Source organism: Oreochromis niloticus, linkage group LG4, assembly GCF_001858045.2.
Source record: "Oreochromis niloticus isolate F11D_XX linkage group LG4, O_niloticus_UMD_NMBU, whole genome shotgun sequence".
NCBI classification, from domain to species: domain Eukaryota; kingdom Metazoa; phylum Chordata; class Actinopteri; order Cichliformes; family Cichlidae; genus Oreochromis; species Oreochromis niloticus.
Genome location: NC_031969.2, coordinates 5,677,901 through 5,966,258, shown reverse-complemented (window position 1 = coordinate 5,966,258; position 288,358 = coordinate 5,677,901). Strand labels below are relative to the sequence as shown.

Sequence of the window (288,358 nt, the reverse complement as noted above, 5' to 3'; positions counted from 1 at the left end):
ATGGCAGCCTCCTCTGACCTATAGAACAGGTCTGGTCAGCTCAGACCTGGTGGTCTTTGTGAATGGCTCAGCATCACACAACCCAGACACTGATTTTAGCTGGCAAATCAGATCCCAGCATATGAAATCACATGGGGCTGTATGTGATCCAAGCACACAAGCTGAAAACGACAGCTTGTAAATGATTCAGGGAATCACTGCACATCAAACTTTTAATATGTTATAAACTACAGCCATTTTTAAAGATAGAGTTGGACAGAATATGAAAGCAGACCATATCTTTAAGATCGAAAAAGCACAACAGAAAGCTGCCTCAGACTAGGAATGTGGGGAAAACAGCAGGGACTTGCAGAACAGGTGAGGCCTGGTATGGCCCTCGTAGAAAAAAAACAAAACAAAAACATGTCTACGTGAACTTTTCTCCTCATTATACTAAACTGAGGGACCAATATCAGTACTACATTAAATGTAGAGGAAGGTGTGTTTTGACTCATCTAACATCTGTGTACTGTGATTAAGTAAAATCCTGTGCAAAGAGCGTGTGTACAAAAATGGGATACAATGGCAACAATAAAGGTCAGGATGCACTTTGTTCTGCATTATCAACAAACACTGTATCCACATAGTGGATATAAAGGAGCTGTTATTTTTCCCTGTTTATCCATGCCATATTAACCTTTGTAACAGGGTTTTTCTTTCAATAAATCTCAGAAAACCACTGTGGTTTTAATGCTGTGTCTGTGCCCAAACCTTGTAAATAGGTAATCGTTAAGCTGGTAATAATTCTTTTTCATTTGCATTTCAAATTTTATTTTTAGATTAAAAGGAATGTCAGCAAAAAGGTACCAGTCCAAATGAAGACTGTGTGCCAACAGACTATCTCAGAAAATGATATGCTGGTATTACCTGATACTTATTGTTGCTCGAGTACAGCTGGGATGTTTTCATGTAATGATGTAATGGTGTAAAGTAACTGGATCTTTGATCTGTATGCTACAGAAAGGAAGTTTGTCACCATGATTATTTTCTCTCCCACTGAGAAAATTGTAAAAATCAGGAAGTCAAATGAGTGAAGCTTTGAGGTTGGAGTTAAACCAGAATTACTCATCATATGATAAAATATCCAAACTACCACATAATTCTTAGAAGAAAAAAAACTCACTACACTTTCCATAACCAAAACGAAAGCAAAATTATAGGAAAAGGCTCAGATATTATATACAAGTTGTGGCTTCCACAGAAAAAGACACTTCAGAGTTGTCTAAACTGGTGGTATTGTGACATGAATGGAAGGGAGATGAAGAAAATCCCCGCCTGTTCCCTTACCACTTTCATAACTGGGTCACGCTCACTTGGCATCGGTGGGACTTTTCCAATACAGGAAAACACCTCACAGTCCCCAGAATGAGATCATGGGTATTTGCTTAGCTAGCTGCATGCCTGACCAATATTTCCACTAACCAATACAGACACTGAAAACCAATTAGGCATGTACTGTACATACAAATATGAAACCCTCTCCACCACATTTTCATCACTGTTTGTCAGGCTGTCCTGTGGCTATTAACCACTGTTTTTATTTTGTTTTTTTTAAATCTTTTCCTCCCTTCAGCTAGTTGACTGTGCACTTTCTGGATGAATGAGTAAGATTCAATCAAAACAAAACAAAACAACAACAACCAAAAAAAATATTAATAATAAAATAAATGAATAACATCTGTCTACACCCTTAAACAACAACAACACCTTTTAGCCAATCTAGTCAACTTTCCGTCTCCCTTGCCTCTGAGCTTTGTGCATGTGAGCACATGTGTGTCAGTAAATTATTAACACATCTACCATAGAACACTGGACCTTCATGCTGCAGAGTCTATTCTAGTGCACAATCAACAGGTTTTATGCAGCAAACAAGAAGAGGCCACTGCAGCACTAATGACACTAACGTATCTGATATGGGAAGAGAAAAGAACCTCGTACCGATGATCCAAAAAACAGCTGCGAGGTGCGTGAAATCGGTTGGAGGTACATGACACCTAATATCCCCTGGAGGGGGGGGATTTTAGGGAAGGGGTGCCTCCAAGCTGCAGCTGCTTTCTGTGCAGCTAATCATATCCAGATATCTAGGACTACTGTCACGTTGTAAGCAGGACTGAAAGGCGTAATGTTACGTTTTACTATTGGGGAAAAGAAAAATTCAGCGCCGGTCACTTTGGTTTCCATAACAGTTTATCCTTACACTCCTTACACTTCACTCATAAACCTTCATGGATTTTTAAACAATGTCTTTTTATTAAATGTTTTTCCTTTTATATATAAACAGAAAGAAAAGAGAAGGATTACAGATGATCTGTACATTCGGTTTAAGTAGCCCGTACATTTAGGATTTGAAATAAAGAGAAGAAAAAAAAAAGAAAAAAGAAAAGAAAACATATGTATGATATTTCCCAAGGTAACATAATCCCTGCAAAATAATCCCATTCATTCCCACCCAGGTCACTGCCCTAGACCTGTACACTGTATTTCCACACCTGACATAAGAGAGTTTGCTAAAAAATCTTTTATAGATTTTGAAATGGATCAAGGAAAGGACCCTGCATGCTTTGAAATTTTCCAGTAGAGTTCTGGAGCGAGTGTCTTATTTTTTCTAGTTTTAGACACACCATGAGGTCATATAACCACTGGTTGTGAGGGGGGGGCAGCGTCCCGCCACCTCAGTAGGACTGCCCTCCTGGCCAACAGGGAACAGAATGATAATGCCTGTTTTTAGAGGCCAGTAGAAGCCCCTCATTCCCACTGATGCCAAACATAGCAAGAAGGGGGCCAGGGGCCAGCGTCACACTCAGAGTCCAGGACAGGGTATGAAAAACGTCTGTCCAGAACTGAACGTGACTGGGACAAGACCATTACATGTGGATCAGTGAGGCTTCAGCAGTTTTGCATTTGTCACAAGATGGAGTGATTTCAGGATAGATACGAGATAATCTGGATTTTGAGAAATGGGCTCTATGCACCACTTTGAACTGGATTAAACAGTGGCGGGCACATAATGATGTTGTGTTGACATGTTTTAGTATAGAGGCCCATGTTTCGTCAGAAAATGTCATGTTTAGGTCTCCTTCCCACAGTGTCTTGAGCTTGGATGAAGAGGTATGTGTCAAATTTAACATTTTATTGTAAAGCAGGGAAATCAGCCCTCTGTTGGTTGGATTGAGTTGTAGGATAGTTTCTAATAGTCTAGGCTCTGGTGGAGGGCTTGAGCCTGAAGTCTGGGAACAAATAAAGTGCCTGACTTGCAAGTATCTGAAAAAGTGTGATGGTGGTAGACTATATTTATTAGCAAGTTGTTCAAATGATGCCAGTTTGTTGGCTATGAATAGGTCCTTGAAGCAAGTTATTCCACTTCTGTGCCACTCCACAGACCCAGCATCCTGGATAGAAGGTTTAAAGAGATAGTTAGATGCAATGGGGCTGAGAAGGGAGAAGTCCCAGAGTTTAAAGTATTACCTAAACTGGCCCCATATTTTTAATGAGTGTACCACTACAGGGTTGTGGATGGAGTTGAATGAAGAGGATAAGAGTGGAGAGCAAAGTGCAGCTGGTAAGGATATACTATTGTCACTATGCAATTCCATAGTCACCCAGTCAGGACAACCACTCCGATTGTGGTAAAAATACCAGAACACCAAACATTGTATGTTACCAGCCCAATAATAACAGTGTTGGGTACTTTACTTTAAAAAAGTAATTAATTACTAATTACTTAGTCAATATTGTATTTAAAATACTTATCTAATTACTGTGTCAGAAAAGTAACTTAATTACTAAATAAGTAATTTAACTAAAGCAGGCAAAACTTAACTCAAGTTTTGCCTGCTTAGCAGGAGTTGCCGCGGTGTTATCCATGGATGATGAACAAGGATCACTCCTTGATCCTGTTGTTCGTCTATGCTCTCGTGTCAGGCGCGTCAGTAGATTACTCGTGCTATTAACAGCAGCCGATAGCTTTTTTCTCCCCAGGACATAGCTTACATATTACTGTAATATTCTTGTCTGCTTGTTTCAGAAAAGTGAAGAGACGGGAATATGTCCACTTCATAAAACAGCCACACGCTTCAGCCGAGTCCAACATCTTCCACTATATGACTATAAAGCAAACTGGCGCGAAATAACGTGCACCTGCACTACAGCGATGTTAAAGCGGCAGAGTTCACTTCTACGTTTAGAAGATAAATTATTGAAATTAAATAATGATATTCAGCGAGTTTAATTATTTTACAATGTAACGCAAGTACATTGTAAGTAACTGTAATTAAAATACCTAAAAATGAACAGTAATTAGTTACTCTACTTTTTCAGTGGAAAAGTAATTTATTTACAGTAATGCGTTACTTAGTAACGCATTACACCCAACACTGAATAATAAAAACAAAAGCTGGGAAGTGCAAACCCACCCTCAGTTTTAGATTTTTGAAGATGCACCTTATTAAGCCTTGGGCATTTACCCTGCCATAAGCAGTGTTGGTCAAGTTACTTGAAAAAAGTAATCAGTTACTAATTACTGATTACTTCCCCCAAAAAGTAATCCCGTTACTTTACTGATTACTTATTTTCAAAAGTAATTAATTACTTAGTTACTTAGTTACTTTTAAAAAACACGATTTACAACCTGAATAGGTGATAAAGCGATAGATCTTTCAGCCCAATTCTACTTTTTCTGCATAATCCATCATACAAAATGTAATCAAATGGAAACGTCTCTTTTTAAAACTTTAAACTTTAAATCTTTTAACTTTATGCATCAAGCAAAAACTTAATTATATGCAACATTCTCTGACTGGAAGAAATTTGTTTAACATTTAAACCTATTTTCTGCACATTCCAGCACATAAAATAAAGTATTTTTTTGTGTTTACACTCAGTCTTTCAAATAGATGCAAGTAAAACACAGCAGAAAATAAATAAAATCAAAGACTAGCGGTCCTGTTGCTCTATTTTCACCTGTAAAGCAGGACTTGGGTAGGCGGAGGTTTACCCTGGTGCAGGTGTGCTGCAGCGGTCAGTGGAAGACTCCGGGAGTTTCTCTGTGAATTTCACATTACAGTTGTAGCGCACTCGGTGCTTGCTTGGAAGTTTAGGGGTTTCTTCGCTGTAAAAAGAAGTTTTCTTCCCACGCACAACACACACTAATGTTTTTGTAACTTTTTATGGAGTCAAACTCAAAATAAGGTCAGTACTTCCACGCTTTAAACGCTGCATGCTACACTCTGGCTGTATCCCAATTCAGGGTATGCACGCTTGAAGTACGCATTTCAAGTGCGATTACGTCACGGCCACGCGACGACGGCTGTCCCAATTCAAAGTGTACTTCAAATGCATACTCCAAATGTGCCGTCGATTTCCCCAAATATCAAGCGTGGTCCGGTGCACGCTTCGTGGCCCCATATATCCCACAATCCATAGCGCGGCGGTGGGTGTGGATAATTTTGTCGCAAAATACGGCAGAAGGGAGCGGCCGAAGAGTGAACTGTCAAAAGTAAGTACTGAATATGATGTCACTTATTTATGTGCGAATGTTTAATAATGAAGAATATTAAAACATTACTGTTGGCCACATGTCAGCAAAGTTATGTGACATTAGTGATGTTCGTACTTTCAGCGGTAACTTGGTTTTAAAGCCTTTACTTTAAAATATATATATAGTTGACCTTATCTTACAGAGAATGTGATGATTTTATGCGCAATTAAAGTCAGTCATATATCCACAAACACAACAAGCTGAAAGTCAGTGATGCTGCTCGGTTTGCAGTCCTGAATATCACGGCACAAGCAGGATTCACTGCACTGTTAATGTTAGCTATGTTCAGTGTTGGGACTAACGCGTTATTAAGTAACGCGTTACAGTAACTACGTTATTATTGTGGTAACGAGCACGGTAACTAGTTATTATGCCAAAACCAGGAACGCGTTACTCGTTACTGGGATTTAGATAGGCTCGTTACTCGTTACTTCGTGTGGTGGATATCGCGGAGCTTCCACAGATTCAATAACATTAGCAAGTGGTGGAAGCCAGCAGGTGGATGAAGGAAAAGGGAGGCAAGAGGAGAGACCCGAAGCGGCCGCCGGTCCGCGTGTCAGGTGAACTGAACTTCAGGTAAGAAGTTATGACCTGCAGTCTATCGGAGTCAGATATAAACCAAGTTTAGGTGGAGTTTATTTTCGGTATGCTGACATTTTCGTACTGCGTGCTAGCTAGCATGACAGAGTTTCTATACAGCTGGGTGGGTGCTATGTTACTGATGCTGAACTTTATTTTGTTCATACAGTTAGTTATTAGAGTTTCCAACCGTCCCGTAAAAAACAGAATCGTCTCGTATTCAGAAAAATATTACGCGTTTCGTACTGAGGTGAAAAGGAACACAGTTTGTCCCGGACTTCAGCTACAATGAAAAAGACACAGAGCTGAAGCTGCACAGCTGCCTCTTCTTCTCTCATTCTCTCCTCTCCTGTTTCTACTTCAATCATGAAACTGATCAATGATCAGCTGATCGGCTTTTCTCTCTTGTTTATTTATCGCCCACTTTGCGCCAGAAAGAGGAAACCAGCGGATGTCGTGTTAAACAACAGCAGCACGTTTAAGCTTGATCAGCTGTTGTTAGAATTTATTTAATATTAATTTCTAGTATCAGCTGATGTTTGCTGGAGCCACAGCTGTAAAGCTGCTGGTCATGATATCGGTTTGGTTATCTGGTGAGAGGGAAACATGAAGATGAAACCAGGAGATGTCCTTACTGAATCATCAGAGCTGAACAGGTGATGGAGAAACAGGTTTACCTTTTAGGTGACATGAATGAGTTGAAGGGAAGTTATGAACTGTTTCTGAGAGACAAATAACACCAGCATCCTTTTCTAAGTAGCTGACAGCTGGTAACTGTGCAGGGGCGGGTCTAGCAAAGTGTTGCCAGGGGGCCAGGTAGGGCATTAACAGGGAAAGGGGGGCACAAGGAAATACTTTTCTTTATTATTCTCATTTAAAATGTCTCGCTTTTAAAAAAATAATTATCTGAGTCTTACAACAAACAATTGATAGATTGATACATATATACCATCAGAACAGTGTACATCACTGTCACAACAGTGTTTGTTTTCATTCAAAGGCTTTATGATTTTTCCTATAATGGTGGGCCGGTCTCTAGTCAAAATGCCCGGGACGATTTTTTTGTCCCAGTCCAGCTCTGTATGCAGCTCATCTGCAGTCTGGTGTTACCTACATCTTCCTATTCAGAAGGCAGAATTTCCAAGTTCTGAGTACAATCAAAAGCACCACGACTGCAGTTTTTGTGTTGGATGTAAAAAGCAGGCTAGAATCATGGCGGCGGTCAACGACGGTCCAGGCGTGGGATTTCTCTCGTGGAAATGTGCACATTATTTTTTCCTTTCTATTGGTAGGTGGCACAGTGCACTTGTGGCAAGTAAGCAAGCTAGAAGACTGGCAATCTGGCTGGGTATCCAGTTACGGAAGCAACACATTAACAAGAGAATTCTGAGTAAAACCAAAGTTACTTTCCCTAGTAACTAGTTACTTTGAAAGTAACGAGTAACTTGAAGTAACTGAGTTACTTTTTTAGAGAAGTAACTAGTAATGTAACTAAGTTACTAATTTAAAGTAACTTACCCAACACTGGCTATGTTATATTGCTGCCTCTGTTCGGTGGTGTCGAGCCAAACGGACTTTAACGTGTGTTTGAACGAGCTGACGGTTCACTCGTTAAGCTGAAAGAAAGATGCTTTAATCACAGGAGTCACACATGTGTCCACTGTACCATCTGGGAACTCTTCTTGTTCAGCACTCGTAATAACACAAACACTAAATCCTCCTTCTCTTGTGCTGTTTTGTAGCAGTGTATACACCTGAGACTGTCACCTGTCTGTCTGTCCTGCACTCTCTCTCTGTTTCTTTCTCTCTGATTGTGTAATAAAAGTATGAACATGTATTTATAAGTTACACTTGTGTTTGAATCCTGCAGCTTATCACACATTTGATTTCCATGTGTGACAACTGCAAGTGTCCAGAGTGAGGACAGACTGAGGGACCCACTGCTGCACATCATCTGTGAGGCTTTGCACCCCTGATGATCCACCAGGACAAACTCAGCAGTGTGTGAGGAAGAGGAGGAGGAAGAGCCAGCAGCAGCTGACAGATGGAGAGAATAGACAGACTGTTCCCTGTTTGTGAAGGACTGCTAGGAAAGTTTAACATAACTAATTGTCTGTCCTGAATCAGTCTTATTAGGTAATGTTCAAATAATGTTATCATCCCAGTGTTTTCAGTGTGGGAGAAAGTACTCAGGGCCTTCAAGTTACACACTATGAAAGGCAGCAACAAGTTTAATATTCAGAAACCTAAAGTATGTATCAGCAGCAGAATGGAGCTAAAAATAAATGTTTGTTTCAGTTCTATGAAGCTTTGAGTATTTTGGATTAGTAGCACTGCTGTGTTTGTTGCATCATATTGCTGTAATTGTTTATATGCTTTATATATTCTGAGCTAAGTTGATCTATAGTGTTACATCATATTCTATAAGGATGTTATGTGTTTGTAGACTATCTGCCCAGTTTGACCCATTTAGCAGAAGTCAGCCTGTTTAAGGCTCTGATATCTATTCTGTATGACTTAAAGCAGTTATGACATGGTCTGATTTTCTCACCCAATAAAGGGATATTTAATATATCAGTCTACTCTTCATTGTATCAGAAACAGTTATCACAGCTCGGACATTTTCCTTTTTACACATGTATATAAGCATTGAGCCAAATTTAGTAATGCAAACATATTAAAAGAACAATATTTGTCTCTTATATATAATACATCTGTATATACACTGTCAGAGATACTTGTCTTTGAGTGAAGATTTAAGGTGATAGGAAATATAAATAACTGCTAACCGACATGTGGCCAACAGTAATGTTTTAATGTTCCTCATTATTAAACATTTGCACATAAATAAGTGACATCATATTCAGTACTTACGTTTAACAGTTTACTCTTCGGCCGCTACGCTTCTGCCGTCTGCGGCAAAATTATCCACAGTGACTGCCACGCTATGAATTGTGGGATATGTTGGGCCACGAAGTCTACATCGCCACAGCCTTAAAATTCAGGGAAATGAAGGCCGCATTTCAGGGCCGCATTTCGAGCAGCCTTTGAATTGGGACAGCCTTCGGCGCGCCGCTGTGACGTAATCGGCCTTAAAATGCAGCCTTTAAGGCTGCAGACCCTGAATTGGGATACAGCCTCTGTCCCGCACTCGATATATTATGATCTGCACACAGCTGTTGTCACGAACATCGCACTCGCTTACGTCACTGTCATGAGACGTTCTCGCAAAAAATCATGGTTTTAGTAACGCAGTAACGCAGCGTTCCTACGTGAAAGTAACGGTAATCTAATTACCGTTTTTGCAATAGTAATCCCTTACATTACTCGTTACTTTAAAAAAGTAATCAGATTACAGTAACGCGTTACAAGTAACGCGTTACTGCCCATCTCTGGCCATAAGTAAGATGAGATGACAGAGTCCAGCTCATTGAAAAAAGTGTCAGGGATGAAAATGGGTAAGGCCTGAAAAAGGTATAAACATTTGGGCAGAATGGTCATTGATTGAATTGATACGTCCTACCAGAGACAGAGAGAGTGGTGTCCAGTGGGTGAGGGACCGCTTCACTTGGTTCAGCAATGCACTCATGTTTCTTTGAAAAGGTTTATGTTTTTTTTGTCACTGTGATTCCCAAATATGTACAGTTTTTCCTTTCAATTTTAAAGGGAAAACTGGTGAAGTCTAACATACTTGCTTTGCTACTTAACGGGAAGAGCTCACTTTGTGTGTGAATGGGTGAATGACTGAATGTAGTGTTAAGCGCTTTGGGGTCCCTTAGGGACTAAGTAAAGCGCTATACAAATACAGGCCATTTACCATTTACCATTTGTGTTCAATAGAGAAATGGGTCTAAGGGAGGCACATTCCAACAGATCTTTTCCTTTCTTTGGATTAAGTGTAATACAGGCTTCATAGAATGACTGAGGAAGAGATCTGGTGGAATTTCAGGAATGTCAAGTTTAGCTAAGAAATCAGTAATTGAACTGCAGTCAGTTTGGACTCTGAGGTGTAAAGCTGTGAGTAAAAAAATCCCAGAATACATCATTTATTTTTCATGATCTGTGACTATGTTGCAATCTTGTTGTCAAATTTTAAGAATACTTTGCCTTACCCTAGAACCTTTTAGAAGGCTCGCCAGTAATTAATCAGGTTTGTCACCATGCATATAAAATTTTGATTTTATGTATGAATAGACGTTCAGTTGAGTAGGTTGTGAGTAGGTCAAGTCTTGTTCTAAGTTCAAGGCGCTTTTTAAATATTTCATGACTCTGTTTGAGAGCATACTATTCATCGGTCTCCTTAATTTGTTGCATTAACTTATTTCCTTCATGGGTGGACTGTTTTTTTAATTCTTGCTGAATAAGCAATAATCTGGCCTCTGATATGAGCCTTAAAGGCATCCTATACGACAAGGCTGGAAGTCTCTGGGGAAGAGTTGGTGGCATAGTAAAAGCGTATCTCATCCTGGATAAACTTTACAAAATTTTCATCTGACAGAAGGGTCGAGTTGAAGTGCCATTGTGCAGCTTTAACATGAGGATGTGGAGAAGAGTAAGAGGGGAAATAACTATGCTATGGTAGGCACAGGAGTGGACCTTGTTGGGATTCAGAGATTCTTTTATTGCTACGATATAATCTGCCTTATGATGAATGCATTAATAACATGGTTTACAGTATTATTTTATCAGTAATATTCCTTACAGGGTTCATATTGCATTGAATATGTTTGTCATCACATTGACCTTTCTATTCACAGGTTGAGTTCATTCTATACACAATGCACATCTGTGCTTGTTTAGAGTTGATGTTCCATCCAAGAGGGTTTTAAGCCTCACTGGTGAGAGTGTCCAGGTGATACATGTTGAGGGAGGATGAGAACATAGCAGGTTAATTGCATGCATGCTTACAATTAGGGCTGGGCGATATATCAAAAATTTATCGTTACCGAAATTTATGACTCTCATCGACGTCATTTTGCCCATGTCGGTAAATTCGGTATTTAAAAAAAAAAAGAAAAGGCATGTGCAGGTTGGCGATGTTCATGTCCCTTTAAGACGCTGTGCTACGTTACAGACTTGACGGGGTGGAGTCACATGACTCTACTACCTGTCAGTGTTGCCAACTTAGCGACTTTGTCGCTATATTTAGCGAGTTTTCAGACCCCCTTAGCGACTTTTTTTCTAAAAAGCGACTAGCGACAAATCTGGCGACTTTTTCTGGTGTTGTTGGACATTTATTTATGACTTTTTGACGTGAAAGTGGGTATCGCTTTTACTCTCAACAAGCAGCGGGTGCTGCCGTGGGCACCTCGCCCGTACCAAAGCGCTCACAGGCGGAGGATAGTCCTCCCCCAGCTGCTATCAGGGCAGACGATGTTCACACCTATGCGTCCGAACTGCAAATGAATCGCGCATGAGCGAAGCCGCTGCTCCCGCACTGACTGTAACGCAGTCAGTTCTTCTTTTACTGTTATGCTGTTTTGTGGATCACGAGGTTTAAAACTACTTATAAACACACACACACACACACACAAAGTAACTCCACCAGAGTGCCTATTTCGGGTCTTTTTTGCCGGTCCAAGCCCGGATAAAGGAGCAGGGTTGGAATTCTGACTTTAAAAAAAACAATAATTGCTAAAATAAATTTAATTTGTAGTTCTAAATAAATTCTAAATGCATTTAGGACGTTTTTTACTCACTTTATGTCTCTTCCACAATGTTATTTCTCTCTCCAACAACGTAGGTTACAATTATATTAGCATGACCAATTATGCAAATTAGGCGATGATGTCATTTAGCGACTTCTGGCGACTTTTAGGACAGCCAATAGCGATTTTCCTTACTGAGGAGTTGGCAACACTGCTACCTGTAACAAGACGAGACACAGGTGAACAAATGGAGGACGATTTAAATGTTGAAGCAGCAGCGACGGAGGTAGAGCTGGTGGAGGAGGAAGAGGAGACGCTTGTTAACAAAAAAAATGCATCATCAATCGTTTGGCAACATTTTGGATTCAACAAGGATGATATTGATCAAAAAATTGTTAAATGTAAACTCTGCAAAAAGACTGTTGCGTCAAGTCAAGGTAACACAACCAACCTCTTCCACCACCTGCAGCACAACCATGTGATTCGTTTGTTTCAACGTTTGTTTTTTTGGCACTTGGGGTGGTTATCGTCCATTTATCGTTATCGAGGTTAACTGCTCAATTTATCGTGATATTGATTTTAGGCCATATCGCCCAGCCCTACTTACAATACACATATTAATCTAGTAGCAGGCCTGAGCGAAGGCCCAAGTGTCTTCTGCTTCTTTTTGAGACTTGCTGCAATTCAGTCTACTTAGTGATTGATGACGAGGGCCCATTATTAGCTCTCAGAGACCCTGAAGCTTGAAGTTTATTACCTTAAAAGGCAAGTGTTATAGAAAAGAGAAGTTACATGTCTGTTTATAGTTATTAAGATGTACGAGATGTGCTCATGTCTGTAAACAATGTATTTTTGACCTGTATTTGACGTGTACGTGGGGGCGTGATCCTCTATGCTATAAAACCAGAACCCAGTGTATTTTTATCAGAGCAAAACAGGGCATATGCTGATGGTTGTTCTCCTGTGTTAATAAACTCATCGTTTGATTGCACTTGTCTGGTGCCTCTGTCGTTTGTTGTCTGGTCTGCAGTTGATCGATCTTGCTTCATTTGGTGGAGGATGCTGGGCAACTGAAGATCAGTAGAAAGAAGTACAGGTGTTTGTTGTCGGCGGAGGTCAAGGCCAGATCAGGTGATCGGACGGCAGACGTCACGGTGATTGCTTGACTACTGGGCCCACATAATAAAAAAGGTAAGGCACAAACCTCTTAAACAGAAATTGTGCTATAGTGGATTATAATTCTAAAACAGGTAGTCAAGTGGTCATCCGTTGATCTCTGTTTTGAGTTTTGTTTGAAATGAAAATCTTTGTTTGCAACGAAAGTGAAACTTAAGACTAGCGTTGCATTCACAGCCGGCTCGGGAGAAGCAGTACTGAGCTAAAAGTAACATGACATGTCATTTTAAGGAATAGAGAGAAAAGAGACTGATTTGTGATTAAGGAATAAAGGGATTAAAATTGTCTAAAGTCACGGAATTGAAGAATTCCCTCCCTAGGAAAGACGTTTCCTAGGATTTACTAGGGGAAGGGCCCTGCTGAGATTTGTGGCCTCAGGAATAGCCCTGGTGATCACAGAGGATCATTTTGAGAGACACTTAATTGTGAGAAAAAGAGTAAATACCGGACGCAAGGGTCCGAGGAGTTGATCACACTACTGATTTCAGTTCATTTAATATGTGAGTGCACAGATTCATTCTCAACTGGACATAAATGATGATCAAAGGTTGTATATATGATGAATTCATCAAATCCCAGGCTCTAACACAGTGCGCTGAATCTTAGCGTTGGATGTCCAGTATATTCTAATCAGTGCAATTTAAGCATTCACTGAACCTACAGTATCTACACCTGTGTGGCACATGTGTGGTAAAGATACAGATAATGAAATGTCATTATTAATACAATATACATCATGAAAAACAAAAGCTGAAATTGATTCAGTTTAGTACTTTTCTCTGTATGCTCTGTGATTATAAAGGCCTTAAATTTTGTGATATATACTGTAAATGATTTTCACAGAGGTCTTAAAGTACTTAAATCACTGCTGATAGTCTGGTTGTTTATATTTTCACGTTTTTGTGTCTGTAGGGCTGTTTGATGACGATTTGGACTCCTCTGGGAGATGAGGACACACCCACATCTGTTCCATACTGCAGCCATTGATGGTGTTACGGCTCTGAGTCAGCTTTGGGCCATCAGACGCACACACTGGAAAACCAGCATTTCGATGCGCGTGGCTCTTGTGGTCCTCCATAAAAACCCTCCTTCTCTTGACTGGATGATTTAGACCAGGGGTCTGCAACCTTTTACACCCAAAGAGCCATTTGGACCCGGTTTCCATGCAAAAGAAAACACTGGGAGCCGCAAATACTTTTTGACATCTAAAATGAAGATAACACTGTATATATTGTTTTTTTACCTTTATGCTTTGTGTGAACAACTAAGGTGTGCTGCTTATGAAATCCATGAAGTGCTACAGAGAAAATTACATATTATTTATGTAATTAACACATTTTGAACTCTTAAAGAAATATAACAAAAGCAAAGACACCCAGCTGAACTAAAATGATCCATGTAGCAAACAAAAACTGTTGTCAGCCGCCACCCTTATATCGCCTTTGGGCTGTTGGAGCCTTGACCTGACTCTTAAAAAATAATTGGAAAAAAAGCACTATGCTGCTAAAAAATGAAAAATGGATATTTGCAAAATTCTGCCTGAATATGTATTTTACCTGGTTAATGCGTGCGGCGGGGCGTGGTCTGCAGTGCCGCTGCAGGGGAGGCGGACGCACCTGAGCGACACCCGCAATCGTGCCTCGCCGCCTTAAAGTCTGTGCTCTCTCTGCTGTTGTTGGTATATGTCGGGCTGTGAGCTGCGAAGCTACAGCCGGCTGTATGCGTACAGCAACCGTGTGTGAAAAGTGCTCAATAAAGAGATGCTGAAAAGCGTGTTCATGCAAACATCGTCGGGTCTGCCGTGACTTGTTTACAATGAGACTTCTGCTCCTGAACCTCTGCGCACAGCGTCTGCTAATCGGGGCTTTCATCTTTACGCAGGACTGTAAGCTGTCATCTGTGAGGCGGGAGCGGTGTTTGTTTTTAACATAGTTCACGGTGGAGAACAGCTGCTGACATAATGTGGATCCGAAGATCCATAATTGACTTACCTGGGGTTGAAAGTCTCGATAAATGCACGGCATTACCGGCTTCCGCAAGTGTGACTCTTATTTTGAGCGATGAAAAAATAATAGAATACAATTTTATTTTTATATTTCAATATCACAATAATCTTCCAATTTAGAACTACAAGTTAAAAAACTAACATAAATAAAATACACTTCAGCTAAATAATTCTAATTTATTTTCCCAAACCACGCGGAGCCGCAGTATAAGGACTAAAGAGCCGCATGCGGCTCCGGAGCCGCAGGTTGCCGACCCCTGATTTAGACGTTTAACACTCCAGCTTAGAAAATTTAACTGCAGACTCATCTGATTTATAGCGCAAAGACAATATGCACACTGGCCTTAGATGATAAGGACAGAATAACTTTACAGTGGGTGGAAATTAGCTCAGAACACGTGAAAAAAAAAAAAGAACCAAGTCCGTGTATGAGGTTCATAGCAGTGAGCCTTACCCTCCCCAAACTCGTCCATTAGTCTGATTTTTTTAATCCTGTTTAATCAGCTGTTAAATTGGTTGCTGGGAAAGGATAAGACCTGTCACACCATCCTTTGTAGTTACTGATAGGTTTGTAGCTTGAACCTATTCGCTGGAACGTTGAAGGCAATGTGATTACACAGCAAACAAGACACGAGTAGGCAACATTCTTAATGTTTCACGTGCACGGGAGAGAACTGGACAGGCGCCGTTCCTTCGCTTGACCCCAGTTGCTCTCGTCCGTTCCCCCGTAACACTGCTCTTTTATTGTGGTTACATGAATATGCATAGGTTCATTAACATATGACATCTTATAGGTATACATGTGAACAAGGAATACCTTGTGTGTGTGTGAGCTGCTGACCAAAAGGGTCATAAAGCAGGAACAACATCCTAGGTCATAAAGAGGGTAACCTCCCCACACCCAATCTATGGTTCACCCTAGATAACACAGTGAAGCCATACAAAGGGCAGGAAGTTTTACCACATCAGACCTTCACAAGGATGTTTGCCTGTGATAAAACACTACAGCCCTCCACTCAGAACCTCGAGAATCTGGGGAGGGGAGAACAAAAGAATTCCTTTCAACACACAGTTAAAGTACAAATGGTAAGAATAAAAATGACAAACATTTAACAATTCACTCTAACAGTTACTGTGATGTTCCTTTTAACCTGCAGTAGTTTAGAGGACAAATTACTTTGTGCACTCTAATTTCCATCCTGAATGTGAGAGCAGTGGCAGCACTTTACAAATAATAAATAATAACAATAATAATAATAATGATAAATATTGGCGGCACGGTGGTTAGCACTGTTGCAGTGCACAGCAAGAAGGTCCTGAGTTCAATTCCACCATCAGGCCGGGGTCTTTCTGTGTGGAGTTTGCATGTTCTCCCCGTGTTTGCGTGGGTTCCCTCCGGGTACTCCGGCTTCTTCCCACCGTCCAAAGACATGCAGCTTGTGGGGATAGGTTAATTGGATAATCGAAATTGTCACTAGGTGTGAATGTGAGCGTGAATGGTTGTCTGTCCCTGTGTGTTGGCCCTGCGACAGACTGGCGACCTGTCCAGGGTGTACCCCGCCTCTCGCCCTATGACAGCTGGGATAGGCTCCAGCGCCCCCCGCGACCCTGAAAAGGATAAGCGGAAGCGGATGGATGGATAATAATAAATAATAGGATGCGGTTTCATGCACCTCCATGCAGGGCTTCCTCTCTGTCAGGATGTCAGTGGGTGAGGGAGATATCATGGAATAAAAAAATAAAATGTACGTCACATTTTTGATCTCAAAAAAAATAAAAGGTGGGGGTGACACGTGCTGCTCATGAACGTAGTCACTGCTGCAGTCCCAGAGTGGAGCCACAGGTCTTAGAGAAGAAGGCTTAATGGCATCTGAAATCCTTCAATTGTTTCCACTGACATAGATCGACATTTTTATAGTTGTAAATGCTGCAACGGCCTTCAATATTTTTTGCTTCATTAAAACACTTTCAAAGGCAGAGGGAGCAGTACAGAAACACTGTTTTACTGCTAGCATAGAGAAACTGGAACAAAGTTCATTAAAAAGAAAAAAGAAAACAACTCGAGTAAAGCAGAGTTGTTTGATACATGTAACGTCTTATCACGGTCCTTGATCCCTCACTGCTGAATTGCATCTTCCTTCCTCCCAACCTGCTGACAGCATTTTGCACCAAGTGTCATTGTGACCTAAAAGTATTTTAGGTCAAAATGACCTAAAATGCTGGACTACTGATGGTTTGGGAGTGAGACTGGAACTCTTTCTCAAACATATCAGTATAATAGAGTAGAGAAGATTAAGGAAGTAGATTAGAGAAGATTTGTGGTTGAAACCTCCGTGTGGCTGTTCCTGTGTGAGGTTAGCCTGTTCTTCCTGATGACCTGACTGGAAAGCAGTAGGAAATCTCCCTGTTCAATTATAATTCGCTTCAGTGATCACTCAAATCCTGACAAGCAGGATGGGATCATGCTTTTGCTCTGCACCATCAGTTAATGTTGTGGGATAAACTTCTTGTTGTGTCTCTCCAAGATGGCGCTAGTGTTCGGCAGGCCGTCTCCACGGCTCTGTGCTGCTTCTTACCCTTCTGCTTATATGCTATTCAGGTGGCTCTGCAATGATTACCTATGACCGACATACTCGACTTAAGTCTTCGGCCACTCCATATTTACGGGTCGTACTTCCATGAATCGGAGCTGTGGTGGAATATAGGAGATACCACTCTGCCGCGGACGGATCACCTCTCAGGAACATACTGCCTACCCCTGCTTACTGCGCACAGGAGACGCTACAGGAAACGGGGTAAGCGGAGCTGAGGAATATTATTCTGAAAGCAAAAAATTTCAAAATAATATTCCTCAACATAAAAACGCTGTATCATGCAGAGAAGAAGGGAACATGATCAAGAAATGCCAAAGCCAACCCAGGACTGTTCCAAGAATGGAACAACATTCCTTCCCGAAAGTCCAGCAGCCGGTCAACCAATTTCAAGCGGGCAACTTCCAACAACCGATCATTTTTCCCTCATGGGTGGTTGCCAGATAGTGACAGACTGGTCTCAAGGACCGTGTGAGTGGGGACCTAGCTTAGCTAGACTCTAGTAACCGAACCAAACTATTTCCACCACACAGTAGAACCATTTCCATTTCAAAGAAGTTCTACAAAGCTTGCTGAACATTGCAACTGAGAAACCAACTAACTATCAGCTCTAAATGAATTTTGTGGTTTATATTGATCTTAAACATAAATTTGATTCCATTATACAACACAAGAGACAACACTGAGACTTAAATAATATTTGATTCACATCATACTGGAGTCTGCAAGGACAAGATGGTCTTGCGTGATGTCAAGACATGCGCCTACATGTAAGCATCATATATACTATATTAACCTGAACTGCACACAACATTCCAGTGAGTTAACTTGGCCACATCCTTAGACAAGTGAGGGCAGTTTCACACTAATCAGACACACACATCTTGCCCAGCATTCCTACCTCTGCCGGGATGTTCCAGACAAGTCTCTGAGGTTGGGGTAGAGAAGGCTCCACCTCACCTTTACAGTGGCCGTCCTCAGTGTAGCCTAGCTGAAAGGCATCTGTGGCCAGTGTGTACTGGAGGGAAAAAAAATAACAGGGAAGGAAAAGATTATTTTTAATATAAGAGTTGGCACAACCATACTTGTAAAAATGTATGTTATTATAAAAGTGGGAAAAGAAGTTGGCTTTGGGTTTTTTTCTTGTTTTTAAACAGACGATACAAAAATAAAGGAGAAATGATGACTGCATGAAAACTCAAAATAAGTATTTATATAAAAAAATGCTGCTAATCGAATACACTTAATTAACTGAATATCTACAATTGTAAGCACCTGCAAGGTGATCGTCTGGAGCATTCAGGTGTGTGAATACCATGCCACAATTCAGTGCTCAGAGAACTTACAGATAACCCAAGAGTTGCATCGCTAACTCTGCAGACCTCAGTTAATACTAAATGTTACATTTCATGACAGCACAATTAGAAAAAGACGCAACTAATGTAGCTTGTTTGGAAAAGCTGCCAAGAAAAGCTGTCTCTTCTCTCTAACAGGGCATCAGGGTTAGGTTTGCGACGCCACATCAAACAAACCACGAAACCTGGGTTGGCACAACATTTTGACACGTTTTATAGACAGGAAACTACAGAAAGTAGATTTTTTGGATTTTCAGACTAAACGAGATAACAATGCTAAGACACTTGTGCATAATTAAGACTACTTGACAACATAAAAGCTTAACAAAATGAACTCAAGGATCGAGCTCTGTGGCACCACGAATACCGTGAATATTTGTTTATCATTGGCCACGAGCATCTTTCTGAAAGGGAAAGTGAATTTTTAGAGCTCCTGGATTTCACAGGCCATCATACAACAAGATATTACAGAGTATGATGCACTGCTTTATATGAAACTACTTAAAGTAGAATATTTAAAATTATCTCAGAGAAACATGATGCATTCATGTGTATGTGACACACACACACATGAATGCACTATATTCTTTTCAGCTGCTCAGATCATTTCCTGCAGCTAACCCTCTCTATTCCAGCAGCTAACCCTCTCTATTCCAGCACACCAACCGTCTGCACGTCCTCCTTCACTACATCCATGAAGCTCCTCTGAGGTCCTCCTCTTCTCCTCCTGCCTGGCAGCTCCATATTCAACATCCTATATCTGATAAATCCACCATCCCTCCCCTGCACATGTCCAAACCATCTCAGCCTTTCCTTCAAAATGCTCGACCTAAGCGGTTCCTCTGATGTACTCATTTCTAAATCTGTCCATTCTTCTTACTGCCAATGAAAATCTGAGCATCTCCAGCTCGGCCAGCTGTCTTTATGTCAGCAACACCGTCTCCAAAGCACACATCGCAGCAGGTCTCAGCACCATCTTGCAAACTTTATCTTTTACTCTATTTGTGACTGAAGGATGGCAGTAAAGCCTAGATCCACAAACCCAGTGCATCTCCTTCTGACATTCTCTATAATTCAACCATCAAACATGCAGTTTATGGTGCTCTTTCTCAGCGTGAAACCATGCTGCTGCCCAATGATAATCTCTACTCTCCTCTCTTCTTAACCCAGGGTTAGAAATATTCATTCCTAAACATCATCATGTAACTGAAACACAAATTTCTGCAGTCTTAGTAGTTTTGCTTCTTATATCAAGTAAAATTAATAAATGCTGCTAATATTATCAGATAGCATGTTTTAGTCTTGCATTTATCTCACTGTGGTAAAAATGGTGGGTGTTGAAGGCCATTAGTTCAAGTCTGATTGTCTCCCTGTAAGTGTCACTTCCTCTTTGCTGTGCTTTCTAAGATAATACTGTAACACAATCAGATTCTTTTAACACAGCCAATTCCTGGAACTGGCTCCATCTGGAACTTTCAACTTGCAGCTGTGCCGTCCCTGTGTGATAAATGCATGTCAGCACAAATTCAGAAATAAGGATTACCTCCCAACGGTGTGCTACAGTTGGTGCATCAGCCCAGGAGTGCTCTGCATTCAGCCCGCTCTTCCCATTCTTGTAGATCACAACGGAGAAGGATTTATCAAACCACCTGGGAGAGGAGAGAAGATAAAGCATAAAAGGAGACGCATGTTGCCACAGCTTCTGTAAAGGTTGTAAATACTGCACATTGTGTTGCAGACAAACACAGACAGCTGAGAGTGGAGTATGTTAAGATTCCTCTTATGCTTTGAAGTCTACCACCATGTGTTGTTGGTGCACTGTAGTGTAAATTCTCAGTGAACAAAAACACAGGTAAACATGATTGTATAATTTACATCACTTGAGTCACAGATGCAGAAATAAGAATCCTGGCTTTAGACCAGACAAAACAGATTCCATCAATGACCAAAATTATTATCCAGCTGTACACACTGGAATATTCTCCCAGAGCCAGGTCTATAACCAGTGTCACACCATCAATGATACTAATGCCACGCAGATATCTTTGCCGTGAAATTATTTTATGGTAGCCTTGTATCTTACCATCCTGACAAAGAATTCTTAAAACATATTTACTTTAGACGACTACCCCGCGAGGAAAAACTGCTCCACCAATGAAGAACTGCCACGCACATCCCCCACACAGAGGCTTGTTTCTGGGCCGGTCAAGGAAATACAGGAAACTGTGTTGAGTCCAGATCAGCCCGAGGTGTCTGTTTGGGGACTCAAGCTACTGCAAACTCTTTAAGGACTCACAAACTTTGCAACTGCAATTGTCAAGAAATGTAGCTGAATTTTAATGATGAAAATCAGAATTACAGTGGCTTGCAAAAGTATTTGGCCCCCTTGAACTTTTCCACATTTTGTCACATTACAGCCACAAACATGAATCAATTTTATTGGAATTCCACGTAAAGGACCAATACAAAGTGTTGTACACGTGAGAAGTGGAACAAAAATCATACATGATTCCAAACATTTTTTACAAATAAATAACTGAAAAGTGGGGTGTGCGTAATTATTCAGCCCCCTGAGTCAATACTTTGTAGAACCACCTTTTGCTGCAATTACAGCTGCCAGTCTTTTAGGGTATGTTTCTACCAGCTTTGCACATCTAGAGACTGAAATCCTTGCCCATTCTTCTTTGCAAAACAGCTCCAGCTCAGTCAGATTAGATGGACAGCATTTGTCAACAGCAGTTTTCATCTGAGCCCAAGGGATTCTGGGAGGGGATGACATGTATTTATTATAAATCATTATTTTGCTCATGGGTCTGTACTTACTGCCAGCACATAATTTTGCACAATTGTCCTAGCAAAAAAAAGTACTAAAGAAACCTCCGAAGTGTACAAAGTTGACGGAAAGGTCAACTCAGCGGAAACTGCAGACGCTCCATAATAATTATGAGGAAACGTACTTCACTAAACACTGCATCCTTCTCAAGTATTGTCTCCACTCCAAGATAAACTAAGACAATCTGAAAGCTCACAAAACATCAAACAACTGTGCACATCAATCAGACTGAAGCTTCCAACAAAGTCTCCACAAAGTCAAAGACTTCGGCATGTGACGCAAACGTCAAAATGAGAGGACAGTCCGTGGACAAAAGTCCGGTGATTTTTGCTCAGTATCCAATTTCATGGTCGGCTCACTACTTCAGTAGTGCACTCTGCTTGATGGATGAGCTATTAATGCAAAGACTCATGGGACTTGGATTGCTTTAAGCCGTGCTCCATGCAAACTAAAACAAATAATGTGTTGGCAGCACAATATCCACATTGCAGTTCTGATGTCACTACCATCTTTTCATTGATTATGCACAATACTAATCATGCTGGAGAACAAAACAGCACAACACTAGCAACAGGAAGTGAGCGCCTGCTAAAGCCACACAGTCTAAAACAGGGAATCCTGAAGGGAGGGAGATGTGTATATATGCCAAGTCTCAATGGCCTTTGGAGAAAAGTGCAATTAAAAGCTCATTCGTGTGAGCTTATCCAAGAAGAACAATCAGCATGTGTAGATTTCTATCAGTGAGTGAGGGCGTTAAGAAACAACACACTGACGTGCGGGTGTTTCGTGTGTTTTTTCACATGTCAAAGGCAAAGAGTTCACCAGCACACTTCTTTGTCATGATTGCCAGCACAAGCACACATAGGCTATGACTGAACAAAGGCACACATGTTCTCACTTCCTTCACAATGTCTCATAGGATCCTGCTAGCAATCCATTTGCTGATATCCCAGGGGTCCCAAACTTATTTTAGTTCAGGGGCCAAATGGAGAAAAGTCTATTCACATGTAGGCCGGACTGGGAAAGGACAGTATGTTTAAAAAGTACAAGCACAACATAGCTATTAATTACAAAACACCTCAAGTTATTTAAGAAATTCTGAAGACAAAGAACACACAAACACACAGTGTCTCAGTGATTCACAGGACTATATCAGGGTGTCTCATGCAGCACTTTCACAGTTAGGTCACATAGTTTATTTGACTCCTGATACCTGGCATCTTTTAGCTTCACCAGCTCATCAATATCAGGCATCACATCCTGAGGGGCAGCTAACTTCAGGATGTGATTCAAGTGCTTGTGGGTGACCCTTGAGCGCAGTTTTGCTTTATTTATGCTCATTGCGTCACACTGCAAGTCTATTATTTTAAGTTGGACGCTGACGGGCAGAGACAGGGATTCACGGAGGGACGCAATTGGAACAGGAGTTTCTTTTTTTAAATACTGCAGCTCATTTTTTACTTTACAAAATCATCTCGTGGGCCGGATTAAACCTGTTTGCTTCAATAAACTCCTTGGTTGCTTTGTCTCATGTTTTGGGGCATTATGCATCTGTATTATGAAACAGTGCCTAATCGGTTTTACTACATTCAGCTGATGTGAGCAGACAGTATGTGTCTGAACACCCCAGAATTCAGTCGGCTGCTTCTGTCCTGTGTTACATCATCAATAAACAGAATCACCTGCACTGATAGCGAAGCTATTTATTTTCCAGGATATAGTTACATCGTTACTTTGTTAGAGTTATTTGATATTATATTTTGCACTATCCTACTGTATATTACTGTATACTAGTATTCTTATGGTATATATTTGTATACCTTATTCCCCTGTTCCCCCGTCTCTCTTGCTGCATTGAGCATGTGTATGACAAAAGAATTTCCCACGGGATAAAGTTCTTCTTATCTTATCTTATCTTATCTTAGTGTCCCAATGCTACTGGCAGCTGTGCACAGTCAAACCAGCACATGTTTTACAGATGTGGTGTGCTTTGGATCATGAGCGGTTCCATGAGCTCTGATTAGTTTATTATGGTGCCATCCAGTGGTTGCACTGTGGCTCGTCTCTGTGAGCTGCCTCTGACCAACCCGCCAAATATAAAGACACCAGGTTCAGACAGCTTTATACAACTGACCGTGTTTCAGTAAAGAAATTAAATAAAAATTGAATTACTTTATTTTAATGAAAGAAAAATGTAGATGTTAATTTTAAAAAGTTTATTCAGTTTTAAAACCTCTCATCTCTCCTTAACTACAGACTAGAACCTGTGATGAACTTTTCACATTTCTTCCAAATATTTCACAGTTAGTCAAGTTAGAAAAAGGCAAAAAAAGTCATGTGACATCCCCCACTTTTCCCCCACATTTAGAAAATTCAAACAGCACCACACTGTGCCATGTCAAATTTTTGGAGCCAGAAGTAAGAATACCAGGATGCATCAGGGGCTGCCACTTTGTACGTACCTGTCTCCAGCAGTGAGAGCTCCCAGTTTCTCCTCTCCCGGAAGTGGGGGTGAAGGGTCATCCAGGATCCTCTGGATCTGGTACTCAATCTCCCTGGGGGACAGCAGGCGGCCTGCCCGGTACACCCACAGGCAAAAATAGCGCCCCCTATGGTACACTGCCACAAACTCGCTGTCTAGCCAGTGCTGGAGCACATCTGTTGAAAAGAGTAGGGATGTGCTATATTATACCGTCTGCAATAATACCAGTATAGATTTTTTTTTACAAGACGTAACCATGACACATTTAATTAAAGATGCGCATTATGCAGAGAAACAGCGAGAGAAGTACATCTATCAAAGTGCATCTTTATGTACTGAGTATGTGTGTGTTACCAGTCTCGACTCCTGGTGTGCGTGTTGTGTTGAACATCCTCTCACACTGAGCAGCACACAGGGGGATGACGGTACCCGGATCGCGGCTCTACAGCACAAAGACAAACACATTGTTTATCTTCCTTTCATTTTAAATGGACACTAAACCATGTGACCCTTACTAGATAACACAAAGTATTCCACATAATCACTAAATACAGCCGCGACAGGTGGCTGCACCCCTCTGTCCCACTCTCAGTGAAAGAAAGGAGGTGGGTAGAGTGCATCAAAGGTTCTGCAGTACCTCATGAAACAAGAGTCACTCCCAGAATAAACTGACTATCGAGGGCGTGTGTACCCACATCCCACAATGGGCTGTGGGCTACAGCATGGATGCAGCAAAGAGTTAATTCTTTAACTGCCTTTCATGTTGATTTTAACTGTCATTTCTGTCCCCACAGACTCAAAGAGAGCGTGCAAGATTTGAGATATGGATGGATATAAACAGAGAGAATACTTATAGTCTTTGCAATTTATTACAAATATTATAGTCTTTTATTCCCATCAGTCCAATTAACTGATGGGAATAAAATTCCATTGAGTCCGAGTGTATAAAAGCAATGCCACAATATTAATGCAACATTTCCATTTAACACCTCTGTATTAAAACTGAATGTGAACTTTGAATACGTGAATGAAGATATTCTGGTCGAGATAATAAAACAGGAGCTCATCATTACAGGCTGAGAGACACTGAAGTTTGCAGACTACTGATGCAAAGAATCTGCAAGCGATGCGCATCATCGTCTTTTTTTCCTTTTTTAAAAAAACATGGACAAAAGTGTTTGTCACCCCAAAACAAACGCATGTAAACCCACTGCATCTCATTATTTTTCCAAATCTGCAGACATGTGTGTGACTCACCGGCTTCAGTTCCTGTCGATTCACCTTGCGGCGGTAGAGATTGTGTTCCCCGCCCTGGCCGCCTGCACTGAGGTTGGTGTCGCATACAGAAAATCCTGGAAGGACCACACAAAGGATAGAAGATGTTTTTTAAAAGACAACCATCAGAATATTTTTGATTAAGAAGCAATTGAAGGAGAATGACATGTTATATAATTCCCTTATCTCTCTAAAAACATCAACAACAGTCAACAAGATAAGGATAAAGGTTGAGCTGGACTGACAGGAAGCTCAAGTTTAAAAATGACAACAGGATATGAGGTGTAGATTTAATCAAGATCACGGGTAAAGAAAATAAAGAATTCTGACTTTAATATAAGTCCTAACCTTAGCTCAGAATGTAAACATGTAATTATATAAAGAAGCAGTGGTTACCATTCCATAGTAGTTACTGTTGACCATTATGGGACCTCGGCTCCTTAAATAGATGTATTCCTCCCACCAGTCACTCACCTAGAGCCAAAACAAAACTCTTTCATTCCAAACCACAAAGCAGTGGTCACTCACAGATTACAGAGCTGACAAAAGAACATTTACTCAAGTAAAAGTTTACTGTACCCAAGTATTATCCTGAGATACTTTCATTAAAAAAATGCAAACACTGAACTTATGCATTTCATGCTTTAAATAATCATATATTTATAAGATGCTATACTTTTCTGCACTGACAGGCGAGGACAGGAAACATTTCTGGCACCTTCACATTAATATTATGGCTGTGAAGCGACTCACTGTGAGTAAAACAAAGCGTTTGCCAAAACTGCAGCAGAGCCACTACAAACACATTTAACTCATTCAAAGCTCAGAGCCAGAAGCTTCAGGTGAAAAGCAGTGCTGTCAAAATTAACACATCAACGTAATATATAACGTATCTGGAGTGCAGAATGACTCAAAATCCCTAAAATGTTTCTGTCAACACATTTCGGGCAGTTTGTCCAAGCAGAGTTACTTTCGCACATACGCAAATCGGCAGTTTGATCTGGTAGTGACGGGCAGCTGAACCAGTCAACTATGGAAGATGATGAACGCACATTTGCCCTCTCGATAGGAAATTTGAGTATAAAAAAGTATTATGCACATTGTGCAAGAAGGAATTTTCTTTTCAGCAAAGCACTTCCAGCATAAAATATCACATTGACGCGAAGCATACGTTAGTCGGGGATGCTGCTAGCACTTTGGCTAACGTGTCACCCAACTTGCGACAAACTACTCACGAAGCATCGGGGACTCAGTAAGTCTACCTCGGACATATTGACTGGCACAATGCCAAGTGGATTGCAACAAACTGCAGAGCTGTTAATATCGTTGAGAACACGCGCTTTACACAGCTTTGGTTCCTCATCTCAAGGACTTGAAGTGCCTCCCTGAGAGTGACAGAGAGAGAGGATAAATGTTTACAGAGTTTTCTGTTAACATGAATGTTCAAGATGTTCAATAAACACGTTAAGTGTGTATGTTTCCCCTTTTTTCTCGAGTCTGTTTGCTCATGCAAAATGAAATGCTATTAATATAAATTAAAAAAACTAAGGATAGTTAATCGTGATTAATCAAACGTAATCCACAGTAACCCTGTGATGAATCAGATTAAACATTTTAATTGTTTGAGAGCACTAATATATTGTAGCGACCGTGGGTTAGTAGAGCTGAACTGGCTAAACTGCTCACTAGCTAAAACGGCTAGCAGGGCGCTAGCAGCTATCGCTGAACTTCGCGGCGAATGGAGAGCGCTCGTGCCTCATACACCGCACGACCCCGAGCGTCTCAGCAGCAGGCTTGTAATCCCCAAACGATCCAGCAGGAGGCAGTAGTGGTTCACACCAGTCATTTATTCAACAATTTTACAACCACTGTAACGCTGCTGACACCGAACCCCTATCACGCTCCCACCACATAGGGTCGCGGTGTCAGCCAACCATACCAATTCAACCCGCTCCACAGAACACACATCAACTTCACTGTGGCTTACATTAACATAACACTAACACAACATGCGAATCAAACACATAGGAACTAGCAGAACGATAGAAAACACAGACAACACAATACCCAGAATGCACCTGGCTAACAACCCCAGCCAGGTCATTACACAGCCCCCCCCAAGAGGTTTAGTGTCCCCACAACCTTAACTGTCCACTCTGTAGTCCAGCAAATGTCCGGGCCGGCGTCGAGTACGCTTCGGCCTTGACTGGGAATCCATGGCGCCCCCATTTGGGCTGGGCGTAGGGGGCAAGGAGTCCCCAGGCTGCACACCAGTCTGTGGGTTGGGGGCAAGCGGATGGTATGGCGCCAGCCGGTCCTTGTGTAGCACCACCCGCCTTCCCCGCCCCGGCATCCGGACTCGGAAGACCACCTCCGATAGCTGTTCCAGGATCTCGCCCGGGCCTTGCCAGTGGCTCATGAGCTTGGGGGTCAGCCCCCGCTTCCTCTGGGGGCAGAACACCCAGACCCGATCTCCGGCCCCCAGCATAGGACCGTGCGCACGGGTATCGTACGCCCGTTTCTGGCGGGCCCCGGCTCCCTCCAATGTCCGTCTTGCCAGCTGATGCACCGTGTGCAACCGCTCCCTGAGCCGCCGGAAGTAGTCCATCTCTGGTCCACCAGCAATCTCCGGCTCAGGAGGCGCCCCGAACACCAAGTCCACCGGGGTTCGGAGCTCCCTTCCGAACATTAACGCTGCAGGAGTGCACTGACTTGACTCCTGCACTGCTGTTCGATACGCCCACAAAACAAGGGGCAGGTGTTGGTCCCAGTCCCCCTGATGTTGGCTGGTCAGGATGGCCAGCTGGGTGGCCAGCGTGCGGTTGAACCGCTCAACCAGACCATCGCTCTGGGGATGGAGGGGGTGGTCCTGGTTTTTCTCACCCCCAGCCTCCGACACACTTCTCCCAGCACCTGGCTCTCAAAATTCCTCCCTTGGTCGCTATGGAGCTCCTCCGGTACACCAAACCGCGTGAACATCTCATCCACCAGGGTCCCGCACCGCACTCTGATCCGGCACCGCGTACGCCTCTGGCCACTTTGAGAAATAATCCATCGCGACCAGGACATACCGGTTGCCGGCATCAGTAACAGGGAACGGACCCAGGATGTCCACTCCGATCCGCTCCATTGGCGCCCCAACTAGGTATTGCTGCAATGGGGCATGGGAGCGCTGGCTGGGACCTTTCTGCGCCGTGCAGTCGTCACAGCAATGGACATGGATCTCCACGTCCTGACGACACCCCGGCCAGTAGAACCGCCGTCTCAACCGCCGCACCGTCTTGCCATTCCCAAAATGGCCAGTACCTGCAGCCCCATGAACCCAGCGGAGGACCTCAGGCCGCAAGGCCCGGGGAACCAGGAGCTGGAGTATGTCGCCTCCCCCGTCTGGCGCTCGCCACCGCCGGTAGATTACACCACCATGGAGCTCCAGGTTGTTCCACTGGGAGTACAGCGACTTCGTCTCGGGCCCCTGGGAAGACACGGCGGACCAGTCTGGCCGTGTCCCTGCCTCCATCCAGTCCCTCACCATCCCCAGCGCTGGGGGGCTCACCTGGTGCTGCTGCAGCTCCGCCGCGGTGAAAGGTTCCTGCCCTTCATCCTCACCCTCGGGTTCTGCTGCTGCCGATGTCGGACCCCGGTCCAGCTCCTCCAGGCGCCTGCAGTACCGGCACTCATCCGCAGAACAGGGGCGCCTGGACAGGGCGTCAGCGTTGGCGTGCTGCCGCCCTGGTCGGTGCTGGGCCTCAAAGTCGTACTCTTGTAGTATTTCCAGCCACCGGGCCACCTGACCCTCCGGCTGGCGAAAGTTCAGCATCCAGGTTAGGCTGGCGTGGTCGGTCCTGAGCAGGAACTTAGTGCCCAGGAGGTAAGGTCGGAAATGACGAACCGCCAGGACCACAGCCAACAGTTCACGCCGGGTAACACAGTAATTCCTCTCGGCCCGGCTGAGGCTGCAGCTGTAGTATGCCACCACTCGCTCCTCAGCCTCTCCTCTCTGGGAGAGCACAGCTCCGACCCCCACATTGCTGGCGTCAGTGTCCAAAAGGAAAGGCTGGCTGGGGTCAGGATACGCCAAGACCGGGGCACTCACAAGGGCAGTTTTCAGCTGTTCGAAAGCCGCTGCACAGTCCTCAGTCCAACCAAACCGCTGACCCTTGTTTGTCAACTGATGCAAGGGGCTAGCGACGGTGGCAAAGTCTTTTACAAACCTCCTATAATAGGAGGCCAGCCCCAGGAAGCTTCGTAGCTCGGCGACGTTCGATGGGGGAGGCCAGTCCCCCACAGCAACCACCTTCTCGGGGTCAGTAGCCACCCCCTTTTCGCTCACCACATGTCCCAGGAACTTCACCTGGCGAGCAAGAAGGTTGCACTTGGCTGGGTTCAGCTTTAGTCCGGCCCCGCGGATGGCAGTCAGGACCTCTCGCAGGTTAGCAACAGCCTGTTCAAAGTCCTTGGCATGAGTCAGCAAGTCATCCAAATAGACCACGCAGCGGGCACGGGGAATGTCTTTGAGGACCCTTTCCATTAACCTTTCAAACGTGGCTGGTGCATTGCATAGTCCAAAAGGCATCACCCTAAACTGCCACAGTCCTTGCCTATGGTGAATGCAGTCTTGGGCCGTGCCTCAGCAGCAAGCTCCACCTGCCAGTACCCACTGCGGAGGTCTAGCGAGCTGAACCAACTGGACCCAGCGATGTAATCCAGTGCGTCATCGATGCGAGGTAGTGGGTAAGAGTCCTTGCGGGTGACCGCGTTCAGACGCCTGTAGTCCACACAAGGGCGCCAACCCCCTGTTTTCTTCCGCACCATAACCACAGGTGCGGCCCATGGACTATCCGAGGGTTCAATGACACCATTAGCTGCCATCTCTTTTATCAGTTCCTCGGCAGCTTGGCGTTTGGCGAGGGGCAGGCGGTGGGGCCGCAGCCGGATTGGAGCAGCAGCTCCAGTGTCGATAGTGTGCTGCACCAGGCCCGTCCTGGTGCAGTCCTCTTCCCTGGCGGCAAAAATGTCCATGAACTCTGCCAAGAGGCTCTGCAGCTGCCGCTGCTGTGTCGCACTGAGGTGCACCCCACTCCGCCGCCCAAGCTCCTCTACTGCTGCGACAGTCCCAGGTGACGGGGAGACTGCCGAGCTAGGTGGCGACTCTGGCTGCGGGATGTTGGCCCTGCTTACGTTCACCCCCTGGGTCCTCTTCCGCACCCTTGCCGCCCTCGACCCCTGGCTGTGGCTTGGAGCTGTGGGGCGCGAGGGCTTTGGGGGTGCTGGTGGGGTGGGGGTCTGTCCCTGGCTACCGCGGCCCACTTGGAGCTGCACGGTCTCAGCACCAAGGTGGATGGCAACTCCGGGCACATCGACCCGTGCCCCCCAGTGGGCCAGCAAGTCCAGTCCAACAATGCACTCGTCTGTTATGTCGGCAAGCCAGAACTCATGGTTCACACTGTTCGTTCCCACCACCACCTGCAGAGTCTTTTTCCCCGGCATCACAGTCTTTTCTCCTGTGACAGTGTACAACGCTGTGTGAGTAGGTGTCCAATCTTTCGGCAATGAACCGCCCGTCTCCGGAAGCACCCCCCTCCGCAGCAAGCAGATGGTGGACCCCGTGTCCACCAGGGCCCGGCAAGACCGTCCATCAATTATACAGTCCAGGTATAGTCCACGGGTGGACCCACAGCGGCCCACTACAGGATGAGTGTCACAGAGAGGGTTTAATGATTGGGGTGGGGGTTCCCTCACTGTCCCGCCCCGTGGCCGTTTCCCGTTGGTGATGTCACTCGGGCCCGAGGACTAGGTGCAGGACAGTTCCGGGCGAGGTGACCGGGCTCCCCGCACCGATAACAGCAGTCCGTCCGGCGCCTCCGACGGGGGACTGCCTCTGGTTGGGCTCGTCTGGCCTCCTCCTCCTCATCCGACTGGGTCGCGCTCATCTCTCGCTCGACCCCCTGGCCGATCGTCGGGTCACTGGCTCGCCCCGCAGCACCTCCTCAGCCCGCTCAGCCTCCCTCAATGCCTCCTCCAGGTCTCGGGGGGATGACAGCCGGACATGCTGTCGCAGCCTCTCCGGTGTGAGGCCCCTCAGGAAGGCGTGGAGACCCAGCTCCTCTCGTGCCGCTCCTGGGAACGTTGGATAGCCCTGTCGGGCATAGAGGCGGACGTCCGCAGCAAAGGACCCCAGGCTCTCTCCCTCGCGTCGGCGTCGGCGAGCCAGCTCCTCCCTGCTCTGTTTGGCTGGTGGTCTCTGTCCAAACCGTCTGCCGAGCGCCGTGGTCAGAGCCCGGAGGTCGCGCTGCTCCTCTAGGGGCAAGTCCAGCAGAACCTGGAGCGCTGGGCCCTCCAGTGCGAGCGCCAGGTGGGTGGCAGTCTCTTCTTGACCCCACCCATTGTGAGTGGCAGCCAGCGTGACTTGGGCCAGGTACGGCTCTAGCTGCGTCGCCCCAGTGTAGTGCTGTAGCTTAGCAGCCGTCCTGCCAGGAAGCTGTGGTGCAGCCCCAGGAATCCCCTCCGGCCGCGGGGAGAGCAGGGGTGGCTGTTCCGGGGCGCGCTGTGGCCCTCTGGCCGCCCCAGCTCGGGTCTTCTCCGCTGGGTCTCGGCAGCCATGCTTTCCAGAAGCGAGCAGTTGTCTCGGATTAGACGCTCTAATTCGCCTATGGTCGGCTCCATAGTGTCTGCTAGACACTCATGAATCCCACTTCTGACACCAATTGTAGCGACCGTGGGTTAGTAGAGCTGAACTGGCTAAACTGCTCACTAGCTAAAACGGCTAGCAGGGCGCTAGCAGCTATCGCTGAACTTCGCGGCGAATGGAGAGCGCTCGTGCCTCATACACCGCACGACCCCGAGCGTCTCAGCAGCAGGCTTGTAATCCCCAAACGATCTAGCAGGAGGCAGTAGTGGTTCACACCAGTCATTTATTCAACAATTTTACAACCACTGTAACGCTGCTGACACCGAACCCCTATCACGCTCCCACCACATAGGGTCGCGGTGTCAGCCAACCATACCAATTCAACCCGCTCCACAGAACACACATCAACTTCACTGTGGCTTACATTAACATAACACTAACACAACATGCGAATCAAACACATAGGAACTAGCAGAACGATAGAAAACACAGACAACACAATACCCAGAATGCACCTGGCTAACAACCCCAGCCAGGTCATTACAATATATTATATACTAATATATATATTATATATTAGTGTATACTTAACTATTAGTATGTAGGTTTAGCACAGGTTCTTTTTAAAAAAAAGATTGAAGAAAACTATTCAAATTCCCTTTGAATTTAAGCGCACATTCTTTGTGTTTATTCTCCATTTACTTCATTATATTGCATAAATGTCTGTTAAGCTTAAATATAAAGTTGGAAAAAAAGTAATTGCAACCAGGCTATTGATCAAGTAATTGTGATAAATTACAGAAAATTGTGAGATTAATTAGTTAATTTTTTAATCTATTGACAGCACTAGTTAAAAGTAGTTAAATGATGGAAAGAGGCCATGTCCTGGTGAACAAGCCGGAAAAATTATGAAAATAACCTATATTTGTGTTGTTATATAAACCTGCTGCACCTGCTTTAGCAAGGTAAAAAGCAGCCATACAAAAATTCATTTTCATGAAATTATTGGGGAAATTGTAAAGTTTAATAACTTGTTTAATTATGAAAATGATAAAAATGATATTACGCACCGAAGATTGTTTTTTGTTTGTACACAGTGTCAATTATACGGATCATTTAGTTTGGACAAAGGTCAGGATGTTTTGCCCTTGAGCATGAGTAACTCTGGGTTAGTCAATGACCCATTCACCCTCCTGTACCCCTCGCTGTCAGCTGTACTGTGCGTACTTCCTGCTGAATACCTACATAGTTGGTGGCCCACAGAGCTTTAAGTTTCAGGTAGCGTTGGAGGTGGTTTCCCAGATTCGACTCAAACTCATTGGCCAGGTCTGTCAGGCGTTTAAACTCCAGGTCCGTCAGCAGAGGGCGCACTGACTCCAAGTACTGATAACAGCAAACATTCAGACAGCGTTAATCTCATTCTTGAACACAAGATGATAAGGATAAGGATGGGGAGAGAAAAATCCCTTAAATGCTCCACCAAGTGTTCAGGTGTATGTTCACACTCACCCTGCTCACTGTGTCTTGGATGGCTGGAACAGGAAGGTGAGGTAGAGACGACTGATAGCTGTACAGCAAAGGCTTCCTGCTTGACAGCAACCTCACCAGAGGCTGAGAGAAACGGGAGGTCAAAGACGGGAGACAGTTTTAGACGGTCATTACAGACAGCGTGTTTTCAACTCTATAAGAAAATGTGATCTTAAACCTGAAATACATTTTCGATCTTAAAAAAAACAAAAAAAACAAAACAGGTCTTTGATTATTATGGAGGGCTGGCTGGCATCTTTACCCCAGGATGGGGTTTAATTACAGTGAAAACAAAGTCTCTCTAAAGTCAGACTCTCTTTCAAAGTTCTCTGCAGCTAGGAGGCAAACACTGCTCCTGTCCAAGAGTGAATAATGGAGCTGCAGTTCCTTTAATTTTATCATCAGTCTTTTCAAAACCAGACTCGACTGACCAATCACCCCGGTGGCTTGGCAGTGTGTGCTGCCGTCTACTGTACATAACAGACTTTGGCTCAGAAGCTCGAACAAGCCCCACTTAAAACAAATCAAACTCCAAGAACTGAAGCAAAGCAAATAATCCAGTGAAACTGTTACTCCTACAAATCACAGCAACATGTTTCAAACCGTTTACACAGTTTCATGTTTGCAGCATTTTTGGACGTTTTATGTGCTTGAAAAGAAAACAACACAAAAAACAAAAAGCAAACAACAACAACAACAACCAAAAGAAAAAAAACACCATTCAGCCTAAAAATAATCAAGTTGTGGCTTTTGGTTCATGTTATCCAACATAAATATTTCGCTTGTTTCAGTCAAGTTAATGCAATAACTCCTGATGTGACCTTTGTAAGTGACCGAATGCTGTTATTTTAACAGACCGAGCAACGGGCCCAGTCCCATATTTGGGGAAAAAAGTAAAAGAAAAAAAAAAGACAATTTTTGCAATTTTGCCTCTGCACCTCACCACAGTTATTTATAGCCATATTTATAGGTAGCGCTCAGAGTCCAGCTCAGATATAAAACTGACAACTGCCTGGTAATCAGTTTCAAATGTGAGGTAATAATAATAATAATAATAATACATTTTATTTGAAAGCGCCTTTCAAAACACTCAAGGTCGCTGTACACAGTAGAGTAAAAAGCAACATAAAAGCAAAGAGTTTACACAATCATAAAACATAAACAAATTTAAAATAGCAGAGTGGAGAGGTTATGTGGGATAAGCTATTTTGAACAAGTGGGTTTTGAGTTGGGACTTAAAGAGAGAGAAGGTAGAGATATTTCTTAAATCAGGAGGTAGGGAATTCCAGAGTCGAGGAGCAGAGCAGCTGAAAGCCCTGCTCCCCATGGTGACAAGACGGGGGGAGGGGACGGAGAGTGAAAGGGAAGAAGAAGATCTGAGACAACGAGATGGGGCGGTGATGTTAACCAGATCAGAGAGATATGGAGGAGAGAGATGATGAATAGCTTTAAATGCGTACAAGAGTATTTTGAAATTGATACGATACTTGACCGGGCGCCAATGAAGCTGCTGCAGAACAGGAGTGATGTGGTGGACAGAAGGGGTCCTGGTGATGATACGGGCAGCAGAATTCTGGATGCGTTGAAGCTTATGGATGGATTTTTGAGTAAGACCAAAAAGAAGTGAATTACAATAATCAATCCGGGAAGTAACAAGGCTATGGACAAGAATGGCAGTGGCATGTGAGGTGAGAAAAGGACGGAGACGATTAATGTTGCGCAATTGAAAATATGCAGACCGAGTGACATTATTAATGTGTGAATTGAAAGATAGAGTACTGTCGAGGATGACACCCAAACTTTTCACAGAGGAGGAAATGGAGACCGGCGAGTTATTGATAGTAATAGAGAAACTGTTGGTTCTGGATAATGTTGATTTAGTGCCTACTAAGAGGAGTTTGGATTTATTACTATTGAGTTTAAGAAGATTAGAAGAGAACCATGAATTTAGTTCAGCTAAGCAGAGGGTGAGGGAGGATGGGGGAAGAGCAGAATCAGGTTTAGTGGACAGATAAAGCTGGGTGTCATCAGCATAACAGTGAAAATGGATATTGTATTTAGGGAAAATATGTCCAAGCGGTAAAAGGTAGATAATAAAAAGAAGGGGCCCCAGGACAGATCCCTGGGGCACGCCAGTGGTCAGAGGAAAGGGCTGAGAAGTAAAGGATTTGAGTTGAATGAACTGAGTGCGATCAGACAGGTATGATTTAAACCAGGCTAGTGGAGTATGGGAGAGACCGATGGAGGCTAGCCTACTGAGAAGAATGGAGTGAGAAATAGTGTCGAAGGCAGCGCTCAGATCGAGGAGGATAAGAATGGAAAGTAAACCGGAGTCAGCTGCCATAAGAAGATCATTGGTTATTTTTATAAGTGCTGTTTCAGTGCTATGGGAGGGGCGAAAACCAGACTGTATTATAATTATAATTATTATCTGTATTATCAGCAGTATTATCTGATTACAGCTACACTAAACACCGATCTGAAGTATTTTTTATCTACAGTTAAGAACTGATGCAAAAATAGACTTGTGTTAGTGACCAAGACATCCTGTAACAACAGCTTTTCACAGTGGCTTCAAAAACTCCTGCTCTTTGACAGGTTAACACCACATTACCCATAAATTGAGAAAGTGTGCATTTCACTCACATAGCTCATGTTAAATCTCACTGTGAGGCTTCCGATAGTATAAAAATACAACAGCCGCACCTAGTGGGCCACTGAGGAAGTGAACTGTGGATAGTATTAACAGCACGACAAAACAATAAGATGTCAGCATATTAGGCTACGTTCACACTGCAGCCGAAAGCGCATCAAATCCGACTTTTTTGACCCTATGCGACCCATATCCGATCATGGTATGACAGTGTGAATAGCACAAATCCGATATTTTCAAATCCGATCTGGGTCACTTTCGTATGTGGTACTGAATCCGATACATATCTGATGTTTTAGAAAGCGACTGCTGTGTGAACGGTCATGTCGCATTAAATCTGTCTTTTAAGTCACTGACACAAGACAGACGCCAATTATCAGTGCCGGAGAAGCGCCTGAGAAGACATCGTGAACGCTTCCTGGCCATCCAGTGTAGATGTTGGGAAGACAACGTTGGAGAAACGTGAACATTTCATTTGTACTGTATAATCTGCAGATTCTGACAGAAATCTGCAACTATCCTTTGAAGCACCGCTCCTCTTTAAAACAGCAATAAGGATCATTATTAGGCCATATGTAAATAACTTTATAACTTAAAGCAAAATTGGGAAACGTAAAGTCCAAAACAAGTCTTTATATTAAGGGCCATCAGTCAAACAATACTAGTTTGCTCTGGGTCTAAACAGAGCGTTGTGTGTGACGTCTTCTTTTGCGCATGCGGGCCGCTTTGAGGGTTCACACTAACGCGTTTGCTGTCACATTTTATGTGTAGTGTGAACAAGCAGACAAAAAAATCGGAATTGATCAAAAAATCGGAATTGAGCATTAAGACCTGCAGTGTGAACGTAGCCTTAGATTGCATTTAAAAGATTCCATTTAAAAAGTAATAAACTTACAGTTCAGGTTTTTCTGTAGTCTAGTACTGCACTAGCACAGCTTGGTAATCAGTAAAGTGAGTTTTGACTCTTCTGGGAAACCTCGGTTCCTAGCGTTTAGGTAGATGTAACTGAGACACGCCAACTACCTATCAGCTGTTGGCGAAGGCACTTGCTGATGGCAGCGGTCGTCCCCAGGAGGACAGTGCACCACACCAAAACACTAGTCAGGAACATGACAAATGGTCCGAGATGTTGGCCTGGTCTCCAAACTCCCCAGATCCCAATCCGAGCCAGGATATTTGAAAAACTAGACCGATCACGGAGGCCCAACCCTACAACCCCGGGAACCCAAGGATCTGCTGCCAATGTCTCCATTCCCCCTGGAGTCCCACGTCCATGCCCCGACGGGCCAGAGCAGTGTTGGCACCATGAGAGGGGACCTACATAATATTAGACAGGTGGGTTTAACATGGTGGAAGATAAATGTGTACTGCTGATTAAGAAACGTGATCACCCTTACACTCACGTTGGTTTCAGTTACATCATATTCACATCCGACTGCAGTCATTAGTATGAATGTCTGTCACGATCCTGGGTCTTTGACCCAGCGTTTTAAGTTTTAGTTTATGTTTGATGTTTATGGTTTACTTTTAGGTTCATTAGATTACCTAAGCTCATTTGTCTATTTCGATTCCTCTTGTATTTTCTTCCCCTGTATTTAAGTTTCCCTCACCCTTTGTCTGTGAGGCTGTTTTGACTGCATGTCTTATGTTATCAAGTTTGGATTGTCATGTCTTCTTCACGTTTCCTGTTTTATTTTGGAAGAGTCTGGTGTTCTTTGTTCATTGTAGTTAGTGTTACTCTCCCCTGTATTGTCATTATGTTTCATTCTAGTCAGCTGTGTTCTCATGTGTCTCCACTTCCCCTGATCACCTCGTGTGTATTTAAGTCCTCAGTCTTCCTTTGTTTGTCGTCAGGTCGTCTGTTTTTCTCGCCATAGTCAGAGTCACGGCCATTGGCACAGTTAGCTTTCATAGTTTGTTCCCAGTTTAGGTTTCTGTTTAGTTATTGCTCTTGTGCTGCCCTCGTTCTCGTTTGTTTCATTCGTGATCATCAGCCACAATAAAGAGGCTCGCTTTTGTTTAAGTTCAGTCCCGTATCCTCACTTGTGTTCGCACCTGGGTCCACCACACACATCTCCGCATGGTCTGTCTCCACAAACCGTGACAAATGTCACTGTTTACCTTCACCATGCCCTCTATCCTGCCAGTTATATTCATCTGTTTATTAACCTTTCTGTCTGAAATGACTCAGAACATCATGAACATGAGGGAGGAAAGCAACAGGTGCAGTCAGTGAATCAGTAATGGTTTATGCAATAATATAAAGCTACAGTTAATAGTCAGGCTGGTAGGGAAGTAGAGGAAAGTTCAGGTTTAAGCACCACACCCACAATCCTCTGTACTGACTCATCATGTTAACATGCTGAAAAACTTCCTATACATGTATACACAACTCCAACCCTCCTCAATGTTAGGCCTTACAATGGAGCTGTCACCTTTGAGCTGCAGGAACTCACAGGTGATACACACTTTGAAACACTTCAACTGGACTCAGTTCCACTGGGGCTCACTCCTAGTTATCACAGCAGTTTTAAAAATAGGGTTTTTGACTCACGCCAGCATCAATACTGTCACCATTACAGCACACCTGCACTGGTTTCACAGCTGTGTCGTTTCAGATCATTTTTATAAACTTTGCTCTAAAGCCAAACATGACACTGATGTGTTTCTTAATGTTCTAATCTTGAGTGGGAAAACATTTGTGGGTTTCAGCTGTGTTTGGCCTCATTTGCTTTCACCAAGAAACACTGAAGGTTACAAAGAGATTGTGACTGAACACAATGACTTCCCACAAGTGGTGATGCAAATATTAACAGCTTACACCCAGAAGGACAAACATGGATATCGGTAGATGTTAGCAAAGACTCCTCATACCCAGGTTACCCAGATGGGTCATGCCCTGTACCAACATAGAGCAGAGCAGCTATCTGAACGCTACTCCAACAGAGGTCGATTATCTTGTTAATAATTTTACCTCCTCACTACGTACGACTCTGGATACTGTAGCTCCTGTGAAAACTAAGGTCTCAAATCCGAAGTACCTGACTCCGTGGTATAATTCTCAAACATGTAGCCTAAAGCAGATAACTCGTAAGCTGGAGAGGAAATGGCGTGTCACAAATTTAGAGGATCATCATTTAGCCTGCAGAAATAGTTTGCTGCTTTATAAGAAAGCCCTCCGCAAAACCAGAACATCTTACTATTCGTCACTGATTGAAGAAAATAAGAACAACCCCAGGTTTCTCTTCAGCACTGTAGCCAGGCTGACAAACAGTCAGAGCTCTACTGAGCCAACAATCCCTTTAACGTTAACTAGTAATGACTTCATGAACTTCTTCACAAATAAAATTTTTATCATTAGAGAAAACGTTACCAATAATCATCCCACAGATGTAATATTATCTACAGCTACTTTTAGTACCATTGATGTTAAGTTAGACTCTTTTTCTCCAATTGATCTTTCTGAGTTAACTTCAATAATTAATTCCTCCAAACCATCAACGTGTCTTTTAGACCCCATTCCTACAAAACTGCTCAAAGAAGTCCTGCCATTAATTAATGCTTCGATCTTAAATATGATCAACCTATCTCTAATAATCGGCTATGTACCACAGGCCTTCAAGCTGGCTGTAGTTAAACCTTTACTTAAAAAGCCATCTCTAGACCCAGCTGTCTTAGCTAATTATAGGCCAATCTCCAACCTTCCTTTCATATCAAAAATCCTTGAAAGAGTAGTTGTCAAACAGCTAACACATCATCTGCAGAGGAATGGCTTATTTGAAGAGTTTCAGTCAGGTTTCAGAGCTCATCACAGCACAGAAACAGCTTTAGTGAAGGTTACAAATGATCTTCTTATGGCCTCTGACAGTGGACTCATCTCTGTGCTTGTCCTGCTAGACCTCAGTGCTGCGTTCGATACTGTTGATCATAATATCCTATTAGAGCGATTAGAACATGCTGTAGGTATTACAGGTACTGCGCTGCAGTGGTTTGTATCATATCTATCTAATAGACTCCAATTTGTACATGTAAATGGAGAGTCCTCTTCACACACTAAGGTCAATTATGGAGTTCCACAGGGTTCAGTGCTAGGACCAATTCTGTTTACATTATACATGCTTCCCTTAGGCAGCATCATTAGAAGACAGCATAAATTTTCACTGCTATGCAGATGACACGCAGCTCTATCTATCCATGAAGCCAGGTAACACACACCAATTAGTTAAACTGCAGGAATGTCTTAAAGACATAAAGACCTGGATGGCCGCTAACTTTCTGCTTCTTAATTCAGATAAAACTGAGGTTATTGTACTCGGCCCTGAAAATCTTAGAAATATGGTATCTAACCAGATTCTTACTCTGGATGGCATTACCTTGGCCTCCAGTAACACTGTGAGGAACCTTGGAGTCATTTTTGACCAGGACATGTCCTTCAACGCACATATTAAACAAATATGTAAGACTGCTTTCTTCCATTTGCGCAACATCTCTAAAATTAGAAATATCCTGTCTCAGAGTGACGCTGAAAAACTAGTTCATGCATTTATTACTTCCAGGCTGGACTACTGTAATTCTTTATTATCAGGATGTCCTAAAAACTCGCTGAAAAGCCTTCAGCTAATCCAAAATGCTGCAGCAAGAGTACTGACAGGGACTAGAAAGAGAGAGCAGATTTCTCCTGTTTTGGCTTCCCTTCATTGGCTTCCTGTTAAATCCAGAATTGAATTCAAAATCCTGCTCCTCACATACAAGGTCTTAAATAATCAGGCCCCATCTTATCTTAATGACCTTGTAGTACCATATCACCCTATTAGAGCACTTCGCTCTCGCACTGCAGGCCTACTTGCTGTTCCTAGAGTATTTAAAAGTAGAATGGGAGGCAGAGCCTTCAGTTTTCAGGCCCCTCTTCTGTGGAACCAGCTTCCAGTTTGGATTCGGGAGACAGACACTATCTCTACTTTTAAGATTAGGCTTAAAACTTTCCTTTTTGCTAAAGCATATAGTTAGGGCTGGACCAGGTGACCCTGAATCCTCCCTTAGTTATGCTGATATAGATGTAGGCTGCTGGGGATTCCCATGATGCATTGAGTTTTTCCTTTCCAGTCACCTTTCTCACTCACTATGTGTTAATAGACCTCTCTGCATTGAATCATATCTGTTATTAATCTCTGTCTCTTTTCCACAGCATGTCTTTCATCCTGTCGCAGCAGATGGCCCCGCCCCTCCCTGAGCCTGGTTCTGCCGGAGGTTTCTTCCTGTTAAAAGGGAGTTTTTCCTTCCCACTGTCGCCAAAGTGCTTGCTCATAGGGGGTCATATGATTGTTGGGTTTTTCTCTGTACCTATGAAGCGCCTTGAGGCAACTTTTGTTGTGATTTGGCGCTATATAAATAAAATTGAATTGAATTGAATTGAATTAAGACTATGTTATAATGCCCTGTGCAGTCAGCCCCATTCTGGACACGAATGACCTGCCTACTTCTCACAAAGGTAACAACAATTGGAAAGTGCTGATTTAGTATAGACACTGAAATTTAATCAATGTTCAACTGCAAACAGATTTCTGATGTGTGGCAGTATAAAACAACAAGTGAAGCATGTAAGTGAACGTGAAATAGAAAATGGTAATCCTCTTCAACCTGAAATGTTAACAACTTCTACATTTAAAAACATTTTAAAACAGACATCACGACAAGACGATTAACAACATTTAACCTGTTTCTTTGCATTGCTGATGAAGCGCAACACAGACATGTCTGTGAAGGTTCTGAGTCATCCAGGTCATCGTAGTCTAAAGAGCTTGGAAAGAAAAGCGTCTGGACTTCTTTAAGTTGCTTGAAGACGTTTCACCTCTCATCCGAGAAGCTTCTTCAGTTCTAAGGTCAAATTGTGGAGATTCCCAGATTTAAGCCCTGTTGGAGTATCCCCAGGAGGGTCATGTACCCCCAGGAATCCTCCCTAGCTGGGATCAGACACCAACTAGGGAGGATCAGAAACAAAAAAGCAAAAACATCATCATCCCTTATATTGCCGGTTTATCAGAAAAACTCAGGAGAGTCTCCTCCAAGCATGACATCCCAGTGAACTTCAGACCCAGCCATACACTCAGACAAAAACTGGTTCATCCCAAAGACAGAACTAAACACAAATTTAGCAATATAGTGTATGCTGTACAGTGCAGCGAGGAATACTCAGACCTCCACATTGGAGAGCCCAAACAGCCACTTCACAAATGGCACAACATAGAAGAGCCACCTCCATGTGACAAGACTCGGCTGTCCATCTGCATCTAGAGAACAAAGGTCACTCTTTTGAGGGTGCCAATGTTCACATTTTGGACAAAGAAGACAGATGGTTTGAAAGAAGACTGAAAGAAGCCACCAAGTCAACTGTGAGCGACCATCTTTGAACAGAGGCGGTGGTTTATGACATCAACTGTCTGACATCTATAATCCAGTTTTGAGATCCCTTCCCAGACGTCTTAACCTAACTCACATACTGGGCCATTTGAGCTCAGGAAATCACAAGATAGGGTGGGGCTAGGCTTCACAGTGGGTTTACCCGAAACCTTGGCTGATTGTGACCTACACCCATTTCAACAGGGGGTACATGACCCTCCTGGAGGAACATTCCCCTGGGACTCTCCACCATTTGACCCTAGAACTGAAGAAGCTTCTTGGATGAGAGGTGAAACGTCTTCAAGCAACTTCAAGAAGTCCAGACACTTTTCTTTCCAACACAGACCTTAACACAGACAGGTCTTCTCTGGATTTGGTTGCTCAACAAAAGCTAAAAACCGAATCAGTCAATATCATTACAGTGGTGGTTATCTAGTTTCTGTCAGGAGCAGCTGCTTCAGGTTCTGTGCGCACTCATATAAAAAAGCAGAGGAGCAGCTGAGAAGAATTCAGATGTGTTACCAGCAGGGAAGCTGCAAACTCTGCAACACCAACCCAACATGGTTTAAGGGCGTTTCTCCCATTTCTGATTTACTTATTCAATTTTCATTTATTGGCTGCTATTAATGCCAATGCCAATATATAGTTAGACTAATTTAATGCGTCATTGGAATGTTGTTGTCTCATGGCAGCCCCATGAATACAGAGCACATGCTGCTCGTTGTTTGACTAAACCAGGGGTCGGCAACCTGCGGCTCCGGAGCCGCATGCGGCTCATTAGTCCTTATAGTGCGGCTCCGCGCGGTTTGGGAAAATAAATTAGAAGTATTTAACTGAAGTGCATTTTATTTGTGTTTAGTTCTTTTTTTAAAAAACTTGTAGTTCTAAATTGGAAGATTGTTGTGATTTTGAAATATAAAAATAAAATTATATCTTATTATTTTTTCATCGCTCAAAATAAGCGTCACACTCGCGGAAGCCAGTGTACCCGCCGAAACGCCGTGCATTTATCAAGACTTTCAACCCCAAGTAGGCCAATTATGGATCTTCGGATCCACATTATGTCGGCAGCTGTTCTCCACCGTGAACTATGTTAAAAACAAACACCGCTCACGCCTCACAGATGACAGCTTACAGTCCTGTGTAAAGATGAAAGCCCCGATTTGCAGACGCTGTGCACCGAGGTTTGGGACCAGAAGTCTCATTGTAAACATATCATGGCGGACTCGACGATGTTTGCATGAACACGCTTTTCAGCATCTCTTTATTGACCACTTTTCACACACGGTTGCTGTACGCATACAGCCGGCTGTAGCTTTTCAGCTCACAGCCCGACAACACAACAGCAGAGAGCACAGACTTTAAGGCGGCGAGGCGCGATTGCGGGTGCCGCTCAGGTGCGTCCGACTCCCATGCAGCGGCACTGCAGACCACGCCCCGCCACACACATTAACCAGGTAAAATAGATATTTAGGCAGAATTTTGCAAATATCTATTTTTTCAGCAGCATAGTGCTTTTTTTCCAATTACTTTTTAAAAGTCAGGTCAAGGCTCCAAAAGCCCAAAGGCGATATAAGGGTGGCGGCTCACAACAGTTTTTGTTTGCTACATGGATCATTTTAGTTCAGCTGGGTGTCTTTCCTTTTGTTATATTTCTTTAAGAGTTCAAAATGTGTTAATTACATAAATAAAATGTAATTTTCTCTGTAGCATTTCATTTCAAAACTTTTCTGTTCAAACAAGCCTTTTGTTTATCTACGTATTTTATATTCTTTACATTATTTACATTTGATCTTTTACATTGTGTATAATGTCTATTGATTGTATTGTTTATTTTAATATTCGTGTACAGCGCTTTGTGACTGCCTGTCTGTGAAAAGCGCTTAATAAATAAACTTTACTTACTTACTTTAGTAAAAAAAACAATATATACAGTGTTATCTTCATTTTAGATTTCAAAAAGTATTTGCGGCTCCCAGTGTTTTCTTTTGCGTGGAAACTGGGTCCAAGTGGCTCTTTGGGTGTTAAAGGTTGCAGACCCCTGGACTAAACCTACAGTTGCACAGTCTGTTTCAGCATGTCTTCACTGTAAATTTCGCCACAAAAAACTACAAATTCTGTCAATGTAGGAAAGCCCGCCCACTTGTGATTATAATACACTCTTTTTTCTCATTAATTATAGCTTCTGACTTACATGAGCTGGACCCTGGTAAACAACATCTAGAAAACAACAGCAAAAGAGTGCGAGACAGTCTTAGTTTGGCTTTATTTTATTTTATTTTATTTTATTTTATTTTATTTTATTTTATTTTATTTTATTTTTTGTTTTTTCAAAGTATTTGGTTGCTTCCATTTACATCCAATTTTTTGTTCCCAAAAACAGAAAATAGATTAAAAAAAATTTATTATTATTCTCTGTGTGTGTGCGCGTGTGTGTGTGTGTGTGTGTGTGTGTGTGTGTGTGTGTGTGTGTTATTGATTAAATAACATTTTAAGTAACACAGTCCAAAGACATGCTCTTTAGGTTAATTGGTGACAGAAAAATTCTGTCCTGGCTAATCTGTGGGGCAGGGTGAAGTAGCAGAAGAGATAGTGACAGGGCCAAGAACCAGGCTGCATTTATTCCAGTCAATATGGTTAAACATCTAAACAGCTGCAGAGAGACAAACAGAGAGGGAAAGAAAATGCAGTGAGGGTTGGAGAAATACCTCTAAGGCAGAGAGGGCTGGTGGAAAGGATACTAGTTGGCAGAGCGATTGATGCCTACTTCTCAAAGATACGGGTTGACAAGGCCCATGGCAGTGGTTAACCTATCTTATCCAGGAAGAAGTCTGAGTTGGTGAAAGAAGAGTGGGTGTGCAGGAAAGTGGGGCTCAGACACCGGAGCACAAGGTGGGAGAGTTTACTGCTGTGAAGAATTAGCTTGTCTAACATCATTCAGGAAGGCTCCAGTTGGGTTGGGTTCCTTGTGCAAGCTGTCTATGATCTCCTTTCAAGCCCAGCAAACCTACACGTCCTCCTGTCCTCTGTGCTCTGGCAGAGGACCCTTAGAATATCTCCTCAAGCGCTACCCAAAGGGCCTTGGGAAAGGTTGGTACCATTGGTGCCGTGACCACATGCTCAAGGCAGGTGCTGAGAGTTTGGCAACTGCCACTAAGTCTAGTAAGTGCCATCACCTCATTATAATCCCCCAGAAAATGTATTGCATATCTAAAAGAACAGTTAATTAGTCTCCATAGACGCACATGTTAAAATGCCCAACTTCATCCATAAACAGTCTGGTGTAAAAAGTGTTTTGGATAAGTTTTTATATCTAATTTCCTGCTTAATAACAACTATGGGGGATTGTGATTGATAGCTGTGCTAAAACAGGCCACTGAATTAATCACTGCTGAACTTGAGCCATGCTAATCCCAGTAACTGGTCTGTAAGAAATTCTAAAAACTAAATGTCCAAAACAATTTAAGAAAAACATATAAACTTAAAGGAACTTGAAGGAACTGTAAAACAACAAGTTATATTTTCCTCTTACAATCCTTGGTTGTACATCATGAATGAACATATAAACTCAAGGCGAGCCAGCTATTTACCTACAATCATATGTCTGCCTTATCTATTTTGACAAAAAGAAACACATGGATCAACATTCAGTCCATTCTGGTCACATAAACAGCTGTTTCATTTTACTTGATGAAGCAGCTGAGTTCAGTATTGAGGCACAAGTGAACCTTGCAGACCATACAGACCAAGTTTGACCTCAACATGTTCTCCTACCTATTGCAGTAGCTGCAGGCCTGGCTGATGATATAAACAGGTGGTTGGGTTGTGGTACAATTGCAAGGGGCAGAGGAGTTGCAGTTACTTGAAAATGCTGAGCTCCTTCAGGAGCAAGACAAGTAGATTCTGGTTGTTAGAATCCAAGAACACCTGATTCCTGAAGATTTTTAGTGACATGGCACCCACAACAACAGCTTTACAGTGTCAAATGTAGATGAGCGTATCATCTGTGAGGCTGACATCAACTGTGCATGCAAACATCTTTATAATCCACCTGTTGGACTTCTCGGGGTTACAGTAGAGAATCAGTATGCTGCTTTTGTCTTTACTGTTCTTTATTGCAAAATGTGGGGCTCTAGTGCCCTTGTTTAGAACCACATCATGAATGAGGCAGTCCTCAAAGGCTCTGGCAAACAATTTGAATCCTCATTTGTCTTTGTTGCATTTCTATACCACCTTGACCTCATCCACTGACTGCTTGGAGATCTGTGGCTCACTCCTGAAGGCAGTAATCATTAAGCTGAAAAGTCTTGAAGAATCGATCAGTGTCCAGTGTTCTGAGTATTGTCGTTGTCTTCCTTTATCAGCCTGAAACGTCTTAGACAAAGACTTGACATGACGTTCCTGAGCTGAGAGCTCCTGCTCCCCATTGCCCAGTAGTGATGAATAGAGGACAGCTCAGCAATCCCCATGTATATCAGGATCATCACAAAGTTCATCATCTCATCTTCAACAGTGGCAAAGGTAGTTTTGATGTCCTTTAAAGCAGCAGTGCCCAACCCCCGGGCGACGGATCGGTACCACTCCGTGAGTCGTTTGGTACCGGGCTGCGATAGTTGAGACTCGGGTGTGAAATTGACGGTTTCCTGGGTCTTTTCCCATGTGTTATGAATAATCTTCTTTTTTTGGTACTGGTACTGGTTTTATTTTGTCATATTTATCTGTGACACCTTAAAGACCGGTCCATGAAAATATTGTCCTTGACGCAAAAAATGTTGGGGACTGCTGCTTTAAAGGTTTCAGTAAGCTGGCCTGGTACCTGCTATCGTGTTTAAATGGTGAGCGCTGGTACTCAGCCAGGGCTGGGTTTTCCTGATCAAGTTTAGTTGGCTGTCCGTTGGCTTCTTCTTCTTCTTGGTGGGCCTCTTGGCTTGTGGTGCTGGCTAGTCATCATCCTTGTCATAGCATTGTTATCCACAAGCACCTCAAGTGCATACTCCACAGACTTCCTCTTGGCAGAGTGGTCCATGTCACTTAGGCCTGGAGTGTTGACATCGTGGGTTGGTGGGATAAAGTTCGGCTCTTCACATTGTCATCTTCTTCCTCCGTGCCCTCATGATCTCTGATGGCAGAATGGGACAACGACATTCTCCATCATTCTGTAAAAGAGTTGATCAGGCAGCTATGTAACTAAAGAGATAATGTTTTTGAGTCAACATCAAGGCCACTTTTAATTATTTGTGAGGTAAACAGAAACAGAATAAGGTTCTAAAACAGACCAAACCCACACACATTTCATTATTAGTTTTCATAATTTCTATAAATGTGTTATCTTCTGACGGGATTCCCTTGGGTTGAAGAACAACCCTTCAACCATATGATATTTGAGTTTTAATAACTTGCCACTGTTATAATACACATATGAAGTCTTAACTTTCAGTGTTATGACTGTAGGTTCGGGAGTAGGTCAGGGCACACAGCTGTAGTTTGAAATGGTCCAGGCCACTGGTGATTAGTCAGCTATCATGACTTCATTGTGAGAAGCTTGATGTTTGCAGATTGGCTGGGAGAACTCTACGTGGTTCAACGACCTCATGGAAAGGCATGGGGAGGCCAATTTTGGATGTCCCGTTTTACCAAGTTACCAAACACAGTAACCTCTACTGGGAGAAAAAGACCCTACATCATGTTTGATATTTTGTCACCAAAATGATAGACTGAGGAACACCATCAAGTGCAGAGTGTATTGAAGGGCGTCTTAGTTGCACAAACTGAGGAAAGGAAGGAAATGACAAGAACTAATAGCTACGATACTGATTTCAATACGATTTCAAGTAAAGATAATTACTCAGCATTTTAATGAGCTGAATGCTTTGAAACACATCGCAGACACACACATACATATATCCATTGTTGTTTATTGGTCAGTATTTTTCACAGGCAATAATAATCATTGTCATAATAGTGCACTTTTCCTCTTTTGTAATTATACTACAGACATTTCTCTTTGTCATTAATCGGGTGAGCTGTTTTCTCGACCCCACCCTCTCCTACGCTCCACCTCCGCCCGCCATTTATTTCTCACATCATGAATTTCTCCAGAGTGAAACATTCTTTTTCTTCTGTGTGGAGTGGAGGGTCACAAGATGGGAGTTGGGAGTGGGGCTTGAGTGGCGGAGCAAGGGCGGACATGGAAGAGGGACATGATAGGAGATTATAGTCGTACAACTTTAACTGCAGAAGAAGAATGAGCAATAATGATGAGAGGAAGAATTGTATGGTGACTACAGTGTCAATAAAACATAGTGAACTCTACATAGATATGGATGGCATACAATGGAGACAGGCACACAGCGTATACAAATGTATACAGCATCTTTGTCGAAGTATACTGGGTATAAAATGTATACAAGAGGGGTGGTTATATTAGGTGAGATATGTGCATGTGGTGAGGGATAGGATGGGTGGAGCAGGATTCCAGGAATACAAAGGGGAAGAATGGGAGGAGGAAAATGTAGAAAATGTTAAGTGAATAGGTGGAGGATAAAGGAGGAAAACGAGTGAGGGGGGAGATTTCTTTCAATTAGGGAGTTTGTGCAATCAAGCCAAGCGCCCTGTTGTGTCTTTGAATGGATTAAAATGCAGTGTTTACTCAGTGGAGCAAAGTTTAGGAGGTTCCTTTCCTCTTCTTATTTCAATCCTTTAGCTCTTTTTCCCTTCTAAGTGGATGAAAGATGAACTTTTGTTTTAAAAAAAAGATTTAACACTACCTTTTGTGTATTTGAGTGTGCAACTTTAACACTCTCCAAACTCTGACCTGTCAGGTGTGTGGATCTCACTGCTGGGTTTTCCCACAGGTGTACATTATGAGAATTGGAAGAGAAAAAGTAAATTTCTGAAGACAGCACAACTAAAAATAAATACATTTAAAAAAAAAGGACAGTAAATCTAACAATGAAGTGACTGAAACACTTTCTTGATTGTATCCACTAAAAAGGAAAGATATCAGAACGTCACGAGGGGCTCTGCTGTACTCATCAGAGAGGAAATTGTGAAAACTTTCATTTTGCAGCTCCTTCTTTTAAACTAGTTATAGGCAGCTGAAGCAGAATTTGCAAAAGCAACCAGGAATATAGCAAGAAAAAAAAAACAAAAGATGTAATGACACAACAGTTTAACGCAGTTACTTGACAAATAACATGGCTTGGCTTTTGTTCAGAGTGAAATTATATTTTATTCGACTGTTAGTAATAATTAAGAAGTAACTGTGTGCAGTGTACCCACAACAGTTACACACAGTCTGTAAATGCACCATGCTAACCAAACATGCCAATTCTTACCTGATAGCTAACTGTTAGCTCAGCTATAGTCATTGGTAGCTCTGAAACAGTAAGATTGTAATTGCTATGTGTATATATTGTTAATATGCAAATGTTCAGCAGGTATAATGCTCACCAAGTTCTTTTTTTTTTTTAGATAGGCCTAATAGCATGCTAACATTTACCAGTTAGTTCTAAACACAAAGTGCAGAAAACCATCTAGAATACATGAATTTGGTGCCAAATTACTGTACTAAGCCAATTTAGTGGACAAACTGGAATTTTTCCACTCAAATCAATTCAATAATTAAGATAATAATGCTCGTTTTATCCACAAAGACACATACTGGGCTGAAAAGGACCTTTAATTTGAAAGGCCTTAGTGTGTGTGTTGTACATAGAGACACACAGAAACACGGACTTCTTTGTTACAACAAGTAATTACATAACATTCCAGCAGATTATCATCCTGCTGTCTTTTCGTTTGAGGTCTCAATTAAGAAGAAAAAAATGAACTGAACAAACACCTAAAAGAGGCAATGACTCAGCTGTGAAGGTATTTTGTGTGAAATCTTGGTCTCGCATTATAAAATGGATATCTCTAATGGCAAAAATGATGACAAAATAAATGTAAAGTGCAGAATCACAACATAAAGCTTAAAGGGCTGTTTTGCATTAAAATGTTTGAATTTTAAACAAAGAAACTTTGGACTAATTGTTTAGTTTTTGTCTGCAGTACCAGACATCTTATAACTAACATTTCTCTGTCTTTATAACCACCTATATCCATTCATGAAAATAATCCAGCAATGCAAATAAAGAAATAAACACATACATAAATACATTAATACATAAATAAATAAATAAATAAATTTTTCAATAAATAGACAAAACAAAATATTTCTGCCCTCTTAAATAGTTTCAAAAAAGTTTCTTGACATTCACATTGTTGGTGCTATCTTGGTGTTAGACTCTAAAACTTAAAAAAACAAAACAAAAAGCATACCCATACGCAAAAGCTGGATCAGAGTATAAAAATGAAATAAAGTAGAAAACAAAAAAAGCATATTTCATTTCTTAGATGTGGCTTCATTTTCCTTCCCAGGCAGTTTGTGTACAGTCTTTATGACTACAGACACAAAGCAGTTATTTGTAACCTGCCAGTTTTGCATTGTTATAAAAGGAAATGCCACCGAGGATGGGTTTCTGTTGCCCAGCTGTTGGCAAAAACCCCAAAAAACACCCGGGTGTCCTGTTTAAAAAGACTTCCACATTTACCTTTAAGAGGACCTATTATGATTTGTATGTCTAGTGTTATGATGCTGAATGTTCATATTAAATATATTAATTCAATGAACATATGTAAAAGTAATGCCAGTGAGCCAAAGGACTGCTGTCAGCTCGCAGTACAAGCTGAGATCGACCAGAATGAGTTTCTTTTCTTCATCTGCTACAGTCATAATTCAGTCAGTACAGTTTACAAGCTCTGGGTCCTGCCCCTCTGCAGGCTTCCAGAAACAAGACAATTGGAAGAAAGTGGGCTTTTAGGGAGGGTCTAAAATGACTGAAGGGTTACAGGTAGGATTTTTAAAAGATTAAAGAAATTATTTTTTAAAACTGTAAATCATGCAATGATGCTCTAGTGTTCCAAAGTAGAAATATGATGGTCTGGAAATGAGCACACAAGTTCCCTGCAAGTCATTTCATAATTGTCTTTTCTATTGAGGGAGAGGTTTGAATTTTTCTTTTTTTGGTCAGTGGTTGTTGATCAATGGTCATGAGAATTTACATAATTAAGATTAACGAACTGACCTCCCAGCCCATTGTTCCTTCAGTGGGCTGGTTTCAGTCATTATGCAAATGTACTGTTTATAAGATTGGGGAAACCTGCAGTCAGCTGAGACTGAAGAAGTCACTTGGATGGGTGACAAAACGTTTCTCCCACAAAACGCTACGTCCAGATGAACAGAATCAGCTTTTGGAGATACACAGGAACTGGACTGAAAGTCAGTAGCAGCAGGTCTTTGTCAACATGTACTGAGAAGGTTAGCAGAAAGGTACAACAGTGACAGTACTATCTGGAAAGTGTCTGATTAGCAATGGCTTCATTTTTCAGCATGACAATGATACTAAACACACTTCCAATCCAGTAAAAACATAACCTGGATAGAAAAACACAATGGAACACAATCGGTCATGGATTGGCCTCCCCAGAGCCGTGTGGGATCATCTTGACAGAGGACAGAACAAAAGGCAGCCAACATGCAAAGATGAGCTTTGAATGTCCTTCAAGAACCTTCTACTTAAAGAAATAAGGAGAAAACTTGCCTGAGAGAGTTCAAGGTATGTTGAAGAATAAAGGTGGTCCTACCAAATACCGTCTGTCAAGCTGAACTGCACACCACTGCACACATTTTCTGATTTCCACAGCAAAATCTAAAGACTTTAGTTAGCACTGTATTTCCCTCTGTTAGCTGATGAATCAGGTGCTGTTATTGGCTCAAAGATGATGATGTCAGACCCAGTTTAAGTGTTTGTGATCATTTCAGTAATTTTCTCTGTCTTCTATTTGTCACCTTTAGGAATGCAGTCAACCATCCTCACAGTGGATTCAAACGAATATAACAAAAGAAATATAACAAAAGGAAAGACACCCAGCTGAACTAAAATGATCCGTGTAGCAAACAAAAACTGTTGTGAGCCGCCACCCTTATATCGCCTTTGGGCTTTTGGAGCCTTGACCTGACTTTTAAAAAGTAATTGGAAAAAAGCACTATGCCGCTAAAAAAAAAAAAAAAAAAAGATATTTGCAAAATTCTGCCTAAATACCTATTTTACCTAGTTAATGTGTGTGGCGGGGCGTGGTCTGCAGTGCCGCTGCATGGGAGTCGGACGCACCTGAGCGGCACCCGCAATCGCGCCTCACCGCCTTAAAGTCTGTGCTCTCTCTGCTGTTGTGTTGTTGTTGGTATATGTCGGGCTGTGAGCTGAAAAGCTACAGCCGGCTGTATGCGTACAGCAACCGTGTGTGAAAAGTGGTCAATAAAGAGATGCTGAAAAGCGTGTTCATGCAAACATCGTCGGGTCTGCCGTGATATGTTTACAATCAGACTTCTGGTCCCAAACCTCGGCGCACAGCGTCTGCAAATCGGGGCTTTCATCTTTACGCAGGACTGTAAGCTGTCGTCTGTGAGGCGTGAGCGGTGTTTGTTTTTAACATAGTTCACGGTGGAGCTGCTGACATAATGTGGATCCGAAGATCCATAATTGGTCTACCTGGGGTTGAAAGTCTCGATAAATGCACGGCGTTTCGGCGGGTACACCGGCTTCCGCAAGTGTGACCCTTATTTTGAGCGATGAAAAAAATAATAAGATATCATTTTATTTTTATATTTCAAAATCACAATAATCTTCCAGTTTAGAACTACAAGTTTAAAAAAAAGAACTAAACACAAATAAAATGCACTTCAGCGAAATACTTCTTCTATTTTCCCAAACCACCCGGAGCCGCAAAATAAGGACTAAAGAGCCGCATGCGGCTCCGGAGCCGCGGATTGCCGACCCCTGATTTACACCTTTGATCTTTTCCCAAAGAAAGAGTTCACAATCCCTTATCACCTCTTACAGTGGGTAATTCCCTTGTCTCTTCCCCCCATCCTCAAGGAGAAACAAAAGACTTTCACCACCTGTAGCATCTTTCCCCACACTGGTGCTTCCTGTGTGGATTACCCATTTCCCAAGATACAATCACCATCTGTTTAACTGTGTGAATAAGTGTAAACCAGACATGCAAAACCAGTGACATAAAAGCACTACTAATAAAACAATGTGACCAATACAATTGTGTTATTTAGTACTTATACATATGTGTTTAAGTTTTCAAATCTTATTTGTGACAAATATGCATTACTATTTTTTTTACATTTAGTGTCCATATCCAGAACGGAAAAAGATTTGTGCAAGAAAAACAATCTCGGGCGATCGTGGCTCAAGAGTTGGGAGTTCGCCTTGTAATCGGAAGGTTACCGGTTCGAGCCCTGGCTCGGACAGTCTCGGTCGTTGTGTCCTTGGGCAAGACACTTCACCCGCTGCCTACTGGTGGTGGTCAGAGGGCCCGGTGGCGCCAGTGTCCGGCAGCCTCGCCTCTGTCAGTGTGCCCCAGGGTGGCTGTGGCTACAACGTAGCTTGCCATCACCAGTGTGTGAATGGGTGGATGACTGGATATGTAAAGCGCTTTGGGGTCCTTAGGGACTAGTAAAGCGCTATATAAATACAGGCCATTTACCAAAATATATTTGGTAATTGGATACTGTTTCAGTGTTTAATAAATTTACTTCCCCCTTTATTGCTAATTATTAAAACAGCATTAAACTCATGTTATGGCTCAGGGCTGTTATGTGTAGCCATGTGAGGCAGTCACTACTGAAAGTAATGTGCTCCTTTTCATGCCTACGTGCAGGGGATGCTGTGGAGTTCAATCAGTTTTGGCACAAAAGTTCAAGGATCACTATAAACATGCAAAATAAGTTGTTGGCAGTAGGTCAAGAATTAGAATGTCTAACAGGATGAAATTTTGACTCAGTGACATTTTTCGATCCAAAAGGTAAAGAGTTGAGTTCACAGTCTCATTTGAATATTCCGGTGAGAGACAAAGCTGTAACGTCACTCAGGAAGCGACTTGGAAAATCTGTTCAGGAAGGGCAGCCTGGTGAGTTCCTTCCTGAAAAAGAAGAGCAGTTATGTGAACTAAGTCTAGGGTTTTTCTTGTCCTTGTATGAAAAGCAAGGAATTGATGGAGGCCAGTTTATCCAAGATGGCACCGGTGTGCATGGCTCGCCATCCACAGCTGTCAGATCCACTTTTGCTCTGCATGTTTATTGTTGTTTTTGTCACTTTATTGAACCATGCTGACTCTCTACTGATCTACGATTGTGAAACTCTATTAAATATTCGACTTGCCACAGAGAAACTGATATGGACTAGCATTGGTGAACAGGACTTTTTTCCACGTCCGCTACTATCTGGAGCACTGGCTTACCTGGGCTATACCCCTACCCCATCTCACAAGAAGAAGTGCTTTAAATGTCGAGGAAAACGCAGCAGGCTGTTACTGAAAATGAAATCATATTTGGCTCTGTCATCTGGGAGTAACAGAACAGTTTCCCAATGCGCTCTGGTTGAATTCAGACCTTTGCACCTGCATTTTGTCTCCCATCGCTCCCTGGAACCTACTGGCACCTGGTTGGTACCTGTTGTCGGCTCGGCTGAGGAGATCCAGCTTCCCCGCCTTCTCTTACCTCTTCTTGGCAGTGGTGGAGTGAATCTGGGGAATCTCCGGCCAGGAAAACAGGTTCCTTGGATGGCTGTCACCAGCCCAGCGGACCCTACTAGGATTGCCCTGGTTAACGCTAGGTCGTTAGCAAATAAAACAATGATATTGAAGGATTTCTTCACTTCTCATAATCTGGATTTCCTCTGTGTGACAGAAACCTGGCTAAGTGACGGTGAGTTAAACTCACCGAGGACTACGGGTCGAGGTGGAGGAGTGGCCACAGTTTATAAAAATGTTGATTGAGAGCTCTCAGCTTGTGCTGACACTGAGGAGCTGACTGCAAAATTTTTCTCCACGTCTCAAAACATTCTGGATGTTGTTGCTCCCCTGAAATCGAAGTCTGAGCCATGACAGTTTTTAGCCACTTTGAACCCGTGTCTCTGTCTTATCTGGGTAAAGTTGTTACCCAAATCAAGTCTGGCTCTCACAGTGATGTCCTTCCCCTTGCTTTTTTAAAGAAGTTTATTGGACCTTATATTCAAAGGCTCATAAACAGCTGCCTGACTTTAGGTGATGTACCTGTAACTTTTAAACAGGCAGTGGTCCAGCCTCTGCTGAAACACCCTGTCCTGGATGCCTCTTTGTTGTGTAATTTCAGACCTGTTTCAAAGCTTCCATTTGTTTCTAAAAATTTGGAAAAAGTAGCATCTTCACAGCTGCAGGCTTTTTCAAACAGTCAGAACATTTTTGAGGTATTTCAATCAGATTTTAAAGCACTTCACAGCACAGAGTCTGCACTTTTGAGAGATTTTAATGATATCTTATTAACTGCTGACTCTGCTGAGAAATAGCTTTTTTCAGGTGAGGCAGCTTTCTAAAGTCAAACCTTTTATTTCTTTTTGTGACTTAGAGAGAGTTTTACATGCATTAGTGTCCACGCGCCTTGATTATTGTAATGCACTTTATGTTGGTATTGATCAGGCCTCACTATCATGATTGCAAATGGTCCAGAATGCTGCTGATCGCACGCAAACATGAGCACATTACCCCTGTTCTTGTGCAATTTTTGTGCAATTTTGCATGCTTTTTTTTTTTTTTTTTTTTTTTTACAGCGCATTGTGTTCTGCGTCCTGATTGGCTGTAGATCATTGTGAATCAATCTCGTGCCGTGTCTCCTGTACAGTACAGAATGCGTTCAGCTTGTCAAATTTACATAAATCTTCGATCGCTAGCAGTGCTGTACTGTATGTAAGTTTTTTCCCCAACAAACACAACAATGTTGACGAAACATTTTGCACCGTCAAAAGCAAACGCGGATGCCTTTGGTTTCATTCTATGATACTGGACTTATTTTTCTATGAAGATTTGAACTTTGAGAGTTTAAACAAGAGAGAAAAGTGTGAAAATGTTCATGCCTGTCTGAGAAAAGTGTATAAACTGTGTAGTGAGGGGTTTTACAGCCTTAAAACATCTATAATAATTGTAAAAAATAAAGTTGGCTACTTCGCAGATTTCACCTATTGCGGGTTATTTTTAGAACGTAACTCCCACGATAAACGAGGGACCACTGTATAGGATTTTACCAGACTATATATATGTGTGTATACATGTATCTATATATCTGTAGATGACCAAATATGTAGATGACCGAAAGGAAATTCTCCCTCTTTAACAAAATACAAGATATTATCGTAACACCATTCACTTTCAAACTTCCCCCGATCATCTATGACAGCGGTCCCCAACCTTTTTTTGCGCCACGGACTGGTTTAATGTCAGACAATATTTTCACGGACCTGGTGTTCGGCCTTTAAGGTGTCGCGGATAAATACAACAAAATAAAAATGATACAACCAAGACAAAAACTGTGGTATTTTGTAAATATAAAAATAAACATGAATTCACTGTGTAATTGTGTAACTTTATTAGCAGCATCCTTCTGAAATGCCACAACAACATTGAGAGTAACATCCTCCTCTCTGCCCCTTAATGCTCTCTGGTCGCTATGGTAAAGTGTAAATATTTCTTTCAAAATAAGACACACAACTACAACACAGGAAAAGACCCAGGGAAAATGAGTTAATGATAAAAACCATGAAACCCATAAACTTCACACCCGAGCCTCAACTCTCGCATGCCCGGTACCAAACGACTCACGGACCGGTCCGTGGCCCGGGGGTTGGACCTTATATATACAATACAATAAAATACAATCGAAACTCATTTCCAAGAAAACAAAACTGGAGCACAACAGGTCCAAAAAAAAAAAAGAGTCCAACAACACAGTTCTGGGAGCCATTCTGGGAGGAGTCTAGGACGAAACAGTTGAGGGGGCCGGCGACGTGGAAAGCGGCGGTGGCGCAGGCAAAGCAGGTCCAGAGGCCGGCCACAAGGGAAGCAGTCGCAACAAAACAGTTCAGCCGGCTGGTTGGGAAGCGGCGGCGGCGGCAGTGCAGCAAGCGAACCAGGTCCAGAAGCCGACAGCGTGGAAAGCACCTTGACAACCCGGCTTTTTATTTACATCTAGTCAAAAAAAAAAAAGAAAGAAAAAAATGTGTTACTAATTGTGTTTTAATTACACTAATTTTGTGTTTCTGACGGTGTCTCAGCATGCGGTGATGCAGTCATTTTATTTAAAAACGGTTCAAATCGGAATTTCTTCTGTATGGGAAATGTCAGGTTTCATCACTGTTCATAACTGTTTAATCAAACCACTAGGTGTTTTAATTTAACTAGTTTTACGGATCTACTGGAGTTTCTCATCATGATGTGATACGATCATCCTATTTAAAAATCGAGACAGAGCCTACAAGTTTTAAATACAGCAGGAGGCCACAAATAAATTTCTCCCCTTTGGACAGTGGCGGTCCTAGCCTGTTTGGCGCCCTGGGCGAACACTCCCTCTGCCCCCCCCGCACACACACACACACACACACACACACACAGACAAAACTTATTAAGGATTGTACATTAACATAAAGCTGTTGGACACACACACACATATGAAGAGTAAGAGAGAGTATGCATAGTATGCAAACAGTTACCAAACAGCCATCATAATTCGTCATACGATGAGAACAGGACAAATCAACAACTGACAATGAATAATTAGTATTAAAATCTGTAACATAATGTATTGTTTGGAGTTTAGTCTGTTACTGTTGCTATTTTTACCATTTCTTCTTGGAGCAACTGTAACCCACATAATTTCCTTAGGGATTAATAAAGTATTCTGATTCTGATTGTTTCAGGATGACCTGCCATTATCCAATGACACATCTGCTTACCTGTATCTTTTGCTCGTTTCTCCTCCGCTTCTTTTCTCTTTTTTCTAAACTGAGCACCTGATGGCTTTGAACTTTTCTTGTCCATCTTCCATTGGTTTTAATGTTGCACTCCAGTATGAACACCCATCCTTCAACCCGAGGATCACCACAACATGATCTAATAGACCTACACCTTAGTTCACAGATTCACTTTGTCTAAGGTGCATTTCTGAGATTTCACACAACCCAGGATTCAAATCATGAATACATAACAGACTTGGATTTACAACATTAGGAATGAAATGTGCTCGATTTGGAAGCAGCCGGGGCTCCTCCCCTTTCGACTGGTTGTGTGTGAGACTTTAAATCATCAAATTGTAAATTTTGAATTGTTATTGATCCCTTTACCCCGAGTCCTAATGTGTATATTTATTTTCTTACTCTTCTTATATTTATTGTTTGTTTACTTGCACTGCTGTAACTGGAGCCTCGTCGTCTCGTCTCTCTATATACTGGACTGTATGTAGCGGAGATGACAATAAAGTTTACTTTGACTTCAGCAGAGCGCAGGCGCACTGAGGGCTCTCGCGCTCACTTTTCGTGTATAGAATTTCGAAAAAACATCGGTGCAAATTATAAGTCTGTATCATAATGTCTGGTGTTTTCGTGTTTGTTGGTTTGTTTTTATTTTGTCTTATTTTGCGAGTTGGTTATTAGATGCTGCTCCAGCCAGCCAGAGAATCCCCCGCCGCCCCGCCCTCTCCTCCCTGTGCCGCAAGCAGCAGGCGCACCTCGCAAACTTAGGGCGCCCTTACTCCCAGCAAATGGGCGATAGAAAACCGATCGGTGCCTGTGCCATTCCCAATATGCGCTGGCTGACATCGGGGCAGCATGAGTACGAGCTTTTTTTTCTTTCTTTTTTTCCGATGCCCGTGATGCCGCCCTCCACCACGATGCCGCCCCGGGCAACCGCCCGTGTCGCCCGTATCTAAAACCGCTACTGCCTTTGGACACAAACGCTGTTGTGATACTTCTAAAACCAGTCGAACAGGGTCCTGTCTATTGACAGAAGTAGCCAGTATCATTCTTTCAACCTTTTTTTTTTTTTTTTTAATACCACCCCCTCAAGATGTTTAATTCTAAGGTTACATATTATTTAAATCCCACTCAGAATCCATGGAATACGCTTTGTATAAAGGTTCTGGACCTTTCGAAAATGATGTAGAGGCAGCTTTAGTGTGACCAATTTATTACTGTCATGATCCTGGGTCCTTTTGACCCAGCGTTTTGTGTTTTTCTATTTAGTGTGATTTTGGTTCTGTTCTTCCTCTGTTTAGTGTTTACTCTGTTCGGCCCGTGTGTGTCCTTGTATGTGTAGTTCCTGTTTTATTGTGAAGGTCTGTGTCTTATGTCAGTGTGTTCTGTTTACGTTTTCCCCTGCCTCGTCAGTTGTGATGTCTTCCAGGTGTGTTCCCCTCCTGTTTCCCTTCCCCTGATTCCTGGCGTGTGTATTTATAGTGTGTGTTACCTCGTCCTCGTTGCTGGTTCGGCTGTGTTGTTTCCCTTCGGTCTCCTTGCGTCTCTCCATGTGTGTTTCCTCGGACCTCCCTGCATCTTCGTTTCTGGTTTGCTTTGTTAGTTTTCCCAGTTTAGGTTTACCTGTTAGTGTCACCCGCCATTTCTGTTTATTTGTATCACTGTTAATAAATTCTCACCTGCACTTGAGCTGCCGCTGCCTGGTCCTAATTAATTCCCACACGGCTTGCACCCGCAAACCGTGACAATTACAGTTTCAATTTCTGGGAATTATTCAGTTTTTTCCTCCTGTGGCTATGAACAGTATGGCTGGTGCACATTTTTTTTTATTTGTTTGTTTTGTTTTTTGCTTATTTGTGAAACTGAGTGTGGTTGTGGACAATTCCAACTGTACTTTTTGATTTGAGCTTTCGTGTTGAAAGCCCTAGTGGCCCCCAGAGAACAATTGAAGAAAGGGATCCAAGTTTGGCCATGCCCCTGGGGGACTGTGCGAGGTTGTGCTGCAGATCCCGGCATGGGAGCTGAGGGTACAGCCAGCCAGCGGAAAGACCAGTTGATGCTGTGGACGTGAGTTGGGAGCAGACTTTGCTACCCACACAGAGCATTTCTGACAGTCGGGCCTTGCTTATGCAAAAGAGAATAGCAACAATACAGCAGGTTTCTCTGCTCCAACACATCTGCGGTCTTTTCACATAGTAAGCATGTCTGTTATAGCCTGTGCTTCATAAATGTCTGTCTGTCAACACTGATCATTTAAAACGTGAGTCATTTGTTATCCAAAAACCTTTATCCTCTAGATATGCAATGTTACTGATTAAAAGCATATATATATATATATATATTCAAGTTTTTTAGCAGAATGTCAAACAATCTTTTGAGTTTCATATTTATAAAGTATCAAGAAGAAGACATTTATTCCAATGTATGAACTACACTTCTTGTAAAAAAGCTGACTGTAAGTGCATTCAAAAAGCTCCTGTCATGACCTTCCTTCTGCGAGCATGCACACACATATGCACACACACACACACACAGGAGAGAGAGAGAGAGAGAGAGATCATTAATACAAAGGATTGCAGCAGCTTTTGGATTTTCACTCTTTGTTGGATTTAATATGAACAGTCACATAGAATTCATTTCAAATTTTTGCCTTTGCTTCAATTAAGGTGTGTCTTTAAATCTACGATACTTTTCTTGATCATATGGTAAAGAAGTCAAAAGGGAAGTCAGTAAGTATGAACAACAATAGTTTAAGGACACATTCTCAAATAGAGAGGATTTCATCATCTGCAGTTTGTGAAAGAAAGGTGCTACATTAAAAACAAATCAGTAGATCCACAAATTATGGATACAGAGTGTTTTCAGCACACTTCATGTACTTATTAACATCTAGTTCCAGTGCCTGCATTTGAGTCCATTGGTGCATATGTGTGTGCATGTTTATACCATTGTGAATTTTGCTATATAAATATGCTTCAGAGTCTTTCATATGTTTGACATTTTGCTAAAAAACTTGAATATATATATGTTTTTAATCAGTAACATTGCATATATAGAGGAAATGTTTTTTGGATAACAAATGACTCACGTTTTAAATGATCAGCATTGACAGACAGACATTTATGAAGCACAGGCTATAACAGACATGCTTACTATGTGAAAAGACCGCAGTTGTGTTGGAGCAGAGAAACCTGCTGTATTGTTGCTATTCTCTTTTGCATAAGCAAGGCCTGACTGTCAGAAATGCTCTGTGTGGGTAGCAAAGTCTGCTCCCAACTCACGTCCACAGCATCAACTGGTCTTTCCGCTGGCTGGCTGTACCCTCAGCTCCCATGCCGGGATCTGCAGCACAACCTCGCACAGTCCCCCAGGGGCATGGCCAAACTTGAAAGCCCTAGTGGCCCTCAGAGAACAATTGAAGAAAGGGATCCAACACGAAAGCTCAAATCAAAAAGTACAGTTGGAATTGTCCACAACCACACTCAGTTTCACAAATAAGCAAAAAACAAAACAAACAAATAAAAAAAAATGTGCACCAGCCATACTGTTCATAGCCACAGGAGGAAAAAACTGAACAATTCCCAAAAATTGAAACTGTAATAAATTGGTCACACTAAAGCCGCCTCTACATCATTTTTGAAAGGTCCAGAACCTTTATACAAAGCATATTCCATGGATTCTGAGTGGGATTTAAATAATATGTAACCTTAGAATTAAACATCTTGAGGGGGTGGTATTAAAAAAAAAAAGAAAAGAAGAAGAAGAAGAAGAAAAAAAAGAAGGGTTGCTTCCACTGTGTCTAATGCCCGATCTTTGACGAATAAATCATTTGTGCTTAACGATTTTATTGTTTCTAAAAATCTGGACTTCCTGTTCTTGACTGAGACCTGGCAACGGGGGTCGGATTATTCGTCTACTATTGAAATGTGCCCAAATGGCTTCTCTGTCATTAGCCAGCCTCGAGGATCTGGTCGTGGAGGAGGCCTCGCGGTGGCATTCCGGAGCCGTTTTAACTGCCGTTCAGTGAAAGTTGGACACTTTCTGTCTTTTGAACTGCAGCTCATCAAAATCGGAAAGAAGGATCCTTTTTACTGTGCGTTGGTTTATCGCCCTCCTGGCCCAAACAGCTCGTTTTTAGCCGAGTTTAGTGATTTTCTGTCCTCTACTATGAGGTTGTCTAAATTGCTTCTTGTGGGAGATTTTAATATACATGTTGATGATGAGTCCGACCTCTTTGCTAGGGGTTTTACCAGCATCATGGACTCTTTTCATTTTATCCAACATGTATCGGGCCCCACACATAACAAAGGCCATACACTGGACCTTGTTTTTTCTTTGGGTCTGAATATTGATTATATTTGTTCTAAGGACATTTTTATTTCTGACCATTATTGTGTCTTTTTTAATATGTCTTTTTATGAGCCTATGTCTCCTGTTCATCGGACAGTTATTTCCCGCACTTTAAATTCCTCCACAGCACAGAAGTTCTCTGATGCTTTTAATTTAACATTATCCCCACAAAACGATGTTGATTTTTCTATAGATCTATTCAATTATCATTGTCTTTCGATCTTAGATGAAATCTGTCCGATTAAAATGAGACCTGTGCCTGCTTCTAAGTCTGTACCCTGGTTAAATGACAACATTCGTCTTATAAAACGTAATTGTCGTAAAGCTGAGCGGTTATGGAGGAAAACCCACTTAAATGTTCATCTCCTTTATTTAAAGGATCTTTTAGCCTCTTTTAACAATGCTATTAGAGTTGCGAGGGCTGCTTACTTTTCTCAGTTGGTTGCAAAGAGCAGAGGTAATCCTAAAGTTTTATTTGATACTATTACTAATATTATTACTCCTGCTCCACCTGCTGCTATTATTTCTTCCGTCGAAGATTGTGAAACTTTTCTTGCTTTCTTTTTAGAAAAAATTAGCAACATAAGGAAAAACCTGTCTTTTTCAGCGTCTGCGGTGTCAGTTCCCACGCCAGCTCGGCCTGTTGTTTTAGAAGGTTTTTCACCTGTCTCACTACCAGAGCTGGGAAAAATAGTTAGTGCAACAAAATTATCCTCTTGCTCTCTTGATTTTTTTACCCGCATCATTATTCAAAAATGTCTTTTACTCTACTGGTCCCTGTATTCTTACTATAATTAATACCTCCTTGGCCTCGGGCATAGTCCCTGCCTACTTTAAAACTGCTGTTATACATCCCTTGTTAAAAAAGCCTATGCTGGACCCATCTCTCACTAGCAATTATAGACCGATCTCAAAAATTCCGTTAATTGCTAAGATTCTAGAGAAGATTGTGGCTAAGCAGCTTACAGCAGTTTTAGACAAATATAGTATTTTTGACAAATTTCAATCTGGCTTTCGTAAAGTTCATTCCACTGAAACAGCCCTTCTTAGAGTTTCTAATGACATTTTGTTACAAAGCGATGCAGGTAAATGTTCTGTTCTCTTAATGTTGGATCTTACGTCGGCCTTTGATACTGTTGACCACTATATTTTGCTTAACAGGCTGAAATACTGGGTCGGTGTCTCTGGGACTGCATTGAAATGGTTCTCCTCGTATCTCTCTGAACGATATTCTACTGTGGCAGTTTCTAAGTATAGATCATCTTCTGCGTCCCTGTCTTTTGGTGTGCCACAAGGCTCTGTGCTAGGGCCATTACTGTTTCTAGTTTATTTACTTCCTCTCCAGCACATTTTGAGCCCTTTTGAGGATATCTGTTACCATTGTTATGCAGACGATATCCAACTCTATATATCTTTTAAACCGGAAGAGGCTTCTAAGCTGCAGCTTTTAAATGTGTGCTTGGAAACCATTAAAGGCTGGATGGCTGAAAATTTCCTCCAACTAAATGAAAATAAAACCGAAGTCCTCTTATGTGCCCCAGATAGACATATACCCAGTATAATAAATGCTCTTGGTCCTCTTTCAACGTTTGTAAAACCATCTGTCAGGAACTTAGGGATTATCCTTGATCCTGCTCTTACGTTAGATAGTCATGTTAAATCTCTTGTTCGGTCTTGCTTTTATCATTTAAGAAATATTTCTAAATTGAGCTCTATAATATCCTATACCGAACTGGAGATTGTTATTCATGCTTTTATCTCTTCACGACTGGACTATTGCAATTCCCTGTTTACTTGTCTAAACAAAGGTTCTTTGGAGCGCCTGCAGATCGTTCAGAATGCTGCAGCAAGACTTTTGACGAAAGCTTCAAAATATTCACATATAACACCGTTGCTTATGCAGTTACATTGGCTTCCCGTCGAATTTAGAGTCCATTTTAAGGTTTTGGTTTTAACTTTTAAGGCTCTTCAACAACAAGCACCACCATATATTATTGAGCTTTTACAGCCCTATGCCCCTAGTAGGTCTCTGAGGTCGAGTAGTCAGGGCCTACTTGTCATTCCGTATACGAGACTGAAAACTAGGGGTGATAGAGCTTTTGCTACTGTGGCCGCCAGACTGTGGAATTCCCTTCCTCAGGACTTACGATCCGCTGATTCATTGATTACTTTTAAAAAACAGCTGAAAACACATCTTTTTAAAATTGCTTTTTGCTAACTTTGTTTGTATTTTGTCTTTTTAATCTGTTATATCTTGTAAAGCACTTTGTGATCTCTATCTAGAAATGTGCTATATAAATAAAATTTTACTTACTTACTTTACTTAGATTAAATGAATGATATTGGCTACTTCGGATAGCCGGGACCCTGTTCGACAGGTACTCCCAACAATTAAATGATACACCTGCTGTCTTCTGCCTTCCTGAGGAATTACAAAAGAAACGATACTGGTTACTTCTGTCAATAGACGGGACCCTGTTCGACTGGTTTTAGAAGTTATGTCCATACGGGTCAATGTTTGTGGCCCCCTGCTGCGTTAAAAACTAGCAGGCTCTGTCTCCCTCTTGGATCAACATTCCGAAATTCCGATTTGTAAATAAAATGACCGTATCACCTTGTGATGAGAAACCCCAGTAGATCCATAAAACTAGTTAAATTAAAACACCTAGTGGTTTGATTAAATTAAACAGTTATGAACAGTGATGAAACCTGAGAGAGAGGGATAATAGACCCCTTCTGTCAAAATATTCATGAGCTTTTTGAGTGTTAGGTTCTATGAATTATTCATGAGCTCAGGAAGTAATTAAATTATGATAATAATTAAATTATGATAATAATTAAATTATGATATTCATAAAAATTATGATTTTCATAAAAATATGATATTCATCCAAAATATGCTAGTTCATTGCTTTTCTTCCCCCTAAAATAAGAACTAATTGCTTATTTTAGAAAAGTTTTTATATCAAATAGCATTCTTTTATTTTTTTAATCCATTAAAAACTTTTTCCTTTTTTCCCTAAAGAAACGCCATCTGGTGGTGGGTCAGCGCATGACAGCGCATGAGTGCACAGGGCGCCTGTGTGTGTCTAGGCGCGCTCGTGCGCGCGCCTGACTCGGGACCGGGCCTGTGTCTCTGGGACCGTGTTTATGGGTGAAAATGTGTTAAACCAGTATAAATGTGCTTAGTTAAACTTGTGCTTTTGTAACGTTCAGTATGGCCAGACATACAGGGTGCATGCCTTGTGGGAAAAGTTTATTTCAATTTATATGCATTTGTTTAATCCAAACAAAGAAATTTAAAATCAAACTCAGAGTCACAAAAAAACACTGGCGATCTCCGCGGGTCCCACCCGATCCTTAGACAAATAAGCAGGGACAAACTCCTCAAAAACCCTCCGCGTTTTTCTCCAAAACCCCTAGAAATAACCTGTAGGCACCCTCCTATCCCCAATCCTGAAACCAAATCCTTAGTCTTTTTTCTCAAAAAACAGCCCTATCACTAGCTCCGTGTCTAAGTTCTTACTCGCGATCCTTAGGCACATAACCGGCAAATCCTCCTGAAAAACAAAACAAAACAAAAAAAACCTCCGCGGTTTCTCTCCAAAATACACAAAACAAAAAACCCCTAGAAATAACCTGTAGGGAACCCCCGTATACCCAAAACCTTATACTCGATAACAGGGGCAAATCCTGAAACCAAATCCTTAGTCTTTTTTTCTCAAATTCCGCTCAGAGTCTAAGTTCTCCCTTTGCTCCGAGCCGCACCGGCCCCCAACCAGAGCAGTGTCTTTTTCCTTCTTATTCGCTCCACCATCTACTGCTTAATGATTCTGGGTCTTCGTTTGAAATTTGCGCCGGAGATCCACTCCGCCTCCCAGGTAAACCTTACTGCCCCGCTGCCAATCACATAACAAAGGGGCGGCTCCATTCGCACCCCGCTCACCCAATCGCGCTCAGCTTGGATTTTCACGATCCCCCCGCTCAGGTTAAGACTTTCTTCGGTCTCTCACAAGCCATCTGACTTCGGAAGCATGGACAGCTGGCTCTCACTCAGGTTAAATAATTTAACATTTAGGCCTAAATGTAACTCTTCTTTTCTACCGGAAAAAAAAACCCTATGCAAGAGAGATTCCGATTTTGGGGCTATGCCTTCAGCCTAAGAGAGAGCAAAATCTTTTTCTACCAGCTAAAAGGAGGTGAAAGTTTTGGTCCCCTCACACCGCGGATCGCCTTTACTTTGTCTAATTGGGGTGTTTTGAGCCTCATCGCTACGCCCGAAGTGCAGAAGAGCCTGCGGGAAACGAGCTCGCAACAACCGAGAACCAGGGATCAACAACAACTCGCGTCGCTTTCCCTATGTGCATATCACTCGGTAAGTGTTCATCTTCCTCTCTAACTACATTTTTGCATTTTCCTTTTTACCATTCTCTCAATCCTTTCATTTAAAAAATATCACATTGGTTTGTAACACGTACAATACACCATCCGTCCATCCATTCGCTTCCGCTTATCCTTTTTCAGGCTCGCGCGGTGCGCTGGAGCCTATCCCACGTACAATACACTTTAAAAATATATATAAGATCCAGTTTAACTCCCGTCAAAGCTTATACATTACATCTCTACATCACCTATCATTTTCTCATCAGGTATCTCATATCATCTTGTTATTGTTATGTTATGCTCCTTTGATATTTTGCTAGTTTGCGTGTTTTAAAATTCTTTTTGTTTTTCTTTATATTTTTTAGACTCTCATTTAAGCCAGATGTGTTAACCTGATCCCTGCGAAACACCAGCTCTCCGTGGATTTTGACCGCGAGTGACCGGATGTTGTTTCCGGCCTGAGGTTGCCTGAAATGCCGTGAGGCTCGTTTGAAAGATTGCGCCCGAGACCAACTCCGCCTCCAAGGCGTGCCTACCTTTAGCTGCCACCAGTGAGATATCAGAGCCGGGCTCCACATATCCAATCAGGAGCACGAGCAAGACAGCTTTTGCAGACTCTCCAGAAATATACAAGTCCTTACCAACTGCTCTGCAACCCAGTGTTTCTGGTCCCCTCACCAACATCGCTTTTTGAGATATTTTTTTTACGAACCACCAAAAAAGCAATTTTACCCCCCAGTACAGAAGACTGGATCTGAGGGCAGCAGCGGGGACAAATGATTGTAATGAAGCGACAGACATTTCATGGCTGGTCTTAGATAATTGTGAGTCATTGTGTCTTATGGTGAAAAGTACATAGTTTTGCAAGAGGCATACAAGCACTGTGGAAAAAGTAATCATAAAACTGTTTTTGTGAACACTCTGCTCCCTACGTTATGCTTTAAAAAATGTGATACATGTAATGTGATCATCAAAGAACATGACTTTTTTAAAACTTTTATTCTTATGCTTTTAAACTATGTCACATTATCATAAAATACTTATTTGTATGTTATAATGTTTTTCTTACACCATGTGTAATTTTCATTCACACCTTGTTCATTGTATCAATGTGTAATTATGTATCTTTGATAAATAAATAAAATATTTAATCTTGTGTTTGTGTACTTTCTGGTGATTCAATAAAAAATTAGTCACATATCGCTCTGATAAACACAGATGGCTGAAAGAAATGTTTGATGGAACAAAGGAAACAAGTGTCTTGCTGCTAAACTTTTAAGTCACCATGGTTTAAATGAGAAAATGCCACTAGGAAACTAGCAGCCCTAAGTCTTTATGTAAAACATGAAAAACTCCATATCAGTGATATCTACAAAGGTGTACTCATTTCTTTGTTATGGTACTTTACTGTTCCAATGAAACAAAAAGAAAATCTCATTTTAAAGTACATTTTTCAGCCATCCTGGCCTATTTTCAGGGGCAAGAATGTTGATGTTAGACTGTGTTTTAAATCAGGTTTTGATCTTAAACTATCACAGCACTGATTTTACTGATTACAGTTGTAATTTCAATTAGAATCCCAAACTGGCTTTTCTCCAGTCAGTGTTATTGTGAAATTTAACTTGTTCTTTTGTGTAATTGCACATGGCCCATCAAAGGACCCCTTAGTAAGCTGTACAGCATAAGTTTTCAATTCACTTTTGTCAGAAAACTTCACAGTATGAGAAGTTACAGCACAGTTTCTCCAAATGTGTGCTTCTTTTTCAGTCAGCGTGCTTTTAGAGCATCTACATTAGCTCATGTAGTAAAAGTACAATCAGTAAGTGTACTTTAACATTTGAGATTCCGAGTGACTCTTGCTTAGATCATGTGAACAATTTCATCAACCTTTTTTTGTATAATGCATCAAACCTGTTCAAATCACTTTATTTTCAATTTATATTAACTAATCTAGAGACAAGGAACTCCTTTTTAGCTTCTGTGATGCATTTACCTCTCGCACGTTAAACTAAATGTTAGTGTTCTCAGAGTTAACATGTCTTATGTTACCATCATGTATTTCTAAAACCCAGCCTCAGTCTATGCCCTATAGACTCTCACATGGAAACACCATTGATCTAGATATTCACAAATTTCATCAGGAGATTCTTAAGGTATTAAGTTTTTTTGTTTGTTTTAATGATTTACACAAAAAACTTCACATTTTTATATTTTTAAATGAAAGTGTCATGGAAAGACATTTTTTCTTTAATGATGTTGCTGCCACATTCTCAAATACTAATTATTCTGGGATTTTATGGTCAAACTATGTGATTTTCCAAGTGTGTGTGTGTGTGTGTGTGTGTGTGTGTGTAGTAAAATGACCTTATGATGCTGTCACCGTGAATCATTCAGGATTAACAACACAAATTGTATCGATAGCAGAAACAGTCTTAAAACTTAATTAGTCTTATAATTCTCACATGTTACCACTAGTTTTACAAACACAGTCTTCTTCAGTTCTGTTTATGTAGCTTTTATGAAACTGATTTTCCATAGTACAAGTAGCATTTAATCTTTCTTTGCTCTCCAGTATAAATGCAACAATTTTTAGGCTTTTATTGAAACTGTCACAAATGTAACACTCAATGCCAAAAACAGGGTTGATCAATGTTTCTATGAACACTGCTTCGTATATAAACAGCTCTGAAAATCCTTTTTTTTTTTTAAGTAGTGCAGAACAGGCTCTCTGTTACTCTCTGTGTCTCTAAAAATCCCAACAAAACTGACAATCACCTTCTAGAGGAATTTCTTTCATTTATGTATTGATCACTTTGTTTATTGGCAATGCTTTTAGGTAACTGTTTTAGCATGTCTGCCTCATACTCCATTCAAACAGTTAGACACACGGTGGGGGTCTGGTAAGGAAGTTGGGGGGAAGCAGACAACTCCACAGGAAGAGTCTTTTTGTCTTTTCTCCACTGTAAGAGATAGCAAGGGAGTGTGAAACTTTCTTTGGGAGGAAAGACCAAAGGTGTGAAAACAGCTGTGTACTGCCTTTTGTTCCTGTAGGAGGTATTTAACTGAGAGCCATGCTCACCCTCTGCCCCAGCGATGGCAGTCCCTCACCATGCTTGGGTTCTGTTCATTCTCTTGATTAAAGAATGTTAGCTACCGCTCTTCGCTTCTCTGCAGGCTTTATTAAATGGAAAACTTCCACAACAACCTCAAAACAATGGTTTATGGATTTTTATCATCTGCAACACCATGTAACACTTGGATGCTAGACCCTTTTACCATCACATTTTCAAGGGTTTATGTGTTATCCTTGATCACAGTTCTAAAAAGTTAACTTTCTTGACATAAAAGTAGCCCAAACAAGACAAATATATGTCCAGTTCTTTTTTACTCCAAACCTACTGATCGGAAAACATTATGTGATGCTGGAAGTTTTCATCCTATCCACCTCCAAAACAAGTTTACCTGTAAGCCAACACATTAGACTTAAGCAAATTTGTGAAATTCCTGAACAATATGCTTTGTGCAGTAGCAGTAGTACTAGAACTAGTACTAGTAGTCCTAGTATTGTGCAGCAACCAGGCTTCAAGAGCAATCACTCTTCTGGCTTTCAAATGGTGACAACATGTCACAGTCTTAGCTGCAAATCAGAAATGTTGGTAAATTTAAAAAAGGAGTTTAAACATCAGCTTTTGACATAGACACAGACTTTATTAATGCCACACTCAGGAAATTCACATGTTACACATGATTTAGCTCACCTGCTAAATCCCCAGAGCAATAACCCCATCAGCATCATTAGCCTGAGTGTTGATCCTCCAGGTGAGCGAGTGAAGTTGTGTGTGTGTGATCAGAGGTGAAGCTGCTTTCTACAAAGTCTCAACAACAACATCTTTAGAAACAAACATCAACAACCAGGAAGAGTCTAAAAGCACTGAATATGAAACAGACCATTTACCATACCCAACACTGAGCTCCTGCACAGTCAGATGGAGTGAAACATAAGGTCCCAGTGGTGTTCTGTTGGATTTAGCAGGTGAGCGTTGTTGCCAGTCAAAACTTTCTTGGAAAAGCATTGCAAGAATCCATGTAATTATTTGTTTTACTTGAATCAAATGTATTGGTTTCATTACATCAAATAAAATAATTTTGGAAACCCGTTACATCAAACAAAACTTTCTTGGAAAAGCACTGCAAGAATCAATCTCGTTATTTGTTTTACCCCGTTCAAATCTATTGGTTTCATGACATCAAATAAATTGTTTATGGAAAACCGTTGCATCCAATAAAACTTTCTTGGAAAAGCATTGCAAGAATCAAACTCATTAATTTTGTTTTCACTAGAATCAAAGTGTAATGTTTTTCATTACATCAAATAAAATATTTTTGGAAACTCATTACATCAATTAAAACTTTCTTGGAAAAACTTTACAAGAATCCATGTAATTATTTGTTTTACTAGAATCAAAGTGTAATGTTTTTCATTACATCAAATAAAACCACCAAGATGGCTGCTTTTGTTTGAAAAGACTGATGTACTTTACTGAAAAATGTGACATTTAAACTGTTTACATTTAAACAGCATTTACAGAGACCAACATTGTTTAGTCTGTTTACTAAAATGACAACTGTGTGAAAAACCTTCAATCAGCCAAAACAAAGAGCAGCTCATCAATGATGTCGTTCAGCACTTTAACAGCAGCAGTTGTTGGGCTGTTTTCTGAATCCTGACTGATGCTGAGAAAGAGTTTCATTTTTGTACAGAACATTTTTTTAGTTGTTCTAATAAGATTTTTGTAAACTTTTACTAAACGCACACAATTTAGATTTAGGCCTGTAGTTATGAACATCTGAAGGATCGTCTCTTTTCAAAGGGAGAACATGGACAGATTTCCATATTTCAGAGATCTCACTGTTCAAAGGCTGAAATTAAAAATATAAGTTAGCAGTTCTGCTGTAACATCTTATTAAGAAAATAAGGATCAAGTTGATTTAGTCCTGCAGATTTATTTGGATCCAACAGATTTAAGGTCCTGTGGACCTCCAGGACACTCAGAGGAGAAAAGCTGAAGGACTGAAGCACAGACTGAGTTTGAGTGGTTACAGAGAGCCTCCTGTTCATTAAGCTGTTTGAGATCTGATGTAAAGATTCACATAAAGACCACGAAGAAACAAAATACTCATTAAAACAGTTTAAATGTCACATTTTTCAGTAAAGTACATCAGTCTTTTCAAACAAAAGCAGCCATCTTGGTGGTTTTATTTGATGTAATGAAAAACATTACACTTTGATTCTAGTAAAACAAATAATTACATGGATTCTTGTAAAGTTTTTCCAAGAAAGTTTTAATTGATGTAATGAGTTTCCAAAAATATTTTATTTGATGTAATGAAAAACATTACACTTTGATTCTAGTGAAAACAAAATTAATGAGTTTGATTCTTGCAATGCTTTTCCAAGAAAGTTTTATTGGATGCAACGGTTTTCCATAAACAATTTATTTGATGTCATGAAACCAATAGATTTGAACGGGGTAAAACAAATAACGAGATTGATTCTTGCAGTGCTTTTCCAAGAAAGTTTTGTTTGATGTAACGGGTTTCCAAAATTATTTTATTTGATGTAATGAAACCAATACATTTGATTCAAGTAAAACAAATAATTACATGGATTCTTGCAATGCTTTTCCAAGAAAGTTTTGACTGGCAACAACGCTCACCTGCTAAATCCAACAGAACACCACTGGGACCTTATGTTTCACTCCATCTGACTGTGCAGGAGCTCAGTGTTGGGTATGGTAAATGGTCTGTTTCATATTCAGTGCTTTTAGACTCTTCCTGGTTGTTGATGTTTGTTTCTAAAGATGTTGTTGTTGAGACTTTGTAGAAAGCAGCTTCACCTCTGATCACACACACACAACTTCACTCGCTCACCTGGAGGATCAACACTCAGGCTAATGATGCTGATGGGGTTATTGCTCTGGGGATTTAGCAGGTGAGCTAAATCATGTGTAACATGTGAATTTCCTGAGTGTGGCATTAATAAAGTCTGTGTCTATGTCAAAAGCTGATGTTTAAACTCCTTTTTTAAATTTACCAACATTTCTGATTTGCAGCTAAGACTGTGACATGTTGTCACCATTTGAAAGCCAGAAGAGTGATTGCTCTTGAAGCCTGGTTGCTGCACAATACTAGGACTACTAGTACTAGTTCTAGTACTACTGCTACTGCACAAAGCATATTGTTCAGGAATTTCACAAATTTGCTTAAGTCTAATGTGTTGGCTTACAGGTAAACTTGTTTTGGAGGTGGATAGGATGAAAACTTCCAGCATCACATAATGTTTTCCGATCAGTAGGTTTGGAGTAAAAAAGAACTGGACATACACTCAAAAAAATAACTCTTTAAATGAACATAAAAAAATCATGGAAAGAATTTCCACGTGATTGAATTACTTTATTTTAGCATTATGCAATTCTGTAATTCCAACTTAATGTACTCAAGTTGGACCAACTTAATTAATGATTGATGAATCAACGTATTTACTGCATTTGAATCCAATATAAGATAATAGTGTTGATCCAACTTTAAGGGTTTTGTTCCAACTCAATTCAGTAGGTTTTCTCCAACTAATGTACTGAATTTGGTTCCAACTTAAGTTAACTGAGTTGAACCAACTCATACAAATTATGTTAATCCAACACAAGTGTTTAATGCTAATAGAAAGCCATTTAATAATGTGGAAATTCTTTCCATGATTATTTTAAGTTCATTTAAAGAGAAATTTTTTTGGAGTATTTAACAAAGTCTAGAGTCTGGATAACATGCATTGCACTATTACAATATCTAAAACTTAAATAAAAAAAAATTGTCATACAGATCTTTTTGTTTTCTCCAATTTATTGGATTTATAGCAAATTTCATATAACGTGTGAAGAATACATGTAATGCAAGTTATATCACAGAAAAACAAAAAAGTAGTGGACATGGTGGCAACTTAACCTGTTCAAACCATTTTTTAACCACAATGAACGGCTGAATCAAGTGATTTTGAAGGTCAAAGAGATGCACTTTCAAAAAAACAAATATCACCAATTTTGTATATCTCAAAATGAATAAAAAATGCATGGTATCATCTGTCTGCAGTTCTTTCTGGTTCATGTTCCAGATACATGGTGTAGCTGTTGTATTGGCAACATTTCTCAACGAGAAAGAAGAGTTTTGAGAACCTGTACTTTGTTGGATAGTTTGTGTGCATCCAACTCCATAAGAATCTTCTGCAGAACCTCAAAGGTGTACCTGAGTTCTGGAGGGTAGCTCAGGTTTAGTGAGTAGACCAGACCAAGCAACATTGCCACTGCAAAAGCTACATTGCCCAACTCACCCATCACTTCCACCCCCTCTAGAACAATCATAACATCCTGAGGGTCATCGCCAGGCTCCGCACCCTCTGATCGAATGACACAGATTCCAAAGACTGTCTCTGCTATGGCAGTGGCGATGCTTTTATCAACGTCCTGTGACAATTAAAAAAAAAAGAAGAGAGAGAGAGATAATTAATGTAAAATACCTAAAAGCTTTATTCATTCAAACTTTATAATAATGTAAATGTAATCAAAAATGACTGCCTGATATTTTTTCTGACTCAAGACAATCTAATTCAATACCTCAACAAAGTCCTGTCTTTTAAAATATTGAGATGTGATAGGGGTGGCTGTGGCTCAGGAGGTAGAGCAAGTCGTGTACTGGATTAATCCTTGGGTTCTCCAGTCTGAATACCAGAACTAACCATGGGTAAGATACTGAACCCCAAGTTTCCAAAACTTGGGGAAAGTTTTGATGAACCCCAAGTTGCTCCTGATACATCCATCAAAGTGTGAATGCTACATAGAAATACTTGTATGAATGTGTGCGTGAATGGGTGAATCATTATATGATATTAGTTCTGTGATGCTATTATTTTATGAGGTTAGTATAAAACACTCAAGAATGGTGCGTGCAGTATCTAGTGAGAAAAATAAAGCCCTTCCTTTTCCTATTTTTAAAAGGTAATTTTTAAAGCCACAAACTTCTTGTATGTAGCTTTTTATATGTAGTTTGAGCCTATCTTTGATCATCTCCTTATATAAGGATAAATGCAAATTAACATACCAGGTAATCCTTCACCAGCTTCTCTGGATCTTCATTCAGGTACACGCAAAGACCTTTGAGGATGCATTCTCTTCTGACTTCAACAGCAGCAGTCTTAATACACAGAGGAAAAATACATAAATTACACAAATATACTCTCTCTCACTCTCCACACATACATATATACATACATATACATACACACACACACACACATATGTGTGTGTGTGTGTATGTGTGTGTATATATACATATACATATATATATATATATATATATATATATACATACATATATACATATACATATATATATACATATATACACACATATATACATATACACATATACACATATATACACAGATATATACACACACACACACACACACATATATATGGAAATCCATTTCAACAACCTAGCAGTGGGGTTAAAGAACGTTTTGTGAGAAATTTAGAGGCTATTGTTTTGCAATCTTTACCCCTTTGGAATAGTCTTTACGCATTTTAGACAAATCTGTCATTGTAATATTATTTATTACTTTGTCTATGAATTTAATCATGCCATACCATCCCCAATTCAAGAAAGTTTGGATGATGTGTAAATGTACATACAATCAGAATGCAATGACTTCCTAGTCTCAAAACTACATGTCACTTACAAATGAACATATTAAATTTTTAATCTGGGAAAATTTGAAAATTTTTAAGAAAAATATTAGCTCATCTTGAATTTGATGAACAGGCCTGCCAGCTCTCCAGACCCCATAACATTTGGCACGTGATAAAATGAAAAAAAAAAAATGACAAAAGAGGACCCCAGGCTGAGAGTTTTTATCGGTTTTTAGCTTTCTCTGTGTGTTATGAATAAATTATCTTTTTTTTGGTACTGGTACTAGTTTTATTTATTTGTGACACCTTAAGGGCTGGTCCGTGAATATATTGTCAGACATAAACCGGTCCGTGGAGCAAAAATGGGTTGGGGACCGCTGCTGTACATGCTGTCCTCATATCAAATTTGTATGTAGTTTAAGCCTATGTTTGCATTCTTTTTCTGCTGTATTTACTCTCAAACTCGCTGTTGAACCCATTTCCTAGTATAGGCCTCTGTAGAGCAGCTAGAATTGTGTATCAGACAAGAATGAGATGACATTCTTCTCCCAAAAGTCGAGCAACAGAGGCCTATACTATGAAGCGAGTTCAACATACCCAGGGTATCTTTCCCTTATCTGGATTAACACTGGTGATCAGGATGTGCACTCACACGAAGTTGGTTATTAACTCATTAACTTAACCTAGGATTTCCCCGGCTCGTTTCCATAAAAAGGGTGGTGTTAGCAATATCTAACCAATCTAAAGGAGCGTTTCACGGGTCATATGACTCTTCTTCCATGAAATAATCCCTATAAGTGTACTCTAGGGACGTTATCAGATAGGGATTAACAATCTATAAAGAAGACTAAAATATAACAGTAAAAAACACCCATGCTGTTTAGGGACTAGTGATGAATGGTGCAGCAAATGTTGAATCTGATGTTTTAATAAACAGAGCAGTAAAATAAACATTGTAGTTCCAGTAAATTATTTGCTTAAAGTGCTGTTGTTTATTTGTAAGGTGATATCAGCACATTAGAGTCTGAAAATTTAAACTGGACTCACTTAAACACTAAACTTACCATCCCGCAGCCTGATAAAGGAGACATGGAAATCACATTAGCTTGTCTCCATATCAAAGTGAAATCAATGTCACTGAACAGATATTTTAGGTGAATTACAAATTTAACTGATTAGTTTTCAGCTGCAGTTCAAGCAGAATAAAAATTAGCAGATTAGAATCAAGTACAAAAACATTTACAAATGTTTCTAACTCTAATTCTATGTTTATTTGTAAGTAAAAGATGGTTTTGAAATGCAAATCACTGCATTCTGGTTTTAGTTACACTTTACACAATATCCAAACTTTCTTCAATTGGGCTTGTATAAATATATCTTGTCATCCCTGGGTTGCAGGTGCCATGATGGTCTTAATTTTTCGCCCTTGTATTCCACCCTTCTTGGCATATATCTTCATAAGGTTTGCCGAATAACTATCCAGCTGGGAGAAGAACTTGGACTGCAAATGGATTGTTGTAATCCTCTTGAATTCTGCACTCACCTGCAAAAGGCAGAATAATAATCCAACAGACAAAACTCAGTTTCACTAATAATAAGAATACATTTATAACTGAGATTTACACAGCACCTTTCAACAAAACCCCAGGATACTTAACAAAGGAAAATACAACCACAAATAATTAACAGAGGATTGTGTTGTCATTATTCAGTCCACTTAAAAGTGAGTCAAGTCTGTTCAATACATGTCAATGCATAATCCATTAATTTCTTGTATATTAGGTTCCTGCATTCATATTTGTAACTAAGCTAACACAGGCTGCTTTAGCTGACCTTCAGTAAATCCCATGTGGTCACAAGTTACTTTTATATAATAATCCAATGGAAGCAAAATATTGCTGTTTTGTTAAACCCATTCAATTACCTCACACACATGGAAGAGAGCTGGCCACCTCATTTTGAAATCAGCGATCATCGGTGCTTCACGTATCACCTCTTGCCTTCTGAGAGCCAAGGTCTTCTCCATCATTGCAGCCACCCTATGGTCATTGTTTTTTTTCTTAACTTCTGACAGGAGGTCCACTCTGATTTCTTCTAGTGTCTCTGCAGTTTCACCAGCTGGATAAGTGGGGCAGTAATTCACTTCAGCTTTTTTTGGCTTCTTCACGCCATACGCAGGAGTACATTTGCCATCAGGTTTATGTTTTAAGGAATTCACAGTAACTTCAGGGCATCCAAGCCGTCTAAGCTTAGTTCGGTAGTTAGCAAGTTTATACTTCAAGCTTGTTTTCCATCCGCCATATCCAGTGACTGAACCAGGCTCTTTCAAACATGGATGGGTTGTTACAAGAGCTTCTGCGACCTCATCAAACTCCCTGTCAGAGAGGTAGACCTTGTACTGAACAATTGTTTCAGCTAAACCATCAAGAATGGCAGACTTAATTTTATGATCAGGATTCAACAAAGCTCCAGTTTCTTTGAAAGTAGCATTGGCCCTGTCCAGCTGTAGTTGAGTATCATAAGAGAACCGGGGAATGGGGAAGACATCGGGCCATGCAGTGGCTCTTGAGGACGTAGATTCAGGAGAAGACAATATGTCTGTATCAAATGAGTTCCCAGGAGATGAAAGGGATGAGGAGTCATCTAGAGTGCGGGAAGTGGCAGCAGATGAGTAAAGAGGGAGCAGTGGCTCACCAGGCTCGACAGGTGCAACTGAGCTAAAGATGACCTTGATGGTACTTTTGTCCTGGATGTCCGACATTGACTCCAAGTTGGTGAATTCATTCCCAAATTCTGCATCCATGAACTGAAGCCTGAAGTCCCCATTAACTCCACACTGTCCCTTTATCTGCTGAACTAGCTCACTGACAGACTCTGGCATCCCATTTGGAAGGATCAATCTCCGGGAATCATTTTCGGAGAAAATGATTCTGAGTTTCACCATTGCAGCCATTTCACAACAGCCTAAAAGAGGAAATTAAGACAACGTTAACCGTTTCAACAAGGGTAAATCTGATTTCAACAAAGCAATTCGATAAAGGTGTGGCAGGCTATGTCCATTAAAATTGATGTAAATAAAATAATGCCACATTAATTTTCAATACATTTTAGATTTATTAGACTGCCTGTCATAAAAATGAGTTAATTCCTGTAATTTGGACTCTTTCCTTTTCAGTGAGTTCAACATTTTACCATGTTGAACAGGAATGAAGAATTTCAAAATGAATTATTCACATTTTTATAATCAAATTTAAACTGGAATTCTCTCAGGAGTAAAATTAATAAAGCATAACATTCTCTTCAGGAATTAAAATAAATAATTGTAACTTGGCATCTTAATAAGAATTTGCTTTACCATTTATTTCTAGTTCTGCAAGATAATATATTGAAAATTAAATGCATAACAACATTAATTGTACTTTAGCAATAAAAATATTTAGATTATAGAGCTTGTCCACACTGCAAGTCTCTAAGTTTATTAAGTAGACAAATATTTTATTTCAAAAAAATTTAAAAAACAGAAAAAAATATCTGTTCATGTTTGGTCTTTCCTCCTCAGTGTACTAAAAACATATATCAATTGTTAAGGAAACTACTGTGCAATAGTTGCAACTTACAAACTTACACATTTCAACAACCCATACATAAAATACATAAAATGTGTATTTATCACAACAGTTTCTGTGGTAGAGCCCAACTAGCTTATTTGCAGAGGTTAAGTTATAAACAATATCTACATTTGAAGTAGCTATGTCTTTCATATTAGGCTTTTATACTTGTGCTAGCTTGACATTGTGCTATATTGTTGTACTAACGTGCTAGCTAGCACAAATGGCATAAACAGACAGATTTTAAAAAAACAAAAAACAAAAAAAACAAATGTGAATAAATATCACTGAAAAGAATAGACAAACTAATGATATCTTTACGCAAAAAGTATTTTCATCTGGATGGATGAAGACAGATTCACTCTTACCTTTCCAAGATGACCGCGAAGCAAACCATGCGCTTTCCTGTCTCCTGTGGTTAAAATCACGTGTGATCTTGTGATATCGCGAGTCTTTAAGGCAGCTAACCACTCTTGTTAGATTTTATCATGTCATATCAACAAGAATAAATTTAAGAGGTGCTAAATTGGTAAATTTCATGCAGATCATATATGATTTAATTACGTTCACCTTGGAAACATAAATTAATTTTGTTCAAATCACATGTTAGAGACTTGTAAATGCAATAACCACCCAATTTCACTTTTTTGAGTGTATATTTGTCTTGTTTGGGCTACTTTTATGTCAAGAAAGTTAACTTTTTAGAACTGTGATCAAGGATAACACATAAACCCTTGAAAATGTGATGGTAAAAGGGTCTAGCATCCAAGTGTTACATGGTGTTGCAGATGATAAAAATCCATAAACCATTGTTTTGAGGTTGTTGTGGAAGTTTTCCATTTAATAAAGCCTGCAGAGAAGCGAAGAGCGGTCGCTAACATTCTTTAATCAAGAGAATGAACAGAACCCAAGCATGGTGAGGGACTGCCATCGCTGGGGCAGAGGGTGAGCATGGCTCTCAGTTAAATACCTCCTACAGGAACAAAAGGCAGTACACAGCTGTTTTCACACCTTTGGTCTTTCCACCCAAAGAAAGTTTCACACTCCCTTGCTATCTCTTACAGTGGAGAAAAGACAAAAAGACTCTTCCTGTGGAGTTGTCTGCTTCCCCCCAACTTCCTTACCAGACCCCCACCGTGTGTCTAACTGTTTGAATGGAGTATGAGGCAGACATGCTAAAACAGTTACCTAAAAGCATTGCCAATAAACAAAGTGATCAATACATAAATGAAAGAAATTCCTCTAGAAGGTGATTGTCAGTTTTGTTGGGATTTTTAGAGACACAGAGAGTAACAGAGAGCCTGTTCTGCACTACTTAAAAAAAAAAAGGATTTTCAGAGCTGTTTATATACGAAGCAGTGTTCATAGAAACATTGATCAACCCTGTTTTTGGCATTGAATGTTACATTTGTGACAGTTTCAATAAAAGCCTAAAAATTGTTGCATTTATACTGGAGAGCAAAGAAAGATTAAATGCTACTTGTACTATGGAAAATCAGTTTCATAAAAGCTACATAAACAGAACTGAAGAAGACTGTGTTTGTAAAACTAGTGGTAACATGTGAGAATTATAAGACTAATTAAGTTTTAAGACTGTTTCTGCTATCGATACAATTTGTGTTGTTAATCCTGAATGATTCACGGTGACAGCATCATAAGGTCATTTTACTACACACACACACACACACACACACACACACACTTGGAAAATCACATAGTTTGACCATAAAATCCCAGAATAATTAGTATTTGAGAATGTGGCAGCAACATCATTAAAGAAAAAATGTCTTTCCATGACACTTTCATTTAAAAATATAAAAATGTGAAGTTTTTTGTGTAAATCATTAAAACAAACAAAAAAACTTAATACCTTAAGAATCTCCTGATGAAATTTGTGAATATCTAGATCAATGGTGTTTCCATGTGAGAGTCTATAGGGCATAGACTGAGGCTGGGTTTTAGAAATACATGATGGTAACATAAGACATGTTAACTCTGAGAACACTAACATTTAGTTTAACGTGCGAGAGGTAAATGCATCACAGAAGCTAAAAAGGAGTTCCTTGTCTCTAGATTAGTTAATATAAATTGAAAATAAAGTGATTTGAACAGGTTTGATGCATTATACAAAAAAAGGTTGATGAAATTGTTCACATGATCTAAGCAAGAGTCACTCGGAATCTCAAATGTTAAAGTACACTTACTGATTGTACTTTTACTACATGAGCTAATGTAGATGCTCTAAAAGCACGCTGACTGAAAAAGAAGCACACATTTGGAGAAACTGTGCTGTAACTTCTCATACTGTGAAGTTTTCTGACAAAAGTGAATTGAAAACTTATGCTGTACAGCTTACTAAGGGGTCCTTTGATGGGCCATGTGCAATTACACAAAAGAACAAGTTAAATTTCACAATAACACTGACTGGAGAAAAGCCAGTTTGGGATTCTAATTGAAATTACAACTGTAATCAGTAAAATCAGTGCTGTGATAGTTTAAGATCAAAACCTGATTTAAAACACAGTCTAACATCAACATTCTTGCCCCTGAAAATAGGCCAGGATGGCTGAAAAATGTACTTTAAAATGAGATTTTCTTTTTGTTTCATTGGAACAGTAAAGTACCATAACAAAGAAATGAGTACACCTTTGTAGATATCACTGATATGGAGTTTTTCATGTTTTACATAAAGACTTAGGGCTGCTAGTTTCCTAGTGGCATTTTCTCATTTAAACCATGGTGACTTAAAAGTTTAGCAGCAAGACACTTGTTTCCTTTGTTCCATCAAACATTTCTTTCAGCCATCTGTGTTTATCAGAGCGATATGTGACTAATTTTTTATTGAATCACCAGAAAGTACACAAACACAAGATTAAATATTTTATTTATTTATCAAAGATACATAATTACACATTGATACAATGAACAAGGTGTGAATGAAAATTACACATGGTGTAAGAAAAACATTATAACATACAAATAAGTATTTTATGATAATGTGACATAGTTTAAAAGCATAAGAATAAAAGTTTTAAAAAAGTCATGTTCTTTGATGATCACATTACATGTATCACATTTTTTAAAGCATAACGTAGGGAGCAGAGTGTTCACAAAAACAGTTTTATGATTACTTTTTCCACAGTGCTTGTATGCCTCTTGCAAAACTATGTACTTTTCACCATAAGACACAATGACTCACAATTATCTAAGACCAGCCATGAAATGTCTGTCGCTTCATTACAATCATTTGTCCCCGCTGCTGCCCTCAGATCCAGTCTTCTGTACTGGGGGGTAAAATTGCTTTTTTGGTGGTTCGTAAAAAAAATATCTCAAAAAGCGATGTTGGTGAGGGGACCAGAAACACTGGGTTGCAGAGCAGTTGGTAAGGACTTGTATATTTCTGGAGAGTCTGCAAAAGCTGTCTTGCTCGTGCTCCTGATTGGATATGTGGAGCCCGGCTCTGATATCTCACTGGTGGCAGCTAAAGGTAGGCACGCCTTGGAGGCGGAGTTGGTCTCGGGCGCAATCTTTCAAACGAGCCTCACGGCATTTCAGGCAACCTCAGGCCGGAAACAACATCCGGTCACTCGCGGTCAAAATCCACGGAGAGCTGGTGTTTCGCAGGGATCAGGTTAACACATCTGGCTTAAATGAGAGTCTAAAAAATATAAAGAAAAACAAAAAGAATTTTAAAACACGCAAACTAGCAAAATATCAAAGGAGCATAACATAACAATAACAAGATGATATGAGATACCTGATGAGAAAATGATAGGTGATGTAGAGATGTAATGTATAAGCTTTGACGGGAGTTAAACTGGATCTTATATATATTTTTAAAGTGTATTGTACGTGGGATAGGCTCCAGCGCACCGCGCGAGCCTGAAAAAAGGATAAGCGGAAGCGAATGGATGGACGGATGGTGTATTGTACGTGTTACAAACCAATGTGATATTTTTTAAATGAAAGGATTGAGAGAATGGTAAAAAGGAAAATGCAAAAATGTAGTTAGAGAGGAAGATGAACACTTACCGAGTGATATGCACATAGGGAAAGCGACGCGAGTTGTTGTTGATCCCTGGTTCTGGTATGGGCTCAAAATGTGGTCATAAATATTTTGTACTTGTAAATCAGGATTTGTATGTGTAAAAAGAATTTGTGCGTGCGTAAAAAAGATTTGTGTGTGTAAAAAGAATTTGTGCGTGTGTAACAAAGATTTGTATGTGTAAAAAAGATTTGTGTGTGGACTTAGCCAAAAACCCCCCTGCAAGTTACAAGTACGAATTTTGACCCTATTTTTCTTCCTGTCATCTGATTGGTCAATGTCATGTCAATCACAAATGTAACAATCCAATCAGAGAACAGATGGGTTTGGCTGTCGGAGGGGCACTTTTTTGAACTGCAGGTCCTTGAAGGGTAATACAGTTTGAAGCTGGAGGATCTCTATATAAATATCCGATAGCAGCTAGGTCCCCTTACTTTCAGCAGCTGTTGAAAGGATAAAGTTGTGGTATGTCAGTGGTTAGAAATACCATTATTACTTTAGGATTAGTTTAACACAAAGTCAGGGCTGACCCGGGACCATTGCTGTGAGCCACAGTGCGCAGCATAAAGGTCCTTTCACATCGGATGCAGGATGTGCTGCTAATGCTAACTGCTAACTAAAAGCAAAGGATCCAGAATTTGTTGCGCTGGCTGCTGAGCTCTGTGGGTTTTTGCAGCAGCTCTACCTGTACTAGATGCACCTGCTCCTTGTCGTTTCTATCTCTGACTTTATGTCCTCTACAACAGTTTCTGGTTTTTTTGCTAGTTCTTCAAATGTTCAATAAAAACATGTATGCTAATTCATAACGAAGAAAGCTTTGTAATGAAGACTGTCATTTCCAAAACACTGCCCCCCCCCAGCGGTCCGCAGCGCTGTTGAAAAGGCTGTGGAAGTCCCTGTATAAAGCACGTAGACCTGTGACACAAAAATCACCAAACTCGAACGACCACAGACTGTTTTCCTTCGTGGTGATGAAGGAAAACGCTAGGTTGGCATGTAAAAGGGTATTTATTCCCTTCAAGGACCTGCAGTTCAAAAAAGTGCCCCTCCGACAGCCAAACCCATCTGTTCTCTGATTGGATTATTACATTTGTGATTGACATGACATTGACCAATCAGATGACAGGAAGAAAAATAGGGTCAAAATTCGTACTTGTAACTTGCAGGGGGGTTTTTGGCTAAGTCCACACACAAATCTTTTTTACACATACAAATCTTTTTTACGCACGCACAAATTCTTTTTACACATACAAATCTTTTTTACTCACGCACAAATTCTTTTTACACATACAAATCTTTTTTACACACACACAAATCTTTTTTACGCATGCACAAATTCTTTTTACACATACAAATCCTGATTTACAAGTACAAAACTGATTTACAAGTACAAAATATTTATGACCACATTTTGAGCCCATATTCTCGGTTGTTGCGAGCTCGTTTCCCGCAGGCTCTTCTGCACTTCGGGCGTAGCGATGAGGCTCAAAACACCCCAATTAGACAAAGTAAAGGCGATCCGCGGTGTGAGGGGACCAAAACTTTCACCTCCTTTTAGCTGGTAGAAAAAGATTTTGCTCTCTCTTAGGCTGAAGGCATAGCCCCAAAATCGGAATCTCTCTTGCATAGGGTTTTTTTTTCCGGTAGAAAAGAAGAGTTACATTTAGGCCTAAATGTTAAATTATTTAACCTGAGTGAGAGCCAGCTGTCCATGCTTCCGAAGTCAGATGGCTTGTGAGAGACCGAAGAAAGTCTTAACCTGAGCGGGGGGATCGTGAAAATCCAAGCTGAGCGCGATTGGGTGAGCGGGGTGCGAATGGAGCCGCCCCTTTGTTATGTGATTGGCAGCGGGGCAGTAAGGTTTACCTGGGAGGCGGAGTGGATCTCCGGCGCAAATTTCAAACGAAGACCCAGAATCATTAAGCAGTAGATGGTGGAGCGAATAAGAAGGAAAAAGACACTGCTCTGGTTGGGGGCCGGTGCGGCTCGGAGCGAAGGGAGAACTTAGACTCTGAGCGGAATTTGAGAAAAAAAGACTAAGGATTTGGTTTCAGGATTTGCCCCTGTTATCGAGTATAAGGTTTTGGGTATACGGGGGTTCCCTACAGGTTATTTCTAGGGGTTTTTTGTTTTGCGTATTTTGGAGAGAAACCGCGGAGGTTTTTTTTGTTTTGTTTTGTTTTTCAGGAGGATTTGCCGGTTATGTGCCTAAGGATCGCGAGTAAGAACTTAGACACGGAGCTAGTGATAGGGCTGTTTTTTGAGAAAAAAGACTAAGGATTTGGTTTCAGGATTGGGGATAGGAGGGTGCCTACAGGTTATTTCTAGGGGTTTTGGAGAAAAACGCGGAGGGTTTTTGAGGAGTTTGTCCCTGCTTATTTGTCTAAGGATCGGGTGGGACCCGCGGAGATCGCCAGTGTTTTTTTGTGACTCTGAGTTTGATTTTAAATTTCTTTGTTTGGATTAAACAAATGCATATAAATTGAAATAAACTTTTCCCACAAGGCATGCACCCTGTATGTCTGGCCATACTGAACGTTACAAAAGCACAAGTTTAACTAAGCACATTTATACTGGTTTAACACATTTTCACCCATAAACACGGTCCCAGAGACACAGGCCCGGTCCCGAGTCAGGCGCGCGCACGAGCGCGCCTAGACACACACAGGCGCCCTGTGCACTCATGCGCTGTCATGCGCTGACCCACCACCAGATGGCGTTTCTTTAGGGAAAAAAGGAAAAAGTTTTTAATGGATTAAAAAAATAAAAGAATGCTATTTGATATAAAAACTTTTCTAAAATAAGCAATTAGTTCTTATTTTAGGGGGAAGAAAAGCAATGAACTAGCATATTTTGGATGAATATCATATTTTTATGAAAATCATAATTTTTATGAATATCATAATTTAATTATTATCATAATTTAATTACTTCCTGAGCTCATGAATAATTCATAGAACCTAACACTCAAAAAGCTCATGAATATTTTGACAGAAGGGGTCTATTATCCCTCTCTAACCTGAAATTTCCCATACAGAAGAATTTCTGATTTGAACCATTTTTCAAAAAAAATGACTGCATCACCGCATGCTGAGACACCGTCAAAACCACAAAATTAGTGTAATTAACACACAATTAGTAACACATTTTTCCTTTTTTTCTTTTTTTTTGACTAGATGTAAATAAAAAGCCGGGTTGTCAAGGAGTCCGGTGAAGCAAACGGCTTCCGCTCCTCCATGCAAGACAAAGAATTTCTTTTAAGAACACATATGTCTGCATAACTGGATGCGGAGACATCCCCACAATCCATAAAAAAGTGCATATATATTACTACTGAGGATTACCAGGCACTTGCACTGGTGGTGGCGTGGCAACCGCAGGTGGATGTTCTGGTAGTTGTGCAGTAGGTGGAGCTGGACAGACTCCCTAGAGCCTCCAGCGGAGATGGATGATGGCGTGGAAAACTGCAGAGAGCTGGAGGGACTCTCCAGAGTTGCCAGCGGATGCAGCAGATGGTGAAGCTGCAGATGATGGCTGGAGCAGCTCTCCTGAGCCCCCAGTGGAAACAGACGGCTGGAGCGGCTCTCCTGAGCCCCAGCGGAAACAGGCAGCAGCATGGGAGCTGCAGGTGGCTGGACTGGCTCTCCTGAGCCTCCAGCAGGAACAGGCAGCGGCGTTGGAGCCACAGGTAGCTGAGCAGGTAGCCGAGAAAAAAATCACTGAGCAGTTGACTGAGCTAGTAAATGAGCTAGTGACAGAAGTTGAAGTGGTTGTTGAGCTGATTCTCCAAAGCCTCCACTGTATGAGGAAAACAGCTGGATGGGCTCACCTGAGCCTCCTGCAGGCAACCGTTGGACACCAGTCACGCCAACCTGAGGATTAGGTACAGGTGCAGGAGTTAGCTCGTCCACAGCCGCTGACATCCTGGGAGCCGGGACAGGCACCAGCAACGGCTGGGCGTCTGCTGTACCCACACGGGAAGCAGGTATGGATGCCGGGACTAGCAGAACCTCAGCCGGCCTGGGAGCCGGAGCAGGGACCAAATAGGCCCCAGCCCCACTCACCGGGGTAACTGATATGAGAGTAAAAATCAGTTTTAAATTTTTTTCCACCATTGCTAACAGTCTTTGACAAAGCAGTCTTAGCAGTGTCTGAGTTTATAACTCAAGGCTCAGAAGAAGCAGTGCACAAACAGTTTCTTAAGTCCAGTAAATCAGCTGCCTCAGAATAAATAGTCTCATGTTTGACAGTCTTAACAGTGTTTGAAGACTGATTGCCTTTAAGTTAAACCCTCAGCTTAGGAGGAGTATGAGAAAACTAGTCACTTGCTCAGCAGCCATTGAGTGATGGAGGAGGGAGTGCCGGGGTGAACAGCTGAGCCTCCGGCACGCAGCTTTCAGCTTTACAGGTAATTCTTGCCCCTCAGATGTGTTTTAATATTGTTGTCTTGTATAATCCGCCATCACGCAGTGTTTAATTTTATGATCAGTTGCAAGATACAGTAAAAGAATTGAATCTTTGCAGAGAAACTATATTTTATGGTGACTGTCATATAAAATGGTTGGATAAAACTAATAAACAAAAATTAAAAATGATTATGTCAAAATTTCATTTTAAACAAATAATCAAAGGACCTACAAGAGTCACCGAAAATAGTAGAACTCTAACTGATACGGTATTTACTAATGAAATAGATCGGATAACAAAAACATATAATCTATTAACTGGTCTGTCTGATCGTAATATGATTTTAACTGTTAGGAAACTGTTTAAGGCACCACAACATGGGAGCCGGGTGTCAGTTTAAGTGCAGAGACTTACAACCTAAAGGGATCATTTTAATAGGGAATAGGAGTTGTCTTTGTCTAGACAACTCCTTCTCCAAAAGTTTATTTATGATAAACGATGAAACATTGATGATCGTAACGTTCTTTGTGGGATTTACCAGTGAGAGAATGGGAAGTGAGAGTGTCCTTAATCACTACACCATTCTCAGTCACCTAATGGAATTTACTGCACTGTCCAAAAAGAGGACCACCGCATTATTCATTTGGGAGGCCAGCTTTACACTGCTATACCCAACTAACTAACCCACAGCCAAACTGCACTCAGCTGGCAGCCGGCAAGTCAACTGCCAGCAAAGCTGGTAGCAGTTAAACAAAGAAAACTTCGACCCTCCTCACCAAAGTCACCCAATAATCCCCCACATAGCAGAAAAAGACTATAAACATCCATAAAAAGAGAAAAGTTTGACACAATTCACTCACGCTGCATCCCATCCCAAGACTCAATCACCACACCCACTCAGAGAGAGAGAGAGAGATTGCAGCAATAGGGAGCATTTAGATCCTGGAGATCCAGGCCATCCACAGCTCCCAAGAGTACTATAGCCCTGAGCCACACATCTCTGTACCAACTGGGCATCCATCCAACCACAGGGCAAGAGTCTCAGCGATCTAGAGGCAACAGGCGGCCGATTCTGCCACAGACCACCCTGAAGCCACCCTGGACCACCTCGTTGAATTTGGTGAATGGAGTCACTTAAACAGCCTCACTGGGCCATAACATTGTTTGCTCCTGCTCTGTGGAGAGGAGTGTGTGTGTTTTGATTATTTAACCTTACTGACTTGCTTACTCAGTTTAGTGACCAACCTCTGGGTTTTGTTGTTTCCTTTCTTTTAAAGCTGATAGCGGCTTGTCAGTACTATGTAAGTGCCAGCTTTGCTCGTTCACGTACGTGCACACACACATGCACGTTCACACGTATGCGCTACCCTCCAGAACTGCTGGCTTTGCTTGTTCATGTACCCAACACCTATCTCCTGCTAGTGAGTGTGTTTTAATTAGGTTTTAATGTCTTATCTGTTTTGTGAAGTGTGTATTTTGGTTGTCAGTGGGAATTTATACAAACAGGTATTACTTTTATAGATGGGAAGGGAAACCTTCGTTAGAGGCATTTGATTTTCTCTGTCTATAAAAACATATATATTTAATATACAAAATACTGAGCTCTTCCTTCAGAATCAGCAGGAGCAGATAATGGCGTATGTAACACTGCAGCTGTAACACCAGTTTTCCAGCATTAATCACTGAGGATCGAATTACACAATGTAATTCAACCTTTTCAAACCACTGAACCACATCAAAAATAATCCAAACTCGCTGCCTGAAATCACTACAAATTTTGACACAAGTGTTACTGAAGGTGATGCAGATGAAGCTGAAAAGCAGAGGCTCCTTTAATCAGATTAAGGAATGAAGTCTACTTACAGTGTAAATACTTATTCAGTGTAAGTTATACTGCAGTAGTGTTTAAATCAGTGACATTAATCCTTTCTACAAGTTTCTTGAGAATGGCACTCTTTTATGTATTTACTTTTTCATGGTTTACCATATAATTTCTGTATGATAATCATCATCACAATAATATAATGAGTTTCTGTTTTGTTTTTTACACTCAGTGTAAGCATATATTATGACAATAGGCACAAACCCTGATACATACATTGGGTAACATGACAGAGGTTTCTCAGTCACAAACTGAATGATGTATATTAATGAGTAAAATGCTCATTAACCCAACTTTCCATTGTTTTAATGATTATTGAACTAATAATTCTAAAAAAAAAAAAAAAAGGCTACACAAAAACACATATCCTGGTGTTTATATGCAAAACCTGACATTTAGCTAATTGGACAGCACAAAAGAGCTTGTTGACTGTTTTGTATTAATAAAAAAAGTGACCCTGTATAAATGTGATCAGTGCTGAAATTGATAAAAAAAAAAAAAATAGCTGTGAACATGAAGTATACTCCTAATTATAGCATGAAAAGTCTATCCACCCAGTAACTATCCTGCTGACACCCCCACGAACTTATTTGTTCAGTTATGTAAAAAAACTCTTTTTCAATTCAGTCATTGCATAAAATGTACGTAGTTCTCAGTGAAATGCGACAGCTAACAAAAACAAAAACACTTCACAAGTGACTGTGTCCAAGAATAAAGTTTTATTTTCTGTGTCTTATAGATAAGATTTGTTTTGCCTCTCATTGTGAAAGCAAAGATGCAAAGAGTGTTAATCTCTTTTAAAACTGTTGAGCGAGTCATTTAAACTTTCCCATGAGTCTTGCAAAACTGCAGTATTTCCAGCATAGTGTGTGTACACGTGGTCTCACAGTCAGGAAGAAAAACAGGATCTGTTTTTATTAACGACCTACCCTAGCTGTCATGCACTTCAGGAGGCAGTCTGCCACTTTGACACATTTTGACCAAAAGCCCTTACATTAACTTGATGAGGGTCACAGTTTCATGTTTTGCCCAAGGCCACCTCAAAACATGGACAGAAAGATCCAGTGAAGCAACTGCAGCCAGATTTATGTGTTTTCAGCATTTATTCTCACGACACAATTGCCCTACTAATGGTTCAGCACCTCTAGCATTTACTTTCTGCATATGACAGAAGCCTTATCTACCCTCAGCTTGCTTGGGGCACTTGCCTCAGTTGCCAACTCTGATATCACCCTATATAATGCTATAATTGTACATTTTAATCTGTCAAAAGAGGACTTCTGGGCCTCTTTCTGTCTCTTTTTAAAGAGACAGAAAGAGGCCCAGATGCTGAAGTCCCCTGAATGACTGAATTCTGCTTGGAGTAGACTTGAAAGGGTGGCATACATGTGTCTTTGTGTTTGACACTAGTCCGATTGTAGATTGTACGCAACCAAGGTTTCTGCATAGTGCTGGATTTCAATTCGTGCACAGGGAAAGTTTCAGTATTCAGCTGTGTGAAATTGTGATGAGTGTCATATTCTTACGAAGGAACTCATGAACTTCCTTTAAAGAATATCTCTAAAACAAAACGGTAACAAATCCGGACAATTTCTTGCTAACCAGTTAAAAATCAATAAAGAAAAAACAACTATATGTGCTGTTAAAGATTTATCTGGGAATACAACATATGATTTTAAAAAAATAAACAAAATTTTTAGGGATTTCTATGAAACTTTATATACACCACAAATAAACCCATCCAAAAACGAAATTGATCAGTTTTTGGACAACATAACTCTTCCAAAATTATTAGACATGTCATGGCCCTGTGCCTCCCCGGCTAGCCCGGTCTGGCTACAAGTGTTTTTGTCTCTTTTGTCCCTTCTCTCGTCCCTCTCGTGCTCTGCACACCACCGGGGCGGAGTTCTCTGTGAGCTCCCGCCCCTGGCTCCCGCACCTGCAAACAATCTCCACTCTGGCTCGGGACTTAAGGAGGTGGCTGGAGGCGCCTCGTCGCTGGATTATTGTGTAACACTTGTTAGTGTCATTACTAATCAAGCTTTCTCTGAGTTTCACTCGTGCCGCTGCTTACCTATTCTCCTTTCCTGTGTCAGACTTCTCGCCAGCCTGAGGATCGCCATTTGGTGAGCTTTAGCCGGAGTACGAGCTAGCCTGAGCGTCCGGGAGAGATTGTACATAGCCCGTGTGTTCCTTCCCTGTGCCTGTGTCCCTGGAGACCCACCTTCCCGTGACCTCCCCCCCCACTTGTATATATTCGCACCTGGTGTCAATTGTTAATAAATTGTGAACCTTTTGAGACGGTCTGCCTTTGAGTCTCTCCTGAGCCTGACAAGACACCCAAGCAATGGCACTGGATTCGCCACTGACGCCAGGTGAACTCCAGGAAGCCCTGATAAGCATGCCCAATAATAAGGCTCCAGGTCCAGACGGCTTTCCTGCAGAATTCTACAAAGAATTCTGGATGATTCTAGCACCAGTTTTTTACAGAATGTTGCAGGAAATCAAAGAAAATGGCAGACTTCCATCAAATATGAACTCTGCAAATATCAGTCTCTTACTAAAACCAGGCAAAGACCCTGTATATCCCTCAAGTTATCGTCCAATATCCCTTATTAATGTAGACCTTAAAATAATCTGCAAAGCTCTCTCAAAGAGATTAGAGAAAATGACCCCCCTCTTAATTCATCCTGACCAAACAGGTTTCATAAAAGGTAGGCACTCATCAACAAATACACGTAGATTACTTAATTTAATAGACTACTCATGCAGTAAAAACATTGAAACCATAATATTGTCTCTTGATGCAGAAAAAAGCATTTGACAGAGTTAACTGGAAATTTCTATTTGCAACTTTACACAAATTTGGTTTTGGAACCTCTTTCATAAACTGGTTAAAAATATTATATAATTCCCCAACAGCTTGTGTCAGAACAAATGATCAAACATCCTCCAGCTTCTGTCTCCTGAGGGGCACCAGGCAGGGATGCCCACTCTCCCCTTCACTGTTTGCAATTTTTATTGAGCCACTAGCAGCAGCAATTAGACAGGCTACAACAATTAAGGGCATAAAATGTAAGAATGTAGAACATAAAATCAGCCTTTATGCGGATGATGTGTTACTTTTTCTCCAAAACTCACAAACCAATATCTCTGGGGTGATTGCATTGATAAATTCTTTCTCAAGAGTCTCAGATTATTCAATTAACTGGTCAAAATCTACAGTTCTTCCGATTAATTGCTCCTTCCATAATTCTTCTCCTACACCACTGCAATCTGGAAATATAAAATATTTAGGTATTAATGTCTCTCCTAAGCTTTCAGAATTAACTAAATTAAACCACATCCCACTTTTAAAGACAGTAGAAAGCGATCTGGCTAGATGGAAATCTTTACCCATATCACTCATGGGAAGGGTCGCTGCTATAAAAATGATGGTCTTGCCAAAAATAAACTATTTGTTTTCAATGATCCCAAATAAGCCATCACAAGATTGGTTCAGATCTCTAGACTCATGTATTTCTAAATTCCTTTGGAAAGACAAACCCCCACGTATCAGCTTAAAAACATTACAAAGGACCAAGGATAAAGGAGGATTAGATCTGCCTAACTTTAATCACTATTTTTTAGCCAACAGGCTTCAGTTCATCTCTAGATGGTTTAAACACACCTTCTTAGATGAGCCCTGGCTAGATGTAGAACAGGCACTATGTAATAATCTAGAAATTTCAGACCTACCATTTATCAGTTCAAACATCAAACGACATGAATGCTTTAAAAGCATCAACATCAGCTCTTCTCTGACAGCATGGTGGGAGTTTCTAAAAATGACAGAGTCTTCATTAATCCCATGCAAACGTACACCTATCTGGAACAATCTGGACATATTACAAAACAATAATATGATAAACTTTCCAGATTGGAGTTGCAAAGGAATTAAATACTTGGAACATATATTGGAAGGAACAGACTTTATTTCGTTTGACAGACTAGTTACACAATGTGGGATCAACAAGAAACGATTTTTGAAATATCAACAAATTAAATCCATAGTAAAAAAGAAATTTATTCCCAGTGAAGCAGAATTACAAACACCACCAAGTGTGGTACATTTTTTTAATCTAAAACCCCCCAAATTATTGTCTAAAATATACAGAATGCTTTCTAAAATAGATGAGTCAATATCCCTTCCTATTGCAAAATGGGAAGCAGATTTATCAATCAGCTTAGACCAAAACCTTTGGTCTCAGATATGCTTAAAAACCTTTCAATGGATCAGAAATCCCAGTTTGCAATTAATACAATACAAAATATTACATAGAGTGCACTATACTGGTCATAGGATGTTCAAGATGGGCTATACGTCTTCCAACAACTGCTCAGACTGTCTAGCAAATACACCGGACAATTACATCCACGCTCTTTGGTTCTGTCCACCAGTTCAGAAGTTTTGGCGTGAGATATGTGAAGACTTATCAAAGTGTCTGAAATGTAACATTCCAGCCTCCCCTTTAGTGTGCTTGCTGAGCAACTTGGATGAGGTCACTGCAGAAATAAACACAGCCCACATTGTTTTTACAGCCCTATGCATTGCCAAGAAAATGGTCCTCCTTAACTGGAAAAATAAAAATAATCTTAATTCTAATCAATATAAAAACCATCTAATAGATCACATTAGTCTTGATACAGCCTCTGCCACCACATTTGATCAATCCCTTCGGGCTCCTTTGATCGGCTTCATCACCTAGTGGGGGTGGGGGGTCATGGTTTGGTCCTGCCTTTGCTATTGTGGTTGATATGGGGGTAGGGACGGCCTTAGGGCGTCTGGGGAGTCCCTAGGGATGTTTTCCCTGGAGGGCCTAACCCGGGGGATGTGGCCACGACCTGGTTAGGGGCTCTGATGGCTCCTAGATGGTGTTATCCTTGTGGCTGCGTACAGCGGAGATGGGGGAGGGTCTGTACTGGCGGACGTTGGTTACTGGCCTGGTGGCCTGGTTGCCCCTGGGTGGGTCCGGGACGGGCGTGGAGGCTTGGGGGTCTGGGGGTGCTCCACCCCCAGTCTGGGGTGCTGGCAGGGCCTTGGGGGCTTGGGTCCTGGCTGTTGTGTCGCCGGGGCTGTGGGCAGGTGGGTGCAGGGGGGCTCAGCCCCAGTGCAGGGGACCTCTGGTGCATCAGCCCAACTGGGGGACTCTCTAACTGGTGGGGAGGCTGTTACATCTTTGCAGGTGGTCTCCTCTCTACAGGAGCTCACTTTGCAGGTGGGGGAGAGATATAGGAGAGGTAGAGAATGAACTCAACCTGGGTGTCTATTGTCTTGTGTAGTTTGGGAGATGATTGGATGATGGGGTGGGTGCAGTTTTCTCTGCGGTGGAGTCGGGTGGGCTGCCCCGGACTCTGCGGGGCTGGGCGGTGCTGCTGCTGTGGGCCCCGATCCGGATGGGCCTGGGCCCCCTTGCCCTGGTGGGTTCCAGAGTTGGGGGTGCTTACTGGGGTCAGCGGGGGAGCTGGCCCCAGGGAGGGGCCACTTGCCCCTCCCTTTCTTCCCTCCCCATCCTCAGCTGCCTCCCTCTTCCCGCTCTACCACACCCACCCACACACACAGGGCTTGGGGTGCAGATGTGTCACCAGGGTGCAGGGGAGGCACTCCCCCCCTCTGTCCCCTTCTGGCCACCTGTGCCTCAATTTTATTCTGCAACCTAGACATCCACATTACTCACACTCTCACATAACACACACATATAGGGCCTTGGGGGTGGGCACGTTTTACAGCATCCAGAGGATGGTCGGTGTATTCCAACCCACCTCTGGCGCTGGTGCCCTACCCTCAATTTTAATGCATATAGACACTGAGGGTTTTGGGAGGAGCCGTGCTGCTCTCTGGCAGGAAGCACCATGCCCTCCTGTGTTTTAAATGCACTTTAGAACAGCACACAGCAACACTACATATGAGCGGGCGGAGGGAGGTTTGGGGTCTTCACTCACCCCGGTTCTGTTAGCCGTCAGGGCTGGGGGGCTGGGAGGAGGTGCTGGCCGTCAGATTGGGGTCTGGGATGCGGGGCCTCCCTGCTACTGCAGATGGGGGGGCGGTCCGCTTTCCTCCACCCCAGAGAGAAGGGTTACACCTCCTGGGTCTAGGTGCGGCTTGCGCCTCTGGGGGCGGGGGGTACCTGGACCTGGGATACAGAGTATGTTTGGGGAGTGTGATTGTCTGTGCAGTGTCTATTTGTGTCTGTCTACATGTTGGGTAAGTGCCGAGTATTTGGTTGTGTATATGGGGGTGGGAATGCACGTTTGAGTCTGTGTGCGTCTGTTTGTCTGTGTCTATATGTCAGGTTGGGCCTTAGACTCTACCTCTCTGGGAACATCTCAGGCCCTCCAAAGTACGGAGGCCTATCTCCCCTCACCACACTCCCTGCCGGTGGCTGATGCCCTCAGACGTTGGTGTGCTGGTGGTTCTTGTCAACTGGGGCTGGGCACTCATGTATGTACAGGCTCACTCCTGGTGGCCGATTGGCGGGGCCTGGCACCTGTGGCCCGGCTGGGCCCCTTCCGGGGGGTGGGGTGCCCTCAGGCCTCTGGCCTCTGGGCCTGAAGCTCGGTCCTCTCTGGCGCAGCCGGCTGCCGGCAGAACCCGCGGGCATGCCACTGCAACCCCCTCCGGCCTCTGCTCTGTGGCTGCTGGGTGACATCTCGTTTGGGGGTCTACTCAGCTCTTCCCAGGAGGGTGGCACGGTTCCCCCCCTTTGGTGGTCCTCCTTGGGTCCTCATACTCTGGGGCCTCTGGATGTCTGGGGCCTGGATCTCCTCCATAGCTGCTTCATGCCCTGGGGGACGGGGCTATGGCTCCCCACACTCCCTAGCAGATCGTTACATGGAGAAACCTTTGGAATACAAGCATACTTATCCACACAAGTGTATACACGGGTGTTCACAGACACAAACTACACCTTTCTTGGCTGCTACCTCAAAGCACATTGTGCGCTATCTATCTTGCGTGCTGCACAACAACATTTAATATTTAGTATCTACTGTTATCTACTGCTAGCTAGTCTATTGTGATGGTGCTGTATTTATTATGTAGCTGTTTTTTGTTTGTTTGTTTGTTTGTTTGTTTGTTGTCTCTTCTGTTTTTTTCTCTCCATACAGGTGATCCAGGTGTTTTGTTTGTTTTCTTTCTTTCTTCTCCCCTTTCTCGCCATCTCTTCTCCCCTCAATTTTTCTTTTTCTCCCTCTCTTTCTTTCATTCTTTCTCCCTGTCCTATCTCCCAGTCATGTCTGTCCCGACTGTAACAACTGAAAATAAAATAAATACATAATAAAGGTCAATCAAATGGACCAATATGGCAAGGCCATGATGATCCAGTTGGTAAAGTAAATCTGCTTGGCATCTCTCTTGGCCTTAAGACAACAATTCTGATGGCTAAAGATCCAAACGGGACAGGGGGAAGAAAAAAAAAAAAAAAAAAAAAGAATATCTCTAAAAAACCCCACACACTTTAGATGGACTGAATGCTCAAAGAAAAGAGACTGAATTGTGAACTTAATCTTATGAAAATGTTCCACTATTTTGAATTCCCATGATACTTTCTTACCACTTAATTTTTGAATAACATGAACTTGTTCATGCATTAAATGAAAAAAATTACACTGAACTGACTTCTATTGTGATAAATCGTCCTGGCAACGGGTTTAATGAGGCTTAAGAGAAAGCAGCCAGGCTGAGGCTGCATGCAGTTACAGTATAAATGATGATCAAGAAAGACGGGAGGAAAGAAATAAGACTAATTTCCTGACTGTAATCATTCTTACAGCCGATTTAGATTTCTGCAAGTCGCCAGTGTATTCCTTATGTTGAGGTGATGATTGTTATTCTCTACCTGGTAAATTTACAATTTGCAGCAAAGAATTATGTTGTAGAGTTTCAGAGGGATTTGCAGTGATGACGTACCTATGGCCAGAAGCTTAAGCCCCTCTGTCAGTCTGCACTTTTACATCAATATTGCAGTGTGGCGAGTGGGCATGTCTGAAAAATGAATGTTTTTAGATATTAGCCAAAAAAAAAAAACTGTGCATATTGTTCCATTCAAAGTGGTTCGGTTCTTGTTAAATTACACTCGCCTTTTTGTGTTTCATTTACCTTCATTTTACCTGCACATTAGCTACAGTTGACACCAAGGGCTACATTTACTAAAGAGTGCAAAATAGTGCTATCCCCAAGTAGCACTCATTGTAGATGTGGTTAGTTTTGTGGGCAATTTACAAAAGTTGCGCTGTCGTCTAAACGCATGCACAGCCAATTCATCTTAATATCAAGTGTATAGAATAAAAGCAGCTATTTTTTTTTTTAAAGTGCTAAATATTAGCAGTAAAGTGCGTGTCGCAAAGATTAATAAGTGAGTTTGCATGCTTGATTTATCTGAAAAATCCATCTCGATATATTTTGGACCTTGAGAAAGAAACTCCCAGAAATACACATGCAACAGGGTCAGTCACAAAAACCTTTTACATCCTTTCACTGCGCTCTCTTTGCAAATACTGACAGTCCTTCTGGCCCCAAGAGTCAGATGAGTTGGTGGGGCCGATGGCTGTCACCACAATATCACAAATACTGAAAGGCTGCAGACTTGACCTGTTTTTTTAAAAAGGCATTATTTTTTCCAGCATTTCTGAATGGATGTAACTTCTTCTGTAAAGAATCTAGCCACATAAAATTTTTATAGCTGAAAAACAAATTGAAGTTCTGTTTAAAAACTGCCTTCAAATTCATTTTACAGCCCCATCAACAGTCACAATCTAAAATCAAAATCTATTTTTTGTTCTGCTCAGTTTTTCGTATCTGGTCTTTAAGTGATGACGTAATGATTCCTGCTTCTGGGCCCAAACTACTCTGCGTTTAATAAGGCTGTTGTGTTTTAACATGTTTTAATGCTTTGTATCTTGTTCTATTTAATCTCAACAAGCCCCTAAAAACAGGCAGTGATCACTGTCGGCCTCTCTCGGTTTTTATTACCACTGTTTATTTTAAAGCTCAGTTTTTAAAACCTTACGATGTAACTACAGCCCAGCCCATACAGCAGTATATTAATTACCAACCTCATATTGTGGATGGATTATCTCAGTTGTTCTCCTGACTGAAGTTTGGTCCGTTTACAGCATCCTGCCAAAGCATCCATCCATCCATTCGCTTCCGCTTATCCTTTTCAGGGTCGCGGGGGGCGCTGGAGCCTATCCCAGCTGTCATAGGACGAGAGGCGGGGTACACCCTGGACAGGTCGCCAGTCTGTCGCAGGGCCAACACACAGGGACAGACAACCATTCACACTCACATTCACTCGCACATTCACACCTAGTGGCAATTTGGATTATCCAATTAACCTATCCCCTCAAACTGCATGTCTTTGGACGGTGGGAGGAAGCCGGAGTAGCCGGAGGAAACCCACGCAAACACGGGGAGAACATGCAAACTCCACACAGAAAGACCCCGACCTGATGTTGGAATTGAACTCAGGACCTTCTTGCTGTGCGGCAACAGTGCTAACCACCGTGCCACCGTGCTGCCCATCCTGCCAAAGCATTTGTCCCTAACCATCGGGAACCCTGAATCCTTATATACCAGCTAGCCAAACTTCAGTAACCCTGCAAGCGTCACTGCTGTTTAGTTTTCTGTCTTCATTTATGTCGGAAGTGATAGCAAAGCTGTGCGTCTTAATTTGTTTCAGAAATCCCTCAGTCAGAACATGCTATATTATATTTAGATGGAAACTAGTGAGCTAACTTTCTGCTAACTTCTAACTCTGTTAAATTTCATAAATTCTATTTTCATGGATGCCTGGATGTTAAACTTAATTGTTACACCTGCTAAAGCAGCCACACTGATCATTTTATTAAAGATGAAAGAATTTAGACAGTTTTAAACTCTCTGAGATCATTTGATTTAGGGACCTGCAGCGGAGTTTGGGCCCAGACACGGCTAATGACGTCATACTTAAAGACCGGATAACTAAATTTTAGGACCAATATCATGCGTCCAAAACCAAAGCTGCATCAGTTTGATACCTATGGATAGATAGCTGGCCAAAACAAGTTATATTTTATGAAAGGCCTCCTGTTTACTTACATTTTGATGGCTGAAGGCTGGAGCATCAGGCTCATGCTCTCACATCGTCATTTTTTAACACTTTTGAATGTAGCTTTGGACATATGCCACTGATTAAACAACTTTAGGTCTTGAAGGTGTTTTTCAAAACCAGTGGAAAGGCATAAAGTCTCAGGATGTATGGACAATCTGAATCTGAGCACCACAGGAGATGAGGACAATAGTGTCCCAGGAACTGGATGTTTGTTTGTTTGTTTTTTTAAAGTTTAATAAATTGAGTAAAATGGACGCAATCTCAAGGCAAAATAAATATACAAGCACAGGTGAGCCCATAAATGGCAGGAAGTAAACATTTCCTTACCAAATAAGGAAACCAGAACCTTACATCGAAAGTTCCTGCAGTTAAATACTATAGCTAATAGCATCCCCCACCATCCTAGATGTGTAGGGGAGGAACAGAAAAATATCTGAACATGCAGTTCAGGACAAGGTTTACAATTTTAAGTACAACAATGACATCTTTTATCACAGTCACCCTAACATTTTCCCTGCCAGTCTCCTGGTTCTTGAGGGATACAGGTCCTGGATGGAGGGCTGGAGGGCGCCGATGACCTTTTCTGCTGCTCATACAGTCTGCTGCCTGTCCTGTTTCGTGGCTGCACCATACCAGACTGTGATGGAGGAGCACAGGACAGACTCAATGACTGCAGTGTCATTGCAGAACTGGATCAGCAGTCCTGTGGAAGACTGTACTTCCCCAGTTGTCTCAGGAAGTACATCCTCTGCTGGGTCTTTTTGAGGATGGAGTTGATGTTGGTCTCCCTCTTCAGGTCCTGGGAGATGGTGGTACCCAGGAACTTGAAGATCTCCACAGTCAACACCAGGCTGTCTGATATGGTGAGGGGCAGCAGTGTTGAGGGATGTCTCCTGAAGTCCACTGTAATCTGCACCAGAGTACCAGCCGATCAACTTCCTGCTGGTATGCAGACTCATCACCAGCACAGTCATAGTGATTGTGGGCAAGAGTTCGTGTGCAAGAGGGGGTGGGGCGGTCAGTGAACAGGCAATGGTGGGGGGTTCAGAGGGAAGAGGTGAATGCAGGTTTGGAGTTTGTGTGTGAGAGCAGGGAGTGAATTCAGCATCCTGACAACCTGATGGACGAAGTCTCCCAGTCTGCTGGTTCTAGCCCAAAGTCTCCTTTCTGATGGCAGCTGTGGGGAGACAACGTCTCTTCCACACACATCTCTTATCTAAATTCACGGACTTCTACATTCAGGACACTTTTGGGTGAAATTTAGCTTAATTTCTAATATGCAGATTCGATTAAACAGGCTCTGCTTACCTTGTTTTTTGCCGGCAATACCGTCAGTGTGCAATACCCACTGAGCACAGCGCAAGCTAGCAAGACATACGTTAAGCTCGTTGCAACATGGCAACTGCCTCAATGCTACCTGAAATTGAACCTCCCCCACCCTCATTCAGATCCGGCGTTTGGAACTATTTTGGTTTTCATGTGAAGTATGACCCTGATGGTAAGCACGTCATGGACAAAAGTAAAACAGTATGTCGGATGTGCCACGCAATGCTCAATTACATTGGAGGGAACTAGTGCGTTAGCGCAGTTAGCTTGTTAACGTGTTGACACCGTCCAGCCTCACGCACGGGGCGATCCGCTGTAACTCGTTAATGGAGATTTGCCGCGTTATGGCATTAGTGTCATTTTAACGAGATTAACGCTGACAGCACTAGTGGGAACACAATGAATATGATTGCACATTTACTCCGACATCATCCTAGTGCAAAGACAAGTGGAAGCAGACAAAAACAACAAGCACGCATGCTACAAACTTTACCCGAGTCATTTAGACAGCAGTTAGCTGTCTAAATAGCTTTTATTTTAGAAAGAGCCATTTCTCTGTAATAAACTCTCTTTTCCAAAGATGAGTGATTTCTTGATCAGATAGATTTATTTTTTTATTACTTTGTTGTTTCAGCAACATTAAATTTAAAAACTGTACTTTTGAGTTAAAATATATATTTATAATTTTAATAAATGACAAATTAAAAAGGCATGAACATTTTTTTGTATTGAAAAAATATCGAACCGTGACACCAAAGTATCGAACCGAACCGTGAATTTTGTGTATTGTTGCACCCCTAATAACTACACTAACAAAGTATTTGTACTGCGTTACTTCCCACCTCTCCTATCTGGTGTACCTCTTTAAGCAGCTGGCCAAGGCTATGATATTTGTTTGGCAGTTTCCAAGGCCTCAAGTATGGCCAGTTTGCTGTTGTCATGGTCCTGGGTCATTTTGACCCAGCGGTTTGAGTTTCCTGTGTTTTGGTCATTTTTTGTATTTTGTTTAGTCTATTTGGTTATGTTAACGATTATTCTGTAATAACTGAATTGTTCTGTTCAGTATTGTTTAGTAGATTTCTCCTTGTATCTTTGCCCTCTGTGTCCTCCTCTGGGTGTCTGTGTTTATACAGTGGTGTGAGTCCTTGTGTTTTGTTTCCCTCTTTGTGTTTTATTCCTTCATGTTTCCCCAGCCGATCATGTCTGCTCTCGCTCCCCCTCATGTTTCCTCGCTCCATCTCGGCTGCCTCTCCTCCCTTATCATGTTTCCTGTTTTACTTTGATAGTCTCCCATGTGTCATGTTGTGTTTGCTATTCCCCTATCTCGTTATGGTTATTTGTGTCAGCTGTGCTCCACATGTGGTTTCAGTTCCCTCACGATCCTTCTGTGTATTTATGTTAGCAATTCCCTCATGGCTGTTTCCATTATTATTATTATTATTATTATTATTATTATTATTATTATTATCATTATTATTATTATTCCAGTATTATTAGTTTCGTTTTGTATCACCTTTCATCCAGCAAATAAAGTTGTAAATTTTTTTAGTTCACATTCCGTCTCGGTGAGTTTGTGTTTAGGTCCTTTTCCTGCCTGCACACAGCCGTTTCATGACACCTGTACTTCTTAGGCATCTCTTTCTTCATCACACCTTTCTGAAGCACCGATAGTTGGCTAACTTCACTCCGTGCTGCCTTGATCTTGGCCTGTAGTCTCCTTCTTAATGGAGGGTAGCTCTACATGTTCAAAGGGATTTCAAAGCAATCACCAAACAAATGATTCTACTGTGGAAATGTGCACAGATGGAGGCTTTGCTGTTAAATGGAGCTTTTCCATCATTTAATATCCTCCTGTCGTGCTCTTGGATCTTTTATCCCATCTTTTCCAGTAATGGCCTTTCAAGTTGTTTTTTTTAATATCTTCTGGCTTGCTTAGGATATATATATATATATATATATATATATATATTGCTGTGTTTGGTCCTGTGTTGTTCTTAGTTCCTGGTTGCTTTAAAGTTTAGATTCTTCAGGTTGTTCCACCCTTCTGAAGCTGAACTTTTGTTATCAGCATAAAACAGCTATTTCTGTTCTGGATGCAGTTTGGAATTAACATTATGCTCTTGTTCTTTCAAGCAATTAAAAAAAAGTAGTCTATATCTTCATTCCTCAACAGCTGTAGCCCAGTCTGCCATTTCTTCCCTTTTTCTCCTTTCTATCCGCTCAGAGTGCACGTAACTGAAGAATGACACCTAACTGAAGAAATGTATCTAGCACTATGTGAAAAGGTATTTGTTCACCTTCTTAAATCACAAATTAATATGAATTATGATTAGCCGCATTTTAGGAAAGCTGAGGTCAGTTTCGCTCGCTACACACAGGACACGATTACTGTCAGATCTGCTGAATCAAGAAATAACTTTTTCAGCTCTGACAAACACACTCTATGATACCTGCAGGTGGATGGTTTTACACGTAATGTTCTAGCAACAGAATTTACTTGTTTATTAAGCCATTTAACATTGATCTATGAATCCTTTCACTCCTCGCTGCACTGCACAGAATACAATACGTTCCTGAGTTTTGTCCTTGAGGTGAACCACTTTTTGTCGCCAGCTGTGGCTGGGTTTGAAGTGCACTGTGATCCCGTCCTTGGGAAAAAGTACTCCCGAGTTTCTCAGACAAACCTGCTACATAAGGAATGCCAATGTTGCTGTTATTCTGCTTCTTCCTAGTTGATGTCTGACCTTCTTTCTGTGCATCCTCCCTTATTTGATGAGGGTCCAGTTGGGATAATCAAGTTTTGAGAGCTTTCTTTACATGTTTATGTTCCTCTTCATTCCTTTCTGGCTTAGAGAGAAAGTTTTCTGCCCGACAGCACAACGCAAAGTTGAAAACCAGCTCAGTGATTCTATTTTAGAAACACGAGCAGGAGGAAAGAGAGGAAGCACTGACTGCTCATCACTGCCTTTGTTACCTGCTGAAGTTCAGGGTCTGGCTGTGGGGCTGGAGTTAGCATTCATTGAGTTTTATCATTACTCTAGCTTCTTCTCTAACTTTGTGTTACCCTGCAATCTCTGCAGATCCTTTGCAAGGGGTCAGGGTTGTGTTAGCAGTATAATGTGGTTGTTTCTGCCTGGACATTTTCCGCTGTACCATCGTGCTGTTGCCATTTTGTGCAATAAAAATAACAGTAATGTCCATATTGCCACTGCTTAAAAGCTGTATCACTGCACTGATCCACAATTATCCTCCACACAAACTAAAAGGAGCTGTTTGTTTTATTTTTTTTCTCTTTATATATGCCCGGCATTTAGAAAGCTGAAGAGCCTTTGTAACATAAGTAACAACATAGTCATAACTGTAATGTTATTACTGAATCTAGTACAGTAAGGTGTTACTTTATTGCATTACTAAAAAAAAATATTTGATTACACCCAACACTGATGAGGCTGATGTGCTAATCAGTGAAATCATGAACACAGAAAAGTAGTGTCAGATTGAGATCCACCATCCAGCGACATTTGGAAAGTGTCTGATTGGCAACAGCTTCATTTTTCAGCACAACTGTGATCGCAAACACACTGCTAGTGTAGTAACATGACATCTGGATTGCAAAAGAAAACACACACACACACACACACACACACACACACACACACACACACACAATGGAACACCATTAACAACAAACAAAGCAAGACCAGATTACCTGTCATTTAATGTCCAGGGGGTGTCTTTGTAAGAAGGCTGATTTATTAAGTTTATTTGCCACATAATGCTTTGGACACGTCAGACCTGTGTTGAGAAGTACAACACAAAAGCAAAGCTTTTAAAGCCGAAAAGGTCCTTTATTTGCAAAAACCAGGCACCAAAAAGACATCTGTGAAATGAAGATCTGGAAAGAAAAATGCAAGTGCAAAGGATAGTGATACGTTGTAGGTTAATTTATATCAACATCTCGCTGAAGCATTGTTCTACAAATACCATGAGAACACACTGATTATTTAACTCAGCAATTCAACACAGTGTTTTTTACCTGGCAAATTTATATATTTTTTCACATTATATAAAATACAGACAATACCAAAAAATGGACTGAAGTAGACATGCAGAGGTCACCATTAGCTTAGCTGCTCAGGCTCCTTTTCACAACATGAAATATTGCCACAATGTCTTCCTTCCACAAGCGGGTACTCCAGGTATCCAATGCTGGTATTATAATGAAGCACAGTTATATATATTTTGTATGTCAGACAACAAATATATATACACACACATATATACACCGATACACTTCACCTTCAAATGCATTGGTGCCAAACAGACAAAACCAGTCTAGTACAGTCAGTGAAAATGTGACATGCAGATGGTAAAACTGTGTAGATGATTCTTTTAATGTGACTGTCGTCATTTAAAGAAGTATTTTTCATTTTTATTCCTTTCTTATTTATTTGTTGGTTTTAAATATAGCTTTTTATACACTTTAAAAGTCTGGCCTACTTAGCACCAGTTTGGACTGTGTGTAGCTCCTGTGCTCAGATATGTTCACCAGGTCCGTTGTGTCAGTTGTGCCAACCAATGACGTTATTATCCCCTTACATTTTTTCCTTTTCCTCTTTTCAGTCATTTTTGTTCCACACCAAGGAGTATGTACAGCAATCATAGATGCTTGTCTAAACTCACATCTATACATTCGAAAAAAAATACTCCTACTCAGTCTGTCACAAACACAATAAATAAACTGGTTGGCTTAAAAAATATATAAAAAAATTAATTTATACATATACAAAAACTAAAATATATTCCACAAATGCATCGAAAGGCAAACACTCAAAACACAGAACCATGCCTACATTCTTCCATATGTGAGGGACAGTCAAGATATTATTTTGGGTTACTTACACAAATGTGCAAGTGAAATAACGTGACAGTGTGAAAATGAAAAAGGGCAGAAGAAACTGTTTGTTTTTGCGGTGATTTGTGAATATAGTAAATGCGTTGTGGTAGGGAATTTTCTATTTCTGCTTCCATGAAACATAAACACAGTAGAAATGCATGTGTGAAGATTCTATGGTGAGAACTTCTCTAGAACAACTGTTCACAGATAAGATCGCATTTTAGGATTAAAGCTAGCACAGCTGGCTTTAATTTAGAAAAGGTAAAAAGATCAATTCTCTTATGGTGGCTTAGCTAAATGTGCATTATGCAATTAAAAAGAAAATAATATTCCAATCGTTTTCAGGCACCTTTAGCTTTTCCCTCGAATCTTTATCACAATATACTTAATATATACATGGAAAAGAACGTTTTTCCAAATATGTACACATAAACAAAGAGAATTAGTCCATTAGCTATATAAACATTACAACTTTGTTTTGCAGTCACACCTAATATAGTGTTCTGCACACTTCTACAACACTTTAACACACTTTATACGTTCACAGACCACATGGGTAATCTGTGTTTTTGTGTCTCAAATTATTCTTAATATGACCAAAAAAACCCAACTCTTTATTGCCTGTGTTAAAACAGACTCCCTCATCAGCATCCTAATGTAACTAGCCCGGTGTAGTTTTTCTGGGAAGACCTTGGTCACTTAAAACCAGCACAGCAGTAAAACATTTTACATGAGGCGGACAGTTTATTTCTTGGACGTGGTGCTGGGGTAATCCACAAAACCTTCTTGATTTGAGACTGCAGAGCGGTTACATGAATAGGCATGCTGTGGCTTGTTCGGTCTCACTCTTCTTCACATTCTTCACAAGTTTATCCACCTTTGGGCTCAGAGGCATTCACAGACCACCTTTACTTCATCTGGAGTGTTAACAAGCTGTGTAGAGCAGATCCTCGTACCCAGATTCTGCGATGGCCAAATTTAGAAAAGATTTTCTCATCAGTCCAGAACTTCTAAAGATGTGTTCTGTGTGGGCAAGGGCTTTCAATTATGGTGGTTTCAGGTGAATTTATGATGATGGAACTTTCAGGTGTCTGTATGATAAAGAAAAAGAGAGAACTGTTTAGTCTGTGCATTACCAAGTCAAGTGTTTGCTTGACTTGTGAAACAAACAAACTGAGACTGGACACTTATAGATGCACGAGGGGGACGACAGCTAAGCTGGGTAAGAATCTAACCCAGGCAGCTGAAAAGTCAAGCCACCGTTGCAGTCCCCAGTCTGCAGTTGCTCTAATCAGGTCCCTTGAGCATGTTTACAGCCTGTTAGAGAAAATGTCCAGGGTCTCTGTGGCAGAATGACTGGCTGTAATCAGCTCTTATCAGTCCCAAAGTTATGGCTGAGTAGTCCATATCTTTGGGTAAGCTTTCAAATGGAGCGGAGTAGAGTTCGCTTTACATCCTGGGCTGTGTATTTGAACTGTGATCTTTTCCAAAACCTGAGTAGTTTTGTTGCTTAGACCTCCATGTATCAGCCAATACAACAGAAACAGAGGTAGTCAGTAAGTGAAAGTACATTTAAAATCCATGCGTCAAACAAAATGTCTGTGTTGAAAGTCATGTGGCATAAATCTTTTTTTGCATCGTTGTGGAAATTTGGGGCTTTTAATGATTTCTTTGGACTGTTATAAAAGCATACATCTTTTATAACTTTATGAAAACAAGAATTTGGTGCAAAAGTTTGAATTTATTTTGGATTTTCTCTAATCGGCACCGTGTCAGAATTATACATGCATGCTCCAATATATAGATCAACCACCCCTATCAATATTAATGTAAATGTCCTTTAGCCACATAAACCAGGTGCTTTCCATAGCCAAGAACCGTCTTATGGCTGGATATTTGAACCCTCTTCTTGACCAAACTGGTAGAGAGTCATTCATCTCAAATTCTGTAGAATTTTAGGTTTAAATATCACACATACTTTACATACTACATACTGAAATTTTCAGTGGCCTTTCTTACCATCAAAATAAACCAGGATCTGTAATTTGGGACTGGTATATTAAAAAAAATGTCTGCGTGCTGACTAGTTAAAAAATATATATTTTTTAAATGTCCCATGTTTGAATAGACACTAGTAAAAAACTTGCAAAAGTCAGCTAATTTCTGAATGGTGTATTACTGAATTTCACAATGCAAAAACATGTAGATTACTTTTCAACATAAAACTGTTGGCCACAAAAAAAAAAAAGAAAATGCTACTTTTGTTCAACTTTTATCACTTTTCTTTTCAGCTCCTCGCAAAAGAAACTTAACCCAGTGAACTGTGCATTTCTTCCCAGCAGAGAGAAGTCCAGTATCGAGCTCATAAACAGACCTGGATTCTTTTTTTTTTTCAAGAGCTGTTGGAAAAGAACATTTTAGTAGCTACAACTTGATGCCTTCTGACAAAAAAGCAAGCTTATTATTAAATCAGTCAAGGCTGTGTTTCCATTCTGGTCTAATGCAACCATCAGTCAAGGAAACCACATGTGTGAAACATTAAGTCTTTTAAAGGCACCATTTATGAAAGTAGTAGTACAGTAAAAATTACCGTTAATAAAATGGAACCCTCTCCAATGTCGCTGCGAAATATGTTACGCTAAAAAGAGAAGAAAATAATACTGTTAAAGCACAAACACCCTGACCAGAGTTTAACACAAAATGGACTCTCCACAAATGTTAAGAAATAGACAAATCACTTCTGTTGTTCTTATTACTGAAATTTATTAGCAAGTAAGACTATAATAAAGAATTAAGAATCAGTCACAAATAGCTGAGTTGAAAACATTTCAAAGTAGATTAAGAATTATATTAAAAGAGAGACAGTGTCCTAAGTAAACACGAGCCGTTACACTCTGGTTGGAAGGTTTGTCACTGAAATCTGAGTTTTTTTGCACCTTTAGTTCCCATTATCTGCATTTGTCATTAAAAATCTAGTTTAAACTTCATTCCATCTAGCACAGGGATTAGGCTTTCATGAAAATCCTTTCATAAATATTTATGATATGATGTGATCTTCAGATCTTTTTTATCCCCTTATAATAGAGGAGACATGCAAGAGCCCACCCCTCTCACTTCATGCTATCAAATAACTGCAACTTTAATTGGATCCTAATTCTCAGAGCTTCAGTCAGTGAGTTAGCATCCACAGCCTACAAAAATATCTGTACCGTTGTCATTGTCTGTTCCTCTGTTCTTTGGAATCGGAAGCAGAAATGAGACAAAAGCCAAAGTCAACGTTAATTTCCTCATCAAAGTGACAAATTTGTGCTATTACATAAAGTTTAACACATACTCTGTCATACTCATGTTCTCACAGAAATTATACAGGAATTGTATGGCATTATTTTTGTGCCACTATTCTGAGCGCACGTAAAAAAAAATATATTTGAAGTTTACACAGCTACATTCTCGCATGAAAATATCTTAAAAGTTTATTTTGTGATCCAGAAAGATTAATAGTTCAAACTCCACCACTCTGTGTTCCTCCACCACTGCCTCGTTTGAGTTTTGGACGAAATGGATTCTGGGATATTGCATTTCGTCATTTCGAGCTGATTGGAGACCAAAAAAGCCAATCAGATTTTTTTGCATCCAAGTCTGTGATTGGCTGGTTTTGTGGCACAAATATAACGGTGTACAGAAAGAGTTGAGCACGCATGGGCAGAAATGTTGAGAGCGCAAGCAACACATTACGAGCAGGCGCAAAAAAAAAAAAAAAAAAAAAAGCAAATGCAAAAACTGATCGAAAGGGGCTGCTATTGTGTGTGTGTGTGTGTGTGTGTGTGTGTGTGTGGATAATAGCAAACACTGAAATACATTTTTTGCACACAGCAATGAATTTTGTTCACTCAAATTTAGCTTTTCTTCACTCAAAATAAATTTCTCCTCAAAATGCAACACTTGCACCTGCAAAATTTTTTTACGTGCGCTCAATTTTTTTTTTTACGTGCGCTCAGAATAGTGGCACAAAAATAACGCCATAGAATTGATCTTCTGATTCTGATGAATAACAATATGTCTGGGTACATGCTGCCCTTGTATTCTTTAAGCCACAGGTATCACACACGGAGAAGTTTCAGATTTCTGACGTTTTACTGTATTGTCATAGCTTTTCACAATTTTTTCTACTGATAAAGACCTTGCTATCATAATGCACAAAACAAAGTAATTAAATAACAGTTAAATAATAACCATTAAAAAAACATCACATTTCCTCCTTTTCAGTATTACTGTAAATTTCAATTCCACAAAGGAAGAGAGGGTATTTGAAAACTGGAATTTTTTGTGAATTTATGGGAATTACTCTCCTTTTTCTGTAATTTTACACATTTATTTATCCATGCTGGAAGATTTCTTTCATGTACTACAGCAGCATTTGTTTATGATTTAGAAAAAAACTGAGAGAATACTGTTGAAACTGCACTACTGACTTTCATATTAAATATGGATTAAATGTGTAGTTGTACATCCTTATATCACTGCTTTAACCACATCTGAGCTCCCACTCACCTCGTTACTCCTTTGAAGCCTCCGCATGTACATGTAAACACCCACCGGGCAAAGGAAGTTGGTGAAGATAAGGACACCTATTATAATATGTATGGCTGTTTAAGGAGAGATTGAATATCTATTAAGTTAAAAAAAAAAAAACAGTCTCTTGATAACACATATTTATGCATGAATAAAAATTGTTGGGCTATTAAGAAATTGTGCTCTAACAGAAAAGGCTCCAAAAAGGGCCCAGAAAACTTTTTATATTTAACTATACTATATTGTATTTTATAGATATAGTACATACTGTACAGTTGTGTTTTTTTAAAGCGCTAAAACATGGTGCAAAATGTCCAAAAGTTGATTCTGTTCATCTGGACGTAGCATTTGTGGGAGAAATGTTTCGTTACTTCTTCAGTCTCAGCTGACTGCAGGTTTCCACAATCTTATAAACAGTACATTTGCATAATGACTGAAACCAGCCCACTGAAGGAACAATGGGCTGGGAGGTCAGTTCCTTAATCTTAATTATGCAAATTCTCATGACCATTGATCAACAACCACTGATCAATGGCCATGAGTACCATTCACTGAGAGTTGGGGAATGGCTGCAATCACAGCATTGTAAGATGGCGACAGATGTACCCTTAGGCCCCCTCCTTGATTCAGAGATGGTCTTTCCCTTTTCACGTAAATGGCCTCCTTGACTCTGCGCTCAAACCAGCGTTCCTCCCTGTCCAGGATGTGTACATCCTCATCATTGAAAGAGTGTCCACTGGCCTGTAGGTGTAAATAGACTGCAGAGTCCTGGCCTGATGAGGTTGCTCTTCTGTGCTGTGCCATCCGCTTCGCCAGAGGTTGTTTGGTTTCCCCGATGTATAAATCCTGGCAATCCTCCTGGCACTTAACAGCGTACACTATGTTACTCTGCTTGTGTCGGGGGACCCGATCCTTGGGGTGGACCAATTTTTGGCGCAGCTTGTTTTGGGGTTCAAAAGCCACAGAGACACAGTGTTTAGAAAAAATGCGTCTCAACTTCTCCGATACTCCTGACACGTACGGGATCACTACGGGTTTTCGCTTGGGCAGGACGCTACTTCCAGATGAACAGAATCAACTTTTGGTGAATTACTTACCTGGATGACTGAGCATGCATCGAGATAGTGCAAAATTCTGTAATTAGTTTTATTATTTTAAAAATTATTTTTAGTTTAAGAATTTGATGGGTCTTTTTCAAAGTGGGGGATTGCTTGGGCGCTTCTTGAATTCACCAGTTTCATTAAAGCATGTTTGGTACTACAACAAAATTGTCCATATACATTTTACTGAAGTAAGAAAAAAATTTATGAATAAAACAAGCTTACTTTTCTCTTTTTCAGCACCTATGGAAGAAAGGAAAGACTGTATGAGAGCAATGCAAATGAACACATTACATCAGAGCAAAAACAAAAAAAAAGTCAGGAAAAACTATACTAGTAATATAGTATAACTATAAACTACATTCTTTGTTTATTTCAGTATCAAAAGTATCTTTAAATAAACTTACTTTCGCCCTGAAATGTTTCTGTGAAAGAAAGTAAAGACTATACAAGTACAACAGCACAAACCCCTTTTTAATCTGAGTACAGCATCAAGTCAGTTAAACTTGTGGGACATTGTTGTGGTCAGGAAAGTAGCAGAGGAGGTTGTTAGTCATTTTCAGTTGCTTGGTGTTAATGAAATCAACAATGCACTAGAGGGGCAACAATGAGACAACCCCCCAAAAAGGAATGGTTTTACAGCTGGAGGACACTGGTGTCATTACTGGTAGCATGATGGGATGCCTGAACCCTACAGAGGTCACACAGATAGTCCAGAAGGTTTGCCATCTCTCCCAGCACAGTTTCAAGAGCATAGAGGAGATTCTAGGACAGGTAGTCACTCTGAGAGAGCTCGACAGGATTTTAGAAGGTCCTTAACCCATCAGCGTGACCGGTATCTGCTCCTTTGTGCAAGGAGGAACAAGATGAGCACTGCCAGGCTACAAAATGATCTCGAGCAGGCCACTGGTGTGAATGTCTCTGACCAAACAATCAGAAACAGACTTCATGGCCTGAGGGCCCGAATTTGCCATAAAATAACAGAACTGGCAGGTTCACCACTGGCACCCTGTATTTTTCACCAATGAGAGCAGGTTTTAGGGTCTTGTTCACAAGTGAGTGGAGAGGAAACTGAGACACTGACAAACGCATTGGGGTGGTGTCCACAGTGATGCAGACGCTGTACCAGTCTGTCATGCTGAGAGACAACAGAGAGCTGAGCACAAAAACAAAGCTGTCAATTTACCCGCCAATCTACGTTCCCGCCCTCACCTCCGGTCACGAGCTCTGGGTGGTGACCGTAAGAACTAAACTGAAGATACAAGTGGCAGAAATGGTCTTTCTCTGAAAAAAATCATATATTGCTAAATTTTTTTCAGCAGTGTTTGATAGTCAGAATTTTTAGTTGTTGTTGTTTTTAAACTTTGAGACATTCTAACAATCAAGAAAGACAACACAATAGATTGGTGCAGCATAGAGTTTTGGATAGCAAAAAAAAAGTGCAATAAAGTGCCTTTAACTCGCATTCCTTGCAATGGCCAAGTGCATAAGGTATGAAACTGCTGGTCTTTCAAATTAAAGAGACTTTCCATTAAAAGTAATTTCATTAGCAAAATTCTGGAAAATATTTTTTTAAAATGAAGAAGAAAGCATTATGGGTATCCTAACTAGTAGTGTGATATCTTTTCACAAAAGTAAAGGTGTAGGCTCATGCATCTATGAGTTATTGGTGGGGACAACAATAGATCCATATATGTTTTCTCACAATCTAAGCATTATTGCATTATTTCAAGAGGGAGACTCAGTGGAGGTAAAGTGAGTGGAGAAAACATGTTGGTTAGACTCAAAGTTTTTATTATTATTACCCTTACCAGGACATTAGCTATGCATGCTATGTAATTCTCTTTACTGGATGGGTGATTCAGCTGCAGCTGAATACGTTGTCAGAATGATCATTAATCACTGATGTAACTTACCATCCTTCTGTTGTAAATTCATTGGGGATGATGGAGTTGTTATTGAAACTGCTGCTGCTGATACTTGTGGGTTTTTTGTTGTTGCTTCTGTGGTTGTTGTTGTTGTTGTTGTTGTTGCAGAAGGTCTCGATGTTGGCTTATTTGTTGTTGCTTCTGTGGTTGTTGTTGTTGTTGTCGTTGTTGTTGTTGTTGCAGAAGGTCTCGATGTTGGCTTATTTGTTGTTGCTTCTGTGGTTCTTGTTGTTGTTGCAGAAGGTGTCGATGTTGGCTTATTTGTTGTTGCTGTGGTTGGTGTTGTAGTAGTACAGGCTGTTGGTGTTGTCGCTTTTGCTGCTGATGTTGGAGGAGGTGGATTGAGTAAACACAAATGTGGTTTAATAAATGTAATTACAGGGATTTTAAAGGTACAGGAAACTTAAGTATCTAAACCACTGGGTAATTTAACAGGTTGGTGTGAGAACTTCAGAAACTGCCTGGGATTTTCCTGTATACCCGTCTGTAGGGATCACACAGAGGACCTTTCTTTGAAGGGCTGCACACTGACCAGTACATTTAAAACATGACACTGTTTTGCAAATGACTATTCTGCACTTGAAAAGACCAGATTCTTCACTTAAAAAACTAGAATTTTCTGTTACAAAATGTTTATTTAGCTATTTTACAACAGTTTGGTGTTCTCTAGCGCAACACAAAGAAAAGCTTACTTGAAAATATTGAAATGTTTCAAAATGTTAATCTTAACAGATAATGCTTAGGAAATATGATCAAATATGTATTTCGCCCATGTGTGAAACTCAAAGTTTCTTTAAAGTCAGGATATTTACATAAAACAAAAACAAAACAAAAAACAAACAAAAAAACCTTTGAGCTTTCTTTAAACATTTTTCTTGAATATACCTCCAGGTGTGTCCTTGGATGGAGTCTGACTGCTTTTAATCTCCTTTTTGGGCAAAGAATAGAAAGACAGCAGCAGCTGCCAATCATTGGAAAAAATGTCTTTTTTTTCCATCTGCTAAACAGCAATTTCCAAAGCAAAAAAAATATTTGTCTTTTGCAATAAAATGGAAAATATAAGTAGCACTGTATGTGTGTGCATCCTCTTTTAGAAGTGAAAAGAAATTTCTTGTTCAGTCAAACACGAAGAACCCACTTTGTTGTTGTTGTTTTTCTGCGTTTAATAGCTAATCTTGATCAAATATAAAGTTTATGGCTGTATGATGGTCAACTGGGGGGTTTTTTAGGAGTTTTTTAAAGTAAATTGTCCTGGCTCCCTTCAGAAAACATCTCTCTGCATATCTGCATAACAGTTGTAAATCTTCTTTCCTGTACCTTTAAAGTGATATTTACCTGAAAAGCTGCAAAAAGAACAGCAGTCTGTCCATAACGCATGAAGTAACAAAAAACGTTTAGTGAAAGCCTGATTCAAGCAAGTGGGGAAATAAATATTAATAAAAATGGTAATTAAATGAAAAGAGCTGGAGTAGCTTTTAAGATGGTGAACAGCAGCAGTGCAGCAGTCAGTGTGATTTCTAGGATCTGACATCAGCTAGAAGCAAAACACACACATGCACTGTTTCAGCATTAATTAATAAAATGTGTTTCCTACCTGGGTTGGGAGAATCTCGCTTACACACTTTTTCTAAACAAAAAAGAAAAAAAGAGAAAAATATGAAGACAAGCAAGGTTGTGAATTTTAAAGTCAATACACTGTAAAACATCCCAGACACACATTGTTTAAAACCGAAACAAAACAACAGAAAATGTGGATGTAGGTTTCAGTACCTGTACACACATCTCCACACTGACAGACACAATAGCAGCATGGATACACATGCTTACAATGACGTAAACACAAAGTGCCGACCTGACGCATCAGAATCTGTGAGATGTCGGCTTTCTCATCCGACTACACTAACACAGACACGCTGTTGGGGCTGAAAGCGGACATGTCACAGATTCTGATGCTGCAGGTTTTGTCTCTCTCCAACCAAAATTCACTGAAGCAGCAGCAAAAGAAGATCAAAACTACGCTTCACGTTTGATAAACATCGTCATTATTCCCTCTGACTTTTGCTGTTTTGCTTCCACCACGATAAAAATCACACTTCCTGCACAGCTCTCTCTCTCTCTCTCAGTGTACTTCAATGACAGTTTCCCATCTCAAATCTCTGCTTTCTGCATTATTCGCTTGCTTATTATGCACCAGTCTACTGTTGTGTACAGCACTGTCAGCTGCTGTTTTGTTTTGTTTGTTTGTTTTTTCAAAAATTACCTGTGAAAAGAAAGTCTCACTTCTGCAGGTCGATACCGAAGAAATTTAAACTTTTTAAAATTATACCAAATTGCAAAATGCTTAGCTGTGCTTCTAATAAAACCTCTGTAACTTTGCTCAGCAGCATCAGGTAATGTTCATATGCTGATTTCAGTTTTTGATCTACTGCAGAATATTTTTAAGGTTATCTGCTATAAAAAGCCAGGTCAGGAAAATCTCCTTCATGTTTTTCTGTTTTATCCTCAGTTACTTTGACACAAAGGCATCTGCTGTGATGCTCACAATTCTGATGAAGTCTCACAAGTGTCAGTACTGATAAATGATCAAAATTATAATATTTCTGACTGTCTGAGGCAAAATTTCGAATCGAATCGGGACCTTGTGAATCGGAATTGAATCGATTATAGAAATCAGTGACGATACCCAGACCTGTGTGTGTGTACTTACCGTACACGTTACAGACTTCTTCTGCAGTGGGTTTTCGTGGTTCTCCTTTTGTTTTGTCTTTGGTGAAAAAGAAGAAAAATGTTAGCAGTAAGAACCAGAAGTTAATTTTAGGTTTATTGTAGGAGATCCACATTTGAGAACATCATCAGAATGTTTTACAGTTTGAAAAAGACCTGCTCCTTTACTTTCTCTGAATTTCTAAAACCTCTAAGCTCGTTACAACAGTCGGTGTCACAGTGTTGCTTCTCACAAAGACATTCAAGCAGCAAGTCTTTAAACTAACCACAGCTGAAAGTATCAAAATGAGGTGATACCATGTAGACGCTTGGCTATATCTGTCAAGCACATGAAGTGGTAGAAAGGGACATTGGTGTTCTGATCCGTCCTTTTACATGTCGGTATATCCTGCAGGACAAACAACATGTTTATCAGATATAACCCTTGTTTAACCTGACCAGGAGTAGAAAACAACAAACAGAACTTGAAAGAGATTAGATTTTTTTACTTGCCTTAAAACAGTCCAGTAGAAAACAGGTTTCTTTGCTTCGATTACAGTTTTCGCTTATACTATATACAATGATGTCCTGCAATGAAACAAGGGCACATTTACCAAATATTCCACTTATAAAATATAAGTCACTCCAACATAAATTTAAATACATTTCCAAGTTTTTAAACAACGTTTCACAAAGTTACCTCGGGCTTGTTCATTTTGGTGGCATTTATTATGTTGACAGGAATATTGTCTGGGAGGTCATCTGTTACCTTTGTCTTCTAAGTACAGAGAGATGGTAAAGAAGCAAAAGACATCATTAGTTATATACTTGTTTATTATTAGTCAGTGATTTTCACAAATGAATCTGCAAAAAGTCCAAAGAGAGTGAAATATGTTGGCTGCCAGAACACAAATCTGCTGGGCTTGGAGGCTCCCAGAGGGCTGCCGGCTGTCAAAAACCTGATCCCAACACCCAAATCTGATTGTTTGGTTTGTCTGTCATTTCATTGTTTTAAATAAAAACTTTAAATCTAATCATTCAGAATTACAAGAAAATGGAAACAAAAAATGTCACCAAAGGCACCAGGACGTTTTTGTATCATATATCTTTACTTTAAAAAAAGTCAGGTTAATGTACAACTTACTAAACCTTTGTTGTTTTATATTCTCAACAGATTGCATACAAAGCTTACAATCTCTGACCTTGAGCCCACCACAGGTTCTTAAAAATGTCTTTTTTCCATCACTGACAACAAGTAAAAACTGTTAACTTGGAGCTCACACATGTGTTACACACTGAAACAGACGCAGATTTCCACACTTGACAGACCAAAAATCTTTACAGATAATTTAAATATGGCAACTTTTAAAGTAGCCTATTGGCTTCTAAGATATAGATAACAGCATAATGCAGTTAAACAGAAGAAAAAAACTCATTACAGTCATTGAATATTTGTTGTTTTGGGGCCTAAATTTATATCATCCTCATATTACCTTTTATCTTAGCACCCTTGTCACCCAGCATTAGAGATCGGCCTATTAAAGAATTAAATAATTAGGGAGAAGAACGTTTTTTTTCTTACCCAGTCTGCTTTTTTGAAGTAGTCCCAACAGCCTGCTTTTGATGGCTCGATCAGGATTACCTGGTAGACAAAAGGTTGTTTAATTACACGGACAGAATTACCACCTTATAATGAACATAACTTGTATGATACTATATAAACTACACTAATGCAGATCTAAATTTAAGGACAGGCTACCAAAAAAATTACAAATGAGTAAATTAGGTATCATAGCTTTTTAGTAAAATCAGAAGTTACAGTAATCAACAAAACATTACATCTAAAACATTCGAGCTCCCCTTGAAACTATTATGTGCGGATCACCAAGAGCACATTTTACAGCACTTATATAAAAGCAATTTGAGTAAAACTGCAAAGAGAACACTCACACTTAAAAGCAACAGGCAGAGATAACAGCCGTGTGACGTCATGATGCCCTCTGTGGTCTTTGCAAACTACAGTGAAATAAAAAAAGCAGGAGAAAGGTATATTATGGTATATTATGGTATATTATGGACACATAGACACACAGAAGATTTAAAAAATAATAAAACAAAACCTGATTACAAACAGCATACGGCTATAGTAACCAGTGTTGGGACTAACGCGTTATTAAGTAACGCGTTACAGTAACTACGTTATTATTGTGGTAACGAGCACGGTAACTAGTTATTATGCCAAAATCAGGAACGTGTTACTCGTTACTGGGATTTAGATAGGCTCGTTACTCGTTACTGGGATTTAGATAGGCTCGTTACTCGTTACTTCGTGTGGTGGATATCGCGGAGCTTCCACAGATTCAATAACATTAGCAAGTGGTGGAGGCCAGCAGGTGGATGAAGGAAAAGGGAGGCAAGAGGAGAGACCCGAAGCTGCCGCCAGTCCGAGTGTCAGGTGAACTGAACTTCAGGTAAGAAGTTATGACCTGCAGTCTATCTGAGTCAGATATAAACCAAGTTTAGGTGGAGTTTATTTTCGGTATGCTGACATTTTCGTACTGCGTGCTAGCTAGCATGACGGAGTTTCTATACAGCTGGGTGGGTGCTATGTTACTGATGTTGAACTTTATTTTGTTCATACATTAATTATTAGAGTTGCCAACCATCCCGTAAAAAACAGAATCGTCTGGTATTCAGAGAAAATATTACGCGTTTCGTACTGAGGTGAAAAGGAACACAGTTTGTCCCGGACTTCAGCTACAATGAAAAAGACACAAAGCTGAAGCTGCACAGCTGCCTCTTCTTCTCTCATTCTCTCCCGTTTCTACTTCAATCACGAAACTGATCAATGATCAGCTGATCGGCTTTTCTCTCTTGTTTATTTATCGCCCACTTTGCGCCAGAAAGAGGAAACCAGCGGATGTCGCGTTAAACAACAGCAGCACGTTTAAGCTTGATCAGCTGTTGTTAGAATTTATTTAATATTAATTTCTAGTATCAGCTGATGTTTGCTGGAGCCACAGCTGTAAAGCTGCTGGTCATGATGTCGGTTTGGTTATCTGGTGAGAGGGAAACATGCAGATGAAACCAGGAGATGTCCTTACTGAATCATCAGAGCTGAACAGGTGATGGAGAAACAGGTTTACCTTTTAGGTGACATGAATGAGTTGAAGGGAAGTTATGAACTGTTTCTGAGAGACAAATAACACCAGGATCCTTTTCTACGTAGCTGACAGCTGGTAACTGTGCAGGGGCGAGTCTAGCAAAGTGTTGCCAGGGGGCCAGGTAGGGCATTAACAGGGAAAGGGGGGCACAAGGAAATACTTTTCTTTATTATTCTCATTTAAAATGTCTCGCTTTTAAAAAAATAATTATCTGAGTCTTACAACAAACAATTGATAGATTGATACATATATACCATCAGAACAGTGTACATCACTGTCACAACAGTGTTTGTTTTCATTCAAAGGCTTTATGATTTTTCCTATAATGGTGGGCCGGTCTCTAGTCAAAATGCCCGGGACGATTTTTTGTCCCAGTCCAGCTCTGTATGCAGCTCATCTGCAGTCTGGTGTTACCTACATCTTCCTATTCAGAAGGCAGAATTTCCAAGTTCTGAGTACAATCAAAAGCACCACGACTGCAGTTTTTGTGTTGGATGTAAAAAGCAGGCTAGAATCATGGCGGCGGTCAACGACGGTCCAGGCGTGGGATTTCTCTCGTGGAAATGTGCACATTATTTTTTCCTTTCTATTGGTAGGTGGCACAGTGCACTTGTGGCAAGTAAGCAAGCTAGAAGACTGGCAGTCTGGCTGGGTATCCAGTTACGGAAGCAACACATTAACAAGAGAATTCTGAGTAAAACCAAAGTTACTTTCCCTAGTAACTAGTTACTTTGAAAGTAACGAGTAACTTGAAGTAACTGAGTTACTTTTTTAGAGAAGTAACTAGTAATGTAACTAAGTTACTAATTTAAAGTAACTTACCCAACACTGGTAGTAACAGAGATCTTTGTGTACACCCACATAAGACTGACTTTAAGAAGGGAATGTCTGCAGGAATCGACTCAGTGGATCATCATTACTGGAAAAGTTGCTGCCTCATTGGGAGTTAGACAGACGGCAACGGAGAACACACCATCATCTGAAGGTAATAAGAATAACTGAGATAATCATCAAACCATTCCCTTTCTACAACCGTTAGTTAGTAAATGAGACCCACTGGTTTTGTTTAATCATACAACTTGTTTCCCTGGCCAGTACTTTGCAAACGCACGCCCTGTGAGTTCACATTTTAAACGACTTCCATTTAGAAAGTCGTTGAGAGAATGAATAGGATTTGATGCGTCATACAAAATCCATTATGCAAACCAACTGCCTTTGAGGATGCTGATTTCATGAAAGTTAACTGTAATCAGTAGCGGTTTTTGATATGGGCGACATGGGTGGTTGCCCAGGGCAGCATCGTGGTGGGGGCGGCATCACGGGCATCGGCAAAAAAAAACAAAACAAAAAGTTGCTCATACTCATGCTGCCCTGACATTCCACCAGCGCATTTTGGGGATGGCATGATGGTTTTCTATCACTCATTTGCTGGGAGTAAGGGCGCCCTCCGTTTGCAAGGTGTGCCTGCTGCACAGGGAGGAGAGGGCGGGGCGGCGGGGGATTCACTGGCTGGCTGGAGCAGCATCTAATAACCAATTCGCAAAATAAAACAAAATAAAAACAAACCAACAAACACGAAAACACCGGACATTATGATACAGACTTATAATTTGCACCGATGTTTTTTCGAAATTCTATACGCGAAAAGTGAGCGCGAGAGCCCTCGGTGCGCCTGCTCGCTGCTGAAGTCAAAGTAAACTTTATTGTCATCTCCGCTATATACAGTCCAGTATATAGAGAGACGAGACGACGAGGCTCCAGTTACAGCAGTGCAAGTAAACATACAATAAATATAAGAAGAGTAAGAAGATAAATATACAGGGATCAATAACAATTTAAAATTTATAATTTACAGTTTCATGATTTAAAGTCTCACACACAACCTGTCAAAAGGGGGGGGGGGGGGGGGGGGGGGGCTGATTCCAAATCATGACTTGAATCCCGGGTTGTGCGAAATCCCAGAAATAAACCCTACACAATGTTGTGGACATTGGAGTCCATCTCACACTTCAGTTCAATCAGTTTTCTGTTTGACGTTTATTCAGCTGTGTGAAAACTATTACTTTAATCTCAGCCAAACCGATTTACTCAGGGACAAATAAAACACTGAAAAAAGCCAAACAATAACATTTTTGTGACTTATATATCGTGCTTAACCTGAGTAGTGAAAGACCACGGAGGTCTGAAAACAGTGTGCTGGGAGTCCGGTGTTCTCGGTGGCTCTAATGAGCCTTAAACCCCGGGTCAGCTATCGAGCTGGTGGGTAACAGACCTCTGAAAATATGTTAAAAGTTTATTTTGTGACCCAGAAAGAGTAATATTTCAAACTGTTTAGCTGCACTCCTCCACCATTGCCACATTTGAAAAGTATTTTTATATTATTATAAAAATATTAATTTGATTAATAAAATTTTGAAAAGAGTAATAAGAGTAATATTATAACTAAGTAGCTGCCACCATTGTTGGAAACTGGAATCGGCTGGGCCGCGCTATAAATTCTGGGATAAATTGGGCCATGAAGGATACACCCGACCCATCCTTCAAATTCGGGGAAATGAAGGAAGCATTTGTGGCCTGGCTGTGACGTAATCGGGCTTCAAATGCGGCCTCCGAAGAATGCGGCCCGTGAAGTGGGACATATGAGTGTTGTAAGAGCACCTTTTAAATATACATTGTGATAGCTATGCACTGCAGGCATTTCGGGTTTTAGCAAGACAGCTGACTGTCACACTCTGAGAATGGCTTAAAGGTAAGTGCAGTCAGCTCGATAAAGCATGAAAAATAGCATTTACATTTTTCTACATGAAGGGCAGGGAAACGCTCAGTTGATGTGTATCATTTCACCTTGTGTTGTGCTGCAGTATAGGCTGAAACCTGCGTATAGTCATAGAAGACATAAAATACATGTTCAATCTGAATTCCACCCAAGGAGGAGGGATCAGGGAGACTGAACAGATGTGTGTATGGATGATGTAACAGGAAGAGGTGACAAAGCAAAAGAAGGAGTCCAAGTTGAACCGAGGCAAGCAGAGGAAGCAATCCTGAGCCAAAGAGACAATACAGCCAGGAAGAGAGGGGAGGACAAACAGTTCCCTGAGCTTATTCCCAGTGGTCCGCATGTTAAGATGTCAGAAGTTGAATAAATCTTGGAAAAGAAAATATTGTGTATCTGACATCTAAAAATGATAATAATCTTTTGAATTATGAGTATTGAGCATTGCGTCGCTTTAGAAATGCAGTGAACTAACAAAGAGGTTTTCTTTTTAATTACAATGTTGAAGTTAATGCAATTTTTTTGTATGCGGAAATTAAACCAAACCATTCTTTTTCCTCGGTTCTCAGGAGAATATTGCGATTGGAAGAAAGACAGTGAGTTCTGTTTTCATGTCAGGTCTCAGGAAATTAAAACAGCAGTTCCTGGCATAGAACAGGGTTGGCAGGACACCCCACGAACTGGACAGGCAACCAACTTATACAGCCAAAGTCAGTATCCTATTACATAAGACAAAATTATCCACACAGTGAACTCCCCACACACTTGGACAGTAGGCTGTGAGTATGCAGTGTCCTCAAAGCACATTACACATTTCTTTTGCAATTTTCAGCAGGCCCATGCTTTTAAACTAACTACACAAACTGATACGTGACCTCTTTGTTTTCAAAGAGACATGAGGGTACTTCTAAAAGTCTGACCTACTCAATATTCACTCAGTGTCCTCATCAGTCCCACTGCTTACCATGACTACTGAAGAAGCATTTTGGGGATTATGGGTTTTCAAGTTTTTCTTATTCTTATTAACTTATAGTTGAAGTATATCTGTACACAGAGGAAAATATAGTTGCACAGTTTTCAATCAGTCAGTTTTTAAGGTCAGTAAATCTGAAAATAGTTAGAGACTACTACAATGGTGCCATACATGAGTTTCCTGGGGGTGTCAAGACACAGACAAACTGGATGCTGCTGCTGAGTAGGCTGAAGCATCTGTGATGAGTGAGTCACATTCTGGTGTATAAGCAAAGACAAAGGAAGTTAAAAAGTATGCTTTCTGCCCTTTTCTTAGTAGATCCAGTCCAAAGTCTGTCAGATTCAAATTTCAAATCCAAATTTCTTCTCGTTACAAATGTTTAATGGGGCACCAAGAGAACTGCAGTGCCACATTGGTCTTCTGGACATATAGCATGTCACAATCCGGTCTTTAAGTCCGACATCATTAGCCGTCTCTGGACCCAAACTCAGCTGCAGGTCCCTAAGTCAAACGATTACTGTGGCATCACTGAGAGTTAAAAACTGTCTAAATTCTTTTATCTGTAATAAAATGATCAGTGTGGCTGCTCTACCAGGTGTAACAATTAAGTTTAACATCCAGGCATTCATGAAAACAGAATTTATTAACGGAGTTAGAAGTTAGCAGGAAGTTAGCTCGCTAGTTTCCATCTAAATATAAAATACTATGTTCTGACTGAGAGAAACGTACAGCTCTTCTATCACTTCTAACATAAATAAAGACAGGAAAGCAAACAGCAGTAACATTTGTAGGGTTACTGAAGTTTGGCTAGCTGGTATATAATGATGTGCTACGTGATCGCTGGCGACACGGCTATGTTAGCATAACATAAACACAGTGAAGATGGAGGATGAACGCTAACTTTTTTCCACTTAATAAAAGTTAACGTGAGGGTTCCCGAAGGTTAGGGATAAATGCAGTCGCATGGCAGGATGCTGTAAACGGACCGAACTACAGTCAGGAGAACAACTGAGATAATCCATCCACAATACCAGGTTAGTCATTAATATACTGCTGCATGGGCTGGGCTGTAGTTACATGTAAGGTTTTAAAAACTGAGCTTTAAAATGAACAGTGGTAATAAAAACCAAGAGAGGCTGACAGTGATCACTGCCTGTTTTTAGGGGCTTGTTGAGATTAAATACAACAAGATGCAAACACAGATGCAAACAAGATTATTAAATGCAGAGTAGTTTGGGCCCGGAAGCAGGGTTCATCACGTCATCATTTAAAGACTGGATATCCCAGATAGGTTGGCTGCTATTTTGTGTGTGCTGAGAGATATCTCATGAGAAAGCAATGCTCAGAGAGCTGTAGGGCAATACTGGTTCAAATGGACTCTGAACCAGTCTGTTGTATGCTTTGCATTCTTTTGAAAAGTGTTGGGTGGGTCTAATATGTAATCAGATATGCTTCAGTCGAAAACTGTTGATCTGTCTAAGGCTATAAATCAAGCTGAATCACCTAAAGATTCAACAGTTCATTAGCGCACTGATCCTTGTTTTGATGACCTGTCGACTGATATTGTGCAGATGTGAAAATAGTGGCATATCATCCCGACACATCTCAAAACAGTCCATGCAGGAAGCAACAAAACTTAAAGGTTGTCTCCTTGCTTCTACTCTTGGACAGCATGAATACCTGAGCAACAAGCAAATGTTCAGAATCAAAGTATTCACCCCAGTGATAGACTGCATGATGGGCGCAATGGAACAACGCTTTTCTAATTACTCCTAACTTGACATCTGAAATACCTCAGAGTAGACAAGTCTCAGACTTGCAAAGAGTGATGGTTCCTACCACTCTCCCATAGTGTGGGAGTTTTTCATGTCATGTTGTTCGAACTGTTCAAGCTCTCTAACTGCGGCATTGCCTGTCAGCAGTGCATATTATGAAAGGCCCTTTTCCGCTTCAAGGATAATAAGTAAAGTTATAAGTAAGTTAATACAATACATACGATGGACTTGTACTTTTAATGAACCAGCTTAGAGTGTGACGACTGGACAGACTGCCAGATCAAATGTGTGATATCAACAGAATATCACAGCACCCTCTAGTGCCCGTAACCTCCAGTGTCACAGTAACAAGCAATGTGACAAACAATCCTGTAAGCTGGCAAACAAGTCAATAAAGAAATCAAAACATCATGACAAATGCATGAATAATGTTCTCCAGTTCAGCCAAGACCATAGGCTACAATTTCGAAATGTTCCTTATATGAAAGACATTTAGAATTTAGATTTTACATGCAAGTCAAACCCTAAGAGGACTCAAATATTATTAAAGATTTCAAACACTAGACTAAGCAGAAGCAAGTGCTAACTCGTCTAACTCTAACCCTCAGAAAGCCTCTCTGTCTCATTCTTGCTCTCTAAAGCCTAAAGAAGAATTATGGATTTGATCAACTGGCCCCTTAATGCTACTGACACTCTCCTCTCTACGAGGAGTCTGGGTTCGGGAGAGCCCCAGTGTCCTGGAGGGACGTTCCCAGCTGGACACACGATGGATGGGTTGAGGACATAGAAGACATCTACCTATTCAGAACCATGATAACAGGGTTCTTCTGATTGGAGCTCGCTTCGTCCTGGCTTATCGAAAATTGAACAAACTGGTTACAGCTGTTCAAAACCCCACAAGGCTGGCCGAGATGATCGAAGCACTGGGAGGGGCTGTAAGTGCTCAGACTGTTCTTATGGAACGGAATATGGGAAAGATCTCAGCGAAGCTCACGGCTCTTCAACGGGAAATTGATAGACATGCAGACCAGCGATGGACATTAAGAACAACTGTAAAATTCTGATGCAGTCTGTTCGTCCTAAACAACATAACCACCATCATCATGCGGCTACCCCCCCATCTTCGACGGCACCGTTGGACACTTGACAGAGCTCAAAGACCTGACTCTGAGGAGAACATCAACAATTCTCTCCCTAATAGCAATAATGACACTCGTTGACTTTCTCCCTGATCCCTCCAAGGCCACCTGGGTCAGCTGGAAAACTGTTTATTTATCCTGACCGGGCGAAGGACACTCTCTCAGCTAAACTCAGGATACACACACACACACGGACACAAATACACATATATACATCCCCCCTCCCTTTCCAACGGCCTTTGATGCTTGTCCCCTCCTGATGCAGATGACCGGTTGACTGGACCAGCGCAGTTATGCTGCAGGACCGAATGCGCTGTCTACACCATCTCTCTCTCACCCCATACCCACCCTGTTGCTTATCATGTGTTTATATGGTGTATTAAGATTCATGCTCTTTTTTGTGCTGAGGTGTTTTTTCTGTTCTCAAACTGTTCTCCCATCAGGAGCTCAGTCTGGGTGGAGCTTTTTTTTCTCCTCCTCTCACCTCATGTTGTGTATTTTTGTTGTTTTTCTTATCAGCCTACCTCTCTGACCTGTCTCCCCAATGTGATGTTTGTGTAAAGCATGTTTGGTTGGAGGGTTCCTTTGTTAGTGCTGTAACCCATAATTTCCTTTGGCATTAATAAAGTATTTCTGATTCTGAAGGCTTAAAAGACATGTATAACTATGTGTCAGCTGCATAAAAATGATGAGAAAATGTCATGAAAAGATTGAAGGATCACAGCTAAAGGAATAATGTTGAAAGCAGAGAACATTGTGGTGTCATGGTCTTGTTTTGAGTTTTTGAGCTCAGAATTCTTGCTGGTTTTGAATTTTAATCAAGAGCCAAAGAAACCAGCCAAAGCCTCAAGTCTATTAAGTAAAACCTTGCCGTCAACAAGGCTATTAACAAACATTAAACGATCATTCTGGCCTTTGTTTTAAAGGTTTACAAAGATCACACTCAAAGGAGCTTTAGAAAAAAAATCCCAAACCTTCACAAACATTTTTCAGTGACAATTATATTGAATACTGGCAGGTTTCTGATCTGATGCATTTTAGGTACAAAACAAAGCAGAAATCCACTTAAAACCTGAAAGCCCTACTGTACAGAAGATGGGACTTATGGATGTTTTTAAGCTTTCTATTATCTATTATTTTATTATTCTAGGTTTTTAATTTGTTTGGTTGTTTTTTGTGGGGGTGGGGTTTTTTGTGGTCTGGTCACAGTAAGATTAATATAATTATGCCATGTGTTAGGTCTTAGCAAAAGAAAAAAAAATCTGTTTGCATATTTCTAAAAAAAAAAATTGAGCTTGTGAGTGACGACTTTGCCCTCACAGTATTATAAATATATAATTGCCCGTGTTGCCCATGCTGGCCATGTTGGAACAGCAGTTAGAATTAAATCCAGCTTGTGCTTTGAAGGTTTTTATTTAATGTGGCAGATCAAAGATTTTTATGAAACTGAAAGACAAAATGAATCTTTCCTGCATAATTCTCCTTGTTATCTACATTAGAGACTTTTGGTCATTGAGTCTAATGAATCAATAAATCATACAGGTTAGGAACAGCATCACTATCAGTAAACTGGCTGAAAGCAAACCTTAGAGCAAAAAGTATAGTGTAGAACCAAACTGCACTTGCCACTTTTAGGTCCACAGCACTGGGATTTCACTCACACAGCTGTACCGCCTACTTACAAAATCGTTGAAAAGTTATTCATTGTAAACGCTCAGTCTAAAAGTAATTTTAAAATAATGAATTAAAGCCATCAACAGAATGTGAACTGTGGCTGCATGTCTAAAATATCTCTGTATTGTTTTAAAGAGATGTCAACTAGAGCTGTTTTATGATTAGCAAAGTTAAGACTTTGCACATGCCATATAATCAAATCTAAACATAGCATATGTACCTGGTACAGACTAATTCTTCTCTTCCTTTAATATCATCCCTCCCAAAAACATGACGCAAATAAAGACAAATGTGCGAGGATAAACAGACACACCTCAGAGAGGCTCCAACTTCCTTCTAGTTCTTTATCAGGAGTTGCTACTACTTTTGTCATCCATGTCACTGAACCACTGCGCAGCTATCACATGGTTTAAGAAAGCCACAGCCACTCAGCAATACATACTTGGCGTGGCTGTGGCTTAGGAGGTAGAGCGCATTGTTTACTGTTTTGAAGCCTGGCGGTTTGATCCCATTTGCAAGAAATGCGAGCAGACTTATGTTTAGGCATGAGGTAAAACTGGTCTAACTGCAGATGAACACGTGCATGTTGTTTTTTTTGCGGAGAGTTTAATTAATTTTTTATTTATTTTCCATCACTTTGTGACACATTTTCCCACAGTCAAGCAAACTGTCTACCTGTGCCTCAGGTTTTATGTCACATGGCAGGATTGGCTTCTACGAACTTTGCCAAGCAGATGACACGCTCAGGCAGGAGTCTTGCTTTCACAACACTTTCTAACGATAGTTTATCTTTGTTTTTTTTACAGACATAAAAAAGCAGGTATGTGAAAATACTGGTTACTTGTAGTTTTCTCAGTATAATAAAGTGATCCATTGTTCCCCCTTCAAAAGTGTTAATTAGCTCTGACATCTGTCTCTGTGCTGATAAATCACTGCTTACAAAGTAATGACAGAGTAAATCAAAGGCATTCATTACAGTGATCCACAGCACCACATGTTAATGCGTTTGTGTTATTTAGTATCACTGATCCGTCTGTGCTGCAAATTTCCTCACTGTCAGGGTTTTGACTAAAGTCTATCTTTATTGTTTCTGCACTCCACACACTTTGCTTCCTCTATTATTCTATCATTTAAATTATTATTAATAACGATTGTAGATACAAACCCAAATCCAATGTTGTTAAAGGTGTTAATAAATAAATCTAAATAAAGGCAAAATACAATGATTTTCAAATCTCATAAATCTATATTTTATTCACGATAAAACAGAAAACATCAAATGTTCAAACTACCACATTTCCCCGTTTCATAGAAAATATTAGCTCATTTGGAATTTGATGACAACAATTGTCGCGCTGACCTAGTAGGTGTGGCTGTTGCTCTTCTCCTCCTCCTGCACTACCTGCTCTGCGCTGCTGCTGATTAGACCTGGTGCGCGCTGCTCCGCCAGGTGAGCTGAATTAGAGCAATCAAGGGCGGGCGTGCCTAGTAAGCCTTAAAATGCATGCAGCAGTCATTTGACCGGAGAGCGACATACTGAGAGGACAGCAAACAAAGCAATCCACTTGCCACTGTGAGGAAGACTTTGGACTAGACGGGCTATCGGTTTTTCACCTATTTACCTACCTACCTATTTACCTACTACCTATCTACCTAAGAAACTGGTCAAAAATAAATGGAGTGAGATTCAAAGTCTGGTCTTTTTCAAGTGTAGGCTCCTCACAGACAGAAAACACTTGACAGTGAAAAACCGGCCTGGCCAGTAAAGAAACCGGCCTTGACCAGTGAAGACTCCACAAAAGCTCACCACAGAGACGGAGAAGACTCCACCTGGGGGCCTGGAGGAAATCACAACTTGCCGTTTGCCTGTCCCACCGATAACTAAGGAAGCAGCATGGCTGAGTCCAAGTCACTCGAAGAGCTGAAAATACAGCGAACCACAGCAAAGAGACTGTTTTCCAGACTCACCAACCATATAAGAAGGACCCACATGGATATGTCTGTAGAGGAGCTACAGGATTCCTTCAAGAGACTTACAGCAGAGTGCTCCAAAGTGATTGACGTGAATGAGGAGCTTGAGGCCGCCTACATCACGCAGTGTGAAGCAGAGGGCACACCGGAGCTGATGGGCCAACAGAGAGCAGACGTCGAGAAAACGGAGAAAGAATGTGAGCAGAAGTTGAAGGAGGCGAAGCACCTGATCAGAGAGACCCTGTGGACATCATATGGTGAAAGAGAACTGACCCTTGCTCTAAAATCAGCAGAAATAGAGTGTGAGAACATCTCATCCACTCAGCCTGATACGCCCCTGGAGGTATATGATTTTATGCTCCACCACCTAGAAGAACTGGTGAGGAAAGCTAAGCAGGCACACCAGACATGGAACCGCTGGGCTCCACCTGCTGAGAGGCGAGATTGTGATCGTCGACTAATGGAGCTCGAAACCTGCCTTCCAAAGCTGGTGTCAGGGAAGGCAGCCCTGATCAAAGCAGAGAGAATTAAAAGAGATGCCGACCAAGCAGTTGTCACAGTCCGCAATGCAGCCCCGGTCGCAGCCATAAAACTGAAAGCCACAGCTTTACCAAAGTTCACCGGCAGCCAGCGTGAGTTCTACAGATGGCGGAAGGAATGGGAGGCTCTGCAAAAGCAAGGTGAACCAACCGGGTCCATGGAAGTAAAGAAATTCCAACTTCTCGATAGCCTCGATGATAAAGTGGCCAAAGATCTGCGCCTGTCCACATACACCTCGACAGATGAGATCTTCAGAGTCCTTGAGAACCGCTATGGAAACCAAGCCACCATCGCCATTGAAATCATTGAGGAGCTTCAAGCTATCCCTCCTGTCCGTAGCAACCAGCCTAGAAGAATAATAGAGCTTATCCACGCAGTTGAAAAGGCCCTCTATGATTTGAATGAGCTGGATAAAGCAGATGCCATAAAGAACCTATTAGTAATAAAGTCTGTTGAAAGCAAGCTGCCTGAGTCCCTAAAGAAAGACTGGCTTACCCACGCTGCTGATCCAAAGAATGCTGTAACTCATCAGAACCGGTTTGACAAGCTGCTCGCATACCTCCAATCTCAGGAGTCCATCTACGAGCAGTTAGACCAGCTGAGAGACGTCGACCCTGCCAAGGAGAGAACAAAGTTCCCAATAAAGTACGCCCGTACCAAGTCAGTTAAATCCAGTACTGATCCAGCAGGCTGCATCATCTGTGGGGACCCGAAGCACAAGAGGAAGCTCTACATCTGCAGACGGTTTAGAACCAACACAAAGTTACAGGAGAAAAAGGATGCAGTGCAGCAACTTGGAGCCTGCGAGAGGTGTCTCGAGATCCACGACGGACCCTGCAGAAAGACAACTTACCTGTGTGGAAATCCAGAGTGCAAAGACCAGCATCATTACCTTCTTTGTCCCCTGCCACGACCCTTATCACAAAGGCCCAAGTCTGGTCCGGTGAGAGCTGAGGGGAGGAGGTACACAGAGGTTCAAGAAGAGTTCATCTCTAAACTATCGCCAGAGCTAGCACAGCAGTGTCGGAAAGCTTTCTGCAACGTCGCATCACGAGCCTTCAACTCCATGGCAGCGGAGAAAGGTCTACTGGAGGAGACTGGTCTAAAAGAGTACCCTGTGATTCTGATGCTCCTTGACGTCATCACCAATGATGGGCAGAGAATTGGGACACTAATTGATCTAGCATCTGACACAAACTACATAACCCACAAAGCTGCAAGTAAGCTCAACCTTCGCAGTGAAGACGTCATGCTTGTCATCCACGGTGTCGGAGGTATGAAGGTGTCTGTGGCAACCAAGCGCTACCTTCTCAAGATCCGTGTCAACACCTCGAGAGGAACTTTAAAGCCTCACCAGTTAGTCTGCTATGGTCTGGACAAGATTGCTGAAGTGAAAAGACATGTTCCACCTCAGAAGCTGCAGAAGATCTTCCCTGACGTCCCTCTCCAAGACCTCATCAGACCCAGAGAGATCCAGCTTCTAATCAGCCATAAAGAAGGCCAGCTGGTGCCCCAAAAGATCCGCTCCATCGGTGACCTGGTGCTCTGGGACGGTCCACTTGGCAAGACAATCGGGGGCACGCATCCAGACCTCTTTGAGGAAGTCACCTTGATGGCCCGCACCTCCAAGACGCACTTCGCAAGATCAATGAGAGCTGCTGCATTCAAGTACCAGGAGTTCACTAAAGACCTAGCTTCCTGTCAGCATCCTGATCACCCTGAGACTCTATCCACCACAGCTACCAGCAGCAGAGACTTTCTGAAGTGGTGGAGGTGGGAAAGCATTGGAGCCGCTTGCCAGCCGAGATGTGGAGGGTGTCGTTGTGGGAACTGCCAGCCAGGGGGTAAAGAAATGACGCTCGCAGAAGAGAGGGAGATGGAGATCGTGAGAAATGGCCTGACTTATTCAACTGGAGATGACCACAGCAGTGAACCGCATTGGCATGCCAAGTACCCATGGGTAGAAGATCCAGCAACCTTGCCAAATAACAGGAAAGCAGTAGAAGCAACATTCATCAGAACCGAGATGAAGCTATCTAAAGAACCTGAGTGGAAGACAGCCTATACTGCACAAGTTCATGACATGGTAAACCGCAGAGCTGCAGTGAAGCTGTCCAAAGAAGTCCTGCAGAGTTGGACTGGGCCAGTATGGTATATAAGCCACCTCATTGCGCCAAATCCACACTCGGTCTCTACCCCAGTGAGGTTGGTGATGAACAGCAGCCAGAAGTACAGAGGCCTCAGCCTGAATGACATTCTCATCAAAGGTCCTGATGTCCTGAACCCGATAAGAGCTGTCCTGCTGAGGTTCCGAGCTGGTGTCTACGCCGCCCTTGGTGACATCCGCAAGATGTACAACTCTGTCTGGCTGGAAGATCGAGAGGTCCACTTGCACAGATTCTTGTGGCGTGACACAGAAGATGCAGACATAGAAGACTATGCCATAACAAGAGTCAACATTGGAGACAAACCTGCTGGTTGCATAGCCCAAGTCGCCATGAGAGAAACTGCAAACCTACCTTCATTCAGTCACTTCAAAGAAGAGAAACGTGTGCTGGAAGAAGATGCTCATGTCGATGATATCCTGACATCACACAATGACCTCGACCATTTGAGACGCCTAACAGCCAACATCGAGCGCATCCTGAGAGCTGGAGGATTCTACATGAAGCCTTGGGTCTACTCCAGTCAAAGTGGGAGGGAGGAGGCAAAGAAAGAGTTGCCTCGATTAGAGGCAAAGACCATAATCCTGCCAAACCAGCTGACGGAAGATGACAACAAAGCCCTTGGCCTTGGCTACACCATCAATGATGACAAACTTCATGTCATGGTTGCAGTGAACTTTTCAAAGAAAAGGAGGAAAATGCGCCTTGGTCAAGACCTGCTCAGAGAAGAAGTCAGAGAGCGAACACCTGATCCACTAACCAGGCGAGAACTGCTAAGCCAAGTCTCCGGCCTATATGACCCACTCGGTCTTGTGACTCCTGTCAAACAGAAGGGTGCCATCCTGGTAAGGAGAGCTTTCCAAGAAGCAAAAGTAAAGTACCGCCTCGAAGACACATGGGACGCAGCCTTGTCTGAAGGTCTCCGAGAAGACGCCATAAAACTTCTGGAAGAATATGCTGACCTGAAGAAACTGCATTTCACTAGAGCCCTGACTCCACCAGATCCCTGTGCAGAGCCCAGTGTCATCACGTTTTCTGATGGCAGTGAACACGCATATGGCGCAGTGATGTACCTTCGCTGGAGTTGCAGCCATAGTGTCATCGTGAGGCTAGTGGAGTCTAAAGCCAAACTGACGCCTCTCAATCATAAGGGTGATCCTGTTAAAGCAGAGATATGTGGCGCCGTCTTTGCTGCACGTCTGAAGACCTACTTCCAGAGACACTGCAGAATCCAGGTCAAAAAATGGTACCACCTCGTCGACAGCCAGACCGTCTTGGGTGCAATCCAGCGGGAGAGCTACGGTTTCCAGACCTTCTTTGCAAACCGTGTTGGTGAAATCCAGAGTAGCACTGATGTCCAAGATTGGTGGTGGATTCCCGGGTCAGCAAACATTGCAGACATTCTCACCAGAGGGGCCAGTCCAAATGCCCTAACAGAGGACTCCGAGTGGCAGTCGGGTCCAAAGTTTCTCCAACTTCCTGAGTGGCTGAAGAAGGAGTGGCTGAAGAAATCTGCCGGAGAAGTCGCTGCCCAAGCTCGAGAAAAGGTCACAAAGCTACAGAAAAAGGCTTTTGTTGCGGTCCTTACCAGAATCCACACCAATGCAGCTCAAGACTCAGTACACGTAGAGTCGAGAAGACCACTGGCAGGAGTAGCAACCCAACAGCTCATCGACGAAAGGCGATTCAGCAACCTGAGAAGGCTGATTGGGACCGTGGCGTGGGTCTGGAGGGTTGCCGGAAGGTTTATGAGATCCAAGACCAGAGACCAAGAAAAGTGGGAGGTAGTACCATCTTCGGGTGTCCTCACAGTCAGCGTGAGACGAGATGCTTTTCAAGACCTTTTCCTAGCAGCACAAGAGGGCGTCAACTTCCCAAGCACCACAACAGACAGACTAGTTGTTTACAGAGACCAAACAAGTGGACTTCTAGTCTGTGGTGGCAAAATCCAGACCTTCAAAGAAGACCGCAAAGCCGTTCCCCTTCTACCATTCCAAGCCTGGTTATCCACCCTCCTTGCCAGAGAAGCACACAGCGAGGGACATGACGGAGTGGCAGGAACCTTATTCCCCAAATTATTCCCCAAAAGGTCGTTGACCAGTGCATCGTCTGCAAGAAGGCAAAGGCAAGAACCTGTAAGCAAGTGATGGTAGACTTACCTGAAGAGAGGTCAAATCCTGCTGCACCATTCAAATTGACATCTGTCGACCTGTTTGGACCCTATCATGTGAGGGATAAAAGAAGAACAAACCATGGTCACCAACTTCTGGAGGTCCTGGAGCCAACTCGCTGGACCAAACCTGTTCATCCGCAAGGGATCGTTCGGGATGTGCAAGTGAGCGTCTCTCCAAGTTCCAGCATTGCAGTCAAGAGTCCAAAATCTGCTACCAGAAGTCCTGAGCTGAGCACCATTTTACATCGGGACATCCGACGTCTTGTGGTCCTTTTACCGGTGGAAGATCAAGCCAGGGACCAGCCCACCTGAGTGCGATCTTTCCATGCAGTGCTGAGGAAAGATCGAGTGGGAGGTGTCGCGCTGACCTAGTAGGTGTGGCTGTTGCTCTTCTCCTCCTCCTGCACTACCTGCTCTGCGCTGCTGCTGATTAGACCTGGTGCGCGCTGCTCCGCCAGGTGAGCTGAATTAGAGCAATCAAGGGCGGGCGTGCCTAGTAAGCCTTAAAATGCATGCAGCAGTCATTTGACCGGAGAGCGACATACTGAGAGGACAGCAAACAAAGCAATCCACTTGCCACTGTGAGGAAGACTTTGGACTAGACGGGCTATCGGTTTTTCACCTATTTACCTACCTACCTATTTACCTACCTACCTATTTACCTACTACCTATCTACCTAAGAAACTGGTCAAAAATAAATGGAGTGAGATTCAAAGTCTGGTCTTTTTCAAGTGTAGGCTCCTCACAGACAGAAAACACTTGACAACAATACTAGAAAAAAGTTGGGATCAGCCAACAAACGACTAGAAAAGTAAAGTGATAAAGTACTAAAGAGAAACAGAGGAACGACTAATTATGTATTTATTTAGGTTAATGGACAACAGGTTAGTCCCATGATCGAGTTTTCAAATAGGTGGTAGTTTTTTAGTACCTACTCAGCCGGGGTTCAGAGCAATCTGAGGCGATCCAAAAACTGCATGCCATCGATTGGCTAGTCACTCGACAAGTCATGTCAGAAACTCATTTTTGAAACACAGCAACGAGGAAAATAGCTACACATAAATGACAGCTTTGTCCCTGAGTCTGACAAAAAGCCATACACCGACTGTTGTAAAGACCTTTCAGCACACTCACTTCACCAGATGCACCTTGTTCCTTTTCCTCACCCTTAGATTGGGTGTGGTGGTTGCCTTTAATTGCGCTCACGTGTCACCCGTTATATAAGGGCTGCATTCACCTACAGCTCACTCTTTCTTCACTACCACATGGGAGGGCAGCTGAGGTGAGTTTCTGTTTAAGTCTCCTGAGTTCATGTATTATTTTAAATTACTGAGTGACTTAAATTATACTTGGATCGTTTCAGAGTTAGCAGTCCATGTGTGTCTTTCTCTACTGATTGATGACTACTCATTCTCATTCATTAGCCCATGATGGTAACAATCTCCAACCTCCTCTGAGCCTTCCTTCAAAACACCGAGCAGTGCACAGCTTCTCAGACGTAAAGACTGGCAGAAGTTACCCATATGGAAAAGAAATAGAAAAAACTTATAAAAGACTTGCATAAGATGTGGCCTACTTCATATAGTGAATCATATAAGGCTTATATGATTTACTCATGAAAGTGGCCACTTTCATATATTGTTTTAGTAAGTATCCAAAACATAAAAGTTTCATTTATATAATTTTTCTAGGGATCTTATATCAGTTTTCACTCTTGTATGCTTTTAATACAAGTTTTACACCAGACATATACAAACTTTATAAGATTTATATATATCTTTTCCATATGGGTAAATCTGCAAAAAAAACTGCAGCTACAAGTTGTGGAACTATTTCAGACAAACATTTCCATCTCATCATCTGCAGTACATCTAATCAAAACACTCAGCCAATTTCGACATTATAAACAGGGGTGCACATAAGTGGTCTGCAGGTGTGCATGCGCTGTCAAAATAAAAGACGCGCACCAGATAAGTAGTTGCAACACGCGTTTGCGTACATAAGATTTTCTGGAGGACAGACATTTGTTTAGAACTTCTAAAGATGTCGAAGAAGCAAGCTCCTTTAAGCAATTACTTTGGTGTTCCTCCACCTCCAAAGAAATGTCAGGAGTCCGAACTGCAAAAGAAGCGCGTATTCTCGGAAAAGTGCTTGCAGGAGGTGAGGTGGCTTCAAACAAATGATGAACGCACAGAGATGTGGTGCAGAATATGCCGTGAAAATCCCACTCCAGCGGACAAAAACAGTGCCTTTTATATGTACGCAAACGCGCGTTGCAACTTCTTATCTGGTGCGCGTCTTTTATTTTGACAATGCATGCGCACCTGCGGACCACTTATGTGCACCCCTGATTATAGACTTGTTTTTAATGGAAAAGTCTGAAAATTAGTTGATCCTGTATTGGAAATCAGTGCATGGGCTCAGCACCACACTTCGAGAGATCACTATCTGTGAACACTGTTCATTGTGTGATCCGCATCTATGGGCTCAAAATGTGGTCATAAATATTTTGTACTTGTAAATCAAGATTTGTATGTGTAAAAAGAATTTGTGTGTGTGTAAAAAAGATTTGTATGCGTAAAAAGAATGTGTGTGTGTGTGTGTGTGTGTGTGTGTGTGTGTGTGTAAAAAAGAATTTGTGTGTGTGTGTAAAAAAGAATTTGTGTGTGTGTGTAAAAAAAAGAATTTGTGTGTGTGTAAAAAAGATTTGTGTGTGCGTTAAAAAAGATTTGTGTGTGGACGTACGAATTACACGTACGAATTTTGACCCTATTTTTCTTCCTTTCATCTGATTGGTCAATGTCATGTCAATCACAAATGTGATAATCCAATCAGAGAACAGATGGGTTTGGCTGTCGGAGGGGCACTTTTTTGAACTGCAGGTCTTTGAAGGGTAATACAGTTTGAAGCTGGAGGATCTCTATATAAATCTCCGATAGCAGCTAGGTCCCCTTACTTTCAGCAGCTGTTGAAAGGATAAAGTTGTGGTATGTCAGTGGTTAGAAATACCATTATTACTTTAGGATTAGTTTAACACAAAGTCAAAGCTGACCTGGGAGCATTGCTGTGAGTCACAGTGCGCAGCATAAAGGTCCTTTCACATCCGACGCAGGATGTGCTGCTAACTAAAAGCCAAGGATCCAGAATTAGTTGCGCTGGCTGCTGGGCTCTGTGGGTTTTTTGCAGCAGCTCTACCTGTACTAGATGCACCTGCTCCTTGTCGTTTCTATCTCTGACTTTATGTCCTCTACAAGAGTTTCGGTTTTTTTGCTAGTTCTTCAAATGTTCAATAAAAACATGTATGCTAATTCATAACGAAGAAAGCTTTGTAATGAAGACTGTCATTTCCAAAACACTGCCCCCCCCCACACACCCCCGCGCGCGGTCCGCAGCGCTGTTGAAAAGGCTGCGGAAGTCCCTGTATTAAGCACGTAGACCTGTGACACAAAAATCACCAAACTCGGACGACCACAGACTGTTTTCCTTCGTGGTGATGAAGGAAAACGCTGGGTTGGCATGTAAAAGGGCATTTATTCCCTTCAAAGACCTGCAGTTCAAAAAAGCGCCCCTCCGACAGCCAAACCCATCTGTTCTCTGATTGGATTATTACATTTGTGATTGACATGACATTGACCAATCAGATGAAAGGAAGAAAAATAGGGTCAAAATTCGTACGTGTAACTTGCAGGGGTTTTTTGGCTAAGTCCACACACAAATCTTTTTTACGCACACACAAAATCTTTTTTACGCACACACAAAATCTTTTTTACGCACACACAAATCCTGATTTACAAGTACAAAATATTTATGACCACATTTTGAGCCCATACGCATCTCCATTGAGGAAGTTTGAAACACTCATTTTGTCTGAGCCAAAGTTCATTTAAAATAAAAAATCTAAATTTTAAATTTTAACTTCAAGACCTGTTGATGATGTAATTTAGCCACTTAAATCAGCTGTGTTGGATCAAGATATATCTAAAACCCTGCAGGACCCCAGCTATGTGGCCTGGAGCTTCCCAACCCTGTTTTAAAGCAACATCTGCTCCCATCTAGATGACGCCTCTTGAATATAGCACAAAAATAGCAAGACGATGCTAAAACACACACATTGCATCTATTACAGTAGAAGTAGAAGAAAACAGTAGAAGAAAAGCCTGCCTGCCATGCACACCTTTTATCAACTCACACATTTAAGGTGTGATGAAACAAAAAAGGAAAAAGCAGACCCGGACTGCTGAGCAGATAAAATCCTCCAGGATAACATTCCTCTCCAGCATCTGCCTGCCATATTCCCAGACTGTAGTTACAGGAAGAGCTGATGTTATAGTGTGGTAAACTTGACACTATCCAGATGGTTTTGAGACATGCTGTAGTTATCAACATTATTATTAAACAACAACATGTCTGTTGTGTAAATCCGATCAGTAACAGGCAAAGATTAGTCCCAACCTTGGTTTCGATGATCACATAAACTTTTGTTCCTAAACAAGCAGCAGATCAGCTGAAGAATCCTTATTGACACCTAGAAATTTACCTGGGACAGAATTTTAAAATCAAACTTTTGTTTCACAATTGTCGCGCTTTATTTTGAAATTCTTACTTGGTAAAAGGTTAAAATGTTTAAATGTAACTGAGATGCTCACTATGTCTATAGGAAGAAATTATCAAAATTTTAAAAAGTAAGCACTTTTAATACGTTTCACTTTTCAGAGTGAACATCAAATCATCTTTTCCATGTCCTTTGTTGGGTTGCATCACATTTTATTCTCTAACTGCTGTTTCACATTTTGCAATCCTTCTCTGTGTGAAACTGTTTACTTGAGAGTTAGAAAAAAGCAAAGTTGGGGGATATAAAGAACCAAACATAACTGAAAGGAAAACAGATAATCGAATAAATCCACACAGAGTAGTTGTGGAGTCATGCACTTAGCACATTATACAACAGAGCTCTCTGTAAACAGCAGGAGTTACTTCCCACAAGGCTTTAAATTAACAGGATGAAAAACTGTGTGTGCTGTTTGTGAATGACACAGACCGCACCATAACAAAAGGCGGGGCTGGCGTTACCCTGGACATGCAAGATGTCTCTCTAAAGACAATTTCCATTCAAAAAGGGGAAAAAAACAAATCAGCTGTTAAATAAACATTATCATAAAAAATAAAGGAAATGTTTGTTCTGCAAATATCTTTATGACTCTGTGTTAATACACCTACTTCGTGTTCTACACTGTAATCAATCCAATCCTTTTTGTTCACTTAAAATGTGTTTTTATTACTGATATGTTAGATTCCTAGCAATTTGTGCTGCTGGCCACATCACTCATTGCCAAAAGGAACTGCAGCTACCTTGTGACAGGAATGTTCTCTCTGGCTCAAAATGACTGTATACGGACTATTTGACAGATTCTACCACCACCTGTTTTACCACCAATTTGGCTGATGAACACGTTTTGGCAATAAAAAAAATACTTTTTCCTGCATGTTTTTAATTAATCACCGAGTGATTGTTAATCATTGCCTCGACATTGAGGACTCAAAGCTGTCAGCATATTCCTCGAGGAAGACAGCTGAAACTATCAGAAGGCAGAAGGACGTGGGGAAAGTCGCGGGACAAACATCGGTGAGGTCCCAGGATTTTACTGCTTTAAAAGCGTGGACATGACATGCTGATTTGTCTAATGCGAGAAACATGCAGCAGAAGCGTGAATGCTGGTGACCAAGTTCGCCACGTACGTAGGTCACGTCGAAGGCGACAGTCATGCAGGTATGATACCCACGAATCCGCTCTTTGTACGTGTTTCGATCGTTAACGGTGAACGGCGACGGGATTAAAACACTCTGAAGTCGGATGATTGTTTCCGATTTACCCCCCTCTCTCCGCCTCCCCCTTTGCCAACTTTGCACAAATTTCACATTATTTTCGCTCGTCACACTGCGCAAAAGATACCTTGACAGGCGTCACAGCGTCACACTCAGCCACATTTCTATGTCCAGTTAACTGAACACACGCAACACCGATTTCGCAGAAAAGCTAAAGATGACCAATTTCAGCGACACACACTGAACACAGTTAGAATGCAGAATGCTCTTTGCAGCCTACCGTGCCTTGGAGAGGTGCTGATCCATTCTGGCATCTTTACTTTCACTTTCAGCTTTTGTAGTGTTGCATGTCATCATCCCCCGGAGTTTCCAGACTACTGGGGGCCTATTTAAATAGACTGCCGAATTATTTTTGTCACAAAAGTAATGAGGATTTTGGAAAGTTGTGGAAGTTCCGAATGTTTACTTGGCTGCATTTCATCGCTTTTTAATTCGGTCACTGTTCCTATAGGATCACGACCTGAACATGACATTTCATACAAATCCACTCTTCCAAGTTTGCTGTTTTCCCTTCTGACCAGAAGCAGCTCTCTGCACCATATTGATCACCACACTGTGCTTATGTGCTGAAAGAGAAATGTCCTTGTCACCAAAACTGATTCTGAAGTATGATTTCACTAACTCAGAGGTTATATCACCCGTGGCAGTTTGTCTTGAAACAACAATTGTAATCCCCACGTTTCGATTTTTTCTCGAAATAGATTTATGGCTTCAATCTCGAAATGATCTATAATAATTTATAATTAATGCAATATCCATCCATCATTTTTAGCAAAACGTTATTTGTGTGTTTATACTTTTATATTTGCTATTTTTTATATTGTTGTTTGATTCTGTGGAATGAATGATGAGTTATTAAGAAGAAGATTTTAATGCATGTTGAACACCATCTTGACCCCTTCCAGTTCGCCTATAGAGCAGGAAGAGGTGTTGAGGATGCTGTTGTCACACTCCTGCATCTCTTGTATAAGCATCTTGAGGCCCCTCACACCCATGCAAGATTATTATTTGCTGACTTTTCATCGGCATTCAATACAATTCAACCCTTCTTACTTGCTGACAGGCTTTACAATCATTTTAATCTTGACACTAGTCTGATCAGTTGGGTGACAGACTTTCTGACTAATAGGTCACAATGCGTGAGGGTGAATCATGTATTTTCTGATGTGCTCTCCTCCTCTACTGGATCACCCCAGGGTTGCTGCCTCTCTCCCCTTCTGTTCATTCTGTACACAAATGAGTGTCGCAGCAATTTCATGAACAGACACATCCTGAAGTTTGCTGATGACACAGTGATCGTCAGTCTTCTGGTGGGGGACGAGTCAGGCCATGGACAGGTTGTAGATGATTTTGTGGATCGGCGTGATGAGTTCTTCCTTTCACTAAATGTGTCAAAAACTAAAGACATGATTATTGATTTTAGGAAGTCCTCTTATAGCTCATCACCTACTGTCATTAAAACTGCTGATATTAGGATCGTTGAGAGTTACAAATATCTAAGTGTGGTACTTGACCATAAACTGTGTGTCATAAACTGTGTTTTGAACTGTTCCTTTTAAGGAAAATTAGATCTTTTAATGTCTCCTCTGAGATGTTGTCTTTGTTTTATAGAAGTTTTATCGAATCTGTGATGTCCTTTTGTATCGCTGCCTGGTTTGGTAACCTGACGGTGAAGAATAAGAATCGGTTGGGTCTTTTGGTAAAAACTGCTAGCAAAATTTCAGGGCACTGGCAAAATGGACTTTTGGCCATTTACAATAAAAATGTGATTAGAAAGGCTCATTCTATTGTTAATTGTTCGAACCATCCACTTCACAGTGAGTTTGAGTTGTTGCCTTCCAGCCGCCGTTTTAGAGTACCTCTGAGGAAGACCAAAAGACTCCAGGCTTCTTTTATCCCTACTGCATCCTGTCTCCTAAATGGCGTATAACCGTTCTGGGATTTTCTACTACTATTATTCAGAATCAGAAAGACTTTATTTATCCCCAAGGGGCAATTAACATACAACAGAGCAGCATGACGCTGAAAATAAGGACAGGGCATAAACAGGCAATAAGAGTGAGATAATAAATACACAGAATATACAGTATATACACAAATTACACAGTCTTGAAATTAAAGTGACTGAAGGGTGAATAAATAACTGTAAGTGAGTAAAGTGTCGTCAGTATAAAAAGAGTGTAGTTTATGTTTATGGGTGTGGGAAATGGTCTTATTGGCTGGAGTTAAAAAGCACGGTGGCTTTGGGCACAAAGCTGGCTCTCCTCCTCTCAGTCCTGCAGGAGATGCAGCGGAGGCATCGCCCAGAGGGGAGCCATTGAAATTGATTTTAGAGCACACTGATGCAGTGTGCTGCAGTCTGTTCCTGTTCAAACTTCAAACTGCGTCCGTGGATTTGCACGCTTGTCAGACCTCGCTGTGTCTGATAGAGATGGCATGATACTGCTTTTTTATGTCCGATACGATACCATAAATTTTGATATCTGCCGATACCGATATGAATCCGATATAGTGTATTTTATAATCAATAAAACTGTTTTTTTTTAATATCTTGCTGTGCTTTGTATAAGTTCAAAATCAAGTTTTAAAAAACAAAACACTAAAGCTATTCTGTTATACCTGTATGCAAAAAATACACTGCACCCAAAATATTTGATGGTCCAGTAATACTGATCAATCTAATAAACTTAAACCTACTCCATCCTCCCTATTCTGGTATTCTAAACAGTACTTAGCGGAAATATTAAACAACCTAACTAATAGGGTTGCCACCTCCCAGCAAAAAAAATAGGGAACTACTCCCCACCCTCCACCTCATAATGCTTAATGAACGTAATCGACTTTAATTTAATGCACGTGTAAAATAAATGCAGAGAAATCGGTCTTCTTCTTCTTTTCTTTTTTTTTTACACTATTTAACCCTTTAAGACCTACCATAGAACCAAGTCCGCCAGAGCTTATATTATATTTTTACATGCTGTAGTGCCAATTTTGGGAGCATTTCAAGTTGATATATATCAATACAACCATTATAGCCCAAATTTTAATAATATGTATGCATTAAGTGCATAGTAATTACATAAATTGCAAAAAAGTGCAATAAACTACAAAAAATTGAAAATCGTTTTTGTTTTTTTTACATATATTTCTAGTTAGAGAAATTTAAGAGGCTTATCCCTCAAAACTGTAAATACAAAAAAGTTGCACAAACTAGTTTCCCACCACAGGAAATTTATTTGAAGTGTCTTCATAGTTTTACTTTTGAAATACACCAATTTTTATATACTGCAGGAAAAACGAAAATAAATATTATAGTGCAAATTTGCAAAAAAGCAGCATATGCATCAAAATAAACTATTTCCAGCAGTGCAATTCGAGTTCTAAGCATCCCAGAAACGACACAGAAAGTCATAAAGTCAAAGATAACTTTTAAAAACACCAGTATAGGCTCTGAGGCCCTGACAGTAAAAAAAACTACATTTCCGCGAAAATGACGTCACTTCCGGTTTCGGGCAGGTAATGGCGGACATGCAAAAGTTCGTGCTGACCTCTATTCCAACGTAGGAAGTGTTATGAACAGCTGATCGGATCGGCAAAACGTGTTTCTGGAATATTATGTTTTTGTTGCTACAAGCGCTTTTTATGCAGTTTTTGCAAAGCTATATGTGGAAGGAAACCGTGACCTAGGACAAGCTGATGGCATAAGATGTAAGTACAACTTCTCCGGTTTCATATGTAAAAAAAAATTATTGCTCTAGCTTACGTGGTTGCAGAGCTACCGGGATTTAAAAATAGTTACGCAAAACGGAGCGTGCCCGCTCCGACCGGTTTTAAAGGGTTAAATAGATTCAACACCTTTCTTCTACAGAATTGCAGACTGCACAGATGGTACCTTCCCAAAGGAAAAATTACTATAGCTTACTAGGTTATATTAGACTTAATAGTTACTATATACAATAATGGATTCTATAAATTTTACATCAGATGAAAACTTTGGTTGTAAGATTCAGATAATTATTTATTAAAAGCGAGACATTTTAAATGAGAATAAGAGAGAAAAGTATGTCTTTGTGCCCCCTTTTCCCTGTTAATGCCCTCCCTGCCCCCCTGGCATAACTTTGCTAGATCCGCCCCTGCACAGTTACCAGCCGTCAGCTTTCGTATTATAGGATCCTGGTGTAGAAAGTAATATTAAATAAATTCTAACAACAGCTTATCAAGTTTAAACCTGCTGCTGTTGTTTAGCCGCTGGTTTCCTCTTTGTGGTGCAAAGTGGGCCAAAAACAAACGAGAGACGGGACTCGCGACAGAAAAGCCGATCAGCTGATGATTGATCAGTTTCATGATTGAAGTAGCAACAGGAGAGGGAGGGGGAGAGAAGAGGCAGTCGCTCCATATATCGGTTGTTAAGCTTAATGTGGGAATGCTTTACAAACATTCAGAGATGAACTTACACACTTGCTTTACTTCTCGCTGGGATAACTTTCTCGGAGATGAAATGCTGGTTTGGTAGCGAGGCTCCAAATGCTCAACCAGACCGCCGCCAGGTCTCGCATGCCACAGCCGCTCTATCACGTGATGCATACCGCTCCGACGTGCTAAGGTTATGAGCTGGGTTATGCCATGTCACAAGTTTTGTGAGATGTTTTTTTATATTTAATGGATTGGATTACATTTTTCATTCCTCTCCGATATCTGATCCAGTAATTTAGGTCAGTATCGGACCAATACCGATAAGTAATATCGGATCAGTCCATCTGTAGTGTCTGACACTTCAGCCAGTGAGTGAGAGCTCTCCAGCCTGCAACACTGGCTCCCTGTCTGGTGCATTGCCTTTGTGTCACGGGCTTACACGGCCAGCAAAGGCCTGCTCAGTGAGTTGGGACTTTATGACTCACCTCGAGTGTCTCATTCGAGTTCACTCTTGAGGCTCATCTGTCTGCGGACAGCACGTAGTGACGGTGCTGGGGTTGGACCTTCGGGTCGTCACCTTGCTCACCCCTCCACTTCAGTAGGCTAGGCTGCCATCCCCCCTCTCTGTCTGTCGACAGCACGGAGCGGCTTTGGCTCTGTGGATGGACAGGCCTCATCCCTAGCTTGACCTGTTAGTGTAGGCTGTGCTTCCCTGGCGTGTTGCCCGCTTCGCCGGCTTACACACAGTCGGACCTAACTGTGGCGAGTGAGAGTTCTCCAGCTTGTAGCGCCGACCCTCTGTCTGGCATTGCCCACACGTTGTAGGCTTATGCGACCAGCGGGATCCTACTTGGCAGCTCGGTGTGCTGCGCTCCCTGGCGGTCTGTCTCGCGGTTCCCGGGCTGACCTTGAGCGGCTGATCACTTGCGGTCCTGCGTCCTGCACGACCGGTACAGGCCAGTCTGGCATCTGCAGACTGCTGCCTCCACCCCCCAGCTTGGCCTTCGCGTCTGACGAAGCCCTGACCGGGGTGGTCTGCTTATGTGTACTTTGTCAGTGGTTCATTGGCACCTTCACTCTCTGCAATTCGGTTGCACTGTCCCCTCACAGGGTGTCTTACAGAGTTACCCCGTACATATGGAATATGTAATGGTGTGGACAGATAGTCTCGATATGCTAGAGAACGTTCGGTTACTGTGTAACCTGGGTTCTCTTAGTAAGAGATTATCTCTCCACCGTCAGGCTGCTTGGAGACACGTTCCAATCCAACTATCACCCGTGTCACGTCTGCACAGCTGTTTTATTCGTGAGCTGTGGGGCGTGGCCGGGCGTGCCGGAGTGTCTTAAAGAAGTATCCATGCGCCACGACCAAGAAGAGGTTGTACCCCGTACATATGGAATAAAACGGTGTGGAGAGAGTCTCTCACTAAGAGAACCCAGGTTACACAGTAACCGTACGTTACGTTACTTTCACATTACTCTGTAAAATGATCAGTTAACCATGTGAACCTATAGGCTACAGCCCCACACACCAAGACAAAACCCTATCCAAATGAGCACACACATCTTTCTCTTAGCATTTTGGTGTAAACACAAAGCCGACAACACAAATCAAAGATGAAAACTTTCATTAATGAATTCATTTTTTTAATTATTTCATTTATTCAAACATTACTAAAGTCATTTATTTTATAATAATTTAATTTTAAACAAAAACATTATTTTTAAATCTATTATTCAAAATGAATTATTAATCCATCAATAAATACTAAAAATCGACAATGAATTTCACAAAAAAAAGAATTAAACTCTCAATAAAGACCTCATTTCAAAAACCATTTTCGGATTCCAAATTTAAAAAAACAGATTTTCAAAAACGTTTTTCAAACAGAATTTTAAAAAAGAGAAATAAGTAAATGGATTCAAAATCAAAGATTTATTATATTTAAAATGGCAATCCCATTCCTCATTTGAAAATCCATTTCCCTTTCCTATTAGCTATTGGAATAACTATCTCATTTCTGAAATCCCGATGTCTGTAAACACTCAGTCCAGATGTTAGCACATTACTTTCTGATACTTAGAGTTAAAAGAACTGAGACAGAGTGATTAAAAATCACAGCTATCAATTCTCTGATTCCTTATATCAGTGCCCTCTGCTAAGACTGGAGATGATTGATTTCAGTTCATTAAATTTAATATGTGAGTGCACACATTCATTCTCAACTGGACAGGGATGATGATCAAGGACCATGTGCAGTTTTATTTTTTACACGATGGCTGTGTTTATTAATGCAATTTGAAAATTAATACTCAAAAGTTATATAAGTATGTATAAGTATATATTATGATTTCATCAAATCCCAGCCTCTAACACAGTATGCTGAATCGCAGCATTGAATGTCCAGTATATTCTAATCAGTACAATTTAAGCATTTACTGCACATACAGTATCTACACCTGTGTGGCAAATGTGTGGTAAAGATACAGATAATGAAATGTAATTATTAATAAAATATACATAATAAAAGAACAAAAAAATTGTTTCAGTTCATCACTTTTCTCTGTATGTGTGTGTTTATAAAGGCCCTGAATTCTGTGATATATACTGTACTACTTGTACAGTACTGTACTGTTACATATTTTCAAAAGTAATTAATTACTTAGTTACTTAGTTACTTTTTAAAAACATGATACGCAACCTGAATATGTAATCAAACATACAGACCTTTCAGCCCAATTCTATTTTTTCTGCATAATCCATCATATAAAATTGAATCCAATGAAAAAGTCTCTTTTAAAAATTGTTTTATTAGTTTTAATCTTTTAACTTTATGCACATTGCATCAAGCAACAATTAAATTATATGCCACAGTCTTTGACTTGAAGAAATTGTTTAACATTTAAACCTATTTTCTGCATATTACAGCATATAAAATAAAATATTTTTTTCTGTTTACACACACTCTTTCAAATAGAGTGTTAGAAGTAAACACTGTGGAGGTTTGGCCGGTGCCGCAGCAGTCAGCGGTTTCTCTGTACACAGTGTACAGAGTGTACAGAGGACACTAATGTTTTTGCCACTTTGTACAGAATCAAACTCAAAGTAATGTGAGTGCTTCCAAGCTTTAAACACTGCATGGTCGTACTCTCTCCCGCACTCCATACTATCCATTGTTGATCTGCACACATCTGTTTCTGCCACACACGTCGCACGCTTGTATGTCGTTGTCATGAGACACTCTCTCAAAAAAAATCACGGTTTAGTAACGCAGTGGGAAGTGGGTTGTAAAACTTTTGTTTCTCGCTGATATAACGAGCTTAATCTTAAACTGCAGGGAGCAGGACAAATTGTATCAGATATGCTCGGCATGTGGGAAGCTTTTGTTCAAGAGCTGATAGTTTTTTCAACCGATGTTGAAATGTCCACGTTCCGCCACTTCCAACGCCTCAGGGAGCTGTCGCTTAGCACTGCATCAGCACCACGGAAATACACGGATACATCCGACGACACGAGACAGGATTCACAGTGCGTTTTTAGGACTTTCAGGTGGACCAATGTTTTCTTTTCTAATCAAACCAGAAAGCTTTAATGAGCAGCTGGATTTGTCTCTCTTTAACTGGCTGGACACAGACGACATGGAAACGCAGCTGATTGAACTGAAAAGTTCGACTCTGTGGGGGACAAAGTTTGCAGAACTATGAAAGCAGCTGGAATCCAAAGCTGTGCGTGTTCATGGAGCTTGCATTTTTACCTGCTGGACATCAATACCAGACAACTTTAACTCTCTCAAGAACATTGCACAGACCCTATTGACAATATTTGGCTCTACATATCTGTGTGAGCAGATTTTCTCTCACATAAAGAATGTGATCCCCAGATAACACAGCTGACAAATACAAAGCACGATCAGAGATCACATTAACATGTGTATCCCTGTATTAACAAATATCATATTGGCCCAGTTATTTTTTTCTTATCATTGTTGTGAGGAGACCATAAATAGCATTTGCATTTTCTGTTGTATAGTTCCTTTGCTGTTATGGTGTTCTTGTTATTTATAAAAAGTGTTTTTTGAAAATAGCTGATCTGCACGTTGCCAACATCTGTCAACAATTATCGCACGACGTCTGAGCGGCATTGAGGAGAGTAAACACAAGGAAAGCGGTGGGGCCAAACGCCATCACCGGCCGTCTGCTGCGCTGCTGTGCTGACCAGCTAGCAGGTGTGTTCACTTCCATCTTCAACGAGTCCCTGGCGAAGTCTGTGGTCCCCACATGCTTCAAAAGATCCACCATCATCCCGGTGCCCAAGAACAGCAAACCCTCATCCCTGAACGATTACCGGCCAGTTGCACTGACCTCGGTAGTAATGAAGGTGTTCGAGAGGCTGCTGAAGAACAGCATCTCCTCCTCCATCCCAGACACCACAGATCCGCTCCAGTTCGCCTACCAACCCAACAGATCCACAGAGGACGCCATCGCCCATGTCCTGCACACCACCCTCAGCCACGTGGACAAGAAACAGGGCAACTATGTGAGAATGCTGTTTGTTGATTACAGTTCAGCGTTTAACACAATAGTGCCCAGCAGACTGCTCACAAAGCTGAGGGATCTGGGACTCAACAGCCGTATGTGTGCATGGGTGTTGGACTTCCTCACTGGCAGAACTCAGGTGGTGAGGGTGGGTAGATGCGTCTCTAACAGCATCACCATCAACACAGGAGCACCACAGGGATGTGTCCTGTGTTAAGGACCAAAAAGCCAGGCAAGGACAGAGAGACTCAAGAGGAGCTTCTATCCCCAAGCCATCCGGGCCCTAAACCAAACCTCCGCCTACACACACACACACACGCCCTCTCACATCATCCATAAGCAGAGATGGGTAACAGGTCACTGTAATCCGATTACTTTTTTCAAGTAATGAGTAATGTAAGGGATTACCATTGCAAAAACGGTAATTAGATTACCGTTACTTTTCCGTAGGAACGCTGCGTTACTGCGTTACTAAAACCGTGAGTTTTTGCGAGAATGTCTCATGACAGTGACGTAAGCGAGTGCGACGTTCATGACAACAGCTGTCTGCAGATCAACAGTGGATAATATATCAAGTACGGGAGAGAGTATGAGCGTGCAGCGTTTAAAGCGTGGAAGTACTGACCTTATTTTGAGTTTGATTCCATATTTGATTACATTTTGTATGATGGATTATGCAGAAAAAGTAGAATTGGGCTGAAAGATCTATCGCTTTATCGCCTATTCAGGTTGTAAATCGTGTTTTTAAAAAGTAACTAAGTAACTAAGTAATTAATTACTTTTGAAAATAAGTAATCAGTAAAGTAACAGGATTACTTTTTTCAAGTAACTTGACCAACACTGTCCATAAGTGACTGAGACAGGACTCTCTTCTAGACACTCTAAACCCACCGGCACAATGTACATTTCAAATTCCTTTAATTTTAAATATGTTCATATTGTCTATTTTGTAAAATAGTCAGATTGCCTATTCTTATTCAATTCACTTTATGTACAGAATTCACCTGCTTGCTGCATACATGCTACTACTGCACATTCACCTAATGTATATATTATATATAATGTTCTTCCTCTCTTCCCCCCCTTTTGCACAAGTCGAGGAGCGTGTCAGGTTACATTTCACTGTGTGTTATATAACTATGCATGTGGCGAATAAAGAACCTTGAACCTTGAACCTTGAACAAATATAGTTCTATAAGGCTGTTCTTTATGGTGTGTAACAGCTGATATGCAGCGTTATTAAATTTATAGTTAATGCAAGAGTTGATAGGCACATTAACATTTTAGATGGCACTCGTCATCAGAAAGGTTGCCGACCCCTGCTCTAGATTATTCTTTTTAATGTGATGTATGACATGGAGAGTCCTTCTAATACTGTCTTGGGCCTGTCTCTGACAGATCAACCCGGTTTGATCCAGATTAATAAGTTTGAGTATGATGTCATCTAGTCGTTTGGCTATTATGGATGTGCATATTTTATAATCCAGGCTTAATACTGATATTGGTTGATTAGTGGCTACAGTTCAGTTCATCTTTTCCTTTCTTAGGAACAACAGAAATGATCGCTTCTTTCCATGAGCGAGGGACCTCCACTATTTTAAGGACCCAGCTGCACACTGCTGCTAACTTCTAACTCCGTTAAACTTATGAAAGGATGAAAGAAAAGATGAAAGAATTTAGACAGTTTTTAACTCTCAGTGATGCCGCAGTGTTCGTTTGACTTTGGGACCCGAACCAAAGTCATATTAAAACATTTTTTGGCAGATTTTTTGAGCGCCGTGTACCACATAAAATCTGTTCGAGGTCAGTAAGCACAAACAGAATTCATATATAAGGCGCACCAGATTATAAGGCGCACTGCCGATTTTTTGAGAAAATTAAAGGGTTTTAAGTTTGCCTTATACAGGGAGTGCAGAATTATTAGGCAAATGAGTATTTTGTCCACATCATCCTCTTCATGCATGTTGTCTTACTCCAAGCTGTATAGGCTCGAAAGCCTACTACCAATTAAGCATATTAGGTGATGTGCATCTCTGTAATGAGAAGGGGTGTGGTCTAATGACATCAACACCCTATATCAGGTGTGCATAATTATTAGGCAACTTCCTTTCCTTTGGTAAAATGGGTCAAAAGAAGGACTTGACAGGCTCAGAAAAGTCAAAAATAGTGAGATATCTTGCAGAGGGATGCAGCAGTCTTAAAATTGCAAAGCTTCTGAAGCGTGATCATCGAACAATCAAGCGTTTCATTCAAAATAGTCAACAGGGTCGCAAGAAGCGTGTGGAAAAACCAAGGTGCAAAATAACTGCCCATGAACTGAGAAAAGTCAAGCGTGCAGCTGCCAAGATGCCACTTGCCACCAGTTTGGCCATATTTCAGAGCTGCAACATCACTGGAGTGCCCAAAAGCACAAGGTGTGCAACACTCAGAGACATGGCCAAGGTAAGAAAGGCTGAAAGACGACCACCACTGAACAAGACACACAAGCTGAAACGTCAAGACTGGGCCAAGAAATATCTCAAGACTGATTTTTCTAAGGTTTTATGGACTGATGAAATGAGAGTGAGTCTTGATGGGCCAGATGGATGGGCCCGTGGCTGGATTGGTAAAGGGCAGAGAGCTCCAGTCCGACTCAGACGCCAGCAAGGTGTAGGTGGAGTACTGGTTTGGGCTGGTATCATCAAAGATGAGCTTGTGGGGCCTTTTCGGGTTGAGGATGGAGTCAAGCTCAACTCCCAGTCCTACTGCCAGTTTCTGGAAGACACCTTCTTCAAGCAGTGGTACAGGAAGAAGTCTGCATCCTTCAAGAAAAACATGATTACTCCACAAGTACTCCACAGCGTGGCTGGCAAGAAAGGGTATAAAAGAAGGAAAAACTAATGACATGGCCTCCTTGTTCACCTGATCTGAACCCCATTGAGAACCTGTGGTCCATCATCAAATGTGAGATTTACAAGGAGGGAAAACAGTACACCTCTCTGAACAGTGTCTGGGAGGCTGTGGTTGCTGCTGCACGCAATGTTGATGGTGAACACATCAAAACACTGACAGAATCCATGGATGGCAGGCTTTTGAGTGTCCTTGCAAAGAAAGGTGGCTATATTGGTCGCTGATTTGTTTTTGTTTTGTTTTTGAATGTCAGAAATGTATATTTGTGAATGTGGAGATGTTATATTGGTTTCACTGGTAAAAATAAATAATTGAAATGGATATATATTTGTTTTTTGTTAAGTTGCCTAATAATTATGCACAGTAAGTGTCACCTGCACACACAGATATCCCCCTAAAATAGCTAAAACTAAACACAAACTAAAAACTACTTCCAAAAACATTCAGCTTTGATATTAATGAGTTTTTTGGGTTCATTGAGAACATGGTTGTTGTTCAATAATAAAATTATTCCTCAAAAATACAACTTGCCTAATAATTCTGCACTCCCTGTAGTTTGGAAAATTCAGTAACCTGAAGTCAGTGAAGTTAGCTCTTACTCTTTTCTCTCTCTGTGAAATACAGCAGGGGGACGTTTAGCCCACAACACACTGTGAGACAAACTGCACACAAACAGTTTGTGTGCTTGCTGATGTTTGTTGAGCTGATAGAAGCGTTGCATTTGAAATTACCTGACACTTAAAAAATATTACTCCCTTCAAGTCCCTTCACTCCCAATATTACTCCCTTTAATACAATACAGCTTTATTTATATAGCACATTTAAAAACCAGCGATACACCAAAGTGCTTTACAATAGAAACAGGGAAATTAAGACATGATTAAATAAAAGACCATTAACAAAGTACCACATATGTCAGCAGGTTGAAGGCACTAATTATACAGGAATAAAAGGGAATATAAGAACAAAGTTACTAAGAACAGATATAACTAAAAGATAAAGTACACAGATAAAAATGGAGCCAAATATAAAATAGGGATACTAACTAGATCCCTATTTTGTTTGAAATACCTAGCTTTTAAAACTCTAGCTTTTAATACCTAGCTTTTAAAACTCACTTATTTAAAAGCTAGGTTAAATAAGTGAGTTTTTAAACGAGATTTAAAAGATAAAATGGAGTCTGACGCACGGATAGCGATGGGAAGGTTGTTCCACAGGTTAGGTGCAACCAGGGCAAAAGCACGGTCACCCCTACATTTAAGTCTAGATCTAGGCTGAACCAAAAGTAATTTAGCTGAAGACCTGACAGCTCGCCCAGGGACATATGGACTAAGGAGATCGACAAAATAGTTAGGGGCTAAATTATTCATAATTTTAAAGGTGAGCAACAATATATTAAATTCAAATTCATACGATATTTTATGGGTAACCAATGCAAATCAGCAAGAACAGGGGTGATAGAGGCATGCTTTCTAGTACCAGTCAGAAGGCGAGCCGCAGCATTTTGGACAAGCTGAAGTCTATGAAGGAGAGCAGAGTGAAGACCAAAGTAGAGAGAATTACAGTAATCCAATCTAGAGGTCACAAAAGCATGAATGAGCTTTTCAAGATCTTCATGAGGAACATAGTGCTTAGGCTCAGAAATAAGGCGCAGTTGGTAAAAGCTAGATTTAATTACAGAAGACACTTTTTTGTTAAATTTAAAAGAGCTATCCAGCAGGACACCTAAGTTAACCATGTCAGAGAGAGAAGTGGCAAAGGAACCAAGGGTATCAGCTAATAGGCCCCGGGGGATATGGTTGCCAAACACTACAATTTCCGTTTTCTTATCATTCAGGATAAAGGAGTTACCCAAAAGCCGTTCTTTGACTTCTCTCATGCACTCTAGGAAGCAGTTTAATGAGAGAGCAATGTCATCATTTAATTGAAAATATATTTGAATATCGCCAGCATAGCCGTGATAAGAAATGTTATATTTTTCAAAGATTAAGCCTAGGGGGAGCATGTATAATGAGAATAACATTGGGCCAAGCACAGAGCCTTGGGGCACACTACAGCATAAGGATGCAGTTGAGGAAGAATAAGTACCCAAGGTAACAGAGAAAGACCTGTTCAAGAGGTACGATTTGAACCAATTAAGGGCTTCACCCCAAATGCCCACAGTGCGCTCTAACCTCATTAATAAAATATTATGGTCGACCATATCAAAGGCTGAGGACAGATCCAATAAGACTTATACAGCAGAATGCCCTGAATCAGTAATTAAGTGAAGATCATGAAGGACTCTCAGCAAAGCTGTTTCGGTGCTGTGGCGTGGTTTAAAACCAGACTGAAATTTATCACAGATGTCGTGCGCATCCAGGTAAGCCTGGAGTTGCGAGAGAACTATCTTCTCTAAGATTTTGGAGAGGAACGGAAGTTTGGAGATCGGCCTATAATTAACGAGGTTGTTACGGTCAAGACACCTTTTTTTAAGAACAGGTTGCACTACAGCATGTTTAAAAACAGAGGGAACATAGCCAGAAGACTATTATGAATTCATTAAAAATAAGATACTGGGCCCAATTGCATCAAAGCCATCCTTAACAATCCGGTCTTTAAGTCTGACGTCGTAGCCATTTCCGGTACCCTGCTTCAGGTCTCAAAGTCAAATGAACAGCTCACTAGTTTCCACCCTAACATAATATACCATGTTCTGACTTAGGGATTTCTGATAAAATTCAAATATATAGCTCTGCTATTGCTTCTGACAAAACTAAACAGCAGTGACGTTTGTAGGGTTACAAAAGGTGGGCTAGCTCTTATATATTGATGTGCTACGTGGTGGCTAGTTACACAGCTATGGTTTGCATAATATAAACACATTAGCAAAGAGAAACTGGAGGATGAATGCTAACCTGTAAACGGACCAAACTTCAGTCAGGAGAGCAACTGAGATAATCCATCCACAATATGAGGTTAGTCATTAATATACTGCTGCATGGGCTGGGCTGTAGTTACATCGTAAGGTTTTATAAACTAAGCTTTAAAATGAATGTCGGTAATAAAAACTGAGAGAGACCAACAAACGGTAAGTAAATCATGCTTATTTTAATGTAAGCAAATTTTTGCTCTTTACTCATATATGTTTAGGGTTAGGGTAGCCACACCTATGCCAATATGTTGACTTGACAAAACCAACTTTAACCCCTGACTTTGACACACAGTTTTGCCCATTACACAAACAGACCTGCCTTTCATGTGTTAGGCTCAAATCAGTTTGATGTTTGGAGGCTTGCAGTGACGTTTGCCTCAAATAGCTCACACCAAAAGTAATGAGTCTGTTTTAAAAATATAAGAAGTTGAAAGTACAGATATTTGTTTAAAAATGTAGCAAGTAAAAGTAAAAAGTTGTCAGAAAAAGAAACTCCAGCCGACTGTATTTAAGACCACCGCACACAACCAGTCTTGGCCATGATTCAATTCTGTGAATCATAGCCACCATTCATGCTCTGTTTCCTTCACACTTCACATGCCTGCCCTCCTGCCTCCATCATTCCAGATCTCACTGGATCACCCAGGCTGGGGTCACTGCTCTTGTTTACGCCATCAGGATAGTAAGCCTCAGAAATATCCCTCATTACCTTTCTTTCCCATCACTTTGCCCAGTGCTGGTCTGACATCTCTCTCGTTCTGTTGCAGGGACTCAGATTCTCGCTCCACAACCCACGACTCACCCCCGACTCTCACTCTGTCTCAAGCTTCATGTTCATAGCTCCCAAAGTTAATTCATTTGTTGTAAATAAAGCCTTGTTAGAAAACCTAGTACTGTGCCTTCGCCTGTATCTGCACTTGGATCCACTTTCACATGACTACGCCACCACTCAAGTAAAGTACAGATACCAGAAAATTTTACTTAAGTACAGTAATGAAGTATTTGTACTTCGTTACTTCCCACCTCTGTTAGTGGTCAGACTCCAATGGCCCATCAGAACAAAATGGAATCCCAGCGGTGACAGGGATTAAGGGACTACCCCACACAGTCTAGATCAGGGGTCAGCAACCTTTAAGGCCCAAAGAGCCACTTGGACCCGGTTTCCACGCAGAAGAAAACACTGGGAGCCGCAAATACACTTTGACATCTAAAATGAAGATAACACTGTATATATTGTTTTTTACCTTTATGCTTTGTGTGAACAACTAAGGTGTGCTGCTTATGAAATCCATGAAGTGCTACAGAGAAAATTACATTTTATTTATGTAATTAACACATTTTGAACTCTTAAAGAAATATAACAAAAGCAAAGACACCCAGCTGAACTAAAATGATGCATGTAGCAAACAAAAACTGTTGTCAGCCGCCACCCTTATATCGCCTTTGGGCTGTTGGAGCCTTGACCTGACTCTTAAAAAATAATTGGAAAAAAAAGCACTATGCTGCTGAAAAATGAAAAATAGATATTTGCAAAATTCTGCCTAAATATGTATTTTACCTGGTTAATGTGTGTGGCGGGGCGTGGTCTGTAGTGCCGCTGCATGGGAGTCGGACACACCTGAGCGGCACCCGCAATCACGCCTCGCCGCCTTAAAGTCTGTGCTCTCTGTGCTGTTGTGTTGTTGTTGGTATGTGTCGGGCTGTGAGCTGCAAAGCTACAGCCGGCTGTATGCGTACAGTAACCGTGTGTGAAAAGTGCTCAATAAAGAGATGCTGAAAAGCATGTCCATGGAAACATCGTCGGGTCTGCCGTGATATGTTTACAATGGGACTTCTGCTCCTGAACCTCTGCGCACAGCGTCTGCAAATCGGGGCTGTACGAAGTCACTTTTATCTTTACGCAGGACTGTAAGCTGTCATCTGTCGTCTGTGAGGCGTGAGCGGTGTTTGTTTTTAACATAGTTCACGGTGGAGCTGCTGACATAATGTGGATCCGAAGATCCATAATTGGCCTACCTGGGGTTGAAAGTCTCGATAAATGCAGTGTTACCGGCTTCCGCGAGTGTGACTCTTATTTTGAGCGATGAAAAAATAATAGAATATAATTTTATTTTTATATTTCAATATCACAATAATCTTCCAATTTAGAACTACAAGTTAAAAAAGAACTAACAAAAATAAAATACACTTCAGCTAAATACTTCTAATTCATTTTCCCAAACCACGCAGAGCCGCACTATAAGGACTAAAGAGCCGCATGCGGCTCCAGAGCCGCAGGTTGCCGACCCCTGGTCTAGATGCTGGTGGTAAAGATGAAGAAGGAAGTTGAATGGAGCCTGAGTAACATGGGAGAGGTAGTGATAGGGTGGAGGTGGGTTGCACAAAGGTGCGACAGATGCGCAGTGAGGTTTAAAGTACGTGGAGTGAAGGCTGATTGGCCTGAAGAAGGGAGGCAGAAAGATGTTTGGACTCGACCAGTGATGTCACAATGAGCTTGGCAGCATGGGAAAATAGTGATGTAAGGCTTAGATTAGCCACCAAACACCTAGGAAGCAGACAGAAGTGTGACTACAGATGTTCCTTATCAAACTTATGCATAAGCTTCCTTTCACTAGTGCTAGGACCAGAATTGGTCAGAATTGAACCCTGTGGAACTCCATAATTAACCTCCGCATGTGAAGAGGACTCTCCATTTACATGTACAAATTGGAGTCTATTAGATAGATATGATACAAACCACTGCAGTGCAGTACCTGTAATACCTACAGCATGGTCTAATCGCTCTAATAGGATATTATGGTCAACAGTATCGAACGCTGCACTAAGGTCTAGCAGGACAAGCACAGAGATGAGTCCACTGTCAGAGGCCATAAGAAGATCATTTGTAACCTTCACTAAAGCTGTTTCTGTGCTGTGCTGAGCTCTGAAACCTGACTGAAACTCTTCAAATAAGCCATTCCTCTGCAGATGATCTGTTAGCTGTTTGACAACTACTCTTTCAAGGATGTTTGATATGAAAGGAAGGTTGGAGATTGGCCTATAATTAGCTAAGACTGCTGGGTCTAGAGATGCTTTTTAAAGTAAAGGTTTAACTACAGCCAGCTTGAAAGCCTGTGGTACATAGCCGATTATTAGAGATAGGTTGATCACATTTTGTCACGGCTGCCGAGGCGAGCCATGTGGTGTTGGAGAAAAGGAGGACCCAAAATGCAGGCGATGACTGATGATTCGAGTGACGTTTATTTACAAGGTGGTGTAGTGGCAAACAAGCAGTGACGCATGACAAATAACTGAAGAAACCTAAACTGGGAGAACTAAATAACAAACCTGAGAACATACGAAAAGGGGTGCGGGGCAGAGAGACGAACGAAACACCATGGAACAGACAAACTGGCAACAGGCAGGAGAACACACAGGGCTTAAATACCCACAGCAGTAATCAGGGGATGAGAGACAGGAGGGCAACACACCTGGGACAAATCAGAACTGACAGGACAGGGGAAACGTAAACTTGAACACACTCACATGAGACGGGGACCTTCAGAATAAAACAGGAAACTCAGACACAGAGAACCAGACAAGACACTGAACTAAACAGCCAGATTGACAAACAGACAGTGTGACACCATAGACAGACAGAACATAGAAGTGGGACCAGGGCAGGCACAGAACAGAAACCTAACAAATGGCAAATCATAACAGAATACATACTCAGAATAAACAAAAGCATAATGAAACACAAAACACTAAGTCGGCAGACTCAGGACCATGACACATTTAAGATTGAAGCATTAATTAATGGCAGGACTTCTTTGAGCAGTTTTGTAGGAATGGGGTCTAAAAGACACGTTGATGGTTTGGAGGAAGTAATTATTGAAGTTAACTCAGAAAGATCAATTGGAGAAAAAGACTCTAAATGAATATCAATGGTACTGAAAGTAACTGTAGATAATGTTACATCTGTGAGATAATTATGAGTATTTTTTCTCTAATGGCTAAAGTTTTATTTGTAAAGAAATTCATGAAGTCATTACTAGTTAATGTTGAAGGAATGGTTAGCTCAACAGAGCTCTGACTTTTTATGGAGCCTTGTGGACTCGCTACTGCTCTATGATTGTGAAATAATAGATTGGGTTAATTTAGACACATCAGCAGGATGCAATGAGGCCTCTCTGCAGACAAAAACTGGATCAGTAATGAAGATGGATAGTTTGTGTCCGTGGTTCGCCTTAAGACAACCTACTATCCACCTCTAAGGGTTTGACATGAAACATATGGAAACAAAAGTAACAGAACGAGAAAATAAACTGACTGCAAGCATTGAAAATCCTCCATATTCTCCATCTGTCCATCCCAGGAATAGTCCCAACTACCAAGACTGTATGTGGTAACATCCAGCATGGAAGCTATTCATAATGAATGGAAAAAAGCTATTGCTGTGCCTGGTTTCCTATGCACGAGGCCATTTGTGATGTTTGATGGAGTATGAACAAAATTATGTCAGATTTCTCATTAATCCAGATTGATACTGCATATATACAGATTTTGTGAAGCAGACTCACTGTCTCCAATATGGAAAAGTGCTTGTTTGTGAAGTTTGTAAAGTTCCCTCCTCCCACATTCCAAAACCACAAAGTCATTATTTCCATATTAACTCGCGTTAGAATGTGAACACCGTGAGACATGTCCCCAGTCTGTCTCACCTCCAAAGTCGCCCCAGACTGTTTGATATTATGTTCTTTTCATGAAATGTAGCTATGCCAGATATAACCTCCCGATCATCTGCCAAAAAGTGGTTTCTGATGTTTTTACGTCCAGTATCTTTACTTATATTAGTAAATTGACTGTAGTGAACAGGATTCATGAAGGGGGCATATATAAAATACAGAAATGACCTGTTTTTGAAGTATCTTTATCACTCTGCCTATTTGTACCCATATTGTCATCAGTCCAGTTCTTGTTGATCTGTTCAAGTAAGTTTACAGAACTGTGATGTTGTTACAATTTTTGCTGCCCTCTTGGCTAAACTTCGAGGAAAACACATTTTTAATGTCAATAATGTTTTTTACCTAAATGACATAAAAATGACGCTTTGCCAAAAACTGATTGCAGTGATAGGAATGTTCTTTGTGAGAGATATGATTGACACATTTTTCACAGATTTTAGGGTGAAATCATTTATAACAGCTTAAATTCCCGCAATCACTTTTCACCACAACACTGGAACCATTTGAAAAGTCACGTATTGCGTTAGAATCCGAATTCTGAACCCTGCTGACATGACTCTGAGGCTCTGGCCTCACCATCATCACCATCACCGTACAAAGCGTCAGAAATGGCTTTGTAGCCCTTGGATGACTGATTATTTCTCAGCCTTTTCTTTAGATGTGTTGCTTTTTTTTTTAAAGCGTACTTCACTTTGGCAGTGATTTCTTGATGCAACATACCTGGGGATAATCAGGCCTGGGTTTGGCAAAACTGAACTGAGCTTTTAGTTAAATCAGTTAATTAAATAAATAAGTGCATTTAATCAGTTAATTCATGATTTATTATTTAAAAAACCAAAAAGCATTTCTTTATCTAGAAGGGTAAGTATTTTTTCCCATGTATGGCCAAGTATGTTTGGATAATATTTGGCAACTTTTACAAACCAATTAATCATTTTAAAATCTTCACTTTGTATTTTCTTGAATCATCCTTGAATATTAAAATTTTGCTTGACAATCTGAAACATTCGTGTGACAAACATGCAATAATGCAATGCAAATAAATAAGAATCACAAAGAAGGCAAATACTTCTTCACAACAGTGAATTCGCTTCCGTTCTTAACTTCAGATCATCTGTAGCAAATATTTAAATCTTTATTCAGCTGGCATGTGACTTTGAGACAGACACATAAATACTTGGTTCTAATTATAGAATCTGACCCAGTCAGAAAACTGGAGCACTTCTGGGCTTCCTGTCCAAAGCACAGCTGGACCAAGCAATTTGATAAATTCAACACATAATTATGATAATAATACGACATCAGCTACAGACACACCGGTGTGGACAGTAAATATTTTATTTTACACAACACATCAGATCCATCTGTGGAAGGTGATCAGAGTCCACAAATGCATATAATGCAGATTTATATGCATTTTAGAATGAAAACGATGTACTAAGGGGAAAAAACCCAAAACCCAGCAACACAAAAAAAATCAGGAAACAACACGAGCAGTTACAAAAGCGTTACCAGGTTACACAAACACACACACACACACACACACACACATATTAACAAATCAGTCAAGATGAGAAAAAAAATATTCTGAGGATCCTAACATGAAGCTAACCGTTACCACTTTGCTTTCTGTTTTACTGGCTTGTCATCCAAAGTGTCAGAAGCCTGGCCACACGGATCCGTTACTTCCTAAAACAAAAAGAAATCTGTCTATGCTGAACAGTGAAATCATCTGAGGCACAAGGCTAGTGTGGTGATTTTCAGGCAGGTTGTGACGTCAAATTTTTGGTTAGGCAATTTCCAAATATCAACATTAAAAGAAGCTTCTGTTCAACAACTCATTATTCCCAAATACACTTATGGAAAGTATTCTTATCATAAAATGTAAAATATTTTTGTTTCAGTGTTTCTGGAAAGCAAACCAAGCAGGGTTTTTATTGTAAATTCATTACATCAAACACCTCATCAAAACATTTAAAACCAAGAAATGAAACAGTTAACAATAATAAAAAGGCACGTTACAAGGTTTGCTGCAGGAAGTGCACTAATTGGAGAAAAATGCACTGAAACAGTTTCTTTGTGAACACGTTTCTTAAACCTGAATATAGGAGAAGAGACTCTGTGGGAACGGACCACTTTATGCCCCGTGGAAAATTGTAAAACAACAAGTGGGCTGTTAGTATTTCCATCACTCTGCTCTTAACTGGCAAGCAGCTGGCAGGAACAAATATCTGGCACAAACCGAGAACAAAAATAACTTTTTAAAGTAAATGGTAAATGGCCTGTATTTATATAGTGCTTTTCTAGTCCCTAGGGACCCCAAAGCGCTTTACATATCCAGTCATTCACCCATTCACACACACATTCACACACAAAGTGATATGAATGCAGCGGGACACAGAAACACAGCTGTCTTCTCAGCTGTCAACATCTGTAGATCACATGCTGCCATTTTGCTCTTCCCATAACCCCTGTAACAACTGTTACTAAAATGCAGAAGTATAGCCACAAATTTATCAAAAACAAGATTCACCTTTTTAATCACTACGCTAAGCACACGACACAAAAGAACGTCATTGTTCTGTTCCCTTCTTAAAATGCTGCACTTTTAATAGTTATCCCTGGATCCCAAACAGAACACAGCCTGAAAGCTATAACTTGATGTTGTGAGCCATCAGAGAATGCCCATTCGGTCATTTCACAGCGATTTCTCATCACTGTGTCTTGCTTTGCATTTGGTTTCTGGTGCTCTCAGCACTTCCCCGATAGAGAAAGGAGAACCGACACGAAATCTTCCAGCTGGGCCAAAGACGTCTCATTTAACGTTTGTTCTAGTTACACTGCATCTGATCCAGAAGTTCAAAGCCTCTGGTTATAACTTGTCTCACATTGTTTACTTAATGCCAGTTAGTGTCTTCTTAAGCTGTGTTTTGGACAGTGTCTGGACAATTAAAAGGAATATTTGTCCAACTTTTTTTTTGCCGTTTTACTCGAGCTTCTTGGACTGGATGGCCTGTGAATGTGAGGAGAGTCAAACCTCAAGTTTACAATTCAGACAAGCTTCAAATGATAAGAGACTTTTGAAGCTTGTTGTCTGGAGGTCTGAGCTGTAGTTGACTTTTTCCCCCCTTTCTTTACTCTTTTGCCATCTTTATCCAAAAGTACATTTACTGATAATACTTGAACTTGAGCAGATCTTTGAATGCAGGACTCTTACTTGCACTACTATGAGCAGTGTTTTGTAAGTATCAACAAGCCTTAGCAGAGTGTGGCTAAGCACCAGCAAGGTAAGTGAAGAAAAAGCCCACACGCTAGCAAACAAACTAAAAACACAGCATTAAAAACAAATAAAATGTGACAATCATTTTAAAATGCGGCTTTGATGCCCAAAGCTTCCCTTAAACTCGGCCACATATAAAGCGATGTGCTTTGCGGCTGAACAGTCTGTTCTCTGACGGCTTTAAAAATTAAACTAAAACGTTAATTATTGGATTCAGGCTTATGTACTGCTCTTATCTGGAGATCAGGTGATCAAACAATTCCACCAGGTTTATGGAGACTAGACTTAGGCTTTCACCTTCACTCCCAGCTGATAAACCAACCGCAAATAAAGAAATAAATGAGTGCAGTTTGGCCAGAACTTCCTTTTTCCTTTCCGGTGTCCACTGACTTTAACAAAGCCCTTCAACATGCACAGTAACCTCCAACATCATATTGCAATGAATGGTGTCAGTGCGCTCTTCACTTTGAGTGAGATTAAAGGCGTCTTAATGCTTTCCGCCGATTATCAGGGACATTTGTCTCACTTTCTCTGCCTCCAAAGATTTCCAACCTCAAGTGATGACATCTGCCCCCATTTTTTCCAACATATAAATATATATTTTGCTGATCACAGATTTTCATATTCTCACAGAAAACTGTGAGAAATGTAACTTTAAAAAGTTGAATTTTTAAAGTTCAGAATACAAGAAGGTTTGTGTGTTTAGTGCTGATGCACAAGAGGCTTCCGAATGGATGAGGTACGGGAGCGTCGTGGCTTATCTTTTGTCACTGAGTGGGAGGTTTTAAAAAAAGGACAACAACAGTAGTTATGTTAATCTGTTGGCCTGTAAAAGGCTGCTGTTAATGTTTGTTGTGTCTAAAGACCGCAGAAGACGAAAGATCTGTATCTACGAAACAAGCTCTCTGTTGTTTGGCCCCGACTTTCCCTCCGTCAATTAATGTCTCGTTGACCTGTGCTTGAACATTGTGGGTTCGGAATCATTAAGGAAATAGTCGGCCGACATTTGATTTTACTCGAGCTTCTTGGTCTGCGGATGGCCTCTGCCTTTGGATGACGAAGAGGTTTTGGGGTCAGCTGAGAGAAGAGCCATGATGTCCTGCATAGCCTTACTTATCTGAATTCCAAACCTGTGAGAGTCCTGGTAAGGAAAAAAAAAGAAAAGAAAAAGTAAGTATTGAGAAGTGAAAGGGAAGTGTAAAAAGCAGACAAACGTGTTACTGGGTACATAAATAAAACCACAGAGACAGAAGAAGGCAGAAAGAGAACATGGACAGAGAAGTGAGAAGTCAAACCCTCTTTAGAATGAACAAGGGATTTTTAGCGAGTTTCAAAATAAAAAGAACAAAATATTTATAGACACTGATCTCATACATTAATTTCAATTTCATTTCAAGGGTCCTTGGGTCCCAACATTCATGTGGCCCCTTCTTAAAAACCATTAAACCCATCTATACAATCTTGCCACCAAAACACACATTAAAAGCTCGGGGAAAAGGACACAACGTGTGAGGCATTAACCCACTCACAAATCTGAATGTCCCGAATTCCAGTCTGACTGCACAATGAGTGCATTCTGCAAAACCAGAGGCTCATCTGAGGAACATTTTGGCCAGGGACCGGACTGAGTAACAAAAAGTATGTCACGTCAAGGCCACATGATGAAAAACTGAATAGGCCTTAAACAGTGCACATCAGTTTCAACTCCATGAACTGGAGGGCATGACAGACTGCTTTAAAACAGGACCGAGTTCTCGTTCCAAAATCCAAGTACTGTCAGAAAATGCTTAAATGCATCTTTGCATAAAGTGAATCAGACGAATCTAAACATTCTCAGAAAAAACAGGAACAAATGTTGTGTCATTGTTTTTTCCTGTCAGAGGTTATGTTTTCAAATCATGTCTCGTCTTTCTGTCTGAAAAGACTCAGTCCAAACATTATAATGTCCTTTAATCAAAAAGATTGATTTCCCGAGAAGCCCAGGGAAATCAAGGTTTCTCAATGCATCCTCAACCGCCCCTACTGTCACGTTTGCTTGTTCATGTAAACTGAGTATTTTAGGGATCCAAACATTTAATATTTAATAATATTTAATATTTAACTCTGTTCTAACAAGATTGTGCACTTATTGTGAAAACTCCCACAATAAGTTACCACTGTGAGGCCCGGTTCATCGTCGTGTTTTTGCCCCATTCGAAAAATGTTGACGCATTCTTTTCATTACCAGCAAAACAGAAATATTGTTAAGTGGATAAAGTCGACATCTTTTTGACTTTTCAAAAGGAAACTTCCCAGGGTTTTATCCTTTTGTGAGTTGGGTTTCATTTAAGCTTAGATACAAGCCTAAGATACATTTTTTCTGTTCCCAAAACCCCCAAAATCTGAAGGTTTCTTAATTTCAGGTAATCCATTTTGAACCAGAACTAACATTTAGGCCTGATACGAGTCCTGCCTGTGCTGTGCAAACGAACTAAGTTGTCTACACTGATGATAAATAAAAAATAAATAAAATACAGCAGCTTAGTAATGGAGCTAAATTGATGTCCTCAGTTTGCAGACGGTTCCCCTTTTCTCATCCTCAGATGCATACTTTACTGGAAATCCAATGCGGTTTTCCTCTGAAAAAGCCTTTCATCTTTCTAGACTTTTTTTGTTGTTGCTGACAACGCCATCAAAGCTTGCTGCACACTTGGAATCAACCCAAAGTCACATTAAGTGCAGAAAGATTTGGTATTGAGGTTCAGAATTCCGAGGATCATCAGGTAAAAATCAAATGGCTGTTTTTGGCATTTCTTCTGAAATAAAAAAAAAAAAGAAAAAAGATTTTAGATGGATGTGTGTTGACTATGAAGAGCTGATGATTAAAAAGGAAGTGAAAATGAGTGAAAGGGTACATTCTTTCCTTCCCATACCCTGTGTACAGGACATCATAGCCTGTCTTGTGAAATGATTCTGTGAAAATTCAGTGACAACTGTGTGTCATTTAAAACCACAAACCCACCCCAAACATTGAAAAATCCTTCACCGTTTGTGGTCATGCTGATGTGTGATGTCAACCTTACCAAATAATACTCAGTGTTTGTTTACTGTGTAAATGGATGAGAGGTGCACAAGCGTCAAGGTGGCTTCAAGCATGAAATTTCAGCTATTTAAAGGATTGGAAGTCTGAAGAAAGCCATGTTTTTAAAAGTTGGATTCAGTTTTGGCACCATTTCGAGCAGCGGTCCCCAACCCCCGGGCCACGGATCGGTCCGTGAGTCGTTTGGTACCGGGCCGCTAGTTGAGGCTTGGGTGTAAAATTGATGGTTTTCAGGGTTTTCATCATTAACTCAGTTTCCCTCGGTCTTTTCCCGTGTTGTAGTTTTTATTTTGAAAGAAATATTTATGCGTTACCATAGCGACCAGAGAGCATTAGGGGCAGAGAGGAGGACGTTACTCTCAATGTTGTTGGCACATTTCAGGAGGACGGTGCTAATAAAGTTACTCAATTACACAGTGAATTTGCGTTTATTATTATATTTACAAAATACCACAGTTTTGGTCTTGGTCATATAATTTTATTTTGTTGTATTATCCGTGACACCTTAAAGGGCGGTCCGTGAAAATATTGTCTGACATTAAACCGGTCCGTGGCGCAAAAAAGGTTGGGGACCGCTGTCATAGAGAGAACCAACTTCTAACTTGTACAGTAGGGACTCATCCAAAGGTCCATCTGAGCCAAGAAAAACTCTTAAAAACTAGTCAACATAAAACCAACACTTTAGGATTGACAGAGCCAAGATAAACATCCTGGCTTTTTGGGTCTGTATTTGGTTTGCTGGGTTCACACAGTAAAACATCTTGTTTACAAATGTGTTACATGGGGTGGGGCTATAGCTCAGGAGGTAGAGCAGGTCATCTACTGATTGGAAGGTTGGCGGTTCAATCCCTGGCTCCCCCTAGTCTGCATGCCAAATATCCTTGGGGAAGATACTAACCGATGCATCCATTGGAGTATGAATGTGTGTGAATGGTAGTTAGAAGGCACTTAAAAACATAGAAGACAGCGCTTGGGTGATTGTGGCATGTTGTATAGAGCACTTTGAGTACTCTGGGAGAGTAGAAAAGTGCGATATAAGAACCAGTCAATTTACCATTTACATGTTCTTTTAAATGATTACTAATGCCACACTAGAATGTCAGTTGACAGATACTTACGGTACCATTCAATAACCCAATTCTGTGTACTGATGAGTATTGAAGCAGGCAGCACACAGCTACAACTGTTTTAGTCTATCTATAGTAGTAACCCCAGCAGCACAGGAAAAAAAAACCCCTTGCAAAACGACAAAGCAAATACTATATGTGGAAGTTGTGAAGTTATGTGTTATGTTTTATGCGTGCAGCTGTCACAATAGCTTTGTTTTGGATCGTTGATAAGAAAAGGCAGAGTCATCTATGCAAGTGCTTTGTGTTTGGGCAGGGGTAGGTGGGGCTAAGGTTGACCCAAGAAAACACAGTCACGTGAAGCAAACAATATTATGTTGTTTTGCACCAAGGGAGGAAATACTTCCAATTTAGTGAAGTACCTAATAGGCCAACACCCAGATCTGTTCAAAAAAATTCAAGTTAAGCATGTTTCAGTTCACAGTATGTTATCCTGAAATGCACATCTCCATTGGGTTTGAGAAAGCTGACACTGCCATTGAGAAATCAACAAAAATTTCTGCAACGGGTAACACCAAATGCTAATGTTGTGCTACCATAAAAGCACTATAACATCAACAGGATACTATGGCAACCATCTTAACATTTCAGCCTGTGTCTTGTCATCAAAGCACGTTGTCAAAATTTTAAATAAATGAGCAGCGACCATGTCAGTGTTTTAAAACGACTTAAATGTAAAGTTTAAGTACGTTGGTTATTGAGAATTCTACTGGTATTGGACACCGGAATACCAGTACTACAATTCTGGGATTTGTGATCTCTCTTTCCAAGACTGTGCCAGGTTTAAAAGGCTTGAGAGTATTGTCTGGTGTAAATGTGATTTCCTACAACAGTGTGTGATGTCTCTGAACTCCAAGACACGGATACGTTACTTACAGTCTGACTGCAGGAGTATTTGGAAGACACGTGGAAGTTGACCATATCTTCACCCACGATGATGTATGAAACTCCATAACCATCGTCAGCAACCTGACATGACAGTGAAGACACGAGGTTTCGTATTAACGCCTCACATACCACCCACCACAAATACATTATCTAGTCTCCTTGTCTTAAAAGATGTAAATGTGCCCACTCACAGGTCCAAAGCCCCCACCAAGCGAGATGAAATCTGGGTGGTTCTTCAGGTCGAACAGATTCATCTGCTGAACTGGAGTCTGACTGGTGGAGAGACGCCAAGGCTCAGACAGAACCTTAAATGAGGGATTGAATGAGAAAAAAAATGGGGTGAACATGCAGAAGCAGATGTGTCCAGCTAGAAGACACCAAATTCCACAAAAGCTAATTATAATGTTTTGAGTGTCGCTGTGGTTAGCACTTTCGCTGCAGAGCACGAAGGTCCTGAGTTCAATTCCACCATCAGGCCGGGGAGCCTCTCTTCGGCTTCCTCCCACATTCCAAAGACACGCAGTTAGTGCGGTTAGGTCAAAAGATCATTCTAAATTGAATGTGAGTGCGAATGGTTGTCTGTCGCTATGTGTTAGCCCTGCAAAATGTCCAGGGTGTACCCTGCCCCTCACCCTGTGGTAGCTGGAATAGGCTGCAGCCTGGATGGAAGGACAGCTTTGCATTCTTGACTGATTATATACATCGACTCTTAATTGGATCAATATGGACTGCACAAAGGGAGCCAATAGTCATGTATTCATAATATGTTAGATATGCATCTTTAACCTCCTAGGACCTGGCGTCCACATATGTGGACATCACATTTTGGGTTATTTAGACCAAAATACTCAATTTTGCTCTACAAGCACTTGGTATCCACATACGAGAACATTATACTGCTACTGTTCTATCAAAATTTTAAATGAATATCCTCATATTTGGCTCTTATTTTTCTTAAAAACAAAAATAAGGTAAAAAAAAAAAAAAAAAAAAAAATCTGGTAATTCTTTGTTTTTACATTCATCGGGCTCCAATGTGACCAAATATCAAAGAGAAATTAAAAATGCATGCCGTGGAAGAGTTCGGGTCTATTTGCAAAGGAGTGGATCTCACTTTGAGGGATACTGCACTGTCATATGGTGGAAACTCCAATCCATCAATAAGACTGTAGAGTCACTGGAAATCCTTTTTCTCTTTACTCACTAAGCATGTTGTGTGCAGTACAACTGGAAACTAGAGCCTGAGGACATAACGTCATCAGGATAGTGTTCTGATCTGAAAGCTACATCCATACTTGGGGATATATGGGAGTGTTCACTTGCTTTCTCTGTCTTCTGTCCACCTGACATCAGAGTCTTTGGTGTTTGCGTCTTGTTGCAAGTTTGTTTTGTCCAACAAGAATGCTGCTAAAGAAGTGCACGTCCATTTAAATCAATGCAATCTGTTTACATATGAAGACAGTCATGATTTTTGAAAGAGCTGAAACTCATTCACGTTGGTCCCGTTTAATCTGTTTGGACTGTTAAACCAAACAGTCTATGAATACATCTAAATGTAGCCACCCTCCGGAAACGAGCCAAGGCTTACTTCTTTGAGGAAAGGCGACTCCACTCCCAAGTATTTGGAGACCACGTAAAGGCAGAAGAGATGTCTGTCGATTCCTGCTCCAGTCATAGCCATCCGATAAAGGTTCTGGTGCTTCTCAGAAGCCAGTTGGAAAAGGCGTCTGCATTCTTCCTCTGTCTGTCAAAGCAAACAAACTTCTGTTAGATCAAGACCAGTCCTGTCCGTACTAACTAGCAATTATGAACTTACTGCTGCTGTGCTATGTGGGTGAATGTGTACACATGTTGCTCCTGCTGGATGATTTAACACATAACTACCAACAGTTTGATCCACACAGCTTACCAGTTGGATTTCTGTAGACCCACTCCAAGTGTTAAACTCAAAATAACAAAAGGTGGATTTAGATGGTGTGTGTGTGCGTGTGTAATTGCTGGTGAATACAGTGTACTGCCCTGCAGTGTGTTCTACATACACTGCAGGCACATTAACTTTCATGTTCACTGCTGCATGCAGAGAGGTGCTCTGAATGGTATCCTTTCTGCCATTACCCAACTTGTTGACCTTAGGCCTACGGCTGAGGAACTTGAGCAATATTCCAATGTTGTTCTCACTGGTTCACTCAGCTAAGTTTGGACAGGCACCTTGACAACTGGCACTCTGCATTCATTAATTTTTTCTTTTTCAACTTTAAGCTTAAACTTAAAAAAAAAAAAAAAATGAATAACAAGTATTTTAGTACTTCAGTACCTCTCCACTCTCCAGAGCTTTGATGAAAGCGCAGCTCTCGTTGGAGCAGGAACGCACAGTCTCTGTCCGGCCCTCCCTGAACAGGCGGGTCATTGATGCCTCGTAAGTCAGACAAAAGCCACTGCGATCCTGGAAGGAGAAAAGTGAAAGCAGGAGGGGAGAAGTGGTTTGAAGCACTAGAAGCAAAACTGGACATGCTAGCTGATATGTGTGTGTGCTACAGATCTGTTCAGAACGGAGGATTTTTCCACTTTGATAATACAAAAAGAATATTGTGTTACAATTGAAGAGGGAAAAAAAGGGGGCAAAGCTTCCTTTGAAGGGTAGGAGATAACTACTCCAGGGATCAGGAAAGTCAATTTTGATAAAAGCCTACCATTATAAAGAAAATGGTTATTAAGGAGTTACACAGGACTTAAGGAATGAATAAAATCTCCACCTGATAAGCAAAGTCACTAACGCCATCAACACGAATATCCATCCTTAATGATATATTGCAGTCACATGCACATCACATGGGTTTTTAGGTCGTCTCATGGAAACACAGGAAGATTGAAAAGTTGCAAAGACTGAATACAGGCCTGCAGTTGTGTTTTCTTGGCTTGTAAAGCCAGAGATTAACAACAAAATTCATATACAGGGTGTATCGAAAAGAATAATCTGATTTCAGAAGGCACGATATTTTAAAATATGTTTTGTAGGGAGCTGTCTGCTCAGTATGTTATTTGTACAAGCTGTGATGTTTTTGTGTTCTTTGAGTGTTGTACATAATAATTGTAAATTAAATAATGGTATATCACTGATAAACAACTGTCTACTTTCTAGTTTCTAAATCCAAATGGTGTGTAGGATGCCCACGGTCCCTTATTTATTTTTGGTGGATGTTTTTGTTTAATGTTCTACTCCAGTACTGCTATCAGGACTGGACATCAGTTGTCCAGCAATAATATTTAAAGGAACAAAATGTCTGTGTGTGCTCACCATGGTTGGCACTTCTTTATTTACAGTGGGGCAAAAAAGTATTTAGTCAGCCACCGATTGTGCAAGTGCCCCCACCTAAAATGATGACAGAGGCCAGTAATTTGCACCAGAGGTACACGTCAACTGTGAGAGACAGAATGTGAAAAAAAAAAAAATCCATGAATACACATGGTAGGATTTGTAAAGAATTTATTCGTAAATCAGGGTGGCAAATAAGTATTTGGTCACCTCAAACATGGAAAATCTCTGGCTCCCACAGACCTGTAACGTCTTCTGTAAGACGCTTTTCTGTCCCCCACTCATTACCTGTATGAATGGCACCTGTTCGAACTCATCATCTGTATAAAAGACACCTGTCCACAGCCTCAAACAGTCAGACTCCAAGGCCATGGCCAAGACCAAAGAGCTCTCGAAGGACACCAGGAAAAGTATTGTAGACCTGCACCAGGCTGGGAAGAGTGAATCTACAATAGGCAAGCAGCTTGGTGTGAAAAAATCAACTGTGGGAGCAATCATCAGAAAATGGAAGACATACAAGACCACTGATAATCTCCCACGATCTGGGGCTCCACGCAAGATCTCATCCCGTGGGGTCAAAATGATCATGAGAACGGTGAGCAAAGATCCCAGAACCACACGGGGGGACCTGGTGAATGACCTGCAGAGAGCTGGGACCAAAGTAACAAAGGTCACCATCAGTAACACACTAAAACGGCAGGGAATCAGATCCCGCAGTGCCAGACGTGTTCCGCTGCTGAAGCCAGTGCATGTCCAGGCCTGTCTGAAGTTCGCCAGAGAGCACATGGATGATACAGCAGAGGATTGGGAGAATGTCATGTGGTCAGATGAAACCAAAGTAGAACTTTTTGGTATAAACTCAACTCGTCGTGTTTGGAGGACGAAGAATACTGAGTTGCATCCCAAGAACACCATACCTACTGTGAAGCATGGGGGTGGAAACATCATGCTATGGGGCTGTTTTTCTGCCAAGGGGACAGGACGACTGATCCGTGTTAAGGACAGAATGAATGGGGCCATGTATCGTGAGATTTTGAGCCAAAACCTCCTTCCATCAGTGAGAACTTTGAAGATGAAACGCGGCTGGGTCTTCCAACATGACAATGATCCAAAACACACCGCCTGGGCAACAAAGGAGTGGCTCCGTAAGAAGCATTTGAAAGTCCTGGAGTGGCCTAGCCAGTCTCCAGACCTCAACCCCATAGAAAATCTGTGGCGGGAGTTGAAAGTCCGTGTTGCTCGGCGACAGCCCCAAAACATCACTGCTCTCGAGAAGATCTGCATGGAGGAATGGGCCAAAATACCAGCTACTGTGTGTGCAAACCTGGTAAAGACCTACAGTAAACGTTTGACCTCTGTTATTGCCAACAAAGGTTATGTTACAAAGTATTGAGTTGTATTTTTGTTATTGACCAAATACTTATTTGCCACCCTGATTTACGAATAAATTCTTTACAAATCCTACCATGTGTATTCATGGATTTTTTTTTTCACATTCTGTCTCTCACAGTTGACGTGTACCTCTGGTGCAAATTACTGGCCTCTGTCATTTTAGGTGGGGGCACTTGCACAATCGGTGGCTGACTAAATACTTTTTTGCCCCACTGTAACTTGACTGTAGTACAGTATGACTTAAGATTCAGCTGTGGACTCGATTTGGAAACTGAGAAGTCTTTCACTGTGTGTTACCCTGTAGTATGCCAGTTGTAAGCTGATCTGGATGAAGGCGTCTGGGCTGATCCGGCATTTCTTGATTCGTCCTTTGCCAAACTCTCTGAATGGAAACACGTGACAGTCAACATCATCTGCCAGCGCCTGTGCAACAGCTAGGGAACTGCTGACTTGAGCCTGAACCTGAAACACAGACAATCACACTGCAAAATTAGCATTGCGTGACAAGATTTTGGGTGAAAGTCAAAAAGCCCCAGATGTTGTCATACAAGGCAACGCCCTTTAAAAGAACGCATACCACATAAAGGTGGTAGCAGTTTTGTGTTTTGTCCATTTTTAGTGAAAGCAAAAGACTCAAGGAGTGAGCAGGCGTCATACAGAGCCTGTATCCATAACTGTACAAAATGAAGTACGAATGCACGAACCCAGACTTCCTTTTATGATGCCACATAAAACATTCGGAAAACTATTACTCCAAAATGTGGGCCTGTTGAAATTCGTGCTGATTTTTTTTTCCAATGGTTTACCAAAAATTAATACAATAAAGTCACAGAAAGAAAAATAACAGTACTTTGTCAGTTTCACTCTTGTTTAAGATTAGTATGACAGATTGCAGATATCACTGTACATCTCAGAGTCTTTTACATCAGTTGGTCCAATGCTAACTTCCATCTTTGTACATTTCTTCTGTGGATGAATTACAAGACAAAGCAACACCTACTTGACCCCACAGTGTGCCGAGGTCACTCCACTGTAGCTACAGTCCTATTCCCGTCTTCACCGGATAAATTTATATTCCTATTCAGGTGGAACATGGGTACTAGAGCACGGCGATGTGACCAAAAATATTTATCACGATATACATTTGAAAATTTGCGATAACGATATAACTGACGATATAATTGACACTAGACAAAATACTTTACAACTCCACAACTTTATTAGTGCAAAAAAACAAAAAACAAAACATCAATGTATTTTCACTTAAACAGGCAGCTGTTTTTTTATGTGCATTAAAGTTATATAAAAATGTAACAGTGCAAATGCAAATTCCTTGCGGACAGTTTAACCAAAAGGCATTTCCAGTGGAAATTGGCCGACATATCCTCAGCATAACCATGTATAATATCCACAAAACTTAAAAAGAAGAACAGTGCTCGGGGTTTCCATCAGCTGATGCATCAAAGCCTTTTATCACCAAGACCAATGAAAGGCAGATTCCTGATAGCTTACAATCCATTTGTAAACAAAGATAAGATTGAGCTCGTGTTTAGTACTTTTTATTACTTTGTTATATTACATTGTTTTCTGTGTGTATGTTACAAACTTTTTGTGTTGACTGGAAGTCCAGTTTTGTAATTTTGTAATACTGAGAAAAATACAGATACTTTACTGATAAAGCGTTTTTTATTATTTTTTAAATATTCTTACTACTTTTAAAAGTGATTGTAGGTAGTATTAGTTAAAGTAGAGCAGTGTACAAAATGGACAACTTTATTTTTAGATTAGATACCAGTCAGAATGTAGAGTCTGCGGTGGATCGTTTAACAACAGACATCTAAGATTCCCGCCGAGCAGACTGATGTGTGGAATGTTCCATTTCCGCTCATCAGTGTCTGGAATTCAGAGAGCTCTCAATTGTGAAGTTGGTCTCTTTCAATGACTAGAATACTTCTATGATTTTCTGAAATCCAGTCGACATCCATTCTTATTTATGGGTCCAAATTTAAATCACCGTCATCAATACTATATTATATGTAGAGTTAAGCACTCTAAACTGAGTTACAGTGTCCATATCATCATCGTATGTGCCATTTTTGATACTCTATTATTTAGCTCAGATCTGTTTTTAAATGAACAGATTATATTTTTAATTTTTACCCATGCTCCATCTACAACTTCATTACACAAGGTGGAAAGTTGATGTGCTACATCTTTAACATCTATTTTCAAAAATGAGTTGCCCAATTATAAATACAGTGGGGCAAAAAAAAAAGTATTTGGCAGCCACCAATTGTGCAAGTTGTCCCACTAAAAAAAAGATGAGACAGGCCTGTAATTTTAAGCATAAGTTCACTTAAAATTGTGAGAGATAGAATGTAAAACCCAAACCCAAGATATCACAATGTATGATTTTTAAAGAATTTGTATGCTGAAAATAAGTATTTAACACCTTCAAACAATGAAGAATTCTGCCCTCACAGATCTGTTATTTCTTCTTCAAGAAGCTCTTCTATCCTCCAGTCGTTACCTGTAATAATGCCATCTGTTTGAACTCATTATCTGTATAAAAGACACCTGCCCACGGCTACAAACAGTCAGACTCCAACCTCCACCATGGCCAAGACCAGAGAGCTGTCTAAGGACACCTGTTGGAGCAATTATTAGAAAATTGAATAAAAACAAGACCACTGACCATCTCCCCCGACCTGGGGGACCTGGGGCTCCATGCAAGATGTCACCTCAAGGGTTAGAAATGATGCTGAGAATGGTGAGGAAACAGCCCAGCACTACACAAGTTGAACTGGTCAATGACCTGAAGAGAGCTGGGACCACAGTAACAAAGGTTACTATTGGTAACACACTATGTCGTCATGGATTAAAATCCTGCAGCGCTCAACATTTCCCCATGTACAGCACATGTCCATGCCTGTCTAAAGTTGGCCAGAGACCATCTGGATGATCCAGCGGAGGACTGGGAGAATGCCATGCGGTCTGGAGTGGCCTAGCCAGTCTCCAGACCTCAACTGGATTGAGGTCATTTCTATTTTACATTCTTTTTCCTCACAGTAGAAGTGAACCTATGCTGAAAATTACAGGCCTCACTCATCTTTTTAAGCGGGACAAGTTCCACAATTGGTAGCTGACAAATACTTTTTTGCTCCACTGTATACAGTACCTAAACATTTTATAATAAACTCAAGTTAATCATCTCTAGCCGTTTAAAAAAAAAAAAAAAAAAATCAATACCCATTATCTATGACATACTCCTACATGTTTGTGTAATCCATGTAAACATCTGTCATGCCCTTATCTGCTCTTCTGCTCTACTTCCTGTGGCGCCTGAGAAGATTTGGCATGAACCCCAGAATACTTACAAACTTCTACCGATGCACCATTGAAAGTATTCTGACTGGCTGCATCACTACCTGGTATGGCAGCTGTAATGCTCTGGACAGCAAAGCTCTGCAGAGGGTGGTGAGATCAGCACAGCGCATCACCAGGACTGAACTGCCAGCCATGCAGGATCTCTACAGACAGCGCCAAGGAAGACACAGCAGATCCTCTCGATCCCAGCCACCCCAGCCACAGACTTTTCACACTCCTGCCATCCAGCAGGCGGTTCAGGAGCATCCAGACCCGCACTACTATGGCGTTATTTTTGTGCCACTATTCTGAGTGCGTGTAAAAAAAAAAAAAAATAAAAATAAAAATTGAGCGCATGTAAAGTTTTTGCATTTGCACCTGCTCGTAATGTGTTGCTTGCGCTCTCAGCATTTCTGCCCCTGCGCGTTCAAATCTTTCTGTACACCGTTATATTTGTGCCACAAAACCAGCCAATCACAGACTTGGATGCAAAAAAAATCTGATTGGCTGTTTTGGTCTCCAATCAGCTCGAAATGACGAAATGCAATATCCCAGAATCCATTTCGTGCAAAACTCAAACGAGGCAGTGGCGGAGGAACGCAGAGTGGCGGAGTTTGAAATTTTACTCTTTCTGGGTCACAAAATAAACTTTTAAGATATTTTCATGCGAGAATGGTGCTGTGTAAACTTCAAATATCTGCTCGATTCATCAAGACATCACATATTTGCAAAAGTGCTCTAACGTTTTCGGAGATGCCTGTTACCCACTAGCTGACCGCATAGCTTTTAATGATATAAGTTTCCATATATGCTTAGAGGTGTATAATCAATTGTGTAGTGATAGGATGTGTGATCTTTAGTAGGCTTTATGTACATTCCAGGGTGTTCTGGTATTCAAACCCACATCCTGGGAGCATGGGAGAGGTCATACTTTGTTTTATTGTTTTATGGTAGGATAAACGTAGCTATGTTAGTTTTAGGCTAAGTGCATTTTGTTTCGATGAACTGCTGGACTTCCAGGTCAGCAGGTTTAGGAAGTCATTTACGGGGTCACCCACTGACCCCACACACACATACACGCGCACACACACACACACACACACTGATGTATAAATAAAGACCAGGGCAGTGGCACGGCGCGAGTCTCAGAGCCCGCACTTCTGTGTGAGTACTGTGGCTGCCCTTGCTTGCAAGTAACTAACTGCAGTGTGTGTTTCTCCTCTCTGATTCTCAACTGAAGAAGTGTTTTAGAATAAATCTCCTGACAGGTTTAAACAATGAAAGGTGGTGGATTAGCCAATTGGTCATGATCAACTCTGAGCTGGACCAATTACAATACATCCGTACTGAGGGGAAAAGGAACGCGATTCGTCCCGGACTTCAGCGAGAATGAAAAAGACACAAAGCTGGAGTTATTCTGTCTTTATGCTGTCAGCTGCCTCTTCTTCTCTCATTTTCTCCCCCTCCCTCTTCTGTTGCTACTTCAATCATGAAACTGATCAATGATCAGCTGATCGGCTTCTCTCTCTTGTTTGTTTATCGCCCACTTTGCGCCAGAAAGAGTAAACCAGTGGATGCTGCGCTAAACAACAGCAGCACATTCAAGCTTGATCAGCTGTTGTTAGAATTTATTTAATATTACTTTCTAGTATCAGCTGATGTTTGCTGGAGCCACAGCTGTGAAAGCTGCTGGTTTGATATCGGTTTGGATATGTCAAATGATGTCTGGTCCCCTCCCCAATCAGTCCAGGAGTGACATGTTTAGCCGCATGTTCTCCTTAAATTGCTGGCTGTCTGAGTGGTGTCCCAGGAACGATGTGGGCTTCATAGATAATTGGCAAACCTTCTGGAGGAAACCTGGTCTTGTTAGGAGAGACGGCATCCATCCCACTTTGGATGGAGCAGCTCTCATTTCTAGAAATATGGACCAATTTATTAAACCCCCCAAAATATGACTATCCAGAGTTGGGACCAGGAAGCAGAGTTGCAGTCTTACACGCCTCTCTGCAGCTTCTCTCCTCCTGCTACCCCCCAAAAACCCATCTCCATTGAGACTGTGTCAGCTCCCAAAAAGACAAAAAACAAACTAAAAACCAGCAATAAACAACTTAAACATAAAAAATCACAAAGAAAGAACAATACAGTATCCACATCTGAACCAAAGAGTAAAACAGTGAAATGTGGATTATTAAATATTAGGTCTCTCTCCTCCAAGTCTCTGTTAGTACATGACTTAATAATTGATCAACAAATCGATTTACTCTGCCTTACAGAAACCTGGTTGCAGCAGGATGATTATGTTAGTTTAAATGAATCAACACCCCCGAGTCATTCTAACTACCAGAAACCTCGAAGCACAGGCCGAGGGGGCGGTGTGGCAGCAATTTTTCACACCAGCCTATTAATTAACGAAAGACCAAGACAGACTTTTAATTCATTTGAAAGCCTGATGCTTAGCCTCGTCCACCGCAGCTGTAAAACTCAGAAACCAGTCTTACTTGTTATCATCTATCGTCCACCTGGGCCTTACACAGAGTTTCTCTCTGATTTCTCAGACTTTTTATCTGATTTAGTGCTCAGCTCAGATAAAATAATTATTGTGGGTGATTTTAACATCCATGTAGATGCTAAAAATGACAGCCTCAACATGGCATTTAATCTGTTATTAGACTCAATTGGCTTCTCTCAAAATGTAAAAGAACCCACCCACCACTTTAATCACACTCTAGATCTTGTTTTAACATATGGCATAGAAACTGAACATTTAACAGTGTTTCCTGAAAACCCTCTGCTGTCTGATCATTTCCTGATAACATTCACATTTACAATAATTGATTACACAGCAGTGGAGAGTAGACTTTATCAAAGTAGATGTCTTTCTGAAAGTGCTGTAACTAAGTTTAAGAATATAATCCACCCACTGTTATCATCTTCAATGCCCTGTACCAACATAGAGCAGAGCAGCTATCTGAACGCTACTCCAACAGAGGTCGATTATCTTGTTAATAATTTTACCTCCTCACTACGTACGACTCTGGATACTGTAGCTCCTGTGAAAACTAAGGCCTCAAATCCGAAGTACCTGACTCCGTGGTATAATTCTCAAACACGTAGCCTAAAGCAGATGACTCGTAAGCTGGAGAGGAAATGGCGTGTCACAAATTTAGAGGATCATCATTTAGCCTGGAGAAATAGTTTGCTGCTTTATAAGAAAGCCCTCCGCAAAGCCAGAACATCTTACTATTCGTCACTGATTGAAGAAAATAAGAACAACCCCAGGTTTCTCTTCAGCACTGTAGCCAGGCTGACAAAAAGTCAGAGCTCTACTGAGCCAACCATCCCTTTAACGTTAACTAGTAATGACTTCATGAACTTCTTCACAAATAAAATTTTTATCATTAGAGAAAAAATTACCAATAATCATCCCACAGATGTAATATTATCTACAGCTACTCTTAGTACCATTGATGTTAAGTTAGACTCTTTTTCTCCAATTGATCTTTCTGAGTTAACTTCAATAATTAATTCCTCCAAACCATCAACGTGTCTTTTAGACCCCATTCCTACAAAACTGCTCAAAGAAGTCCTGCCATTAATTAATTCTTCGATCTTAAATATGATCAACCTATCTCTAATAATCGGCTATGTACCACAGGCCTTCAAGGTGGCTGTAGTTAAACCTTTACTTAAAAAGCATCTCTAGACCCAGTTGTCTTAGCTAATTATAGGCCAATCTCCAACCTTCCTTTCATATCAAACATCCTTGAAAGAGTAGTTGTCAAACAGCTAACAGATCATCTGCAGAGGAATGGCTTATCTGAAGAGTTTCAGTCAGGTTTCAGAGCTCATCACAGCACAGAAACAGCTTTAGTGAAGGTTACAAATGATCTTCTTATGGCCTCTGACAGTGGACTCATCTCTGTGCTTGTCCTGCTAGACCTCAGTGCTGCGTTCGATACTGTTGACCATAATATCCTATTAGAGCTATTAGAACATGCTGTAGGTATTACAGGTACTGCACTGCAGTGGTTTGTATCATATCTATCTAATAGACTCCAATTTGTTCAAGTAAATGGAGAGTCCTCTTCACACACTAAGGTCAATTATGGTGTTCCACAGGGTTCAGTGCTAGGACCAATTCTGTTTACATTATACATGCTTCCCTTAGGCAACATCATTAGAAGACATAGCATAAATTTTCACTGCTATGCAGATGACACGCAGCTCTATCTATCCATGAAGCCAGGTAACACACACCAATTAGTTAAACTGCAGGAATGTCTTAAAGACATAAAGACCTGGATGGCCGCTAACTTTCTGCTTCTTAATTCAGATAAAACTGAGGTTATTGTACTCGGCCCTGAAAATCTTAGAAATATGGTATCTAAGCAGATTCTTACTCTGGATGGCATTACCTTGGCCTCCAGTAACACTGTGAGAAACCTTGGAGTCATTTTTGACCAGGACATGTCCTTCAACGCACATATTAAACAAATATGTAAGACTGCTTTCTTCCATTTGCGCAACATCTCTAAAATTAGAAATATCCTGTCTCAGAGTGATGCTGAAAAACTAGTTCATGCATTTATTACTTCCAGGCTGGACTACTGTAATTCTTTATTATCAGGATGTCCTAAAAACTCACTGAAAAGCCTTCAGCTGATCCAAAATGCTGCAGCAAGAGTCCTGACAGGGACTAGAAAGAGAGAGCAGATTTCTCCTGTTTTGGCTTCCCTTCATTGGCTTCCTGTTAAATCCAGAATTGAATTCAAAATCCTGCTCCTCACATACAAGGTCTTAAATAATCAGGCCCCATCTTATCTTAATGACCTTGTAGTACCATATCACCCTATTAGAGCCCTTCGCTCTCGCTCTGCAGGCTTACTTGTTGTTCCTAGAGTATTTAAAAGTAGAATGGGAGGGAGAGCCTTCAGTTTTCAGGCCCCTCTTCTGTGGAACCAGCTTCCAGTTTGGATTCGGGAGACAGACACTATCTCTACTTTCAAGATTAGGCTTAAAACTTTCCTTTTTGCTAAAGCATATAGTTAGGGCTGGACCAGGTGACCCTGAATCCTCCCTTAGTTATGCTGCAATAGACGTAGGCTGCCGGGGATTCCCATGATGCATTGAGTTTTTCCCTTCCAGTCACCTTTCTCACTCACTATGTGTTAATAGACCTCTCTGCATCGAATCATATCTGTTATTAATCTCTGTCTCTCTTCCACATCATGTCTTTATCCTGTTTTCCTTCTCTCACCCCAACCGGTCGCAGCAGATGGCCCCGCCCCTCCCTGAGCCTGGTTCTGCCGGAGGTTTCTTCCTGTTAAAAGGGAGTTTTTCCTTCCCACTGTCGCCAAAGTGCTTGCTCATAGGGGGTCATATGATTGTTGGGTTTTTCTCTGTATTTATTATTGTGCTATCTACTGTACAATATAAAGCGCCTTGAGGCGACTTTTGTTATGATTTGGCGCTATATAAATAAAACTGAATTGAATTGAACTGAACTGAATAGATGTGGTGAGAGGGAAACATGAAGGTGATACAAATCATACATAACAACAAGACAGTGCACATCACTGTCACAACAGCGTTTGTTTTAGTTCAAAGGCTTTATGGGTTTTCCTGTAATACCTGGTGGTGTAATCTGTGATTTTTTGTCAGTTCAGCCTTATAGATAGAGAGAGATGATATAGATAGAGATCGATAGATATATAGATACATAGATAGATATATAGAGATATATCTCTATATATCTATCTATCTATCGATCTCTATCTATATCATCTCTCTCTCTCTCTCTCTCTCTCTCTATATTTATTATGTTTAACCCGAGTGACCACCCGGTCAGCTGGTGGGTAACAGGCATCTTATGCAAATATGTGATGTCTTGATGAATCGAGCAGATATTTGAAGTTTACACAGCACCATTCTCGCATGAAAATATCTTAAAAGTTTATTTTGTGACCCAGAAAGAGTAAAATTTCAAACTCCGCCACTCTGTGTTCCTCTGCCACTGCCTCGTTTGAGTTTTGGACGAAATGGATTCTGGGATACTGCATGTCGTCATTTCGAGCTGATTGGAGACCAAAACAGCCAATCAGATTTTTTTTGCATCCAAGTCTGTGATTGGCTGGTTTTGTGGCACAAATATAACGGTGTACAGAAAGAGTTGAACACGCACGGGCAGAAATGTTGAGAGCGCAAGTAACACATTGCGAGCATGCACAATACATTTTTTGCACGCAGCAATGAATTTTGTTCACTCAAATTTAGCTTTTCTTCGCTCAAAATAAATGTCTCCTCAAAATGCAACACTTGCTCCTGCAAAAAATTTTTTTATGTGCGCTCAGAATAGTGGCACAAAAATAACGCCATACACTACCAGACACAGAAACAGTTTTTACCCACAAGCCATCAGACTTTTTAACTGCTGAAATTCCATACACACCATTACAATTACAGGACTCTGCACACTGTCACGTCAACAAATGCTACTTAAATGCTCGTTGCACAACTTTGTACAACCTGCAAATACACCTGCACAAACTTGTAAATACCAACTAAATTCTCTAATATTTAATACTTTTTTCCTCTCGTCGTCGTCGCCACTGCTTATTTCTGTTATTTTCTACTCAATATAACTGCACACTCTCTATATGCTCATGTAAAGCTGAGGAGCACGAGCCAAAGAATTTCATTATGGATAAATGTGGCTACACTGTTTATCTGTACATGACAAGAAAACTTGAATCTGACTTTTTAATGGCACTACAAACTTCTTAAAGTGTACAGTATTTAAAAAGAAAACAAAATGACTCAGAATACAGCACTGTCCCCTTAAAAGTAAATACTGCCAGGAGAGAGAGTCACCTTGGCAGAAGTTTATGTTCCAAGTGCTTCTTGTTGATTTTAATGATATTGAAGCCAGAAGTTGGAGGACCAAGTGAATGTTGGAAAAAGTAAGCAGCAGCCTTTATGCTTCTTTCAGAAACCAACTCTTTCCTCTTTTTACTGACTGTATGTGTTAAGACAAGGTCACTTTTATGTAGAAACAATTTGTAAAAGAAAAAAGACATGGCTAAGTACACAGACCACCTAGAGCTTTTCAGAGTGCTTCACATTAAAAGGTTCATTAACAAACACACGACACACACTCATCTATGGACGCACAGACAAACGTTTCCGATATTTTGGTTTACAAGGTTACACCTCTAATCTGGTCAAGCACCTCGTACGCTGCCACAGGAATGTGAAATTCACAGAGAAACCCCCACCGACACGCCCGCTGCGGCGCCGGGTAAACCTCCACCTGCTCCTGCTAAACAGGTAAAACAGTCATTTATGTTTTAGTGGGTTTGGTTCAGTCTCACATTTCTTGGCATCTTCTCCATCTACTAGTACAGAGTCAAAGCAGTTCTCAAATTGATTCAGCAACACAGTTATGTGGGTGCTTGAGAGCTCTACTAAGTTTCACAGGTTTCCAGGATATGCAAAATTGAATAGAAAACATGATCTAAAATAAAAGAAATGAATGCATTGAAACGATGACTGGAAAAAACGAAAGTGAAGCCAAGGAAAAGGCAAATGTGAAATTGAAAGTATTTTGCAGACACCACACTAAATGGAGACAAGCGTCTTCTTTGTGGGTGTAGGAAGAAAAAGTTGGACAAGCAGGGCGTGAAAAACAGGGCAGACCAGCAGAGACTGGAGCAAAATGAAAGACTAACACCATCATCATCCTTCCCGAGCACAAACATTTTATCATTACTGTCTACTATCACCACAGAATTCATTTCAGGATTGATGAGACAGGCTATCAGTTTGGATGACAGCCTCACCACAGTGCTGTTGTTTGAGCTCCAGGTCCAGTTCTGCTCATTTCTAGTGGAAACCATCCAACAAACCAACATTAGCTGAGACTAAAAACAAAAATTAAATAAATAAAATAAAAATGTGAGTGTAAGTACAGAGTCCTGTTGCCTGCGCTAACAACAACATAATGACACAGTTGTGGACTATTTAAACTGACTGAAATGCATTCAAAGCACAGTGGCTTGGACCTTCCGGCAGCGAGATGGAGAGTTAGCCAAGACCCAAAGCACAAACATATGTGCACACACATGCAAAAAGAGAGATTTGACACGACTGAGGTTGAATGATCTGCCATACATGGAGAAGAGAGAGAGAGGACAAAAAAAGGAGACTAAAAACACTCCTACACTCCTTACAGATGCCCGCCCACTGAGTCAGTGATAACACAAACCGAATCCAAAACTTGGCAGATCGAAACTGTAGGAGCAGGGGATATTCCGGTGACTTAACAGTACAAGAAAATAACAACATAAAAACCTTGAATTCTGTCGTCATTTGTTGGATCGAGAAAACTTGGGATTTTCATTGTTTCATGGAAAGATTGTGTTATCAAGAAAGCATGCTCCCTGTCCTCTGTACTTTCACCCAGTAGATGAAATGCCCCCCCAGAGACAATAAAACTTTGGACTTATGGTATACCCTGTAATTAAGTAATCTGCCGTGTTCAGTTGAGTTCTCACCCTACTGACTTGGATATATGAGCAGATGTTTTATAGCGAGAATGCAGGAAGCCCAGTAAGGGCCAGGTCTTGGGAAGCGTTAAATTTCTACCTACTCCCAAAGCTTTCACTAAAACTGACACTGCAGACTGCACCAAGTCATGGATTATCCATCATCAATCCTAGCAAATCATAGGTCTAGATAGCGGATGAATTGTGGATACATGACCTCGGTTTTATCGCAGGACATTCTAGCTTATAATACATGCTTCAGGTCAGCTCAGACCTGGTGGTCTTTGTGAAGGGCTCAGTACCTCACAACCCAAACACTGGGTTTGGCTGGAAAACAGCTCAAGTTGCTGAACTTTTAGCATCAACACCAGCAAATAAAATGGGACTGGTATGTGATCCATTATGAAAATGATTCAGGGAAATCACTGAGTTGGACATAATGTGAAACCAGACCACATCTGTAACAACAAAATAACACAACTGATGGCTGACTAAACAGACTAGGAATGCCTGGTTTGGCCCACATTTACAAAAAAAAAAAAAAAAAGTCTACACAAACTTTTCTCCTCATTTCGCTAAACTGAGGGACCAATATCAATACTACATTTTATGCTATAAGAGTGATAAAATAATTTAATGTTGAAACTGTGAATTTCAACTCATCTAACATCTGTATACTGTGATTATGTAAAATCCTTTACAAAGAGAGTGTGTGCAAAGATCGGAAACAATGGCAATGTTCAAGGTCAGGATGCACTTTGTTCTGCATTACCAACAGACAAAGACTGTATCCACACAGTGGATATAAAGGAGCTTCTCTCTTAACCCATGCCATATTAACCTTTGTAACAGGGTTTTCCTTTCAATAAATCTCAGAAAATCACTTTGATGTTAATGCTCTGTGTGCCCAAACCTTGTAAATAGGTAATTTTTCATTTGCATTTCAAATTTCATTATCAGATTAACTGGGTAACTTAAAACTTACTGTTGCTCTACTTCTGAAGATGAAAACAGAGCAGCTGGGAATAATTATGTTTCATGTGATGATGCAAAGCAGCTGGATCTTTGAGTTGTATGCTGCAGAAAGGAAATTTGTTAACGTGATTATTTTCTCTCCTACTGAGAAGACAGTAAATCAGGAAGTCACATGAGTGAAGCTTTGAGGTTGGAGTTAAACCAGAATTACTCTTCATGTGATAAAATATCCAATTCACCAGATAATTCTTAGAAGAAAAAAAACAACTCATGACCACTATACTTTTCATATCCAAAATGAAACCAAAATTCCAGGCAAAGGCTCAAATATTATATACAAGTTGCTGCTTTCACAGAAAAAAACACTTCAAGTCATCTAGGCTGGTGGTATTGTGTTGTGAAAGGGAGATGAAGAAAATCCCTGCCTGTTTCCTCACGCTTATTTGGCTTCAGTGGGAGTTTTCCATTACAGGAAAACACCTCACAGTCCCCAGAATGAGAGCATGGGTGTTTGCTTAGCTTAGCTAGCTGCATCCTTGACTAACATTTCCACTAACCAATACAAATACAGAAAACCAATTAGACATGTACTGTACATACAAACTTGACACATTCCTCACCCAATGCTGTGGCTATTAACCACTGTATTTTTAATCTTTTCCTCTCTTTGTCTAGTTGACTGTGCACTTTCTGGATGAATGAGTAAGATTCAATCTGCAATCAGAGCATTTCTCAAAAAACAAAACAAAAAAAAATGTTAAAATGTTAAAAATAAAAGAAAAGAAACAAATAACATCTGTTTACACTGTTAGGGTTTCCCTGATCCCCACAACACCCTTAATCACCAAGAAGAACAACTTTTAGCCAATCTAGTCAGCTGTCCTTATCAGAGATGGGCAGTAACGCATTACTTGTAACGCGTTACTGTAATCTGATTACTTTTTTCAAGTAACGAGTAATGTAAGGGATTACTATTGCAAAAACGGTAATTAGATTACCGTTACTTTCACGTAGGAACGCTGCGTTACTGCGTTACTAAAACCGTGATTTTTTTGCGAGAACGTCTCATGACAGTGACGTAAGCGAGTGCGACGTTCGTGACAACAGCTGTCTGCAGATCATAATATATCGAGTGCGGGACAGAGTGTAGCATGCAGCGTTTAAAGCGTGGAAGTACTGACCTTATTTTGAGTTTGAGTCCATAAAAAGTGACAAAAACATTAGTGTCCGTTGTGCGTGGGAAGAAAACTTCTTTTTACAGCGAAAAAACCCCTAAACTTCCAAGCAAGCACCGAGTGCACTACGACGTAATGTGAAATTCACAGAGAAACTCGCGGATTCTTCCACTGACCGCTGCAGCACACCTGCACCAGGGTAAACCTCCTCCGCCTACCCCAGTCCTGCTTTACAGGTGAAAATAGAGCAACAGGACCGCTAGTCTTTGATTTTATTTATTTTCTGCTGTGTTTTACTTGCATCTATTTGAAAGAGTGAGTGTAAACACAAAAAAATATTTTATTTTATGTGCTGGAATGTGCAGAAAATAGGTTTAAATGTTAAACAAATTTCTTCCAGTCAGAGAATGTTGCATATAATTTAATTTTTGCTTGATGCATAAAGTTAAAAGATTAAAACTAATAAAACAAGTTTTAAAAAGAGACTTTTCCATTTGATTACATTTTGTATGATGAATTATGCAGAAAAAGTAGAATTGGGCTGAAAGATCTATCGCTTTATCACCTATTCAGGTTGTAAATCGTGTTTTTAAAAAGTAACTAAGTAACTAAGTAACTAAGTAATTGATTACTTTTGAAAATAAGTAATCAGTAAAGTAACGGGATTACTTTTTGGGGGAAGTAATCAGTAATTAGTAACTGATTACTTTTTTCAAGTAACTTGACCAACACTGGTCCTTATCCCTTGCCTCTGAGCTTTGTGCATGTGAGCACATGTAGGTGTGGCACTAATGATTAACACATCTACCATAGAACACTGGACCCTCTTGTGCTGCAGTCCATTCTAATGCACAATCAACAGATTGTATGCACTAAACTGGAAGATGGCACAGCAGAACTAATAACACTAATGTATCTGTTATGAGTAGACAAAAGACCCACAGACTTGCATTAATGTTTTAAAAACAACTGCGAGTTGTGTGAAATCGGTTGGAGCTACCGTATTTTTGGACCATAAGGCGCACCAGATTATAAGGCACATTAAGCGAAACCAAACAGATAAGTCAAACTTTACTCAACTCATTCTTCTTGCATTGATTGATTAATGTTGAATTCTCTGGCAGCTGCTCTATTCCCATGTTGTTGCAGTACATTAATGACTAACCTGGTATTGTGGATGGATTATCTCAGCTGTTCTCCTGAGTGAAGTTTGGTCCGTTTACAGCATCCTGCCATGCGATTGCATTTGTCCCTAACCTTCGGGAACCCTCACGTTAACTTTTGGGAAAAAAGTTAGCGTTCATCCTCCAGCTTCACTGTGTTTATGTTATGCTAACATAGCCGTGTCGCTAGCTATCACATCGCTATATACCAGCTAGCCCAACTTCAGTAACCCTATAAAAGTCACTGCTGTTTAGTTTTCTGTCTTCATTTATGTCGGAAGTGATAGCAGAGCGGTAAATTTTAATTTTCTCAGAAATCTCTCAGTCAGAACATGCTATATCATGTTTAGGTAGAAACTAGCGAGCTAACTTCCTGCTAACTCCGTTAAATGTAATACATTCTGTTTTCATGGATGCCTGGATGTTAAACTTAATAGTTACACCTGGTAAAGCAGCAACACTGATTATTTTTTAAAGATGAAAGAATTTAGACAGTTTAACTCTCAGTGATGCCGCAGTGTTCGTTTGACTTTGGGACCTGAAGCAGACGGAGTTTTGGACCCAGATTACTCCGCGAGGCTCCTGACTACGGTAGCCGTAATACTGCCATAATGCATCAAGCGGTGCGGCTTCGTAGCTTACCAAAGTCGTACTAAAATATTTTTTGACATTTTTTTTTAACACCATGTACCACATAAAATCAGTTCGAGGTCAGTAAGCACAACCAGAATTCATACACTAGGCGCACCGGATTGTAAGGCGCACTGCCGATTTTTAAGAAAATTAAAGGATTTTTATTGCGCCTTATAGTGCGGAAAATACGGTACATGAAGCCTCATACCCCCTCCCCCTCCAGGGAGCCTCTGAGCTGCACTGCATTTTCATTTTGAAAAAAATAAAGGAACATCACTTTGGTTCCAGTCACTGTGGTTCCCAAAAGTCCTTGCACTCCTTCCTTCACTCATTAACTGAGGCATTTTACCACAGTGTGAGCTTATCTCCGTACTCCGTGCTCCAAACAGCACAGCAACAATAACGTCGCTGGCAGATCTGCACGCACATTCCATGTGGTTGAGACTGAGTCACTCTCCAGCTTGTCTGCACTCGAGTACGTTGTAAAGTAAATACTGGAGGATTAGTATGTGTGAATTACAGTACAGCCTTTTTACAGTCCTGTTCAATTTATAGACTTCAATTTAATGTATTCTGCTAGCAGCATTCACTCCTCTGACGTGCCAGTTGTAATCATTTTGCTCCATGAAATACAGAAAAAAAGTGTTACGGCTCTGCTGCAAAATCTTTGAGCCACAGTAAACATTGCATTTAAGCTCTGACATAATTACATATCTAGCTCTGGATAAACAGTTTTTGTGAATCTGGTGTTTAAAGTTCAAAACCATAAGTGAATATGCCGTTATACATTAATATGGGGTGGGACGCTTTCTTTTAGAGCGGTTGACTAGTAAATCATCGATATCCATATCCAGTCCAAGAAGATGTGGTTAGGGGACAAAAACCAGAGTCAAGAGTAGGTCAACTTATCCCTGTATTATCTCAGTAGGTTCAGCTGGCTTGAATGACAGTTTGAATGGGAGTCTCTCCTTATACTGTAGATTTTTCTATAAGAAGACAATCTGACATTAAAAGACTTAGTTAAAAGTTAAGTTAAGCAAGACCTATTTAGAGTTTACATAAGTCTTCTGGAAGAGGTTCTTATCCATGTCTGTGTTTGTGATTTTTAAGACATGCAGATAACATAGTAAGTATTATCTCAATGAGTATAAAATGGAATTACTACTGTTTAATCAGATATCAAATTGGTTGCTGGGAAAGGATAAGACTTGTTACATCATGCTTTCATTTTACTGTGATGTTTTCAGTTCCCTTTAACCTGCAGTAGTTTTGAGGACTAATTATTTTGTGCATCCAAATTTCCATCCTGAATGTAAGAGCAGTGCCAGCACTTTGTACACTAAAAATAAATAACAGGATGCCGTTTCATGCACCTCCTGCTATTGAATAATGTGCTGGGTTTCCTCTGTCAGGATGTCAGTTGGTGGGGATTGTGGATTAAAATGTACGTCAGCTTTTCTCCAACAGAAGATGCATTTGTTGCTCATGAACTTAGTCACTGCTGCAGTCCCAGAGTGGAGCCACAAGTCTTACAGAGGAAGGCTTAATGGCATCTGAAATCCTTCAATTGTTTCCGCTTCCACTGACACCGATTGACATTTTCATAGCTGTGTTGCCACTGCCCACAATATCTTTTACTTAATTCAAACACTTGCAAAGGCAGAGGGAACAGTACAGAAACACTGTTTTAATGCTAGCATGGAGAAACTTGAACAAAGTTCATAAAAACAAAAAAGAAAACCAGAGTGAAAACAACTCAAGGAAAGACGGCAGCAGAGTTGTGCAATACTTTGCGACCCTTGATCCCTCACTGCTGAATTGCATCTTCCTCCCTCCCACCCTGTTGACAGCATTTAGCACCATGACAAGTATCATTTTGACCTAAAAAGCTTCTGCTGTGGACGTAACCTCACAGCTTAGATGGTTTGGGAGTGAGACTGGAACTCTTTCTCAAAATGCAAAGTGACAGTTGAACTGGAAACGAACACATGCTAACACAATTATTAGCATATCAGTATAATACAGTAGTTAGGTTTGTGGTTGAAACCTCCTTGTGGTGGTTCCTGTGTGAAGTTTGCCTGTTCTCTCTGGTGACCTGACTGGAAAGCAGTAGGAACTCTCCCAGTTCAATTATAATTCGCTTCAGTGATCAGTGAGAGTGAAAGTTATAGTTTAGAATAGTTTCACTCAAATCCTGACGAGGAGGATGGGGTCATTAACTGGACCATCGGTTAATGTTGTGGGATAAAATTAAAATTCCCCCCTCAAAATACTGAGTTGGTCTTATACTCTGACAGTGCTCTCGCTGTCAGCCAAGGTCTCAGTCACGCAGGCCTAGAGACTAGTTAACCACCAACTGGTAATCTAATTGCAAGTGAAAAAACCCTCCTTATTGACCGGTTGATAAGGAGTTTCTTGAGGCTGCCGACTATCACTTGGTAAAATCTGCTGCACTGTGTTGCGCCAAATAGTCCTTTGCTTTGGTTGCTACCTGTCACCTGTAGTTTGAATCAAACACAGCTACTTACAGACAACAACCAACCACCAAACTCTTTTGAAACTTGGGAAAGTGTCACACAGACCAGAAATGGAGAAGGTTTGCCTTCAAAGTAAAAGTTGCCTGAATTTGATGGCAGCAAGATGTCAAAAAAAGGTGGGATGGAGGTAACAAAAGGATGCAACTAGGAACAACTGGAGCAACAATTTCCAACCAATTACGTTAATTGACAGCAGGTTGGTAACATGATCAGGCATAAAAAGACCATCTTAGAGAGGCACAGCTTCTCAGAAGTAAAGACTAGCAGGGATTCACCAATGTGCAAAAAAAAAAAAAAAATCAAACAATTTCAGAATAATATTCCTCAACTTAAAAACGCTGCATCGTGCAGAGAAGAACATGATCAAGAAATGCCAAAGCCAACCCAGGACTGTTCCAAGAATGGAACAACATTCCTTCCCAAAGATCCAGCAGCTGGTCAACCAATGTCAAGGGAGCAACTTCCATCAAACAATCATTTTTTCCTCGTGAGTGGTTGCAGATGACGCAGGACCGTGTGACTGGGGACCTAGCTTAGCTAGACTCGACAGGTCTTTTAAAAAAAAAAAGAAAAAAAAGAAAAAGAAGTTGCCAGCGGTTTAAATATAAATGGTTTCCAAAAGGAAAACTGAATGGCACAACCCCATTTTAAAGTAACTGAACCAAACTATTTCCACCACACAGTAGAACCGTTTTCATTTTAAAGAGCACAAACTTATCTGCATTTAATGAAGTTCTACAAAGCTTCCTGATCATTGCAGCAGCTCCCGACTGAGAAACCAGCTGCCTTTAACCATCAACTCTAAATGACTTGTGTGTTTTATATCGACCATTTGGCTTAAACATAAATTTGATTCCACTGTACAAAAAGCAGGGCCACTGAAATGATCCTAAACAGTGAGAGTCTAAGGAGCTTGGAAAGAAAAGCGTCTGGACTTCTTTAAGTTGCTTGAAGACGTTTCACCTCTCATCCGAGAAGCTTCTTCAGTTCTAAGGTCAAATGGTGGAGAGTCCCCCAAGGGAGTGTCCCCCAAGGGGGAGTGAAAGAAGCCATCTATGTCCACTGTGAACGACCATCTTTGAAAAGAGGCGGTGGCTTACGACACCAACTGTCTCCCATCTGTAATCCAGTTTTGAGATCTTTTCCCAGACTCCTTAACACCTACTAACATCCTGGGCCTTTTGACCTCAGGAAATCACATGATAGGGTGAGGCTAGGTTTCACAATGAGCTCACCCGAAACCTTGGCTGATTCTGACCTACACCCGTTTTCACACCTTGACTCGTGCGATTAGGTAGAGGATCCACAGGGGGTACATGACCCCCTTGGGGGACCCTAGAACTTAAATCTGGGACTCTCCACCATTTGACCCCAGAACTGAAGAAGCTTCTTGGATGAGAGGTGAAACGTCTTCAAGCAACTTAAAGAAGTCCAGATGCTTTTCTGTCCAAGCTCCTTAGACTACGATCACCTGGATGACTGAGAACCTTCACAGACATACTAGAGCAGGGGTCGGCAACCCGCGGCTCCGGAGCCGCATGCGGCTCTTTAGTCCTTATAGTGCGGCTCCGCGTGGTTTGGGAAAATAAATTAGAAGTATTTCGCTTAAGTGTATTTTATTTATGTTAGTTCTTTTAAACTTGTAGTTCTAAATTGGAAGATTATTGTGATATTGAAATATAAATATAAAATTATATTCTATTATTTTTTCCTCGCTCAATATAAGCGTCACGCTCGCGGAAGCCGGTATTCCCGCCGAAACACCGTGCATTTATCGAGACTTTCAACCCCAGGTAGGCCAATTATGGATCTTCGGATCCACATTATGTCAGCAGCTGCACCGTGAACTATGTTAAAGACAAACACTGCTCACGCCTCACAGACGACAGCTTACAGTCCTGCGTAAACTGACTTCGCACAGCACCGATTAGCAGACGCTGTGCGCAGAGGTTCAGGAGCAGAAATCCCATTGTAAACATACCACGGCAGACCCGACGATGTTTGCATGAACGCGCTTTTCACACGCGGTTGCTGTACGCATACAGCCGGCTGTAGCTTCGCAGCTCACAGCCCGACACACACCACCAACACAACAGCACAGATAGCGCAGACTTTAAGGCGGCGAGGCGTGATTGCGGGTGCCGCTCAGGTGCGTCCGCCTTCCCTGCAGCGGCGCTGCAGACCACGCCCCCGCCGCACGCAACCAGGTAAAATACATATTTAGGCAGAATTTTGCAAATATCTATTTTCAATTTTTCAGCAGCATAGAGCTTTTTTTTTACCAATTATTTTTTAAAAGTCAGGTCAAGGCTCCAAAAGCCCAAAGGAGATATAAGGGAGGCGGCTCACAACAGTTTTTGTTTGCTACGTGGATCATTTTAGTTCAGCTGGGTGTCTTTGCTTTTGTTATATTTCTTTAAGAGTTCAAAATGTGTTGATTACATAAATAAAATGTAATTTTCTCTGTAGCACTTCATGGATTTCATAAGCAGCACACCTTAGTTGTTCACACAAAGGTACAAAAAAACAATATATATACAGTGTTATCTTCATTTTAGATGTCAAAAAGTATTTGCGGCTCCCAGTGTTTTCTTTTGCGTGGAAACCGGGTCCAAGTGGCTCTTTGGGTGTAAAAGGTTGCAGACCCCTGTACTAGAGTCTGTAAGGACAAGATGGTCTAACATGATGTCAAGACATGCACCTACATGTATACATCATATACACACACACACACACACACACACACACACACACACACACACACACGAGATACCAGAGAGTTACTCTGCCATATCTTGAGACAAGTGAGGGCAGTTTCACACTAATCAGACACACACATCTTGCCCAGCATTCCTACCTCTGCCGGGATGTTCCAGACAAGTCTCTGAGGTTGGGGTAGAGAAGGCTCCACCTCACCTTTACAGTGGCCGTCCTCAGTGTAGCCTAGCTGAAAGGCATCTGTGGCCAGTGTGTACTGGAGGGAAAAAATAATAGGGAAGGAAAAAATGATTGAGATTTAATATGAGAGTTAGCACAGCCATACTAGTAAAAATGTACCCTATTATAAAAAAGGGGAAAAAAAGGTTTTTTTTGGTTTTGTTTTTTTTAAATGGACGACACAAAAATAAAAGAGCTGATGAGTGCTTGAAAAAAAAAAAATGCTTATGTTGAGTTAAGTTGCTGCTAATCAAATGCACTTGATTAACTGATTATCTACAATTGTTAATCAGTTAAATCAGTTAACACTAAATGTTACATTTCAAGACAGCCCAATTACAAAAAGACAGAACTAATGTGGCTTTTTTGGAAAAGCTGCCAAGAGGAAGTCTCTTCTCTCTAAAAAGAACAGCAGAGTTAGGTTTGCAACACTGCATCAAACAAACCACAAAATCTGTGAAAGACTGGATTTATTAGGCCAGAATCAACGGCGCAACATTTGGAAACCTTTTATACACAGGAAACTACAGAAAGTCTAGATTTTTGGGATTTTCATACTAAACAAGGTAATTAGTGGCAAGACCCTTGTGCATAATTAAGACTAGTTGGCAACATAAAAGCTTAACAAAATGAACTCAAGGATCGAGCTCTGTGGGACCACGAAGACTGTGAATATTTCTTTATCACTGGTCAGAAGAAACTACTTAAAGTAAAATATTTAAAATGAGCTCAGACAAACATACACATGAATGCACTCTATTCTTTTCAGCTGCTCGGATCATGGCCTGCAGCTAACCCTCTCTATTCCAACACACCAACCGTCTGCACGTCCTCCTTCACTACATCCATGAAGCTCCTCTGAGGTCCTCCTCTTCTCCTCCTGCCTGGCAGCTTCATATTCAACATCCTATATCTGATAAATCCACCATCCCTCCCCTGCACATGTCCAAACCATCTCAGCCTTAACTCCAAACTGCTCAACCTGAGCGGTTCCTCTGATGTACTCATTTTTAATTCTGTCCATTCTTCTCACTGCCAATGAAAATCTGAGCATCTCCACCTGGACCTGCTGTCTTTATGTCAGCAACGCCGTCTCCAAAGCAAACTCGCAGCAGGTCTCAGCACCATCTTGCAAACCTTCTTATTCACTCTGCTGCCATCCTTCAGTCACAAATAAAGCCCTGACACTCATCTCCAAACCGCTCGCACTCTTCCTGTCCTCTCTAGTGCACCGTCTGTTACTTTGGATGGTTGAACTTAGGTGTATAAACTCATCCACCCACTCTGTCTCTACTCCTTGCAGCTTCACTGTTACACCGGTCCCACTCCCACTGACACATGTATTCCGTCTTGTTTTCCTCTTCTCTCCACGTAATACCTACACCGCTCCAGGGTCTCATCTACCTGCTCGCACACCTCACCACTACATCTGTCTTCAGATGTCCTGCTGCACCCTCACATACTTCTCGGCCACTGCCGACTTCCTCATGCAGTACGACTTCCTCTTGGCACCCAATCATACGCTTTCTCTAGATCCACAAACCCAGTGCATCTCCTTCTGACATTCTCTACAATTCAACCATCAAACATGCAGTTTATGGTGCTCTTTCTCAGCGTGAAACCATGCTGCTGCCCAATGATAATCTCTACTCTCCTCTCTTCTTAACCCAGGGTTAGAAATATTCATTCCTAAACATCATCATGTAACTGACACACAAATTTCTGCAGTCTTAGTAGTTTTGCTTCTTATATCAAGTAAAATTAATAAATGCTGCTAATATTATCAGATAGCATGTTTTAGTCTTGCATTTATCTCACTGTGGTAAAAATGGTGGGTGTTGAAGGCCATTAGTTCAAGTCTGATTGTCTCCCTGTAAGTGTCACTTCCTCTTTGCTGTGCTTTCTAAGATAATACTGTAACACAATCAGATTCTTTTAACACAGCCAATTCCTGGAACTGGCTCCATCTGGAACTTTCAACTTGCAGCTGTGCCGTCCCTGTGTGATAAATGCATGTCAGCACAAATTCAGAAATAAGCCCAAGGATTACCTCCCAAAGGTGGGCCACTGTTGGTGCATCAGCCCAGGAGTGCTCTGCATTCAGCCCGCTCTTCCCATTCTTGTAGATCACAACGGAGAAGGATTTATCAAACCACCTGGGAGAGGAGAGAAGATAAAGCATAAAAGGAGATGCATGTTGCCACAGCTTCTGTAAAGGTTGCCACCCTAGTCGGGTCGCAGATGCAGAAATAAGAATCCTGGCTTTAGACCAGACAAAACAGATTCCAGCAATGACCAATATTAAGGAACAGGACCAGGTCTATAACCAGTGTCACAACAACAATGATACTGATGCCATGCAGATATCCATGCATCTTATTTTTCCTTGTATCGTATTCTTAAAACGCATTTAGTTTAGACGACTACCCTGCAAGACAAACTGCTCCATGCACCATCCCCCGCACAGAAAGAGCTTTAAATCTGTCAATCCTTTGTGTCCGGGCTGGTCAAGGTTTCCTGTGTGGAGTCCAGACCAGCCTCAGGTGTCTGTTTGGTGTCTGTAGCTGAATTTCAATGAAGAAATCAAATCAAATCAATTTGTTTATATATCACTTTTCACAGGATAAAAACCACAAAGTGCTTCACAATAATATAAAACAGAAATACATAAAATACATTAATAATCAAACATACAGCACAAATCTAATTAAAAGCCAATCTAAATAAATGAGTCTTAAGCTGCTTTTTAAAAGAATAAATACAATCAAGGCAACGTAAAGATGGAGGGAGAGCATTCCACAACCTGGGGGCCACCGCTCTAAAAGATCTATCACCTCTAGTCTTAAAACGAGTTTGTGGGACTACCAACAGCCTTTGATTAGATGATCTCAGGCTGCGAGAGGGAGGGTGGGATTCTAAAAGATGGGAAATGTAGGCTGGGGCATCACAATTCAAAGCTTTAAAAGTCAGTACCAAGATTTTAAAATGAATTCTAAAATGTACTGGAAGCCAGTGTGATGAACGTAACACTGGTGTAATGTGCTCTCTTTTTCGTGTCTTAGTTAAAAGCCTTGCAGCAGCATTCTGGACTAACTGGAGACGGTCAAGATTCCTTTTGCTCAAACAAAGAAAAAGACTGTTACAATAATCTAAGCGTGATGAAATAAAAGCATGAATAACCATTTCTAACTCAGATTTAGACAGCAAAGTTCACAGTTTGGAGATGTTCCTTAGCTGGAAAAGGCAATTCCTAATCAACTGGCGAGAGTGTTGCTCTAGGGACATGGCAGAATCAAAGATCACACCAAGGTATCTGAGGCTCAGGTGAACAGATGAGCCAAGAGAACCAAGATGCTGTTTGATTAGAGATATCTGGTTGTCGGGGGCAATAATTAATGTTTCTGACTTCTCAGAGTTCAACTGTAAGTAGTTGTCACCAAGCCACTGTTCAATGGAAGCTAAACAATTAACAATTAAGAAAGTCAGGATTATCAAAGGATTCATCACAATCCTTTTTTTTTACAGTTTATTTTTCATGTCTGATAGTGGTTTTTGTCACCATCACATCACACTAAACCAAAGAAGAATCCTTGGCAGCCTGAGGCCTGTGAGAAGTGGAGTAATCACAGACATGTTGCTGCAGAGGAATGTTTCTGTGACCTCAGTACTGAACTCCTAGCAATGCACATTTATTCTCCAGAGATGTAATTATTACTGTTGGCATCATCAGCATTTTAACTGCTGTGACACATGTTCTTATTTGTGGGACAAATAAAGTAGTAGTTGGTTGTATATAAGTAACAAATTCACAAAGATACCAATCGCTGATTACAACCACGATAAACAGGAAGTGCAGAACATGAAGTAACTCAAGATGCAAACGAATGTTCCAAATGCATCATGCAGATTTCTTTTTGGGACACTTTGGGCTCCTTAGTACACACGAAGTATTTATCACCAGTGCTCTTATCTTTCATCGGCTACTTTCAGCAGAACAGGCTACATGAAAGCTCATGTGTATCGAACTCTTTTTTGAAGATGGCAGTAAGTTTAGAGTACCATCTCCACAGTGCGTGTGTGTGCATGCGCTAAATAGAAAATATGCAGCAGTCTGAGGATCAAAACGAAAGAAAAAACATTTTTGTTTATAACATTGTTTGTTTATAAGATTGGGGAAACCTGCAGTCAGCTGAGACTGAAGAAGTCACTTGGATGAGTGACGAAACGTTTCTCCCACAAAACGCTACGTCCAGATGAACAGAATCAACTTTTGGAGAAAAAACATTTTTCCATCTACACCCCTCTGGTCGTATTTTAGGGAAAGCCATGTTCCATGTTCATTTTTTTGCCAGGTGTGACTCAGTGAGCAGCTTAAATCACATTACACTGTTTTGTAATAAAGATGACTAGATACACACAGCAGCTGATAGCATCTGTCATGAGCCAACAAAAGCAAAATATTAGAAAACTGGTTACTATATTTATGTTTCACTTCCCTAATCTCCTGCCATCCTGTGTACTACTCTAATGGTATTTTAGGGGAAACCAGCCATTACTATGTACAAATCTTGCCACGCTAACCAGTATGTTTTTGACACATTTATTGAATGAACTGACAAAAGACACCAAAACAAAGCATAAAAAAGGCATGGGGTGTTAAGGGTCATGTGACTCAGCCCTAACTATATGCTTTATAAAAATGGAAAGTTTAAACCTAATCTTAAAAAGCAGAGAAAGTGTCCGTCTCACGAATCCAAACTTGGAGCTGAAGAGGCGCCTAAAGGCTCTACCTCATCCTACTTTTAAATATCCTAGGAGGCACTGAGTGAAGTACTTGTTTGGAGTAACGTGTTACTTTCAGGTCTTTAAAATAAGATGGACCACGATTAGCCAAGATCTTGTGTGCGTGGAGATAAAGATCATTTTTCCTGTGTGAAAAACATCAGCATCACATTACATCATTCTTACATGGACGGACTATGAAGCGATCAGTTGCCACAGTATTCCCAGAGCATTCCCTTGGGTATGTAATCTACTCGAAGTGGTGATGTGATGAAGTATCTTTTGTCTCCATGATGAACCAACTAATGCTACAAATCTACCTTCACTTTCCAATTTTTATACAATGCTCACTGCAGTTAGGCTCTTGAAGGCACTAAACCCTGTTTTAAATATACCAGATCCATAAAACCCCTCCCCACACGTTCCTTGGTGACCTCTCACCTGTCATAACATTTCCCATGAAGCAGAGACTTGGCGTAGCTGTCCAAGTTCCCCTCTGGGTCATCTCCCCTCATGCCTTGCTCCTCGTCATCCAAGGTTACAAAGAAGGCTGCCCTCTCAATGGCATCCAGCGATCTCTTGTTGACCCCAGAGCTGAAGTACTGCTTCCTCATCTGAGCCCAAGGGATTCTGGGAGGGGATGGCATGTATATATTATAAATCATTATTTTGCTCATGGGTCTGTACTTACTGCCAGCAAGTCTTTTTGTATAATTGTCCCAAAACACAAGTACTAAAAGAGCCTAAGAAGTGGAGAAAGTTGACAGAAGGCTCAACTCAGCGGAAACTGCAGATGCTCCATAACAATTATGAGGAAACATACTTCACTAAAACACTGCATCCTTCTCAAGTACTTAGTCCACTCTAAGATAACTTAAGACAATCTGAAAACTCACAAAACATCAAACTACTGTTCACAAAGTTTCCACACAGTCAAAGACATCGGCATGTGACGCAAATGTCATCAGATGACAGTTGTTGGACAAAAGCCCAGTGATGTTTTCTAAAATCTCGTACTCCGTGTCCAATTTGCTGGTCGACTCACTACTTTAGTAATACACACAGCTTGACGGACGGGCCATTAATGCAAAGACTCATTGGACTGTTCCTGCTAAGCATGTTGGTGGCACTTTCCCCACTTTGTTTGCTTTAAGCCAATCATAATGTGTAGGCAGCACAATATCCAGATTGTAGTTCTGATGTCATTTCCATCTTTTTGTTAATTATGCACAATACTAATCATGCCAGAAAACAAAACAGCCAAGACTAGTAACAGGATGGGAGCGCCTGCTAAAGACACCCAGTCTAAAACAGCTTTAACATACACAACATATTTAGCTTTAATCACAACAGGGAATCCTGAAGAGAGGGAGATGTGCATATATGCCAAGTCTTAATGGCCTTTGGAGAAAAGTGCAATTGAAAGTTAAATCATGTGAGCCTATCATAGAAGAAAATCAGTATGTATAGATTTCTATCAATGAGTGAGGGCATTAAGAAACAACACACTGACATGTGGGTGTTTCGTGTGTTTTTTTTCACATGTCAAAGGCAAAAAGTTAACCAGCAGACTTATTTCTCATGATTGCCAACACAAACACACATAGGCTGAGACAGAACAATGGCACATGTCCTCATTTCCTTCACAATCATGAGTTGGGTTTGCCACAATACAGCGTCCTATCACAACACTATGTCTCGTAGGATCCTGCTAACAATCCATTTGCTGATACACGTTAGCTTTTGCACTCTCTCACTTTCTTGGTTTTGTTTTTGTTATGCTTCTACATCTCAGGAAAAACTTTCTAGACATGTGTACAACAGACATTGCAAACAGTAACATGCATAAACGTGAAGAGCTGATCCCTACATTTTTTTTTCCTTCATCCGTTCCTCTAGCCAAAATTTATTTCTACTTACTGTTCACATGATTAGTTTCCATTGTTTTACTTTTAATCATTTCATTGAAGCCAACCCAAACTTTTCCTCTAGGTTTTGAGGAATTAAGAGTGCAGAGTTAGAAACCTTCATGCTCAACTAAAGATTGCCCACCAGAAGGAAAACAAGCAGGTGGCTGACCTGACCATTCCAGAATATCCCACTTCTTTGCTTTAATAAACTCCTGGCTTGCTTTGGCTGTATGTTTTGGCTCACTGTACATCTGTATTATGAAACACCATCTAATCAATTTGAGTGCATTTAACTGGATTTGAGCAGAGAGTAAGTCTCTGAACACTGCAAAATTCATGCATGCCAGTGGCAGCCACGCGAACCCAAACCATCACACGGAGTTTTACAGGTGATGTGGTGTGCTTTGGATCTTTCCAATCCATTTTTGAGGCTTTACTTTCATGCAGTCTTCTCTTTATGGTAGACTCGGATATCGATACGCGTACCTCTGGGAAAGTGTTGTTCACTTGGTTGGCTGTTGTGAAGCGGTTTCTCATAACCATGCAAATGACTCTTGGATCAACCACCATTGTTGTCTTCCGTGGGCGTCCAGGTCTTTTTGCGTTGCTGAATTTACCAGTGCTTTCTTTCCTTCTCAGGAAGTACCAAACTGTAGATTTTGCCACTTCTAATATTATAGCAAATTCTTGTATAGTTTTTTCTGTTTTAGCAGCTTATGTCTCTTTAAAAAAAAAGAGAGGGTGGGACATGTTAAGGAGCTGAAACTCCAAAACGAAACTTTAAAGTGGGTACTCTCAAATGAAAAAGGTGAGTCTACACATGAAGTCCATTGTAGGGCTGCACGATTAATCGTTAGAAAATCGCGATCTCGATTCATACTTATGTGCGATCTCATTTCCAAATGACAACGATTTAAAAAAAAAAAAAAAAAAAAAAGACGACGACGATTGTACGGCATTTTGATCCGGGACGTAATCTGCATGAAAGCAAGCGCTCCCTCTTCCTGCTCAACAAATGACAAGGGCGGAGCCTTATACCACGTGATACAGAAGCTGTGCCATGATGCTCAAATTGGCAGGGAAAAAACAACGGAGAACACGTCAGGGATGACGAGAAAGTGACAGGAGAAAATTCGTCCCGGTCAACCACCCAAACATCAATAACGGGAACCTTATACAGCGCTTCCCTATACACGTCGAACTCCCGCAGACACAAAGAAATTACGGAGGCTGTTACTTATCACCTGACCAAAGATATATCATCACTGTGCAAAACGAGGGATTTAGGAAAATGATCAGCACCCTAGACAAACGCTACACAGTGCCGTCCCGCAACTATTTTTCTATTGTTGCACTACCTGCTCTATACACACAGTGTCGAGCAACGGTGGAGACGGAATTTCAAGCAGTACAACATTTTGCGGCAACCACAAAATGTGAGGCATTTATTGTTTTTATGTTCAGTTTCAACTGTTACGAAGTTGATGTGCAGTTAATAAGTGCAATAAATATTTATATTGGAAAAGAAAATCGTGAGAGAATCGTGATCTCAATTCTAAGCAAAAAAAAATCGTGATTCTCATTTTATGCAAAATCGTGCAGTCCATTGTATAACTAATTGTATGTGTCAGTAAAGAGCTCTGATTAGTATATTATGGTGCCATCCAGTGGTCGCACCGTAGCTCGTCTCTGTGAGCTGCCTCTGAGCAACCCACTAAATATAAAGACAGCAGGTTCAGACAGCTTTATACAAACTGGCTGTGTTTCAGTAAAGAAATAAAAAAATTAATTACTTTATTTTAATGAAAGAAATGTTGATGTCAACTTTAAAAGGTTTATTCAGTTTTAAAGAACCTCTTATCAATACCACTCCTTATTTACAGACTACAACCTGTGATTAACTTTTCATATTTCTCCCAAATATTTCACAGTTAGAAAATGTATCAAAATTCCCTACTATAGCCTGTATATAAAAAGGCAAAAAAAAAAAGTCATATGACATCATCCGCTTTTCCCCAACATTTAGAAAATTCAAACAGCAGCACGCTTACCGCTGCCATGTCAAATTTTTGGAGCCAGTAGTAAGCATATCAGGATGATAGGGGGTTGCCACTTTGTACGTACCTGTCTCCAGCAGTGAGAGCTCCCAGTTTCTCCTCTCCAGGAAGAGCAGGTGAAGGGTCATCCAGGATCCTCTGGATCTGGTATTCAATCTCCCTGGGGGACAGCAGGCGGCCTGCCCGGTATACCCACAGGCGAAAATAGCGCCCCCTGTGGTACACTGCCACAAACTCACTGTCTAGCCAGTGCTGGAGCACATCTGTGGAAAAGAGTACGGCAGTGCCATATTATACAGTCTGCAACAACAATAAGATATAACCATGACATGTGTTTACATTTCCTAACGTGTGCAAAAAGACAAGCCCGGGCATGTCTGAGTGTAAGAGCGCATCAGCCCCCGATGATAATTTAGAAGCTGACGATGAACTTCAATGCTATACCTTCAATAATGCTACTTCAATATCCTCCTACACATCCTGAATATCATGCTTCAGTGAGGTAATAGAAATAGAATGGGCATATAATAGAAGAATAGCAATTAATAGAATTTAGCAGAGAAACAGCTCCCCTTATTTAAGACACTTGAGCGAGAGAAATACTGCAACAATCAAAGTGCATCTTTATGTACTGTATCTACTCTGAGTGTGTGTGTGTTTGTTACCAGTCTCGACTCCTGGTGTGCGTGTTGTGTTGAACATCCTCTCACACTGAGCAGCACAAAGGGGGATGACGGTACCCGGAACGCGGCTCTACAGCACAAAGACACTGGCTATTTTCCATTCGTTTTAAATGGACATTAATCCATGTGACCCTTAGATAACACAACCCATTCTTATTTGAATCAATGGAAAGCAGCAGTAGCTAGCCACACAACAGCCACTGTACACTAAATACAGCCAACACAGATGGCTGCACCCTTCTGTTGCTCTCTCTGTGAAGGGGAGCTGTAAAAAAGCAAGGTGGGTAGTAGACAGACGATATTGGAGCACATCAAAGGTTCTGCAGTACCTCACGAAACAAGAGTCACTGCCAGAAAAAACTGACAATCAAGGGCATGTGCACCCATATTACACAATGGGCTGTGGACTACAGTATGGACGCAGCCAAGGGCCAATTCTTTATCTGCCTTTGATTTTAACTGGCATTTTAACTGGCATTACATATTTTTGACTTACTTACAGACATATATACATGTACTACTGTATATGCTATTATAGTTTTATTAGTATTATGTAGCTTGCCATCACCAGTGTGTGAATGTGTGCGTGAATGGGTGGATGACTGGATATGTAAAGCGCTTTGGGGTCCTTAGGGACTAGAAAAGCGCTATATAAATACAGGCCATTTACCATTTATAGTGCGATTCTTTGCTAATTGTTTTTAAGTATTATTGTCTTGGACTTCCGGTCGCTAGGGGGATGTAGTAGGTAGAGGAGAAGACAGCTCCGCTAACTTATCTACCTTTTCCACTTCTAAACCGGCCAATTCACAACAAAACTATTGAAATGCTTACTTTTTGTTTTACCTTTTCCGAAATTGGGTTTTGCTCGCTCTAACATGGCCTCAAAACGCACTAAAGCGGCAGAAAAGGAAGACTGTATATGGCAGCCATCTCCTCCCTTCTGGAGCAGCACAGGGAGGCAATGGCCAGCGATTTCAAAACATCTTTTAGTTTACTGGAGTCAAAGTTTGACAAAGTCCGCTCTGCAGTGGAAGATCATGGCCAGCGACTTGGATCTTTAGAGCTAGCTGTGGACGATTTAAGTCAGCAGGTTAGAGAACTCAACAACATTTGTTTCAACCTCAGTGAATCTAACACTAAACTTCTGGCTGAAGTTACGGACTTAGAAAGCCGAAGTAGGCGCCAAAACCTGCGTATTCTGGGACTCGAGGAGGGCGTTGAAGGTGGGCATCCCACAGAATTCTTTGCAGATTTGCTCTGTGAGGTTTTCGGGAAGTAGAGGCCCCTGACCCGCCCGGAGATCGACAGAGTCCACCGTATACCTGCCGCTAAGCTAGCCCCAGGACAGAGACCGCGCCCTGTAATTATACGCCTTCATCGGTACAAGGTAAAGGACCTTCTTATCCAAGAGGCCCGGCAAGGAGGGAAACTAGAATGCCATGGCCGGCAGATTCGCATGGTGGAGGACTACTGCCCAGAAGTTCTAAGCAAGCGCGTGGAGTACCGTGAAGCGATGGCCGAGCTGTATAAATGAGGTCTCAAGCCCGCTCTGCTGTATCCTGCACGACTTCGCATCACATCTCCCGACGGTGCAAGGCATTGGCATCATTCGGCTGATTAAGCGAGGAGATACTTGGACGACCTGCCCGTTACAACCAAATCACCTTGAGAGCCTGTTTATCTGGTCTTTACGTTTGTCCGCGGGACAGCCCAGTGAATAGATTGTCCTGACCATCTCCGTCTCCTGGGATATGCAAGGACTTTCGTTCATATTTAGGCATTACAGACTCTTCTTTTTTCTTCTCCTCTGCTATTTACAAGCAGGGAGGCTATTCATATCTCATTGCTTTTATTGTCTCCAAAGTGGTTTTATAGGGTGTGTTGTGGTTCCATGCTGACTGCTTTAACAAAATTTTACCTTATCTAGGAGTGTTATGTTTACTAAAATAATTGTTATGGGAGCTAAAGTCAGTTATTAGTGTCAAGTTGGGGAAACCCGGAACCATTCTACTCTGTGTTGTAGTCTCTTATTTGTCTTCTTTCTCGTACTCTGTTTTCAGCTGCACTTGTTTTCTTACATTTTTAGTGCAGGACTATGGGTAGTTGCTTAAACTCTGTAAGCTGGAATGTCAAAGGTTTAAACCACCCTGTGAAAAGAAGGAAGGTGCTCTCACACGTAAAGCAGTATAAAGCAGCTGTTGTCTTTCTACAAGAAACACATTTCTGTGGATCGGATAACTCTCGTCTATGTGCAGATGGGCAGGGCAGCATTTTCTTTCCACTTTTTCAGGCTAAGCCCAGAGGCGTTTCTATTCTGACCAAAATATTCCCTTTGAGACACATAATGTAATTTCTGATACGAGTGGCTGGTATGTTTTTGTTTCGGGTAAACTTTATAATAAAAAAAGTAGTGTTGGCCAACATATATGCCCCCAGTATTGATAATGTAGATTTCTTTCAGCGTCCTTTCTCATTGCTGCCTGATCTGAGCTCAGAGCTCAGATGGGTTTGGCTGTTGGAGGGGTGCTTTATTGAGCTGTAGGTCCTAAAAGAATAAATGCCCTTTTACATGCCAGCCCAGCGATTTCCTTCATCACCACAAACGAAAACAGTCTGTGTGTGTCTGAGTTCGGTTATTTTTTGTGTCACAGGTTAACCTGCTTATACAGAGACCTCCAGTATCGGCTACTCCAGAGCCTTTTCAACAGCGATAGAAACGACAAGGAGCAGGCGCATCTAGTACACGTAGAGGTGCCGCAAAACCCCACAGAGCTCAGCAGCCAGCGCAACAAATTCTGGATCCTTGGCTTTTAGTCAGCAGTTAGCATTAGCAGCACATGCTGCGTCCGCTGTGAAGGGGCCTTTATGTTTTTTGTGTGTTTGTTTTATTTTGTTCTGCTTTGTCCTGTTGTACTTGCGATGGGGCTTTTTGCTTGTTTGTTTTTTTTACCTGGCCTGAGGGATAGGGCTACTATGTGGTATGGGTAAGGGGGGTAAACTGATTAAAGCAATTACAAGATATGCGAGTGTGTCATCTGTATTCTATTATTTCTGTTCCTTTCTATCCTACGCAAGGCCACCTGGAAGACTGTTTACTTAGCCTGGCTGGGCGAAGGACACTCTCTCAGCTAAACTCAGGATACACACAAGCATGCGCCGTCTACACCGGCTCTCTCTCACCCTTTACCCACCCCTGTTGCTTATCTTGTGGTGTATTGACAGTCATGTGCTTTTTGTGCTGGGGTGTTTTTTCTGTTCTCAAACTGTTCTCCCATCAGGAGCTCAGTCTGAGTGGGGGTTTTTTCTCCTCCTCTCACCTCATGTTGTGTATTTTCGTTGTTTTTTTCCCATCAGCCTCCCTCTCTGACATGTCTCCCTAATGTGATGTTTGTGTAAAGTATGTTTGGTCAGAAGGTTCCTTTGTAAGTGCGCATGTGCCATTTAGCGTGCTGCCTGCTGTAACCCATGATTTCCTTCAGGATTAAGGAAGTATTTCTGATTCTGATTCAGTTGTAACAGTCATTGTGAAACCTACTTGTTTGTTGTTTAACAATTCTGTGTATCAGTTTTTCTTTGTTGCTTCAATTTAATCAAAATATCTTTGAGAAAAAAAGTATTATTGTCTTTTATTCTAATCAGTCCAATTACATCTGAGACCATGTGTTTAAAAGCAATGCCACAATATTAATGCAATATTTCCATTGAATCCTTCTGTAAAACTGAATCTGAACTTTGAATACATTCTGGTCGACATAATAAAACAGGAGCTCATCATTACAGCCCGAGAGACACTGACCTTTTTAAGATTACTGATGCAAAACTTGGAAGATTTTTAACAATCTGACAGCGATAGGCATCATCAGAATTTTTTTTTTTTTTTTTTTTTTTAAAAAACAAACAGCGCAACAGATGCAAACACACTCCATCGCATTATTTTTCCAATCTGCAGAAATGTGTGCAGCCTCACCGGCTTCAGTTCCTCCCGGTTCACCTTGCGGCGGTAGAGCAGCAGGGCAGTGATCGTGTTCCCCGCCCTGGCCGCCTGCACTGAGGTTGGTGTCACGTACAGAAAATCCTGGAAGGACCACACAAAGGATAGATTTTTAAAAAAGACAACCATCAGAAGATTTTTGATTAAGAACCAAAGGAAGGAGAATGAAATGTTATATAATTCCCTTATCTCTCTAAAAACATCAACAACAGTCACCAAGATAAGGCTAAAAGGTTGAGCTGGACTGACAGGAAGCTCAAGGTTAAAAATGACAACAGGATATGAGGTGTAGATTTAATCAAGATCACGGGTAAAGAAAATAAAGCATTCTGACTTTAATATAACTCCTAACCTTAGCTCAGAATGTAAACATGTAATTATATAAAGAAGCAGTGGTTACCATTCCATAGTAGTTACTGTTGACCATTATGGGACCTCGGCTCCTTAAATAGACGTATTCCTCCCACCAGTCACTCACCTAGAGCCAAAACAGGAATCTAAACTCTTTGTTCTTTTCAAACCAGAAGCACAAAGTATTAGGATTAAAAAATGCAAAATGTATTGCTTTATAGTTGCAAGCTTTATAAGAAAACTTGCAAATAAAAAAGGGATAAATTACATTATGCAACAGCGGTGCCAGAAAGGGCACACTGACAGTGCACCACAGGGCAGTGACTCAAACCTGTAACAGTCAAACTCAGTACCTGAACAAGACACAGCTCCTCAAGTTTAAAAAGTTCAAACACCAGGATGTGAGGACGTATTGTAGTGATAACGGAGGTCGTGAGGATTTTCAATATACAAGGAGGACAACGATAACAATTTGCTTTTTAAATAAGTACTGCGTCACTTCTGTCAGTGGTCACTCACAGATTACAGAGCTGGCAAAAGAACGTTCACTCAAGTAAAAGTTTACTGTGCCCAAGTATTACTCTGAGGTACTAATAAAAATGCAAATACTGAACTTATGCATTACAGTGCAATTTTGCATGTCTTTTTTTTTTTTTTTTTTTAAATACAGCACATTGTGTTCTGCGTCCTGATTGGCTATAGACCATCATCAATCAATCTCGTGCCGTGTCTCCTGTACAGTACAGAATGTGTTCAGCTTGTCAAATTTACATAAATCTTCTATCTCTAGCAGCGTGACTCTAAAGTGCTGTACTGTATGTTTATAAGCTTTCTCCCCAACAAACACAACGATGTTGATGAAACGTCGTCACCTGTGTGTTCCTTTGGTTTCATTCTATAATAATGGACTTATTTTTCTACGAAGGTTTGAACTTTGAGAGTTTAAACAAGAGTGAAAAGTGTGAAAATGTTCATGCCTGTCTGAGAAAAGTGTATAAAGTGTGTAGTGAGGGGTTTTACAGCCTTAAAACATCCATAATAATTGTAAAAAATAAAGTTGGCTACTTCACAGACTTCATCTATCGCGGGTTATTTTTAAAACGTAACCCCTGTGATAAATGAGGGACCACTGTATATGCTTTAAATAATCATTTAGAAGATGCTCTACTTCTCTGCACTGACAGGTGAGGACAGGAAACATTTGTGGCACCTTCACATTAATATGAAGGTTGTGAAGTGACTCACTGTGAGTGACACAAAGTGTTTGTCAAAACTGCAGGAGAGCCACCACGAACACATTTAACTCATCCGAAGCTCAGAGGCAGCAGCTTCAGGATCAAAGCAGTTAAATGATGGAAAGAGGCCACGTCCTGTGACCTGATGAAGTTGTTAACAAGCTGGAAAAATGATGAAAATAACAGAAATTTGTAATGTTATATAAACCTGCTGCACCTGCTCTGGCAAGGTAAAAAAGCAGCCATACACAAATTCATTTTCATTAAATTATTGGGGAAATTGTAAAGTTTAGTAACTTATTTAATTATAAAAATGATATTATGCACTGAAGAAGATTGTTTTTTGTTTGTACACAGTGTCAATTATACGGATCATTTAGTTTGGACAAAGGTCAGGATGTTTTGCCCTTGAGCATGAGTAACTCTGGGTTAGTCAATGACCCATTCACCCTCCTGTACCCCTCACTGTCAGCTGCACTGTGCGTACTTCCTGCTGAATACCTACATAGTTGGTGGCCCACAGAGCTTTAAGTTTCAGGTAGCGTTGGAGGCGGTTTCCCAGATTCGACTCAAACTCATTGGCCAGGTCTGTCATGCGTTTAAACTCCAGGTCCGTCAGCAGAGGGCGCACCGACTCCAAGTACTGATAACAGCAAACATTCAGACAGCGTTAATCTCATTCTTGAACACAAGATGATAAGGATAAGGATGGGGAGAGAAAACCTTAAATGCTCCACCAAGTGTTCAGGTGTATGTTCACACTCACCCTGCTCACTGTGTCTTGGATGGCTGGAACAGGAAGGTGAGGTAGAGACGACTGATAGCTGTACAGCAAAGGCTTCCTGCTTGACAGCAACCTCACCAGAGGCTGAGAGAAACGGGAGGTCAAAGAGGGGAGGGGAGGGGTTTTAGACAGATATTACAGACGGCGTGTTTTCAATAAGAAAATGTAATCTTATCCCTAAAAGAGATTTTCTATCTTTTAAAACAAAAACAAAAACCCTCAGTTTTGACTATTAGAGAGGGCTGAGTGCAATCTTTATCCCGGAAGGAGTTTTAATGACAATGAAAATAAGGTTTCTCTAAAGTAACACTCCCTTTCAAAGTTCTCTTCCAGCTAGGAGGCAGATACTGCTCCTGACTGAAAAACTGGAGCTGCAGTTCGTTTATTTAATCATCATTCTTTTCAAAACCAGACTCCATGGACCAATCCTCCAGGATCAAATAAACATTCCTACTTCTAAACAAAACTCATGCTTAAGCGGGTAAGCATGAGTGTTGCTGTAAATCATCACCACAGCACTAGTTGAATTTTTTTCTCCCAGTCAGGGCTCCTGCAGGCTTGGCAGTGTGTGCTGCCATCTACTGTAGATAACAGACGAGCTCAGAAGCTCGAACAAGCCCCACTTAAAAGGAATTAAACTATGAGGCAAAGCAAATAATCCAGTGAGACTGTTACTTTCAAATCAGAGAAACATGTTTAAAACAGCTTTACATCGTTTCATGTTTGCAGCACTTTTGGATGTGTTATGCGCTTGAAAAGAAAACGAGGGGGAAAACAAAACAAAACAAAAAAACAAAAAAACACCACTATAACATATGGAACCATTCAGCCTAAAAATAATCAACGTGTAACTTTTGGTTCAAGTTATCAAACATAAATATTACGCTCGGTCCAGGAAAAAATTGATGCAATAACTCCTGATGTCCTAAACACGCACAGCAGCCTCTGGAGGAAGCTGAGGTACTGAGCAGGAACGTGGCTTACCACCCAGACTTTGGTGGTGTTGGAGATCCGGCCGTGCTTTTCAAACATCCACTGGTGGTAGGACAGCAGCAGTTTGAGGCAGAACCTGAGGGCCAGGATGAGAGAGAGCCACAGCAGAGTGCTGAAGACCAGCGCTGACACCATAGTCTGACCCTGGGTGCTGAGGGACATGTGGAGACTGCACAGAGAGAGTGAAATCACTTTAATGATGCGAGCAGCTACAAGGAAACTTTTTCAATATGCAATAAATAATACAATCTGAAGGAAGCTGGGAGGAACAGTCCTGATAAGTGACCTTTGTAAGTGACCGAATGCTGTTATTTTAACAAAGAGCAATGGGACAAGTCCCATATCTGATTAAAAAAAATAAAAAAGACCATTTTTGTAATTTTGCCTCTACACACCACCACGGTAATTTACAGCCATATTTATAGGCAACACTTAGAGTGTCTGTGAAGGTTTCTCAGTCATCCAGGTCATCGTAGTCAAAGGAGTTTGCAAAGAAAAGCGTCTGGACTTCTTTAAGTTGCTTGAAGACGTTTCACCTCTCATCCGAGAAGCTTCTTCAGTTCTAAGGTCAAATGGCCGAGAGTCCCAGATTTAAACCCAGTGGGAGTATCCCCCCAAGGAGGGACAAAGGACCCCCTGGTGATCCTCTAATCACATGCGCCAAGGTGTGAAAGCAGGTGTGGGACCTAATCAGCCAGGGTTTCGGGCGAGCCCATTGTGAAACCTGGCCCCACATTGTCATGTGAATTCCTGAGGTCAGATGGCCCAGGATGTGAGTGGGCGTTAAGGCGTCTGGGGAGGGAACTCAAAACTGGATTATAGATGGCAGACAGATGGTGTCGTAAACCACCGCCTCTGTTCAAAGATGGTCGCTCACAGTGGACATAGATGGCCTCTTTCACTCCTCTTTCAAACCATCTGTCCTCTCTGTCTAATATGTGAACATTGGCATCCTCAAAAGAGTGACCTTTATCCTTAAGATGCAGATGGACTGCTGAGTCTTGTCCTGTGGAGGTGGCTCTTCTATGTTGTGCCAAGCGCATGGTCACAAGCGCATGGCACAACATAGAAGAGCCACCTCCAGTGGCTTCAAAAACTGCTGCTCTTTGACAGTTTTAACACAAAATTATAAAAAATAAAAAATAATAAATAAAAAATAAAAAAAAAATAAAAAAATCTGTTCTTGATAAATGCAGTTCTCCCTGAATAATCTGTTTCTTTAGCAAAACAGAGAGAATGCATTTCACTCACATAGCTCATGTTTAATCTCACCGCGAGGCTTCTGACAGTATAAAAATACAACAGCAACACCTAGTGGGCCACTGAGGAAGTGAACTGTGCATAGTATTAAAAACAATAAGATGTTAGGATATTAGATTGCATTTAAAAAGTAATAAACTCATAATGAAGGCAACAAGCATGGGCAGTTCAGTTTTTTTCTGTAGCCTAGCGATGCATTCGTACAGCTTAGTAATCAGTAAAGTGAGTTTTGACTCTTCTGGGAAACCTCGGTTCCTAGTGTTCAGGTGGATGTAACTGAGACACACCACCTACCTATCAGCTGTTGGCGAAGGCACTTGCTGATGGCAGCGGTCGTCCCCAGGAGGACAGTGCACCACACCATACCACAAAACTAGTCAGGAACATGACAAACGGTCCGAGATGTTGACCCGGTCTCCAAACTCCCCAGATCCCAATCCGAGCCAGGATGTTTGAAAAACAAGCCCGATCACGGAGGCCCAACCCTACAACCCCGGGAACCCAAGGATCTGCTGCCAATGTCTCCATTCCCCCTGGAGTCCCACGTCCATGCCCCGACGGGCCAGAGCAGTGTTGGCACCATGAGAGGGGACCTACATAATATTAGACAGGTGGGTTTAATGTGGTGGAAGATGAATGTGTGCACTGCTGATTGAGACATGTGATCACCCTTACACTCATGTTGGTTTCAGTTACATAACATTCATGTCACATGTTCAGCTACAGTCGTAAGTATGAATGTCACTGTTTACCTTCACCATGCCCTCTATCCTGCCAGTTACATTCATCTGTTTATTAACCTTTCTGTCTGAAATGACTCAGAACATCATGAACATGAGGGAGGAAAGCAACAGGTGCAGTCAGTGAATCAGTAATGGTTTATGCAATAATATAAAGCTACAGTTAGTAGTCAGGCTGGTAGGGAAGTAGAGGAAAGTTCAAGTTTAAGCACCACACCCACAATCCTCTGTACTGACTCATCATGTTAACATGCTGAAAAACTTCCTATACATGTATACACAACTCCAGCCCTCCTCAATGTTAGGCCTTAGAGTGGTGCTGCAACTTTAAGGTGGAAAAACTCACACACTTGGAAACACTTCAACTGGACACATAATTCCAGTCCTAGTTATCACAGCAGTTATTGTCATATGTTCCCCATGAGATGTTTTTAATAAAATGTTTCAGGTTTCTGACTCACGGCAGCATCGATACTGTCACAGTTACCAGCAAGACAGCACAGGGACATGAGTGAAATTGTGGGCAAATACAGTATGCAGAAATAAAAGCTACTAAGCAACATAAAAACATGAGTGAGCAAGAGCAACACTTCCAGAACAACACGACATGAAAGACATAACAACTAACGTGAGAAGGTAAGGAAGATGCTGGCCTTAAAATAGGCATCACATTATAGTTTCTTGACATTTGACTTGTCTGAAGAACTCTGAGAGAAGTTCAATCATTCATGGGCACACACACACACACGCGCACACACGCACCCACGCACACACGCACGCACGACTTGCGTCTGCCTTCATCCCTGTCGTCACCCACAGACGAGATAAGAGCAGAGTTTCCCCTGATGAAGCTAAATTATGATTCCATGTGCTCACCTATTTTTGCACCTTCAGATTTGTTACTTTGATTAAAAACAACAACAACAACAACAAAATTATGGTCTTAATTTGTCTACTCTGCATTATCAAATCATTTTGATAAATATTTGCCTATTTAAAGGTCAAAACCACTGACATTGCCGTTGTGTACCTTAGCGGCAGGTGCTGCTGTATCTTGGTGATGAGCCCCATGCTGGGATCCGACTGCATGTACATGGTGGCCAGGATTCCTATGGCAACGAAGAGCCAGGATGACGGGCTGGCAGGGTACACTCCCTTAATCAGACTGTTCTGTTAGCAGAGAAAAAGAAACAGGCATTGGGATTATTCAGCGTTAGTTCTGAAACAAAGTGCAGGTCAGACCTTCAGAGGTGAAAAACTAGCTTCCATTAGCAGCTTAAATGAGGAACACATTACAGATGTGAATGTGATCCAGCACGCCTGCACTGGTTTCACAGCTGTGTCGTTTCAGATCTTTTTATAAATTTCGCTCTAAAACCAAACATGACACTGATGTGTTTCTTAATGTTCTAATCTTGAGTGGGAAAACATTTGTGGGTTTCAACTGTGTTTGGCCTCATTTGCTTTCATTAACTCGCCAAGAAACACTGAAGGTTACAAAGAGATGTAAGAAACTTGTTACTGAGCACAATGACTTCACACAAGTGGTGATGCAAATATTAACAGCTGTCACCCAGAAGGGGCAAAAATGCATATCAGTACATGTTGTCAAAGACTCATCATACCCAGGTGGGAATTAAGACATAATGCCCTGTGCAGTCAGCCCCATCCTGGACACGAATGACCCGCCTACATAGGAGCCCCGCCTACTTCTCACAAAGGTAACAACAAGTAGAGAGTGCTGATTTAGCAGAGACACTGAAATTTAGTCAATGTTCAACTGCATACAGATTTCTGATGTGTGGCAGTATAAAACCACCTGACCACACGTGAAGCACGTAAGTGAACGTGAAATTAAAAAAAGGTAATCCTCTTGCAGCTGAAATGTTAACAAATTTTATATATTTTTTTAAAAAAAGTCTAACAATGAAGGCATTCCCTTCCTGATTAATGGTATTCCAAGTAGAGCACTATAACTGTCAGTGTACAGGGTGGGCCATTTATATGGATACACCGTAATAACATGGGAATGGTTGGTGATATTAAAATCCTGTTTGTGGCACATCAGTATATGTGAGGGGGAAAACTCCTCAAGATGGGTGGTGACCATGGTGGCCATTTAGAAGTCGGCCATCTTGGATACAACTTTTGTTTTTCCAATAGGAAGAGGGCCATGTGACACATCAAACTTATTGGTAATGTCACAAGAAAAACAATGGTGTGCTTGGTTTCAACGTAACTTTATTCTTTCATGAGTTATTTACAAGTTTCTGACCACTTATAAAATGTGTTCAATGTGCTGCCCATTGTGTTGCATTGTCAATGCAACCCTCTTCTCCCACTCTTCACACACTGATAGCAACACCGCAGGAGAAATGCCAGCACAGGCATCCAGTATCCGTAGTTTCAGGTGCTGCACATCTCGTATCTTCACACCATAGACAACTGCCTTCAGATGACCCCAAAGATAAAAGTCTAAGGGGGTCAGATCGGGAGACCTTGGGGGCCAACAAAAGCTAAAAACCGAATCAGTCGATATCATTACAGTGGTGGTTATCTAGTTTCTGTCATGAGCAGGGATTTCTGCTTCAGCCTCTCTGCGAACTTGCATAAAAAAGAAGAAGAGCAGCTGACAAGAATTCAGTGTTCAGATGTGCTGCCAGCAGGGAAGCTGCAAACTCTGCAACATCAAACCCAACATAGTTGAAGGGCGTTTCTCCCGTTTCTGCTTTCCTTTTTCAGTTTTCATTTATTGGCTGCTATAAATGCCAATACCAATATAGCTGCAAATAGCTAATATTGATAGATGTTTTGGCCCAGCTGATAAATCCGTCACGCACAAATCAGTAGAGATTTTACGATAAAAAGTCCAAAGTCTAGGTTTTATTTTCATTTCAGTTAACTAAAATATTTTTCTCTTATTAATGCTTACAGATACAGACAGGTTTCACAGCAACATCAAAGCACCTCCTGCAGGTGTTTCAGGAGCATGAGTCCATAGTGAGACTGCAGGTTCAGTGCAGTGTTTAAAGCTGAAAACCTTTACCGAGCAGGAAGGAACATTTTGCCTGATTTGAGATTTGCTTTAAAGCAGTTTGTTACCACAGCTCCTGCACATGTGATGCAACCACGATCACAGTGATAACATGTGCCAACCATTCCACCTAGTTTTTCCTTAAGCATTAAACATTTATGGGATTCTTGTGTCTTTTTCCCCAACAACAATTATCAAACAAGTAGAGATGGACCGATCCGATATTACGTATCGGTATGATACTGACCTAAATTACTGGATCGGATATCGGCGAAAAATAAAAAATGTAATCCGATCCATTAAATATCAAAAAAGCACCTCACAAAACTTGCAACACGGCGTAACTCGGCTCATAACCGTAGCACGTCGGAGCAGTGTGCATCACGTGATAGAGCGGCTGTGTGTATTTGGAGCCTCGCTACCAAACCAGCATTTCATCTCCGAGGAAGTTATCCCAGAGAGAAGTAAAGCAAGTGTGTAAGTTCATCTCTGAATGTTTGTAAAGCGTTCCCATGTTAAGCTTAACAACCGATATATGGAGCGACTGCCTCTCTCTCTCCCTCACCTTCCTGCCGCTACTTCAATCGTGAAACTGTCGTGTCGCAAGTCCGTCTCTCTTCTTTGTTTTTGGCCCACTTCGCGCCAGAAAGAGGAAACCAGTGGCTGAACAACAGCAGCACGTTTAACCTTGATAAGCTGTTGTTAGAATGTATTTAACATTACTTTCTACACCAGGATCCTTTTCTACGTAGCTGACGGCTGGTAACTGTGCAGGGGCGGATCTAGCAAAGTTTAGCCAGGGGGGCCGATAGGGCATTAACAGGGAAAAGGGGGCACAAAGACATACTTTTCTTTCTTATTCTCATTTAAAATGTCTAGCTTTTAATAAATAATTATCTGAATCTTACAATCAAAGTTTTAATCTGATGTAAAATGTATAGAAGTCCATTACTGTATATAGTAACTGTTAAGTCTAATATACCCTAGTAAGCTATACTACTTTTTCCTTTGGGAAAGTACCATCTGTGCAGTCTGCAATTCTGTTGAAGAAAGATTTTGAATCTATTTAATTATTCTTGAAAAATAATTTGTTTCTGTGCATTTTTTTTTCACCCTGCATCAAATTAAAGTTGATTACATCGATTAAGCATCATGAGGTGGAGGGTGGGGGGTGGTTCCCTATTTTTTTTATTTTTTTTTTTGCTGGGAGTTTGCAACCCTATTAGTTAGGTTGCTTAATATTTCTGCTAAGTACTCTTTAAAATACCAGAATAGGGAGGATGGAGCAGGTTTAAGTTTATTAGATTGATCAGTATTGCTGAACTATGAAATATTTTGGGTGCAGTGTATTTTTTACACACAGGTATAACAGAATAGCTTTAGTGTTGTTGTTTATTTAAACTTGAGTATGAACTTATACAAAATGCAGCAAGATATTAAAAAAAAAACAGTTTTATTGATTAAAAAACACAATATCGGATTCATATCGGTATCGGCAGATATCCAAATTTATGATATCGGTATCGGTATCGGACATAAAAAAGTAGTATCGTGCCATCTCTACAAACAAGTACAATTTTGCATTTTCAACATTCTAATGAAATAAATGCTTTAAAAAAAACAAAACAGCAAATCACTGTTTTTTTTAATAAATCATACACAGCCTGATTACTCTGGGGTTGTGATGCTCACCCTCACGCGGCTGACTCGCTTCTTCCAGGATCGTACTCCAGACAGGTAGATCTGGTTCAGCGCCTGGTAGGACAGCTGCAGATCGATGCCCTCTGGTGTTATGGTGAACTGGAATGCCACTGCCTGGTGGGCCTCGGCCATTTCTTTGGAAACACAAGTAAAGCACAAATGTAAACACCAAGAGGAAGCTGTGTTTTGTTCACTTCTTATCTGATCCAAAACTAAACTTCGATATCTGCAGCCTGGAAACCATCATGACTTTGACTGTGATTGTGGAGAAAAACGAGAGAGATTACAGATAAGATTTCATAACCTGAACATTTTTGACTTGCTTTATGAGTGAACAGCCAATTTCATACGGCTCGACGCAGCTCTCTACGCAATACTGTTAGACTAATTTAATGCGTCATTGGAATGTTGTTGTCTCACGGCAGCCCCATGAATACAGAGCACATGCTGCTCGCTGTTTGACTAAACCTACAGTTGCACAGTCTGTTTCAACACTGAAGTATGTATGCAGACAGACAAGGCTTAACTGGGGGAACACAAGTCTGACAGGCGGTTTCACTAAATAATCTTAGTCATCGCTGTACTGTTCCTTGTTTGCGGAACATTACATCACTGGTTTCTCTCGTGGTTTTTGCAGTAAGGGTTCTGTTGAGGGGCAGAAGAGCCTGGAGGGGCCACATAGTTAAAATGCAGCATAATCCACGTCTGTTGCAGACTAAAAGTTTCAGGTGAAAGACGGTGACGTAACACCCATACAGTTACAGAAAGTAGTCAACATACATCTTTGAAGTCACGTTGCAGGGAGCGTGTTTGTGTTATTGCTTCCTCTTCTCGCTGCGCAGCCGAGCGACTGATTGCCACACATTTCTCACTTCCAACAACTATTTCTCTGCTGGTGTGTGTGAACGTGGGAGGGGTGGATGTGGGCAAGGGGACACTGTCACACAATGAGTGCAGTTGTTGACACTTTGCCCAAGGACACAGACCTGTTGTGTTGTCGGGAGGACCGATGAATGATCTGGATTCATCCATAACCATAATGTGTTAACCCAAACGAGGTTTAACAGCCTTGTTTAAAAGCCCCATAGTGATGGATGTCATTAGTAAGGAGGTTCATGCTTGCTTAGATAATAATACTTTGTGAGAAAAAATTTTTTTTTATGATGCTTCAATCTTCAACTGACAATATTTGTATGTGTATTTGCTGACTAACTTAATAATTTGTCCGATACAGGATTGTAGCAGCTCAGCAGTTCTGGGTTTTCTTTAGTCGCCATTTTTCTTTCATGATACTTCAAATGTGAAAAGTCTGGACTGCACACCGTTCAGCAGGCGCACTCGTCTACTAAAACACCATGCTGTTGTAATAGGTGCGGTGTGTGGTTTAGCAATGTTTTGCTGAAATATCCCAGGCTCGCCCTGGAAATGATGTGATTTAGATGGAAACAGATGTGCAAGCTGCAAATCCCATAAATCTTTTTCTTAGAATGCTTCATTTCCTCAGTTCAAATATTTAATGCATTTTCTCTGTTCAACTCCAAATAAAACATGGGTGTACAAAATTTGCAAATCTTTGCAGTCTGTTTTCATTTACATTTCACCCAGTGCACTAACTTTTTTATAACCTTGCACTGTTTTTGTAGTTACACTGTTAAACTGCTTTAGTGTCAAGCAGTTACATACCGGTATTTTCACTTGAAATTTCCAGGGAAAACATCAGCTGGGATGCTTTTGTGCCTACATTTGACTTATGCCTTATCACTATAATGCTGCTGCTGACAACTTGTAGCAATATATTCATACTCTAAACGAGGTAGTCTGTCATCAGTGAAAGCAGCTCAGTGGAAAAGACGACAGATGTTTTCCACCCCTTGTTTAGACTAACAAATGCTGCTTCCTAATCGCTGCGACCACTGACAAAACATTGTTCATGATTTTTTTTTTTCCCCTCTACATCACCAGAAATAGGTAAAACGGACACTTGACAGTGACACTTGAACTGTCACTGGCCTGGCACACTTTGACTAGCTACAAGCCATTGCACCTTTTTCTAAACTTCCTCTGACCTCTTTAAATTCCTACAGAAATTCCAGCCCTGTGTGACTAAGTGTTAGGAGGCTTTTATAGAGGCTACAAGACTAAGGAAACACACAGGTCCAAACAACGTTTCCATTGAATAAGAAGTATTTTAATACATAACTAATGTTGGCTTTTGACCAAAAAACCAAATCAAATTATTTTATTAACGTCAGTAAAACTATAAATTGGAGTTTCTTGATAAAGCATCTGAACAATGTAGACAAGCTGGTTTTTCATGCTGTTATCACGCCCGCGCGAGGAAACGCGCGTTCACACAATCACATTAACATATATTTCTAGCTTTTTAACACGGAGTTTATACCAGCACAACACAACAGTGGTTTTAAACTCTTACCAGTCTACTTAACTACTATTACTACTACCTAAATTAGCTTACCGACCCATCTTTCCGTCTCAGAGTTAGACGCCATAATTAGCTTCGTCAGACTTTTTCTGTCTTGCATATTCTTGTTTGTTTGTATGTTCCTATATTTACACCCACTCATGGCACAAGGTGAAGTCCAGTGAGTCAGTTCTGTTTGGTGTAGGGGCTTCTCCCCACGCTCCAAATCAATACAAGGAAATAACGATAGCAAATTTAAGTATCGGGGAACTTTCCCACCACTAACCCTCTTGGACACGGCGGAGCCCTTTCCCTTCATTGTAAAGAAAATGCCAACACAGTGCAGCCATGCTGCTCACTCGCCATCACTTGGTTATGTAATCGCTTCTCCGTATAGTTACCAAACAAAAACAGCTGCTACTGAAACTACACACCGACCACACTTGTGTGAACTACACCGTGTTAGCATGCATTTACTGCAAGTGCACATTACACTAATTTCACTGCTGTTCAACTTCACAGTGGTCCATTTATGCTGGGAACCATCTCCCACCCCGCGAGATGCACAAAAGCCAAGAGGGCGGAAAATGTCCAGAATAGTATAATCTGAGAAATATGATTTTTTTTCAAAGGTCGCAGTTCAAACAGTGGTCTTCAAAGTTATTCTGAACGTACCTCTGCTGTTTTTCGAGGTTTCTCCGTGTGAAGTTTAATACGCAGACAATCGCACGAACCACACCTTCTCCAGGCACAGAGCGTACACCACAGATTGAAAACCAACCGCTCCGCTGTCTTTCAGAGCCGGCAAGCACAGATCGTCTGTCGATACAAAGATGCTGCACTCTCACACTCTCATAGGCCTTAATGTGTACGCATAATGGGCATATGGCAAATAAAATCCACATCAAATTGACACAAAGTTATAAGAATATAAGAATACATAGAAAGGAAGCATGTGTGTGTGTCGGGGTGGGGGCTTGTTTTGTTTTGGGGGTTGTCCAAAACATCCATGACAAAAGTATTTATGTCAGAGTGAGACGTCTTCGCTGTACATTTTCCCCCCAAAAACTACAAATTTTGTCAGAGTAGGAAAACCCCGCCCACTTGTGATTATAAAAAAAAAAAAAAATCTCATTAATTGTCTTCTGACAAGACCCTGGTAAACAGCATCTAGAAAACAACAGCAAAAAGTGTGAGACAGTCTTAGTTTATCTTTATTTTATTTTACTTTATTTTATTTTTTGTTTTTTCAAAGGATTTGGTTGATTCCCTTTTTTATGTGCGTGTGTGTGTGTGTGTGTGTGTGTGTTATTGATTAAATAACATTTTAAGTAACACAGTCCAAAGACATGCTTGTTAGGTTAATTGGTGACAGAAAAATTCAGTCTTGGCTAATCTGTGGGGCAGGGTGAAGTAGCAGAAGAGATAGCGACAGGGCCAAGAACCAGGCTGTATTTATTCCAATCAGTAGGGCTAAACATCTAAAGAGCTGCAGAGAGACAAACAGAATAGAATGAAAGTCAAGTGAGGGTTGGAGAAATGCAGAGAGGCAGAGAGGGCTGGTGGAAAGGATACTAGTTGGCAGAGCAATTGATGCCTACTTCTCAAAGCTACAGGTTGACAAGGCCCATGTCAATGGTTAACCTATCTTATCCAGGAAGAAGTCCGAACGTGAAGGAAGAGTGGGTGTGCAGGAAAGTGGAGCTCAGACACCAGAGCACAAGGTGGAAGAGTTTACCGTAGCGCAGAATTAGCTGCAGGAAGGCTCCAGTTGGGTTGGGTTCCTTGTGCAAGTTATCTATGATCTCCTTCCAAGCCCAGCAAACCTACACGTCCTCCTGTCCTCTGTGCTTAGAATATCTCCTCAGCTGCTCCCCAAAGGGCCTTCGGAAAGGTTGGTACCATTGGTGAAAGGGCATTTGGAGTTAGATGATGACTTTTAGAATCATCTTTTCTGACTGAATGATTAAAACTTACGGTATTTAGCTGTCTGTAGTGGATTTTCCCACATTTCAGTCATTCAGCGATTAAAATAATGAGGTTTCAATTTTTTTATTCAGATGTTTTCTGACTCTACATTTTCTTTTGTCATTACTCAGCTTTTTCTAATTTACATTTTAAACATGTCCGCCTACTTTTTAACTTCTTCTGTTTGAATGTCAGCTTTCAATAGTTCTGAACTTTTCTTTTCAGGTGAAAATTTCTGTATTTTTCATCTCATTCAACATTTTTAACTTAACATGCAGCAATTATTTCATTTCAGCTCAAAACATTCAGCTATCAGCATCCACACTGCAGTTTCTTCAGAAAATGCATTTTCTAGTTGTCATTGTTGTCCACAAGCACCTCGGTTCGGGAGTAGGTCAGGGCACACAGCTGTAGTTTGAAATGGTCCAGGCCACTGGTGATTAGTCAGCTATCACGACGTCACTGTGAGAAGCCTGATGTTTGCAGATTGGCTGGGAGAATGCTATGTGATTCAACGACCTCATGGGAAGGCATGGAGAAGCCATTTTTGGGAGAAAAAGAGCTTACATCATGTTTGATATTTTGTCACCAAAATGATAGACTGAGGAACACCATCAAGTGCAGAGTGTATTGAAGGGCGTCTTGCGATAAACGTGATTTGTGCAGTTGAGTTGCACAAACTGAGGAAAGGAAGGAAATGACAAGAACTAATAGCTACGATACTGATTTCGATACCATTTCAAGTAAAGATAATTACTCAGCATTTTAATGAGCTGAATGCTTTGAAACACATCGCAGACACACACATACATATATCCATTGTTGTTTATTGGTCAGTATTTTTCACAGGCAATAATAATCATTGTCATAATAGTGCACTTTTCCTCTTTTGTAATTATACTACAGACATTTCTCTTTGTCATTAATCGGGTGAGCTGTTTTCTCGACCCCACCCTCTCCTACGCTCCACCTCCGCCCTCCATTTATTTCTCACATCATGAATTTCTCCAGAGTGAAACATTCTTTTTCTTCTGTGTGGAGTGGAGGGTCACAAGATGGGAGTTGGGAGTGGGGCTTGAGTGGCGGAGCAAGGGCGGACATGGAAGAGGGACATGATAGGAGATTATAGTCGTACAACTTTAACTGCAGAAGAAGAATGAGCAATAATGATGAGAGGAAGAATTGTATGGTGACTACAGTGTCAATAAAACATAGTGAACTCTACATAGATATGGATGGCATACAATGGAGACAGGCACACAGCGTATACAAATGTATACAGCATCTTTGTCGAAGTATACTGGGTATAAAATGTATACAAGAGGGGTGGTTATATTAGGTGAGATATGTGCATGTGGTGAGGGATAGGATGGGTGGAGCAGGATTCCAGGAATACAAAGGGGAAGAATGGGAGGAGGAAAATGTAGAAAATGTTAAGTGAATAGGTGGAGGATAAAGGAGGAAAACGAGTGAGGGGGGAGATTTCTTTCAATTAGGGAGTTTGTGCAATCAAGCCAAGCGCCCTGTTGTGTCTTTGAATGGATTAAAATGCAGTGTTTACTCAGTGGAGCAAAGTTTAGGAGGTTCCTTTCCTCTTCTTATTTCAATCCTTTAGCTCTTTTTCCCTTCTAAGTGGATGAAAGATGAACTTTTGTTTTAAAAAAAAGATTTAACACTACCTTTTGTGTATTTGAGTGTGCAACTTTAACACTCTCCAAACTCTGACCTGTCAGGTGTGTGGATCTCACTGCTGGGTTTTCCCACAGGTGTACATTATGAGAATTGGAAGAGAAAAAGTAAATTTCTGAAGACAGCACAACTAAAAATAAATACATTTAAAAAAAGGACAGTAAATCTAACAATGAAGTGACTGAAACACTTTCTTGATTGTATCCACTAAAAAGGAAAGATATCAGAACGTCACGAGGGGCTCTGCTGTACTCATCAGAGAGGAAATTGTGAAAACTTTCATTTTGCAGCTCCTTCTTTTAAACTAGTTATAGGCAGCTGAAGCAGAATTTGCAAAAGCAACCAGGAATATAGCAAGAAAAAAAAAACAAAAGATGTAATGACAAACACGCCTGAAGGTCAGTGAGGAATGAAGCTGGTTTGCTTGAAACGACACATAATGTTTTACAAGGAGTGCACATGACTGCTCTGTAAACTGTTAGCATTGTAATACTTGGCAGTGTTTGAGCTAAATGTCAATGTTAGCATGCCAAACAACTCACGTCCTCCGGGGCTCAAATACGAAGCCAAAGTAGAAGCCCAAAAACTGCAGTTCCTCCAATGTCCACATCAATCCCATCGATTTCCATATTCAAATGCAGAATAAACTCATTTACACGGTGGTACAAAAATAAATAAATAAATATTTGTTTTCTTGTTAGCTAATATCCCAGTTTAGGATCACAGTTTCAGGAGGTGACACTTTATACAACTTGCCCTTAATTAAACCCATAATTTCTTAATAATAACATTAAGAATTAATAGGGCTGTTTTGCAACTGGGTTAGGCCAGTAGATTTTTGCTAGCTATCACCTCAGCTAACTGCAGACACTGTAGTGGTATTCTAGAGCAGTTTAACGCAATTACTTGACAAATAACATGGCTTGGCTTTTGTTCAGAGTGAAATTATATTTTATTCGACTGTTAGTAATAATTAAGAAGTAACTGTGTGCAGTGTACCCACAACAGTTACACACAGTCTGTAAATGCACCATGCTAACCAAACATGCCAATTCTTACCTGATAGCTAACTGTTAGCTCAGCTATAGTCATTGGTAGCTCTGAAACAGTAAGATTGTAATTGCTATGTGTATATATTGTTAATATGCAAATGTTCAGCAGGTATAATGCTCACCAAGTTCTTTTTTTTTTTAGATGGGCCTAATAGCATGCTAACATTTACCAGTTAGTTCTAAACACAAAGTGCAGAAAACCACCTAGAATACATGAATTTGGTGCCAAATTACTGTACTAAGCCAATTTAGTGGACAAACTGGAATTTTTCCACTCAAATCAATTCAATAATTAAGATAATAATGCTCGTTTTATCCACAAAGACACATACTGGGCTGAAAAGGACCTTTAATTTGAAAGGCCTTAGTGTGTGTGTTGTACATAGAGACACACAGAAACACGGACTTCTTTGTTACAACAAGTAATTACATAACATTCCAGCAGATTATCATCCTGCTGTCTTTTCGTTTGAGGTCTCAATTAAGAAGAAAAAAATGAACTGAACAAACACCTAAAAGAGGCAATGACTCAGCTGTGAAGGTATTTTGTGTGAAATCTTGGTCTCGCATTATAAAATGGATATCTCTAATGGCAAAAATGATGACAAAATAAATGTAAAGTGCAGAATCACAACATAAAGCTTAAAGGGCTGTTTTGCATTAAAATGTTTGAATTTTAAACAAAGAAACTTTGGACTAATTGTTTAGTTTTTGTCTGCAGTACCAGACATCTTATAACTAACATTTCTCTGTCTTTATAACCACCTATATCCATTCATGAAAATAATCCAGCAATGCAAATAAAGAAATAAACACATACATAAATACATTAATACATAAATAAATAAATAAATAAATAAATTTTTCAATAAATAGACAAAACAAAATATTTCTGCCCTCTTAAATAGTTTCAAAAAAGTTTCTTGACATTCACATGGTTGGTGCTATCTTGGTGTTAGACTCTAAAACTTAAAAAAACAAAACAAAAAGCATACCCATACGCAAAAGCTGGATCAGAGTATAAAAATGAAATAAAGTAGAAAACAAAAAAAGCATATTTCATTTCTTAGATGTGGCTTCATTTTCCTTCCCAGGCAGTTTGTGTACAGTCTTTATGACTACAGACACAAAGCAGTTATTTGTAACCTGCCAGTTTTGCATTGTTATAAAAGGAAATGCCACCGAGGATGGGTTTCTGTTGCCCAGCTGTTGGGAAAAAACCCCTAAAAAACACCCGGGTGTCCTGTTTAAAAAGACTTCCACATTTACCTTTAAGAGGACCTATTATGATTTGTATGTCTAGTGTTATGATGCTGAATGTTCATATTAAACATATTAATGCAATGAACATATGTAAAAGTAATGCCAGTGAGCCAAAGGACTGCCGTCAGCTCGCAGTACAAGCTGAGATCGACCAGAATGAGTTTCTTTTCTTCGTCTGCTACAGTCATAATTCAGTCAGTACAGTTTACAAGCTCTGGGTCCTGCCCCTCTGCAGGCTTCCAGAAACAAGACAATTGGAATAAAGTGGGCTTTTAGGGAGGGTCTAAAATGACTGAAGGGTTACAGGTAGGATTTTTAAAAGATTAAAGAAATTATTTTTTAAAACTGTAAATCATGCAATGATGCTCTAGTGTTCCAAAGTAGAAATATGATGGTCTGGAAATGAGCACACAAGTTCCCTGCAAGTCATTTCATAATTGTCTTTTCTATTGAGGGAGAGGTTTGAATTTTTCTCAGTACAATATTCACATGCACATATATCTGCTGCTTGGTACAATCAGCGCCCTACCCTGCATATAAAGGCTTAGCAAATATGGAGCTGTAGCTCATTGTATTCTAAATTTATCAAAATGAAATGATCATATTTGTCCTGACAGGCATGTGCTGGCTTGTGTGTAACTTTTAAGAAAGAAATATCAGGAATTTTAGAAACCACTTATTAAAAAGAACTACAAAGAGGAAATTACATATCTGCTAATTTCAATGATTTTGTTTCAATCTACTTAGGTAACACAGAAAAGGTAGCTAAACTATAAAGCTAGCAGTAAGTACAGCCATCCAGGAATACTGCATGAACGCTAAAATCTGAATAAGGGTTGATAATGTTTTTCCATCGTGTCATCACTGTCTGAAAACAGCACTGTTCATGCGAAATGGATAAGATAGCTGAGGTATTTGCAGCTTGCAGATTTCGGAACTTCATAAATAAAAAATTAAAAAACAGCACATATACTACTCATTTATCTAAACCAAAATACTTCACTGCCCTCTGGTGGCAGATGTCAAGCCTAAACTCCTATTGTTTGCGGAATCTCTGTAGAGGCTACATAAGTAGCCATTTCCAGAATTTATGCCAGCGGGATGATGTGTAGTCACATATCGAGGGAGATATACATCAGGTTACATTACAGATTGTAGCATAGCGCTTCAGTAATGTCTTGATGGATGCTCATCCAAGGAAATTCCAAAAAGTTGATTCTGTTCATCTGGACGTAGCGTTTTCAGTAGGAGAAACTTTCGTCACTCATCCAAGTGACTTGTTCAGTCCCATGTTACTCATGGCCATTGATAAATGGTCTCTGAGAAAGAATTGACCTCATTGCTCATTCTGTTGTGTTAGTTTCAGTCATTGTGCAAATGTACTGTTAATGAGGTTGGGGAAACCTGCAGTTTGCTGAGACAGAAGAAGTCACTTGCATGAGTGACGAAACGTTTCTCCTACTGGAAACGCTACGTCCAGATGAACAGAATCAACCTTCTGGGAGCTTCAGCAATGTTTGTAGTTATGTCATATCTATGGTGTTTATTTAGCACAGGAGTCCGTCCATATTTGGGACAACTGAAAAAAAAAAGAATGAATGAATTGAAACACACACCCAGCACGCACACACATACGTATTTTCTGTTTGTTTGTTTTTGGTTAATTTAAAGTCCAAAAAATGCTGTCTCTAATTGCAGATGTGCTAAATAAAGTAATAATGGACCTTTGTTTTTCTCCTTAACTGTCTGATTTCCTGTTTGTTTCAAATAATTGTAGTAACTAAGATTCTGAAACGTTTAGTTTCTAGCTAACTAGCTATAGCTAGCTAGACAACTAAACGCTTCTGCTCCAAGTGGTTGTCACAGGGAATAAATCCACATCTGATGACAAATACCCTTCCTCATGTGACCCCTGTCAGGATTTGTCACCTCCTGGTTTCAAATCAGATATCTTTAATGTTTTAGTTGGATGGCTTTTTCTGTAGGAAACAATACAGTAACAGATCACTGGAATTACTCAGTCCAAGTTAGCATGGTCACATTTGCACATATTTAGATGCCCCGATACCTTTCTGCAATTACTAATGTGCACATCACAAGCCATTGGTGGTGATAAAATCCGTTTTTTATAATCGGACGTGTTGTTACATCCTTCACTGTATGAAAGTGAAGGTTTCTTGGTGTACTTGCTAACGTATCAAGCTAACACTGGTTCCATTAGAAAGGTGATGACGTGATGACTGCATAGGTGATGAGACTTTAGGTGATGTAATTTTTGCATAACATAATTACATATAAAGTCTATGCAAACAGGTCAACTAAATTTGTGGCTTGCTACAAGCTAAGTTAAGTTAAACGATTAGCTAAGTTAAATGATTTGCTGATAGTGTGTTTCAAAGTTTAAAGGCTGGCATTTTCACCAAAATTTTAATGACGATCTGTGTAGGTTCTCACTCATCACCACGTCATCATTAAGACATGCTACCAACAATCAGAAATTGAAGACAAATTTACTCACAACATTTTTAGGTAGCTGGAGCTGTTTGATTCAACTTGGCCTTTATAAAGACACGAAAAACAAAAATGGAGAGGATATGGAGAAAAGTAAACAAGCTCTTAGGACCTAATAAGTTCTGAAAATATGTTACTGTAACTTGAGTCAAGCTATCAGGTGAATATTTGTGGGTTTCCAATGTGACCGTATTCTGTCACTGGTTGGACTAACACAGAATTGTGTTAGAGCAAGGACAAAAAAGTAAAAAAAGACAAATGCTGAGAAGTTTAGATAAGACAGTCAGCATTTGACAGGTCTATATACTTGCAAGGCCTACATGTGCAACTGCTGTTTGTCGAAAAGGAGACTGGTTATTTTTAACGCTAAAGCTTCATATTAGCTTTGTCTGAACACTGGTGTGCACTTTGCCAGGGAACAAAGATTTTGTCACTTCTGTGTTGGAGATCCACTTATGGTAGGTAAAGCTTGATTTAGACTTCTGCAGGAAATCTACATCCTAACTTACGCAGTAACCAGAAACAACCAGAAGGTTGCGGCGTAGGGTTAAAATGGGGTTCTGATTAGGGCGTAAGTTTAAGACTTCACGGCCAGTATGTAGAACAGAACTACGGTGAACAATAAAACCATGTGTATATGGTATGTGAATGTTATATGAGACAAACCTCTTTTAACAAAATATTTCTCCAAGATTGCTTTGGAGGCTTTTCACAACTTGTTCTTCTTTTCTACTACCGAATGGATACTGCCCGCTAGCCTGTGTTTATCTAGCCACCTTTTTCTCCCCTAGCATCCAATTTTACTTGTGAGATTTTGTGGTGTGTCCTAGTGTCCTTAAAATGGGGCTAAATCTAACTGGATATCCACTTTTTCTTCTCCTTCATTAAAGGCAATATGGTATCATAGCTTTAAATAAGTGTAATTCAGAAATGATTGTGGGACTTATCATACACTCAAGCAAGTTGTGTTTGTTGATTAAGATATTCACTTTGCTGTAGGGTTATGTTACATAGACACATCAGATCCATTGTCAGCACAGCATTAAGTTGGCTAATAATTTAAGAATTAAATCCACTTTCACAACTGAGTCTAAAACAGGACTCTCCCTATAGCTCTTGTTACTTTCATTTCCTTAACGCAGCCTTCAATTAGAAACTGTTGAGACGAGAGCAGAGATGGTTTCCTGTCATGTCAGGTGATGCTGAAAAGACTTGCTGATTCGTGGGATAGCCAGGAAATGAGGAATGAGAATGGCTTGATGGGCTCCGTCACTGACCAACATCTTCACGAGCCACTCTGACTGATGGGTGGGAACTTGATTGTTGAGTTTGAACGATGTGTTGCATGTGATTGGTCAGTGGGAACTTCATGTGCTTTTTTTTTTCGATCCATAGGAACAGTTGAACTAAATTTCTTGTATTTTCATAGTAAAGTGGAGCTTTTTGGACATCATTTGTTTTTAGGCTTGTCCCACCAGGGTGAAGCTATCCTTTAGGGCTAATTAGAGATCAGCTCCAGTAGTCTCCAAAAATATACATTTCTGAGAAAACGAGCCATTTCAGGGGGAATTCTTCATTAAATCCCTAGATCAGCTTCAAGGAAAATCTTCTCCCTTTTTCCATCCCATTGCTTAGGACTAAAAGTATGAAGCAAGGCAGGAAGTAAGGAAATAGGAAAGGAAAGAATGTGGAAAGGACTAAAGAGAGGAAGAGAAAAGGGCCCTTCGTAGGGCCCTCACTTCTCTTCCACAACATTCTTTTCAAGGGTGAGCCTGTGTCCCGTTGGACGGCGAGAGTCTGGCCTTGTCTTTTCCCGACCCTCGTCTTTGTAAGACGGCTCCGCTGCTGCTTCCGCTACTGCTCCCCCCATCTGCCGCATGCTCCCCCTCTCCCCGCTCCGATCCGCTTTCAGATCTCCTGGAGTTCTGACGTGTAGGAGTGCTGGGCTGGCGGGAAAGCTGATCGTTCTTCTCATCTAAACGGCAAGACGTAAAATTAGGGAGAGATGAAGTAAAGCTAACAAGCTACTACTCTGTATGCTGTTGGTGGTGTGTTGGTGCTACTCACCAACCAATGCCTGCACAGAAGGCTGATCATGAGTACTCAGTAACTGAGCTTGAATGGTTTCCACTACCCTTTTGAATCTGCGGCTCGGACCTGAATAGAGGAAAAAAAATCACTTATCAGTTAGTATTTTAGGTAAAACGACAGTAGTCTAAAAGTCCAATTTCTAGTGGGTTTATCAACAGACAGCATTAAACATGGAAACAGCTTCTGAGTCAGAACAATAAAGCCGATGTGAAAGCAACTTAATCTGCATTGAGACACCTTAAACCTGGACCAGATGGCAATATCTCTGGTAGGAAAACGACTTCCTATGCTATAGAAGTTTATTGGAAAACAGCTTTCTGAGCTCGACCTTTGTGAACACTTACCTGCTGAGTTTATGGGTTCAGTAACTCATTTTGGGTCATATTCGGCCCACCCAAACCTTTAATCAAAACTCTGATCATCACACATGTAGAATATGAAGTATTTCTTTTGTATTTTGAGAAACACAGTTTGATCTTCTGATCATTTACTTGTTAAACTTAATGCTCCATTACAGGCTTGGCATTTCTTTCCTATGAGGAGATATGATCAGTCCGAGATTAAAAACAGGTCAAAAGAGGAGTGTTGATAGTAAGAACCCAATGGATCATTTTATTAGATGAGTTTCTCCTGTAAGGCTTTCCTAGTATATCTAAGCTAAATACCAAAACCCAGATGAGAATACCTTTATCCCTTTTTATTTATCCAAAACAATATTCCCCCAAAAAAGAAAAATCCTCCAAGTATTAATAAGTTCTTAATATGCAGACCCACATGGAATACCTTCATTGCCCACTAGAGGGGCTCAGCTATTAGCTAAATTCTTGGCATATTTCAGGGTAATGTGTGCGACAAGTGGAGGACAAAAGAAGAGGTAGCAGGCCTAAACGCTATCTATAGCAGATGAACAGTATGTGAAAGTCATGTCCTTAAGAAACAGGAAGAAATCCAGCAAAGACCTGGCACAGGACCTGAGAGCTGAACTGCCCTTCAGTTGATCATCAGAAATGATCTCAGTGGAAGGGAAACAGGGGGGAAGGCTGAGATTGGCCAAATGACACAGGAACTGGACTGAAAGTCAGTAGCAGCAGGTCTTTGTCAACATGTACTGAGAAGGTTAGCAGAAAGGTACAACAGTGACAGTACTATCTGGAAAGTGTCTGATTAGCAATGGCTTCATTTTTCAGCATGACAATGATACTAAACACACTTCCAATCCAGTAAAAACATAACCTGGATAGAAAAACACAATGGAACACAATCGGTCATGGATTGGCCTCCCCAGAGCCGTGTGGGATCATCTTGACAGAGGACAGAACAAAAGGCAGCCAACATGCAAAGATGAGCTTTGAATGTTCTTCAAGAACCTTGGAGAACTATTCCTGAGGACTACTTAAAGAAATAAGGAGAAAACTTGCCTGAGAGAGTTCAAGGTATGTTGAAGAATAAAGGTGGTCCTACCAAATACCGTCTGTCAAGCTGAACTGCACACCACTGCACACATTTTCTGATTTCCACAGCAAAATCCAAAGACTTTAGTTAGCACTGTATTTCCCTCTGTTAGCTGATGAATCAGGTGCTGTTATTGGCTCAAAGATGATGATGTCAGACCCAGTTTAAGTGTTTGTGATCATTTCAGTAATTTTCTCTGTCTTCTGTTTGTCACCTTTAGGAATGCAGTCAACCATCCTCACAGTGGATTCAAACAGATTGTGAAGAAATTACATGAAATAACACATTCATATAACAGAGAGCCTTCCTGTTTCTTACTCCTAACGCTGCAGATCTTCCAGGAAAACAAGCTGGGCTTTTATTGTGAAGCAGCTGCAAGAAAAATAGTCCATTTTCCAATGTGTTCATCACTGACAGTGACTTCTCATCTAATACTATAAATCTTAAACTATAAAACGAGACATTTTTCCTCCATCGGTTGAATATTAAATTTGTTTTAGACATATCACATGGCTAATTTCCCCCTTTTCCCCTTGTTTAACCAAACCTTAACTCAGTGATGTTCTGCTTTAATCTGCTGAATGGGTGAGGTTGCAGAAACACAAGTATGCCCCTGACACAGTGCAGCATTCATTTGCATCTGTCTGGTAACTCCTCACATGTGGAAGCGTTAGGACTCTGGTCTCCTACCTGATATTAAAGTGAAGGTCACGCTGTAAATGCCCAGCTCTCGTCTCCCTTCTCTCTCTGCTCGTTCCCTCTCTCGCTCCCTCTCTCCCTCAGAGAAAGCAATGTCCACCTATGGGAGGAAAAGGACTCTGTGAATCAAAGTGCCCACGTAATTGCTGCATTTTTGAAAACGCTGACTTTCTTTGTCATTGGAAATGTTCAAATTCTACACATAGTGACACCAGATTACCTTGGCTAAAGAGTTTGTAAAATAAACCGAGCAACTTTCACTCCATGGAAGATTAGACCATAAATTTTTTTTTAATGAATTTCAATTATTATTTTCAATTATAATACACACAGACAAAGTCTTCCAGTGGTTTATCACTTTACACATGAATAACATTTCTGATCTGTACACTGTTTAAGCAGTATTTGTGTGTTATCGAAATAATAGGTCGGACTCATAGCTGGGTTTGTGTTAAATAAAACCAAAAATGGCAGTTTTAGATGTAAATTTAATGCCTGCTTCGTTCAGCACTATCAGCTGTTTGTGGGCCACACAGGTCCCTGAGGGTAATCACCTGCTACAGCTTCATGACAAATACATACCTTTACTTAGAACACGAAGGTGACATTACTGTACTGTAGTACATTTGATGCTTTTCTTTATATGATCTTCAGTATATTATAAGACCTCTTCGAGTACACTGCAGCTCCCAGTTCTTTGATAAAAGCCTGAATAATGAACACCATTACCACCATATGCTGGATCGGTTCATTCTCCCAGTGACTGACAGCTTCTGTTTAGTTTACATAGCAGCTTCAGTGAATGCAGTTCTTTGATCTTTGGCCTTTTCATTCGTTCCCATTTTGTAAATGGACTGGTTCTTATGTAGCGCTTTTCTACTCTGTATCAAAGTGCTTTATACAACTTTTTGTAAAAAACCCAGCATTTGGGTCCTTCATTCTATAAATTGGCTAGCTAGCTAGTTTTAACAAGTCAACATCGCATCTTACTTCATCTGTCACATGAGGCCTCCACTTGACTTCAAAATAGGTTAATTTTGCTCTGTTTTGGTTCATTCATAGAGCCAACTGTTTGTCCTTTGCTAACATTTACATTTTAGTTTTACATCTTATTTTTTGCGCTACTTAGTTTACAGGGGTGTCCAAATTCATAGCATCAGGCCGCTTTTGTAGGCCGACTGCATCACAGTGACGCGATGAAGGCTGTCCAAATTCGAAGACTCCTCTAAATGCGTCCTCCTTTTCCCCAGATTTGAAGGATGGGTCGGGTGTATTCTTCGTGGCCCACCATATCCCAGAATTCATAGCACAGCCCAGCCAATTCCAGTTTCCAACAATGGCGGCCGCTATTAATATTACTCTTATTACTCTTTCTGGGTCACAAAATAAACTTTTAAGATATTTTCAGCCAAGAATGTAGCTGTGGAAACTTCAAATATCTGCTCGGTTTATCAAGACATCACATATTTGCAAATAATGCTCCAGTGTTTTCGGAGACCGAACACGCGGCACATTGTTTTCAAACCCTCTGCGGTCTTTCGCTACTCAGGTTAAACATGATATATAAGTCACTTAGATAACTTAAAAATGTCATTGTTTGGCTTTTTTCAGTGTTTTATTTGTTTGTGAGTAAATCGGCTTGTCTGAGATTACAGCTGAATAAACGTCAAACAGAAAACTGATTAAACAGAAGTGTGAGATGGTCGAGGATTTACGCCCGTGTCCTGTTATATTTTAGATAGCAAGGAGCAGACGGTTGAGTTTATTAAACTCCACCGAGACAGCGGTGACGCAAATCTGAAGGCTAGACTGTCCAATTTCACAGCCGCTCACTTACGGCCTACCGGGCTTCTGAGGACCTGGCCAACGTAGACCGTGAAGGCCGGGTCCTCAGAAGGATGCAGCCTATGAATTTGGATACCCCCTAAATCTACCATCGAGACCAGTCACTGTACATTTATGTCCCTCAAAGCTTCTTTTTATGTTATGTTGAAAAAAGTGTTAAACAAAGATCCACAAATGGGGTTTTAAGAACTTTTATAACCCTCAATTCTTTTAAGGAAGGAGTACTTCCAACGATAGATTTTAAAGCTTAAAAAGGGTTCGTCAAAAGTGCTTATTCCTTACAAGACTGACTGACAACAAGCAAAACACTTCTGTTAGAGCTGAGGAGGTAATAAGAACGGAGTAATACTTGGAACTTGACAGGTTTCTGGAAGACAGAAGGACCACCAGAGGACTTGTATTCTGCCCGGAAACTATTCTGAGACACCACACTGTGGCAGAGGGATGGGATCTGCAGAAGACAAAGAAAAAAGTGATGCTAAGTGATGACGATCGAATCTCAAATCTGTGCGTTTAACACCGCCGTGGGAATCGCACAAGTATGTCGAAGCTTATCTAAGCTTGTCTGCACTCACGGAGAGAAAAGCTTGGACGATGTCAGCCTTGATAGAGCTGAGCGGCTTGTCTCTGATCAAGACAAAGATCTGCTCCTCTTTCTCCAGCGTGATGAAGTTACCAAACCAGGACCGCTTCACTAGCCTGCAAATTAATCAGATTAGTTTCAGTCACACGTTTTATGCAGTACAAATAGAAAATAATGGCTCACTCATCCATAAGCACTGACACAGCACAGAGATTAAAGGTTAAATTCACTGAAAAAGGACACAAATGCACAGCTACAACCAAGTCAGTCGATAACACAGTAATATCACACATCACAGTGGAGAGCTAAGCAACATGTATTTTCATTCTTGATGTGTCAGCTCACAGTAACAGAGTTTTTTTGGCTTTTGGGTGAAGCACAGTAAAACTGGCAAAAAGTTACCTAGTTATTAAGTGAAAGATGACGATTTACTGTCATTTACTCTTCTTCAGCTACGTTGCTGCTGAGTGTTTTAGGCTGAACTGCAAATCATGTAAAATCAATGTGGAAACGCAAACGTCTAACAGAGTCTATTACAAGCTCCACATTTTCTCTCTTTCTAATATGATAATGTAAGTCAGGCATCTCTACGGTGGCCTGAGAGGTCAAATGCACTGCAGCTTGAGAAAACACCAGCAAATGTTGGTGTTTTCGGAGAGGAAATAACGTGACTGAAACCAGAGCATGTGAAGGAGTCCTCTGAGACAGTGGCATGAGGGACCAGAAGATGTGATTTATTTAATACCGTAGATTAGGGCTGCTCAATTAATCGAATTTTAATCTAGATTACGATCTGGGCTTTCAACGATCATTAAAAGTGACTGAGCCGATTATTAGCACCTCCCTCGTGCTTTACTCTCGCGCTGCTCCGTGTGGCAAATCGAGCGCACCTCTCTGCGTTTCGAACACGCGTCACAACAATTAAGAGGACCTGAGGGAAGCTCGGAAAGCTAAGCAGAAGTTATTTGGAGAGGAGAGGATAACGGCTGCTGAAGAAAGAATGCCATTGGTTGAAAAGAGAGGTAAAACGACTTCAGTGGTGTGGAAACATTATGGGTTCGCAGAGTCAGACGTGGATCAAATATTGTGCAGTATTTTGAAGTTCACTAAACATAGATGTTTCTTTTATTTTTTATATTGCAAACATTTGCACTGTAATCAGTATTTGCACACTATTTTATATTATTTTTTGACATCTTTAAAGCCATTATTCAATACATTGTTATTGTTAAATAAATATCGTCAAATAATCGAGATCTCAATTTCAGTGAAAATAATCGTGATTATCATTTTTGCCATAATCGAGCAGCCCTACCGCAGATAAATGTTTGCTATTAGCTGCTTGCCATTAGCTTGTTACTTCTGCAGCTGGTCCATGACGTTACCGTCTCCCCAAAAAACACTCGCTCGTGTGTGTTTGTTGTGTTTTGTGTGCTTTTGTAGCATTTTTCTATGTGCTGGTGTTTTGTTTCGTTTTTTAATTTGAAGTGCGTTTGACCCTTGAGGGCCATCGCACATCCCCCCAGTAGAGGTGTGCCATATTGTAAATTCTGGTATTGATCCAATAATAAGTACTTACATGGCCAAAAACAATGCCAACAGCAATACGTTCAACCAATAAGTGCAGCTTATGTAGTGGAGGGCAGTGTGTCATGACTTACGAGATAAATCTTCATCACCTCTAAATCCCTGTGATCTTTAATTTGAACATTAAAAAGTTCACACAACAAAAAAACCCTGTTCAGCTTTTCATGAATTTTGAAACGAGCTTTGTTGGAGACCTGGAATGTAAATGTGTCTGTCTCTAAACGACTTTGGGTCAGCTGTACGCTATGAATAAAATCAACACACAAAGGTTACGATGTTTTTCATCGTGCCTGTTTGAGGCATATTTTTCATTTTCAAAAAAAAATAAATCATTTATTTAACAGAATTCAGTCAGCTACATACTGAACACAGAGGATAGAAACAAAGTATCGATCCTGCTGCGTCAGTATCGATCTAATACCGATACCAGTGCTGATATTCAGGCTATTAATATTTTCGATCTGCCCACCTTTGCTCCCCAGAGTGTGTGTTTGAATCTTAAACTTAAGATACTGGAGCAATGTTACTATCTGCTGTGTTATAATAAACTACCCCTTTAGCCCTGTTCTAAATGACTTATTTCAGTGTGAAGCATGGTCTATACACATGAACATGATGCTTCAAACTGTCTCTCAGTTTTTGAATGTTTATCTGTAAACAGCCACTTTAACTTGTGTCTTTAACTGATGTCTTTGGTGATTTTGGTAAAATCGTGACTTTTAGCTCGGAAAATGGCTTGCAAGTGACGGCTAATTAACAAGGAGTTAACGTGCCATACCTGTTCTGTTGTCTGACAGCAGAAACAGAAAAATTATATACATGAGAAGAGCTTTAATGGAAAGTTGGCTGTATTAAAACACAGTAAATGCGAACAGAGATCGTAGCACAAAAGCAAACAGCGCTAAAGAGGTGAAAGCCAGCTAAGTGTAGTTTGCACTGAAGCATAAAAGGCAAAAAAAGATGAAAAAAAGCAAAGCAACCCACAACCAATACACAGTTCCTGCATATTGGTTTCAAATCTGTCTTAAAACTGTTGGCTGTGCCTCAGCATTAGACTTTCAACACATCTGTGTGCTGTGGGGGACAGTCAGTGCTGATGTTAACTGTAGCAGCATTAGATGCTATGTGCTAACACAAATCAGTTCTTTAGAAATAAATAAACATTGTTGTATTCACCCTGGCAGCCAACAAATGTTTGACATGATTGGTGGCTGTGGCAATTTAGAGTTAGCAGGAATGGCTCCATTCATTCTGAATCTAAGAGATCTGCTCAACATCGGAAAATGCTGCTCATTCGGTTACGACATCAGAAATGACTGCAAACTTGAATGGTTGATTCAGAGACAAGCCCACTGATCTATACACGGAAAGGAACGAAGTGAGAGGATGATCTGATCGGTGATAGGGGGATGGGCTTTTCTCTTACTTTGTGGGTCTTTAGACATGTAAGTGAAAGAAGGAGGGTTTTGCAAAACACAGTGCGACCCTTTGAGTTAGGAAATAAAACTGATTTCATGTGTGTACTTACTCTGGGCTGGACTCTGGAGTTAAACTGGACATATCCTCTGATGTAGGAACTGGAGTCAGAGAGGGAAAGAAAAGGGCAGTAATTCTTGATGACAGGCTCAAATGTAATTGCTCTAATTACATATTATTAGAAAATAAGATGTTACTCAACACAGCCCCAGGCATCAGGCTGGAACACGTGCTACTTTCTTAGTAACAATAGATTCTATCTTGGATTCATCTCTTCATAACATCGATAAGATTCATTTGCTCTTGGCTAAAAGACTATTTTCATTCATTGTGTGTGTTTTAAACTCCTTATTCACCTTGGAGTTTGCGCCTGTGGAAGCGCGGAGAGCCCAGAAGGTTGTTCTTGAATGAGTTGAGCCTGGATCTCCAGTGAGCAGAGCCCGAGGCGGCCATCCCACCACTGCCCCCGGGCTGGAGGGCGGGGTCAGCGACAGCGAGGCCCCTCCGGCTCCGTCCGCTCTGGAGGAAGAAGACGAGGAGGAAGAGGAGGGAGGGGTGGTGGAGGAAGGGTGTTGGAGTTGGTGCACAGGCGTGCCCAGCGGGGTGGGCAGCGGCGAGCCCTGCGGTGTGACCTGCGACACAGGGGGAGGGGTGGCAGAGGAGTTAGAGGACGAGTGGACGTTCTTGGACTTGAAGACAGATGGTGACGGGAAGTTGAAGAAGCGTGGAATGGGGGACAGTATAGGGGAGGGCGAAGGGGAAGGGGAGCGTGGTGTCTGGAGTGGGAGGGACTTCATGGTGTGAAGCTGGGGCCGTTCTGCGGGGCCTTTTGAGGGCAAGGTCTGGGTTTTTGGGTCGGGCGCCGGGCGGGTAGGTCGAGGGGTGGTGGCACTTCCTGGTTTGGGGTCTTTGGAGGAGGAAGCGGTGGAGGTGACTTCTGATTGGCTGAAAGTGAAGACCGGACTCTGATTGGTAGACAGAGAGAGATGGAAAGAGGTACAGACAGATGTGAGAGGAAGAAATGGTCATGAAATATGATTCATGGATATGATTTATCAGCGAACCTCATCCAGATGCAACAACGAATGATGGAATTAATTAGTTCTACTTCTATCATAAATGTGTGTCTTTCAGCCACTTTTTACCCATGTCAGCATGAGAACAGAGATTTTTCCATGAGGCAGCATGACATGACAATGCGTATGACTCAGGATGTAACGATATGATGGAGAGGCATGAGAAGCGATGACAGCCAGAGCTTGTGATATATATTAAAAAGTCACAATACAGGAAATTTGTTTTTGTCAAGACCTGAACTGATGATGCATGTACTAAAGCAACTGACAATACACACACACACACACACACACACACACACACACACTATTTGTGTTTTACTGGTATCACGCTACAATACACTACGTTGCAGAAAAGCATGTGAGAATGATATTTAATGATGTATTTTGATTACTAATAACCACTAATACTAATAACTACCAAAATCAGTGCTCCAATAAAAAAGGTCCAAATCCCTGAGTAATTTCATTACATGTAAGTTTTCCATGAAATTATTCATTAAATAAACATTCAGTTGATAAATTCCTAAATGATTAATTATTGGACTAACTTAACCTGTGATTTTATATATTGCAGTTACATTTTATTAAATTTATTTAGGGCGAAGAATAATGTTTGTGCGTCTTTAAATAACCATCTGAATCCAAACACAGCCTCACACCACTGTTACTTTAGAAATTCAATTTTTTTTTAAGATACTGAAATGGAGTCAAACTTTTCTGCTGTGGAAGAATACACACTTGATCTGCTGGTTGATATTTCCAGCAGCTCATTATGTACAGTCTTTGTGTCCAGCTAAGCTAACTTTTTGGCTCTACTAGCTTTATGCTAATGGTTTATCGTTTAAAAAGTTAACTCTTCTTTGTAGTGCTCATAAACAATAACAGCAAATCTATGGAGCTCTACATTAGCATATGTAGCTAATACAATAAAACTGAGAAACTGTGCACCTGCTAGCATGTTACACTGTATCAAATCTGAGAGGGTAATGAAGATGAGCTTTAGCTTAGTGTCCCTACAAAAACAATAACTGTATAAAGACTCTGTCACATGGGTGCAAATAACAAATGAACTTGGAGGATAGATCTGTAACAGTCTGTGCCATTCCTATGCTTTTACACAATCATGTTGTCAAATAATATAAAATACAGCATATGTATTCTGAATAGATATAGGTTGGTTATATGAACTATGTTTAAAACATTTAAAACAACTAAACAGAAATACTGCCTAAACCTAGCCACTGAGATCCACACAGAAACAATAGAGGGTGAAGTTCTTACCCTGGGACTGCTAAGAGGACTGGAGGACAGACCTGTGGAGGCCCCACTGACTGAACGAGACCTAACAAACACAGCAGAAAGTAACACATGCGCTCAGTCATCAAAAAAATATTCTGGCAGTTTGTAGCTCTAAGCTCGTTCTCACTTGTAGTTTTAAACAGTTAGTACCTCTGGCTGTATGCATTAGTGTCCAGGGCCCTGCGAGGCGGGGTGGGAGAAACCTGTTCTGTGACACTGAGGACCTCTAAACTCTTCCTCTCCGGACGACTGCGGCCATAACGATTCAGCATGGGGGAGTCAACACGCTTCCTGGGTGGGTCTGTGAGACAAAAATATTTGTGAATTAATTGAAATGGAAATGCAAGAAATAATTTAAAAAATATCTGGATATTTTCAAGAATAAATAGTAGCACAAACGTATTTTTTTATGGTTAGGACGATCTCACCTATGTCATTTCTTGGTGGCAGATCCTCGTCCTCACAGCTGGGGTATCGCTCTTTCCTGTCCAACAGGAGGTAGTAGATCATCTTTTCCTGGTTCTCCCTGCAGAAATGAGCGTAGTAAGATAAGATAAAATATCATGTATTAGAGTAACTTGGCCATACAGTAAATACATTTTGATGCATAATGTCTAAATAAAGTAGACGCACTACTAGCTAACTTTTTTTGCTTGCTTTGGGTCACTTCCTGATTGGGGAAAGTAAGTATTCATTGTTCATGTTAACAAGGTTCAGTGTCAACTCTGAATTATTTTGCACTGCAGACATGTTTCATAAAGCTAAGCACAGCTGGATAATTATATATTTGTCTAAGAGGATTTTCTGATGGTTTCTCTATATAAATCATTACACTTTGCTCCTTTTCACTTTTACTCTTATTGTTATTTTGTGGCTTTTCTCCCTGAAACTATTATTACTTGCAACTGAAATATACTAAATCAGATAAAAAGTAGAGATCAGATTCAGGACTCTTTCAGATCATGTCACCTGTAATTCTCCTCCAACGGTAACCAAAGCCGTCCTGCCCACCTGCTATTCAAACCAGTCCAAGGGGCAGCCAATCAGAAGAAAGTTGGCTCAAAGGCAACAGAAAGGGAGCTAAAATGGCTAAAATAAAGAACAAATGATTCGCACTATGAGCAGAGCCACTCTACTCATAGTGATCTTTGATTTGAAAATGTACTTTTTGAATTTTATTAAGTGAATATTCAGGAAATAGATGAACTATCCAGGCTACCAATTCTTGTTTCTGTTACTCTACATCACAGACATTAAACTTTCATATATCCCATGATGTTGCAATTGTTGCAGTTTTTAAGAGAGCTTAAAAGAGCTTTTTATCCCTGAAAATTTCATGTAGCTAACTCGTTTAAATCATGAGGTCAAATCTGGCATGTGTTACATTTATTAAATATACATTATATATATAAGTTATCATGTAAAAACATCTCAGCTGATTCAGAGGGCGATTGGTGTTATATAGACAGTAGTATCCAGCTCCTTACCACAAGACTTGAAAGCATTTGCTTTCGTCAGGCTGATTAACTTCACAAAGAACAAAGTTTTTAAAATAACTTTTTTAATGACTCTTTTATATATGTATTTTTTTTATTACTGCCATGAAGAGACTAAATACAATTTTATTTTGGAGGCTCGTGTGGTGGGTGAACATCCACGTTAATTCTGCAGACAGAGAGGAAGATGCGAGAGACATTGTTTGCATTGTTGCTCTTGTTCCTGCCATGTCAGGCAGTTCATGATGTAAGTAATTGTCTGGCCACAATGAGACAAAGAGATAATGAAATTAAATCAGTAACACAGAGTTGTGTTTTCTGTTTTTGCTTTCTCAGTATGTGTACAAGCACACTTACATTTAAAAACTGCACTTAGCGCCTGTGTACGAGCTGAGATGCCAGCGGCTGTAATGGTGTAAACTCAGGAATCGGGAGGAATAATGGAGAAACAGGCATGTGGACGTAAATCTGATTTGTGAGTTGAACCGTGGTTGGCATAGATTCGGCAATATCTCGGATGTATGACCATGTAAAAGTGGACATTTCTGTGTTGTATTTACTCACTCCTCACTTGTAAGGTCCTGTGTGAGTTTAACCCGATCTCTGAAGCACCCTAGGGAGTACATGCTTTCCAGGACATCAGGGTCAAGCTCGGTTAAGGACAGGATCCTCTTCATACACACTCGGCGAGGGGGAGGCTGCTCTGGACAGGGCTCGTTCCGACCGCCGCTGACACAAAAACAACAAGTCAGTCTGTTTAGGTTGTGTACTTAAAAATGCTTTCTCTGAAGAAAAGAGTTTAGCATGTGATGCAGTGAACACCGCCACATCAGCCACAGGTTTTCATATATAAATATAAATAGATCTGGTTTAAGCATGACTGTTGAAAGAGATAGTAGAGGTAGTATTGTTTCACCTGACAGAAAATAAAAATGTGATAATAATTGAAAAGCTTAATTTTGCTTTCCAAAATCCAGGCCGGGAGCTACTCTTGGTCTCCAAGATTGCAGGACTGAAGAGAGAAATCCCAAAATAGATCACAGGATTCACTCACCTACTTGTAGTTAACGCTCACTGATGGTGTACTTTATGTATGAGACACGGTATTTCAGTACCAGCATGACTTAAAAGCTTTATATTTAAGAATTGGAATTAGGAAAGACATCTTAGCCTGTGATTCCATAAAATGCTATTTGACTTTGTTAAATTTAACAAGGGGAAATTCTGCAGAGATTTCTTACGCTGCCTTTGAAACAGTTCCTATGGAGGATAATAGTAAGCTGGTATGTATAAAGAGTCAGCAGGGGTGGAGGTGCATTAAAAGAACAAAATAAGAAGTTAAATATACTTACAGGTACCAGGGGTGTTTCTGTATTGCTTCAAGCTGTATTGAAAAAACACAAGCCAATATTAAAGCACTGATCAAAAGAGACTTATTGTGACTTATTTACATGTACAATCACATCTCAACACTGGCTTCTGGGAAAAAATGTCCGTGTTTTGAAGGAAAGCACATTTGTTCATGTTTGATATAATATAGAATGATCAAGTTTATGACAGTGATTGATTGATTAATCGTAAATTACCTATAATTTTGAATAAAAATTTTAGTAGATGTACATTTTCAGTAACTCCACCCATGTTCTAATGTCATATTGTGTTACCTGATGTGAGCTTATCATGCTAAACTGCTAATTGTTAACAGAAATACCATTATCCTAATTATGTTAGCACAGCTGAAATACATGTGCTAGTCTAAGAAGCAGTGCATTTAGTGTCTCTAGCATTTGCTTTTATGGTTTTGATTATGTCATTTGTCTCATTTGACCCGTTTCATGTTATATCGATTTGCTTCATTAAAAACAAAAAACATCTCAAAATGAACCCAGACGTCTGAGCAGCAGTGCGCGTCTCTGACTCAAACCCATATTTTACAACTCTTGTTCCAAAACTAGTTGAGAAGTCGTATGAAATGTACATAAAAACAGAACAGAATGATTTGCAAATCTCACAAACCCACAGTTTATTCACAAAATAGAAACCACTGCTTCTTGTCTGCTATTGCATTGGAGCTAATTAACATTCAGCATTCTTAATTTTTTAATTACATGATGTTTTCCATCGGTGAAGGATGCGGACTGCAAGGCAGGACAGAACCTGGACAACACCAGGACTCTTCTACTGCAAGCACATGCTGTTATAACAGATGCAATGTAATGTAAAGGTTCTCATAGTCTTGCTGAGATGACCTTCCCTGAAAAAGACATTGTCTGGATGGAAGCATATGTTGCTCTAAAACCTGTACTGATTCCCCCCTCAGTTCTGAAACTCACATCTTTGGTCCCTCACCTTTTTAGTCCATTTTAAATGAGCTTTGCCCAGAGAAGACGGTAGCATTAACCTGCATTTGGGTGTGGCGTCGTGTGCTCACTGATAGTGATTTCTGGAATTGTTACTGAGCCCATGCACCGATTTACAGGACAGAATCATGTCTGTTTTTAATTCAGTGCTGCCTGAAGGCCTGAAGATCATCGACATCCAATACGGCTCTTTGGTCTCTTTCCTTGTATCTTGTAAAGGTTTTTGCATTTATACAGTTACGTACTGTAGATAATGACATATCCAAAGTCTTTTCTTTGGGGAACATTATTCTGAAATCTTGCCAGGCGCAGTTTTTTGCAGATTTGTGAACCTCTACCAATGTTTTCTTCTGAGAGTCTTTCTAAGATGTTCTTTTTACACGCAGTTGTATTACTGACCTGTTGCCAGTTAACCTTATTAGTTGCAAAATGTTCCTCCAGCTGTTTCTTTTAGTACCACTTACTTTTAAAACCTTTTGTTGCCCCATCCTAACTTTTTAAAGACATGTTACAACGGTGATCTAAAAGAAGCCATTTTTCTTACAGGGAAGGTAACGATTTTCAAACAATGTGAAGCCCATCTTATTCCATCTCTACAGGAGTGGACATAAAACCCAGGTCAAACCATGCAATGCTCAGAAGGACCCAAGAGCTACATCTCAGACTGTTTAAAAAGAACATGCCACTACAGCATTGGTTTGCAAAGTTATATCTGAATAGACCACAAAGCCATAGTCCAGACCACAACCTAACCGAAATGCAGTGATGGGACTTTAAGAGAGCTGTGCATAAATGACTGCTCACAAACCTCACTGCACTGAAGCGACACTTTAAGGGAGAGGGGACAGAAAATTCCTCCACAGTGATGATGATGAGTGATTGATGAAGTACAGAAAATTTACTCGAGGTTATTGCTGCCAAAGGTGGTTCCACAAGCTGCTAATGTACTCTGTTTTTCACAGCTCAATTTATTAGGCGTTAGCTACTCTTTCTAGCTAGCTAATTGCACATTTGACAGGCTAACACGATCGTAAACATGCTAAGTATGTTTATCTTCATTATATCAACATGTCAGCAAGGTCAATCTAGTTATATGAGTTAACTGGTGGAGCATTTAGCCAGTAAAGCCCCACAGATTCTAGTTTTCACAACATGGTAAAAAGTTTCCCTGCAGCAGTCCTACATGCCCTCGCACATTAGATTCTCTGCATTAGGACTGCATATAAGTGGAAGCCATCACATCAGTCCTGTGCAGCATCTCTTGGGGCTAGAGTAATGAAGCAGCTGCAGTTCTGCAAGCGTATAAAAGGGGAAAGTGGGCCTACTGTGTAAGCACTGCATTTATACATCTGCAGAGAGGAAACTTGCAAGCAGCTGCACACAGTGAGGGCTAACTGGCTAACTTGCTTACAAAGGACTGCAGACAGGAGCCTTTCCAACCGCCTCCTGTTATAAATTAAATGTGATGAAACACTAAAGATGTGTTGCTGTATTTGATCTTAACTACTACTAAACTGGTGTGAAATCTGTCTCCTTGTGCAGTGGGTGGTTTCCATGGAGGCAACGAGGAAGCGGATAGAGACAGAGAGTGAGAGAGAGACAGTCTGACCTGGTTTCAGGCTCCATTAATCAACAGCTCATCAGACAAACTCACAGCTTTGATTAAATCTGCTGTTGTAGACTAACTAACCAGACTTTTTCCTCCTCTCTGTCCTTATTTTACAGCCCTCTGTGACACACATTGTCACAGTTGTCTCCATCTATCTGCCTGTTAAGCATGAATTAATTTCCACATGATTGCTTTATCTCAGCTTCATTTTATAACCTGAGTGCAATGGAACTTCATCTAGCTGCCCAGATCATTCACTCATTTCTTTATTCATTCACTTGCTCACCCTCTCCACCCATCTCTCTCTCTCTGAAATGCCAGTCTTTTCTTTTTTCAAGAATCTGACCTTTAGTTAGAAAAGGTTTTGAGTTCCTGGATTCATTTAAAAACTACAAACTTGCGTCTAAGAATAGAAACAACAAATAGTGGTACTTCTGTCATTGCTGACTCTACTTCTGTCTTTCAGCAAAACCTTAGGGCCATGCCTATGCTCACTCCTTCTACCCTCCTCATTTCTCTCCTTCATCCTCCCTCTGTAAGGTCTCGTGTCAGGTTTCATTTCTGTCACATCTTGAAGCAAACCCCGAGGCTGGGTCTTTTCTTTTCCCCTCATCCACCCTTTTAAATGTCCAGGCCACGTGCTGGACAAAACCCAATAATCCCCACCCTCCTTTGCTACTTTTACGACACCTGAAAAGCTTTTAAATTTGATGCAATTTACAAGGATTATGGAGGCAGATCTAACATAAAAATTAGTTTCTGAAACAGCATGATGTTGATTTTAAATAGAGGTAGACAAAAACAGGCCTTTCATTTTAATGGTGCTACAGTTTTTTCTGCCTGAAATGTCAGCGACAAATCATACAAATTGCAGGTACTTAGCTAGTTCAGTTAACATTACATTCCACAATTCAGTGAAACAGCATCTCCACCTTTATTTTTGGAAATTTTAAAAATAGGAAACATGAACGGAATGACAACACACACAATACTGTTCCATAACTCATGTAGGAGAAAAAGAATTGTAGTTTAGTGTTAAGATAGTTACCACAATAAGTACATTTTGAGATTACACTGATTTTTACCAATTATTAGGCTACTGCACGTGTTCATATTTCCAACCATCGAAGGAGCTTGAAAAGAAAAGCGTCTGGACTTCTTTAAGTTGCTTGAAGACGTTTCACCTCTCATCCGAGAAGCTTCTTCAGTTCTAAGGTCAAATGGTGGAGAGTTCCAGATTTTAAGACCTATGGGACTGTCCCCCCAAGAGGGACAAAAGACCTCCTAATGATCCTCTACCTAATCACATGAGCCAAGGTGCGAAAACGGGTGTAGGTCACAATCAGCCAAGGTTTTGGGTGAACTCATTGTGAAATCTAGCCCCACCCTATCATGTGATTTCTTGAGGTCAGAAGGCCCAGGATGTGAGTGGGCGTTAACGTGTCTGGGAAGGGAGCTCAAAACTGAATTCTCGGATCAGAGGTGAAACGTCTTCAAGCAACTTAAAGAAGTTCAGATTTTCTTTCCAAGCTCCTTAGACTACGATGACCTGGATGACTGAGAACCTTCACAGACAGATTTCCAACCATTCATTCTCTTCCACTTATCCTTGCTAGGTTGCGCTGGAGCCTATGTTAGCTACCATAGGGCGAGAGGCAAGGTGTACCCTGGACATGTTGTCAGTCTGTCGGAGGGCTAACAAATAAAGACAGACAGCCAATCGCACTGATGGGCAATTTAGCATTACCAATTAACTTAACCCCACTACCCTCATAACAAACAGGTCTGGCCCAGATCTGGCATCAAGCTGGCACTTCTGACTGACTGGTGTCATGGCAGGGTGTAAGTCAACCAGATGTGGGCCAGGTCTGGCAATGATGCCACTGTTTATGTTCCTATTTTCCTATTTTAGTTAGAGGACCCAAATGCCATGTTGCAATACTATACTGCTATGATAGCCAATGTTTCAAATGCAGGTTTGACAGGTTTGTGAGTGTACACTTTATCCAAAACCTAGTGAGGGTTTACTCATGTTTACCACTGGGTGGCTGTAGCTCAGCAGGTAGAGCAGCTCACCTACTGATTAGAAGGTTAGTGGTTCGATCCCTGGCTCCTCCAGTCTGCATGTCACGAGGCTGAATATGTATGAATGTAGTTAGGAAGCACTCAGTTTAGAGGAAAGTGTGTGAATGTGGCATGTTATATAGAGCTCTTTCAGTAATCTGGGAGAGGAGAAAAGCGCTATATAAGAATCAGTCCATTCACTGTCTGAACAGAGTTTTGTCATGTTACTTTTGCACTATTATGTCCCGGCACATGTTGTTATTACATGGCTTGATTAAGGTACACATTAGGCTGACATCTGGGGCCAGAGCTGAAATTGTTCTGGGCCAGCAGTGTGTCTACAACTGGCCTTGTGCTGGCCCATGTGTGGGCCACCTCTGGCAAACCTGATTTGGGCCACCAAAGGGCCGTCATTCTTTGCAGCATGTGGGCCATGTGTAAGCACATTGTGTGGGCCAGATCCGGGCCATACCAATTTTGCTATATGGGTAACTGCATGTCTTTGGACTGTGGGTGGAAGTCAAATTACGCAGAGAGAACCCATGCAAACACAAGGAGAACATGCAAACTCCACACAGAAAGTCCCAGGCGGTGGAATCGAATCATGAACTTTTTGCTGTGAGGCAACAATGCTAATCACCACGCCACCATGCTGCCTATGTGTTCATATTTCAATAAATATAATTTATTTCAATGTCATGAGGCAAAAAACTCATAGAATGGGTAATAACTTATGGCTTTGACTCTTAGTTGGTAACACTGGCTAGGACTTCCAACTGTGACAATCAGGACCAACCTGCTATCTGTGCAGGCGGTATTCTTAAGGAAGTAATGCTCAGTTAATACTGTTAGTAGGAAGCTAGCTTGCCTGATATGCTAATGAATGTAGGCCAGATGAGCAAGTCCAAAAATATCTTTATCTGGAACAATCCATAGCCAGAAAAGTTAGCTTAAAGTCAGCCATAATTACAAAATGTTTAGTTGTGTTCGTTGTAGACAAAATTAATCATTAATCAATTAGAGTACACTTTTTGATTTGTATAGTCATGGCTAATCCTGTGGGTTGAAGCTCCTTTATTCTCCTTCTGACAGATTTTAACAGGAAAACAGAAAAGCATTCAGAGAGAGCTCTTTATCTTTGCTTCCAACATGATGTTGGATAACCTCTTCAATGTCACTGTAGTTACATATCTTGTGCATTGCTGCATTATTATTACCAACCAGCTAATTACTGAAAACTAAAACATGGGCTCAAAAAATCGGAAAATCTAGGTAAATCACCATCAGGTAATGGTGATCTCTTTAAGTGACATGTTCCCTCCTTACCGTTAGTCTCTTGTCAGAGTTGACTTCTATCATTCCTTTGAGCAAAGCTTGGCAGTCAGGAGGTATAAAGTGTGGCATGTGGAATACTCCACTTTTCACTTTCTCTAGAAGCTGCCGCAGGTTGTCATGATCAAAAGGCAAGGCACCCTGGAAAGTGAGGGCAGACGATGGAGAGAGAAAGGATGAGATTAAGAAGTACTGGTGGTTTAATCAAAAAGAATAACTGTTCATCAGTCTGCATCTGGCAACTTTGTGTATCAAAATTGTCTTTCCAGTCAACCCTAACCATTTAAAGTCTTTATGTACAGATGTCAGAATTGCTTTTTTGGTCCAACTCTTCTGTCCAAATTGGGACGTATCTCATCAAATAATAGCTGGTGACATTCAGAGTAAGTACGAGCTCCACACGTTACACCTTTATGATATCCTGAGGACTAAGGACATGAACACGTAAAGCTGTGGACACCACTGATAACCAGGTCTGTTTCAAGTCCACCTTAAGGATGTTTAGTTGTGCAATGTGGTATAGTGTCTTGCAGACAAGTCCCAAAAAACTGGAAAGCACTTAGACATGTGCATGGCACCTTGCGTTTATGATGTGACAATTGACATCACTCAGACCCAAGTGGACCCTCGAATGCAATGTGGAACTGATAACCCCAATGGTTTGATAAACCCTCTGAGCTCTAAGTCACCATCGGTAAAGAACTCAGTCCTAACCCTAACTCTAAATCCATCTCAGGGCAATTAGAATTTTTACTTCTTCTTTGTATTAAGTGGTTCTCTCTTGTCTTGGCAATCAGGAAACAAAGAAAAATAATAAATAAATCACTCTAACACATTTCAAAAACTATTCAGATTTTTTTCCAGAACGATCCATTTGGCCTTTCTCCAAAATATAAAGTTAGGACAAATCACCCAGGGTGACCTCAGAGGGGTAAAAGCACATGGCAGATCTCAGCCAAGATCTTGGAAATCAGATCGCTATGACTAACACACATCAAATATTATCCATTTTTTAGCATTTATTGTGAAAGGACTGTGGAGAGAAGATAGGAAAGCTGGGAGGGAGAGCAGGGGGAAGACCTGCAGTATATGGCCTCAGGGCAGATTCACACCTGGACCTCTTTAATAACCTTCTACCATATGGTCCCCAGTTAGCAATACCAGCTTTCTTTCTTTCTTTTCATCAAAGAAGTACTTTTTGTTCATCTCTCAACCACAAGGTTAGATTTTGCATTATGTGGTTACAGTTAATAACTGAGACCTCAAAGAGTAAATGTTCTAAATAGACATAAATCATACAATCATACAAAACAGAAAAGAGTATGCAATATAAGAAAGAGACATAAAAACCCCAGAAGCTGAGAGAATCTTCTTACCACGAGGAGAGCAAACAGAATGACTCCACAACTCCAAACATCCGCCCTACGACCATCGTACTTCTCACCCTGAAACACAGCAGTGGGTTAATGTTACACATGCAAACACACACAAAAGACATTGTTCATTTAAAGTAAGGAACTTACCCTTATGACCTCTGGGCAAGCATAATGGGGAGATCTGAAAGGAGAGAATTATTTTATTCACCAAGATATAAAAAATGCTTTCATGGATGTTGATTGTGTTGCGATCTGAGTGTACAAAAACTGAGAACACCTGCTTGTTAATAAACCTACAATCTGTTGCTAATCATTTAAATCCATATTCTTCCCGATGGGCTGAGCGTTTGAGCTCTTGGTGAATGCTGCCATTGATTATGTACAAAGCACAATGAAACATCCCATGGATGTTTTATGGGTTGATTAAAGTCAATAAAATGCTAAGACACTGTTGCTAAGATAACTGTTTTATCCATTACAATAAAACTGATAGGACAACTGAACCACAAAAATCTTCTTTGTGGTCTTTGCCAAATGAATCCCACACTCACCCACAGCTGGTTTCCAGCAGACTATCCCCAACTTGTAGCGAGGCCATGCCAAAGTCTGCTATCCTGATGTTGTTCTTCTCATCCAGGAGGAGATTCTCTGGCTTAAGGTCTCTGTGACTGAACATACAAACACCCAATGAAAGCACTGAAGTCTTTTTTCCAAGCCGTAAGTAGAAAGAAGAAAGGTACTTATTTGTATATTTGGTTGACTTGTTTGACGTGAACATTCATAGCAAAGTGTTTATTAAAGGTTCGTCATCTGGAAGAGAAAGCTGCCATGTGGTTCTAATAGGGGACTGGTTTCAATCAGACCAAATATATAAGCAGGTGACATGGCACTCAGATAATACTAAAAAATAAAATAGACCTGTGTTAGAATTCAAACACAGATGGTGATTGTCATGACTATGTCTCCAAAGAGCCAATCAGCAGTGAAACATGTATGCCAATCAAGTTGTTTCAATGTCCCAAAGTAGGGTTCTTGCAGTAAAAAAGTATATTTTGGGGGGTCAAACTTATCAAACAACTCTGTATCAGACTTGACTGAAACTTATAGTAGAGCTCCAAAACAACTGCTGAGATGTGTTGTCAAGATGGCTTCTGTGTGACAAGACTTGCCTCTTGTAGGACTTACATTCAATACTCTGGGTAGATTTTAGCACTGATGTGAAAAAGGGTAATTTAGCATGATCATATAACAAAGAGTTGATACAGCCGTTGAAGATGAAGAACTTTAGCAGATACTGTTGTGATTTTAGCATTTACACTAAAGCAGTGTATATGATAGAGCAGTGATTTTGATTTTATAATGACTGTACTCCAAGTATGTATCTTTATATCTGTATGTATCTTCTCCTTAATGGACGGGCCAATCTGAACAAAACTTTGCACGACCATCGTTACACTTTAAAAAAAAAAAAGGATTTATCATAAATCCCAGTTCTTTTGATTTTCAAATTAATCTTCCCCCAACAAATGCAATGTTACATTCTCATTATACGTTTGCTTCACGTGTCACGTTCAGTGTACGTGACCCACACATAACTAACAGTCACCAAAATTTGTATCCACAGTGTCATTTTGTTTGAGTCACCACTAAATATGGAATGAGGAATCTGAAAAAGCACTGTTATCTAGCAGCCACAATCAGTAGTTTATTAACAAACAATAATTCTTCATTGGAAGTATATGATGAGCTTAAAAAAACCAAATACAGCTCGTGTATAAGTTTGGCCCCTAGATGGAAACCCTTGGGGCTCAATCTGCATTTGGTAATAATTCCACAAGAGACAATTCCCCATTCAAGTGGACTGATTATGCTCTTTTCCAAATCGCCATTTTTATTCAAGAACTCTACTAGAGTAGCTTTCCACAACTGATGATTTAAAATAATCCTTTCCTTAAAGCTAGCCTCTCTTTAAGACAACTTTTCTGCCCCTGAAACAACAAAATAGGAAGTGGGCGGTGCCCGATATGACCATATTAGGCATCTTTCCCCCCTCATGACATCTTTAAAACACAAGAGTAGAAAAAATGGTCTGAATCTATTAGTGTTTTGTGTCATAGGCACTATAGATACATTAGCTGACCTCAGTATTTGAAAGTTTAATGGCTAATATGAGCACCTACCACTGTTTAAAGGGTCCCTTTAAACTTCTATCATAGTCTCATTTGCGCTTCCTTGGCTAGGACACTCATCTCAAAGATCTTCTACATTTTTTCCTTGTTAAATAAAGGTTAAATAAAAATAAATAAGTGAAATGAATTTAGATACGAATATTCAATAATATTTATTTTAATTCTCCAAATTCTATTATAATAAGATGACGAGAAGCTATAATGTGGCCAAATGAATAATGAATTATCTCTCATTTATTCCATCTTGGGAACCAGTGGGCTAAACCAGCTGCTTGAATATGAAATAGATAAAACAAACCCAGGTCTAATTATTATTCATAACAACCTGTAAGGCCCAGGCGGCAAATATCTGCAGAATCAGTATTTCTGCTTGCAGTTTATCTGATAATATTCATACTGTTCCTTGAGTAGGAGTTTGTGAGCACTGCTTTTACTTGTAGATCTTTAAATTGTCATACTGCAACTTCAAATCACAAAAGCTGAGAATGATTTAGTTCTTAAAGCCATTAAAAAAAAGTCATCAACAGGCAAACAACAAATGAGAAAGGTTTCCTGTAGCTTCTCACTGACCATATGGAGTGACTATGGCAGAAGTCGAGGGCAGAGATGATTTGTCTGAAGAACTTCCTGGCCTCTTTGGGGGTGAGCCTACCCTTCTTCACCAGGTAATCAAATAACTCTCCACCAGATACATGCTCCAACACAAGGTACCTGGGTCACAGACACAAAAATGAATAAATAAGTAACATAAAAAAGGTGTATCTCTGCAGTATATCTTCTATGCCATGTGCTTATTTATCTCGCTTTTGTCTTACAGAACATTGTTCTCTTTTTAATTCAGTGTTGTTTCTGCTCTAGCAGAGATCCAGAAGCAGATTATTTTATGTCAGCAGAAAGGAGAAAGACACAGAGATGTACTCACAGGTATTTGTTATTTTCATAGACATCATGCAGCTTCAGAACATGAGGGTGCTCTATTAGTTTAAGAATAGCTATTTCTCTCTCCACCTGCACAGACGGAGGGAGGGAGAGGTGTAGAGAAAGGTTAAGAGAGAGGGAGAGAGAAAAGAGCAAGTTAGAAATGATGGAAATGGAAATGTCAGACAGAAGAGGAAGGGAAATATGATGTAAGACAGCAAGAGGGAGGACACAAGTACATAAAAAAGAAGTTGGGTAAAATTCAGAATAGGCAAACTTATTTTTTAACTTTTTTTCAATAGTTTACTACATTTAGTGCAGAATAATCAGAAATAGTAACAAAGTAGAGATGCAATACACAAATTATAATTTAGAACAAAAAGTTCTGAAATTGAAATTGTTAAGAACATATGAATCAAATGTACGCTGTTCTAATACCATTATTTACTTTGCACAAGCTAGTAAGTAGGTCAAAGCCGTAGTAAGCTAGCTCCATTGTGCTAGTTACTAATCAAAATGCTAGTTTAAAGCCTTTGTCTTATCTAAACTTTCATGAAGATAAAGGCTTGGCATGTACAGAGTGTGACTGTGAATTTCTGGGCCAACATCCAAGTTAAAAATAACAGTTTGGCACAGCCGTTTCTCTTTTGTTTTGTTTATTTGTCTTTTAACTTTTAAGTATAGAAAAATAACCAAGCCTTTTAAAAGTATTTCAGCTCTTCACCACACCATCTCCTAACATTTTAACTAGTGCAAAATCATATGTCACCCTACATAAACGTCTACCGCTGCAGTAAATATCATCTTACTTTGACAATACGCAGATATCGTTCAAGAAGGCCCATACTAGCTTATAGAGCTATTCTGACAAATTATTAGTGCATCCCTTTTTAGAGCCTGTGTTTTGTTTTTTTGTTACTCCTGCTTTATGGATGAATAACATTTATAACTCATAGCTAACAAACCTCCAAAGAAATACATAATTACGTAATTTTGCCGCTAACATTTTAGCCTCTTTTAGCAAGCAGCTTCTTAGCTAGCAGGGCTACTATGGTTGAGTCATTTTGTCTCTCAGAGACCATAGTTCAAATTCCACACAGAATTAATGATTTTTACACTTTCATTGTGTTGTTTGGTTAGGATCTGAAACCAAAATAACTTTCTACGTTTATGAAATAAAACACAGTTTGGATTAAAATATAGCTGCCACTTTTTCAAAGCTCTGTCAAGGTGACTTATCCCTTTTGAAGAGTCTGAAGAGCACAGCTTAAGGCATAAAATCTACTTCCTATTGTAACACATTACCTGTGTTTAAATGAACCAAAAGATTGCTTTTTGGTGACTGTTTCACATTTTGCCTTGAGACCAGGCTGTGTCAGTTGATTCGAGGAGCAGTTTTCTGTAAAACTTATATAGTTACATTTTTTCTTATTAATCTTTGATGAGTCAAATATGATGAAACAAAAGCAAAAGCTAGTTTTTCTGTCTAAAGGCCATTCTCAAGATTTATCTGACTAAATTCAGTATTTGTATTTCCTTAGACAGGGGCAGACAGCCCTCATATTAGCTATCGCTAAACTTTTTATGCTTAATGCATATGTTTTATTACAATGCATAAAAATATGGATGCCTATTTTTTAAAAGAAATGTAATTTTAAGTGTTCATTTTAAATATTTATTCGTTCATTCAGCTCTAGTAGCTGTCCACAGCATGACCTATTATAGAGCAGAACACGTGGCAGAGAACTAGGCGCAGCATTGATTTTCCTTCCACACTGCCGGATTGATTGCTGGACAGTAAATTCATGTCATGCCTACTGTCTTTTAAATAAACTTTACAGCTAAAAAATAGAGTCTGAAATGCCCTAAAAGTTTTACCAAAGACCTTTGTGAAACCACTTAAGGACTGCTTGTTGTCTCTGTAAAACACATCTATGAAAAACTGCTTAGTTTAATGGAATACAACAGGACTGTGATGCAAGAAATATATTTTAAGACAGCATAAAACTGAACATATATGTAAAAGTCTAGAGCCAGACAGTGATTTCTTTATATTTTGGTAGGAAATTGGGAAATGGGTGCAGCAATTTATTGAAACATTCAGAAATGTACAGTAATACAGTATATGATGTAAAAAATATTCTAATTAGGTTTTAAGTCAATATTTAGTATGACCACATTTATTCTTCACCATAGTCTGAACTCTCTGAGGCTTTTTTCTTGTAATTTCTTAAACTAGTCTTCAGGAATAGTTCTCAAGGCTTCTTGAAGGACATCAAAAGCTCTTCTTTGGAAACTGGCTGCCTTTTGTTGTCTGTCAACATGATTCCACTCTGCTTCAATACGACTGAGGTCAGATTCTGGGGAAGCCAATCCATGACTGAGATTGTTTTATTGTGTGTTTTCTATCCTGGCACACCTCCGTTTTTTCTTCCTGTTCCTGTTCTTTAAGATGGATTCTTGGCAGCCATCCTTCTAGTGAGACCATTTCTGATGAGAGTTTACCAAACAAGGGTCAGATGCATCTCTCATATTCTGTGTCAACTCTTTGCTGGATTTTTTCCTACTCCTTAAGGGCACGACTTTCACATAGTGTTCAAGTTTCGAAGAGAGGCACCTGGACTTCTTTTGCGTTTCTGAGATGGTTCTCCTTCTTCAGTTCATCGACTGCAGATAGTTTTGAGGCCTGTCATTTCTTTCGTCCGCCACTTGTTTTTAAAGACACACCACACATGACAAGATTTGCCAGGTTTTGGAATCACTTTGTTGGTGCAAAAAATATAATTTTTGGTCTGTTAAACTGTTCTTTGGCATTTTTTGCATATTCAGCTAAAGAAATTGGTACAAATTATGTGTTTTTGCAGCACTAGCACTAACTCTTTGCTAAGTTGTCTGTTATGTGTGGACACAACACTGGTTCATCCCTTGATTTTTGTGCCTTTTTTTAAGCTTGAACGATTCAGGACATTTGTCACGTGCTATTGGTGAATGCTGCTTTTTTCCCCACACAGTTATCAGACTATAGAAAGGCAACGTTATGTTGTATTATTCTGATAAAATAAACACACACATAGAAATGGAACAGGAGCAAGTTCGTGATGTTTGAGCCAAACATACCAGATGCGTGATATATACCTGCCTCACCGTGGAATCTTGAGCTATCCGGTGTTTTTAGGATGCTGACATTTTTGCACATCTTAAAACATATGTTAGCACCATGCTGCACGTCTAGCGCCTAAAGTGTGCCTTGTGCAACCTGCCAGTTCTAAAAAAGACATACCCTGCAAAGCTCCAAGCAATCAACCACATTAAAAACGCCAACATGAACAAGCTATTTAGCTTTCAGTTCAGTCCAGTGTATTTCAGCTGCAGTTGCTTTCATCAGAGGGCTTAATTAGCAGAATGAAATCATCCCTATTGTTCGGTATACAGAAGCAGTGCCCACACACACTCAGCAGCTCCAAGTTCCAACACACTGCCGGGCTTTTCTTGACAAAAATAAAGACTCTTTTTCTGCTGCTATTTCTGCAGAGTGCAAGCTTAACATGATTTGAGCTTGGCAGCCACCATAATGACAACCACAGTGACTATATGCACGGCACAGCTAGAAAGACAGCCAGATAAGTAGATGAGGTGAATTTGGAGTGGCGTACCTTCATTAGGACCGATTCGGAGAGCTTCTCTCTGTTGACGATCTTTATGGCCACCTTCTGCCCTGTTATACAGTGGACACCCAACTTCACAAGTCCTGAAAAGCAAGACAGAGGGAGGAGAAGAGAGCATCTGAATATCGCAGATCATGATGCGGTGTGAATAACAGGAAGGAAGGGATGTCATGATTAATTCAAAAAGCTTCACTCTTCCAACTCAGCTTTAAAAAATGATTTAGAGTCATCTCTATTCTCAGAAACCTCCTCAAAAATGTTTAGCCTTTGGGAGACCCTTTAAGAAGGCTGTGGAGGGATAAAACTACAGGAGATGAGAAGACTTAGTGTACAGAATAAATACGGATTAAACTATGAGCTTCGATATTACAGAAATGTTAAAGTGGCTTTGCAGTGGGGGTGTTACACCCCGGTGCACCTTGCAGACGCCCTGTTTTTTGCGTTACTCTGAGGGCTGCCTACCTGTCTGTCCCTTCCCGAGGGTCTTCTCCAGCCGGTAAGGCCCCACAAACTGATTGGACTGGCCCACCGTCAGCTCTTTGCTGCTCATCCTTCCCGAGATGAAATTCTATTCCAGATATAAGGCAAATCAAGATAGCGCTCGCTCCTGCTCCGTGCGTAATGCCGTAACGCACATTACAGGCGGCTATACGGCGGTGCAGAGAGGAGGAAAGGAAAAGAGAGGAGGTGCGGACTGGTCGTGATCTAAAGCCGGGCCTTGCAGGCTACTCCCATGCAATTGTTTGTCATGCGGTCAGGAGTGAGAACCGGTCCTGTTTCCACTCTGTAAATCCAGAGTCTTTCAAGTCAGTGTTACCAAAGCACAGGAAGCGGCATTATTCAGAGGAAAGGTAGGAAAAGATCAGAGATGAGGACGTGTGAGGTTTAGCCGGTACCAGAGATGGGAGACGTCCACAGAGGTGCGAACAGTCACATGAAACCCACCCCCTGCTATAAATAACTGTAGTTTAAAGCTGATTGATCCTATATAGCTTATGCAGCTGGCCAAGAGTACAGCAGTAACGAAAAATCTCATTCAGACCTGGACAGGAAGGCTACATTTGCCACAGATTGATTTCTGTAAGAGCAGTCTCAAATATCCGAAGCCAGAATGCCCTGATCGATATCAGGGACCCCCGTTCTTCTGTTGCCGTCCAAAAAAAATGTTTTCATAATCCTCCCGAGCCCATACATTCCCCTCTTCCTGTCAAGTCGGGCCTCATTTGGTCACAATCTGCCTTTCTGTGTAGATGCGGCGTTGTCCAGATAACAATCTATTATCACAAACAGCATCAGCAAGAAGAATGGGTTTTCCAATATCCGGTGCACACTTTGGCTCGCCCCCTCCCCGGCCCTGCATCAGGAAATAGAGGAAGAGAGGGAAGAGCATCAAAAAGGCAAACAGCCTCGGGGGCAGACCGGGCCAGACGGCCGAAAGGCGTGCTGGCTCGGGACAGCTGGAGCGTGGAGAGGTGCGCTCGGTGCGCCGGGGGAAGGATCAGCGCTCAGCCCTGTGATTAATCCCGCTTCTAGAAACAACAAGCATCCTCAGCTGGCCTGGTGGTAGCCGACTCCCCGCCTCTCCTCTTCCCCTGCTCCCTCTTCCTCCCTCCCTCTCCCTCTCCCTCCCCCTCTCTTCTTCTTCTCTGTCTTTCCTTTCTTTCTCGCTGGCCGGCTTTGCTCATGATATCACCGCATCTCCTCCCTCAGCCGGCTGCTTCGTGCACAAGGAGCAGAAAAACAAACGCTAAATAAGTAAAAACATTTTAGTTTCGAGTCTTTCAGGTAGTCCGAAGTTGGCCGCATCCATGGGAGTGTTTATCATTGACGGGATGTCCTCCTGTACTCTGCTGCTACCCGTTTTTTCCCCCTCTTGTTTCCTCCACCTATTACACTCCTCCTCCTCCTCTTCATGGGTCAGCATCAGCATCCGGGTTCCATAGTTCCCGCCCCACCCCTCCCTGGTGCTACGCCTCTGCCTCATCCACCTCCCTACCTCCCCCTCCCCACCCATCCTTTTCACTACTGCAAAGTTCCACAATACTGTTTGTGACTGACTGCAACAACAGCACGAGCGTAATTTTAAAAACTGCCACACGACCACGTGAACATCAGCATCACAGATACACACAAATAAATAATTGGTTTAGTAAAAATAATGGCAATATGTCAACAGAAATCTCGTTTGCCATTTTTTAAAATGGAGCCAACATTGTAACATTTCTATTGTTACAATGTTGGCTTCTATTTAAAGTAAAACAGAAGTTATACTACCGCCAGCTCTAATATAACACCCTCAGTTTATTCAGTCAGTCACGAGATTGCTGTGTTACTTTGCACATGCTCAGTACACAGAAAAATCTGTTTGGCAGAACTTTTCAACAACATAGATGAAGAAAGTGTAAAAGTTCAATTGTATTGTTTCTTTGTTTTTCTGCAGTCTATGGTTAGACGACAGCAACGTGAACTTACATCAATTTAATCTATAAGTTAATGCTGTCCTGGTTCTGGTGTTAGATGTTATTACTGTATATGACTGCAAAATTGGATGCACTGTAACAGGATCATTCCAAATAAAATGCAGTCTGTATTCTATTCTATATAGAATCCAGTCTGCCAGTTGTTCACACCATAACCCCTCAGAATCAGCCTTTTATTTTCCTTTTATACCTGTCTGGTTACAGGAAACACTGAAGTAAATGTGGTGGGCATCAAGAACATAATACAACCAGATTATAATTTGAAAGGATAACACTGAAAGCACTGAAGGCTCCAAACTGAATGTTAAAAATGAGTGTACTGTATTCAACACATGGAAGGAGTCACAGCCAGAAGACAAGTCTGGTGTCAATATTATTTCTTCCAGTGAACCATCAGAAAACTTCATCATAATGCTAATCTCCTTATATTTAAGAAGTTATGAACGTTTAAGATTGCAGATAAATAAATAAATGAAAATTAGATTAAAAATAAATATGTAAATAAATGAAAAACAGCTAACTCAGTCCTGAGGACCTTTACTGTATCTCAGAAAATTAAAAAAATTGTGCAAGGGTAAGTTTTTGTATGCTTTCATCGGTTACGCCCAAGTTGCTGTACTAAACAAATATCTGATTCTGTGGGTGTCAGGTGGGAAGCACTTACTAATTTCTTGTAATTTGCTTGACTGTCACAGAAATTCAATCTTACAAATATTTTGGGCACTTTGTCAATAATTGTGAAATGTTTTTTTGGATTACTAAAGTTGAAAATAATTGCAGGAGTTCAACAAGGCTCTATACTAGGACCACTCCTCCTACTTCTGGTTGCTAAGAGATGAACTCCAAGTTTGAAAGAATGAATCCAACAGGAGGTGCCACATGGTGACTGGAGGCCAGCTTCAAGATTTAATCAACCCCCAAACATTCCCAAGTTAAATGTCCAACAGCTGACACAAAGCCTTTTTAGAGTTTGGCAAAAAAACAAACAAACCAACCCCCCCCTCCCCATTTGGACTTGTTTTGCCCTTTTGTAACTACTGTGGCAGCCTGGGATTATTTTATAATGCAGCCTTTATACTTTATTAAGGCTTAAAGTTAGGGGTGTGGCAGCTCTGACTGACAGATGGATCCTAAAAGTGCTGACTTGTGGCCTTGCTGTTTGCAGAACCTCTCCTCCACTAAGTGGAGTCACTGGTTTGTGATGCTGGTGTGTTTTTGTTGGAATTATCTAACAAATAATGCTTTGTTGTTAATACAAACAGCATATCCTAGAGGTCTGTGCTCTTGGTGAGTTAAATTCTGATATATGTGTGCTAGGCTATTTAGCACCAGTTAGCAGGTATTTGTGACTTCTGTGCTTTGCAGCCTTTACTGTTTGCTTGTTGATATCTAAGCATGACAACTTAGCACTCAACCCTCCTGTACAAATATGTTCACTTCTGACTCAACCCCTCCCCAACCTGGCCTAAACCCTAAACACTAACTGTTGGCTTTCAAAAACCAATGTGTGACTTTGTGCTGGTCTCTTACATACAGTCTGTGGTGATCATGCTGATTGTTGTTGTTGTGTTTTCCGTCTTAAGAATTTGCTTGCATGACTTTATTCTGCCTAAAATACTTTGAGTGCTTGCTTAAGAGCCAGCTAGCACTCAAACGTCTCTCTGTGACAGGACTGGCAGCCCCAAAACACTGGAATCAGTTTTTAATGAAGAATAAAATCTATAAACCCACTCACAGCAGTAGCTATTACGGGCTATCAGCCATACTTCACTAAGCTTGTAGCAGTGAGCATTTGATTTCTAGGAGGAAACGTTACTCTGTTATTGGAGGATAAAGCAATGGGGTCAAAAGCAAGAAATCAATCAAGCAAGTGGACAATAAAATCTTTAATAGCAGTTGTTTCCAGGGTCAGGAATAACTTGGTTTACAGGCACATGGTTTGCACATAAACAGTGTATATATAGCAGCACTCTGCTTTCTTCTCTTTCATTGCTAATCTAGTTCACAACTGATGTTAGGACTAGAGTGTGGCCAGCCATGCTTGAATAGGCTAGAAACATTTAGCATTAGGCTGATCTGTCAAAGGTGTATGAAGTGCTTCATGTATAGCAGACCTCAGTGACCCCAGGGACAGATGATATAATGCACACACACACACAAAAAAACCAACGCAAAACCACTGGGTGCTGCATCACTGTATGTGATTAAATTTCCACATTGTGATATCTGTATGACGTATCCAAATCTTAATCCCCTTTAATCTTAATCTGTGGATAGAGTCAGGTTGATGTAGCTCAGATTATCCAACAGTGCTTTGTGAGTCTGTAAATCCACTCATGCCAGGTTATCTTTTGTGTCACAGATGCTGTTTTTATCACATTGCACATTAAAATTCCACATTTGGGCACATTATTCATTAGTCAAATATAGAGGGGCACAAAACTTGATTTACACAAGAGTAAAACAAGTCTTTTGTTTTTCGTAGATGAGTCTGTATAACTGCTGGTGTAAGTGCATTTTCCAACCACAGGACGGTGCTGTTAGGCCACTACACTAGCGTCTTTCTTTTTTCTCCTTCTGATGGAATTTTCTAGCCACAAAGATGCAGTGTCCATCAGTTTTATAAAAAGTTTGAAATTTTGATACATCAGACCACATGGCAGTTTTCTGCCTCAGCCTGTGTTAAATGATTTGTGCACAGAGAAGAAAGGAGCAAGTCTGGATCTTGTTTATATCTGGCTTTGCACTTATGCAGGTGATCTTCCTTCCTTCTTTACCCGCCGTGTAGCTCATAGCACTTCATTTCAACAGTTATAGCCTAACGAGTGGTGGTTTCAAAATCTGGGAGCTTGGCGTGTGCCTGACCAGGTGCCACCAGGCCAAGGTTTTTTCACCAAATGCTCGCCCTCAGGCTCCCGTGCAATATCTGGCTCCAAGAGGAGCTTGAATCCACACAGTTCAGTCACTGTGTGAAGCTGGAATCAGTCTGGCATAAAGTGGTAGCAACATGGTTGCCAGAATCAAAGGGATGCACAAACATTCGTTGTGACCTTTTTTATAGCTGAAATTTGGAATGAATTCTGATGGTACTGAAAGGTATTTCTTGCACCAAAGAAATACATGCAGCTACATGTCTGTGCAGCTGTAGGCTGGTAGCTGCACAGACGAAGGAGGACTACTTCATAATATATATTAAAATGTTTGCTTGCACACAGGCACACTTATCCTTCCCCCTTTAGGTTCTTCTCTTGAGAGTCAGACAGAAATACTGCATCTCCTCCCCCCAGGGGAATCTGCCTGAGGCATTTAGCATTTAGGTTGTTGGACACAGTATATCTGATGTCAAGCACAGAGCAGGCAGTTCGACACTGTGTTCCTGTAACATATGCTCCACGTTATGATTGATGTTACTATGTCTTGTGATGAAGAAAGGGTCCTTATACAGTCAGGCCTACAGACTGACTGTGGACATTACAGGGATATATGTGCATATGTGTTTGAGAATGTAGGACATGATGTGTCCTGTCAGGTGTTGATAGCTGGGGAATATTTCTGGAAACATAGCGAGGCTGCTCTGACAATATGTGCATATGTGCAGCGTTACATAATGTGGGCTGCTGGTCACATTTTCTTCAGTACAGTTGACTTAGACTCTCTGAGTTTCACATCAGCAGAGGTTATAATCTTAACCCTGCCTTAAACTCATCACAGAGGACGCCTTAGAGCTCAGAGGGTTAAACAGGAAAGACCATTTCAAAGAAGAAAGGAGACCTTATGGAAAGTGAATGGAGGGTCTTTGGCTCCCTCTTGTGCTCACTATGGGTACTTTTACAAATAAAAGAAATGGATACAACTGTGGACAGATTTTGTATGAACATGCTTTTTAAAAAAAAATAAAGTAAAAGAAAAATGATTGCAGGAGTAAAAAAAAGTGTTTTGAGGTGTCTAGAAACATGTATTTATCAGCCTGGTGCTACTTTCTGAATGTCAAAATATCTCTTTTATACCTCTGAAGTGACTGTACAGTACTATATACTGCAAATTACACAGTGTATAATGTACTTTTTCTATATGTCTGAAGTATCATAAACATGTACAAACTCGAGACCTCTTGAAAACAAGGTTCTGTGTGAAAGCTGAGGACAGACTAATCTGGGGAATGTGTGGGTGTGATGCTAAAAAGAGTCCGAATTTACCCCCTGGAGCTGGATTAGGACAGCCAAACAGACAGCTGACAGTACTGGCCCATCTTTGAAGCTTCTTACTTGAACAAGTTGAATGACTGGGAGTAGGTGTTGAATTTCCCTCTCTTCAGCAATTTATAACCTTACGTAATCCCTGCTTTTGGTGTATTTATGTCAACATGCAAGATATATATGATTATGTAGTCCAAATGGCATATAGGATGGTAATTTATACTGTAGCACCTATATTGTTTACATAAGTCAACTGGATTATTACATTAAATTAAATGGGTTTCTGAGTTGCCTGAAAAGCCTGAAAGCATGGATTTACCTCTTACTCTGTCATACACTGATCATCTGCAATATTAACACCAGAACAGGAAAACCATATAAGATTAGTGTGTAATACTCTTCATTCTGTTACAGTCCATTGTTCTTGATTTCTGACATTCAGTTACCCAATAAACCATTGCTACAGTGGAAGCGGTCTCAGACACTTCACCTCACCAAAATGCAAAAACGGCTGAAGCTCCCAAACTGCCCCCAACTCTCCAAACTCCCTCAGGTCTAAATTTAATCGAGCATTTCAAGGATGTGCCAGAAAAAGCTTGATCTACACAAAGATCTTGATCTACCCCACTTACGTGTGTTGTCAGTGAATTTCAAAAATACAGGAAGTTGTGGACTTACTGGAAAGCACCACTACATTGCTGAAGTGTAACTGGCACATTAGCTGCTCTTTCTTTCTTTCTTTCTTCTTCTTTTTTTCTTGCTAACATTTGTTGCAACCTGTAGAACCTTTGTCCAAACAGCTGTCTTTTGGATTGAGGACATCAATATGTGTAAAGTTATAATGTAACTTTTTAAAATATTGTCTGAAAACTGGTTGTTGGTCTCTGCCCTTCCGTTGCTAACATCTGTTAAAAGGAAAAACTCCAGAACTCAAAAATTGTCTGTTTATAGACTTTATTCTTCATCAAAAACTGATTCTAGGGTTTTGGGTCATACTGGCTGCCAGTCCTGTCACAAAGAGACGTTTGAGCACTATTTGGCTTTCAAGTTAGTGCTCAAAGTATTTTAATCTGAATACAGTTAATCAAACAGTGTCGATTGACATAGCGGGTGGAAAACACAACAGTCATGGTCAAACATTTTTGCGGATTGTCTGACTGATGATGTGCTTTGCTGTGTGGCACAAACCATCCAACAAGTTTGTCCTTCAGACTTGGTGAGTGAGATTCTAGTATTTTATTAGTTTTAACCATCTTATATGTGTATCCTAACCAAGCTAGCTAGCATTAGCTGACAACTTGGCCCTCCACTATTTCATCCATATAAGGGAACTTCTAGCATCAAAATGCTAACATTGAAGATAGCTAAGCATAAACAATCCCTGGACAAACCAGTCCTTAGGACATATTTACTTTATTAATATATATGTTTTTGAAAAAGTTGAAAGTGAAAAATTGGAGAGAAAATAAAGAAAGACATGCTGTAGCAATACAATAATGTGTATCTCTGTACAGCCATTTTAGTTAGCACTGATGTCAGAAGCAGTGTCATCACTTTATCCTTTTGACGATCACAAACATGTTCAGTTTGCTACTTATTTAAATTCTAAATTTACTTATTTAGAAGTTATTGTGCGTATTTACTGTTTTGGTGTACATGCTAACTTCTAACCTCTACAAGGCAAAACTACTATTGGGTCAAAGGTTGCTGCATCCTCAGTATGATGAATCAAGAGACCAGAAATCACAAGTTGGTTTTTATACCAAGTATTTCATACTTTTTATTTCCATTTATAAGTATTCATTTCAAGTCGACAATTTACATCACAGCCCATTGGCTCTCTGGAATTGTCAGTATAATGTATATCAGCCATAGGGACGAGGGGAATAGCGGGTAAGACTGCGGGACCCAGAAAAGCCTAAAACATGAGGAGGAGGACAGGGGGGAGGAAACTGTGGTTTCTGCCACCAGATCCCAAACTCGGCCCAAATCAACACAGTGTTTGCCTCTCTGTGATGATCATCATCATCATCTTCATCATTCAAGTTGTTGTCATCAGTCCAGTGCTGTTGTGCAGAAGGAAAATGCTGGGAACTTGGAGGACTCAGTGCAGTGGACCTGCAATAGCGAGAGACATTTGAGATGGATGAAGGCAAAGATCCTTTGGGCACCATGAGACCCGACAAATAATCTGATATCTACCCTCTGATCTCATTTTCAAACAGATACAGACACAAAGTGTCACATGTTGCAATCTTCCAAAATCATACCACTTGCTTCTTCCCATTTGTATTATACAGTAGGCCAGCTGAATACCTTTGGCCACAGTTGTTCTCCAGGCTGCAGTCCCACATGGCTCAGATCCAATGAAATCCAGATCATCTCTGTATGTGGTCTGGCTGATCCAATTGCATTCTCATCCTTTGTTTTGCATACATTTACGCCTGCATTAAAGTACCTGTTTCCTTACTAAGAACTGATATCTACAGCAGACCGATCACTCAATCGGGCTGTGTATTAATTCTGGTGAGTGGATTGTCATTTTAAGTGTCTTCTTATTAAAATTGCTTTTCAGCTGACAAGGAGGGATATATTTTAAAACTCAGCATCTCAATAATGAGATTTGGGATCTTTATTTAGTCCTATATATGTATTTGATTCACCAGTCTATCAGATATATGTCATTTCTGTTCCTCCTAAAAATTATTAATAATAACTTTTGATATGTCAAAGTAAGGCTAAGCTGAGCATTATCGTCATTCTGTCCTATTCAAGGCTCACAGCGTTGGAACAGTAAACCCGCAGGACTCTAAAAGTGAACCAGCTAAAGGGAATTCTGCCATAGTTCATTTTTTAAAAATATATTTTGAGAATACACACTTATATCCTCTATTCCTGTTGAAACCATTTGCAGACAATTCACAAAGGTTTCTATAAATAACCCCCGACCGAAGCTGTTATAGCATTAATCATCCAGTTATGCAACATGCTTACATTTGAGGCTGGAGGGTGACTCCTCATGACGTCCCTTCAGCTGCACTCTTCACACAAGCAGCGAAGGCCTCCATCAGATCTTTGCAGCCCTCGGCTCCCTTCTCTGCCACACTGGAGGAAAGATTAACGACAGTTAGAACTCGATCAAGTAAACCCACGGACCGGAGTTAAGCATCACGGCGCCGGTTTTATCAGCATCAGCTGAATCAACTGGATCCCAATCCAAGGACTTCTGTTGCCAAAACACATGCATGTTTGGTGTGCTAACATTGGTAGAAGCAAAAACAGGAGCAACAGCTCTCAACAAGAGAGAAAAGATGAAGAATGGGAAGAAGGGATGAATGTGACAGAGCGAGAGAGGAAGAGAGATTTCAAGCTTGGGAATAATTTCAGGCTCCCCATTCAGGAGCGAACACAGCAGCCGACACTGCCACAGTGCATTAGGGTGATGGAGCAAGAGGGAGGGACGGAGGGAGGGAGCGGGAACAGCCATGTGCGTGGACCCATCTGTTTGATCGGACATGAGAGAGGGAGGGAGGGAGGGAGGGAGGTTGCGTGATAATGGGGAGATACAAGACACAGAGGTAACAGGGGGAGGCCACAGGAGGAGAGGGTTCATGTTACATGAATGTAAACCAATTGACTGGCTCCTCCTACGCCTTCACGATGCCTCATTATCTCTGTGCTCCACTTTTCCTGCAACCCACCGAAGAGCAGGGGCCTCAGTCCCTCCATCCCGACTCCAATTCTATTGACAACGGTTCCTACTCGCTGCCAAAATAAAGGCTTTGCTTTCATCCAGCATGTAGATTTACTCACTTATACGGTATAACTTTTATAAGTATTGGTTTTTAATCTGTCTGCTGCTTTTACCTTTCCTTTATGATCAGAAGATTGGTTTTCCTTTTATTCATTTGGCTGCCATTTTGGTGATGTCAGCAGACAGTTAACCCCTTGAGTGGGTAACTCTAACCCTAACTCCACCCTAACCCTAATTTGGAGAATGGGAAAACAAATTTTCTGGGAAAAGCACACACACACACACACACACACACACACACACACACACACACACACACACACATGTCAGGTATTGCTATCCTAGTGGGGACATCTCATTGACATAATGCTTTCCCTAGCCGCTTACCCTAACCCTAAACCTAACCATAACCCAATTGTAACCCTGACACTAAAACCACATTTTGAGTGTTAAAAATGCCTCCAAACCCGTGGGGACCAATAGGGCTGGAGGTCCCCACAAGGATAGTACATTTCAGATTTGGTCCCCACCAAGAAAAGAAAAAGCGGCACACACACACACACACACACACACACACACGCACGCACGCACGCACGCACGCACACACACACACACACACACACACACACACACAGCGCCAGGACATTGTTAGCTTACTTTAAACTGTAAGCTAGCTGTTCTTTGGTATGGTAAAAGTAAATTTTTCCTGATTTTATTTATATATTTATTTATGTACTGTAATATTATTGTTATTGTGAATTTTTTTTCTTCAAATAGGTGAAAACCTGACATTGGGATATTTGGTCACATGTGGAGTATTCATGCTAAATTAAGCTAACCAGCTCCAGAGTAACTAAAATAATGTACCGAAAATATGATGAAAAGAGGTCAGTTTCATTTTCAGCCTTCAACATGCAACAGAGTGGAATATAGTCTATTCTGTAAGTCTGAAAAGTGTGTCAGATCCATTTTAATACACCAGCTGAGCTACACAGAGCATACTGCTTTATCGTTTCATATTGTGCCCTGGCGCCTTCAGAGTGATGTAACGTACAGCTGGCTGCTGCAGATTATCACTCAGCACTTTACTTTGCCAGGAGAGATGGAGAGAACGGTGTGTGTCTGCTGCTTGCCGAGGGTGTGCAAGGAAATGGGAGTGGGGCATTGAGTGGTTATGTTGCACGCACTGCAATAATGACCCAACATCAGAGCTGTGCAGAATCTAACCCTGAGGCTGTGTTGCCAGATAATCCTGCCACAGTGCCATCAACATGCATGTACATGTCTCTGAATAAACCCACAAGAAGAAGAAGAACAGGAACATTATTGTACTTGTCAAAATAAAATGATGGTTTTGTTTCATCTCCTTTATGTTTCAAAAGAAATAATTAACCGTTATTATGTGGCTGTGCTGCAGATGAGTTCTCATTTGATTTAGCATTGTTAAATAAATAAAGTCCTATTATCTGCAAGTGAACAAATATCAAGAAAATATAGGGATTACATAAAGCATAAGAGCAGGGTGCTCACATGCATGGGCAGACGAGGGTAACGAGCTGATGACATCATCGCAACTAGCGCCATCACGCAATCTTCTGAGAGAGGGAGAGAGAGAGAGCGTGATTCTGAATGAGTGTGGTACAAACAACCAGGTACAAAACCAATTGGTTGTTTCAATGAATACATGACCACAGACTGAATGAAAGCAGCTGTACACCACTGAGCACTAGTATCCTGATCCAAGCATGTCCAGGTCCGATTGCCACTCTGCACGGGGTGGAGGAGGGACGTTGTCTCCTTGTCTTGGACACAATCAGGAAGTGAAATCTGAATTATTTAGGCTGGGCTTGCTATAGTCAGTCCACTGGGACCAACATGTATAATAGATCAGCGAGCAGGTGCAGAAGGGTAAAATGATGATGCAGACGCCAGGATTTAGTCAGGAGATCATGTGATCAGAGGTGAGCATGCTGTGTCACTGTCCTGTGAGGTAGTGATGAGAATCATAAAACACAGAGTTTATTAGGACGGTGATTCTCCAACATTTCTGCTTGAGACTTTTTAAAACAACACTATGTCAACAAGTTAAGACCCGAAGAATGAAAGTATGGATGTGCCACTTTGTCTCTTTCATGTATTAGCTTATCTAAGCATCTGAGTCTTTCAAAAATCTGCTTTTGTAAAATGCACTTTAAGTTCAATATTGGGTGTGCTGCAAGTAATGTGAAGTGATAAAATGTAAATATGACTTTATGTTCACTGCCCTTTTGTGTGAAAAACAAACCAAAACAATGAATAAACCGATTACACAGGCGTCAGCGCTGTTGTCCGTTCAGCATGGTGAGCTGGAGGGGAAGAGGCTGTAGCAGTGCTACACTCAGATTACTGACGTCTGCCGAGTCACCAAATTCCAGCCGGAAATTAAATGCATGTGTGTCCCTACAGCTGCAGGCGATCGGGCCCAAAGAGGCCGACTGTGGAAGTGAGTGTGAGAGTATTTATTGAAGGCAGAGGAAGAATAAGGCCAGCGTGTCCACGGCTCCTATGGCCAACATTCAGCATGTTCACTGTAGGAGTTTGCATAGATCGCCACGGCGTGCAAACAGGTGTCTAAACCAGCCTTTACCTCATTTTTGAGGAGACTTTAAGACTGTGGCTACTCTTCACTGGGCTATTTATGACCATTTGGTACTTTAACTTTGCAATTTCATTAAAGTAATACTACGTTTTGTTGCATTTATGCAATTATTGAAGTTTAAGAAGAGCTTGCGCTTTAAAAAAAATACATTGTTATTATACCAACAAAACAGAACAACCTGAAGTAGAGGAGGTAAATATGTGTTGGTATGTCTATGCTTATGTTAAAAGCTAAAGTGATACTTTCAGTCCTACCTGTATTTTTGCAAATGAATCATAATAAATAAAACACGTAGCAGCCCAGGTACATACAGGTATAGGTTACACGTTTTTCCAACTACACAATTTAATGGAAGAATTTTCAGCAGCAATAAATAGAAGTCACATTGATAAACATGGCACATTGCCTTCTTTTATAAATGCATTTATTTATATAAATGAATTTAAATAAATGAAGGGAGCCACTGGAGGTTGGTTTGAGACCTCTGGTTGAAACAGATAACAGAACATATGATTCATTTATCCGTAAGAGCAATTTTTGAAAAATGTATGGAATAAAAATATATTAATAATTTATAATGTTTGTAACACTTGAATAATGCTAGTTAGTCATATCTTGAATAATAAGTTCAGTTCATCATAAATGTCAAGGAAAATACAGTTGATATACTGTTCATGCATTACATTTTAGCATTTAGCCTGCTCACTTCACCTCTGTGTGACTTTGCCACTGTGACCTTGACAGGGTCATGGCCATATTAAAAGGCTAAAAGCCATAGAAATGAATTCTCTCACATGAAAAACTTGAATGTGTGAACAGAATTTGCAAAATCAGTTTAGTCCAAATCAGAACAAGTTCAACGAGATTCCTGTCATAAGAACCTGAGACCCAAAGCCATCATGGCTGCCCTATAAGTTACCAGCTGGGTGTGAAAGGGAAGCATTTGCTTATTTGGCTGCCCTGCTTAAAAAGGAGCAGGTGTCAGGTGGAGCAGTAATGTGACCTATGACTAGTAACATGCAATGATACCCAGCATATACAGTCACACTCGTAACATTTCTATCCATGACTTTGACAAGCCGCTGTCTATAAATACGCAGGTATTTCTGATATATTGCTTACATAGGGCAGAGCCCTGTTGGCTCCATCATATAAGTGAGCATGTATACTGATGCAACAGTCCTATAGAGAGTTGACTTGTATAAATCGTACCTTAAACCTAAGAAGTTAATTTGAATGTCAGTATCAGCAAAATAAATCTACCTTTAGTTACATGTAACGTCTTAATTTAGGAGCAAAGCTGAATGAGTGGGGATTCCCAACAACTAAGAGGTTAGACTTTCAATTTAATATAAAAAAGTCTGTTTACAGATCTTAGGGAATTAGAACGATGGGACCATGCCGAGAATGCTAGCATTAGCTGCTACCAGCATGACACACCCCTGTAGTTTTAATTTAACATTTAGCTGCTAATTGCTAAGCAGGTAAGTGCTGTGTGTTTACCAGCTAGTACCTAATTGTCCCATTCGTGATGAATGGATCATTTACAAGGACCATGTGGCCAAAAACAGCACTGTAAGAAGGCAAACAACAAACCAGGTCTGTGAAGCTAGCTTAAACTAACAGCTAAAATTCCTGAGAAAACTCTGTAAAGCTGCTGATTCTGATGACATTTCTGAGTAAGTTCAACACACACACACTGATTTCACAGTGGTTGCCGTTCTGCACTCACTGTTGATTAATTTGTTTGCATAATTATTTTTCTGTTAAATGTATCCCTAGTTTAAAAAGTGATGCCACAGAGATTACAGGTTATGGGACAAATATCAGTGCAGGACAACTGTCTCCCTCAGATTAGAGGACAAATAGTGCTGGTGCTGCCTGATTTTTAACCTCTCAAAATTAGGTTCAGGTCAGCTTCATGCAATGACCTGCATACAGTATAATCTTGTAAAACCACGATATGCCGCGTGAGCAACAGAACGTCTTATCACCTTGAAACATTTTGCGTTGTACTTTCAAATACTCTTGGGAGTGCCAGCTTTGGCCAGAGTGCCCAGTGTATGCTTTAACATAAGAGGAACTGAAGTTATCAATCAGTTATCAGTTGTATATTATCATTTGAATATAAGTTAAACCTCAACATTCACCTAGAAATATCAGAGGCATCTTAAAGGTCATCAACACACTGGAGCATGATTAGCCAATGAGCCATGCCATGCCTTCCTTCCCCACTCAACCTGCTCGCTTATCTAATAGCTTCACACATTCATATCCACCTTATCAAGACTAAACAGGCTGGCTGAAGAAAACTGGGCAGCTTTTGCTATCAATAAAATGTGTTTACTTTGTCAGCGCATAATTATTAACGCCAGAAAAGGTCAAATTCCAACTACAACTAAAGAAATCACTAGGAAAACTGTTCCCTGCAGTTCATTGAACTAGACTGTAAAGAACTCAGACCTCTAAATGTCTGTAGTAGTGTTATCTCATTGCTATCCTCCATTCTCACAAAGCAGCATCTGTTGTGTCCGTTGACATAGCAAGAGGCTAAAGGAGACACTGGATATGAACAGAACGAGCTAACGCAAGGAATTCTGGGCAAAGGGAGGCAAGTGACGTAAGCAGATTCCCAGCCTCCATCCATCCGTATGGGCAAGCATCGAGCATCACCACCGCTGTCACGCATCATTAATCCCTTAATCGCTCTGCCCTACATGGGGTACCCTAAGTTTTCATAACCCTCAAACTTGCGCTCAGCTAGGCTGTCAAATTCATTTACATCTCAACACGCAAGATGTGGAGACTTTTAGCGCAAACGCCAATGACCGCTGAAGCGACTCCATTTTGGGATGGCGCATTTTAGGATGCCGCAGTCCACGAACAGCCGCTGCCACACATGCAAGTCTCCCCCTTAATTTGGGTGCCATGGTATTTTTCTTTCCAGCTTGATAGCTCATTAAGTAACGGCCAAGAACATCACGAATGATCCGGATAATTCGGTTTTGAATTCTCAGCGTGTAAATGTTTAAAGGCAACTCTGAGAGTCAGAGGTGAACTTGTGTAGACATCAAAGGTGTACCCAAGAACTGCAAGAGGTTCCTATTATGTTTTCGGCATCCGGGATAAGAACCTTTCTTCAACTCTAAAGGATATGCAAATATGCAAATGAAAAACATATAAACTGTTTTTCTCTTATTCACTCCAACATGCACGGAGTCACCTACCACTTGTCCAGGTCAGCCTTGATGTTTGCACAAGCAGCAGGGACGGGGGCCTCAGCAGGGGCGGCGGCGGTTTCAGAGTCCGACATGTCTGTGGTGGTGCTGCTACGTGGTGTTGAGGGTGCGTGTCCTGTCCAGTTCTTGTCCTCTGAACGCCTATGGATCCCAGCGCCACCAACGGAGACAGACAGAGAGAGAAAGTAGAGACGTGAGCGAGCTGGTGAAAGGGGAGGGGAGCACAGCGGGAGGTGGGAGGAGATAAAACATGTGAGAGGGGAAGCACACGTGTGTACAGTCAAGAATTGAGGGAGGGGGCGGAAGAGGTGAAAGGGCAGTGACCCAGAAGACGAAGATTTTTTCAACAAGGACAGAAAAGGCATAGTTGAATTTGTATTTATGGGTTTCATCACACAGGTTTGATGCCTCTAGTACTACTTAACAAGTGGTCCAACACAAGTGTTAGTTCAGGCATTCAGAAAATAGATAAAAACTCCATGATGTACTGAAGCGATCAATGCCAACTGAATTCTGCTCACTACTTTTGTGTGAAAAATCAGAAATCAGAGTTGCTTGAAGTCAGTTTTTTAAAGTTGTTGTTATTTTGTGGACTGAACGTGTGTGTGTGTGTGTGAGTGTGTATGTATGTGTGTGAGTGTGTAAATGAGTAAGGCAACTGCAACATGATAACCACGACAGCTCGTCTTCCAGCGAGAGCTGTCTGTCAGAAAGCTGCCATCTAATGGTAATTCTGTGCAACTGCAAGTCTTCATCACAGCTCATGGCTGCCATTCCTGAAAGGTCAAGTAATGTAATGAGGCAACACGTAGTTAAAGGGCACCATCTTTTACAATCACTTGGCAAAATTAAATACCTTTATTTATTGTATTTAGTCAAAATCAGTGAGGCCGAGTGTCCTTGTGGGATAATGGGAGCAAACTCCAAAGTTTTCCCAAGGTCACATGGGAACTCAGTGGAATGTCAGAGTTAGGACGAAGGCTGCTAATTGTAATTTTTACTATTAATTAATCTTCTGATTGAGTTTTTTGATTAGCTGTTGGTTAGATTCTAACAAAAACATTAAAAATCATCACAGCTCACAATCATTAGTTCTTAGTCTCACAGAAAATACCAAGACAACACTGACTGTAGAGCATCCCCAGCCTCTGTTTTTGTTTTGTTTGTTTTTTGGATAAAGATTCATTTTACTTAAAAAAAAAAAAAATCCAGAACAGACAAAGGTGAGACTCCCAGGAATGTTGGAATAAATAGGAATTTTCTTTCACCATCATCATTAAAAAGAGAATAATAATAATAGCAACAACTGTAATTATCTTATTAATATTAATTTGATTTGAGTAAAGCACAGGAAGTTGAAGTCATTGTCCAGAGTTTTACCAGGTTTCTGCCAGCGCCTCATAAAAAACGGATCATTTAACAGGAACTCTGTACTTCAGACACCCTGAAGATTGCACTCGTTTATCCACAACTGCTGCTTGAATTAGGATCATAATTCTTCTGTGCACACAAAAGAACACACAGGTTTCTACTTCTAACTTCTGTGCTTGGTTTATGATGATCCCACTACGCTTGTAAAGATTTATACATTTGTCACAATCCCATTTAAGGAAGAGGGAAGTGAATGCATGTGTGCGAGCTTCATTAACTTGGGCCGTTTTCGCAGCCACTGCTCCACAGTTTCACGATTAAAAAGAACAACACATACTTTTCTTTCCTTTTTTTTCTTTCTTTTCTTTTACAATCTCAGCCACACATCAGCCAGGACTCAGACTGGATTGTTTCAGGATCCTGAGACAATCCAACAGTCCGAACTGCTCATTCATATTCCACAGAGAGAAGTGTCCCTAAATTACATTAGCATATAATGTTAACCAATTCGTTCTTTGCATGTAAAAAACAATCAGGCTCCTCTTTCCGTCACCTTCTCTTCCAAAAATAATGCTCCCTCATGCATAATTTCACTGGCATGAAGTCATGGGGTAAAGCAGGAACAAATTAGGACCAAATTCCACTATTCAAAGAAAAAAAAAGACTCAACACGTGTCATCAGATTACCTGGTGTCCTCTGCAAGCATTATTTTTACAGAAAAGAAGGAAAACTTCTCTTTGGGCAAAACAAATATGTTGATTCCACAAGTCGCTGTGAGCTCATGCGCGTCAGGACAAGTACACCATGTACTTTCAATCACACAAGTGGCTTCCTGTGCAGAAACCACAGCATACCTGCTTAAATGTATTCACCAATGTTGTTAAATCCTACCTATCTGCAGATGGGATGTCTGGATCCTGAGGTGGACAGCTGGGGGGAAAAAAAACAGTGCACCGTAGGTGTGCTGTCAGCAGTCTGAAAGACAAAGAGGGAGTGTTTGGGGGAGGGGGGAGTGGTGAGGAGGAATTTGGAAAGTCAAAAGAGCAACAGTCTAAAAAAGAAGATGCTCCTGTTTGAGACACCGTGGGGGAACTCAAGAGGAGGGGCAGGGGATTTACACAAATGTGTAACATTTAATGCATAGCGTGCTGGCTGGACTGTGGTGCCCAGCAGCAAGGCCACCCTAACAATCCATAAAACAGTGAAATATGACTCCGGAGGTTCTCACATTTGTCTTTTTTTTCTTATTCTGATTCATTTTTAGCTCATCTATGTGCAGCTTCCTCCCTCATACAGGCAAGACCCTCAGGCCGCATGCTGACTTGGCATGATTTAAACACCGCATGCATATTTACTAAACACGCAAGCACACAGTCAGTGTTGCTTTGTGAGACAAAGCCAACAACATGAGCTGTTTTCTTGACAATAAACAGGCATCTGCTGCCAGCAGGGAGAATACAAGAAGGTGCGTGTGCACGGTGGAGGTGGTGCTAAAATCAGAGGAGCCTTCAAAGTCAGTCTGTAGGTCACACATGGGACGCCTACTGTGGTACTTTGGTAATATAGTCTGAAAGGATAAAGTTGGGGGGGTTGTGGAAGTGTATGGGAGGGCTGTTTAAAGCGAGCATCACATACGTGACCTGTTGACTTTTGGAGAATGTGTCCACAAAGGGTACAGGAGCCCGTTTGATGAAACAGTCAACACCACATCACAAGCATGCCTTTTTGTGCTCGAGGCATCGATAAGAGATAGACGTCGCCACTGTCACGTCACAAACTGGTTTGGTGTTTTTGTCACTGCCATCTTGATGATGGCATTTGCATTACAAACGGTGGACTGCAGGTAGAACAGTAGAGCCACAAACTGTATGTAGAGACTGTATTGGTTAGGCAGTCCCATTATAAAGTCTCTTTTTAAAATCAGTCATGATTTGCACTGAGCAAATCTGAGTGCACACTGATTGGTTAATGACTTGCTAGTCACACGCTAAAGCATGGTCTGCTTTATCTTCCATATTGGCTCTAAATGTGTCTGCAAGGTAAACATCAAGTAAATGCGCTCAGTGGGAAAGTGTTTACTGAGGTGTTAGAACAAAGGACCCAACGGCCATTCAACACAATGGGAAGTCTTTTTGCAAGCAGACGAGTATCCCACTGCTGGCCATTACAAAGAGTGCAGATTTAAGGCACTTGCATATCGGCTTTACTGTCAAACAACACCTTTTATATGTAATTGCCCAAATGACACAGGACCTGAGGTTGAGACAGAGCACAGAGCTCTATAAACCTTTTCTCATGTTCTTTAAGAAAGTCGAATGTTTGGTCTGTTTGCCTTTAGACCCCTGAACTCTAACCCATCATGGCAGATAGCTGCCCCTCACTGAGCCTGGTTCTGCCAGAGGTTTCTTTCTATTAAAAGGAAGTTTTTCCTTCCTACTGTTGCCAAATGCTTAGTCTTAGAGAGGGTTGTCTGATTGTTTTGCTGATTTTTTGTGTAATATTGTAGGTGCTGTAGGGTTCAGTATAAAGCACTATATTATGATGCTATATTAATAAAATAGTTTGGTTGGAACAGACTACATTTTAACTTCCCCTACAACACTGAGCTGAGTTGTGGGATAAAAATGTTTGAAGTGTTTGCAACTTTAATCCACCAGTGCAGTCTGGAGTCCATCTGGGATACTCCAGCCATCCAGTTTCTTAGCTCCTTATCTGAATCAGGGTCTTTCAGGGAGCCTTGAGTCAATCTCAGCTATCGACAAGATGACCACTCCAGAAAAATACAAGAATTCAAACTCGCATTCACACCTATGGCCAGTTTAGAAACACCAGTTAACCTTATATGAATGCCTGTGGGGGGAAGCCTGGAGTACCTGGAGGGAAGCGAGAAAACACAGTGACAAGATGCAAAATCCACACACCAAGGTCTCCATGGCATAACGACAAATTTATAGACTCTTTTCATTTGCTGTAAACATGAAAACTTGTGGATTAGCAATTCAGGCAAAGAAAGAGTAAAACCTTGTTGAAGGTGACCTACGATGGTGATCCAGGGAAAATACCTTCTTGGGTTCGGGTATGGGAAAAGTTTCATTACATCTTCATGAGTGGGCTCTAGGAAAGAGGAAAGAGGCAGCGCCATAATCAGCTCTGCTAACATCTTCATGGATTGCGCATAAAGCTGATGGAAAGAGCTGCTTGAAAAAAATATCAATAAAATCACCATAAATTAAATCACAGCACCACTAAGAATGAGGTAATTAGAGACTTTGTTAGTTGCCAAAGATGAAACCAACAAGGATCAAACACTGATACCTTAATAAAACGAGATGAAATCTCAAATAAGCAGAATTTTACATCATGTCATTTGTCTTTTGTCACTTCTCACCAGTTAGCCCCCTCCTCACTCCCCGCTTTTTGTTTTCCCTCCTGCTTTCTTTTACCTCCTGTTGCTAGTTTGGGCCTGACATCCCTGATGCACCTGGGGAAGGAATGGGGGATGAGTGTGTGTGTGTGTGTGTGTGTGTGTGTGTGTGTGTGTGTGTGTGTGTGTGTGTGTGTTTCTGTGTCTGTCCAGCAGATGCCTCCACTGAAGTCCTCCCTCTGTCCTGCCTGTATTTTGCAAAATTTGTTTGCAGGTGTGACGAGCAAGGTCTAACTCTGCTCTAAGTTTTATGTGCTGATTGAGTCACTTCAGCTAAGTTATTGTAATTATTTTATTCATAAAAATATTTTCATTTTTTTATGAATATTTGTTACTTGTAAAGTTTCATTGCAACAGTAACATCATTTTTTAAAAGCTTAACGATCAACTTACAAACTGTTTGCACAGTTCATCTTGCTTATTTAAACTGCAGATTTGCATTTTTTCTTTGACTTATTTCAAATTATTCAGATCATTTAATGAGAATTGTGAGTTTAAAAACTTAAAACTTAAACTTAAAGATGTGTTAGAGTTTTCGTGTCCTGTGGGGAAACCTGTTGGTCAGTCAAGTGAAACCTGCACACTTTTACAAAACTTTATGTGAGCATTTTTATTCATCCACTCAATCAGAATCAGGAAAAAACATTTTCCACCTTCACGCCTCACACACACGCACGCACGCACACACACACACACACACACACACACACACACACACACACCTTATCAACCTGTGACTGCATCCTGTTGCATCCATTCAAAGCCCCTCCACCATGTTTCTCATTATAAACTGGTTCCAGCAAGTTCTTGATAATTAGCACACAGTCACCCTGCTCCTGCATAACCAAACGACTGGAGCCAAGGAACTATAAAATGGAGGTAAGATGGACCAAGAAGAAGAAAAAGCGACGAGGAGAAGAAGCAACAGCTAACGGACAGAAATAGAAGAGAGATGGCTCAGAGAAGAACCAGTGGAACCAACCTCTTCATGACAGGTGAGCTCAGCGTATCCGATTTACCTCTGAAAACTGATTTGTGCAGGGCAGTCCACGACGCTTAGAATGGATCATTTGCTTTAAAAGAAAATGTTAGAAATTCAAATCTGCATGTATGAGAATCTAAATGTTCAGACCTGAGGTTCTACAGTTTTGTACCAACAAGATACAAATTTGTAATATTTGGTTATATTTAGAAACATTGTTACAAGTTTGCTCACCAGCACTGACAACCAAACTTCTGAGTGCACCAATATATGCATCTGTATTGCATATATTAAATGTAAATGTCATCCTAATAACATTGTTTATTGCAGGGGTCTGATCATTTCTTTGCCCTATATATATCAAATTTAGATTAGCTTTCAATAAAATTATATGACATGTAAAAATTCATTCACTAATATACTTTTTTCACTAATTGTTACTGATTATTATTCAATGTGTTGTAGTAATTATTAAATATTTTATTATTATTTTTAGTTTTGTTTTATTTTGAAAGGGATTAAAAAAGTTACAGTTAAAATCGATTGCACCAGAGTTGTTTTTATTTATTTATTATATTAGCAGTTAGAAAGCCATAATAATGTATTTTTAATGTATTTTTCAGTGCATAAGATTTTGAATTAAATCAGCCTAATAACTATTATGGCTGCACTGATGATGGCACTTTTGTGTTGACTAAAGCCAGATTGAAAATCAGTTATTTGTGGTTAATGCAAGCTACGCTATTATACGGACCTAGCATAATATTCATATTTATGATTAAAAACAAATTTAATTTATATAAATAATGCACACCTTTTATAGATTCAAAGCAGGTCAGAATATTTCAACTCAAACAAAAAAGATAAAAACATGACAGTTGTACCTGTTGAGTGATGCTCACATTCCACCCAGCCCCCCCGATAAATTGATAAAAGGAGATAAAGAGGAAAAAAGCCCAAAGGACACCAAACTGTGTCCCTGCAGCTGCTTTCTCTGACTCTGCCTCTGCTCATCTTTTCATGCTTCACAGTGTTGTGTGTGGTGGCAATGTGCAGAGCCGTCCCCATCAACGAACTGTTCGAGCGAGCCTCTCAGCACTCTGACAAACTGCACTCTCTCAGCACGACGCTCACCCAGGAGCTGGTCTGTACCTGTTTTTGTGTGTGTGTTTGCACTGTAAATGAAATGTCACAGTCTCCCCAAACATAAAAAAGATAAACTTCCTGTTTAAACCCTGATCAGCGAAGCTTCCTTATCAGCTTGACATGCAGTGCAGTGGGTCTGCTTCAACCTGCCTCATTTTCAGGAACATGTACTGAGTTATAGCAAACAATTTTAACTGATCTATTCGAGCAAGACAATATTCACTTAATGTCCTGACAAGTCGGGATTGAAAGCCTTTCTGTTGAGTAAAAGCATTCTGCATCCTTATGTTCCATGACAGAGAAAAATCTGTTTGTTGTCTTATTCAAAGAGAATAACGCTCAGCTTCTGTCCCTCCCAGGACTCTCACTTCCCTCCTATAGGCAGGGTGATCATGCCGCGGCCTGCAATGTGCCACACCTCCTCTCTACAGACGCCCATTGACAAGGACCAAGCACTTCAAGTGTCAGTAAGTGCTTTTACTCCAGTATTAACATTATTCTTTGCTTCCATGTGCTTTAACTACATATAATTCAGTATTGTTTTCAACACCTTCCCCACTCTCTCTTATACATCACATTGGATGTCAACCTTGCAAGCTCACAAAATAGATTATATTCCAGAGACCCCTTTAAGCAGTTACTCATTTAAGGAGTACTTTGAGACTGACTGTGTGAATTTGACTGTCTACAAAAGCTAATGAGAAATTTTTTTTCAATGAGATCTGTTGTATTTGGATAGAGCAAAATCACAACACATTGCCTTTAGGTGCTTTATATTGTAAGGTAAAGACTAGAGAGAAAAAACCACGACAATCAGATCTCCCTCTTTGTGACTGTGGGAAGGAAAAACTCCCTTTTTACAGGAAGAAATCTTTCGCAGAACCAGCCTGAGGTTCCGCTAAGATGAATTTGGGGTAATGGGAGGTAGACAGGACAAAAGACACACTTTGGAAGAGAGCCTGAGATTTATAATTGCTAATGATTAAATGCAGAGTGATGTATAAACACACAGAGATTGAAGAGTGCATCATGGGAAGTCCCCAGCCCCCATTTTAACTTTAGTTAGACAAAAGTAAGAAATCTGTATCTAACTGACACATATCTGCAAACTGCTTCTGTTTTCCCTCAAACATCTTCACCTTCTTGTGGTATTGTTTCTATTTTTGTCCAGGAGTCAGATTTGATGTCCCTGGCTCGCTCCCTCCTCCAAGCCTGGTCAGACCCTCTCGTAGTCCTGTCCTCCTCCGCTAGTACCCTGCCTCACCCAGCACAAAGCACCATATTCAACAAGATCCAGGAGATGCAGCAGTACTCCAAAAGTCTCAAGGATGGCCTGGATGTACTATCTAGTAAGGTGTGTAAGAAATGGCTGCAGGAGCTTTGTGGGGAAAATAAAAAGTTATTTCCATTTACAGTGCAAATACAAAATGTACCATTAAAATGATTTTTCCCGGCCTCTGTTCGTGTCCAGATGGGTTCACCTGCTCAGGCCATCACTTCACTGCCCTACCGAGGAGGCACCAACCTCGGCCATGACAAGATCACCAAGTTGATCAACTTCAACTTTCTGCTGTCCTGCCTCCGTCGGGACTCTCACAAGATTGACAGCTTCCTGAAAGTCCTGCGCTGCCGGGCAGCAAAGATGCAACCAGAGATGTGCTGAAGAGTGGGTGTCCAGCCTGACTCTGTGGGGAGATTGTTCTGAAAGCTTGTATTGCCTATAGAATTATACATGGTACTATATTCCCACCTGCTGATTAGTTTTGGAACACGAGGATAAGGAGGAGTTATAAGGTACAAAAACACATAAAAATTGACCTTCTTGCTCCGTTTCTCAGTGTGTATGTATAAATTAAAGCTGCTTTCAGCTGTTGCCTTATTCTCAAGGGGTTACCACAGTGGGCCACTCCCCATGTTTAAATGTGTTTTATGCTGGATGTCCTTCCTGATGCAACCCCAAAGAAGTTTGTGTCTCCTCCTGGGATTATGCCAGGAGATCTTTTGCTTGTTTATGCACATGTGCAAACCTCTACACTATGGAGGATTGTTAAATAGTAGCCTTAAAGGTTAACAGATTTAAAGTATAGGAAGGGGAGCTGCAGGCTGTTGTCTGACCTTATGATGGAGATGGAGCACCTACCAATTTTTATTTCCAGCTGGCCTGGCATTATGAAGTGACCACACGGTGGCCACGAATGGAAGCAAATCAGTGTGTCAGCCTGTGACTCCTCCTCATCCTTTTGTTCTGTTGAAGCAGTATCCCCACAAAGTCATACTACTAATGGAGAAAATGAGTGGAGAATGTTTTCTTCCTAACTAATGCTTAATTAACTGCAGCATTTGCACTTTAGATTAAATGACATCTTTTAAAAAGCATTGTTACCTCAGTGCCTTTTAACTGAACTGTTTCTTTTAAATCTGTATTTCAATAAAGTTTTTCTTGCACAGTAAAATGTTGTCACTTTGTTTGAATGGAAATCAGTACCTTGCATGTAACAACCTGAGCTCACTGATCTCACGATGATCAGTGGAGTTCCACCGGGGTTCTGTTCTGTTTTCCTTAGGTAGTATTATCAAAAGGCACAGCATACATTTTCACCAGTTAGTTAAACTGCAGGAATGTCTTAAAGACATAAAGACCTGGATGACTGACTGCTTGTGAATTCTGAGGTTATTGCACTCAGTCCTAAAAATCTTAGAAACACGGTGTCTAACCAGATACTTGGTCTGGATGCATTACCTTGGCTTCCAACAACACTGGAAAGAATTTACAAGTCCAACAGTGTGTATATTAACCCTTTCATGCATGAATTATGACAACCTCAATCAGGATTTTGTTCTTTTTATTTATCTTTATGTATGAAAAGGTGAAAAAAGATACTTAAGAAAAAAATCCTGATTGAGGTTGTCATAATTCATCCATGAGAGGGTAAAATAACAACAATGACAATGAAACACGTCATACTTCTGTAGTAACATTAAACGACCAGTGGGTGCTGGGTGCTTTCTTGCATTTGCACAATATCTCTAAATAATATCTCTATGTCTCAGAGTGATGCTGAAAAACTAGTTCACATATTTATTACTTCTGCTGGCCTACTGTAATTGATTATTATAAAGATGTCCTTAAAGGTCCCTCAGTTCCAAAATGCTGCAGCGAGAGTACTGATGGGGAAAGCGCACCCATATTTCACCCATACTGGCTTTGCTTCATGGGCCCCCTGCTGAGTCCTAAATTGAATTTAAAATCCTTCTAGTCACATACAATGTCTTGAATAATCAGGCCTTATCTTATCTTAAAGACCTTAGATTACCGTATCACCCCAATAGAGTAATTTGCTCTTCCCTATGATATTGAATGGAAAGCAGAGCCTTCGGTTTCCAGGGCCCTCTTCTGTGGAAACATCTCCCAATTTGGATATGGGAGACAACTTTTATGATTAGGCTTAAGACTTTAAGCTTGAAGCTTTTTGATAAAGCATATAGTTAGGGCTGGAACAGCTGACCCTGAATCCTCCCTTAGTTACCCTGCAATAGGTCGAGGCTGCTTGGGGCTTGATGCACTGTGTTTCTTCTTCATTTTGCATTTAATCATTAGTTAATGTGCTGACCTTCATTATTAATTATTAATCACTGGCTCTCTTCCACAGTGTGTATTTTGTCCTATGTTCCTTCCTTTACTCCGACTGGTAGCAGCTTATAGCTGCTTCTCCCTGAGCCTGGTTCTGCTGGAGGTAAATTTAGAGTTTTTCCTTCCCAATGTTGTCATGTGCTTTCTCTAAGGGTGTTGCTTGATTGTTAGGTTTTTCCCTGTATTATTGTAGGGTCTCTACCTTACAATATAGTGCATCTTGAGGTGACTGTTGTGATTTGGCGATGTATAAATGAAACTGAATTGAATAGGACTACAGAAGCATTGTCATCGACACAAATGCATTGGTGGTGGGCCTGGACTGTATATGGCTCATTCCATCCAAAGTCATCAAATAAAGAAAAGTAAAATAAAACCTTACCCACCATCACAAATCTTCCTTAAAACGTTCCAGGTGAAAGATATACTTTCCAATAAGATTCGTGCAAAACTTCTTGCTAATATTATATTAGTTATAGATGCATCAAATTTGTCCTCATATTAACTCACATTCAGAGCAGAGACAGAATCTCACACATTTTAAAGAGAAAGAGAGAAATTCTTCCATAAATAGTGACATAGTTACTGCAGTGTAACAATGTCACTATTTGTGGACAACTGCAGAGGGCGCTCAACAACCTTGTTTTTATATCTGAGCATAGGTAGAATGCAGCCATTTGAGTTGAGTCCCACACTGCAAAGAGAGGTGTCCCTGATGAATCACTCTTATCAGTGCACGCACTCATACTGATTGCAACTACTTGCAATCGGTCACCAAACATTCAGTGCAGTTTCTGAGCAGCCATCGATGTTTCCTCATCACAAAAAGCTGCAGTTCTATGTTCACTCTAATGTGACTGAGCCATTAGCAAACTGGCAGCAATATTTTTAAACTTGAAAAAAAATTGGTTCACCTCTTTGCTTTTAGGCTTTTGGATACAAATGCACAGATACTGGACCTGCTTTATTTTAAACTCTGTGGTAATAAACCTGCCACAGGACACCTGAGAGAACAATGTTTTGTGTGTTTTTGTGTGGAGATGATTATTATATTTAGCATAATGATATAAGTGGTTATAACTCATTATTCATTCCCCCCGGCAACTCTGAATTGGCGAAGCGGAAGAGAATGGATCCATGGATGACCATAGTACTCACTATCTGATGGTTGGTTTTACCAGGATAGAACTCCATGTCTCAAAGCTCAAATCAAACACTGGTTTCTTGAACATCACAGTGAATTCTGTTTACTAAAATGGTCTCTACAGTCACCAGAGTTCATTTCATGACGGATGATGGATGTGCAGCCAACTGTGTGATGCTGTCATGTCAATATGGACCAAAATCAATAAGGAATGTTTTCCAGAACCCTGTTGAATTTAAATGTAGGTATTTGTTGAGGCAAAGAGGTTCAACTTGTTCAGTGATGCCAAACACACCAGCAAATCTACAACACAATGGCTGAGAAAGAAAAAAATCAAGTTGTTACAACTGGTACAGTTAACATCCAGAACTCGACCCAACTGATGTGCTGTGGCGGCTTCTTCTGTAAAGAAGAGTTGTTTTTGATGTACAAAGGACTTAAACTGCCAAAAATAATGTCCACCTCATTTCATCTATCATTTACTGCTACGTGCATTAACTATTCATTCTGAGCAATTAAAGTAGCAGCAAGTTATTTGGGAGCTGAAAGGGAATAAAGACTCTCCTCAGGATTTAGAATATCTGAAGCCCTCTATGTGTCACCTCAACATTATCCCCACTTGTCTTTTTAAAGATGTCTTTGACATTATTGGACATGACAAAAAACAAATCTTGATGCAACAGGTCTTTCAGATTTTAGGCCAATCTCATTAAACGTCCTTTTCTGTCCAAAGTCCAGGAGAGGGTTGTCTTACTTCGGCTCCAGGCTGTTCTGGGATTGAATGACATCCTTGAAATATTTCAGTCTGGTTTCAAACATCTACGCTGAAACTGTGTTTTTAAAGGTTTTTAATGATCTTTTATTAATTGCTGCCTCGGGTGACTGCCATTTTAGTGCTTTTCAACCTTTAGTTTTTCATTTGAGAAACAAATAAATTCCATTGTAAAAGCTAATTTCTTCCAGCTGAAGGCAAACATTAAGAACTGCCTTTGAATTTTCTAGAAAATTGATTTTCTGAATCTAAAAGCAACACAGCAGCACTTTGGTTTTTTAAGACCGGTGAGTAATGGCAGTACATTTCAGGACAGAACTCTCTAGGATACAATGGCTTGCAAAAGTATTCGGCCCCCTTGAACTTTCCTACATTTTGTCACATTACAGCCACAAACATGAATCAATTTTATTGGAATTCCAGGTGAAAGACCAACACAAAGTGGTGTACACGTGAGAAGTGGAACGAAAATCATACATGATTCCAAACATTTTTTTACAAATAAATCACTGCAAAGTGGGGTGTGCGTAATTATTCAGCCCCCTTTGGTCTGAGTGCAGCCAGTTGCCCATAGACACTGCCTGATGAGTGCTAATGACTAAATAGAGTGCACCTGTGTGTAATCTAATGTCAGTACAAATACAGCTGCTCTGTGACGGCCTCAGAGGTTGTCTAAGAGAATATTGGGAGCAACAACACCACGAAGTCCAAAGAACACACCAGACAGGTCAGGGATAAAGTTATTGAGAAATTTAAAGCAGGCTTAGGCTACAAAAAGATTTCCCAAGCCTTGAACATCCCACGGAGCACTGTTCAAGCGATCATTCAGAAATGGAAGGAATATGGTACAACTGTAAACCTACCAAGACAAGGCCGTCCACCTAAACTCACAGGCCGAGCAAGGAGAGCGCTGATCAGAAATGCAGCCAAGAGGCCCATGGTGACTCTGGACGAGCTGCAGAGATCTACAGCTCAGGTGGTGCTCTGGTCAGATGAGACCAAAATGGAACTTTTTGGCCAAAATGCAAAACGCTATGTGTGGCGGGAAACTAACACTGCACATCACTCTGAACACACCATCCCCACTGTCACATATGGTGGTGGCAGCATCATGCTCTGGGGCTGCTTCTCTTCAGCAGGGACAGGGAAGCTGGTCAGAGTTGATGGGAAGATGGATGGAGCCAAATACAGGGCAATCTTGGAAGAAAACCTCTTGGAGTCTGCAAAAGACT

The 288,358-nt window shown here is 40.9% G+C and overlaps 5 protein-coding genes, 5 long non-coding RNA genes and 1 pseudogene across 17 annotated transcripts; 4 read left to right on the top strand and 7 right to left on the bottom strand.

The window, feature by feature from the left end:
• Positions 1–18,284: 18,284 nt before the first annotated feature.
• On the bottom strand, positions 18,285–27,635 carry LOC109202019 (carnitine O-palmitoyltransferase 1, liver isoform-like; annotated as a pseudogene).
• A 39,091-nt stretch (positions 27,636–66,726) lies between these two features.
• On the top strand, positions 66,727–68,502 carry LOC112846747 (uncharacterized). Its single transcript, XR_003219867.1, has 2 exons — positions 66,727–67,338; positions 67,712–68,502. It is a non-coding gene; the product is annotated as an uncharacterized LOC112846747 (long non-coding RNA).
• Positions 68,503–73,805: 5,303 nt separating this feature from the next.
• On the bottom strand, positions 73,806–80,335 carry LOC109194394 (sterile alpha motif domain-containing protein 3-like). Of its 4 annotated transcripts, none has more exons than XM_019358252.2 (6): positions 80,061–80,335; positions 78,009–79,048; positions 77,472–77,627; positions 75,495–75,587; positions 74,728–74,860; positions 73,806–74,649 (listed from the first exon to the last, which is right to left on the bottom strand). In XM_019358252.2, the coding sequence occupies exons 2-6, from the start codon at positions 79,035–79,037 to the stop codon at positions 74,546–74,548; spliced, it is 1,515 nt and encodes a 504-aa protein (XP_019213797.1). In that variant the 5' UTR covers positions 79,038–79,048; positions 80,061–80,335; the 3' UTR covers positions 73,806–74,545. The 4 variants fall into 4 exon arrangements, with proteins under 4 accessions (XP_019213797.1, XP_025762494.1, XP_019213796.1 ...); XM_025906709.1 differs by having other exon boundaries at positions 73,806–74,642; XM_019358251.2 differs by having other exon boundaries at positions 73,806–74,860.
• Positions 80,336–82,559: 2,224 nt separating this feature from the next.
• LOC109202021 (uncharacterized) lies at positions 82,560–83,778 on the bottom strand. Its single transcript, XR_002061984.1, has 2 exons — positions 83,725–83,778; positions 82,560–83,350 (listed from the first exon to the last, which is right to left on the bottom strand). It is a non-coding gene; the product is annotated as an uncharacterized LOC109202021 (long non-coding RNA).
• Positions 83,779–91,914: 8,136 nt separating this feature from the next.
• Positions 91,915–92,325, top strand: LOC112846746 (uncharacterized). Its single transcript, XR_003219866.1, has 2 exons — positions 91,915–92,045; positions 92,123–92,325. It is a non-coding gene; the product is annotated as an uncharacterized LOC112846746 (long non-coding RNA).
• Positions 92,326–105,411: 13,086 nt separating this feature from the next.
• On the bottom strand, positions 105,412–143,388 carry LOC109202015 (salivary glue protein Sgs-3). Of its 4 annotated transcripts, XM_025906712.1 has the most exons (15): positions 141,134–143,388; positions 118,633–118,698; positions 118,265–118,324; positions 117,383–117,460; positions 117,196–117,270; positions 117,001–117,091; positions 116,687–116,743; positions 115,574–115,606; positions 113,968–114,300; positions 112,459–112,476; positions 112,277–112,294; positions 110,931–111,025; positions 109,589–109,613; positions 108,970–109,017; positions 107,402–107,470 (listed from the first exon to the last, which is right to left on the bottom strand). In XM_025906712.1, the coding sequence occupies exons 2-14, from the start codon at positions 118,672–118,674 to the stop codon at positions 109,013–109,015; spliced, it is 930 nt and encodes a 309-aa protein (XP_025762497.1). In that variant the 5' UTR covers positions 118,675–118,698; positions 141,134–143,388; the 3' UTR covers positions 107,402–107,470; positions 108,970–109,012. The 4 variants fall into 4 exon arrangements, with proteins under 4 accessions (XP_025762495.1, XP_025762496.1, XP_025762498.1 ...); XM_025906710.1 differs by lacking the exon at positions 109,589–109,613 and having other exon boundaries at positions 105,412–107,470; positions 141,134–141,680; XM_025906713.1 differs by lacking the exon at positions 112,459–112,476 and having other exon boundaries at positions 107,398–107,470; positions 141,134–141,682.
• Positions 143,389–161,712: 18,324 nt separating this feature from the next.
• On the bottom strand, positions 161,713–221,551 carry cpt1a2b (carnitine palmitoyltransferase 1A2b). The gene is made up of 19 exons (XM_003446465.5): positions 221,421–221,551; positions 218,315–218,457; positions 214,619–214,758; positions 211,580–211,757; positions 210,578–210,679; positions 210,317–210,454; positions 208,626–208,703; positions 208,202–208,309; positions 204,214–204,301; positions 203,616–203,811; positions 200,023–200,211; positions 196,850–196,955; positions 194,720–194,836; positions 173,768–173,932; positions 171,080–171,208; positions 170,354–170,509; positions 168,958–169,071; positions 168,755–168,847; positions 161,713–164,813 (listed from the first exon to the last, which is right to left on the bottom strand). Exons 2-19 carry the CDS (start codon positions 218,453–218,455, stop codon positions 164,685–164,687), a joined length of 2,367 nt encoding a protein of 788 aa, XP_003446513.1. The 5' UTR covers positions 218,456–218,457; positions 221,421–221,551; the 3' UTR covers positions 161,713–164,684.
• A 9,259-nt stretch (positions 221,552–230,810) lies between these two features.
• Positions 230,811–260,268, bottom strand: LOC100698138 (serine/threonine-protein kinase BRSK1). The gene is given in 21 exon segments (XM_019358250.2): positions 230,811–231,203; positions 231,296–231,385; positions 233,462–233,570; positions 235,665–235,766; positions 235,891–236,014; positions 239,014–239,062; positions 239,318–239,434; positions 239,437–239,926; positions 241,322–241,382; positions 241,490–241,640; positions 241,768–241,865; positions 243,400–243,564; positions 244,188–244,219; positions 250,195–250,341; positions 251,577–251,645; positions 251,724–251,757; positions 252,128–252,244; positions 254,336–254,476; positions 254,688–254,773; positions 258,337–258,431; positions 258,811–260,268. Coding segments are annotated over 21 exon segments (2,580 nt in total). The 5' UTR covers positions 258,899–260,268; the 3' UTR covers positions 230,811–230,988.
• Positions 231,394–233,276, top strand: LOC102077258 (uncharacterized). Its single transcript, XR_269125.2, has 2 exons — positions 231,394–232,752; positions 232,992–233,276. It is a non-coding gene; the product is annotated as an uncharacterized LOC102077258 (long non-coding RNA).
• A 6,506-nt stretch (positions 260,269–266,774) lies between the features above and the next one.
• Positions 266,775–277,035, bottom strand: LOC100705062 (uncharacterized). 2 transcript variants are annotated; one of them, XR_269126.3, is made up of 4 exons: positions 276,919–277,035; positions 274,644–274,796; positions 268,019–268,129; positions 266,775–267,142 (listed from the first exon to the last, which is right to left on the bottom strand). It is a non-coding gene; the product is annotated as an uncharacterized LOC100705062 (long non-coding RNA). The 2 variants fall into 2 exon arrangements; XR_001224514.3 differs by lacking the exon at positions 276,919–277,035 and having other exon boundaries at positions 274,644–274,878.
• A 3,330-nt stretch (positions 277,036–280,365) lies between these two features.
• On the top strand, positions 280,366–284,029 carry prl (prolactin). The gene is given in 5 exon segments (NM_001279786.1): positions 280,366–280,446; positions 281,465–281,577; positions 281,939–282,046; positions 282,751–282,933; positions 283,051–284,029. Coding segments are annotated over 5 exon segments (639 nt in total). The 5' UTR covers positions 280,366–280,403; the 3' UTR covers positions 283,243–284,029.
• Positions 284,030–288,358: the final 4,329 nt, after the last annotated feature.

What these genes read in the sequence shown, in the direction of transcription:
- LOC109194394 (XM_019358251.2), bottom strand. Translation starts at nt 79,037, where the DNA reads ATGGCTGCAATGGTGAAACTCAGAATCATTTTCTCCGAAAATGATTCC. An exon ending in TCATGGCACCTGCAACCCAG is followed by an intron (nt 75,588 to 77,471) that starts GGATGACAAGAT and finishes CTGTGTATTAAG; the next exon opens with ACTGCTGCTGTTGAAGTCAG. An exon ending in AGCTGGTGAAGGATTACCTG is followed by an intron (nt 74,861 to 75,494) that starts GTATGTTAATTT and finishes TAATTGTCACAG; the next exon opens with GACGTTGATAAAAGCATCGC.
- LOC109202015 (XM_025906710.1), bottom strand. Translation starts at nt 118,674, where the DNA reads ATGACGTCACACGGCTGTTATCTCTGCCTGTTGCTTTTAAGT. An exon ending in TTCTACTGGACTGTTTTAAG is followed by an intron (nt 117,092 to 117,195) that starts GCAAGTAAAAAA and finishes TTTGTCCTGCAG; the next exon opens with GATATACCGACATGTAAAAG. An exon ending in GGCTTCAAAGGAGTAACGAG is followed by an intron (nt 109,018 to 110,930) that starts GTGAGTGGGAGC and finishes TTCTCTTTTTAG; the next exon opens with CGTAACATATTTCGCAGCGA.
- cpt1a2b (XM_003446465.5), bottom strand. Translation starts at nt 218,455, where the DNA reads ATGGCCGAGGCCCACCAGGCAGTGGCATTCCAGTTCACCATAACACCA. An exon ending in ACAGTAACTACTATGGAATG is followed by an intron (nt 208,310 to 208,625) that starts GTAACCACTGCT and finishes TGGTCCTTCCAG; the next exon opens with GATTTTCTGTACGTGACACC. An exon ending in CAGTGGCCCACCTTTGGGAG is followed by an intron (nt 194,837 to 196,849) that starts GTAATCCTTGGG and finishes TTTTCCCTCCAG; the next exon opens with TACACACTGGCCACAGATGC.